The following is a 281713-nucleotide window of genomic DNA, read 5'->3' as shown; positions in this document are numbered from 1 at the left end:
GTGCCGGTGGCGGGGCGGCCCGGTTCGAGAGGCAGCGCAGCGCTGTTCTCTGGCGCTGGCAGCGGCGTGTGGGTTGTTCCATCTATACCCCGGTGTTGGGGATGTAACTGTTTAAGAGGAGTGGGATCCCTGCCCGTTCCAAGGACACCTGGGGGGGTTTTACGGGCAGGGAAAGGCCCGAATCCCCCCGGGAAAGGTACCGAGGAACCCGCGGGAATGGGGGGGGTGCGTGGGGGGAGCGGGCAGGGCCGTGGGGAGCGTGGGAGGGATGGGCTGCGAGCCCTGGAGCGCCCGGCCAGGGGGGAGCGGGGAACGGGCACCGTTCTTGCTCAGGGCACCCGCTCCTCAACAGCCTGGGGCTGTTCCCCGGCGCCCACAGGGTGAAAAGGCAGTGTTGGATTTTATTTTCCATTCTCCCCCCCCGCCCCCCGTTAAGGTCTCCTCCACACACGACCTGCCCGGAGGTTTTTAGTCAAGAGCAGAGCCGTGCTGCAGCCGTCCTCCCCAACACGCTAAGGTGCAGGCTCTCCAGCCCTCTCGGAGCTTCACAACCTCTTAAAAAAGCAAAGAAACCAGACACTGGCAAGAGTTAAAAGCCCTTTGTTCTGTCCGAGCCGCTGATGAGCACAATCTGACTTGATTTGGAATCACACCTGCGTGACAAAACCACCTCCACCCCACACCTGCCTCGGTAGGACAGACAGACAAGCTCACTTGCCACAAAAAACAGGAAATCTGCCCCAACAGTAAGTGTGGCACAAAAAGCTTTTTATGTGCAACTGCAAAGCCCAACAGTGTGTGTTACTGAAGGCCAAGCTGCCTTTAAATAAGCAAACCCAGAGAACCCTGTAAGTCATTCCAAAATACCCATTAGTGGCTGAAGTCACCAAACACGAGCAGGTTTTTTTCAGGCTGAGGAGCAGTTAGTGAGCCAGCCATGTGCAGAGGGACTTGCTCAGCTTTCTCTTTGCATTTCACCACCTGTCAGGGCTGGAAAGTCTCCTGTGCTATCAAAACACGGGCGTGGGCTGCCTGGTAAAGCAGGAAGGGGGGGGGATCTGAGGATAAGGATTTCATTAACATTTCTCTGCTCAGCCCTTCAGTTCCTTCCTTCCTCCTGAATTTTAGTAAGGGCTTAACCAACTCTACAGAAAGTTTCCTCAGATTTCCTGGGGGCTGATTCTCCCTTGAATCAAACTGCTTATATTTATTTCACTAGTCAGTATTACTAATGTGTCCTCGGGACCCCAAGAGCTTTCTCCATGCCAGCCAAGCACACCACACCTTCAAATAACCCTACAAGGATCATCCTTTTAAAAAAAAACAAATTACTTTGCTCTCACTGCTCTTCCTCCCTCCACTCTTTCCAACTCAAAATTTTAATTAATCCAGCACAAGTGGCTTTCTCATCTATAATGCATGTTGAACAAGCCTGGGGCCTTGCTGCACCTCTGCTGAGCCCAGCACAGGGGAAAAGCCTCCAGGGCTACCCTGCTGAATGGAAATCCATCTATGAAAGCTGGCATCTAAACTGCAGACTAACAGTTCAGTCTGGTCTCATGCTCTGCCCGACATCCCCTCACCCCTTCACAGCACAGACACAATTATTCCCAAAGGGTAAAGCAGCCTCGTGGCAAGAACACGTGTCAGTCTGCTAGTCAAGTACATTCCTGGCATCTGCCCTCGAGACCAAGGTGTTCTGATGCTGCCTTCTCATCAGAAATCAGTGTAAGGCACCTGCTCTCCATCTCCCTGCCCTTTGCATGTCAACACCAGACACCTCACAGCAGCAGATGATGTGTAAAGCATCCTGTTGCACACGTACAGGTGTGAACACTCACACAGGGATGCCAGACTTGCCCAGGCATCTAACACCCACAGCTACCACCTGATGGGAACCAGAGCTTTTTTTTGACTCTGCAGCTGAACTATGTTGCAACTCCTTCACATCTGGGAATTCTTTCTGTTTAGACACTAAAGCTGATGTAGTTGAATCCCCAGCAGTTGCACCAGGCAGCATCTCCCACAGCCTGAGGACATGAGGTGCAGGATCACTGAACTGCACAGCTATTTGGGATGCAGGGAATAGCCAAGGAAAAGCTACTTTACAAATAAACCACACAGAGCTGTACAGCATTAAGATGAATCTTAACTGCACGTTGTAAGGAAACTGTTAAAATACCTGGGGGAGGAGGAGACCTTTAAAATAAATTCTTATCAAACCTCTTTAGAGAAAGGGGTGGCTGCCAAACACTGAGTGACTGTTCTGAAGTCAGGACCTCTGCTTGGCTGGTGAACTCAGCAGCCTTTTGGAGAGAGATGAGTGACAAATGTCATCCTAAGTGGGGGTCCAAGTACAGCCTTATGACTTAGTCAAAATAGAACTGACTGCAGGGCTGCTGTTGCTGGCACTCTCTCTCACAAGGGCCTAGGGAAGCTGTGGAGCAGTTTTAAGGCTGCATCAGTACATTCATTTCCTAAAACCACCAAGCTTTGCATACTAATGAGTGCCACGTGTAAAGCAATAATTTATCTTGGTAAAAGTGCAAGAATGAGCCACTGCATAAGACTTTTATAATTTGGAGATGATATTTAAATAATCTGTGCCATTAGCTGCTTATTAGCATGTCACCATTCTGTACAGAGAAACTGCCAGCAAATGCTTGAAGTTATGTTTCATTCCTGCTCAAATGGGACTGCACACCTCCCTTTTGCAGCAGAAAGTTGCAAAGGGAAAGGTAAGTTACCAAGATCTACTTCCACAAAACATACCAATCTTGTGTCTGCTAGATGTATTCACCTAAGTAAATTAACTTCATCCAGATTCAGCCTCCTAAAGTTGAAAAACCCTTCCTAGCACTGAAGCCTCCCTGCTGGCCAAGAGGCTCAGGTTGAAAGAACTGTTCCTAGTCATTTTCATCCAGGTGAACATGATGTGGGCTTGAGCTTCACCTTTGGTGAAAATACCATAAAACTGAAGAAACACAACTGTCAGCAGAATATACCTACCAGTGTTTAACAAGTGATGCTTTAATTTGTTTGGAAACAAAGAGGTTTTAGGAAGGAGAAAGAGAAGTTATGCAGTAAGCTGCTAAATCACAGGTGTTAAAACATGCGAATCTTCAAAAGAGACCTAGAGTTGCAGTGTGGTACCTTGAGCAAAGAGTTCAGTAGACACATTGGTTAACATGCCAAACATCTATAACAAACCACTGTTGCCTAGCTTTGTTTATTGGTAAATCACTTTAGTAACCTGGATTCACAAATAAGCAGTAAAGAACAAAAACTACAGATAAACACAGGTTACACATGCAACTCCCTGTTCACATATCACATGTGCAGGTACATTAAGAGCACAGTTCTAAAGATCCTTGACAAAACCAGGTTTTAACAAAAACGGTTTTAAAATGCAGGTATGAAAAAATTACATGTGAGGAATATAAAGACACTTTTTTTACATTTCAGGACTCAAATGCTGCTTTTGAATATACTAGATGGGTGACAGCTACGAGATTCAAGTAAAAGCAGGAAGAGCTCAAGGAAATAATACTGGTGAGAGGAGAATGGGCATTTACTTCTCACTAAAAATACACAAAACAGCTGAGTAGGAAAGTCTATCAAGAGCTTTGGGGGGAAAAAAAATCACAAAATTGTAAAGCTGACTAATCACTCATTTTCCTATTTGATATAGAACAGCAATGACATTAAAAGAAACTTGCAATTCAACATTTAAAAATGCAACTTACATTTAAAGACTTTTCAAAAGTGAAATGCAATGACAGCCTTACACTCCAAATTAAATATCTGCTAGGCTCAGATTGAAAGATGGAATGTTCTAGATAGAAATAAAAATACAGTGTTACTTTTTACTTTTTATTGAGAATGGAATTGAAGAGACCATTTATGAAGCTTGAAAGTAGTCAATTCCACTTAAATGAAGTTTTCTTCCCATAGATGAGCTTTCCACAAGGGTGCAAGATTTTTTTTTTGTCTTTAATAGCTTGAAGTGTCAAAACAAAAACTTGTTGCCATTCTCACACTAAGAACAGATTTCTGTCATTAACTTAACTGCATATGCTTTTTTTGCTACAACATTTAACACATTAACAGACCTATAATGCCTACTGTATTTCACTAAAACAAAAAAAGAATACAGTATTTTTCCATCTACTACTTGTACTGCTCTTAAAAAAGATTAACGTTAAAAACAAAGCCACTGGTTTCCTTACATCCTTCCTTCCTTTTAAGCTTCCTTCTTTTGTCTGTGGTCTTCTGCCATTTTATCCAGAATTTTCTGTTAAAAGAAAGAAACCAGATTTTTGGTTGTATTTTAAGAGTTTCTCACAGTTGCAGCATCAAGAACAGAAACATAAATGCAATTTTCAAGCAGGAAAACCTGTGAATATTAACACAACTAAGAGGAGTGGCACTTCTCCATCTACTGAAGAGGAGCTCCCCTGAAGCACCCCATGGTCATTGTGTCACCCAACCTGCAGCTCCCCACCAGTGAACACCAAATGGGTGTCTCTGCAAGGATCCTGCCACCTGGCCTTCCCAACAGGAGGCTGAGCCAAGGGAATCACTTTCCATTTGCTCACAGACTTGTGACAGCAGCTGTGCCACTTACCTGCTTGGGATTTGCCATCTACAGAGACAATCTCCCCAGAGAAGGGGTTATTTTCACAATCTGAGGACACTTGGTAGTGCTATCAATTAATCTATTGATTAATTCTTGCTGCTCTCCAAGTGATGAGACTCCCAGCTAGAGAAGTGCCTTGCCACTGGGAAACAAAAGCTGCACTTCCACCCTGCTTTCTCCCCCAATTCTAAACCCACAAAGTTACAAAATCATTCCAGAGCAGCTTGCTAGTTATTGGTGCCATGGAAAAAGCAAGTCAAGTCATGTTGCATTCAAGCAAATTAATATATTGGATTTATTTCCCCCACTTCCCCTTTTATATTAAGTTCCATAATCAAGTACCTTGATGGAAAAAAAAAAAAGAAAAAAAAAGCTATGGGTGATGGATGAGGTGGGTTTTTCTTACTAGAGGATTCTGCATGATAATTGAACTTCTGAGCTACTCCTTGATAGTGTTGTTTGCTTTGTGCCATTTATTTGTGCCACCTGCCTTACAGGGCCCTGTATTGGTTTAGGGTTCCCTATTATTGCAAGGGAGAAAGCAAACATTTTGAGTCTGAGATGTCACCTTCTTACTTTCAATGAAACCCCCAGGGTTTGTTTTCAGCTGAATAATTGACTGGTATGAAATTAATTTAGGTGAACACTATATGTTATTAGCATTTCCTTTAGGATTTCCTTTTCTTGGAGGTGATATTTAAAAGCAGCCCAGAGTACTGAGAGATAACAGCAGCAGCATTATCACTCATGCCATGCAATCATGTGATACCTAATCCAACTGGAAATTTGAAAACATGCTCACAAAAGCAGAAGTTGCAAATATGAATTTTTTGTCTTTAAAGATATAAAACCTTCAGCTCTGTTGACTGGTTAAAAATACTCTCAAAGGGACAACTAGAAGGTGTTTGAGTCATCTGTTGTTCCTCTGCACCACTACTTCTAAGCCTGGCCTTCACTCCAATCAGACTGCCCTCTTTAATCCAAATTTACCAAAAAAAAAATGCTGGAGCCCATCTTTAAATGTGTGTCCTGCATACTAGTTTCAAAAGATGGAGTTTTGGCAAGGTCTAACTTGTGTTAAAAGTTCTAGAATAAGCCAATTTCCACTGCCTGAAAGCTCTTTTTTTTTTTTCCCTCTCCTCAGTCCAGTCTCACTCAGATCTGCTCCCCAGGAAAGAATCAAGCCATTTAAAATGAACAAGTTTTTGCCTTACCTTCAACTTTTGATAATGAGGAAGGCTGCTGCAATGGGTCTTTTTTGCAACATCTTCATTTGTGTAGAACAGGGAACACAATTTGCAATAAAACCCTGTTTTGGGTACCACATAATTCACACCTAGAGAAGTAAACACCACAAAATAAACTAAGAGATCTACTCTACATCAGTTCTTTTAATGTCATATGTCATTTCAGCTAAATCTTAAAACCATTAATTCACTTTACATTAAAAGCTGCTTTAAAAGTCCTTGTTTTAGTTTATTCAAGCCGGGGCCTAGTAATAACTAAATATATGTGCAGGCTTTTTTTTAATTTTAAAAATCAACCTTTTAGATTAAGGGTCCATTTTATTGGTTCCTTCAAAAGAACTAACAACGTTTTGTGATCAGTTTCTGAGCAGTTAGTATGAATCTAATATTGCAATCTGTGCTACTGATTGAATTTGTGTGGCTAGAATTTGCCTCTTCCAAATTTAATTTCTGCCTGAGGAAAGTGTTATGGAGAACTGATTTATGAAAAGAGAGGGAAAAAAAGAAAAGGAAATCCTAGGGTTAGGGAAGGAGTGAAGAAGGGGAGAAGAGTGGGAAGCCCTAAAATGAAAGGCTCAGAGAGGCAATGTGTTGCCAGAAATAAAAGTCAAATGGAATGAGAAATGCTACTGGCGATGCACAGCTTAGGATCTGAAAAACAACCAGAAACAGCCTTACCAACAGGAACGTTTGGCTGGTATGGCCCAATCCTAAATTCATCTGGAACAAGAGATTTCTCTTGGGCATTCTTTGTCTCCTGTTCATCCTGGGTGTCTGTGTTTTCGTGGGCATTTTTCTCAGCATCCTGCGCTGTTGCGGCATCAGAAGCTTCGACAGTTTCCGCCTTCGGATTCTCTTCGGCTTTGGTTCCGTTTTCTAAAGTTTCATTTTCCTGCTCTGGCTCCTCCATCTTGTCTACCTTGATTTCTGCCAGATTATCATCATTTTTGGCAGCAGCTTTTACTGCCAAACCCGACTTGCGGAGTTTCTGATGATCAGAGTCTTCTTCATCACCGACCTCATCCAGGGTGACGAACCCTTCCATGCTCCGCGGAAAACCACCCACGTATCGCTGTTGAGAAAACGTTTTCCTCAGGTCAGCTTGTTCTGAAATGTTTCCCTCACACTCTTAAGTTTCAGAAAAGAAACAGCTTCTCCAAACTCCCTGGAAAAACGCTCAAACCAACCCTTCCAGACCTACCTCACCCATTTCAACTGTTACTCAAAGAATAATGAGCTCTTTTTAAACATTCTCCACGTGTTCAATTTCAAGGGTTTTTTGAGGATCCACTGTTTTATCATATCAACATGTATTTTCAGCTTGAACATTTCAGTATCTTTTTGCTCTATTCTTACTTTGGAAGTCCTTCAACAGAAGTATTTTCATTTTAAAGTGGAAGGAATCTTGGAATGCTCCGTTTGAGACAGTCCCACAAGATCCTCAAATTCATGCCCGCGTGAAAGGTAAAATCTTACCAGAATGCTTCTGTGCCCACTAATAGTATGAATATCTATTTAAAAATTAAGAACTTTTTGCAAGTGGAAAGCTTGGAGCTTCTACATTAAAAAGCCCAAACAAAGCCACCAACCACCAAAAAAACTATGGAGGTCTCTTAAAATCCAGCTTCATTAAAAGCCAGTGAATGTCTTGGATTCTTTTTTAAAGCACTCCTGCTGATATGGAGACACCAGGATTCCACATGCTTATCAGCAAATTGATTAGTCCTGAAGGAGCATTCACTTTACATCTGTGCTCCAAGGACGTGGGTCTTAAGGAAAGAAGGTTGGATTTTGAGGCAGTTTATAATTTTGGATACCTACATCACTCCCATTTGCCTGGCAGCATTAATCCCAACACATCTGACCACGTTCCTGACAGAAGGATCCCACAGTATTGACAACCATGCACACTTCATTCATTAAGAATAAGGAACATGCCTTACTTTTTTTGCAAAACAACATTTCAAGTCAATAAAGTTACTAAAACTTTGCAGGCTACTCCACGTAGCCAAGTAGGATTTAAACAGGAAAAAGCAGCATGAAGAACCATGAGAGCGGGATCATCTGGTGGGAAAAAGCCAGGCCACAGTAAATAGCCTGTGACTGAAGAGCCAGTAAAACTGTTTTTTTAAATTTTCTTTCCCTCTAATTGGAAATGAGCCCTGGCTAACCTTAAACGGCCTTGCCTACCTTCTGGCTAAGCAGAAAGAGTAGATGTACATACAATTTTGACCAAGTCTAGATCTGCCTCAAGCCCCAGATAATTTTTTAATGTCATTTTCTGCTCTGTGCTCCAAAAAGCAACTCACTACAGTGTCATGAGAAACTGCTCCAGAGAAAGCAGTTCTTAGTAGCTTAGTATGAGTGAAAAAAGTTAAGAGAAAGGCAAGAAAAACCCCAGGAAGCAACACAGGTAGAAGCCCACAGGCTAACAGCTTCTGTCAAAAAGAAACTGATTCAGAAATGATGTTGCATCCAGTGGGATCTTCCATCTCCTTCACAGGAGCTTTAACAGCTCCTTCTCTTCAGGTGAAGAGAAACTCTTCATGCATTTGTTTTAAAGACCTACAGAAAAGGATCTGAACAGGATGTGCAGTGGTGTGCTATGGAATTCACACAGGGTTTTCCACACTCAAAGACACCTTTGCTATTACCTTTTTAAGCTTCTTCTTTGCTGCTGGATTGGCCACAACATTCCCCTCTGCTTTTACAGTCACCTCCTCAGTCGTGGCCTTTTTTTCTTCAGTATTCACATCAGCTAAATTGGCAACATCTGCATCATCTCCTGCTGAGCTGCCACTTTCTAGCAGTGCTGCTGCTTCCTCCTCATCCACCAGCAGCTCATCTTCAGATTCAAGGAGTAAACTAGGCTCATCCTGGTCTGCCTGTTCACTGCTTTTAGTGCCTGATGGCTCAGCAGCATCATCTTGTTTCTCCTCTTTCACTTTCTCTTCTGCAGTGCCACTTTCAGGTTTCTGGGTAGCATCTGGTTTAGGCTTCTTGTCACTTGGAGAATCTTTGCTGTCTGGAGAGTATGTTCTCTTTCTGCAAAGAACAAAAGAATACTTGCTTGTATACCTGGAGAGCCCAGAAATTACTATGAGAAGGTAGTTTGTAGTACTGGAGCCTTAAAAGGATTGTATTTTAGTTCAGGAAATGCAAGGTTAAGGGAAACCTTCAAAAGATACCACTCTTCAAATATGCAACAGGCTGTTGCAAGGAGGAACTGTCCTTAGGAAGACAGGACAGCTGCTCATGGGTTTAAATGGCAGGAAGGCAAGGCTAATTATGGACTGGGAAAGACTTCCTAAGGACATTGAAGAGGCTTTAAAATCTCATTATTAGAGGAACAGGGTAGGTAGCATATTAGAAACAGTTAATCTCAGGGTATAACAAACAACATTTTGATCTCAGAGCTTGCCTGACTTCTTTAGTACAGTTTCTATACTCTGGAAAAGATATTTTCATATTTCTTTAACAACATTATGCTTTAGGCAATAGGAAATTACCTAGTTTTATCCTTCTTCAGCAGTTCAACTCCTTTGTTTGGAATCTAAAAGAAAATAAAGAGCAATTTGTAAATCACAGTAGATTATTATTTATACAACTGTAGCAGCATTAATTCAGACCAGACAGCACAATCTAGCCAAGCACTTCCAGTTATGTTAATCCACACGTACTCTTTTTACCATGCCCATCTAACAACCAGTTAATAAAAGGCCACTATGTTAGCCAGGACCTTGCCAGTCTAGAAATCTCATGTATCTCATGTCTTTATTCCCAGTAATTCTAATATACTCAGTACAGGGATATCCTGCTCCAGAAAAACCACATACAAATCCTCTTTTGTTTATGAGCTGATACAGTGTGGTGCATGTAATGGCTCAAATCAGTCTTAATCTGTACTCTTCTCCCTGTCATTAGTAGTGGGCTATATGGAAAGCTTTTGAAGACTCAAACCAGTTATTTAGGAGTTACTGCACAGGAAATTCCACTTGTGTGGTAGTAACATGGAAAACTATTCAATGCATTGATCAAGTATTTGAATTTGCCACAAAATTGTTCATTTTCAGTGTATGAATCATATGCAGTACTAAGATTCCTTCATACTCCACAATAGAATGTGTTTTGAGAAAGCCTGACAGTTCAGATCTCTGCTGCTTTTCTATCCAGTGTCCTAGTCTGACAGAGAAAGTCTGACTGCAGGAGTGGAAGCCTGGTGCTAGGGAAAAAAAACAAGAGCAGCTATCTGCACGTGGAGAGGTGAAGTTACATCACAAGGTTTCCACAAAACTTATTCTTAAAAATTAGATCATAAGACTACATCTACCTATCTAGATAGCTGGGGTTAGTGTCCACAGCAGAGATCAAAACAAACTTTCTGGTGCTAAAGAAAACGGCTTTTGAAGGCATCCGACACAGGAAACATGTAGTTGTAGTATTGGATAGTTCAGTCTCTAACATTGTTTTTGATCTGCACATGAGTAGGTGTACAGCAAAAGGGACAAACTGAGCAGCAGCAGTGATGAGCCAAGAGCTCAGCACACAGGAGGTGTGAGTACACAGTTCTGCCACTCAGCTGAGTTTTTCTGATTGTTTTCAGACAGCAACGAGGAAAAAAAATAACTCACATCACAAAACAATCTAAATGGAGAAATTGTATTTCAAATGGACACCACTTAACTCTAAAATCTGAATTCTAGTAGCTGCCTGGGTTTTGCTGAATCTGAAATGCAAGTTCTTTGACAATGTTCAAAGCCTCCTAGAACCACACTCATGCTGAGTAACCGCATTCGAGTAGCCAGAAAATGCTGAAGCCAATCCTTGCCTTTCACCAGCAGCACAGAACTCTCAAGGAGCACTGCCTGTCTTCTGCTTCACTTTACACCTTTAACTACAGTTAAAAACCTAAACACATCACTTACCCTTAACACCAGTTTCTTGTATTTCTCAGATAAATCCACTTTGACACATCTGCCTTGGAACCAAAGGGCTTTGTTGGCACAATGCTCAACCATGGCTAAAGCATCTTCCCTGGTCTCCATCTCAATGAAAGCCTGAAAGGATAAAGACAGACATGAAAAATAACTATGAAATATACAACACTCCTGCAAAGCTACTTAACTTCATACACAGCATTTCTAAATAGTGAAACAAGATTATGAGACTCAGCTATGCCCACCCTCTCCAAACTAACTGTGTATTTTAAAATCTACCTAAGTGCTCCGTATTTCCCTGGTTTCACTGCAGTAACATCTGCCCCATAGAAAGTTCTGGAACAACACAGACATTTAAATAATCTGAAACCCCCCCCCACAACAAACCCAACAGCTCACCATGAAGTGAAACAGCATTCCAAACAAAAAGCATCTGGACAGTAAAACTTATCTGTTTGGTGCTTAAGTATCTGGGAAGTCCAGGGCAGCCAAGAAACTGTATTTTTTGAGAGAAGCCCAAAACAGAAAGGCAGCAGCTGCTGATCTCTCAGCACTGCTTTGTGAGGTGTTCCTCCAAGAAACAAGCCCATGACACACTTAGTTTGCTGAGCAAGCTTTTAAGAACACCTCTGAGCTAGGGATTCATTGGCAGACAGAAGAAAGCTGGTTCCGCATCCAACTTACACGGCAAAGGATTTTAATGTTCCAGTGAAATAAGGTCAGGGAGGACTTTCTAGGGGTTATACAATAGATTCTAGTAATTTTTTTTATTTCACAGGTGTGGCATTAAGGGATTCAGGCTCTCATCTCTTTGAAAAAGCATTGGAATTTCCTATTTAACTCCAGGGAGCAACACAAACTAGGACAGCAAAGCTTAAAAAAAATTAGAACTAAATACTTTAAACTCCTGTGTATGTACACACATGCACATCCAAAGCATTTTACTATGCACATGTATTTGCATATCTTCAACTTTCTTTTTTTAAAGTTAGAGACCTACAGCAGAACTGCTTTTGTTTAGTTTTAAAGAAGGAAAAACAAGGGTAAATGAGAGAAATGTGTAATAGTGGAATATATTTGTTAGGGTTTCACAGGTAGTGGGGTTTTTCCATCCTTAAAGAGTTCCAAGCTCCTAAAAATCTGCATAACAAAAAAAAGCCTCAGTGTTAAATATACCTTTCTTCACTACTGAGGCTTTTTTTTTTTTAAAGCAGCTCACATTACAGGAACACTTCCCAGCAAGCCAGAAAGCAAAACACCACCTACATAGTTCTCTCACAATTTCCACGCCTGCGCTACAGCAGAAAATCTACACATGCACTAATTAAAGGCACGTAATTTCTTCACAGTTAAAACCCTTGGTTTCAAATCTTCACACGTGTCCCCACGGGCGGTTACCTGGCTTTTCATTCTCATGAGTATGTAGTTCTTGATTTTCCCATAAGGCTCAGCCAGCTTGAGCACAGCATTGTCAGAGTATCCCGAGTGAGGCAAATTGCTGAGGTGAATCACACGGCCAAGTTCTGGTTTTGGTGGCTCAGTTTTTTGGTCAGGTTTCCCCTCAGGTTTCTAAAATTCAAAAGGGAAATACATTTTTGAAGTACATCCTCCTATACAAAAGACACAAGGGTGACTGTCTCTTGATGAAGATGATACAGCTGAGAAGTACATACATTAAGAATAACTGAAATGCAACAGCCTCAGAACAATGACTGCCCCAGATTGAAATAAGGCAACATTAAAAAAGCAGAAGTGTTTTACCTTTATTCTTTTGTATTTCTGTGACAAGTGGACTCTGACGGGTTTTCCAAATACCAGTGCAGGTGTTGTGGAATAGTACTCTACTGCAGCCTGGGCATCTTCAGTGGTTGACATTTCAATAAATGCCTGAAATCATACAAAACCACATTAAGAGTTACTTCATCAATAATTAGTATTGTTTAAAATCTCCAGCTCTTCCTCCCTTTGGGTTGTTTACATTCCACCGAGATTTGGATTCAGAGCATTCAACTGCTTCCTGCTTTTTCCCTTCTTTGATACTGGCTTTTTCCACACTTCAAATCTGACAATACAAACTAAGACCAAATAGGTTTAAAGAGAATATTAAACAGAATTTGCAAGCATAAAGTATTTTTGAGAAAGTGATGAACAACCAACAAGGGTTTTTTTTTTTAAACCATTTAACCTTCAATATTGGTACTACAACATTTCTGGAAAGAAAGTTTCACACAGGTGACTTTGGTGATACATGTGCCTCTTGGTAGCTGATTAAGACCTTTTACAAAAATTAAGCTCAGACAAAGCACATTAAAGGCACAGCAGTGCCAAGAGCAGGGCTAGAGGTCCTCATCTCACCTCATTGATTTTGTTGAGGATCAGGTGATTTGTAATTATTCCAAATGGTTCAACAAGCTGAAGCAGCTGGTATCTCAAGTTCTTTCCCCTCTGGAAATCCATGATGTGAACAACTCTGCTTGTTTCCTGTGGAAGACAAAGCATGCACACACAACATGAAAATGTGTCTCAGCTAAGCTAAAGTCTGTCAAGACTCTGTCCTATTTTTGTGTGTGTAATATATATATATATTTTATTTAAGTCTTAAGTATTAACCAAAACAAGATACATATAAAAAAGGCACAAAACCCCCAGGGATTTCCAGAGGAAGATGACTGCCATGCCAAAGTTGCCTTTCTGTATGTTCATGTATCACAGCTTCAGCACAAAAGAATAACAGGGTCTGCACAGTTTCAAAACAAGTCTTTTGTAAAGTACTTGGCACAACAAAACCCCAACCTTATTTCAAAGCTTCATTTTTTCCCACACAAATCTTAATATCTCACTTACAGAAACAAGCCATTCGTTATTAAGAAAGCCAAAAATTTCAGGAAGGAAACACAAAAGCATGTACCAAAATTGCTGTGTTCCAAAAAACCCAACAAGTTTTTAATACTAACCACTCTGCCCTTCTGCATGTGCCTCGGTCCTTGCATATTTCCATTTCCAGCTCCTTTAAGAAATTCAAAGAACAAGCAAGTTTAGTTCAACCTGTAAGACTGGTACTAACATGTCTCTTCACAAGTTCTTAAGAGATAGAAGTCACTTGTAATACTAAACCAGAATGACAGCAAGTCATTACGATATCGAATTCTTGAAAATTGCACATGAATACCCAACAACTTGTAGCTAAATGGAAAACAAAGTAAAAACAACTTCTAGACAGGCAAAAAAAAAAGAAAAAGCCAGCCAGAATAATGTGACTGGTAACTGGCAGATGGTGGAAAGGTGACTCTGGGGGAACTCAGTATCAGTCTTCAGCCAAAGAGGGACTAATGTATGTCAGTTCCACTGCGTGGACTTTGTTTGCTGTTGTAAAACTACAAAAAGGGGGGAGGGGAAGAAATATCTTAAGTCCTATAAAAGCAGATGCCTGTTAATGTTACCTCTTGGCCCAACAGGAGGTCCTCCAAGGTGAAATGGGGGTGGTGGTGGTCCCAGAATTCCTGGTGCAGGATTTGTGGACTGCTGCAACATAAAGGGATCACCCCTAGAAAGAGGGGAAAAAAATATATCTTTATTTTAAACAAAGCACCTATGAAGCTTTCATTCTAAAAAAACCAAATCAATTTCTGCAGAGCATTCAAGGAGATGCTGACTTCAGCTCCTTTTACTGCTGCTCTTGAGCTAACAGGAACAGAGAACCTTTCCATTTGAAGAAAGGGAGGTATGATGTTCCACAAACTGTTACACGTCCTCTGCTTCATATAAAAAAAATGAAAAAAGACTTTAAAATTCATTACTACTTACATTCCATGTCCTGAATCACTGTCAGGATTCCACTCTGGGTATCTTAAAAGAAACAAAAAGTATTAAGAAAAATAGTCTCCTCTGTGTAATAATTTTCATACAAGCAGCAATACCTTTACATGTTCAGGCAGATAAAACACATGGTAACACTGCCCACTACAAGAGACATGAGCAGCATCTACTGACAGACTTGAAATATTCTTCATGAGAAACTTCCTTCACTACATGTAACAAGTCTGCCCATTTATAGTGCAAACTGCACAGTTTTACAACAAAAACTTAGTAGTTGGTTTAAGTGATTAGTAAAAAATTACAGCAGGTTCTCAACACTCAAGATCCACCTCTAAACATTCAGATCAGTAGGATTCAAGCTAAGAACTGAGATCCCTTTTTGGTTCTGAAGATGTTCTTTTTAAGTTGCCTGCCTGTATTTCCCACAAGCACAGGGTGATTTCTAAACCTGCTTTGTGCAACAGAATCAACTGTTGGTTAGTTGTACATGCCCTCATGCCACAAGAATGTTTAATGTACTTCATACATTTCGAGCAGCAGCTGACAGCGCCGGCTGTGAGTCGCTCCATTGATATGATGGTTCCACTCCTGCAGCAAAGTAAATAATTAAAAATTAACAGCCACATTTAAAAAGCCATTTTTAACAAAATCATCTTGCAGAGCGCAGTGTCTACTCTTCTAAGCTGAAGTATCAAAGATACATACACAGGTAATGAAATGTCTTGTTTTGCTTTAAGAGACACTAAAATTGGACCTACCTCTCAACTCCTAACCTGGGTGAAAAGGTGTCTGATGATAAGTCTTGCAATCTATGGGCTTGATCCTGCCTTGAAGGGGCAAAGCTTACCAGGGAGTAACTGCCACAGCATACGTGTGCATCATTACAATTTCAACTTTTAAAACTGGATGCAGATAATTTACTTTTTCCCCTTCAGGGATTTTTAGAATTTCCTCTACTCTCTCTGCTTCATTCCTCAGACTTTTAAGGATCAATGTGAACTAAACACTCAAGTTTTTAGAAGATGCCCAGAAAATGGCAAGGAAGTCAGAAAGGAAAGACTAAAAGAAATGAAAGTGCATAGCTAGGACAAATTACAAGTACACATGTGACAAAAATAGATGACCATTTGTGGGGGAAAAAAAAGATCTAATCCAAGATGGTAGGAGGAATAATGGAATTCAACTAAACCCATCAGTTAAAATTCCTTCTGGTTCTGGCTTCAGCACTAGAAAGGAATGAGGGTTTTCTGCTTTTCCTCTGCAGATTATTTTGATTACAAAGGGAGTTATTTATTTGAAGAGAAGGCACAGGGACTCCTTTATCAGACAATATATATGTGTGCTATATTAGTATTTGTAAAGTGCCAAAACTCCCATCCCTGCACATCTGTGAGCCATGGCCCCATTTCCACTCTGCTGCTCTTCAGTAAGCAAAGGGAGCAGCAGGGACACAGGGGACACGTTAGCCTTGGGTCCACAGAGAAATGAAGGGGAGAGTAATTAGAGATCTTAGGGGACAGCTTAACCACTGAAGGTTCTCTCTTACTGGCCACATATTTAACTGTGAGTAAGTGTACTGCACTGGCCAGCTGCATTGCACATCTCTTCCACGTGCATTTCCACTCAGCACCCACAATTTTTTCCTAATCCTTCCATCTTTCCCAATTTTTAGTTTCTGCCACACTACTGCCATCCTTCTGGATACAGTGAGAGACTCCTGAGGGTTACTGTAGTGCTTCCATATGGTAAAGGCCTACCTTGAACTTTCCACAAAGGAGAAAAACATGGATTTAAAGTCTCCCATAAAGTACTGTCATTAAACTCCACAATACACAGAATATAACATGGAGCAAGTGAAACTTTCATTATTTTATCAAGATGTAAAATGAGAGCACTACTTTTTCCTGTTCATTGCAGAAGATGTAGGCTTTGCAACTATAAATTAATAAATATGCTGGCAACTAGGATGAAAGAACCCACCAAAAATCCTCAAGGAAACCAAGTTATGAAACAATCAATACTTAAAAGTAATTTTTCTTCAGTTTAAAACTTGCCAAGTTTTGGTACTATCCTATGAAAGCCAGTCCTTTAAACACTAAAACACCCTCTAAATTTGGGTGCACAATCTGTAAAGCCTCAGTGGCTGATTCAGCTAGATACACCACACTTTGAAGCATCCTAATATGTAATTTACATTAATATAAACTGAAATAGAAATTATCTGCAAACCAGAGGTAACCTGTGGAAGATCTAATTCTCATACTTCGAATGCTTTTAAACTGGTAAGAAAGGGAGCTCTGATATATAACTTTGGTGTTTTTTCCCCCAGGGAAAGTTTTCAGAACAATGGCTCACCTACATTATTAACTTTTTATTAAATATAATTTTTAATCTGCACTTCCCTTCCCTTCCCGCCTCTACCCAGTCTGAAGCGTCACTCCTCTGAGGCTGCAGGGCACTAGGTATTTACAGACACTAATTAAAATGAATGCCCAAAGTTAAGCTGGAGAAAATCTGAACTGAGTTTCTTCAAACTCAGATTACCTTTTGCCTCAATGGATGCAAGCAGGAGGACACCCCGTTCTTCAGAAAATTAGGACAAACTTAAGTACCTAATTTTAGAGAGCCCTCTATTAGGGACATGGCCATGTTTTTCCTTGGAGATGTATCAGTGTTTCAAGCATTTAACCTCCAAGCTCACCTGCTCAAGTTGAATCAGCCTTTTTCTGTGGTAGGGGAAACAATCCCACCACATGGAATACCTCATTCCTTGATAAAGGGATCAGGATTGACAAAATGTCAAAAAATGGGGCACAATTTACTTCACAATTAGACAGAAAACAAACTAGGTCTTAAAATACATGCCCATCAAATTAAAGAAGCAATTAAGAACACTGCTAAAGAAGAAAACAGGACTAGTAACTCCTTGCTTGGGCTTAAAATACACACTGCTTTATCATTCACTTAAAAAAATATTCTAAGATTTTTTTTTATTTGGGGGTGGGGAAAATGAGAGTTTGATACTGCAGTAATAAATTTACATTGTCCCAGCTAAGAAAAGCATTCCCTTTCTGCTTTCCATAGATTTTTTGGTTCAGATCAGATTACTTTAAAAGTTAAGTTCTATTTGACTCCATTTTGTGGATGACACAAAATAAGAAAACTGTTCAGTATGCAAAGCAGAGGAAAAAAGGAGAGAAAGAGAAAAATTCTTGTGGTGACATGATTTCTGAAATTAGAAACAAAGCCCAAACTTGGGTCATAAGAAACAGATGATCCAATTTCAAATATTTTATGGAGTACCAGCAGTTTAAGTTAAAGCATATTCCTAAAAAGACTTATTTTTAACATGTTACAAGAAGTCAGCCACTTAAGTTATGCTGTCAAAAGAATTTGGTATTTCTCATACCTGGAAAGATATTTCATGCTGGATATCCCTTCAACAGATCTTCATACCAAAGCAAACTAAGAACCACGAGGGCTTTAAAATAAAGTGCTAAAAAGAACCCTACTTACAGGATTACTGGTTGTCATCTTCAAGGGCCTCAGAAGTTTATGTTTTCAATCTAACCAAATGAAGTCCTTTTACAGAACTGAGCATGACATCTAAACTGTTAACACTTCAAACCTTTCATGAAAATGCATGCCAAATACAGGAGACAAGAAACCCAGATTACTGTGATTATTTTTAATATAAAAAGTAATTAAAGCAACACAAGTTCATAAACTGTTAGATCAGCTGGAGTCATTCAGTATGGGCTCTAAAACTGCTCTGATTGTTTCCTTGCAGGGACAGAGTAATTCTTGTGTTTCAAAAAGATTAGATGTACAGAAGCAGCACTTTTGGAAAGGTAACTGTAAAGAAATGGTTAGTAACAGCAATTCCACAGTGTATCAATTTACAGAAATAGCATGTATTATATTTTCAATTCAAGGCCTTCAAGCTAATTAGCCACTAATTGTGACAAGAGGGGCACTGTATTAGCCAATTAGCCAATCAAATTACCTAGTATACTGAAAATCAGCAAGATGAGTGAAATTGGAAAAGCTGAAAGTGAGAAGGCTCTGAAAATAACATCTGAATAAACAGGCCTTTTGGAGTAACCTCTTCAGAGAGCTGAACTCTCCTGGATAAACTAAGAGGGAAGCCTCAGCATAACAGACCATTCCCGAAGATCCACTCAACCTGTGAGCCAAGTAAAGAACACTACTAGGAACAGAGCAGGACACTGCAACAGCAGACTGATTGCTCGGAGAGTCTACAGGGATAGATGCAACATGGGACAATAAAAAGTGAGTCTGAAGTGTCTAAGAAAGTTGTGAAAAGGGAGAAAAATGACGACAAATTTCAGCCATAGTATGAGAGAGTGTTAAAGTGAAATTAAAAAGGCAAGAATGAGCTCATCTAAAAAGTGTTTTTTTTACTTTTGCAAATAAGTTCCAGGGCTCTACATTAACTCTTTCCCTTTGGACAGGGAAAAAGCAGAACTGTGCAAGAATGCATCTTAACTGTATATAAATCAGCAATCAAGACAGATGTGGAGGAGAGCTGAAACTAGCTTCCTGAACAGCACAGTAGATACACTGCAAAAAAAAAAACCCAAACCAACAAAATAAAAAAAACCCACCCAAAAACTGCTTGAATGCCAGATGTTTGTGGTTAAGAGAACATGTAGATGTAAAATATAAATAAGATACCCCAGTAGATGATAGCTGTTTGACTTGAAGTTAAGCAATCTGGGCAAACAAAATACATTAATGTAAAGCCCTGGTTTACAGTGTTTGTTAACAATTACCTTGCAAATAAACCAAGTGCCTTTTTCACTCTCAAACCAAATTTCAGATCATTTCAAAAGCAACCAGGCTATAGAAATAATTAAAGAAATAGGTAAAAACAGAACAGATACTACAACGTAAAGGAAAATAGAAGTATCTGGTGCATAACTCACCTTATTAGAATGAACTGGCATATCACATATAGAGCACAGATGGGGATAACCCTTCGGTAAGAATCCATGGAAGTCTTCAATATTGCTATTTGGAGGAGCACCTCTCTTTTTCTCAAAGAGAGATCTCTCAGGACCAGGGCCACGACCCATTCTGTCATACTCACTGTCAAATTTATGATAGTTATGCGAAGTCTCACCATAAAAAGATTCATCCCTACACCTTTCTCCATCTCTTAATCTGTCATCTTCATAATCCATTCTGTCATAATAACCAGATTCTTGAGAACGACTTCCATGGTCATAGTCAACCACTGGGTTGAGACTAGGACCACGATCATCAAAGCTATCTCTTCTAAAATGCCTTTTTTCTTCCCAATCATCCCTAGGTACTCTGTATGGCGGTTCCCGTGTGGATGATCTGCCATCTCTACCATAACCTTCTTCAGCTCTCCTCCTTTTAAGTTGTAGAAGGATCTGAGGCAAGTTTTCAGGAGTAATCTTGTCCTCGGGATAGCGACTCAGTTCATCTAAGTCTCTAGCAGACAGACCAAAGCTGGCCAAAATGTTAGTGGCCTGGTCTGCATCTCCACGGTGCTGAGAAGACAAAGGGAGCGGACCTCTACTTCCAATGTTAAATATAGACTGCAAATTATGGGAAGAGGTACTACCAGAAGACAGTGCACTATGAGATCCTTGTTGGTTCAATGAAGAACTCATTCCAAGATTCATTAAGCTAGCAAGGCGTGCAGTACCCTGGTTCATCCTTCCAAGAGATGCTGGCATATTTAAAGACTGGGTAGCAGCAGCAAGAAGGCCTATTCCTGCAGAGAGGTCACGCCCATGACCTTGTGAATCCCTACTCAGAGATGACTGCTGGAATGACTTGGACATTGTAGAACTATAGCTTGTCTACTTTATGGATCAAAAAAATGTTTTTTTCTTTCTTTTTTTTTTACAAGATGGCTGAAAAGAGAGCTCACACTAGAAAGCTAGGCAAAGTTCACTTCAAAAATGGTAACGCCAAGAAAGAGGATCAATAATGACTGCAGATCTTCTTCAAGCTGAGAAACACCAGACAATTCTGTAGAAAAACAAGCAGTTTTAGTCATAAATCCCTTGAAACAGATGCAGTTTTAAACTTATGCATCATGTTGATCTAAAAACATTAAAGATCTCAATCTTACAAGGCTTTTATTACACCACTTAACAGATTCAAGAGGTACCCAGAACCTGCATATATTATTTCAGATAAAAATACAGCAGTGGTTCCTATACATACTACTCTTCTTCTACAAAAAGCTACTTTCATACTGAAGACAAGTGAATTGCAGAAGTTTGGGATGTCTGAAAGCATCTAAGGTTTACTTGCATGTAAGCCCTGATCTCTGGTTAATGGTCTTGTTTATGCCCTATGGTACTGGACTGTGTCTATGAGAAGACCACAAAAAACTTAAGCCCATAGAATCCAAGATGACTTTGGCATATAACACATATTTGAAAATGAAACCTATACCACCACAAAGCAGGACGAAAGGAAGTTAAAAGTCACTGAAGTTTGGGCAAAAAAGTTTCTGCTGTAAGATCTGGTAAATAAGACCAAATGTAATATTCAATCTTTACACAGTAAAATTCAAATTACCGATGTGAAGACAGATGTGAACAAGAAAAATAAGTTTTAAATTTTGCAGGAACTAAACAAGACCTCTTGCTCAAATTGCAGTTATACGGATAACAGCACTTAGGAAGTGATTCTTTACTGTTTTATTGCAGTTGTGACAACAGCCTGTACTCTCAGACCTCAAGCTACACAAGGTCAGGCTTAGTTCTGGGATGGGAGACCCAAGGAAAACCCTACTCCTGCAGGAAGAGACACTAGGTGAGTCAGGAGATGGCACTGTGCCCCAGCCAGCCCTGCAGACAGTGTGTCTGTGTGTCTTACCAGCAAACGGCTGCTGCCTTGGTTCAGCTCTGACACTTTCACACCATGACCACAAGTGGTAGTTAAAGATTCTGAAACAACATTCGTAACAGACAGACATCTGCCCCATGCTCCCTGAAAATCCCAACATATTTGGTTCAACTGCATGTACCTGAAGGTTTAATTCAGCAGTGTATCAATACCCACAGTATATTTTATGGTGCAATGGATATTTTTTTTTTTCAGTGTAGAGCAGAAATAACTGTCATACTGTTCCCCGTACTCTTTCAGCCTTTGGATAGATGCACAGCACAAAGCAATTCAACACACATGAAAACATTCCACCAGGAATACGTTGTTCTTGGGTCCCCGATGCAGTAAAGCCCTTTCAGACCTCTGCAGAGCAGTTCTGCTTCTCCAGCACTGCTGCTCAGATGCACATAGAACATAGTCACTTGAGAAAGAAACAGGCACCAATTGTATAGCTCCAAATGAAATCGGCTTATAAGAGAACAGGTATGTTGGGGGAGGAATGGAAAGGACAAAATGAAAGCAAGGATTTTTTCCTTGAAGAGATCAGTTCTGCAGAAGGCAATTTCTCTTGCACTGGAAACAGAAGAAAAAAGGTCAAGGTTATCAGCACATCTCTACCCCAACAGCCTACTCAATCCAGACCAGCCCTGTTTGAAGAGCACAGAAAGTTCTTCCTACTTTAGGATGAGATGCACTTGGGCTTTCTGTCTCCATAGCAGCCTGTTAGAAAATTATGCATTCATGTAGAAAAAGAACAGATTCTGAGAGATACATAAAGCACACAACCCCCAAACAGCTCCATCTTTGAAAAGTGATAGCTTTACAGTTTGCTACATATTCTTATCAGTATATCCAAGCTCCTATTTCAGCTATGCTTTTAAGATCCACATGTGTTGGAGTCAAAGTAAGTTTAATTGTGTAACATTTGGTTAAGAGGCTGAGAAACATGGGAATGAAAGGAAGTCAAAAAGTTTCTGAGGAGGAAGACAGAAAAGCACAGCAGAAAGCTTCAGAGGAAAACAGTAAAACAAGAACACAGGGAGAGCAGATGAGGGCAAACTCTAAGTGAGATATCCAGGACAACTAAAGAACACCTGACTAGAATGCATTTAAAGAACTATATTGTAAAAATCAAGTTTGGAGTTCAAACCTGTGAGACATACTACTAGTCACCTGCGTACCATGTTTTATCTTGCACACATCCAGTGTTCTTCAAAGCACTTCATGACAACTTCATACATCTACAATCCTTACTCCTTCCATTTTTACATATAGATTTCCTTCTAGTTCATTTGCACATTTACAGAATGGTTTAAAACCAAACTTAGTAGATTCTTCATAAAATCAGGTATTCCAGAGGGTTTACAAGCCTGACCCCACCAGTGGTTCAGCAGCCAGCCATGTGGTCAGGAAAGGCACGGTTTGTCCTGCTGTTAATGCAAGGACCTGCACTATTCAAGTTTCCATTAAATCAGGAAAGTTCTCCTCTCTTCAAAAATACCCTCTCTCTTCGAACAGATGCTCCCTAATCCTTCCTGTCACAATTTTCAATTGGCACTTCATTGTCTGCTGCTCTGGAGAGATTAGCAGAACACAAAACCCATCCCAGGCTGGCAGGGACCCGGGCTGCAGAGAACCCGATTACATGCCATGCTTTGACCCCATGTACAGAGAGGTTTTACATAACACACTGTGCTGCTGCTGCAAACACCCAGGGAAGAAAGATGCAAAGGGAAAAACAAAGCCAGAAAGACGGGGGGTGGGGGGAGAAACAAGACAAAGAGACAGAGGGAGAATCTTATGAAAAAGCATGAAGACAGTAAGACATTTGCATGATGAGGACAGAACATAGCACTAGCAGTCAGAACAGCCAGTAAGCTGCTGGCAGCCTCAACAGGAGCTCAGGTGGGGCCCTTACAAAACTTAAGTTTCTGAGCTATCCTCCAAAATCACTATTTATCACATCACCATCACTTTGCAGTTGTTGCTGTGCTCTATTCCTAACCACCCTCATTAAGATCAGATGAAGACAAGAAAAAAAAACACAAGGTGGGGAAGAGCTCTAGAAACCATACCAAAGAATGTTTAACTTCCACGTGGTCAGGTCTGATGTGATTGATTCTAAGATGGCTTTTCTTGCCATGAACACTCCTGAAAGATTTCACCTCAGTATCTGATAGACAGGTTCCCATGGAGCAGTGCCAGCTTTGAAGGGAGTGTGCCATCGACTGAGTCACAGCAACAAGAGGAGTGTGACTGAACAAAGCTGCCTAAAGATCCAGACATGATTTAGCCGACTTGAAAGTGTTATGCTAATTGTTCTCCACGTAATTTCAGCTATACTGGGAACAGACAGGCTTTAGATACACATTTGTTAAGATCTGTGGACAGAAATTTGGCCATATTGAGATCTGAAAATATGTAATACAAAGCAATCTTGAAATAAGTTGGAAGTCAAAATGTTACTAGATTTCCAGACAAATGCAGACAATAGAAAACCATTTTATATCTACGGGTTGCACAACAGTTTTCTGTAAAGGCAGACAACAAAAATAAGAAATCTGAATTCTAGAGAATACTAACCCTACCAAATAAAGGCCAAAATGAGGCTGATTTTCAAGCACTATAGAAGGATTTTCTTTTTGTGCAAAACTATTAGAAATTCTTTTCAATAAATCTTATAGAACTCTTGCTCCACATAACAGTCATTTTGTTCAAGAAAACAGTTTAAATTGGCAAATTCTTAGGTTTTATTAACCCTGCTGAACACAACCTTCTTAGATTACCACCTTTTATGGAACACCAGGAGGCTGAAAATAATTTAGCTCCCTACTCCTTTTATCACTGAGGGTTGGTTTTTTTAACCTGTGTATACGTATTATAGCTTTAATATTAATCTTGTTGTTAGAATAACTCATCTTTTACCCATTCATCTTCCATTATTTATTGAAGTCTCAAAACCAAAAAAGAACTGGTTTTACTTTCTAGTCAGTTTCACTTTCACTTCAAAACCAAAATTACTCGAAACGCATTGAATTTAATAAAATAAACTCAGTTATGATAAAGCCATCAAATAATCTGCAAGCTGAAAAACACACCCTCCGTTTGTAACAAAACAAGACTTTGGAAGACAGCACACCCCTGGGAAAAAAAAAAGAAGAGTCTCAAGGAATTTTCACATCCACATTTCCAACTTTTTGGATAAAAATCTACAGCTTTTTCTCCTCCTCCCTGACAACATTCTCAGCACAGAATCCCTGTGGCAACAATCCATTCTGCTGGGGAAGAGTTCCTTTGTTTCTTGGCAAAACTGTCTCCAACACATCAAGGTGAAAAAGACTATCAACAGGAGAGATCTGGAAGTCCAGGTGACAAATTCAGATAGATAGCTCCCCATGTTGCTCTAAGAAATAATGGCAGTTAAACCCCAAACTTGTAAGGAAGTGAAAAGCAGATGTTCTCAAGCTGCTGCATGGCCCAGTGCAATGGATTTGCAGTCTATGGGGTTACTTTAACTCAGCCAACACAGAAAAGGCCACTCCAAAGACTAAGGAGAAACTGTCCAGCAGCCCTAGATAGAGAAAATGCAGACTATCACCCATTTCAGGTACTGGTATTCAGAGAGGTTATTTAATACTGCATGTGAAAAAACAGCAAGAAAACAATTCAGCTTATTCAACTGATCTGCAAAGGCCGTGACCTCAAAAATTTAAGCAGCACCTGGCACACTGGATGCATGTGCTTTTTTGTGTGCTGATCAGACTGCCTGCTACAGGCCTTAGAGAACAACTGGAAGTGTTTCATGTTTTAGGATTACGTTCAGCTTCATCTCAGTGACTTGCCTGATCAGAGAAAGACAAAATAATCCCAGGTCTGAAGTTACTATAACAGAAGATTGCTTCAGAAAAGTAGTAATTCATATGAAAAAGACTTATTTATAAATGAGGAATTACTAGTTTAGCAATTAAGAACCTTACAAGAACTGACATAGATTTCAATATTTCAATGCAGAACACTTGAAAAGGTGCTGGCTTTCCATTTCTGCTCATATAGTTTAATAAATTCAAGCATCCCTCTTTTTGTCAGAAAAGCATGTGCATTTATTCTTCTACAGAAACAACAGAAGCAAAAAAAGGTTCAAAGGTACACTACAAAAGGAGCAGAAAAGGCAAAAAATGTGTATTTTTAGAGAGGGAAAACAGAAACGGCCATAACCATATAGAGTAACTGCTGCCACGTGCACTGACTCTTCCATAAACACATCACTACCTCTATGGCCTCCACACATTCCTTGCTACTACTTGCAAGTCCAACACCTTCAGAGCTCCAACTCTACAAGAAGAGGGATGCACACAGCTTCTGGCACCCATGAAAAGTTCCCTGATGCCAGTGAGACTTGGTTCAACAGAAGGGGTTCGCCAAAACCTGAGTCACTGCAGAATGACAAAGGACCTCAGCCTGGAAGCTCTGGTAACAATGACTGTGTATGTTCACACACTGGGCAGAGAGAGAAGACAATCACTAGTCATTCCCATCGGGTCTGGAGATGAATAGCCTTGTAGGCACCAAAACTTTGCCACAAATCACAGAAAACACCATAATTATTTTTAAATAGGTCATACATAAAGTGATCTAAAGACAGACCAAAGCAGAGTTAATCACTGTAACAAAGAACCTTTTACCTTTTCTTTCAAAAAAACCCCAACACCACAAAAACACACCACTTCTGTATTCTGATCTGGTGATTAAAAAGCCTTACAACTAATCAGCAAATCCAAGCCTCCCTCCAGGCACTCCCAGAGCCGGGATAAAAATCGCATTCTTTCCCAGCTCCAATCTTGCATGATGTTGTTGAGATGCATTCTAGCTGCAGAGGAGAATCAAGGGACTGTTGGCCTCTTTCAATGTTCAAAATAAAGCCCCCCTTGTTTAAGTTACCACTAGACAATATGGTACTGAGAACACTTGCAAGCTAAATTAGTTCAGAAATATTGAGGTGTTTGTTTTTGTTTCCAAGACTTGTTGGCTTAGAGCACTGAGGAAGAATGCAAGCTGCAGAGGCTACAAAACTACCCATCATTTAACAAATAAATGAAACAGAAATTATTTCTTTGCAGCTTTGCTTACAACAGCTTCTCCCCCAGAGTCATGGAGACAAGTATTATTTACAAAATATCTTCACATTCATCAAATTCACACCAAATTAATGATCATTTTTATTTAAGTGCAGTCCTAAATAAACCAGATGGTAATCATATTTCAGTTGTACAGATCATAATACCATGGATCTTTAATTTACTTAGGAGCCTCAAAGACTGACTCTTCTTCCCTCCTTCTTACTTGGTTTTTGGTTTGGTTTTGTTTTGGTTTTTTTTGCATTTAGGAACATGGATATTCCCATTTTAAGGATGCATTCAGGAATTTCTCATGGTTGTTCTTCCCACCATTTAGTGCTGGGATGTACAGAACACCCACATAGGTGTAAAACACCGGGAAGTGAAGTTTTCAATGTACTGTCACTTCAGACAGCTTCTCTAAAACACACAGAAAGGCTCGTGACACTGAAAGTCTCACCAGAATCACTAGGAAGCAACCAAAATCCTTGGATTTCTTGAGATTTACTCCTGCACAATGCAGAGATACAGATACTGGGTTACTACTGAGCCAACACATGTACAAGGCTCAAATGCCAGTATCCCCACTCCAATTTCTATCATGTAATTCTGAAATCAGTAATTTTGTGGGTTTTTAAAATTATAATTCAAGACAGAAACCTATTAATTTATTAGGAATACATAAAAATGTGCATATATGTTTCATTAATTATGAAAAAATAACGTATGATTTTAATGTATCAAGAAGTTTTCTACATATCAATGCATTTAAAATTCAGTAAGATTACAACATTTGATAGATTCTTCATTAAAAAGTACCTGAAAATGCTCCCATTTCCTCTTCTGAGACACAAAAACTACACAGACTGCCCTGAGAGATGTTTTCAACAAGAGTTGCTCCACACTTATCTCTTACTCTAGGAAGTCAGGACCAGCTACTTCAAAGACAGTTAAAAAATTCTGAAGAATTTAAGGCTGAGTAAGAAGAGTAAGGACTATTTAACTGTTCAAAACAGCATCCAATAACTTTTTCCCAAAGGTATGCTTTGTGGAAAGGAAAAAAGGCATGAAAAGGAAAACAGGGGGATTTTTCAGCTTTCTCTCAAGAGCAGAAATGGTTCATTTATCAGAACAAAGTTCTTCAGGTTCTCAGAAAAATCTTTTTTAACTTCTGCTTATTTTCAGCACGGGTGAAACTTTTATATCTCATTACTTTGACTCTGGAAACAAAATACATATAAAAAACCCCACAGGACGTCATTAAACCATCACAGGAGGGAAAAAGAATATCCCTGCAGCGTGATTTGCAATCACCACCTCAATCATATGAAAGTGAAACTGAGTAGAAAGACGAGTCAAATGGATGCCTCCACTGCCGGTGTTCCTAATGCTCAATTCACTGATTCTTAACGCCAGGTAAGCATCAAAACCAGCAGTTTCCGAGCCTAACGGCCTGCAGAGCCGTTGAGAAGGCCCGCACGTTGCTGCCACGCCACTTGGCTTCCGAGGGGATGTTTTTTTTTGGGGCCGGGGAGGGAAGATGCGGGCCCTGAGGCCTCAGCGGGCAGCAGAGGCGCTGGCGGGGCGCTCCGCTCGAGCTCCAGCGGAGGGGGAAGCGCAAGTTTTCAGCTGGGCTCCCCTCCCGGGGACGGGTTTGACGTGCCGAGAAGAAACACCCCCCGCCCCCCCCCCCGGGGAAGCACCCGCGGGGAGAGAGCCCGGGCGGTGGCTGCGCACCGCCACCGGAGCGGGCCCTTCCCGGGGGGGGAGCCGCGGGGCTTTGTTCGGGCCCGGCCCGGCCGCAGTACCGGCAGGCGGCGGGCGGGGGCGCCGGGCCGGCCCCGCCGCTCCCCGGGCCCCGCTCCCCGGGCGGCCGTTCCTAACCGCCCCCCCCCCCCACACCTCGCGGAGAGGCCGCCGCCGCCCCCGCCGGTTCCCAACATGGCGGCGGGCCCGGGGTGGGGGGGGCGGCCGCAGCGCCGCTCCTACCTGCGGCGCCTCCCGTTCGCTGTGGCAGCAGCGGCGGGGGAGGGGACGGACGGCGGGACCGACGGAGGGAGGAAAGGAAGGGATGGAGGAGGCGGCTGCGCCAGCCCCGCGCCCCGTCTCGCCGCGCTCGCGAGAGCTCGCCCGCCCGCCCGCTTGCCCGCCCGCTCACGTGCCCGGCGGCGGCCGCCCCGCCTGCGCTCCGCGCCGTTCCGCCCCGGCTCGGTTCCGCTCGGCTCCGCCCGGCCCGGCCCGCTCCGCCGCCTGAGGGTGAGGCCGGGGAGGGAACGGAGCCGGGAGCGGCGGGAGGAGGCGCCCGCCGGGCCTGCTCTCGCGAGAGGTGGCGGCGGGGGGGGAGGGAGGGGAGCCGCTTACCCAGCTCTCGCGAGAGTCCCGCCGCGCCGCACGGCGCCAGCCCGCCGCCCACCGCCTCATTGTCCGCGCGCTCCCCGCGGGGGCGGATGGGAAGGCGCGCGGGGCGGGGCGAGGCTCCGCCCACCCCCCCCTCCTGGCCCCGCCCCCTCCCCCTCCGCGAGCGCTCAGCCGGGGTTGCGCGGGAGGGCGGGCGCGGGTTCGCGGCCGCTCTCGGGCCCCTTAGTCTCAGTCCTTCAGTCTCCTCAGGCTCCTCAGTCCCCTCAGTCCCCTCAGTCTCAGTCCCTCAGGCTCCTCAGTCCCTCAGGCTCCTCAGTCCCTCAGGCTCCTCAGTCCCCTCAGTCTCAGTCCCCTCAGTCCCTCAGTCTCAGTCCTTCAGTCTCCTCAGGCTCCTCAGTCCCCTCAGTCCCCTCAGTCTCAGTCCCTCAGGCTCCTCAGTCCCTCAGTCTCAGTCCCTCAGGTTCCTCAGTCCCCTCAGTCCCTCAGTCTCAGTCCCCTCAGGCTCCTCAGCCTCAGTCCCTCAGTCCCCTCAGGTTCTTCAGTCCCCTCAGTCTCAGGCTCCTCAGTCCCCTTAGGCTCCCCAGTCCTCTAAGCCCCATCAGGCTCCTCAGTCTCAAGTCAGTCCCTCAGTCTCCTCAGCCCCCTCATTCCCCTCAGCCCCCTCAGTCTCAGCCCCCTCAGTCCCTCATTCCCCTCATTCCCCTCAGTCTCATTCCCCTCAGCCCCCTCAGTCCCTCATTCCCCTCAGCCCCCTCAGCCTCAGCCCCCCAGCGCCTCCCGCCCGGCCCCGCCGTGCCCCCCTCTCCCCCCGGCCCGGCCGCGCGGTGACAGCCGGAGGGGCAGCCCCGGGCTCCGCGCTCCCTGCGCGCCCGGCCAGAAACGCGGCCCCGGCCCCGCAGAGCCGGGCTCCCCTCAGCTCTGCTGAGGATTCCTCGGTGCCACCGGGCTCTTCTCACCCCCAAAGCGCCGATACCTTCGTGACGGGGCCGACGCTCGTTGTCCCCCCAGCAACCAGGCCCCGCCAGCCCCAGCCCTCTCCTCGGCGGAACCGAGGCGTCAACCATCTCCAAAATATTGAAGACAATGGGCTATTCGGTACAGTTAGAAAATTCTGGGGGGAAAAAAAACAAAACAAAAGCCGCCCAGCTGAGGCGCGAGGCGTTTTGTTGTCACCTAGGCCGATGTTGCCCCCCCGCGCTGGCGCCGGGGAAGTTCACTGCGCTGGGTTTTGTGACAGAAATAGGACTGGCAGAAGCCGGCGAGCGATAGTTATGGTTTTAAGAGCTCTCATAGTCCCCGTCTTCCTTTCCAGATCGATTTCTGGGGGGAGGCTCTGCCCCTCCGCCCTGTTGGAAGCTGCGGTGTTCCAGCGCCTTGGTGAGGGGAGGGAGGGCGGCTGAACTCGGTCCCCTCGGGGAAAGGAAAAACCTGCCTTTTGAATTCATCGCAGGCTGCTTTTTTTCTTCTCTATATGTGGCTGGAGAGCACCAGGAAACAATAACACAGAAGGTGTTTAGAAAAAAACAACAAACAAAACAAAACACAGCAGGGTATTGGTACAAAATACGTGTTGGAATAATAGGAAAGTGCTCAGAGAACAATCACAAGAAATGCGGCTCTTTTAACAAGCTGAGGATAAAAAAAAAAAAACAATTAAGTGCTCAAAAACAAACACATAAATCTCAGTTAGCAGCACTTCTGTGCTCCAGTGCTGCGGAGCAGTAAAAGCAGAGCAAAGTGCCCTGGTGAAATGTAAAGCAACCCAGCCACTTTTGCCCAGTGAAAGCCACATATAGACTGCAAAACGTATGGTGCTAATGAACAGACTCATCAATCACACCAGCGTTTCCTGAGGACAAAAGCGAGCCTTGCTCTGTTTCCCTGGCTTCACTTCCACCCCAGTATTTCATTCCTCTCAGACCACGCTGGTTCTCTCTCAATTTCCTTTGTTGTCCTTCGGTGCAGGCACCGAAGTGGCTTCGAGGTGAGTGGGTTTGACCTTTTATCGGTCGCATTTGTGCTGCAGGAGGAGCCACACAGCTCTGACCATCGCAGCTGCTGCTGTAACACACAGGGCTCCAGTTCCCTCAGCCTGTCCTCGTAGCCATCACCAGAGAACGTTTCTGGCATTCCTGAGTTTCTCTTTCCCACTATGTGCACAAAGCCTGGTGGATTTGGGTAAAAATTGCTACTTCTCCAGCTGCCTGAGAGCTGCAGGACCTCAGAAGGGCTCTCATGGTACGTGAGGCATGCCCAGAGCAGAGCTCTCCAGCTGCTCCTGAGCAGGTCTCTGTCCTTTTCTACTGCCTTCTTTGTTAAAGCACAACCAGCCCTACAAGTCTTGGGTTCGGCCCTGAGACAAATGTAGGAGAGCTTTACTGGAGAAACGGTTTTTCAAGGAACTGAGCCAGTCAGCATGTATTTATTGCCCACATAGCACATGTGTTATGTGGCTGACCTGTGTATACTCCTCATTTTTTGCCAATTTCAAAAATACCTGATGCAGAAGCAGAGCCCCCTGGTTGTGTTTCCTAGAGCCCACAACCACCCTAAGGGCAGCAGGAAGGCACCCATCCTAGGGCACCCATCCTAGGGCACCCATCCCTGCCCTCCTGGGTGAGTCCTGGGAGAAAGGAAGATGGCTGGGCAAGATGTAAACCCACAAGAAATGCGGTCATTCATTTTCTGGGTAGAACCTGTTCATGTAGAACCAGTAAAATTGTTAACTATTACATATCCAGGCAGAAATACAGGCTGGGGGGGGGGCGGAGAATGGCTGGAGTCCCAAGGAGAAGGACTTGGGGGTCGTAGTAGATGAGAAGCTCCACATGAGCCACCAGTGAGGACTGGAGCCCAGAGGGGCAATTGTGTCCTCGGCTGCATCAGCAGAAGTGTGGGCAGCAGGGCCAGGGAGGGGATTCTGCCCCTCTGCTCTGGTGAGACTCCCCTGGAGTGGTGTCCAGTCCTGGAGCCCTCAGCACAGGAGAGACATGGAGCTGTTGGAGAGGGGCCAGAGGAGGCCATGGAGATGATCCAAGGGCTGGAGCAGCTCTGCTCTGGAGACAGGCTGGGAGAGTTGGGGTGTTCAGCCTGGAGAAGAGAAGGCTCCAGGGAGACCTGAGAGCACCTTCCAGTGCCTGAAGGGGCTCCAGGAAAGCTGGGGAGGGGCTTTTCACCAGAGAAAGCAGTGACAGGACAAAGGGTAATGGTTTTAAAATGAAAAATGGGAGTTTTAGGTCAGACATCAGAAAGAAATCCTTCACCATGAGGGCAGGAAGGTGCTGGCCCAGGTTGCCCAGGGAAGCTGTGGCTGCCCCATCCCTGGCAGTGTTGAAGGGCAGGTTGGATGGGGCTTGGAGCAACCTGGGCTGGTGGGAGGTGTCCCTGCCCATGCAGGGGGTTGGATCTAGATGATCTTTAAGGTCCCTTCCAACCCAAACCAGCCTGTGGTTGTGATTTATGTATGTCATAGACTTCAACAATGAACAGTTTTTTCTTTAAATGAATTGGTGCTGTTACACTCTTGCAGCCAGCACAGTGCAACAGCAGCCCCAGTGTTCCTGCTTCCCAGTTTAACTTGTACAGAGATGGAACCACAGCTACAGTAGCATGTGACAGGATCATTGTCATCTGACTGAAGACTATTGAATCATTTCTTAACAACTGAAAATACACCTTTTGGCCTAAAAAAAAAAACTTATCTCTTTGGATTATTGCACAAACACTGGTTTCTGCAGAAGACTGCATTGAATCTAAACAAATCAGGCATCTTGCTGAGAGCAAGGTACTCAGTTACTGTCTGTGGTTACTGTCACTGTAGTTTAAACTGAAGCCGTGATGGTCACACCCTTCCCCTCCCCACCAGTTTCAGTGTATTTTACACATTTAGCAGCCTTCTCCTTTCTCCTCTTTTGTGGGCCTCACCTCCCCTCAGGCCCAAGGAAGGGAGAGAACATTCTTTCAAGCCAGGAACTGAAGCATAGGAAGGGTAGCTGGTGAACTGTACCACGCAAGCAGCAGAAGTAGGAATTCCAGGCCTTATTTCCTTTGTGGAAAACATCCAGTCTCCTTCAGAGTGCCAGAGGGAAGGAAGTTAAAAACCTGTCCCTGCAGCAGAGGCTGTGGAGGAGAGGGGTTTTTTTGTGGCAGGAGGGCACCAGGCCCCCAGGCTCCACTCCTGCTTCTCCAGTCTCCCACAGACAAGAATTCCACAAGACTTCCAAATCCTGCTGCACCCCACAGCCTTATGATTTAATGAAAACCAAAAGGAGCAAGTTTAAATATAAATAAGTTTAATAAATAGAAGTCACTGAAAAAAACACATGTTAAACAAGCAGTGAGAGGGGATTTACAATTTTAAAAATGGTGTATTCTTATTATACCTTGGCCCCAGCCACCTCTGATGTTTCAGGTTAGCATATCCAGATCCTGAAAAAAAGTACTTCCCCAGTAGTCCCACTGAAATTGTGCTCTGGAAATTTCCATCTTCTCTCTCTTTCAAATAGGCATCTTCAGAACAGCACCAACAGCAGCATTTCTTTCCTTTTAACGACTCCTGCTGCTGCAGTGAGCCCACACCTGCAGCAGAACATGACAACCACTTGCCTGTAATAAAAAACCACACAGTTAACAGGAGTCAAAAAACCCAATTCAGCCATTACCAGTGACCAGTTAATTAGCTGGCCTTTATTGTTATACGAAAGATGCAGTATGAAACAAAACGTCTCCAGCAGTTTTTTTAGCGTTCTGACTGCACATTGTCTGCATCCCATCTAGGATTAACTCCACCCAGGAGGAGTTACTCCACTCTCAAGCATGCAGGGTGCTGCCAACCCCGGCTCCCCCCAGCGCCAGAACAGCGCCGCGGTGCCAGGAGCGACTCAGCAGCTCCTTTCTCTCCCAGCAGCATAACACTACCCCAGGCACTGAGCAGCAACGGGGAGCTGACTACCGCTGGAGGAAACAACTTCAACCCGAGTTTTCAACGGGCAGAAGGGAGTACAGGCTCAAAAGTACATCCCTCCGGTGTTGCAAGCCTCGCTCCTAATGCTTTCTCTCATCAAGGGCTTCCTCTAGCCCACAGGAAGCACTGCCTGCTTTGCTAGGTGAACCAGTTTATAGTTCCCAGCCCCGAGGCTGGCACAACAGCGTGCTCACAAGCCAGCAGAGGCCATTTGTTTTACTCAGTAAGGCAGGAGGAGAAGCCTTGTGGCCCATCTCCCCTCGTTAGCTTGTGGAGAGAACTCACCCACGTGGCTCAGCCGCTCCTCAGCAATCCCGGCGCAGGTTATTCCTTCACATCTCCTCCCCACAGGGTCACACTACGGCAGAACTCGGGGGTTTCACACACACGACGGGCACCAGCCAGGGTTTACCTTCCCAGCGGCTCTTTGCTACCCCAGACCTCCGAGCCACGGCCCGTCCCTTCCCACGCCTCAGCCACGGATCAGCTGGCAGCCCTGGAGAGCACACCAGAGAAACATCGCTTCAAATATTCCATCACATCTGCGTTGATAGAACTAAACAGCTGGGATCTGGCTTGCGGAAGGGGGGAGGGGGGGAAAAACCCAACCCAACCGAATAATAAGCTGAGAAATTACTTCTAAACGGCAGGGCCTGGACACAGGACCCTCCGGTCGCAGGGCCCGGCAGGCGGGCGGCCAGCGCGGGACAAGGGGCACGGCCGGCTTCCAGCCCTTACAAACCATTAAAAAATAAAAAAAATAATAAAAAAAAGGGGTTGGGGGAATATTAAACGGGGCGTTTTCCGTTTCCAGAGCCCCGGGGAGGGGGTGAGGCCTCCAGCCCCCGGTGCTCCTCACCTGATGGCGGCAGGGGAGGGAAGGGAGGCCCGGGCAGCTCATGGCGGGAGGAAAGGGGAGGCCTGGGCACCTCACCTGATGGCGGCAGGGAAGGGAAGGGGAGGCCCGGGCAGCTCATGGCGGCAGGGAAGGGAGGGGAAGGGAAGGAAGGGCAGGCCTGGACCCCTCACCTGATGGGGGGAGGAAAGGGAAGGGGAGGGGAGGCACCTCACCTCATGGCGGCAGGGGAGGGGAGGCCTGGGCACCTCATGGCAGGAGGGCAGGGAAGGAAGGGCAGCCCAGCCCCTCACCTCATGGCGGCAGGGGAGGGGAGGCCCGGGCACCTCATGGGAGAAGGGAAAGAAAGGGGAGGGAAGGGGAAGGAAGGCACCTCACCTCATGGCGGGAGGGAAGGAGGAGGCCCAGCCCCTCACCTGATGGCGGCAGGGAAGGGGAGGGCAGGCCCGGGCACCTCATGGCGGGCGGGAGGGAAGGAAGAGGCAGGCCCAGCCCCTCACCTGATGGCGGCAGGGAAAGGAAAGGAAGGGGAGGGGAGGCCCCTCGCCTCGTGGCGGCCGCTCCATCCCCCTCCGAGCCGCCCTCCCTGGCTCCCGCCGCTGCCGGGCTGGCTCCGCAGGCCCCGCGGGCCGGGCCGGGAGCCCCGGGGAGCTCCGGTGGGGCCGGTCCTGGGGCCGGGAGCCCCGGGGGGCCGGTCCTGGCGCGGGTGTCAGCCCTGCCCGCCGAGAGCGGCTCACGGCCTGGTTTAACCCCTCCTGCTGGTTCCCGGCAGCACAACCTCTCGGCTCCCCTCCCTCCTCTGTCCTGTTGTTTGAAATGTAGTGTTGATTTTGCATTCTAGTGTTAGAAACGTAGTGTTGGGTTTGGTTCACATATATATATATTCCAGTGTTAGGAATATATAGTTTGTTTGAGCACATAAATATAGATATACTTTAGTGTTAGGAATATAATAGTTTGTTTGAGATAAGTGAGGTATCTACACATTCCAATGACACCTGGAGTGGTTTATGGGCCAAGAAACTGAGGGACTGAATTGGGCTCCATCTGGGGGATCTGAACATGGAGCAGGATTTATGGCCCAAGATAAGGATGAACAAAGCTACTTCTATGTTGCTCTTCAGGGCAGGATGACACCAGGAGATTGTTAATTGGGAAGACAGGCAAGGGGGCAAGAAAGGTCAAAATTTTACCTTAAAAGGTAAAAAGTAACCTGCTAGAATGGAATGTATAAACAGGGGCGGGAAACTTATAGGATAATTTGAAGCGTCAGATGGGCTGTAAACCCTGGAGTGCCCAGCCAGGGGGGAAACAGGGGAGAGAACTTTGAGTGGGGAATAGGGAATATAAACCGTTATTCACCTTGCTATGGGTGTGCCTGCTTGTTTAGGTCACCCATTCTTGCAAGGATGTAAATGAACTGTGCTTGGCTGAAGGATCCGTGTGGGGCTGTCCTTGGCGCCACAGACGTTTCTCACACTGTCGCTGGGCATTTCCCTCGGCGGGGGTTAAGGATGTTTCTGGAGCCTGTCGAGCTGCTTTGAGCACAAACTGCTGGCCTGTGCCGGGTGCGGGGAGTTCAGGGGAGGCTGTGTCTAGACTAGAGCTCTCTGAAGGCTGGCTGTGCTTTGTGGTCATTGGCATCTCTAACCTGGCTTGAAACAAAGCATCTCGGCCCCTTCAGTCCCCAACACAGCACCTGCCGGAGAAAAGGGCAATGTCTTTTGCTTCCACCTGGCTACAGGGAACAGCCAGCCGAGCTGGGACCTCGGTGTGGGTGTTTGCTGACACCGGCTGTGTCCTGGGAGAGGGGGAAAGCCAACACAGCTAAAGCAGACGAAGCCACCACGAAACCAGCTCTCGGATTGTCAAGGCTCCTTGCTGCTGGCAGCCCACAGCTGCTTCTGAGCCGGCTCTTCCTCCCTCCTGTGTCTGAAGTACAGTATCAGGGGTAAGCAGGGAGCCAGCTCCCCTGCACCCCTGCTCCCCCCGAGCTGGGCCTTGACTTCATTTGTTCCAGCTTCATAATGGGTCCTGTGTTTCCTGCGCTGGTTCTCCGTGTCCCTCTGTGTGTATCTCAGCACTGAGATTTCTGTGGGTGCTTGCAGCAAAAGGTAGCCCTCAGCACCCAAGCAGAGACAGGAGTCAGATTCTTCAGCCTGGAAAAAATTGATTTTTGTAGCCAGATAATTGAACTAGAAGTATTAACTGAATGGATCGTTTTCACTCTCTCAAAGCAAGAACAGGAACTTTTCCGTTAGAGACAAATTTCCTCTTGTCCCCTGACGTCTTAAACCGGGGTGCTGCTGGGCTTTCTACCCGTCTGAACGGGAGCCAGGTGTTTCATCCCGCTCCAGGGGGGACCCTGCAGTTCCCAGTTCCCAGCTCTCATCACAAGATGGCATTACAGACTGAGAAGCTGAGCCGGCTCAGCTAATGCTTGGAGATCCTTCCCAGAGCCCGGGGTATCCAACCCCAGAAGAATCTGTGTCCTTACCCCTGCCAGCTGAGCTCCTCCAACCAGGTCTCAGCCTCTGATTCTTGCTTTTCATCGCATCCCTTTAGCATCCAGGCTGTGCTTTAAGCCCACGGCGTGTGGAATGCAGAGCTGCTGCTGTTACTCCTGTAACCAGCGAGCCGTCTAATTGCACAGATTTAAGCTAGTTATAATCTGGACAGTTACTGGCATGCAGGGTGCTTTCATCTTGACCAGCAACAACTCTGCCTCTTCCAGAGCCTCCTCTGACCCCGAGAACATGCTGCTAATCAGACCCAGTGGTGAAGCAATTTCAGGTGTGGCCAGAGGGAGCCAGGGGCAAATCATGAGCCAAACACACCTGACTCGGTTTGTTGCAAAGCACTGTCCAATTTATAACTGTCTTTTTTTGCCCAAGAGTGATTTGGGAGAGGAATGGTGAGTCTTTCAATAATTTACAGCTTCAAAATAATGACAAAAAGAGAAAAATCACTACTCTTATATATGTGTTTGTTGGTGTTTTTTTTTTTAAACATAGTGTTTATTCTGAGTTAGGTGTGTAAAGCCTCAGTGCAGGGTGAGATCCCCTCTTTATCCCTCCTGCTACCTCTGCCCTCCTGGGAATGCAGCCTGCCTGCCCATGGCACGACCCACAGCTCAGCTGGGTCCCCCTGGTAAAGAAGCTCCAGCCCCACAGGCTGCCCCATCAGCTCAGGGGAGGGCACCAGGTCTTGGCTCATGCCACCCCTTAACCCCTGTCACTGCCATCAAAGAAGGCAGCACTTTGCCCAGGCTGGGCTGCCCCAGTCGTGCTCACTTGCCAAGGGTTACACACAACTTGGCTCAGCACCAAGGGACTAACAGCCCTTGATGGCCCTGACCAGCCCCACCTGGCCCCCCTACACCCATAGGTCAGGAGCCCCATTTAAGCTCAGCCTTGGAGCCCCATTCCTCCTGAGGGATGGTGCTGCAGGAGTGCCTGGCTCCAGCCCTGCCTCTGGCCCTGCTCCTGGATGGACTCCTTGGCTCCTGGAAGAATCCTTAGATACATGTTATTGCTGTATCTCTGGCTCTCCTTTCCAGATGAATTTCAGATCCATGCCTCCAGTTGTCCTAGGCTCACCTCTTGTTCCTGGGTGAGTTCTGGATCTGAGTCATTGGAGCTGGGGCTGCTGCTGGGCTCTGTCACCAGCACCAGGCTGTGGGATTGTGCCTGCTGGTGATGTCTCTGCTGGGGTCACCTTGGCTTCCCTTCGGGAGCTGCTGGCCCTTCCTGCTCCCTCCTGGGCCCAGCATCTTGTTGTAAGTAAGTACAAAACCTCTTCATCTCTATGCTGACCCTGCTACCTGCGGCCCTTCCTGGGACTTGGTGGGAGGAAGCTGGTTTGCTGTGGCAGGAGGGGAAGGTGCAGGGCTAACGTGAGGCTTGTTGGATGCTCCAGGCTTCACCCACCGGTCGCTCCCTGTGAGAAGCATCCACGATCTAACTGCACCTCCTCCCCTGGCCAAGGGCCCTGCAGCCTCCCACCAGGGCTCGGTGTCTGTCTCAGAGGATGGGTGGCTGTGCTGTCTCCTGGGGTGACAGCCCTCCCTGGCCCAGGGGTGGCAGTGGGGCAAGATCTCTCGCTGAGCTGCCTCCGAGGCCGTAGCTGGACACGTCCCTGTGAGCAGCGCAGGGAAATGCCAGCCAGGCTGCCCCTTTCCCTGTGGAGCTGGAGAGCAGCCAGAACAGGTTACCCTCAGCTCATCCCACCGCCCAGGAGCACGGAGCCTGCCCTGCCTGCCCCCCTCTCCCTCCAGGCCTGCCAGGTTTCCATCCCACTGCCCCAGCCTCGCTCTTTTTCTTGCTCAAAACGTGCTCGGGCAGCGTGAGGAGCCTGTGCAGTTCCCCTCTGCTCTTGGCTGAAGCTGCTGCAGAGCAATTTATTTTTCCCTTTCGTGTCTGGCAGAGCCCCAAGGCTCCCATCCCTCCTCTCCTCCTGCTGAGCTTGCCCCTGGCCAAGTCTCCCTCCCTGGTGTCCCCTTCCCCTTCCAGCTCCTCTTCAACCCCCGTTTTTTCTCTTCTCTTTCTCCATCAGTGCTCCCATCCAGAAGACAGATTGCAAACTGTGACCTCTCTTACTCAGTGCCTTTCATCTAACAGATCCTGAACCACTGTCTCCGTGTGCTAAGTGTGATCTGCTAATCCTAGGAAGGGGGATCCCCTGGGACACAAGCCACCTCTGGGATCTCTGGCAGATCTTCTGCAGGATCTGTCTTGTTTGCAGATGTAGAAGTGGTAAAGCAGCTGCCTTGCTCCTGAGCACCAGCATCACAACTTGCTCTGCACCCCCAGATCCTCTTCATCTTAGGAATTCACACACACAGCAAGGCTGACCTGAGCAGATCTTCCTCCTCTTGGTGGTTCAACAGGCTCCTTCTCAGCAAGGAAAGAAGCTCTGTGGGGCAAGGAACAAGGTCTGGGATATGAAGTATGGTGGAGGTGACTTGGGAGAGGGTGTGCACAGCACTGACCTGAGCACTCAGGTGGGCTGCTCTGGATCTCTAATTACTCTAAAACATAGTATGATAATAAACTGTAGTTACTCTTAAGAGCCATTTTGCTGGTGCAGGTTTAATTCTGTGAGGTCTTGTAAAGTCTGGCTGGTGCCCTGGAGGGATTTATCCAGTGCTGGCACCTGGAGGAGGGTGGTGTGAGCATTGCCCATGTACCTGGGATTGTGTGGTGGGTAGAGATGAGAATGGACACCCCAGGAGAAGCATCAGCCCAGCATTTTGGAGTAGAGCTAACAAGAAACAGCTCTTTCCATCAAAGAAAAGGGGAAAAAAAAATAATCTTAATTAAGACAGAAACTCCCAAATAGGCTTTTTTTAAAGAAAAAGCCTACAAATATCATTTTTGCTTTGTTTTGGAAACTATTTTTGCTCTTCAGATTGTAAGATAGAACATGTTTGAATTGATGATGCATTTCACAACAAAAATATACCCCTTTTCATCCTGAAAAAGAAGAAATGGGTTGTATCAAAATTTTCAACATTATACCCCCCTTTTTCTTAACCCAACATTTTAAATTTAGCTGAAATGTCCTTTCTTGAAAGGAAACTCATGATTACATTTTTTTTTTTTTCCCCAGCAGCTTTAATTAGGATTAACAATTACAGCTGATTCTTAGCTGGGTGATAAACAGCTGGACTGAATCCACTCCTCAGCCCTCTCTGCTCTGGGACTTCCAAACAAGCTCCAGCACTAGGAGGACTTTAGTCCTCCACAACATTTTAGCCTCATCTAGTCACTGGAATTTATTTTTCTTTCTTTTTTTCCCCCTAGTCTTTTTCCTCTGAGGATTAGTTTTTTACCAGTGCAGCATCTCTAACAGTGAGGGAACTTTACAGTGAGTTGAGATCACATTGATTTCTTGAGGAAGAAGCTGCATACTAATTTTCCCCATTTTTCTCCCCTGAGGGACAGCAGGTAACAACTTCAGGAAGGCAACTGGGTTTGTAGATGTTATGTTCACTTACTGGGTGATAGGAAGGTCTGAGCTCTGTGGGATTGTATGGGGAGAGAAGGAAACCTTGGCTGGGGGTGAAGCTGGTGTTACTGGTAAAGGGAAGCACATGGGATTAAAGCAGGATGGGCTAAGCTTGAGAAAAACATTAGGTGAGGATTGGAGGATGGATCAGTCTATGGTCCAAGCCTAGAAAAAGGCCAGGAAGGGCATCCTGCTTGAACCTGACCTCCATCAGGCAGAGGGGCACCCTTGCTTGTCATGCACAGGGTGACACTTTCTGTAGCCAGCAGCTCAGGGGCTTGTTCTGGGCAGCTCTGGATCTGCTGGCCCAAGCTGTTGTGTTTGCTGCCTCTGCAGCAAAACCTGTCCATTAGCTGGAGGGTTCCTGGGCTTTTAACTACCCTGGAGGGCCCCTGTGCCCAGAAAAATGTGCTGCAGAGAATCCCAAGGGCTTTTCAGGACAGGAACCCAGGTCAAAGCTTTCTCAGATGGCATCCTAAAGGTGCCCAGGACCCTCTTTTCCCCATGGTGTGGGGCCAGGGGCTCAGCCACCCTCCCAGCAGCACTTCCCTCTGTGTCCAAAATGATTTTCATATGTTGCAGCTCTTTGGGGGCAAGGAAGGGAATGCTGTCTGAGCAGAGAGGAGGAAGGGCATAGTGGTGGGGCAGGGAGAGGACATTCAAGCCTGCTCTTCAAATCTCTGGTACAGGTGCAGATTTGTCCAGACTCCCTAGGCAGCCTTCAGAGAGCCAACAGACATTGGGGCATCCTCCTTTGCTGAAGCCAGTGTCCCCAGTGCCCACCACAGTTCTCCTGCTGCTGGTCCAGCACTGGTCACTGCTGCTCATCCCTGTGTTGGGTTGTTGCTGTCAAGGTCTGACCACTTCTCCCTGGAAACAAACCCACAGCCTGTCCCACCTCACGCCTCCTCCTCCCCTGCCAAACAGGTATTACCATCTTGGATGATTTTGAGATAGTATCAAGTGAGAGGGAGGTTTCCATATAAAACTCTGCCTGCAATTAATGGATTATGAGATCTTGTGAAAACTGAAGCCTTTCTTCATACTTCACACTTTCAGCTTTTCAGCTGTTGCTTTTTCCCTTCTGTTTGAATACATAAATCCTTATTGCTTGCCCCATTGTTTTTGCTAGTGTTTTCTCCCCCTGGTGACCTGGAGATGTGGCTGGCAGCACCCACTGCTCTTTGCCACCCAGTTTCCCCAAAAGCTTCACCCTGCTGAGCCCCCAGCAGACCCTGCCAGTCCCAGGCTGCAGAGAGCAGGGTGCTGTGGGCATGGCTTAGATACAAAACCAACCCAGGAGAGGGCCTGTAAAATGCCTCTTTATTTCCATATTTATCACTGAAGCTCAGATGAGTGAGGAATCTGGTGGAAAGTTGAGGTGAAACAGAAAGGAAATGAAAAAGTGGTGGGAAGCAGCAGCTCAGTCCAGAGCCTGGCAGCCTTTAGGGTTTCCACCAGCAAAAAGCCTTTCAGTTCCCCTGCTGTGCTGCTGCTGGGTGACATCTTCATTTCCCCAGCCACTGGGATGGATGGGGTAGCTGCAGAGACCCCTGGGCCTTCCCACTGTCTGATTCCAGCTGTTTTCCCAAAACCCCCAGTCTGGTTGTTGTGGGGATACAGAGCTGAGACCCTAAAAAGAAAGTTTGGTTTTGTTGGAGTTTTACAGGGCTGTTTTCTTCCTAAATGTTGGTAGGAAGCCAGAGCAGCAGCAGGATGTGATAAATGTCTCCAGGTAATGAGCATGGGGGTCATTTACTGGCACTGTGGTGGAAAGGAGTTGTAGAGGCTTTGCTGGAAAACTTGGGAGCATCCAGTGCTGGGCACTGGTGATGGATGATGATTTAAAGCCCATTTTTGCAGGGAATAGCTGCTCATAACTGTCCCCTCCTTTACGTGTGTGACATCCCCAAGATTTACAGTCTCCTGGTTTCCACCTCAGGGGAAGTGTTTTATGAGTTGCCCTGTGTTCACTCCTCAGCCCTGTGTGCTTCAAGCACAGGGAGGAGGAGGAGGCAGCGTGGGATGTGGCTCCTGGGGGTAGCAGATGGGAGCTTCCTGGGACCTTTCCAAAGATGTGAAACCTTCAGCCCTGGGATGAACTGCCTGCACCCAGGCTGGGGGAGCCTGGTTCAGCCCAGGCTGCTCTGCTGAGGCATAACCAGGATTGTGAAAGGGTCCCTGGGGGTCTCTGCTGCCTGTGCAGTCCCAGCCTGAGCTGGTGGGACTGAAAACCCTTCACACCAGTTACACACCTGGCAGGTCCCTCTGCTCTTGCTCCAGGCTTTAATTCTCCTCTCTGCTTCTGAATCATTTGTGCATGGCTTCCTAGGAAAGCAGCTCTGAATTGATCACAATTGCCACCTTATCTAATTTAATCCAAACCTGGTATCAGATGGGAGTGGGGAAGCCCGTGGGAAGCCTGCAAGCAGCAAACCACTTGGCTGTGATGAACAGCCTTGTTAATAACCCATAATGAAATGCTGGAGTCATCTGGCACTGTTGGGCTCTTGAAATATAAGGCAGAGCCTGCCCTCACTCCCCCAGTGAAGCTGCCAGGCTCCCACAAAGGCTGAGCTGTCCTGTGGGTGTTGTTCAAGAGGAAGAAGCATAGAATCATCCTGGCTGGAAGGACCTTGAAGATCAAGTCCAACCATAAAGAGTCATCACGGACTGACACCCACTGGGATCCTGAGCTGGGCCATTGCTGCAGCTCACCTGGAGACCCTTGTGCTTTGCTCCCAGCCCCATTGCCAGGGCCTCCTCCTGAGTGGGAATGGCCCCTTGGCTCATCACATCCCTTTTACTTCTCTGGAGCCTGTCCCAAATGGGGCAAGGCTCCCTTGGCCATGAGAATGGCTTCTCCTCTCCTGACATCCTCCCAGGGGAAAGGGCAATCAGACCCTCTTGGTGACAACTATTCTGTGCAGGAGCCCTTTGTCGTGGTGCCACCACTGAACTGCTGGAGAAGCTGGAAGGTGCTGAGGAGGGTCCCAAGGAGGGGAGGTAGCTCCAGCTGAGCACACTGTGGTCCTGGGCACAAACTCACATACCTTTCCCTGGAGAAAATCTGCATTTCTGGTGCCCCAAGAGTCACCTCAGTGCTGTTCCTTCAGTGATTGCACTGTCCTAGCTCCAGCTTCTGCCCAAGGGGCAGCAACTATTCCTTGAAATCAGGTAATTAGGGCCGGTCACAAAGGCAAGGAAAAGTTTTATTGACTTGCTCATGACAGTGAATCACACTGTGGTGTCAAGTTATTGATCTGGGCTTGTGCTGAGGAAGGGCAGGGCTGGCACAGTCCTGCCCAGGGAGAACCAAGCTCTCCTTTGCTGCTTCACTGCTGCTTAGGTGTAGGACTGCAAGTGACAGGTACTGCATCTGGGGAGGAACAACCCCATGGATCAGCTCAGGTTAGGGGCTGACCTCCTGGAGAGCAGCTCTGTTGAAAATGACCTCGGGGTTCTGGTGGACAACAGGCTGACCATGAGCCAGCAATGTGCCCTTGTGGCCAAGAAGGCCAGTGGTGGCCTGGGGGGCGTGAAGAAGAGTGTGGCCAGCAGGTCAGGGAGGTTCTCCTCCCCCTCTGTTCTGCCCTGGTGAGGCCTCATCTGGAATCCTGCATCCAGTTCTGGGCTCCCCAGTTTATAAAGGATAAGGAGCTACTGGAGTAGTGCCCCAGTGCAGGGCCACCAAGATGATTAGAGGAGTGGAGCTTCTGCCCCATGAGGAAAGGCTGGGAGAGCTGGGACTGTTCAGCTGGAGAGGAGGAGGCTGAGGGGGGATCTGCTCAGTGCTGGGCAATATCTGCAGGGGGTGGCAGGAGGATGGGGCCAGAGTCTTCTCAGGGGTGTCCAGAGACAGGACAAGGGGCAATGGGCACAAACTGGAGCACAGGAGGGTCAAGCTGAACATGAGGAAAAGCTTCTTTCCTGTGAGGGTGACAGAGCCCTGGGACAGGCTGCCCAGAGAGGCTGTGGAGTCTCCTTCTCTGGAGACATTCCCAACCCACCTGGATGTTCCTGTGGGATCTGCTGTAGCTGAGCCTGCTCTGGCAGGAGAGTTGGGTGGGATGATCTCCAGAGGTCCCTTCCAACCCCCACCACTCTCTGACTGGCCTGACTCCTCCATCCCCTTAGCCCAGCTCCAAGCCAAGCAGCTTTGAGCAGAGCTTGCCCTGAAGAGAAGGTACTTAAAGGCAAGGAACCAAAGGCATTCAGTGCAAACCCATCTGTGGATGCTGCTGCTGTTGGGATCAGGCCTGTGCTCGTTAATGCTCTGGGCCACTAACGATGCCCAGAAGTGGCTGGAAACAAAGACAACTGAAGTCTGATGGATTAATGCTGCCTCCCACCAATGCAGCCCGTGATCCATCAATTACCTATCTGCTTAGTCCTTTTCTCCATCTTTTTACCATCTAAATAGCACATTTTATAGTCGCTGCTAAGTGATGTGATCAACATCAATTACCTACTAAAAGAGAATCAAGTCTTGATTTTAAATTAAGTGCTGCATTTTGCCATGTTCTTTATATGTAGCCAACAGAATAATTGCAGTGACATAAAAACTAATTACACAACTCCACAATTAGGCCTCCCTCCTAGTGCTGTGATTGTCTTTAAGTACATTGATGAAGAATTGCTCCCAGCCCTAAATTACTCTCTCACACCCATCTCCTCCAATACCTTTGGGGAAAAAACCCTCCACCCTGTCAGATCAAACAGAAGAACTTGAAATCCAAAAGATAACACATGCAGAGTGTGTTTTCAAATCTCTTTGATGTGTGAGGGTTTCAGAGGGTGGGATTAGGCTGGTGTTGCCCGAGGATTCAGCAGCACTGCTCTCTGGACCAAGCAGCTCAGCCAGAATTCCCAAACCTCCTGGGGCTGGTGTGGGCCTCAAGGACACCCTGCTGCACCACCATTCCAGAGAAGCTCCTCTTCCCTGTGCCCCAGATGATGTTTGGCTCTTGGATTTGCAAGCACAGGAGAGGACAGCCCTGCCCAGCTGCTGGCTGGGGGGGTTGGGGCATGAAGGGGTTTTACTGCTCCTGCTGTGCCTGGAAGGAGGAGCTCACTATGGCTTCAGAGAGGTGGCTGGTCACAGAACCATAGAACGTGTTGGGTTGGAAGGGACCTCTAAAGGTCCTCTAGTCCAACCCTTCTACAATAAGCAGGGACATCTCCAACTGCTGGGTACAGCAGCCCAAGGGACAGAGTGGACACACAGCTTCCTTTACACTGTGCCACCCCCTCAGTTGTCACTTGCTGTCACTGAGCCTCCTTTGCAGAGCAATTAAAGGTTGCAGGTTTAACCTCATGGCTGGCAGGGTGGTTTTGGCTGCTGCCTGGTGTGTGGTGGAGCCCTTGCTGGGGAGGGGGGTGGCACAGCTTGTGGCTTTTCCATCCTTTCTGCAGTGCCACCACTCAGTCACCAGGTGGGAAATGCTTTGGCACCTGATTTTAATCAGCACAGCATTGTGAGCCAGCAAGGCAGAAGTGACCTGTGGGCTCATGCCTGTCCCAGTTTTCTCACCTCTTCTTCACCAGGGTCCAGGGGACATCAGGTGCCAAGGCTATGAATTAACACCCTTGTATTTACCTGAAACTTCACTACCTCCCTCAAAAGGTGTGAAAAATAAAGGGGGTGCTGAAGCAGCCTGTGGCAGGGAAGATGGCTCAGGCTCGTGAATCTTGTGAATGTCACCTCCTTCTTCCCCACCCCCCATCTAGTGCAGGGAGCAGGGGGCTTGGGGTGCTGGGCATCGACAGGTCAAGGCTGGAGCAGAAGGCACAGGGACAGCCATGAGGCCCCAGAAGTCATTGGGGCAGCCAGGGGTGGTTTCTTGTCCCATGGGCTACCCCAGCGGGGCGGTCTGGAAGGGTGACTGGGAAGGGTGATTCCCAAAGGGCCACACAAGCCCACGGGATGACACACGAGGGAACGTCCCGGTGCTCAGAGCCCACACGCAGACAGCTGTGGTGCTTGGCCACCCCACAAGAAATCAGATGGCATTTAGAAAAGCCATTTATCCTACCCTTTTTCACAGAATGGTTTGGGTTGGAAGGGACCTGAAGGATCATACAGCCTCGCTGCATGGGCAGGGACACCTCCCACCAGCCCAGGCTGCTCCAAGCCCCATCCAACCTGCCCTTCAACACTGCCAGGGATGGGGCAGCCACAGCTTCCCTGGGCAACCTGGGCCAGGGTCTTGCCACCCTCACAGCCAAGAATTTCCTCCTCATGTCTCACCTCAATCTCCCTCTTCCAGCTTGAGACTATTCCCCCTTTTCCTCTCCCTCCCTGCCCTTGTCCCAAGTCCCTCCCCAGCTTTCCTGGAGCCCCTTCAGGCACTGGAAGGTGCTCTCAGGTCTCCCTGGAGCCTTCTCTTCTCCAGGCTGAACACCCCAACTTTCCCAGCCTGGCTCCAGGGCAGAGCTGCTCCAGCCCTGGGATCAGGCCCTAAAACCCATCCGGGAAGGTGACAGCGATCCCTCCCGCCCTCAGGATGACTGGATTCCTCCAGGTCGCTTTTCCCGCCTGGTCAGGACAGCCCGTTTGCCCAAAGCCGGGACCCCCACACCCCGGGACCCCGCACCCCCGGGATCCCCGCACCCCGGGACCCCCGCACCCTAGGACCCCGCACCCCCAGCACCCCCGCACCCAGGGACCCCCGCACCCCCGGGACCTCTGCACCTCCGGGACCCCGCACCCCCGGGAACTCTGCACCCCCGGGACCCTCGCACCCCCGAGACCCCCGCACCCCAGGACCCCGCACCCCCGGAACCCTCGCACCCCCGAGACCCCCGCACCCCGGGATCCCCGTACCCCGGGACCCCCGCACCCCAGGACCCCGCAGCCCCGGGACCCCCGCACCCCGGGACCCCCGGGATCCCCGCACCCCGGGATCCCCGTACCCCGGGACCCCGACACCGCCTCAGGGGGGCGTGGCCAGACCCAGGGGGCGTGTCCATCCCCTACAGGGGGCGTGTCCATCCCCGGCTGGGGGCGTGTCCAGCCGCGGGGGCGTGACCGGGCGCGGCGCGTGCGCAGTGCGGAGCGGTGAGTGGGGGGGCCGCGCGGGCGGGCGGGGGGCGCCGCCATGACGGGCCGGGCCGGGCGCTGCTGCAGAGCGGGCCCCGCACGCGGTGCTGCGGGCTTGGCTGGCCCCGGAGGGTGCCCTGCCGTCGCTTTCCTTCCCGGGGAGCCGGCGGCGAGGTCTGGTGGCGGCGGGGGGTGCCCGCCGCTCGGCTTTCCCACAGAGGGGCCCAGCCCGGCTCTCGGCCTCCTCACAGAGGGGCCCTGCCCAGGCCCAGAGAGCTGCGGCTGAGGTGGAGTGACGGTGTTTGCCCCTGCCCCGGGGGGTGGAGGCCTTCCTTTGGGCAGGGCTGGGGTGTAGAGACAGCTGGCCGGGCTGTCGCGTTCTAGCAGGGACTGAGAACCGGGGCCCTGTGTCGGGCAGCTCCCCGCTTCAGTGCGGGGTGCCTGGGCAGGCAGGTGTCCCTTGCACTGAGGCGTTTTGGATGCAAATTCGACGAAATAGGAGCAGTTTGGATTCTGCCTCAAGTGCGAGGACAGGCTGAGTGGTCTCAGCCCCCTTTTGCACCTGGGCAGTTAGGGAATAACGGTGTCCTGCTACCTGAGGCATAGGTCTGGGCCGTTAAAATGTTACTTATCTTTTGGGTGTGCTCTCACTTAAAGACGAGGCCTGCATTTTAAAAGTGCTTGATTTTTTTTTTGGTACAAGCTTGCATATGGGTCTCTTGCCAGGGAACTAGTGAAAATTCATGGTGCCCAAAGCCAAGGAGTGAAAACAGCAAATGAGATTTTGTGTATCAACATTATTTGGAATATTGCCTTAAAATATTTAACTTCAGTGGTTGACTAACCCTTGTATTAGAAGAACTCTTTGACAAATAATCAACACTACCCGCCTCTCAAGATGTCCTAGATTTACACTGAGAAGTTCTGCAGGCATAAATTCTGAGGGGCAAGTTGTTTATTTGACAGTGTTTTGCTGATAGAGCTAACCTAGTACAACTATGGCTTAGAGGCAGAAAGTCTAACTTCATTGATAGTGTTTAATTTGCTTGCCAAAGCTGTATAATCTGCAGAGGCCTTTCTGGTGGTGAAGCTGTCTGTGTGAGGAGGCTGCTCAGTGTACAACCATGGCTGGAAACCTTTTAAGTGCAGATAAGTCTCCATGGTGTTAGAATCTGATGACACACCCTGTCACACAACATGCTACTGGAGTGTTTCTACTCCGTGTGATCCTTTTGAATTAATTTCTGCTCTGGGAGTAGCATTACTAAGTGATGGACTTTTTTTTTTTTCCCTCTCTTCTCTTTCCCTCAATCCTGCCTTAAAATGATCAGCCTGGACCACAGTGGTATTTTTCAGCAGCCTCCAAGGCACGCCTCAGGTGGAAGCATCCAAAATGTTGCTCCAGAAGCTTAAATGTAGAAATAATGCAGCTAGCAGAGGGGAGAGCTGCCTTGGGTCTGCTCTCTGTGTCACCACCTATCTGCCAGATTTGAGGGGATTACAAATACATGGCTACCAAGAAGATTGAGACTCCCTTTTCACAAGGAGTGACATGGAAAAGACAAGGGTAATGGGCACAAGTTACTCCTGGGGAGATTCCAGTTGGACTCTAGAAGGAAATTTGAGGACAGTCAGACATTGGAGCAGTCTCCCAAGGGAAGTGGTGGATTCCCTTCACACTGAGCAGTTTAAAGACTCAGCTAGGCAGGGTGTTGAGTCACCTCATATGAACTATATTATTACCTAGAAAGGTTGGACCAGACCATCCTTGAGGTCACTTCCAACCAGGATTTCTGTGATTCTATGAGTTTATGATCCTTTTAAAGGAGTAAGCTAGAAACTGCTAGTTCCTAATGAGTTGTCAGAATAGCCCATGAACCCAGAACACTGTGCCCTCAAGCAGCAGCACAAGGGCAGGGATGGTGCTGCTACCACCTTCTCCTTTGTTACAAACAAAGGAGAGTGTTTCTTTAGCCTGAGCAATAAAACACCTGAAGAACATTCCAGCACCCCCAAACCCTCTGCCTGCTCTTACCTGGCAAGAAATGGAAGGCTAAGTGCAGATGTGGTTGAAGGCAGGTCACCTGTAGCCTGAGACCTTGCAAGGCAGTGTGTTGTTAAGGTAAATTTAGGGATAACAGCCTTTCTATGTGCTAATCCTCTCTGCTACAGATCCTCTCTGTGCCTTTTACAGCCCACCTCAGCTCTCTCCCTGCTCAGCTTTCCTTTCTGAGGAGCAGTATTTAACTTGCACTCGTAAAACAGGTGAATCAGCTGTAATTAAGATTTGTTGAGCGCTTTGTTGAGAAGTCCCCTATAAAGCTGGTTATTGTTTTTTTATTAGCACGCAGATATTCTTAGCACCTGAAGTGAAAAATGACACAACAGTGGGGACCTCTGGGAAGCAGCCCTGTGGAAGGAGGCTTTGTCAAACCTCTCCTGGCTGTGGTTCACAAGAGAGCCTGCTCCTAAAGCTCTGACTCAAAATAAAATCCTCTTGAGTCACTTGGAAATCTTAAATGTTCCTGGGAAGTTAAGCTCTGCTTTTGCATAAGATTTGTAGATCTTCCCCCCTTTGCTGGTTTTGGTGCAGCTGGGTGTGTGTGGCATCTGCTTCACATGCACAGCTGCTCTGAAACACCTTGTTTGGATGATTTCAATTGCTTACAGCAATCATGGCCTCAAATAATTCCACCTGGGGCAGGGAGGGCGTGTCTGAGTAGCTGGATGAAGACCCTTATGGGCTACAGCTGGTTGCAGGGGTTGATGGGGCTGTTTTGGGGGTAAAAGGGGATGAGGAAGAAAGCTTTGCTGTCCCCCATGGGCAACTCAGGTCAGCATCCCTCCCCCTGCAGCATGGGCAGGCTGTCTTCACTGCTAAAGTAGCTTGGTGACAAATTGAGCTGAAGAGCTTTGTTTATGAAAGGTAATGAAGACATGAATTGAAACGGTTATGACTCTGCTTGTTCTGCCTTGCTGTGTGGGTGCCCTTTCAGCAGTATTAGGAGCTCTATTTTATTTTGGGGAGGAGAAGGCTGTTAATTTAGCTCTGTTGCTGCTGTAGCAGTGTAGGAATGGCCAGATGGAGGATGCTAAGATACAGTCCAGGACTGGAAAAGCCTCCTTGTCTGTGCTGCTTTCCTGAGGCTCCAGGCTGGACAGTAGTGGATGTTAATGCAGATCTGGGCTGGGGGCAAGTTCCTGCTGGGACTTGATGAAATCCTGGTCTTGGACAGCCTGATACCTCATCTAACTTGTCCTTGCAGCAGATGAAGCAGGCTGCTGTGTCTCTTGCCTTCAGAGAACAGGGAGCCCAGAGGGTGGTTGTCCTTGTGAACAGCTATTAAATGCCAACCAGAAGCTGATAATGAGCCTGGAGGGGAGCAGGGATGCAGAAACCCTTCAACAGCTGCTAAGGAGCTCTGTGGTTTACACCATTGTGGCTCCACTTGTTCCTTGGACCCTCCAGTTTGGCTGTGACTTTCTTATGGGCAGTACCCAGCCCTGTGCATGGCCTTCCAGCCCAGAATTAGGAATTTGATATTCTTCAGTCCCAGGATGATGTTTAGCTCTTTGCAGCTGGAGCTATGGTGTCACAGCATTGACACACATGGCATTTTTCATCCTGTTTCCTCCAGTGTTACCTCTCTCCAGAGCTCTTTCCCCCATAATGTATTTGTGTGCTTGATCCTTTTTTTTTTTTTTTTCTGTTTCCAAGTGCAATTCCTTGCATCGTTTTCCTTGCTTTTTATTGATTTGTGGGTGTTTTTGGAACTTTTCTCCAGTTTATCAATTCTGAACATGACCTCCAGAGTGCTTCCAGCTCTTAACTGTTGGGCATCCTTTCAGGTTTTATAAAACTACTTTCTCTTTCATTGCCCAGGCCATTAATGAGAAGGATAAATGGAAGCAGACCTCGACTCAACTCTGAGGGCCCAGATGTGTGGTTTTCTCCCCTTCTGACAGGGAATTGTTGATAGCTACCCCTAAAGTGTGTGTGTGGAGGACTTGCTTTGGGGTTTTTTTTGTGTTTTTGTTTTTCTTAGTAGTGAGCACTGACTGTGCCTCATGAAGGTGAGCTCACCTGGCCTGAGTTCCTCTGATTTGCCTGGTGGTGTTGGGTGGATGGAGTGAAAGCCTGCTTTAACCCACTGTACTGGCTGGAGGTGTGATGGACAGATCTCTGTAGAGGGGGATTTCTGCCCCATTTCTGAAGACTTGGATGATTTTCAAGACCTTTCATGAACCTCATTCTTGCTGGCCCTTGCTAGGACTAGCCTTACTCTGGGGCAATCCTTTCCATCCAGAGCTCCTGAGATGTGTCTGCCTTGGCAGCAGAGGGGTTTGCACAAGGGAATTTATACCCATAGTGTTTTGCTTCTCTTTGTTTCTCTGTAGGTCTGTTCTCAGTGAGAGTTAAGCTTGTCTGTATGTGACTAAGGTAGTGAACATTCATTTTTCTCCTCAAGCAGTTCCAAGTTCCTTGTGTGGTGGTTCTGCTCTGGGGAATTAAAAAAAAAACAACCCTCACTCTGGAAAAATTAACTACACTCATTTTTATCCCCAAATAGTGTGTCGCTGTGGGAGCGGTTGCATGACACCTCGTTCCACCAGGGCTCTGCTGGTCACCTTCTCAGCACAAACTAAGCTAAAGGAAGAGGAGTTGCTTTAACTAAGATACACTTATCTGGAGAAAACGTCACTGTCCAAACAGGACCAGCTCTACCTGCCCCTGAGCTCTGTAAGTACTGAGCTGCTGTGTTCAGCTTTTGAGTTTTGTGAGGCTGATCCTTTTCTGAAGGGCACTGCCACCCACTGTACCAGCTTTCTTGGCACATTGATGTAGCTATGGGGTGAAGTTTGGGCCCCACTGAATTCAAGGGCAACACAGAGTTGGCTTTCATCTCTTGAGGCTGGCACTTTGAGGTACCTGGCCACAGTTGTTTGCTCAGTCTGAGCTTCAAGGACACTATCAACGAGATGGTGAAGCTGTGCCCTGTTTGTTCTCCTTTACTGGTTCACAGCTAGTGATGGGTGTCCTGACCAAATTTCACTTCCAGGGGAGAAAATTCAGCCTCCATAAAGCATTTCTGTTGCTTTTGTTGCATTTTTCCTTCTCTCTGGGGGGCTGTGTGCTGGAGTTAAATACTGGAAGAAAGGTAGTGTTCCACTTTGGTTTATGACTGAATCTTGGTGGTGGATAAATTGCATCCCGAGTCCAGTTTGCAAAGCCCTTTGGGCTGTGTGGGATGCAAGAAGCTGTATTTTATTCTAGATGTGTGTTTGCTGATAATTCTATAGGATTTTCACTGAGCAGGTTGTAAGAGTCCTTATTATACTGGTTCTCTGCGCAGTTAGACTCCTTGCCCAAAGAATTCAAAAGTCTATTGCATAGGGAGAGAAAGGAAGATGGGAGGATGATTTGGAAACCTCTGGGTCACTGGAATAGATGGGAAGAAGATGCTTATGTTGATCTGAAGGAGGTGCTGAGCCAGGTATATACCTTTAAAGATCTAAAGAAGGTCGAGGTGTTTTAACATCTACTTCCTTTAAACCCAGATAGTTTCTTTAATGAGAGTTTTTAAATGTTTAACTGTTAATTTTAGAATTTTTATTTAATAAAATTAACTTTTTCAATGCAGAAGACTTTAATGTCTTCCGTGTTGATGTTCATTTGCAAGAAATCTGTGCACAGTTATTTCTTATGTACCAGTTATATCTATCAGCCAACAGATGTCAAGTGTAGCAAAAATGCTATAATAATATTATGGTCTAATAATAGTTATAATGATTCTAATTACCTGGAGCAGCTTTTGAGAGAGACAGACTCAGAAATGGGTACAGAGGAGAGGTTTTACCTTGAACTGCAGAAGCACTTCCTGAGGTGTCAGGGCCAGGCCCCCTCCTCCCTATCAGCTGTTCCATTCCCTTTGTTTCCTCCAGCAAACTGGGAGTAGCTGTCTGGTCTGCTTTCTGTGTTCAGAGCTCATTCTTGGTGTCTTCCAAGCTGGACAAGGGTGCTGGGGAGCTAGAGATGAGCATGTTTCTTGAAATCCCTGTGGCAGGGAAGCCTGGCCATTTTAAAGCTGTCCAGCCTCCCAGGGCTCAGTGTTCCCTGGGAATTCTGGAGCGCAGAACTTGCTCACTCCTTGGGAGGGCTGCAGGAGGCTCAGCAACCTGCATCTTTCATGCAAGCCAGTTGTACTGCTTTTAAGTGTCAGGGAGGCTTTGCCCACAGCCTGGAATGTACAAAGCCAGCCCGAATCTGCTGCCAGGCAGCTTTCCTGCTGTCTGCTGGTGGGAGAGCTGATGTGGGGCTGTGCAGGTGAGTGGATGTAAGTTGGTGATCCTGATGGAGGCTTTGGAGTGGGAAGTGAGGAGGGCTTGTCAGCAGGTGGGAGCCAGCTGGTGCACAAGTGCTGTGCTTTGTCCTTTGCAGCTTGGACCCACGTAGCATTGTTGGAGTCTCCTTCAGTGCAGGAAAGATGTCAGCTCTTTTATATCACTCCCAATGCCCCTTTCCCACCATTTTTTTTCCTGTAGGAAGGATCCGGGGCTGTATTTTCCATATTCCAGTGGTTTTTGCCCAACCTTGCCCTGTGCTGTGTAGTGTCTTGGGGCTCCAGTGCTCATGATTGTTGTAGGACCAATAAGGTGATGATGCAGAATGGATCACCTCCTGCAGCAGCTGTTCATTTTAATTTTGTGAGGTGGACTTGGTGAGAAGTCCCTGATTCACAGGCAAGGATCCTTTCTGCAGAGGAAGCCTCACATAGGCTGGAAGTTGGCAGCTTTTAATGATTATATGCCAGGCTGAACGTTTTTCCTTTAAATAATAGATTCAGCATGCTGGTGAGAACTCAGCAGGACCTATGAGAATTCAGCTGTTGGTTGCTGATCCCTGATGTGGGCAGCAGATGTGAATCTTCCTGTAAAATAGATCCAGGGGTGTCCTTGCAAGGTTTTCGTCTTTCTCAGCCCATTTGTAGCCTGGCACACTCCACTTCTTACGAGAGCCCTGCCTGCCAGTGCTTGGCACACACAGCCCACCTTTCCCCAGGGCTCACACTGGTGAGGGCTCTGCCATCTTCAGCCTTTTCTTTGGGGAGGTTGGCCTTCTTGCTGGAGGTGATACCTCCATTGGTGCATCACCACGGAGATGGGGCTGCAGGGCACAGCCTTTTCCAGGCCAGTGTGAGGAAGGATGCAGTAAAAGGCTGCGCTTGTTTAGAGAAAATGATTTCTTGGAGTAAATAATTTGTCAAAGAACACTTGGCTTTGCCCCAGGTGCTGTAAAGGAAAAGACAAATCTTGGATCTCTTCAAGCCTGAGCTGTAAGGCTCATGCAATATTCACTTGCTTTTTAACATGCTGCTTTGATTTGTTCAACATTAGGTGTTACTGCCATGACCAACACTGACTCACTAACTTGCTTGTGCTTTTACTTACCCTGAGAAACCAAAGCTCCCTTTGTTTTCTGCTCCTGGTAAATACTAGCAGTCTGTTTCTCATTCTGCCACGAGAGCACCTTTCTGCATTCATTTTCTCAGCCTTTTGAGTCTAGATTTTTCACTGCTCTTGGTCAGTTGCAAAGGTTTGCTTCCCTGAGACTGGTAGGTCTCCAGGTTTCCAAAGGACACAAAGGGTTGCTGAATTCTCTTACATGCAGAGAAGTGCAGGGACCTCCCTGGCTTGTCGGGTTGTGCCAGCACACCGCAGGCCCCTGAGCTCATGCTGACATACTTGGGGATTTGGGGATGCTGCCCTTTCTGCTCACCTGGCACTGGCAGACTCTTCCTTCCCCTAGTTCCTAGTACAGAAGAACTCTATTGACGAGGTCTGAAAGAGCCCTCCAGCACCTCTCTGCCTCATTGCCTCCGTGTCTCATTTCAAACTTCATCTGTAAACATCCTTTTGCCCTTGTTAAACACTGTGTCTCTTAATTTCTCTCTGCAAGAGTATTATTTAATTTGTAAATGTTTTAGGACGTTATTTGAAAAATATGATATGAAGCTGTATTTCATTTGTTGTAATGATCCACTAATGCAGGCATATTTCAAAGGCAGGCTATGCAGTGCTGTGGGGTTTAATTAAATTTTGTTTTTCAAGTAAGCATCAATAGACAGACAATAACAAATGGTGGACAATGTGCATGCAGAACAAACTCACTCCATTTTCTTTTCCAAGACTGGAAGTGAAAATGTATAGCCCTTAAAATGTGCTTGGCCTGCACACGACTGCTGCTTTAGTGCAGTTACTCACTTTAGGAGGAATTTTTTTTTTTCTTACTCTGACTAATTAATTTTCTTTATCTCTTCCTGCCCACAAAATAAACTGCTATGCTATGGAAAATTTCCAGCAGAAGCCTTGGGTGAGCTAGGTTCTGCTGCAAGTGCTGGACTTAGCTTTGAGTGTGGTGTTGCTTAATGCCTTGTGGCTTGTAGAGATGAGTCCTTTTGAGAGTTACAAAACCAAAAGGCTGGGTCTGAGGTTCTTGTTCCTTCAGTGGGAAACGCCTGTCTCGGGTGGCTGGATGTGGTCTGTGCCAGCACTGAGGTTGCTGGGAAGTAGAAATGATGTTGTTGCATTTGACAGTGTCATACTCAAATTGGGAATAAGTAAGTGGCTCTTGAATGCGTTTTGTTCCCTTTCTTCCAGCAAGAGCAGGGTAGTCAAGTATGAAATGTATGCAGAGAAGCTTGGAAAGTCTGTGCAACAGCAGTGGGAGGCTGTTGGGAATCGTAATGGCACAAACAAGTGTGGCACTTGTACAAGCTTTCTCAGGGTAGGGAAGCTCATCAGTGAGGATGTAAACAGGCTCCTTTGTTTGAGTGTGTGCAGAGCATTGCTTGAGGAGCAGAGTGAGATTGCTGGCTGGAGCATTGTTGGTTTCTGGTGGCTAGTGTGAGTTTTGTTCTCTCAAGTGTTGGGGGAATTTTCTGTTGTTTAGGAACAATCAGAATTTGCTAAGGAAATCAGTGTGGTTGCCCTAGGCTCCTGCAGCATTACAGCCCTTTGATTTCTGCCTGAAATCTCTCCAAGTCAAAGAGCTGAAAAAAGGGTAAATTTTTCAGAGAACAACCCCCATCCTCTGTTCAGAGCTGTGAGTACAAGCTGCATCCTGGATTGATGCCTGCTTAACCTGCCTGCAAATGGATCCTGGGTGGCTGGGGGCGAGGGCTGGCTGTGCCTGGTGCTGGCTCTGCTCCATGCCAGCTGACCTGCAATGGGTCACTGTCCAACGAGCGGTTGGGTAGAAATTGGAGCATGTAAAGCCTGGGAGAGGCTGTGGGAACCTGGCTCTCGACTCATGGCTCTGCAGCAGTACCTGAAAAGCATGGCTGTAAATGGCAGACTTGTGTCTGTTAACATCCTCCTCCAGGAGATCTGGGTTTAACACTTCCCTGTGTTATGGTAGCAGCCCGTGTTTTGCTCCTTGCTGGAAAGCAGCTCCACAAGTACTTTACAGCTCTCCTGGTGCACGTTTGGGCTGGTGGTGTTCTCCGTGCTGGATGAGATGCTTGTAGGAAACAACAATCCTGTCCAAGTAAGGCTGGTGAGATGATGTCCTGTGCTTGATGCCAGTCCCAGTGGCTGGAGAGGAGTCCTGGTACAGATAAAACAGTGTCTAAATATAACTCTTCATGAGGCACCAGATGCTCTTTAAAGAAATTCTGGAAAAAAAACCCATGCAGCTGAGGTTTGTGCTGGTACTACCAATACCAAGGGGGATGCCTTGTGCCTGCCACTTTGTTCTTCTCTTGTTCCTTGCTTTAGGCTGCCAGGTTTTCCCTTTTTCACTTCTTTTTGTTGATAACGTAGTGTCACTCAAGGCTCTGTTGCTGGGCTTTGGAGCGGGCAGTTGCTTTTTGGTGACTTGAGGCAGCATCTCCTCTTATCCTCCCTTTGGATCTCCTGCCCTTCTCCTGTTCACACTCACTGTGATAAGCTAACACACTTTGTGGGCTGATCAAGCTTCCCATCCAGGAACATTGAGCATGCACATTCTTCCGAGGTCATCATCTTCTGCAGAAGGAGCTGTGGTGGGGCTCAGGTGGCTGACCCCAGATAAAGCATGCTGGCATCTGGAACATCTGCTGAGCTGCTGAGCCCTGTGCTGAGAGGTTTGCCCTCTCTGCAGACCAGTATGGCTGGAGCCTGGTCCAAACTTACAGAAGCAGGTGGGTGATTTGGGTTCCCCACAGTACTGACTGGCATGATTCAATCTTGAAGATGTTCCCAGAGCAGGTTTGTGGGCTTTTTGTCCTTCCCAGCAGGGTAACAGAGAACAGTGTGATAACAGAGAGGGTAACAGTGTTGTCCCCACAGCAGAACCAGCACTGGAGAGTCCAGGGCTTCTGCTTTGATGGTTCTTGCAGGTCTGTGCAGCAAACAAGGGACCCACCCACAAGGGACCTTGAGACAAGGTCTGGAATGACAGCAGCCCAGGGCTGCAATAGTGCTCGGGAATGAACCAGAAAAAAAAGGCAGTGGGACTATTCAAAAGAAAGAAAGAAATCTGTAATACTTTTGGGGGGGAATTCACTTCTAGTGAGAGAATGCAAGTCTGGCTGGGAGAGGAGGAGAATGTGCTCAAATGGACGATAATTCATCGCAGCACTTTCCATTGCCAAGGCTCTTGGACAAACATTAGCCTTCTTAATGCCTCCCTAGGATGAGTGAGGTGCTGGGCTGCTGGATGAGGAACATGAGGCTTCTGGACTATGAGGAGCTTCAGCCCAGAGTGATAATTTAAAACATCAAATTCTTTTTAATAATGGATATTGTTGATGGCTGCCTTGTATGGGAGCACTGCACAGGAACAGATTGTGTTGTATTGATGCGTTTTAAAAATGAAAAGTGTGCTGGTCTTCGTAAGCACTTGGTTCTGACACCGGCCAGCTAGGTTTCTTGGATTTCTCCTTTGGAGTTTGGCAGCCGTCTGCTTCAGGGAGTACACTGGTCTCATAAGAGTTGATTTGATCTGACACATGACAAATGGTTTCTGCTGGCGGGCCCTCCAGGCGCAGTCTGCGAGTTGGCAGCCTGGGAAGTTGGGGCAGGCAAACCTGCCCTCCTCTTCCTCCTCCTCTTAGACAGTGTCAGTGGAGGGAATGTTGTCTGACCCCACCTCCCATTCCAGCCTTCTTTCTGCTAGTTGTTATATTGTGCTATTTGCATACATTATTAGTGTTGCTTATGTGCTGGGTGCTCCTGCAGGTGCTTGCTGTGCTCTGGTTGGCAGGGCAGGGGAGGAGAGCCTGCATCTCTGGAAGCAGACCCAGTTGCCATTACAGACTCTTTGTTAAGTTGCTTTTTTAGGGCACCCTTTTAACTCTGTAATGAGGAGTGGAATATTACATTCCTCAGCAGAATAAAAAGTACACATCCCCTGTGAGATACTGTAAATATATTTTATCTGTTCTATTACCTGCAGTTTCAAGAACATGTCCCCTAAGCATTTTAATCTTGTTTTCCAGAGTTGTCTCAGGGTGAGGAATTGCTCCTATTTGCAACTTTGGGAATAATTGCTATGTTCATTAATTTCTTCTCCTTCCTGCTGTCCATCTATTATTGCTTCTGAGAGGAAAAAAAAACCTACCACAAAACCTCTCTAAATCTCCACCAAAACAAGACTGACTCCATGATAAGAAGGAGAGTTATGTGTGCTAGATATGTGTTTGTGGGAGAGCATCTCCTAGCTGTGTGTGGACAGGCCCACTGGTGTGTGCTGCTCCAAAGCACTTGGACACACAGGTGCCCAGGCAGGCTCAGTGCTCCCTACCCTATCATTAAAGAAGAAAGCACCCTGGGCAGCACGTTTCTGGGCAGTCGTGGCACACCTGGAGCACTGTGGTGAGGCAGGAGGCTGAAGGTCAGGTCTGCTCAGCCACCCGAGCAGTGCTTTGCTTCCTGAAGTGCTTTGCCTGCAGTGTCTGGCTGCTGTTATGAAATAGAAATTAGCCAGGACAATGAGGGAAGTGGTTCATCAGCTGACCCTCTTTTGTCCAGCAACTAAAAGCCAGTTCAGAGATTTTTTTTGTGGGAGTGTTGTTTGGTCCTTTTTTTGCTTTTTCTTTAAGTACAGACTGAAAGAGCTGGAGACTGGAGGCCACTGTAATTATTATTTCTTCCTGAGCAGCAGAATAAATTTGCCACTTAATGCACAAATGACAGGGTCCTTGCCTTGGAAAAAATACACGGTCTGGCCCTGATGCTGCAAACTCTTTGACACGTGAGCAACTGTCCCTGCCTGCTCTGGGTGCATGGAGATTTCTCACTCCCTGGGCTGGGGTCAGTGCCAAAACTTGTCTGAACACGTGATGTCTGCAGTCACTGTGGAGGCTGTCATTGAAACAGCCTTGAGTCCTGTGGCCACTGTGTTTAGGTGGCAGCTGGTGGAGAAGCTGTGCAGAAGAGTTTGTCCAGTGTGTGATAAAATCTGTTTGCAGGAGGGGACAGCTGAAGTCTGTGGTCTTTATGGAAGAAGCCCCCTCTGTCCTAGCATGGCCTGGCAGTCCTGTGATGGACTTCTCATCTCTCCACCTGATGAAGCTGTGGCACTACCAGGATGTGGAGGAAGCTGCTCAGGGTATTCAGCGCTCTGAGCAGAGAGAAAGGTGCTGCAGATGCATCTTTAGTCAGAGGTTGAAGAGTATGAGTGACAGAGCCTGCTGCTAGCTCTTCCAGCAGGCAGGGATGTTTTGAGAGTGATCCTTGGCTTTGTGAGTAGCTGTACAGCAAAGGCCAAGAAATGGAGAGTGAAAATCACTGTGTCCTTTGGCTGCTGCTTCCCTACTTGGGTGTGTTGTGTGGTGTTTGCAGAGGCAGCAGCTGCGGTGACAGCCATGACTGCTAGAGGAAGGACCCTTGGTGGTCTGGTGCTGCTTAGCTACTGAGATATGCCAGCCCATTAAATGGGTCTTCATACGCTGTTCTCTAATAAAAGGGTGTTCCTTCTAAGTGGCTGGGTCTCCTGCTGGTGGTCCAAGCTCCAGATGAGAAACAGAGGGTCTTGTCCTTCTGGACTGAAGGGAGTGGAACACAGATGAACACAGTCATTGTCCCTTGGAAGAAAACACCACAAGGGAAAACCACTCACTTCTGGTTGCATCCCTGTTTTCCTCCTTCCTCAGTCTAGGTTTTGGGCTGCCAAGGCCTTTTCTGTGGCTGAGGGGCAGTGGGATGGAGCTAAGATATTGCTCCTGTGTGAACCCCACTGCTCTGAAGAGCAATGGGCATGGTCATGGAGCTCACGAGGGACCTGAGGGCTGGGAGCAGTCCTACTTGGAAGGTTTACTGCTTCTTTGAATCTCTCTCCGTGACCCTTCGCTGTGCCCTCTTACAAGGGCCAGACTCTCACTTCCAGTGACCGCAGTAAAGAGGTTGCTGAAGGTTTCCCTGTGGAGAGGAACCACGTGGACCTTGCAGCCCTTGAGTGTGGTGGCCAGCACAGCTCCAGTGGCACACACAGGCTCCTGTGGTGGCTGAGACACTCACAGAAATTCAGTTTAATAACCTCTGCTGGGATAAGTGAGATGTACAGAGATACGTTCCCTGATTTGTCACCATGTCATAAGGATTTAAAGTTGAGGGGCTCTCTGAAGCACCAATACAGCCTGTTATGACATGACAAGGTGGAGATGAGAACCAGCATGACTCCTCTTCCCCAAGGAAAACGTTCTGTGCAGATCACAGGCTGTGGCTCTGCTGCTGTTAGACCAGACAAACTGCAGAGACGGGCGCTCTGTGTGACATCAAAGTCTGCCCGTCTGAAGCTAGAATGCTCAGGAACTCCAGCTTGCTGTCCTTCATGTCTAGGCAGCAAAAGGAAAGGAGGTCTCTGAACCACGAGACTCTTGGGGGATCAAAGCTCCGCTTAGCAGAGGCTGATGAGGTGAAAGACAGGACGACAGCAGAGAGGTCACAGGCTGTGCAGATGATCTGTACCATCTAATAATGGCAGTCGGGCCTCCAGAGGGGTCTGTGAAACCTTTTCCTCTGCTGCAAGTCTCAGGCCTGCATCTATCCCTGTGCAATGTCCAGTGTCTGTGGTTGGCTGGTGCCTGAGGGATTGCTTAATAGAAGGATGCTGTCACATTTTAGACTATTTTTTCCATACATTGCTGCAAGAAATGTTTAAAATAGCTCTCCCTGTCTGACAAGAGATGAGAAAAGAAACATATTTTTTAGCTATGGACTCCTTGCATTTGATGGTGCTTTGTGTGTAGGCCTTGCTTCTTCCCTAATTTTTAGTAAGCTTAAAACAGTGCCCAAGGACAAACGAAGGCTGGAGCATCTTGATCCTAAATGCAGTGAGAGCACATGTCAGTCTGTAATGATCTCACAAGCAGAAAGGCAAAAATACCCATGCCCCAAAGGAGCGGTGGCAGATGCTGAAGGGAGAGGGAAGGAATTATATTCTCTTTCAGCTTCCTGTGTCTGTGCATTTACTTCTGCACTTGCAGCCCCTGAAGGTTTTTGCTATTTTAAATTTCCATGGGAAGCAAACTGCTGACTCAGTGCTGCCTGCTGCTGGCTGCTGTACTGCTCTGGTTTGGGACTGGGGAGGCTCTTTGCTTGGGGAGCAAGATTCGCTTTCAGATTCCCTACTGCCTGGGTAGAAGAATGGAAATCGTCATGAGAGTCACTTCTACATGATTGTACTGGTAGTCTCTGTTCTCTCTTCATACTCATTGCTGTCCCAGAGCTTTTTTTATTTCCTTATGAAGGGCATCCTCTGAGACCACTTTTAAAGTACTAATGAAGTGGGGAAAAAAAATAAGCATAATAATGCCTTTATCCAAGCATCTGAAGATATTGCTGTAGACCTTAGTGATATGAACCCCATGGTTCTCCTGGTTCTAACTGTGGGGTCTGTCAGGAGTGGAGCAACTGAGCCCTGGTGTGCAGAACAACTTGCCTGGGTTCCCACAGAGAGTTGGGGTAAAGCCAGGAGCAGTGCCTGAGGGAACCTTCTTGGCAGTAGGTTCATCCCCAGAGAGCTTGTTCCTGTTCAGGGGAAGGTTTGAGATTGTCTTTTTTGGGCTTTGTCCTGGGTTTTGGTGCTGATGACCGATCTGACAGCTCCTGGGTGGGTTTGGACCATGAGGCGGATCCCAGTGGCTTTTCAGCTGGGAACTTGCCACAAAACTGGAAGTGTGGGGTAGCCCAGCTCATTTGCAGGTGAGGTCCTGAGCTGGACATCCTGCCAGGTGTCAGGTGCAGTTAATCCCATGGGTTGCAACACTGTGTGCTGCCCTGGTTGCTCCCTGTGTGACCTGAGCCTGTGAGTGTCACTCCAAGTAGGAGCTGCCACCACCACACTGTAGCGAGGTGAGGAAATGCATTTTTCATCAACTTTGCAGCTCACCATTTCTGGCAGATCAGTAGAGCTGCTGGAGAGGCCCTTCTCTTGCCCACTGTTGGGGGACCCTGTGCTGGGTGCCCTCAGCTTGGGAGAGATCCTGATGGGAAACCAATGGCTGGAGCCAAGCAGCAAGGGTCTTGGCAGGGCTAGGCTGAGATACTGAACAGGGGAGAGGTGCTGGGCTGGCAGTGTGGTGCGAGGGCTGCTGTGGAGGCTGCGTGCCTGATCCAGCAGTGTTGGGTTTCTAGAGTACTGAGCCTCAATTGTGCATGGTTTTTTAACCTCTTAATTGAGGCTCTCCATGGGGAAGCCAGCACCTAACAGGGGAAAGAGGTGGTTGTTCAGTGTGAGAGCCACGAGTGAACAGCAGGAACTTGAAAAATACAAAAAGCTGTTTCCAGAGAGGCTGGGAGTGTGCCAATTAAATCTTTGGCTCTTTGTGGGCCCAATTGTAGTGGGATGTCAGGGTGCCCTGTGCCCTGGTTAATGTGGTGTGAGCTTTCTTTCCTGTTAGATTCTCCAAGCTTGGGAAGCTTTTACCCCTTAAGAGGGGGTAAAAAAGTATATTGCATGGTGTTAGACTCCAGGGTGAGTCTGAGCTAAGGTGTCACCTTGCAAATAAGGGCTGATGGAAATGATAGATACATGCAGTGGGGGGAATATTGCTCAGTGTGTGTCCTGTGCATGGGCAATTGCAGGAAGGAGCTGGAGAAGGGAATAGGTGTGGGCAGGAGGTGTTTTCAGCTGGAGTTTGTGGTGTTGGGATGGCGATGAGGAAAGGAAAGCCTTTCCTTGTGGTTGAAGGTCAGGCAGTGTGGCAGGTTTCAGAAAGATGTTTGTCCTGAGGGTCCCTGTGCTGCATCTCCTCTCTCCAGGCAAGTCCTAAATTGTTGCAAATCCACCCCCGTGCTCTGGTGTAGGCTCGAACGTGTCTGCCGAGCCCCGGGGCTCTGCGGAGGGGGTGTGTGTACACGCAGGGTCGCAGAGCCCTGCAAGAGCAACTGCCAGAAATACAGGTAGGTGCATTTTTTATAAATAATAAATGATAAATTGACTTCTGTGATTTCTGAGGCATGCTCTGCTTTTGTACGCTCCATCCTGAATGGAGCAGAAGATTCCCCCAGCCCCCCTCCCCCATCCTGAACCCAGGGCTGTCCGGAGCAGAGGATCTGAGGACTGCTGGCAACATGCTGGCTGCAGCCCCTGGAATCAGGGATCCTGCTGAGCCTTGCGGAGAGCGGCCCCTTCTGCTGTCGCCACTAATAAACAGGCAGAGAGGATGACAGCAGCCTTGCTCAAGCTTCACACCACCATAGTATAGCAGCCCTCTGGAGAGCTGCATTTTCTGTGAATGCAGGTTTCTGAAGGGATTAATTAAGTCAATTTAATTGATAGACTAAACCAAGTTCAATGTTAAGCTCCTCTACGTTCTTTGTATGAGCAGCAGGGCTGGAGTTGCAGTGATGGGGCAGAAGGGGAGATGGGTTTATCTGTGAATGACCCAAACCAGCCCATTCCTCTGCCCGTGTGGAGCTGTGGCTGGTGCTGGTGAAGTCACCAGGAGCTGCCCTGAACATCCTTCCCCAGCCCCACCAGCCTGTGTCAAAATTCTTCCCGGTGCCCTGCTCCCAATCCAGGGCGGTGCCTCTGGGGTGGGTTGGAGCAGGACCTGGGGCAGGTTGTGTCGAACCAGCAGAGCTCGAGCTGCTGTTTGTTCCTCATAACCTGAAAGCTTGGCCTCCTCGCTGCGTGGGTTCTCTGTAGGCAGCCAAATATGAGAAGGTGTTCCCACAACTTTTCCCTTGTGTAGGAGTGTTTTCAGCACACCAGAGTAGAGTCTGGGTAGGAGTAAATGATGAGAAGCAAGAAAAATAAATGGCATTTAAAGCAATTTCATAAATGGCACCAATGGGATGGTCTGTGTTGCAGCTGCACCCTCTGCTGAAGTAGTAGTGTGAGGGTGTTTGCAGACCAGTGGTGCTCACTGTCCTGTCTTTCACTCATGTGTGGGGCTTTGTGCCTAGGTGGGACACTCCAGCAGGCTTGAGGGGCTCTTGGCACAGTGGGCTCCAGTGGATACTCTCTGGAAGCACACGTGTGCTTTCCCAGAGGCAGGACACCAGGAGAAGGAGAGCTGCTGAGGGCTTTGGTGGGACCATACCCAGAAAACAATGTTCCTGTCTGGTTTGTTCTGGGAGAACTGGGGACTGGGTCCCTGAAAGAAGCTCCCTGTTATGTTTAGTTCTGCCATTCAGGGCTCTTCTCCTGCTTTGTGTAAGGTGTTAGGTTCATTATTATTATTTTATTCTGTTTTTATTATTTTTATTCAGATCCAGTTCTTTGATCAGTCAAGTATATTCAGGTCTCTTGCAGAATCTTTGTAGTTTTAATATTAACTTTAATGAGGAGGAGGTTTCTCTCCTGGCTCCTTTTGGAAGTGTTGCTGATCCAGATATGTCTGCAGCATGAGGGAGCTCAGCCAGACATAGGAGAAGGAGGTCCCTGCTAAGCAGGCACATGGTCATCTGGGCCTATGTCCACCCAAACATGAGCATTTCCAGGCTGACTTTTCTTAGCTTGATTTGTACTTAACAAAAGCCTTTGTGCATCTGTGAAGAAGAGAGGATGCCCATGTTTGCAGACTGGTTCTGCTCATCTGTTTGAAAGCAGAGGGTTGTGCAGACCTGACTGTAATGAACAGAGAAGGCCGGGTGTCCTGTGGTCTTCTAGTAATCCTCCCTTTGTCCACCACCTGTTTCCTTTCCTACAGACTGAATTTCAGATTAAAATCTCCTCTTTCTCCTGTTGCTGTAGCTGCACAGTCATCAGGGGAGGAGGGAGTGCTGGCCATGGGATGTTCCCAAGGCATCTGACACTGTTCTTCAGTAGCAAGTCAGCAAAATGGGTGCTTATTACAGACCTGGGGACCCCGTTGCTCAGAGGAAGACAATTTCAGGTCAGGTCGGCTAAACTTCCTTCTGTTTCTCTGTTCTGTTGCATGTCACTTAGCACATGATGCTGGTCTCAGCCACAGATGCCAGCGTCATTAAAATGACATTGTGTTTGAGCGGGGATCTTGACACTGATTGTAGTGTGTGTCCTGAGTGCATCTCTTCAATCAGATGTCCCAATTTACACGTCTGTCTTTAAAACAGTTGCCTTAACTGTTATTGGCCTCAGCCTGAGAGATTGGAGGTGCTTGGAGCAATTTGTGTTGCCAGTTCAGCAGCAGGGTGCTCGGGCTGTGTTCCTCAGCGTCTTTCATCATTTGGTTGTCCTCCAGTGCTGCCCCATGCTTGGCAAGGCCACCTCTGTGGATTATTTGTGCTCATAGACATGCAAAGTGCTGTTGGTGTTTTCATTACCACTGGCTATGTCAGCAAAAGTTGGCTGGACAGATATTCTGCCTGAACTAGTAAATTTGCAGACAATTTTGCGAGGCTTATAATTCCCATGCTGCTCCCTTGATCTCTAGATAAGAACAAGGATTAGCTTATTGTTTCCCATTGGCTGTAAAATCAGAGCCTAGCAAGGGGGCTGAGGAGCTCTTTGGGGTGTCTCTGTGCTCTCCTGGAGCAGTGGATCAGAATTCAGATGAGGCTTCATTTGGATTTATTGGAGTGGCACAATATATGCAGCATGGGCTTTGAGTTAGGACATGAAAGAGTGGTGTGTTTCCAGCAGCAGAAGGCATTAATGAAATATGTTCCTCTTACTGACTGGCTTTGAACTGTCACCTGTGACTACAGCAGCCCCATTCACGGGGCTGTGCAGCAGTTAGTGATGCACAGCTGGTAAAATCAGTAAAAATGTCCTTGCTAATAGAGAAGACAGTGGCAGTGCTATTGTTTTGGTGGCCAGTGGTGCAGGACGGGGATTTTTGGTGCTGTGGAGCAGAACCTCCCTGCACTGTGAAGCCAAGAACACGGCTTGCTTTTATGGGAGGACCACTGCCAGGAACCAAGGCTTCTTCGAGTGTGACTCTTTGCTCTTTCTCTAGTATCTGATTTTCATAAGAGGATTATTGGGGGGAAAAAAAAACCCACCACCAGCACCCAGACATAATTTGTGATTCTCCTGTAGTGGTTCTGGTGCTGGCAGGCTGCACCTGCACATGGATGCTGCTGGATCCAAAATAATGTCCTTAAATTGGACCAAATGCTTTCCATGCAGGTGGAATCACAGCTACCACCCTTCCTGCTTTGTAAGCTGCAAGGGTTGTTAGTAAAAAGGCATTGTATGCATATAACATTTGGTTTGGAAATCCTCTCACGCCCTGGGTGTAGGTCTGTCTTGTCATGAGATGTCAGTCTGTGCAGGCATCTTTCCAGGAGCTTCAAACCCCCGTGTTTCACTTATTAGCTCCTTCTGCCTACCTGGGACCTAAGCAAACTGCTAATTGTTGTGCAGATGTCATCTTCCAGGCAGGCATGAGGTTGTAGGCTTTAAAGAGGCTGTACTGTCATTTGCTACCAGCCTTCTCAGTACACGTGAGCTCTATTTTTATGGGAGTGTGCGATTTCTTTCAGCCACTGCTTTGTTGAATTTCTTTTTCTTCTTTTCTCTTTTTATTTCCAGGCTTGCAGGTAAAGTTTTAGGGATACATCTATTTTTCATTATCCCAGTTTTTCCACTTGTTTTAAAACTAAAAGAAAACAACCGAAAAACTGTTTCCTAAGTAAAAAGCAGCAGTTTGTTCTGAGGTGACACAAGGGGGAGGACTGTGTCTTGGTTGGTCTGAAGTCCTGCCTGTGCCATTGGCCAGAAGGGTATGTTGATCTTCTGAGAGCAGGTGGAGTTTGAGCCCGTGAGCTCTGCTCTGGGTTTTCCAGCTTAGGAACCCAGCTGGGTGTTAATTGTACCATGGTTGCACTTGGAAGTCCTCTGAGAGAGGTGGAAGCTTTAGGCCACAGTTTCTTTGCTGTTTTCTGAAAACAAAGAGCTTTTGTTCTATTCCAGTTGTACTCTAATAAGGGCTTCTGGGTCCTTGAGGTGGTTCCTTGACCCTTTAGAAAAGAGGAGGATGTTCAAGAAGAGTATCAAGCACCAGTTAGAAGTGCAAGGTGGTACTTCATGCACAGTGTGAATTAAGCAGTGGAACTTGTTGCTGACTTGCTGTGAGTGTCAGAAGTCCAGATCTGTTCCAAAAGCAATTAATGGGAAAAAGAAAAATCCAGTTAATCTGGGTTTGATTTCAGAGACTGCTCTCCAGGAAGACCCTGGGGCAGGAGTTTTTGGAAGATGCAGAAGTGTTCCTGTTCGTGCTCCCTGCTCTGCTGCTTTTTCCTAGATGTCCACCACTGACCAGCACAATGCAGTGGTTTTCTTTTCTTTTTTTTTTTTTTTTCTTGACTGAAGCAAAAAATAAACAAGAAGAGAAAGAAGTAACGGAGTGGGGGGAGGCAAGATAGCAGCAAAGGAGTGGAAGCAGAGGACTCCATTCCCTCCATGTCCCTGAAATTTTCTTAGGGTAGAGCTCCTTTGGTGGCAGGAGTTGGTGCTGGGTGTGCCTGAGAGCATATTTTCTGCCTTGTGGAACAGAAGATGGTTACTTCAAGGAAGGAAGCAAAAGCTCTGCCATGGGATGTGCCATCCTTATGGACAACAGAGACAAAGATATTTCGGACTGCATGTATGGGAGGACATTCTTTAAAACCTGGCTAGGAGTAGGAGCAGACTTGATGGAGGGATGAGTAATGAAGGAGTGTTTGAACAGAACTAATCAGTCCCATCTTCTTTCAAAAGACCTCATTTAGTTTAATTTAGCAGCGTGTAAATTTAGAGCCAATCAAAGGAAATACTTCTCCAGCCTGTGTGCTGGCAGGCTGCTCCATTCCCTACCCCAGTGTGAGGAGCTGAAAGCTGTGGGTGGGTTTGAAGCCTTGTGTTGGGAGGCAGAGGGGCATGTGTGTGTGGTTACACACCTAGTGGTGGGGATACCAACAATGTACCAGGGTAACTGGCAGCCTTGAGAGCAGGACCCTTCTTTCCTCCTCCTTCCCCTCTTGTTCAGCAGGTGCTTTGTGGTTGGTCAGGGTGTGCCATGGGGCTCTTTGTGGTCCACTGCAAGTGTGGGCAGAGCCTGCTCATGGTTCAGGTGAGACAGTGCTCTGAGCAGTGGGGACAGCCTTGTGCTGTAGGAATCACCAAATAAACCTTGTTGACCTCTGCAAAATGTTGTTTTCCTCAAGAAAAGCCTACATATGGATTTAGATGAACCCCTGATCCTTTGATGGCTGGTAGTTTTGTTTAATTTGAATTAATGCAGCTACTTCTGTGCTTAACATGAGGCACAGGCATAAAAAGCCTTTGCAAGATTGCACTGATTTTATTTTTTCTCTATAGTTGTTATCCATGGCACTAACACAGTGATGTTAAACAAGACTTAAAGGTCTCTTTATATTTTTCAGGAGAGAGATAAGCCCCTGTGGGGTCAATATAAGCTGCTTTGGTGCTACCTGTCATAAGCTCCATTAGCAGTAAAATTGGCACCACTTGCTACCTGCTGCCCCCAGTGAGATCCACATGCCAACACCTCAAGGTGTTTTGTTTCCTGCTGTGTCACACCCCTGAACCCATGCTGCATTGCAAAATGGTGTGTAAAGAATGCTGAAACCTGTCAAAACATGGACTAAAATCTTGTTGCCTCTGTTTCTGTCTGTGTTTCAGGCTGATGACAATGTCTCACTGGGCCAGTCTCCTCTCCACCGTGGCTAAAGTCAACCTGCTGGTCTTGGTGGTTTCTGTGGTGTTTTCCTGGTCAAGCCTAAGCGACAGAGTTCCCGTAAGTGTTGGTGGCTGCTGCTGCTGAGAGCTGGGCTTGCAAAGGGCTGTCAGGCCACTGGAGTCTGTGGTGGGGCCACAGCCTTACCTGATCCCTCTCTAGGGCCATGTAGGGTGTTGTAGCAGTTGGTGAATCACCTCTCCTCAACATTGGGCCTTCAGTAAACATGTTTCAGAAAGACTTCTTTGTTAAAACTGCTTGCCTCGTCCCAGGAAATCCAGAATATGCTCAATCCAGAGGGCTTGCAACAGGAACAGTGCCACTGGGACAGCTCTCTTGTTTGCTAGATGTCACTTTTTCTATTTGGAGTTGTCACATGTTCCCCCCATGGCAAGAGACAAAGCTACTTATGTGGTCTAGTGGCAAGAAGGGGAAAAGAGGTGGCTTTGATTATGTTCCTGGTTGTGCTTTGAGTCACTGTGAGTGAGTCAGGCTTAGAAGAGCATCCTCTCACTTCCTTGCATCCCTCTCATGGATTTTGCTACTTGCAGTGTTATTTTGAAGCTACTGGTGAGGTGAAGGGATCCTGTCTGCCCTTTGCACTTGTACAGGTGTGCACGGCTCCCTCAGTTTGGATTCTGCTGCTGAGCCCCAGCTACCAAGCCCTGCTGGATTGGCAGATCTGGAAAGCTTCCTTGAGGAACCTCAAGCAGTAGGGAGTGGTGGGGTTTTAGTTTAATTAATACTATGGCTTAAAATGGGGAGTCCCCAGCAGCACTGGTGAGGGGGTCACTGGACCCCATGTCCTTGGACACTCGTTCTTGCCTTTGTGTTGCAGCTTGTTGGTCTGTGCTGCAGCTGTTTGGGGGCTGAGCAAATACAGGGGATAGATTACAGAATAAGCACTGTAGGCCAATGTCTCTAACCCACCTGGAGTCGTGTAGCAATGAGATAATTTGTCTTTATTTCGGGGCAGGAGGGAGGAGGCTGGGGGTGAAGCACTGTCATCCCAGCTGGAAGACAAGCACTGGGGCAGCCACTCAGTGATATGTGTCCAGATTGGCAGGCAGCCCAACCCCAAGGTTCAGGCAAGATTAATGCCATGGGTGGTTAACCCTGCCATCACCTGCTCCTGCACTCCCCCTGCCATGGCTCCATGGTTGCCATGTCCCTCCTCTATTGCAAACAGGCTGCAGGTTGTCTCAGACCCTCCCTGCTGAGGTTTTTCAGCTTATTGAGGTTGATTTCAGACTGGTACAGCAAGGAGGCTTTTTGTCTGGAAGGAAATTTCCATTGTCCTTTAGAAAACATCTTTCTTTCTACTATTTCCATTATGAAAACAAACCAAAACCGATTTTACTTAATTTCTGCATAAGTGAAGAATTACTTGTGCTTTGCTGCCCACTTTTGCCAGAAACGTTAATGAAAACAGGGTATTGCAAAGCAGTTGTGGGCCAAGCAGTAGCAGTAGCATTTAAATGAACTGAGTCACATCCTTTTATCCTTACTGAACGTTTAGACTGTGGCCTGAGCAGAGCCAGTAAACATGAGCTATCTCCATTACTTGTTTCAACAGCCCCAACAGTCCTGGTGGTAAATTTATGAGGGCCTGTATCAAGGCTCTCTTGGATGATAATATAATGATATAAACAAGCTAACTAATAATTGCTTTAACTCATTTTAGTCCCGTTGCCTTTTAGCTCACAAAATGTTAACACTGATTTTCATCAGTAGAACCTGTTTTTTTATGTTTATGATTCTTACCGAGTTTTAACCATTTGCCATCATTTTAGCAATTTCAAGCCTCTGATGCACTAAGTGAAATTAGGAGTGAAGCTGTTTTTTCAGTGCATTTCTGAAATTTCAGTCCCTTTTGACAGAGAAAATAAAAACATTCTTTAGCTTTGTCAGCCACCTTCATGTGTTACCACTGTCAGTGCCAATTGTATGTGTTTTGCTCTGGCTGACATTTCTCTTGCTCAGAAACACTCTCCTAGACTGGATAATGGATATTTATATGCAAAGCACCCAGATTCTGCCAGAAAGTGCATTTTTTCCAAGAAGTGGAAGAAGTGAAGGCAGAACCTGGCCTAAAATGTCCAGTTAACCTCTTAATTGACTTATTTTTTTTTCCCTGTGAAAACATTTTAAGGATGAATATCAAAACACTTCATGAAATGAGCTGTAATTCTTATTCTAATTGCCAACAATTAGGAAGAATCTTTCCCTGTAGACTGTTATTTGAAATAATTCAGTCCTTGGCGATACCAGAAGCTGATAATACTCCCTGCAACAGAAACTGAGCTGTCTGGACGATTAGCCTGGACCAGCTTATCTGTTCCTGTGAAAACCAGAATAGCAAAGACCTGCTTCCCAAGCAGTTAATAGCCTAGTGTGAGATAGTACAAGGTTGTTACTAAGCACTCTCAATAATTCTATCTGTTGCAGTTTTACATGACTCCCACCAGCTCCCTAGGGAGACTTTCCAGTGAACAGCAAGGTTTCCCTCATAGCGAGGATTTTTTTTTCCTGCTTTTCATCCTCCTTTTTCCCTTTGCTTAATGTCCTACCACTCATGCTAGCTCATCTACCACACCTCTGCCATTCACATGCTGCACTTGAGATGTGGGTGGTGATTAAATCGCTGCCTCATTGTTTTAAAAAGACTTGGGAGGACACTGGGAACAGGTGGAGAAGAGGATGCTCGTGTTTTATTGTGTAGGCAATACCATGTGTTTTCTCTCTGTCCTATTTTGGAAATAACTGAACTATTTTAGCTGAAATCTTCTCCAAGCCTGAAATAAGTGCATTTAAAAAAAACCAACAAACAAACCCAACAACAAAACCCAACAAACAATGCTTGAGGCCTTCCACTCGTGTGGAAAATTGCAGCTGAAAAAGTTAAAAGTTTGACATATTTTTAGGCAAGGGGAAACAGGGTCTTGCAATGTTACACAACCCTAATCGTAGTCAGGGCTCCTGACTCTGAGTGTAATATAGGTGAGGCTCTGCTTAAACCTGCAGCCTGCACTGGAATAGGAAATAAGCTGCATTGCTTTGTTCAGCACAAGTGTCATGTTAGTTATGCATGTTTAACCTTTAATATACTTTAAATCTAAATTTAACCATGTGGAAAGAATCTCGGATGTCAAAAAGAAAAAAAAAATCTGCTGGCGAGGGAAAAAATGTGGTATTCTCAGCCAGCACTAAATTATCCAGATGCAATTGCTAATGAGCTGAATCTTTTCTATCCAAAAGGAGTTTGCCCTTACAAAAATAGAAGAGAGCGACATAAAAGATGACAGTGGGAAAGAGCCAATAGCAGAAGATGATGCTGATCCTGAAGACCTAGAAGTGTTTTACCCCACGCATCAGTGGCAAACCATCCGTCCAGGTAATGTGCTGGTGACTCATGAATGGTGTCCCTCTGAAACCCCACCTGACAGCACTGACAGCAGCCTTGCAGGAGCTCAGGATACCTGTTTGTTCCCATGACACTGTGTTCTTTGGCTGGTGTTCAGCCAAAGAGGCACAGACCCAGTGGTCTGGGACAGGAGACCATCACAGAACTGGCTGGCAGTGGGAGCAGTTGCTAAAGTGCTGGAGTTCACTGGAGCAGGTGGAGTGGGCTGCCTGTCACATTGCAGGTGGTGATGTGTCACTGTCACCAGCCCAGAAGCCCTTTCTCTCTTTGTACGCTCGTCAAGGGACAGATTTTATAGCTCTTGTTGGCACGTGGTAACCCAGGTGTGCTCTGGTGTGGGCTGGAGAAATTCTGCTGTGGCAAGCTGATCAAGGGTCAGCAGTGTAACATTACACAGCTTTTAAACAATGGGTTTTCTGTTCCTTGGCTGTTTGAAATCCAGCTTTTATCCCTATCCATCCATCCCACCACAAAAAGCCTCTTCTTTTTGTTGGGTTGGTATCTTTTATTACACATCTGTGGCACATGTATGATCAGAAAACACCAACTGAGCAGGCAAAAACCCATGTGCTGGGGAAGGCTCTGGAGAGGGTAATCCTATATAAGCACACACACACATGCATGTGTGCACCCTAATTCAGCAATTAGGGTGATCAGTCAAGGTCCTGGGCAAGGTCTTTAATCCACTTGTGCTTTGGTGTCCTCATGTGTATGCAGGTGTAAGACCTTCCCACCTCAGAAGGGTGAACTAAGTAGTAATTAATTTTTATAAAGTGCTCTGAATTTAAAAGAGCTTTATTCTGTGCTCAGTATTATCACTGAATGAATAAATATGGGATACATTTGTCTTGAAATTTCTGCCAGATATGGCAGAATTGCTTTTCCAAATGTAAATCTTTGTATAATGTAAATGTCTAGCAAAAGCCCCTAAATTTCACAAAGCTGCAGTATATACTTATCTTCCATTTTTGTACCCTTATGTATGGAAGGCATGCTGTGTCCCTGCTTAGTATTCAGACTGGCAGATCCTCGCCACCCTTGTTGAAGCAGAATATGTATATATAAATATATATATATACACACACACTTGCAGTCATTATAAACATCGTTGCTGGTTGCGTTCAGAAGCACTTTCTCTGTTGCTTGAGTGTCTTTGTTCCACTTTATTTTTATAGTAATTCCAGGTTGGGCAGGTGCCAGTGAAGGGCTTGTGGAAGTGGGGAGCTTGTCAGCATTCAGAGAGGAAAAGAATTTCAGTTGCTCTTGTCAGAGGCTGAGATGGTGGCCTGCCTCCTTGGCTGGTCACTACAAATCCTCAGCTCTGTGTGCAGATTTGGGTGGAAGAGGATGACTTCTCCTTGGTCTCCCTCTGCCAGCCTTGGTGTTTGTCTTCAGAGGGTTTCTCTGAAGTGAAATCCTGTGAGTGGGTTGTGACTTGCAGTTGTGACATGTGTGTTCCCTGGAGCAAGGCTGGGGACCCTGCTGCCCATCCATGTGGGGAACTGCAGTATGATGCTCCAAAGTTTGCTTTCTGCTGCCTGCCCATCCGAGTTGTCCCCACGCTGTCTTCCTTTGTATCTCTGCAGCAAGTGGAGCCAGTTTCTCCTGGGGAAGCAAATGTTTTGATTTAAAATCTGGATCTTCAGCTTCAAATAGTAGAAGGGAGCTCAGTGTTGCATTTCCCTCATTGCACTCCTGGTTTCACCTGATTGCCTGAGCTCAACATGCAATTTTTATGGTTCTGTCCAGTCCTGCAGTTGCTAATCTTTCATCACATGTTTTTCCACTTTTACTCTTGTGGGTTTCTAGTTTCCTGTTGCTAATTGCATAAAGCCACGTTTCCACCGTGGCTGCAGCAGTGTCCTCAACCTGTAATCTGTCAAATCCCTGCACCAAGTGCAGTTGTTACTGCATACATAACACTGCTTTGTGTGGTCGCTCCCTCTCTGTCTACAGTGTCAGCTGGGTTTTGATCAAGTGTTTCCTTGCACTTGGAGCTTGCTTCAAGCTGCTGCAGGTAGCTGGATGCAAACAGAGACAGACAGTTACCCTAAGAGCTCTGCCACCTAAAATCTGGAAGCAAAGAAATCAGTTGTCTCTTCTGCCTGCCAGTCCAGAAGCTGACAAGCTGTGGAAAGGTTAGTGAAACTTCACAAAGTCCTTTAACACTTTGTTAGGCATCTCTTCTTTCCCACTTGGCACTAAATGCAGCAGGCATAGCTGGGCTAGACAGAAGGGTAGGTGTGCCTTGGGAAGTCTCCCAGCCCCTCCAGTGTTTCGGGTGTTTTAGGTGTTGTCCAAGGAAATGATGAAGATGTCTGCAGGGCTTTGTGCTCTCTTCATGGTTGGTGTCTATAAACTTACAGGCTGCTTGGGTTTGCAAGACCTTTGAATGGATGTTCACACCCTTGATCAGATCTCTACTTGTTGTCAGGTGCAGAATTTTTTTGAAGCTGTGCTTTCTCTGGTGTCTTTGTCCTTTCTAAAGCACTTTTCCTGGGTGATAGTATGGATAGTACCCTTGTGAGCTGGAAGCTTTCTGGAGAAGCATAGCAGAGGTGACTTGCTCTTGTTGCAGCCTATGTTAAGCTCTTCCAAGTGTATGGAGATGAGTCTGTCAGCACACAGAAACGTCCTACCACTTTTCAAGGTGATCTTGCCTGATGGTTGTGGCAGCCAAAGGCTGATCCTTAGTCTTTGGGATGGTAGAGATGAATGGAAGGATTGGATGGTGTTGATGGTCTTCTCTGTCAGTTTGACAGTTTTCTTGGGAGTTCTGTGTATAAAAGCATTTCTTCTGTGTTTCCAGGTGACCTCAAGCGTGCCACACAACATTCTAGAACACATAAATGCTTAATTTTCTGGGATTTACCTATTTTTGTTATTTGGGCCCCTTTTTTTCCTCTGTTCCATTCAGCATTGCTGATGATTGAAAAGTCGGATTGCTCTGACCATTTAACCACATCACTGAGCAGCACATTTTCCACCTGAGTCTAGGGTCAGAAGTGGCTCCTCTGAGAAGACATTGCTGTGAAGATTAAGAAATGTAAGAGACAAGGGTTTAATTGGCAAAGAAAAGGGGGTTAATCATCCTCTTAGCAATGCCCGGCACTGTGGGGAGCCTGGGCTGTGCAGTGACTCTGCAGACAGGCTCTGTCCACCTCCCTGGCAACAGCACTTTCCTGCTTGACACTCACTGACAGTGTGATGTTGGGAATGAATGTGTCCAGTTTCCAAGTCCAGATGGACCAAGCAAGAGCCTTATGTCCCTGAAATATCAAAATATTTACAATCTGCTCTGTGTGCTTTCTCCTTGAGAGGAGCCAGCGCTGAGGCACTGCAAAGCCTCCTGGGTCCAGGCTGGAGAAATGGAGGAAAAACTTGCACTGGCAATTGACACCTTGTAGCATTGGATCTCTCAGGGCTGGATAACAGTGTCAAAGGATCTAGATGGGCAGAGCATGTGTTACAGGAGCTCTGTTAGCTTGTACCTTTAGCTGTGGTTAAACTTGTGGCTTGCAGAGTTCCGTGTGGATACCTGCAGTTACTCTGCAGCATTTGTACTGTTCAGAGTCATTTTCCTAAGTGCCTAATTATATTGCAGTTAAAAAATAAGAAGCCATGACTGCTGCTGTTGATCAAACTGCCAGAGCGAAGCTGATGTGAGCACACTGTTGTTGCTGCTTCTGCAAAGATGAAACCACCTCACGTTCAGCAGGGAGCTGATGATACATTGCTCAGTATTTAAATATCCATGGCTGCAGCTTCCAAGGTCCTCGGGCTGCTTTCTCTTTCAGTAACTGTCTGTGCTGTTCTTACATGTCTCACGTCTTCCCTTGTCTCAGTTGCTGCACAAAGAAGGTTTTTCACATCTAGAAACAAAGTTCTGAAAGGAAGTTTGATCTAGGGGAGGTAATTTCAGAAGCTGCTCTGGAGAATTTGCTGTGGTGTTGCTGGAAAGAGCAGGGATGGGGAATAACTTGGTCCAGTTTCATTGCCAGTCTTTGTCTTTCAAGAGATTTCAGTGTCTGAATGGGCCCACACTGCTCTAAGCCACAAAGAGGTTTTTAAAGCCAGGAGGAGAAGGTAATAGCAGGAGAGATCCCATTGGCTCAGGAGTCCTGTGCCAGGGCCTGTCCCACAGCCTGTCTGGATGACATGGTGGCCAGTAAGAACTTCCCTAAACCCTGTCAGTGGGTATCTTTGCTCCTGCTGCTCACTGGGGTGTCCTGTGCTGCACCAGCTCCTGCTAATTGCTTTGCTGAATTAATGAGCCTTTCCGAACTATTGCCTCAGGGTGACCTAGACCTAACTCAAACACTTGTGTGCAGGTCTCTGAATTATTTATGTCAGCATGGGCAAGAGAGGGCTGTGACATATGGTGTTAAACCACCAGGGTATGCTCGTTTTTCCAGACCTTGATGTATGTAATCCAGGAGATAGGAGCCTGATCAGCACAGATTTGCATGAAGAGGGAAAGCAAATGGGGTTTTGAAAAACCTCAATTATACCAGATGAAATGTTTCTTTTCTAGGGTGGCTTATATATATAAAATAGCTCATTACTGATGTGCAGAGGGGAAAAATCTCCCTGGCATTATTGTAATCTTCTCAGGCCAGCAACAGGGAGAACTACAGGTAGGAAAGCCCAGGCAGGGTGGAGAGCAGTTGCACATGTTCAGTGCTTGGCCATAGGGTTATGGCCACTAGTAGATCTCCCTCTGTTTGTTTCCCTCTGACTTCTTATGTAGGAGGCTTTTGATATCTTAAGTGTATCTTGTGCCTGTCCTCCTGTTTATTACTAGTTCCCCATCATTGGGGGCTTTCTTTGGCTCCTCACCTTTGCATCACAGGATGCATGGTCTCTAACACTGGCTTGTGTTTCACTCCTTCTTACACTGAGACTTTCCTCTGGCAAAAGTGCCAGGGCTGAAGCTTCATGTGCTGCTTCTGGCTCTAGTGTGGGGCACTGGAAGGCAGACATGTGAAATGTCAGAAGAAGATAGGCTGAGAGAGTTGGGGCCTGGAGAAGAGAAGGCTCCAGGGAGACCTTAGAGCACTTTCCAGTGCCTGAAGGGGCTCCAGGAAAGCTGGGGAGGGGCTTGGGACAAGGGCAGGGAGTGAGAGGACAAGGGGGAATGGATTAAAACTGGAAGAGGGGAGATTTAGGTTGGACATTAGGAAGAAAGTCTTTAGTGTGAGGGTGGTGAGACCCTGGCCCAGGTTGCCCAGAGAAGCTGTGGCTGCCCCATCCCTGGCAGTGTTGAAGGGCAGGTTGGATGGGGCTTGTTGCAACCTGAGCTGGTGGGAGGTGTCCCTGCCCATGCAAGGGAAGTGGAATCTAGATGATAAGGTCTCTTCCAACCCTAACTGTTCTATGATTCTATGAAAATTAAGCAAATTCTCTTTGCCTTGCTCCTGCTGTGTGTAAGAGGGATTACTGTTTCCCTGCCTGTTGTTGGTAAGAGGGGAGGATTGAGACTGCTTGAGAGATGTCTGGAGATCCTGCAGACAGGAGATATCTCAACCCTCTCTTCGAGTAGGGCATTGGAAAGATGACAGCTTTTGGATCTGGAGATATTTTCTGAGCAATCTTTCCCTCCAGCTCAGCTGAGCAGATGAGGGCAGTGCTGTTACCTGTCTCCAGCCTGGCTCTGCATTATTCTCTCAGATTTTCTTTACCAGCAGGTTCCCTGACCTGGGAAGTCGGAGGGTGCCCTCTGGGCATGCACACCTGATCCTTGTCAAACTCCCTCTTCCATGTGCAGACAAGGGCAGTGCTGCTAAGGGAGCAGGATGGCTTCCCAACTGGAGGCAGGCCTGGGCTGCTGGGAGCCACTGCCAGCTTCCCAAGGAGGTGCCACTGTAGGTGGGCTGCTGGGAGCATGGGATCCTCAGATCTGCACAGCCAAAACACTCATGAAACAGTCATAAATATAAGTGGGCTGGGCCCTTGGGCACAAAGCTGACCTTTTCCAGGAGAGGACAGAGCTGCAGAGCCTTTGTCATTTGCACTAAGAAATGAGAAACTGTAGCAAGTAACAGAAATTTATAGGCCAGTTACTGAACGTGCCCATTAAAAAAAAAAAGACTCCCACATTATAAAAAAAACCCACTCTCCTCCTCTAAATTGTCAAGTGTAGTAATGCAGTTTTGATTGTGTTTTGTAGCATGTTGTAAATGCAGTATATATATCTGTTTAAATTTTAATAATGCAAGGCCTCAGAACTTTATAGCTCCCTGTACTCAATTATTCCTGGGAGCTGGGCAGAAGTGGGTTGTTTTGTGTCAGTGCACTTAACTTGCAGGTTTTAATTAAGAATCTCAGGGATTGGTGGCTGTGCCCAGTCTGGCACTGCTTGGGGCAGTGGGATGGGCAGGAAGGTGGCCCTTGGTGGGAGCTTGGTGGGATTTATTCAGCTTGGCCAGGCACCCACCTTGCTCACAGGGTTGTTCCCTGTATTTCCTCTCTGCTTCTCCACAACCCAGGAGGTTTTGCAGTTGTTTTCCCAGCACGTCCATGAAGGTGTCAAGTTCAGCATCTGTGAAATGAACTGAGAGACAATTTTTTTTCCACCCTAAACCCAGATAAAACTTGTGTTGTCTCTGTCCCTTCACAAGCTGCTGGTCTTCTGGCAGCAGCAGTGGTGGTGAGAATAAACTCTACATTTACTGCTTGGATTACTCAGGCTTGAGAGCAGAGTGGGGCTGAGATGGGTTTTCAGCATGTTGGAATGAATACTGTCTCTTACTGCCTGTGGTGTTACTGGTTTCATTAAACAAGCTGGTTATAAAAGTCTTCTGCAGTGCTGCACGTATCACCAAAACCTAACTGTGCTTCTGAACAGCAGAGAGAAAAAGCTTACAGCTTCTCTAACACACAGAGCCTTGGGCTTGGATGTTGAGCATAACCAAAACAAGGGTGACTTGATGTATTTTCACATGAGACAAGCTGAGACTCCTGCTAGTTGTGCCTGTGACTCCATGCCCCACAGTGTGTGCAGGTCAGTTATAACCCAGGTGATGGAGGTGTCTGAGAGTCAAGTAGCTTTTTTTTTAATGCAACAGGAGGAATTTAGGCTGCATTTTTCAAAATACTTTCAAACTTAGCTGTAATGGTGCTCTGGCTGATGGTGTTAAAATGTAGGTGTAACATTAACAAAGATAAAAGTTTATCAGCTGTATTGCAGTAGATAGAAGCAGTGGGAATCATTCATATGGTTAAATTCACTTTGTTGGGAGGGGAAAAAGTGTTTTGCAAAAGGAGGGGCTGTTTCCCAGGGAGGGCATATCTCATTTCTCTCTCTTATCTTCTTTCTGGCAAGCCAGGGATGCTGTGAGCCTGAGAGATGCTTAAATGGGTGCTGGTTGATGAGGAATATCTTGCTATGCTTTTTTTGTGCATGCATGCTATATTTTCTACAATAATATTAATACCATTCATCTGACTGTTTAGAAGGATGAGCCACATTAAAAAAAATAGTTATCTAATAAGGGGTCTATTTTTATCTCTGTCTTTACCTAGCAGTCTGTGCATTTATTTCAAGCTTGTAACAGTGCTTTGGAAGAAAAATGTTTTCCCTCCTGGAAAACGTTTTGGGAGTGCATCCAGCCTTGGTTATCTTGAATTGCCAACCTGAGTGTCTTTTCTCTTCCTTCTACAGCAAGCAGGCCCTACCAGGACCTTGGCTGTAGCATTTGTGTCAGCTGTTATGGTGGAGCATTTTTCAGTAAGTGTGACTTGGGTTCCAGAGTCTCTTAAACAGCATTGAAGGTTTGCACAAATATACTGAGAGTGACACTCTCACACTTCAAATGCATGATCTTATTTTGTGGGACAAACCTTCCAAGTATTGCAGCCTGTGCTTGCTTAGCCATGGGTCAGACCTCTGTCCCCATGAAAATCTGAAGGTTGTTTCTGTGGCCAGGAAAGCACTGAATTCCTCCCAAAGCACCATCATGGATGATCATCGTGGGGAACAGGCAAATCATCCAGCACCCGCTGCAGCTGCTCAGTGGAGAGGCTGCAAATTAGTGCTGTTACTCAGATGGGGCTGCAGAGCTTTTAAATTTTATTTTCTCCTTATATTTATCCAGGGGGTCCCACTAGCAACAGATCATCTTTTTCTACAAACCCTGTTCAGAGCCATGTACTCTGCCTCCTCCATTCTGGCTTAAAAGCAGAATCCTCTTTCCTCTTTTGAGGAAAACTCTAAATATCCATCATGCTGTCCTGATCTCTGCCCTCTATTCATTTTAGAATCTACAATCAATTTGGGGCATAAATTAAAAAGCTGTTTGATGTTTCTTGAAGTCTAGAAGCTTGTTTTACATTTGTTCTTGCTTGAACACACACTGAAACAAATGTCTCCACTTTGCTAGAACAGCTTCCTTTAGCATCCCAAGGAAGCTTCTGAGTTAAAAAATAAATCTGTTTTTCTTGCTCTGCTTTACCAGTGTAAGCTTGGGAGAGGAATGTAATCTCCTTGGGTCTGTCATGGTGTTTTGTAGAACTAGTTCCCATTTATTGCAAGAACTCTTACAACACTATATTCAAATTTAATTTTTTTATTACTTGTTTGCATTTTGGGAGGAGTAAGTGTGGTGGTGTTGGAAATTCTAATGAAGGGAAACATTTGGGATTTAAAGGATCTTTCTTCAGTCCATGGATTCTTTTTCCTCTCTCATTTTCTCTCTGCTCCTTAAGACTGCAGGAAGTTTTGCTTGGGTCATTCACTTGCAACAGGATGTTCTCTGAATACTGAATTAATGTGTGCAGTCTGTCACTTGGTGTTTCTTCTGTTCTTTTGCTGGAGATCTCCCAGGGTTGGAAAGACCTTGCAAGTGGCAATGGCACTAACAGGAACGTGCCTGTGATCCTGCAAAGGAAAGGGAAAAACATGAGGCTGCATGTCTCTCCCATCACTGCAGGGTGTGAATAAATGGATCTAATCAACAATTCACATTTTAACCCCAGACCAGATTTTATTTTTAGGATTTGTTGTTCAGCCCAAGGGAAACATTTCTGCTTCTGTCTGGTGTTACTGAAAGCATCTGTAAATTATCACCCAGACTGTATTTTAAGGTACATTTACATTTTGATAGAATCTGCTGCTTTTCTTATCCAAAACAAGGCCCACCTGTTCTTCATTAATTATACCATCGTTGAACCTGCTACCCAGGTTGGTACTAATTACAGTTATCTCACTGTTCTGCCTTTGATAATATGCAGAAATGGGGAGACCTCTCTGGATCTTGATGAACTGGAGCTGTAACAGGGTGGCAGGCTGTGAAGGCTTGTTGTCTACAAGCTGGATGAGGTAGAGCTGGGAGAAGTGGCTGCTATTCAGGGGACCTCGACAGCAACAACTGAAACAGAAGAAGTTTAAACAGAGAAAAATCTGTTTTACTCTGGGTGATGGAGTACCTGAGGAGGTCAGTTCCTACAGAGAGGTTGTGGAGTCTCCATCCTAGGAGACCATCAAAATAGGTGGACACTGTCTTGGGCAACCTACTTGAGGTGACCCTGATTGAGCAGGGGTTAGACAGGACAATTTCCAGAGTAGTCTTCCAATCTCAACTGACCTCTGACACTGTGACACTATGACAGTTAGGACAGAGGATCTCATGGTGGCCTCCACAGAGAGCTGCAAAACCTGATGGCGGTGCCTACTGTTCCCCCTTGCTAACATAATCTGAAATCTGAATGGAGCAAACATGGGAAGAGTTGCTAGAGACTTCTCTGAGGACAGGAAGCAGGAAGTGGTTTTCTGGGACCAGCTACTGGGGAGTTGTGGGTTCAGCAGGGCTGGGACCAGAAGTCAGAGGCTGGAGAGAAGGTGCCCTGCAGGACCAGAGCCTTTGCTGGAAGATAAACCAAGAGGCTTTTCACTCAAGCCCTGTTTTATCATCTTTCCACCCACTTTGATCTCTTCAGATACTCTCAAACCCTTGGCTTACATCCTGAAGTAGAAAGAACCTGTCCTGAAGGAAGAGCAGAGTGAAACTGCTGACAGAAGAGAGTTTGTGCCTAACCCTGTGAGGAAAGCCTGGTTCTGCTGAAAAGCAGGAGAGGAGGAAGACTTTCAGCACAAGAAAGATACAGACCTGTTGGAAAGGATCCCAAGAAGGGCCAAGATGATCTGAGGGCCGGAGCAGCTCTGCTCTGGAGACAAGCTGGGAGAGTTGGGGTGTTCAGCCTGGAGAAGAGAAGGCTCCAGGGAGACCTGAGAGCACCTTCCAGTGCCTGAAGGGGCTCCAGGAAAGCTGGGGAGGGGCTTTTCATCAGAGAGGGCAGTGATAGGACAAGGGGTAACAGTTTTAAACTGAGAGAGGAGGGATTTAGGTTAGATATTGGGAAGAAATTCTTCACTCTGAGAATGATGAGGAACTGGGATGGGTTGCCCAGGGAGGTTGTTGATGCCCCATCCTGGAGGTTTTTAAGGCCAGGCTGGACGAGGTTTTGTATATTCTGGGCTAGTGCTGGGGATCCCTGCTCATGACAGGGGTTGGAACTGGATGATCTGTAAGGTCCCTTCATGATTCTGTAATTCCAGATCAAGCTGTGTTGGTCAGAGGTGTTAACTGTTTTGTGAAGAGAGATTTTATATGCTCTCCTTCATCCACTCCAACAAAAATCCTCAGGCTAGGTGAAACCACCTCCACTGGCTATTTTTACTGTTTGCTCTCTGCTATACTTGATACTGTGGGTGGGGGTTTGTTAGGGTTTTGTGGTTGTTTTTTTTTTCCCCCCTGAAGTGGACTAGAGATGGTTCATGTGATTTCTTTTGTCTCTGCAGTGCAGATGAGTGTAGGGGTGGGAGAATAGCATCTTTATTGTGTCTGTCCACAACCCAAGGTGCTGCTTGTGTACAACGTGAGTGCAAAGGTGATTTCCTGGGAGACTTAAAAGGGCATTTGATGAAGACCACACTTAAGAAAGATTGTGTCCGTGTTCTAGAAGTCACTGAAGTGAGCAACATAGTGGTAGTAGGGCTGGGACCTCTGGAAGGGGAGATTTCCTGGCAGGAGGAACTGTAAGACCTCCCTGGTTCTCCATAAGGACCTCCCAGTGTCTTTGCACAGAGCTTGCTGTGACAGTAGGTAGAAGCTCTCTGGCTGGACTGCTCTGCCAGCCACCCACTGGAGAGAGGAGGAGACATTCTGTACTCTCCTGTACATCACCTGGGCAGGATTGGTTTAATCATTTGTCCCTGTTCATGCCACCAAAGCTTTAGGCAGGTGGAGATGTGTGTGTTTGGGGGGAGATTAACCCCAACCATTAGCTTGTCAGGTGTCAGGCAGGATTAGCAACACTGGCAACTGAGGAGAAATACTGTTATTAAGTGTAACGTGGCACCTTGGATACAGAGAGCATGGGGAGACAATAAATACAGACTTCTATAATGTCATTTTATAGTGTCAGTCTTCAGAATTTATTAAGACTTAGTCGCAGTGATGCCTGCAGCTGCTTCTGGTTGAATCCGTAAATTCTGTTCATTATCTCCAGCACTTGTTTTGACCTACTGTGTTTTAAAAAAGAGGAAATATTGGAGGCTTAGGGGCACCCTAATTGCTTTCTCTGGCAGCTGAAGTTTTCCAGCTTTTCTCAGGGTTGCTTCTAACACCTCAGTTAGTGCTTGTCTGGGTGGAGGGACCTGAAATGTGGAGCGCTGAGAAACTCAGAGACCTGTGACCTGCCCTAATCGCCGGCAACAGGAAGAGAAGGAGGGATGTGATGGTCATCACTGCCTTGTCACCCCACCCTGGGACCCCTCCAGCGTGTGCACAGGCTGAGGTTGGCTGAAGGTGGAGAAGGGTTCAGAAGACATTCCTTGATGGTAAAACGGTGGTTACTACATGGGCTCAAAGAACAGTTTTGTTTTCACTTCTTTGCATCAGTTGCCACTTGGTTGCTGTCGGGAGCTCGTTGGTGCTGGGAATGACACTGGTGTCTTTCAAGAGTTCCTCAGTCTACAAGTGAAATTGTGTCAACTTCACCCATTTTTTTTGTCAAGCACAAATCACAGCAGCAGCTTGTTTGTGTAATTTTACCCTCAAACTCAGCATGTAGCTCTCCAGGATGGAGGAAAATTAGTTCAAGCCCAACCTTCTGATAATTTATTATGTTCCTTGGGCTTCAGGGCAAAATTTAAGTTGCCAAAAGCAGATGTTTGCTTGCTCCCTTTTTAGTTCTCAGAGTACTTTCTGCATGCTTGATTGATGGACATCCCTGTTACATTAATAGTTGGGCTTTGCAGAAAGCTGTTATTACCAGGAGAATCTGGTGTGGGTTTCAGTTTTTCTTCTTGTATTGAAAATCCATTATTAATTTCTTGTTGAAGGGAGGAAAAAAAGGCTTCAATTCCAGCATTTTTGCTTTGCTCTCTCAGGTTCCTTTGCAGCTGTCCTCTATGAGGACAATCAATATTACAAGTGTTCTTTGTATTTTAGTGTGTGCTTGAGGGTTTCTGCGTCTTGCTATTGATTTCTAATTGTGTTGCAGGACATTTGGGTGCCATGTGCTAGATTATTTTACATGTTGCCTTTTTGCCTTTTCCCTCTTGCAGGATGCTGCTGCTGAGCCTGGAAGGTGCCAGTGGGGGCCTTGCTGGCTTGTGGGGCATTAGTGCAATTTTCACACACTGAACTTGTGACCATACATTTAATTTTGTTTTTTTATTGCACAGGGAGGTACACTTGCAAAGTCTTCTCTTTTCTGTAGTCTTCTCAGAACTGTTCTGCCCTGGCTTCTTGGGCACATTTGTGTTTTGTGTCATAGGAACTCAACAGGTTGTCTTGGTTTTGTTTGGGTTGGTCATAATGCATGTTCAGCTCTTTGGATCAGTGCTGGCATGAGCTCTGATGTTGCCCCTTGGATCAGCTCTGCTAACTGGTCTTGGCATTTCAGAGGTGCAAAGTCCAAGTCTCAGTGAAAAGATATGGAAACACTCGCCACATCTGTAGCTGCTCTGAAGTTGGATTTGCAGATATGGGTGTTTGGAGATGTCAGTGTTGATGGCACATCTGTGTAAGAGCCTAGTGAGACCAAAGGAGGGTGTGAGGAGTGACACAGCTGTCACCAGCAGAGATGCTTCAGAATGCATCCGTTGCTCCAGGTAGGTGGCAGCAGAGGAAGAGCATGTGCTGGAGATGACAGAGGACTGTGTGTACATGGCAGGTCCTAAAAGCATGAAGGACAAAGAGAGCAGCGGGAGTTTGCCATGTAGGGAGGGCTTGCACATTCTTCAAGCTCTTGTGGAGCAGAGTGGTGAGCAGTCCTGCTCCAGGGCTCTCCAGGCAGGTGTGGACATGTTTGTTACTTGACCAGCCTGCAGGCTGGCTGCCTCCAAACCCTGTGTGCATTGGCAGCAAAGCTCCACATCTGCTGGGTGCTTTGGTTGCAACAATGTGCATTACAGCTGATCAATATGCAGTAAATTTCTGCCAGCTGGATTGGGGAGTTTGCTTGTCAGGCTTATCTTCTGTAAGGTTCAACTCCTAACCACAGGAAACATGCTGTGCTTCATGGAGGCCAGTTTGAGGTCCTCAGGAATTATCTGTTGTAATTTATCCATCTGTGCTGGGGACCAGAGTAAAAAGGTGGCAGAGGCACTGGTACCGTGTCTTGGGAGGAGCATCAGAGTTCTGGGTGTGTTAACCACATGGACAGCTTGAGATACTAGGAAGATGTTAGGAAGAAATTCTCCACCATGAGGGTGGTAAGGTGCTGGAATGGGTTGCCCAGGGAGGTTGTTGATGCCCCTTCCCTTGAGGTGTTCAAGGCCAGGTTGGATGAGGCTTGTGCAGCCTGGTCTAGTAGGAGGTGTCCCTGCTCATATCAGAGAAGCTGGAACTAGATGATCTTTAAGATCCCTTCCAACCTGTATCATTCTGTGGTTCTGTGAGATCCTCATGGGTCCAGTGGTGCAGCTGTGGGTAGTTGGGAAGGAAATTACAGGCATAACTGTGGGCAGGCTTTGACCTTTCCACTGGAACTTAGTTAGCAATTGTGTTGATGTTCTGGAAGCAAAAATATAATTCAGACCATCTTCTCCTCCAAGCTGACCCTGGTATTCTGGGAGAAGAACAACTATGCAATAATTAGAGTCCTTTTTTTCCCCTGTTTGTCAGAGCTACTGCTCAGCATTGAACTGCACTGAAAAGTGTCATTAGTTTCCTTGAACTTACTGCTCCAAGTGTACTTTGCATTAATATAATTACGTGAATTGCAGCCTCATTAATCACAGTGTGCTGCAGCGTGTCACTGTCTTGCCTTAATTTGTGGGTGGTTTGGCTGGTGGGAGTCCCTGTGACCCCAGCCAGGGGGTGCAGGCTGTGGCTGTAAGCACTGCCCCTCTACTGCTGTGCTCGTTTTAGCTCCTGCTTCATGTTTGCACACCCTGTGAGATCGGGGAGCCTTTGCCAGCCCTGCAGCAAACAGCTGCAGAGCAGGGCAGGTGGGACACAGCAGGGGCAAGGTGGGTCCATCGTGAGGGAGCCTTGCTGTACCACATCCCTGCTGCTGTGATTTTGTTCTGGGTCTGTAGAGGTCCTGGCATGGTGGAGCCCAGGCTCCTGGCATTGCAATAAATCCTTCTTGTGCAAGGGAACACTGCAGGGACGTTTGTTGATGCTGTTGCTCTTGTCTCCGTGGCAGAGCTCTCAACCTTCCTGGCAATGTAAATTCTTCTAGCTGCATGCTAAAATTACACTGAGTTATTGATTTATCTTTGAGAGGATTTCCTTCCCAAGGGACATTTCTGGCTGTTGTAATGATTGAGTTTTTCTGCGAGTGCAGAATCTGTGGCAGAGCAGAGCCACCCTCCTGCCCACCAGCCCAGGGCTGTGCTCCTGCAGGCTTCCTCCACCAGCTGATTTCTGCTCCAAAGCCGAGGTTGTGCTCCTGTTACTTCGGAGTGACAGCTGCAAATAAAAGGGCATTTTCAACTTTGCAGTGAGGAAGCTATAAGTCTCAGATTAGCCTTTATGCCACAGCCCCAGCTTGGATATCTTGGGCTTGTTGTAAAGGCAACTCAGAGGCTGGCATGAGAAGTGAGAAGCCATGCCAGCATTAATGCACCCAGGCTCCTGGGCACGTTTTATATCTTTAAAGGAGGGTATGATGAGAGCAAGGTCATGCAAACTTTTTTTCCTGAAGATACAGGGTACATCCTCTCTTGTCTTCACCTTCTGCTGGCTTGCCCGTGGAGCATCTCAAAAAATCAGGCCAGGCAAGTTTGATTTCAGTTTCCTGCTTGCGCTCCCGTGGGGGCAAAGCCAGTTCTCTTCTTCTCCCATGAGTTTTCTCCCCTTAGCCCTGAAATCATAGATTGTGGCTCAGCTGGCCAGCACCATCAGTAGAAGACCTGACCCTTCAGGGGTTGGGCTAAATGTCTTACCATTTATCTCTGGAAGGGAAACAACAGGCTCTGTGTCCCTGGGTGCCCATGTCCAGTGAAGGCCCATCTAAAGCACCTCCCCACGGGTTCCTGTATCTAATCCCATGGTGGATTTGGATCCAACCTCAGCTGCAGTGTGAACTCTGATAAAATGTGAGGCTGCTCACATGTGCAGTGTTGTAGAACAGCATCCCTGATGAGGCTCAGGGAGAACATGAGTTTATTTTCCTGTGAACCATGTATGGCACAACCACTTTCTTTCTTAGTGATCTATCTGCAAGATAAACCCAATCCTTAGTGTCTATCTTAAATACTGCAGTGTTGACAAGTTCTCTTGACAAAAATTAGGCTAATGTCCCCTATGACTGCATTAGCCATGAAACAAGACTTCAAATTGAAGCTTAGGAAAGCACTATACCAACACTCTCTCCAAGGCATCTTCTCATTCCAACTTTTATTATTCAAATTTTTTCTCTCTGTGGCTTGGCAGTGTAGCTGGCAGACAAGTTTATCCAATACCAGTCTCGCAGCCAGGCGGTTCAGGTCAGGCACCTTTCAGTGTTGGAGTGAGGAATTGTTGTCCAGAAGCCTGTGGATCTGGGCCCTCTTGGCTCTGGGGGATGCTGCACACTTGGGGAATGGTTGGAATACTGGTGTCAGAGCCTGTGCTGAGCCAGCTGACACAATAAGCTGCATGCCTTGCCAGCAGTACAGCCTGTCCTGAAACACTCCTGGTGGTGGCTGGAGCTGGGAGAATAGGGAGTTCAGTTTTCCTCTGGTCTGTGTGTCTTTTCCATTTCAGCCTTGACTGAGTTATAAACACACAAGCTGAGGACAGGAACAGAGATCGTTGAGACCTGGTCATGAAGACCCCTTCTTGAGCTTCCCAGCCTTCCCCTTGAAAATAGTTTATTTTTTCCCCTTTTTGCTCCTGTTGCACAATCTTAGGCTTCAACTCCTTGTTTACAACCATGGATTAGCCATGGCCAGCTTAGACCTCCTGATTCTCACCCTGGTGTTGGTCCTGACAGATTCTTCCTCAAGAACAGTTGTGTCCTTTCCAGGCCTTTGCATTGCTGGATTCTTTGGTTTGCTTTGCCCTTACATTCATCTGTGGTGACCATCTCAGCAGTGACTGGAGGGAGGAAGAGAGGCTCTCCGAGGCTGACAGCTGTGGTTGATGATGTTCTGGAGCTGCTAATCGCTGTCAGAGTAAAGAAGCCAATGGTGCCTGGCTCAAAAAGGTATTAGATGCCTAAAAATTCAGCAGGATAAATTTCATCCTCCGTTCTTTTTGTCAGGTTCTCAGTTCTCCTGGTCATCCCCCTTGTCCTTCTCTGCTTACATTCTGCATTGATCTTCTCTCAACATAGATAAGCCTTCAGCATCACAGACGGGCTTTCTACTGTAACAAATACACCTGTGGGATGACAATTATTGAATAGGTTGCAGTGACATTATGAAGTAGTGTAGGCTTAGGGCTAAATAACTTAGTGAGCTGGAGAGGGATTAGAAGTGGCTTTTGTAAATAATGTTTCTTTTGGATGATGGCTTGGCAACATGGTGAGACAAAGGTCACTGCAGTGTCCGTGCAGCCTGGCATGCTGCTTGGTAGCTGAAATAATCAGTGTGGCTGGACACCTTCAGTCTCCGCTCCTCCTCTGCTGCACAGACCTTTGTGGGATTAAACTCTCTAAGCTGCTACAATCCACAGGATCTAGCCCAATATCAAAAGAGAAAATAAATTAAGGGCTTTGTGTTGAATCATTAGGCACATGTATCATGCTGCAACCGAGGGGGGTGGTAATGCATAAGAAATGACTGCCTTGAAATTGGAGAGAAGGGCTTGCTTATAAAGTGCAAATATGTGTTTTTGCCAGTTTTACAAAAGGGTAACCCTTCCTCCTCCTTCCTTGCAATTATTCTTTTCTGCTGGTGCAGTGCAAGGGCGAGGGAAGCCTTTGCAGAGAGGGAGGTGGAAGGGCAGACGCACTTGTTGCGAGGAGCTCTTTGCCGTAGGAAGCGTTTCTCTGTTGGCAGCAGCAGCAGATCCGCCAACAGATGCTGCAGCAGCGGCTCCCGGCAGAGAGTCACCATATGTCCTCTCCCGAGCCTTCCCTCTTTCCTTAAGAGCCTTCCTCCTGGGCACCTCGCTTGCATCCTCCTTCCCTCCCATGGCTGACCAGCTCCGAGCATCCCGGGAAGCAGCAGCCACCTCCCCGCGCTCTGCCCTGCGCCTGCCGCCGGCCCTTTCCTCCTCCTGGTTATCGTGCCACGAGGGGCTGGAGGCTGGGTTTTCAGCTCCTCGGCTCCGTGTGAGGCTGGGCTACCTGCAGAATTATCTTTGTGGCCGCTGGCGGTGGTAGGAGCGAGTTAAACCCTCTGACAGCATCAGCCGGGGTCCCAGCGGCCCGCCCGCCTGCCCTGCCACGGGGGCTGGAGGTGAAGCCAAGCGCGGGCAGCGGGGGGTTTGGCAGGAGCCGCAGCCTGGAGCCCGTGCGGTGCTAACGGCTGGAATAACGGCTGGAATAACCGGGCTGGCAGCCCCGGTGCTGGCTGGTCCACTGATACCACACACACCAGTGCCCTGGGAGAGCTCTGGATCTGCTCAGATGGGCAGTCCTGAGTGATTGTTCAACCGAGTGTCCAAATGTAACTGGTGCTTTCATGTCTCTAACCAAGTATTACTTACTGGGAAGCCCCTTCCTTGTGCTGCTTTGTTCTCCCCTAGCTGTGCATCCAGTCGCAGGGGGAGGGATTGGAGTCTGGTGTAATTTTAAAAACGTTTTTCATTGTATTTGCTGAGGGAAACAAATTACAGAGAAGACCTCACAGCACTGGGACTAAACAGTGGCTCTACAATCCTTTTCAGATAAGCAAATGTTTGAGCTGTAGGCCTGATGGATGATGTTGAAAGGACATGGTTATTACTGCAGCAAGCGAGTGGCTGGCATTAAAAATAATAGGATGCAAAAAAGAAAGTTCTCCCAAGAGAACTGTGGGCACTTGACTCCTTGTAATCCTGGTTGTGCAGAACCCTTGAGCACTCTGAGTCCGCATGGTGATCTCTGTGGCATTGGCTGTAGGAAAACAGTAGCCCAGTGAGCACCAGTAAGTAGCTTCTCTCTTGCTAAAGAAGAAGCTGGAATGGAAATGGCTCTTTATCTGCACCCTGTTGGAGTAGGGTTCAAGTCCAGCAGAAAGCAGTGCTGCTGCTTTGGGACACAAGGAGCCTGGTAGAAGCAGAGATGGTGGCACTTTGCGTTGGGATGTACCAGTGTGATGGTTTTAGGGTTTTCTCTGGGATGGTTTTGCCACCAGTAGCAGTGCTGGTGTTGAACTGGGAACAGATTTGTCCCTGCAAAGGTTGAAAGCATTTCAGGTGGCTTCTGTCCCTCTCCCTTCTGGTGTTGGAGAAGATGATGTATTCAGGCATGACCATTTTGACAGGCTGAATTGCAGGGTGTTTATTAGCATGGCTTGGAGCATTGTATAAAGATTTGTTAGATAAACTGACCATCTGAAGTGTCTTATGTGAAACATCCTTGATTTTGTTGAGGTTTTCTGAACTGTTAATTCAGTCTCTCAGCAATTTATCATGTCCAGGCATTTCTGGAAGACAGTGGTGTGAGTTGCTGCCAAGAGCTAAATACCTGTGGCTTGTGGATCAGGCCCTTCCTGCTCAGTGCTTCTCTGCCTGCTCTGGGAGGCAGAAGAAAATGGTAGTTTGAGTTGTTTGCTTGTGCTGTAGGGTCAAAACTCCTCTCTCATGGTTTCCTCCATAATCCCAGGAAGGGAGTGACATCTCTTTATCCTTGCCAGCCCTCTGCACAGCAGGGTCTTTGCCCATATCGAGGGGCAATGATAAGACAAAATAATGGTGATAAAGCCATCCTGATGCCACCAGGGCTTTTGATTTGCAGGCAGAGGAGCATGGCTGCCTTCAGCCCCGGGGCAGGTAGCACCTGGGAGAGGTGACATGATGGGAATGGCTACAGTGGGTCACAGCAGGGCCTCATCCAGCACCACATCCCCTACAGATGCTGTAAGCACATGCTTAGGGAACAGTTAAGTGAACATCATCAGTGCCTGGTATACATGCAGTGATTATAAGAGTTTTCTCTATAATTAATTACAGTAGATAGTTAGAACCCCTGCTGTCACTGATGGTGTGGACCTGAGAAATCTAGGAGCACCAGACAGTGACCAGGATGGTGCTTCTCCAGGGATGTGCTGCTCTCAACAGGCAGAAGCACAGAACAGAGGTGAGAGGTGCACACCAAGTGTCTCTGTAAAGCATTTCATGCAGCATTGCAGGAGCTTGTGCTTGAAATGTGGACACAGGTGCCTGAGCTGTCACCGCCTGCGCTGCGGGCGAGGTACAGGGGGACATGCTGGGCATACTGGGGCAGCTTCCAGCCTCATGGTGTTAAACTTCTCTGCCAGCTATCTGGAAGAGTGATATATGGCATATTAATGACCTTTTCCGGTGGCACTTAATTGGGAGGAGCAGTGAGTGCCACAAAGTGAACTAATACAAAAGGCTGTAGATGAGTAAAAAAGGGGCAGGAAGCAGCAAAATGAGATGCAGGCTCTGGGCTTCCTCTTCCCATCAGTAATCCATCTATTCTTGACCTGTGTCTTCTCCACATCTTCCTTTCCTTTTGTATGTAAAAATGTTCTGTTTTGAAATAGCAAGCAATCCAAGGAGTGGTATGACTCACCCTGATAGGGGAAAAAAATCATCCAAGAAGCCAGGCTTTGCTGCTTCCTCACTTGACAGCACTAAGTGAGGAGTCCGGAGTCGGAGCACGCTCTGAGCCCCTCTGGACTAGGGCTGCTTCATCTGTTTTCCTTTAAGCCCACCATTCAGCTTGAGAAACAGCAGCTTCATGCAGCCCCAGCACTGTGCTCATGTGAAATCCCATCCTCTTCCCAGGCAGAGTCTGCAGCAAGTGCCAGGGCAGTTGTGTCCCTCCAGCACAGGATGCCCCTGTCTCTTCCCATTTACCCCCATCCCTGGCACCGGGGGCTCCTGGAGCTGCCACTGCCAGTGCTGCAGCAGAGGGGAGCTCTGCTGCTTCTTGGCATTTCTCTCCTTGTGGTTTGTTTTTAATCATTATTTTATTAAAGGAGTAGGTACGATGCCATCAGATAACTTCTTGCAGATGCTCTGTCAGTCTTGTGCAGCCTTGTTATTTTTAATATCGCAGCACTGCTGCCTTGTTTTGCTGGGAACATTCACGTATTGATTCACAGATTCTTTTGTTGCCTGTATGAGAAAGAAAGTCCCTTTCCCCTCACTCGCCTGTGCTGAGAGAAACATAGAGTAAAGGAAGGTAGATGCTTTCTGACACTTGCTCAGATACCAAGGTGATTTCTGAGAACTGCAGCTCCACTTACTGACTCATAACTGTTAATAGGGTTATTTATTTATTTTTTCAATGGTAAATGAGGGTGCTCATTTGGGGAGAAATCCCAGGGGATCTGCCTCGACCAGTGGGTCACCCTTTTTTCACCTTGAAGAAGCCTTCCCAGGGGAATGCTTCTCTGCCACAGGGGACAAAGTGGTGCCAGAAGAAGCTTCTGGAGGGGGAGAGTCTTATGTTCCCCTTGAGTATCTCTTGCTGGGCAAGTTGATGGGTGGCTGCTCAGGATAGGGATGGGAAGGCTGCTGCCAGGATCATCCTGAGTTATTGCATGGTCTTGTTATGAGATTTGCATGTCTATTTAAGATGTAGAACATCCCCCAGATATTTTTAATGCCTGTTGCTGTGTAGTGAGTTGGAGCTCAGCCTTGTTCCTGTGCAGATATGCAAACCCACTTGTGGGCAGCACTAAATGGAATAATGTACTGGAAAGCAGCTGAGCAGGATGAGACCTTTCTCATTTAGGGAGGAAACACGGTAATTTGGGTGGCCCAGGAAAGGAGAGATGGGATTCCTTGAATACTCCTACATGATGTGTATTCAGCACAGCAGCCTGCTGCTTGTAGTGGCCCTGCATGGAACACTCCCGATTCTTGCCTTGGTTGTGAGGGTGGTGGAAGCACGTTCTGTTTTCCATTTGTTTATTTATTTCTCATCTTGGTTTCAACCTCTGCAAAGTTTAGTATAGGTGTAGAGCTTGGGAAACGTACACATACCAGAGTAACAGATAACTGTGATTTGGTTACAAGGCAATAATTTAAGTCGACAGGTTTAGCTGATAACATAAAGCACAAGAGAGAAATAGGATCAGTTTATAAATGTCAGCAGAACCCCTGCAAGCGAGTTGCTGCCTTGAAGCCAGCTCTGGTGCTGTTATTTCATCTAATATATTGTAAGGAGAAATAAGTGAATGTCTGAAAAAAAAAAATCTGGCCGACCAAGATTAAAAGAACAGGGCTATAAATTAAATTCTTCCTCAGTGTCACTTGAAGCAACTTCTGGGACAGGCTGAGCACATCCAAATAAGAGGGATGCTAATGCATCAGGAAGACCTCCAAGAGACCAAGTGTTTTTAGGCAGTGGATGCTCAGACACATGGCAAGCACCCAGGCAGGGTGAGGGTTTGTCCAGGGAGCTGCCTGAGTCAGGAAGCAGCTGGGCAGGAGAGCAAAGCCCATCCCTGTGCTCCTGCAGCTGCAGCGGCTGCCAGTAGATAAAGGGATTAAACCAAGAACAGGAATAACATTGTCACAGCAGCATGTTGCCACAGGATCAGCTTGGAAAATAAATGCTGTCACTTTGCTTTGACACTTATTCCCAATAAATACCTTGTCATCTGTGCAGTGGCAAGGGTTTGTTATCCTCTGGAAGTGTGTTGGACACTGGCTTTTTTTGGCTGCGAGGCAAAGGGCTGAGTGATTGAGGGGCAGGCAGCACCTTCATTCAGTAACACAGGCAAGGCATACTCATCTGGAGAGAAAATCTGCTTTTCTAAGGTGTCAATTAGAAAAAAAAAAGGTAGAAAATTGCTGAAATCTGAAGCTGGTTTTGTATTTTTTAATTGAGTTTTCTTTCCTAACGACAACTTAATACAAACAATAAGTACAAAATTAATTCCTCTAGGAAAAAAAAAGCTATTAAGAGTGTGATTCTGTATCAAGAGCATGTGAAGCTGTGTAATTGCTTACATATGTATTGCTCTGGTGTGTGCTCCCCGTTGCTGAATCTTATAATTTGTTGCTATTCAAAGAGAATCAACTGTTTTTAAGGGAAATGCCTAGAAGCTACATATTGAAACATGATTGAAATTCAGGATTTACAGCTTGCTTGTTTAAATCAGCAATTTTAATCACATTATTCCAGTCAATCCACCCTCAAACATACTTTATGAATAATACTTCAAAATAGTCCAAAATAAACAAGACCAAAGACTTCATCCTGTCTCAAACATCTGGAATATTTTAAGTGTCTAGGCCAATCTTTTTACTGGAAATAGAGCTGTCTTTCTTGCTTTATTTAATAAAGCAGCAGGTTTGTCCTGCTGTGCCATGAACCTGCTCTGCTGTGCACGGTGGCAAGAAGAAATCCTGGTAGCAATGAAAGCTGCTTAAATACGTCAGGGCTGAGATTTCTGACCCAGACCATCCAAACCCCAGAGCAAATCTTGTTTAGGAAAGTGTGAAGAAGCAGGAAAGGTTTGTGTCTTCTCTGTGGCCAACTTCCTTATTTCAGTTTTGCTGGTTTATGAGCCTGTGCACGCCAGGGTTCATGTTTTCTTTTATTTGCTGCTGGCTGAAAATAGGAAGGAGGAGGGCTCAGCCCTTCTGGAGGCTGCTGCCTTGCTATCCCTTTTGATGTTTCCTTTAAGCAAAACCCATCAGCCTCATTCCTCTCCCCTGCCAACGGAGTGAACTAATGTGGCCAGATGCACCAGGAGCACGACAGCCAGAATACACTGTACTCTTCTAATGGGGACATTTATTTCTGGCTGCACTTGACGGTTCAGGCCTTGGTGCAGTGAGAGCTGTGGCACTGACTTGGGCTGTCCCAGTGCTTGTGAACTGGCCAGGAAAGCTGCTGGCTTGGGGAAGGAAGGGAATCAGCTCATCCCTCACTTCCTCTCCAAAGTGGTGTTCGTGCCCGTGGAGGAAGAAGACATCCTCACAAAATACCATTTTATAATTGTGGTTTTTTTCCCTTACTGGCAGCCTTCTGTCTCAGTGTCTCCTGAGACAGGGAGAGGAGATGGGGTGTTGTCCTTTTCATGGAGATGCTACAAACTCTCTTGACCAGCACATCCTGGCTGTGCTGCTTGCAGGGGGGCCAGCTCTGCTCTCAAAGTGCATTCCTGCAGAGCTCACCTTCTGAACATGGGGAGATGCTCCTCTAGATAGAAATACAGATGAAAGCTCCCATGTACCACAAGTAGAGGAGCAGGAGGGGGGTTGTGCCCATCAGTGGAAAGTGTGCTGAGTGTGGAGGAGGCACATCTAGCCTGTCCTTCCATAGTTTAAGATGGGAAGATAATCAGGTCTGTCCCCTCACATATCCAACCACCAAAACTTCCTATGGTCTGGTGGAGACAAAGAGGAGCTATCAGAAATGCTCCCTGTTTCAACAGGAAATCCTCCCAAATAGATTTTCCAGGTTTTTCTCCACAGATTTATACCTGCTGGATAGCTTTAGGCTTTAAAATGGTTTTGTCTGAATCGTGACAAACATCCCAGTGTTATGTAGGAAGCAGCAGGTCCTTTGATCAGTGCAATATCTCTTTGGTCTCGGGGGATCAATCCAGTCATTCTGTAGACTTGAGGATTTTGTCTTGGAGAACATGTATTTATTGTACAAAATAATTATCCTTGTCTTTGCTTCTGTTTGGTAGGAGAGGCTGCCTGTCTCCTACCTGCTGTGGGATTTTATCCCAGGTGTCTTTTTAAGTAAAAGGAAATGGATCAAGGAAAAGCTGAATAGGGAAACCTCATTGAGAGAGAGGAGCATGAGCAGCTGTGTGTCTGTCTGTCCATCCCTGTGCAGCTGAGATCTCCACCTTCATTCAGCTGTGACCTCTCCAACCCAAAGCAGGCAGATTTCTTGCATTACAAGAAGAAGAAGGACATGAAGAAGCAACAACCAACTGCTGCCCCTTCCCGCCTCTCTGCGCCCGCTGCCCACCAGGATGTCCTTGTGGGGAGTTGTGACCAAGAACAAACACCTTGAATTTCCCATCTTTTCTGCATTTAAACCCAAAGTTTAATGTATTCTATGTGGTTTTGCTAGCAGATAATAATGATCAGATATTCCTTTTCATACAGCATTTCCAAGCCAGCACAGCCTCACCTCAGTACACTTGGTATTCAGCTTACCTGGTCATACCCTGCAGGATGCTTTGATTCCACTTTGGCAGCTGTGTTTTATGCTCTCCACCCCAATCAGCCACCAATTCTCCTTTCTCCAGTCTCCAAACCTGCTCCTGATGTGAGGTTTTAGTGCTCTCGTAGGAATTGGTCTGGGAAGGAGGAGGGAGCCAGTGCTTTTTGCTCAGCTCAGGGTCCCTCCTCCTCAGTGTCACGGAGCCAGCCTGGCTGCATGGGGACATGTTTGGTGGGTCAGGGTGGCAGTTCTGCAAGGTTAAGATGGCACTTGGGTGAAAGGGACATTGCTGGAGGGGAGAGTGGCTGTTGTTGAAGAGCCTGCTCCCATTTCTCATGTGGGACAAGGCTTTCCTATCTTTTGGGTGGGAGTGTGTGCCCTCAGCTTGCCCTTCCTGGCCAAAGCTGAAGTAACACACAGGCCCTAAAATAGCTCAACCTTTGTTTGTAGGTCAAGCTGTTCCTGCAGGGTCACATGTGCGATTAAATCTGCAGACAGGAGACAGAGAAGCCAAACTCCCAGATAGTGAAAATGGTAAAAGTGACACAAAAGAAGAGAGAAGAAGAAAAAGGTACAGTGCTGCACTGCACCAGGGGTGGGTGGGCTGAGGGATTCTTGCCTTTCAATAGAGGCTGGGTTCTCTGGTGCACTCAGCTGCTGTCTCTGACAGCTGCTGACTTAATTACTGGTTTACAAGTTCAGCAGTGCTGAAAACTGAGCCCTGTCCTTTGTCATCCCTTTGAGATGCCTGTACAAGTGCCCTGAGTTGCATATTCAGAGATACCTTTTTGTCTTCTCATGCCATGACACTGAAACTGAATTTGCCATGTGGTTTATTCCTTATTCCTGACAATGTTTTAACTCTGTGCAGTCAGCAGGCTTTGCAGCATTCATTTGCTCATCAGTTGTTGCCAGTGTTCTCCTTAGATCATGCCACCTTCCCTGCACCCACATTTTTTAATTTGTTTTAAAAGTTTCACTGGTACTGGCTTTCCCCTTTCCTCCTAAAAATCACAGGTTTTAGGAACTTCCTTTCCTAAATTGTGTGGGATTTACCAGGGCTTCACTTCCTCCCCAGTTACTCCTGTTTGGAGGATAGAGAGAGGCTCTTTAGCTTCATGATGCCTCAGCAGTTGACCTTCCCTTTTTCTAGGCAAGAGTGTTTGTGGCCTAGATAAACACTCTCTGAACCAGTGAGGTAGGTGTAAAGAACAACACAACATATTTCTTAGCATTTCTGTGTAATTTCTGCTTGGATTTACCCTTGCCCTAACTTTGTGTCTGACAATCATCACAACTTCAGCTGTAGATCTCTGTGTTAAAGCCTGCAAGTCCTAAGTAGTGATTCAGCAGCACAGTGGTGCTTTTTTTGTTTTTCCTCTGAAACCATCCCTGCTTTTCTGTATTCCTACAGGAAATTCAGAGGCATAAATTAATCAGCTATTTTTATTCTGGTAGGACTTGAGTTTTTAAGTCAGCGTGCAGATTGCAGAACCTTTTTTGATTGTCAGGGCAGAGGTTTGAGTGCAAACTACACTCAAAAAGCAGCATTCAGACTGGTGAATATGGAGGGTTTGTGTGTGTTTTAAGTGAGATGTGTGGAAAATACAGCACTCTTGGCTTCTTTCCTCCTGCCATTATCCATTGCTAGTGTATCACAATGAAAATATTATCATATAATTGTTCACTCATAACTGTTTTGCTTTGTTTCCTCTGCAAGGCTGGGCAAGGTGGATGTTGACTCTAGTTCATTCACATCCCAGGAGCTCAAAAAGGCATTGGCTAAAATGAAGGAAAGTGAAAAAGCAGAAAAAAAGGTAAGGAGAGTTCCCTGTTTCTCAAGCAATGCACAGTACACAGATGCAAACGCCCTTACATGACTCAGAAATAGGATGGTGAAAGTAATTGCTTGGGAAAATACTGTACAGACTAATCTTCTGGTGAATATGGACATACAGTGGCTCTGCTGGTAGTGTTAGAGTTCATGAGAAACTTGTGCTCATCCTGGATTCTCTGTAAAAATGGAAACCTTTTCTTCAGGTCCATTTGATTAATTCCAAACTTAAAGACCTTGTATTTCAAGCTGCTTGTAAATATTTAAGTATATTCTCACATTTCAGGGTATTCCATGGTAATAATGATCTTGTGGGCTGTCTGGGAAGAGGGGTTGCGGTGCTGGAGTGGGATCAGCAGGTTAGCCATCAGATGCTGCTGCTTTTGTGATCTTTGTTCAAGTGAGTGGGATCTCAACTGGCAAACCAGATACAGTGTCCATGTAACTGTCCTTGAGAGCCATCCAGACACCAGATTTCTTGTTGCCATTCTTGTTGTACTGATGACAAAGCAAAGCTGTGGGATCTTTCCTGTGACCCCAGAGCAGGTCTGGTCAGTAAGCTCTCCAGTGTGATGCTGCTCCCCTAATTTTTTTAATACCCATGTGATTAGACCTGAATTAATAATGCAAAAAAGATGCTTGCAAACACTTGTGTGAACCCAGGGGCTCATTTCCTTTCCATTGGGTGGTGTTTTAAGCATTGTTTTGATTTCCGTATTCGACTGCCACTTGGTTCACAAAGATGTCTGCAGACCCCCAAGGTGGACTGGATTGAAGCATGATGGTATTTGTAAAGGAATTTACTTTGCTGTTCACTGTCCTCCTTGATTAAGGTTTCCAGTCTCATGCCCTGGGTAATAAAACCCAAACAGCTGTGTTGAAGCACAGGCTGAAGTTTCCTTATATAAGCTGTAAGTTTCCCATTTAGTTACAAATAGTCCATGATCCAAAGGGTAAAAGGGAATATAATGCTGCTTCCAGCCCTCCTCAGGCTTGGAGCTGGTCCCCAGCTGCTGGCATGACACTGGAGGGATGATACACAGCTCATGGAGCACAGCCCTGTTGCTCTCTCCACTCAGCATTATTTCCTTAGGCCCTAATTCCTCCTGCTGCCTTGACATTGTCTCACTCGAAGGAAAACTGAGGAAGGAGTCAAGGCTGGAAAGTTTTGGACCCACAGAAAATCTTTCCTTCCTCTATTTGCCACCAGGGCATTATCTCATTTTCTGTAAGATTATTTGTGTAGCAGCCACCATTACTGATAGCAGGACTTCTTGAAATGAGTGTAATTTAAATGCAAAAACTAGTGATACTCTATTATGTGAAAATAAGCCATGTTTTAAAAAACCCTGCTAGAATAGCTATTGTCCCAGCAACTGGACTAAAACCAGCTACATCTAATGGACCTAAAGTACTCCATTTAAAATCACACCTGCAGGGAGAAAATTCATCCTTGAAGTAACTGTGTCAAAGAAAATTGAGTTACACCACTTGTGTTCCCATCTATGCTCTTGCAGAAGCAATTCTGTGCAGTTGGGGGGGGGGGTGGGGGTGGTGTTCTGGTACCTGTCATAATTAGGCCACTAGTCATTAGTGGCCATTGTATGGCTGCCATGGTTGACAGGCTTTACTGCCATCACTTTTTTATTCCTCTGATGGCTGGAGCCCTTGGCTTCTCTTCACATGTGGGGGAGCGGGGCAGTGCTCGCAGGGGGGAACACTGCACCTGCAAACCCTCTAGCTGGGAGTCACTTCAGGATAAAAACATATTTTGGTGGTTTTGGTAGTGGTAGAATCCCCTTCCAAGGGGGCTTTCTTACCTTCTCCTGTGGCAGCCCGTCTTCAGTCTGGCCTCTCTGCTTCCTCTATCCCCTCCTGCCCTAGTGCCACCAGTGCTAATGCTGGAGAACCAGTCCCTGCCAGCTCTGGGGTGCTCCCAGATCTCTAGCAAAGCCTTTTCCTTCTCACCACATGCTTTCCACAGCTCTTAGTTCATCACAGCCCTTGGGTGCTGTTTGTAGGAGGGGGACGAGCCGCCCTGCAGGACGAGCTGTCCCCTGGCCAAGCCCTGTGGCACAGGGACACCTCAGCTGCCCCAATCTTATCTGATCCTATCCTATCATAGAATGGTTTGGGTGTGAAGGGACATTAAACATGATCTAGATCCAACCTTCTGCTGTAGGCTTGGACACCTCCCACCAGCCCAGCTTGCTCCAAGCCCCATCTAACCTGCCCTTCAACACTGCCAGGGATGGGGCAGCCACAGCTTCCCTGGGCAACCTGTTCCAGGGTCTCACCACCCTCACACTAAAGACTTTCCTCCTGATGTCCAACCTAAATCTCCTCTATTCCAGTTTTAATCCATTCCCCATATCTGGTTTCCTCCTTTCAAGGCTCACGAGGAAGAGGTGAGGAAGAAGTTCCGGCCCATAGAGCAGCTGAAGGAGGAGTTTGAAAAGCTGAATGTGAAGATGGAAACAGATTATGAAATTATGGTTAAATTAATCAGCAAATTCAACAGCTCTGCCTCCACGCTGGATGAAAAAGTAGCAGCACTTTATGATCTTGAATATTATGTTCACCAGGTAACAAAAATGCATTGGCAACTACCATGTAAAATCCAGGAGATATGGTGTCATAAATGTGGGTTTATATTTCTTATCGGTATTGGGTCTTACAAATTGCTTAATTATCATAATCCTGGGACAATAACAGACAGCAGAGGGCTACTGCAGGCTCATTTTTATATCCGAGCTAGAATAAATCATCACTTGTGCCAGTAGCAAGCAGTTTCCTAGGGGTTAGCGTTGCCTGATTTGTTGTCTGCTCTCAGGCCTTTTCTTCTTGCCATATCTTTTTTTTCTTTGATATGCTAAATGTTACAAAGTGGGGTTTTATCTGCCATTTTGGGGTAAGTATAGTGATGGCTGCTAAAAAAAATAAAGTGATTTTCTTGCTTCTGTGGAAAGCAACTGTGGCTGCAGGTAGATCCCATTACACAAATTCACAGGGAATGTCTTTGTACCAGAGATGGCAACAGTCACCCAAAACCCTGTATTTTGCTTTGGCATGAGTAAGAAACAGCCTGTAGAGCCTCTCACAGCTGGGCTGGTGGCAGAAAGGCCTGAAGAGGCTCAGGCAAATGGCAAGTTGCTGAGTGTCAGCTGAGCTGTGCTCATCAGCTCTGCATGAGGTTGAATGTATTTCCTGAAATCTCCTTTCCTCAGGTTTGTGCTCACACTTTCTCCCCCTCCTCTGATCCCTCTTGCTCTGCTTTCTTCTCACACATTGTTACCTCCCGTTGGGTGCAGGCTCTGGGCACACTGCTCTCCTAACTCATGCTTGTGCCTTTCCACACTCAGCAGCTTGGGTGGGTGTCTGGGCATCAAGGCTCTGTTCTGCCTCGTGGGAAAGGACTGGGCTTTTCCCTCCATGCTGACTGGGAGAGTCTGACACGGACTGGGAGAGCTTTTAGCGTCGCCCTCAGTAACTTCATCATTTCAGAAGGTGAATGGGGCAATTCTTGGGAGATGCCAATGTGAGACCTTTCACTGGGATGCCAGTGCTTAAAGCCCAGCCTGCTATTGAGGGAAGGAAGCCAAAGGAATGTGCTGCTGAGAGAGGGAGTCCATGCACCAGCTAATAGAAGTGTTATTTCCAGGGCTCTTTGTCTTGAATTTCCACACTAAATCTCTGTCATACTCATGCAGAGGCTTCCTTGCTGTTTGTTCTCAATGCTTTTGTTTCACTGATGGCATCTGTCTGACTCAGAGAATAAGTGTGAACAATGGGTGCCCAAAGAGCTTCATATTTATACTCAGGGCTAATTCTTTCTGGTTAAGGGTGCCAGAGCATCAGGCCAGCATGCTAAAAAGCAAGCCTCAAACTCCGTGGGATTCTTTGGATTCCAGCATAATGAGTCTGGACTATTCCAGCACAAAACCCTGCCTGCTTGCAGCATGGGATGGGGCAAACAATTTCAGAAGGGCAAGAGGAGCAGGGAAGCAGTCCCTGCTCCCTGTGTGGGGACTGGAGCATCAAAGGGGACCATATCCAGCATCAAAGGGGTTGGAAAGGGGGAGATGGTAGGGAGGCTGGCAGGGAGTATAGAGGCCTCTTTTGTGCATCCATCACAAGGTTGCTCTGTGCCTGCACTGTCGGGGCAGATGGCTGGGCAGCACCTTCTCATCAGGCAGGAAGCTGATAAGAAATATGACTTGTCTCTAAGCCAGCATGGCTTTTCCTCCTCTTTCTTCTTCCAGCCAGTTGAATGCGTCCAGAGCATTATCTCTGCTTGGTACTGACTTTAGCAGCACCGGCTTAATGTAATTACTGAATAGCAGCCAAATATGCTTGTACTGCATAACCTGGGAAGGGCTGAACTTGTCAGGAGTCCTCTGTGGCAAGCCATAGTATGCTATCCTGGAGGACAGGGATCCTTGCAGGCAGGGGTGGCCCAGGGCAGCATGTACCCACGTGTGGGACCAGTGCTGGCTCTGCTGCTCCCTCGTCCCCCAGCCTCCCTCTGGGGGTAACGTGCCACAGCTTTTGATAATCGTTTGGCTCCTGGCTGTCCTGCTGCTGCTGCCTCTGGTGCACAAAACACCCTGTCAAGTGGAAAATGCCATGCCCTGTAGGGTCTGCAAGCAAAGGATGCTCTCTGGTCCATGTCACAGTCTTTAGCCCCCAGGAGTGCTGGGATGTGAAGCAGCACGTGTCTCCGAGGCAGCTGAGGGGAAGCAGTGGCCAGGCCTGAGCTGGGGGAGAGATGCTCCCTCCTGCTCCTGAAGAGTCAGCCCCAGGGCTCTGTTTTTGCTCAGCTTTTGGTTGCCAGCTCTGGTTTACTTCTTATCAGTCAGGATTCAACTTGGCATGTTTGGGAGCCCATCTTGGAGAAAGAGCAGGAGGGTTTGGCTTGCTAGATTATCTGTAATGCATAAAAACCAAATGCAAATGTGAAAAGGCCAGAGCATAACTCATTTATAAACAGAATTCATGGTGCTTGCACAGCAGTGTGAGGAGCCAAGACCCGTTCTCACGCATTGCAGGCTCTTTCTCTCAATTATTTACTCTCCTTATCTTCCTCTCTCCCCTCCTCTGACATGCTACACCGTTTCTCACTGCTAATTTCCTCCCCGTCGCGTCCAGCTGACTCGCTGCTTCTTCCTCGCTTTCGTTTTCTAACATTTTCTCTCTCACTTCCCCTCCCCTTTTTCTTTCTCCTCCAATTTGCAGTGGCTCCCTGAATAACTGTTGGCATATTTGCTCTTCTCCTGCCCCCTCACCCACCTTCCCCATGTACTTTACTCAGGAGCTCTTTTGATCTTTGGCTTCCACGCTGTTTGGCGTGGACTGAAGCAAGGCACGAGCTGCTGCCTCGCAGCATTTGCTGCTGTCCTGAGAGGTTGATACTTTCAAGGTGTGGAGTTTGGAGGTTTTGTTGGTTTATAACAGTGAGTGAAGGAAGGAGCTCTCACAACAGACTCCAGTTAAAAAAAAGATAAATACATCTTCAAAATAAGCTTCTCAGCACACTTTATAATTCTGCGGTTGAGGTGTCTTGGTGACACTGGGGCTGGCCTGAGGGACTCCAGTGTTGATGAAGATACAGTGACAGTTGGTTTTACCATGACTGATGCTGGATGCAAACTTCTGCCTGTCTGTGCATTTCCCTCTTGAGCAGAAGTCAGTGTCAAATTCCAGAATTAAAACAGCCTCAGACTTTTGACAGAGGCTGACCAACAAAAGCACCTGCTGGTAGCTGAAATTGGGTTGCTGCATAGATTTCTTTTTAGACACAAATGGGCCTGCAGAAAAGTAAGAGGCAGGTGCAGTTTATAGGGACAGTTAAAAGAATGGGATCTGAAAGGATACAAAAGCTGCTGCAAATCCTGAACCATACCCAGCAGACCTGCAGAGATCAGGTTTCTATCAGCAGCTTTGCAGAGGGACAGCAAGCGGCAGGTGTTGTCCTGTTGGGGAGGAGAGGAGCTGTAGCTCCCCAGGTCCTGCTTTGGTGACGACGGACCCGTAAGACACAAAGCAGAGCAGCTTCTTCATTCTCTTGGGTACCTAAAATATCCAGCTTGTGACCAGTTGTGGTGAAGGCACATGGCTGAGGCAAAAATAACATTGAGCATGAAGTCACTCTTGACTAAAAGGGCTCTCAAGCTGGAGCGCAGTGACTGAGACCAATGTTCCCCGCACACCTTATGGTGTTTGTCCTGTCCCACCCCATTGCTGAAGCTGGGGAGCTTGGTTTGCCCAGCTGATAAATCATATTTAGGTTCTATTTCCATCTACCAACATATGCTGTTGTCTCCCTGTCTTTCAGGGAGGAGAAATGTTGAAATTCTAAACCCAAGTTCTTTGTACACTCAATTCTGAGTGTTCATCAGATTCTCCTTTAAGCTGAAATAAAAAAAATAAATTGAAAACTAAAATGCATTGATTTCACTTTAGACTGAATGTTGTACCTGAAGTACTTTGTGCTGTTTCTCTAAATTTTGTTTGGGAGCCACTTGGAGCCCTTTTTTAATCTCCTCTCTGAGACCTGATGCTGACTGCCTTTTGTGCCTGGTTAGCCCTGAGTCTGGTTAAAGCCAAAGACTGATGAATCCCCACTAATGTTTAAACTTTCCCCTACTGGCAGTTAGTCTTATGAGTTAGTCTGCTTGAGGAAAGTCATTGCTGAGTCTGCCCTGAGGAGAAGCTCCTCGCTGACCCTTCCAAACAAGGACTGGCTTTTTCTTTTCGTGTCCACGTGAAGTTGTTGATGGTGAAAAACACCCAGAGTGGCCTGAGTGTCTTGCTGGGAGCAGAGGTCATGCTGCCTGGGTACCATCACTGCTGACATCCCTCACTCCTGGTGCTGCAATTACAGCATCAATTAATTCATTGCATCTGCAAAATAAACAATTCCCTGAGTTCCCAGTAGTGGCCTGCTTAGGTGAGACAGCAAAGAACTGGGGTTTTTTGACACCACCAGATGTACTGAATTTTTTACGTTACCTGAGTTACCAAGACGCATGTCCAGAATAGTTTTGATAGCTAATATTCAGAGTTTTCAGTGATGCCTTCTGCATGTGATAATAGCTACTTGTCAGTAGATTGTGCTTCTGCAACCATGACATGGGCTGCTCCCAGGCAGTCTTGTACGAAATTCAAACCACGGTTGTTCCTTTGTCATTTTTAATTGCTTTTAAAACTCAGCGCTGGTTCGACTGGGAGGGGTGAGGTGCTGTGCTTTCTGGAGCAAGCTGTTCTTCAGGAGTTGTTGAGTGGAATCAGGCTGGGGGTTTTGTATTGATTGGACCTGCTCTCTCCCAGGTGGACAATGCTAAGGACTTCCTCTCCATGGGTGGACTCCAGCTGGTGATTGAGGGGCTGAACAGCACCGAGCCTGCACTGAAGGAGCACGCGGCCTTCGTCCTGGGAGCTGCACTGTCCGGGTGAGCTCTCTCCCACCAGCCTGGCAGGGGGAAAACCTTGGGAGACCAGACTGGCTCTGTGCTTCTCTTCAGCTCTCTTGATTTCTAATAGCAGGAGCTGGGAGCTTTTCTCATCCTGCCACACAACACATTGTCTTCTCTCCTGCCTAGCCCTTCCCTTACAGCACCACTTAACCCTGGTCTTCTTGTAAATGTGTCCTCACCCAGCTCATTAGACTTAGCCAGAAGTAATTCAGCATGGAAGCTATAATTGTTTCTTGACTTTCCTGGGCTTCTTGTTTTTACGAAGTTTGAGGGGAGTAGTTCTGCCTCCCCTCCTCCTTCCTTGGCAACCCTCTCGGGGGGGAGATCTGGAGGATGGTGTGGTTGTAAAGCCCACCAGGGAGCACCTTTCTCTCTCCTGCATCTTGCTCCCAGGCTGCTTTAGAATAGTGAGATGCTGACTTTGGAAATATATCAACTCTTGTGGTCTTTGGAGGGGGTTTTTAGCCCCATGGACATGTGCCTGTGACCCACAGGCATAACCAAAGGATGTCAGTTAGGCACAGGGTTGGGAAGGGAGTCAGCAGGTCACATCAAGAGAAAACTGGTTGGAAGGTTGCTTGTGGTTCACTGGCGGGTGGCTGTTGCCCAAAGGAGCCCCAGTTGGCCTCAGGCATAATTATAGTGGTACAGGTGGTGCCATGTGGGCTCAATGGGTTTTATTGGTGCCCTTTTTGTTTTAAAGGTTATGGGGCTTTCGGGGCTGCATGTGTTGCACGTTCAAGTGTGTGGAGACTTTTAGAAATGCACTGGATGAAACCAAACTTAAAGGTCAAAGTGCAGAGTGAAGACAAAGTCAGGACTGTTATATCTGCATATTTCTGTCTCTAAAAATATAGTCACCTTCACCACCACTATGAATTATTTATCACTTGGTCTACAAATCTACATTTCTTTTACAATCTTGTATGTGTTGCCTTTGGTCCTTATCATGTGTGAAGTAATATGGCTTCATGGCCAGCAGCAGGTACCCAGATTTACACCAGGAAAGGATCCAGTTTATATTCTGAAACACAGTTTGGCTTGTTGATCCCAAGGTGTGCTCCTTCCCATCAGAAACACAGACCTGCTCTTCATATTCTGGTGTATCTTAATGTTTGAAGCAATATTGTAATTGTTTCTTTAGGTTCTTTAATAGCATGTAGACTCTTCATGATATGTTTCAGAGAGAGAAAATCATATAGAGGCTCTGGAAACATTTGCAGGTAACTTGTGAAATGACAAGGGGTATTAAATCACTTATTTCCTGAGTTAGCTAATGTGACATGATTAAGACTCAAAAAATTCATTGTCTCATGATATGAGTGTGTAGCAGTGGCCACAAAACTAATGGTTTTGTACAGTATTCCTTAATTAATTGCAATTAATTTGCTTTCTTTGGACAGAAACAATCTATTTTCTAATATGACAACATTAAAATACTGCTTTGGAAACTTTTAGACCTTTTTTCTTGAAAGGACATTCTGACAGATGGTGATTTTGAGTGGTTTGGATGATGTATTGTCTGAGAGCTCAGTTCCAAAATGTGAGGAGTATTATGCCTGTTTTTTGGGTTTGCTTTTTTCCCCCTTGCTGTGCTTAAGCTTTCTCAATAGACACCTACATGCCAGCTCATCTGCTTTGTGCTATCTGCTTAATTTGTTTGTTCATACATTTTCTCAGCTTACTCCGTGCTCGATTTAAACTGCCGCGGGCATTTGAAGTACTTCACACTAAGCATTTTCTGATGTCTTGTGTTTCTGAGAGGTTGTTGTTTCCTTCACTCATGGTTGTTCTTATGGGCCTCAGTTTGGTGGTAGGACTTTCCAGTAAATGCCCCCAGAGGTGTCACAGCTCACTGGGCTGTAGGATCACAGTCTGATCTGTACTTGTCTGCCTGGGGCTGGTATCAGATCCTACGCTGGATGCTGAGCTGTGCCTGGACAAGAGGCCATGGTCTGCTGCTCACCAAATGGGTCTGTGGCCACCTCCCAAGTCTCTTTAGCCAGGCCAGCAGTTTCAAGCCAGGCAAACCTTCCCAGAGGAAAGTGGGGCCTGATGATAGCAGCTCCTCAGCCCAGTCTGGGAGGTCATTAACTCCTGGCACAGCTGAATCTGGCAGAGGGAGTTTAGAGTTGTCTGTAGACAAGCTGGTTTATGCAGGAGAAGCCTGCAGAAATGCAGAGCAGTTTCAGATGGGCTCGGGTCTCATGCAGACATTTTCAGCTCTCAAAAATACCCAAGTGTTCTCTGGATTTTTGTTGTCTTTGACTCTGCTCAGGTAGTGAAGCAGGTAAGAGATGGAGAAATCAGCTGCATCACTCAGGTCTTGCCTCCTTGTAGTCATGCTGGGACCTGGCTCAGAGATCTGGCCGTGCTGCAAACCCTTTTGGGATCAAAGGACTCTTAAGTGGAGCAGCTCCTTGAGCCAGGTGGCTGGCAAGATGTTGCATCAGCAAAGGCAGGAGGAGGAGAAGGCACAGGAAAAGGCCCTTCTCCCTCCTGGGAGAATCAGGATTTTTTCCCTCCTGATTTCACTCTTATTTATGTGGCTTAAACTGGTCTTGAGCAACTTTAGCACAGGAGAGTCTGGTTTTCAAGGCAGAGGGTCCCAGGGTGCTGCCTGCACAGACACTGCCCTCCTGGTGTCCATCTGCCTTGGTGAGCCTCTGCCGTGGAAGAGGATGATTTGCAGTGCAGGAAATCAAGGTTTCACCTCTTGTTTCTCTTCTTTGCCCTCCATTTTAGGCATTTGGGGTTTAATCACCGAGCGTGAGCAAATCAAACATCGCTCCATCTGGTAGAGTTTTCTGAAGTGCTGCCCTTATTGCAACTCTGCAGCCTCATCACAGTCCTACTGGTTTTCAACCTTTAACAAACTGTTTTCCGATTGGCAGTTTGCAAAAGTCAACTTCATTTGAACAATCCTCAAGTGCTCTGATTGCAAATAAAAGTTAAATGCACTAACAAAAATAATTGCTAGGCATGTGGGTTTGTACATTTAGGTATCCATAATTCACTAACAGTATATGCCAATACACAACATTATCTGGATTTTCAGTGATTGCATTAGCATAAAAGCATGTTAGCATTTATCCAGTGGTACTAACATTTAAATATATATAAGTATGAAATATTAAGAAACAGCATTTTGGAAGCAAGTGAAACTGCTGTCTGGAAAATGTTCCTGTGTATTTTTGAAGGTACACTCCAGCATCTTTGGGTTGACAATCAGCACTCGCACCATTGGGTCCAAATATTGCAAAAATGTCAATGTTTTATGCAAAGAGGAGCTATTTTCAGCTAAAAAAGATTGCTGATGGGAGAAGTGTCTTCTGATGTCCTCTAAGCTATTTACAGGCAGCATCTTCCTTTGTTCCTAGCACAGCCAGGCCTCTGTGCAGTTTGGGTCTAGATGCTTCACAAGACTGGAAATGTTAGCCAGAAAGGATTATGCTTGTGATTAAAACCTTCATTTAAAAAAAAAAAACTACCTCCAGGAAACGTTTTTCCACACCAATAATTGGAACATTTTAATATTTTGTAATAAAAGGATTTTTGTAATCCGTTTAGAAGGGGAATAATAATTTATGTCAAATGCCTTCTTGAAGCTTTATTCCAGATGCTCCCCATGTGCTTAGGGGTGAATTGGAGGTGAGGGCAGAGAGAAGCTAAGCCATGGGACCTTCAGGGCAAGGAGAAGCAGTTTGCTTTTCATGGAGAGAGGGCAGAAAGTGCAAAAGGGGTGATTTTGGCCTGGGTTAAGTGGGAAGCCAGGAGGAAAGTCACTTGTGCAGAGAAATTTGTGGTGTTTTGGCCAGTCCTTTAAAAACCCCAGGGCTGTACAAAGTGGGTAGCCAGGAGCCAGGATCCCAATCTGATGGTCCCAGCTTGTGTTTGCCATCAATCCCAGCAGGAGGCAGGGCAGTCCCAAGCACAGCCTCTTCAACCCACCCACGGGATCTCCCTGATCCCTGCTTTGGCCCTGAGGGATAAAGCAGGTGTTACAAGGACTTGGTAAAGGCCTGAGAGCAAACTCATCACAGGTAATAACTCAAGCAGCGTCTTGTGGAAGAGCTTCCTAGGGTTTACATGCATCAGAGTATTGCTTGTCTTAGCCATTTCCCATGAGATTAAATCCCTTAAACGATGCTGGTGTGCATCACAAACATCCCAGTCACTATTATTCTTGGGTGATGTCTCCCTGTCCCTGCTCTATCCATTGGTGTTTTGGTGGTATCCCTTCTCCTGGGGTTCACCACTTCTGTCTCTTGTCAGAGAAGCACCAGCTTCTTCAAGATGTCTTTGTCAAGAGGAAAAAGCTTCCACCAGACTTAATGACTGAATGAAATCCAGCTTCGCTGTGAAACTGGTTGACACTCACTGCTGTTAAAGAACATTAGGGCCCAAGCAATAAACCCATGAAAAGTAAAATTAAAGACCTTGCTTTGATGCTGTCTTGTAAGGACATAAGAATTCCTGGGCAGATAAATAAATCTAGTTAGCTTAACAAGCACTGTCCCTACCCATTTATTTAAAATCCATCTTCATGTTCTTCCCTTCCTCCTCCAGCTTCTCATTTTACATCCTACAATCTTTGCCCATCTCTTTGTCCATTTTCCCTGTTTTTTTTCAGTGGCCCTGTTTGCCACCATGTGTTTGTCACCTCCCAGCCAGTAATTCCAGCCCCACTCCCTGCCCTCTTGTAATTCCTTGCTTTGTAGATTGTCTCTTCTATTTTTATTTGAACTCCTGACTTGTGTGGAGTTATCAGCCTCACTGCACTTAATTTCAAATGAATTTGGTTGGGTCACCTCATTTTTTTTTCTGTAACAATAATGAACTCAACCTATTTAGCCTTTCCCCATTATAAATAACCTGAACAAAAACTGCACTGCAGTAGAAAATGGTGTTTTATCATCATGCTTAATTACACAAGAATAAATCCCTAAACATTTTTCAGGACCTGAAATCTAACAAGAAAGTGTAATTAACAATTTAATAGTGAACTGCCATCCTTGTGCTCTCAGGAAGGCAAGGAGAGCAGACCCCACAAGAAAAATCTAGAATCCAAGGTTTGTTCCTAGTTTTGTTTGGGAATTGCTTTGGGAATTTCAGCGCTAGGGAGATGCTGGTGTCCGGAAGCAGTGCAGGGTTGGGTGCTCATCCTGTGCCAGGCATGTTCTCCTCAGGTGCCTGCAACTACTGGAGAGCTGACAAGGTGGGATGGACATCTTAACCTCACCCTATGGGATTGGTTTTAGGCCAAGGATGATGTCACTTGTGTGAAATGTGGGAATTCTGGAGTGAGTTGCCCCACCCAGGGCTCTGGGTTGGGCTGTTGGTGTTTGAGAGGAGGACAGAGAGGTTAAGCAGTGAGGATGTGGACTGCTGAAATTGGAGTGTCTGGCCTCACATCACACTTCAGCAGTGAGCAAACCTGCACAGTTCCCCCAGCACCGGGGACTGCCGAGTTTTGTCAGTTATCTCAGGGCTCAGCCTTGGGGATGCTGGTGGTCTCTTCCTTATGGGCCCTTCACACAGAGATGAGTGTACCCAGAGCCAGATGCTAGCTGGAGCACCATGGGAACAGGGAGCTTGTTCCCAGACCTGTGTGAGGTGGCCTGCCCTGAAAACACAGGCAGAAGGAGCTTCTGGGACTGTGGCAGGGCTTGGGAGCACCAGGAAGCTGCTCCAGCAGGGAGATTGGTGACAACCTGCATGAAAAACTCATCACAGCCAGGTCATGTGTTACATAAAACACATTTTTTCTGTCTCTTCTCGTTTGATAAATGCTCTCCACTAAAGCATTTGAGTTACTGTGGTGGTTTCCATTTAAAATGTGCATTTGGAATGGTTACCTAACCACTTTCTGCAAAAAAAGAATGGGCCCAAACTTGCTGTTTCTCAGCGTAGACCTCGTTTCCTCGCTGGACACAACGTGTTCCTCTGTCTCTTCAGCTTCTATTTATTCATCATCCATGTTCTCTGTTTATCCTTTTTACTCCAGCCTGTGCACTCAGCTAATGGCTTCACAAGCTTCAAAGATTTCCCTGCCTGACACCTCCATTATTGTCCTGACCTGCTGTGACTTTCCCATGTCCCGTGTTCTCGGTGTTCCCTCCCAGTAATAGGTGTGAAACGCTCCACAAAGAAGCAGCTTCTGTGGCTGCTCTTTAATCAGGGCTACAGGAGGCTGTAGCAACCTGTGGTTAATGTGTTTCAGAAGGGAGGTGGAAAAAGTGTATTGAAGAGAACAAAGCAGCTAAGAATGGGAGAAAGACGAACAATGAAAGCAGGAAATGGAGGATCCAGCCCCAATTATGTACCTGTTCCCAGCAGGGTTTGGGGTGGACAGGACTGAGCCAGAGATTAGGATTACAGCTATTGTCTGAGCTTGTGTAGGAGGATCCAGATCCCATCTCTTCCTTGGCATGTCCTGCTGCGTGTGTCCTCCTGCCCCTTTCCTGATGGTGGCTTTTGTTGGGTTTAATTGCTGGCAGGCTGGACCCAGCCCGTGGGCAAAGGCACATCTAGGCAGTTTGCAGTGTGAGTGGTACTGGCAGAACTGGGCATTCAGGGAGGACTTGGAGGGCTGCCCTTTGCTCTTGTGAGCTGTCTTCTGGATTTAGCTACATTACTCACTGTCCCTCTGTTGTTCCCCTGCTCTTCCCCTTGTGTCTTGGAGACGAAGGCAGAACTGCTGGACCCAGAGCTTGCACAGGAGGCAAAATAACAGGCCAGCAGCCACAGGCTTTCATGGCATGTAAGGCCCTTGCCTGTCCTGATTGAAGAGGGGTCAAGTCCCAGCAAGTGACCTTGCTCCCAGGTTGGCATCTTGCAGCCTACCTATTCTCCTGATACAGTGTTTTGGTAAGTTTTTCCTCATCTGTCTATTTGTGTGCTTTAGGAATCAGTAGAACAGTTGATTAGTCCTCCAGGAAGATATTTCCTCAGGTCTTCCACCAGATTGCTGCCAACCTCCACCCCTTCAAGGCTCTCCAAGTGTTTGAACAGGGTGATGTTCTATGGAGAAAAAAAAAACAGCTTACTGAAGATTTCATCCTTCTGAAGAAACTCATTGTCACTGTTGACTACTTGCTTTACCCCAGTTGCTGACATTCTGTGTCTTCTTGTGAGCTGGATTTTGATCTCTCTTTTAGATGATCCTATTTCTGCTTAAAAGGAGACTTTCATCAGAGGCCTTTGGAGCTGCCTGGCGTGTTTTGGAAGGAGATGTCTTTCTGGCTTGGCTCTCTAAGAAGCTGCATGGACCTCTGAGCCCTGCTGGTGAGGGCAGCTGTCTGTGGCCATGGGACATCTCTGGGGAGCTGGCAGCCTCTTCCCTATGGGACAGCTTGGAATTGTCACACAAGTTGGAGAAATGCTATCACAGCTGCTTCCCACCAAGTCTTAGCCCCTTGATGCCACTGCATGAGACCTGAACAGATTTGAAAACTAATTTGCTGCTCAGAGCATTCAATAGATGTGAGTCACCTGTCCTTTCTGCTGCATTTAACAAGTTTCCAAGGTACTGCAGCCAGTTCCAGAAGGCAACCATCAAAGGGCTGCACCTTCACTCCCACCAGAAGTGTCTGGCTGTCCTTCCAGCACGTCAGTTCTCACAGATTCTCACTGTTTGTCTCTTACGAGTTTAACGTAGAGTGCATTGTATAATTTCTTGCCACCATCCTTTGCAGACTCTCTCTGCTTTTTATTTTTTTATTTTGTTTCCCCCAGATGTCCTGAAAATAGGGGCTGGGAAAGAGCAAGGACTCTTCCCACAGTCTGGTGCTGTGACCAGGTGGTGGTATGTGGGTCATGGTAGATGTCCTGTCACACTGCTGCTCTCCAGGTTCATGACTCTTTCTCAGTTACTCTCTCCAGTTGCCCAGCCATACCTGTTCCCTTCTGTTCAACATCCTGGAGCTGGCCTGTGCTTCGAGCACCCCTGCCTGCAGCAGGCTCTGGCCCAGGTGGGACCCCATCTTTGTGGGGGTGAGGAGCAAGGGAGCACGTTGGTGCTGCTGCACTGACAGCCAGGAGATGATGGGCACAGCCCCACGGTGGCTGTTTCAAGGGACAGGTCGTTAATCCTTAGCTCCATCTGCCAAGATCAATAATTAGGGCTGTTGCTTTGTATAAACCACCAGATCAACATAGGAATTGCCTTATTAAAACAGACGTGCAGGCCTGGCTGGTTGGAAAGCCCCTGTGGCTGCATTTTGCAGAGGGAGGAGCAGAAAAGCCAGGGTGGTAACGGTGCTGTCACATGTAAATGAGATTTCCCTGAGCCTTAAGCAGCTAAAACCTGTAATAAGTGATGAACCACAGGACTCTTGGGTTTTTCATCTATTTCTGTCAGTGCAACAGAGAGGGTTGAGGAGGGTTTCTGGATTCTGGTCCATGCCTGGTGCAGCAGGGTGTCTGCTGCCAGAATGCCTGTGGTCAGAATGCACACGTGAGCACTTCTGATCTCCCTCTGCATGTTCCTCACCTCCCTTTGGAAGCAGATTGTGTTACATTTCCATACATACTCTGTCATAAAAGCCTATAAATATGATTTTAGTGTGTTTGCGTGTTTTGCAACAAGCAGGAATTCACCTAAGCTGTTTTCCAAATTAATGCTCCCACTGCTTTTACTTAACAAGATCTTTTTCTTCTTAAAAAATGTATTTTCCTCTTGGGCACTTCATATTGAAATCTGTCTTAATTTCAGTTCAGCTAGTGTATGAAAACACACAGTGAGGCATTATTAGTCCTCGAAGGAAGAGAAAGACAGATGGAGCCCAAAATAGAATTGGTTTTATGATTAATTGAAACCTTCAGGAGTGGAATAGAGTCAGGGCTTGGTCCTACCGTGGCAGTGTCTGGAGATCAGTTCTGCTGGTGTGAATCTCCACAAGCACTGGCTGAGGAGCTCAGAGGGAGAAATACAGATGTCATTTGGTAGAGCCAGTTCTGGGTTGTCCTCCTCAGTGTGGGACCTGTTACTAGGGGGGGGGCATGGAGGGGAGCAGAGAGTTCAGGCTCTGTTCCAAGCTTCTGCTCTATTTGTGACCTGTGTCATTACGTCAGGGGCTGTGGATTCACATCCTTGTGAGATGTCGAGGGTGGATTTGCGTCTCAAAAGGGAATAGTGGAGAAATACCAAGTGGTGTTATCTGCTCTGGCTTTGACATTAGTGGATGTTTCTGGAGTCTGTAGCTACAGAACATTACAGCTTTTATAATATGGCTGCTGGAAAGGAGAAAGTGAAGATGTTGCAGAAGGTAGATCTCTCCATGATGTTTTGGAAGCTGGTCCTCCCCATGCAGACTAACTGTACAGCTCAGCCCATGACCTTGCTTGCATAGGCAGCAAGTTCTGTGCAGCTATGGAGTTGGGGAGAAGCAGCAAGTGAAGGCAGAGACACTTTGCAAAGGCAAATCCAGGTCAGTTACGGAGTTGTGTCAGCACCAAGAGGGGGTGGTTAAGTGTGATGATGGCACTCCCAGGAGGTGACCATGGCTCGGTGCTCACGGCTGATCTCTGTGTTACAGGATTGTGCAGGCATGGGGGACACTTCCCAAAGAGAGGATTGGGGTTGCCTCCACCTTAGCTAGCTGAATGAGGCAGGGGGGTCTGAAGTAATTTAAAGAAGGATTTGGTGTAGAAGGTCGATGTTGCCCATCAAGGGCCCATGCTTGGCAGGTCTGTGCTCCCTGCACACTTCCCATACTCTGAGAGCAAGGGTATGTTGAACCTTTCTTCCTGGGGCAAAATGGATGAGGAGCATTGTCCATGGGTGCATGTGCAGCTGTGAAGAAGGTACGGGGGGGACACAGCTCCCAGGTCCAGCCAGGACAGTCTTTCATGGGCTCCAGCACCCTCTCCTGCAGTGCAGCTTCTGAGTTAAGAACCTGACCTGCTAATTGTCCTAGCAAGTGGCAGGGCTGCTGCAAATGAGCTGGTTCCTCACATCCGTGGGGAGCTGAGCAAACATGTGAGGCACCACACCAGCACCTTGCAAAACATCCGTTGTTCTCACTTATTCTGACAAGTGCATTTGATTTTTGTTATCCATGATACTCTCTAGTATTGGCAGCATTTTCCAAGGTGCATTTTGTAAAGGGAAGAAGGCTCCACAGTATGACCTCTTCCTGCAAGGCCTGACCAGGAAACCTTAGAGAAATAGTATAAGGCTGCTGTGGATTTTCTTTTCTTTCCCTGGGGACTCTGGGGATTGCAGATCAGGGGATTTGTGGATTAGTGAATCAGGAATTAAAATGCATTTTTCATTCTTGTGTTACACACTAATGAACTGACAAATTTAATTTCTTTGAATCAAGCTACTTTAGCTAGAATGACTGAAGTTGTCTTTTGTGTCTTTTGGTAACTCAGGAAGGGTCGAATCGTGATCTCTGCGGGTGTCACATCATCCCAGTTCAGTTCTTTCTCTTTAGCCTGTGGCTGTTTGGAAAGTACAGTCTGTTGGCAAGGAAGAGCCCATCACCTGTGGAGGGTCTGGAGCAGCACCATGGCTTGTCAGGGGGCTGCAGCTCTCCACCAGCCACGTATTGCCTTGCCAGTGCAAGGGGCTGAACCTTGCACCAGGGAGGAGAGCTGGTTTTGCACCAGGCAGGTGGCCCCAGTTTCAGTGCCTGAGTCATCTCAGGTGTCCCTGAAGCAGTTGCTCTTGGGCAGGCACCTCTGTAAATCCTAGAGCTGGGACTGCACCAAGTGTCCTCACAGCACAGTGCTGTGTTTGCTGGGCTCTAGGCCTGAGATGTGCTGGGCTGCTTCTTCTGGCATTTGTCTTGCCCTTGGGCTCATTGCTGTGAATGAAGCTGAGGGCTTCCTCCCTCTTTTGGATCCCTCTGGGGGGGAGGGTCCCGGTGCCTTGGGCAGCCCCCTCTGCTGTAATTTGGGAAACGTCAGTGCCAGAGGATGCTCAGGCTGCAGTGGGCTCCACGTGCCTCTCCCTCAGCTGCACTGCTCTTCAGGTCTTGTGGTATGTGCCTCCTTACCCAAAACCTGTGCCAGGGACATGGAGCACAAAAGGCACTGATGTCATTAAAAGCCTCACGGACCGCGCTGTGGGACCCGATCTGCAGGGGGAAACCAGCTCCATCATTACCCAGTCACTCTGCAGAGCTTTAAATGAGAGCTGAACAAACGGGCCCTGGCTCTCCAGAGGAGGCTTTATTCTTTCACTCTGTGATGCTGAAAGTGAGTCTGAAACGTGGTTGCCTCTCGAGGTGAACCCCTGGCAGAGCTGGGGGTTGGTGCCTGCTGGGAGAGCTGCTCTGCTGCTGGGACAGGCACAGCCCATGCCGGGCTGGAGAGGAGCTCTGGGGCAGCAGTTACGCCCCTTAACTGATGACAAATGGATTTTGGGCTGTGCTCATAATATCTTGATTAACAATTAACATGATGAAACTGGAAAATACATCTCATTTCTCCCTCTGGATTCGACAGTTGAGGATATATGTTTCCTAGTTGATTGCTGTGCCTTGTTATAGGCTATTTACAATTGATTGAAAAGCAGAGGCTTTGTATGAAGAGAGACCTTTAATCTTCTGGCAGAGCTGAGTGTGTTTCCCTTCAGGAAGCATTCCTTCTCTTCTGCTTCTCTCTAGCCCCCACATTAAACTTGAACCTGGCCAGAGGCCAGAAAGAAGGCAGGATCAAAGCAAAAATAATTAGGGTCTCTGGTTTCTGTGGGCAGTCTGAACCCGTTATTCCTCCTTACTAACTAGTTATTCCTAAATAACTCTTGCAAGAGACAATTCAGCAGTTGCAGCATCTTCTTGATGAAAGGCACTCAAATGTAATAACCATGGCAACAGTTGCTGAGGGTCGGCGCAATGAGGGACCAAGACGTGCTCTCTAAAGGACAACGGGCCCAACTTTACTGACAAATGACACTGTAAAGCACCAAGGAGGTGATGTATGGTGAGCTCCAGGTCTTGGCTGTTGTCCTGGTGGGGACCCAGACACATGTGCTATGCTGGGGATGCGGGTTACCCCAGTGCACCCGGTAAAGAACCATGCTTCATTATTGGTGGCCATCTTCCCTTCTAGTTGACAGGGGAGCTCATAACCTGAAAGCTGAGGGGGAGTAATGGGGATGCTCCATCTGGAGGAAAAGGCCAGGGGGAGACACCACCTCTGATCCCAAAGTCACACTTCCCGGGGTTTGACTGCTCTGGCAAAGACTGCATCTTTCTGCTGGTGCTCTGATGGGTGACCAGATCGGTGGCCCAGACTGGTATCGATAATCAGTGCTTGCCATGTCTAACTTGAGAGCTCCTTTGTAAACCATTTTCAAGACCATGTTTGAAGGCCTACAGGAGAGGTGCTGGAAGCCATGTGGTGTTGCAGGTGGAGGAGCTGGTAAGAAATGGGGCATTTTGACTTGAAGGGTTGGCCCTTGGTGCGTGGCAGGGGAGAGCACAGGAATCGGCAGTGCCTGGACCGAGCCTGGAGAGGGTTTTCTGCGAGGGTCCATCACCCCTGGCTCATGTTCTCCTCTTGCTTGGGGGTCTTCTGAGTGCTCTGGAAAGACTTCTCCAAACACTCTGGTCTGAATCTCAGGTTGGGAGCACCTTAGGTTATGAGATCAAAGCCTCTCAAATAGCTTTGTGGAGATCATGATACTTTTATCAGGCAATATTATCTCTCATCTTATAAGCCTGAAAAGGAAACTCTTTAATGTTCACCAGAAGAACAGAGGAGCCTGCTGAAAGGCAGCATTATTTAGATTTCTGAGAAGGAGGCAATAAATACTCCACCTCTGCTTAATAATAATAATAGGGAGGCCAAGTAGCTCTAAAAACATAAAATAATGTGGACCTGTTTGGAATAGTCAACATCCTTATCAGCCTGCTGCCATCTCTGCGTGCAAGACTCACTAGAGATTCTGGGCATGATTTTCTGTGTCTCAGAGCAGCTGGAGCTTCTTTGACTTCAGTGGAAAGTCTGAGTGCTTGGCATGGTGGCAAACCAAGCCTCTTCCTTTCTGCTTCAAATTGGGTCTTGATTCTAAGTGAGATGAGTTTTCTCCTCCTGATAATTCTGTGCATCTGAAGTGATTACAGCTCTGCCTGAGTGCTCTTTTAGGAGATTTGAATGCGGCGTTTTCTTCCGTCTCAAAAAGGTTCCTCCAAGCCTCTACTTCTGGAGAAGAGGGGCAAAAATAAATCCTGGTGGAAGCCGTTGCCTCTTCCTATGCAGATTAGAGATTAAAACTTTTATTTTTATAAAACATACGGGGGCTAAATGGGAAAACTTCTGTTCAGGCGAGTGGGTTTTGGCTGGTGGCAACGTGCTGCTAAATTCTTCTCTGGCGGTGGAGAGGCAGAGCCAGCAATGGTATTATTTGGAGTTCTTAGAGAGTGAGCTTTAATGTTTGCTTAACTCCACTAAAAATAGATGCCACCCTCTTTTCCTAATAGGCGGCATTTGTCACACTTGATTCATTTCCTCTCCCAAACTGAGTTCCTTCATGAATATTCATCTCCACTCCCCAGGAATCTGCCTGTCCTCAGAAGTTGTACTCATGGGTGGCTGTGCCGTGACAATGCGAGTCAACCTTTCAAAACTCACCCAGTACCTGGCTGGAGCTGGCAAAATGTTGTGATACCAGCAGCTCTCAGAGATTTCTGCCTTCTCTGTCAGCTGTGATTGCTCGTTATCCCTCTCGATCCCTTAACGAGTCTCCTGTTCCTGTTGTCATAGCAGCACCGCATTGCCCTGTATGGCGAAGTCTCTGTCACTGTTAATTGTGAGCTGAGAGGATCAGCTTGGCAGTTTTTCTGGTGGGGATTAGACCAAAAGGTCCCTTTTGAAATGTGAAGAATGTGGTTTCCTTCAGAAGACGCTAGAACTTGGTAGTTACAGAAAATATCTGAAGAGGGAAACTTTACATAGTGAAGAAAGGGACAGCAGTCCTCACAGATCTCTTCCTGTTCATGCTCAGCCACCACTTAGAGCAGGGGAAGAGCAACCTGAAATGCCAAAGGGGAATATAAAGGGTTGATTTGTGGTTAAGAAAGTCTGTTAGTACCTCAGACCTTCTAATCTTGGAGATCCAAAGCGTGTTGAAGGTCCCTGCTACTGCCATGCTCCACGTTGCTGCTGGATTGGAAGAAATCTGCTGCTACTTAGTGCTGGGGGAGCAAAGGGCTGATGTGATGGTGAGGAATGTGAGTCCAGCAAAACTGCTGGACCATGGACCCTGCAGCCCTTAGCCAGTGGGTGTATGAGGAGGTGTGTGGAAGGGCATCTGTAGGATCTTGTGATAGCTGACTGTGTTTTGCTCAGCAGGGACCAAGGAAAAGACTTAGCCTCATAGAATCATGGAATGGTTTGGGTTGGAAGGACCTTAAAGCACATCGAGTTCCAACTCCCTGCCCACTCAACCAGGTTGCTCCAAGCCCCATCCAGCCTGTCTTTGAACACTTCCAGGGATGGGGCACTGGGATGAGTGCTGTGCCAGTGGTGCGGTGACATTCCTGTGTGCTGTGTGAAGGGGGGCTGGTTGTTCCCCACACCTGCATGGTGCCTACCAGCATATCAGGCTGCAGGTCTGCTCCCTGACACTTCATCCTCACTCCTTTCACTATGTTAACACCTTTCAACCTTGCTAATTGCTAAAGCAGTTCAAGGAATAAAACTGATATTGTCTAACGGGGTGTTGTCTGCTGGGCTTGTGAGGACCACCCAGTTGCCAGCAGGGTCTTTGCCATCAAGGAAGACCATGTTGATTTTCAGCAATGTGCTACAAGAGTTTTGTAGGGGCTGCTGTGGTATTGTGGGTGAGAAATCTGTGTAGCAAAAGGAATGATCTCATCTCACCTTTCATCCTGCACTGCCCTGTTGCAGTGGGATGTAGCCACAGCTGGTTGAAGAGAGCAAACACAGCCAGGTTGCTGTTTGTGGCTCGACCCAGAGGAGTTATCTATCAGTGACAATGCCATTGTTAATTGGTTGGACCTGCTCAAGACACTGGCTCAGTGCCTTGCCAGGCCATCTCTGCTCTGTTTGCCCAGCAGTGGTAGGGCCAGTGGTTGTATGTCATCTCCAGGGATGACAGGTCATCTGCAGGCTCGCTGCTGGCTCAGGAGAGGCAGGGAGCAAGGGCTGTTCTGTCCATGGTTTTCTCTGTTTCCTACTTGCTGAGGGATGGGGATCAGCTGTGCCTGTTCCCAACAACGTGCTCTGTTAATACACAGATTTGTCCTCCGTGTGTGTCACGAGGTTTAATCCAAAACTCTAAAGTGAAGCCAAAATAATCTGCAACCTAAACGTGGGCGTGAGTGGTGGTTTTGTAGAATGAAAATACAAACAACAAAAAACCTTTACCCCCTCGATCTTTCTCCCAAACTCAAAACCTCTGCTGGCCAAGCCTTGCAAATGAGTTTTTGGGTTTTTTTTACTGTGTGCAGCCAGGAGCCAGGTTTCTAAAGGCTGGCTTTCAGTTTTACAGGCGTTTATTATAGGCATGAATAATTGCTGGCACCGTGTTACCGCTGCTGTTGTTTGCTCTTATGGTTTAGGCCAATTACATATGTAAGCCCCTGATTTACAAGCAAAAGCAGAACTAAAGTAGCTTTGTGGCCTAGTAATGTGTCCAGAGTCAGCTGTAGGTCCCTGGCTTTCTGCTATGAAACATGGAGGTCCATTGCCATAAATATGTGGGTCCAGATGATCCAAGGCTTTATGTGCTTTGTGTGCCACGTGCTGCCACAGCACAGTGTGAAGGACATCCATGTGGATGGGCATTTGAGGAGAGGGAACTTGCCCAGATTTGCTTTCCCATGGCAAGCCAGCTAGAGGATTCATGCTGCATTTGGGGAATTCACAGAGGACACACACAAAAGAGGGAGAATTGGAACTAAACATAATGATTCTGCGAGATGGACATGAGCAAAGCCTGTCCAGGTCTTGTTTGAAAATAGTCATTTGTCTCCAACTTTTACTGTCCAGTGAGCCCTCCTGGGGAGCAGAGTAGGTGACATCCAGTGCTGCGTTTCAAATTGATGAACTGAGATGAAACTGACAATTTTCTTTTGCTTTTGGAGTGGGAAGGAGGTAGATCAGTGTGTTGACTGATGGTTTCCAACCAGCTGCTTGGACAGGTCATGTGAGCCACGATAGCTGTTGACTTGGACTCTGCGTTGCCCAGCCTAGGCAATTGTCACCTTGCTGTGCTGGTACCACTTGATACAGCAGCTCTGGGGTAAGCTGAAGAGCCAGCCCATACCCTGGGGGAGTCACAGAGTCGTTTGGGTTGGAAATGACCTGCTGGCTGTGCTGATCCTCCTTGGACTGGTGGCAAGCTGGTGTCCTTGCTGCTAGGAGGGAGCAGAAAGGCAGGGATGTGAGTCAGGAGAGTAGGAAGGATGTTTGTGGACACTGATCTCATCATCACAAATCAGTAGTGGATATTGTCTGTGGGAGGTAGCAGCAGCTCCACTCAGGAAGGAGGCCAGGACTTCACACTCCAGGGGATAGCCAGGGGAGGATGATGTGCTCGGGTCGTTAGTCATTAGTGCAGAGCAGGAAGCTTCTCATCTCAGAGGGCTTGTGTACTCAGCTGGTGTCTGTGGCAACCTCCTTTGTGTAAATGGCCTGAAATCAGGTTGACTGCTGTGTGCCGAGCTGGTGGACATTGGCAAGGAGACACTCTGCACCAGCTCAGCTTCCGTGTGGATTCACAAATGTCCATCCAGGCAGGAAGCATCAGTTTAGGACCATGAATTTCTGCAGCGATTTCCTTAAGCACTTACAGCTTCTGAAGGCAGGCACAGCACTCCATCACCCCCAGGGCAGACAGACCACCTGGCTCCATGCACCATGCCCTCAGCAGATCCATTGGACAGTGGCTCCCCTCTCTCCTTGGGACAAGGCAGATGGAAACAGCCCCAGATTTGTTTACTAGGCTGCGAGCGACTGGGGTTTTACACCCCTGCAATTACTGGCACGTCTTCTCTCCTCCTGCGCCTTGGCAGCACGTGTGTGAACTTCTGGTTGTGTCACCTCCTCGTCCCTCCTCACGAAGTCTAGCAGTGGGAAGTGATCATCACAACTAACATTTGCTTGGCGTGTGTCTTTCCGCAGTTCCAGAGCGTTGAACAAATTGAACCCCGCTTCCTCCTTCACTCTTCACATCCAAGCTGTTCCCGAGTCCAGGCATCTCATCTTGCACAACCACTCTCAGCTCTCAGAGCTTTCTTCTGCCCTGGTGATTAAGCCTTTACCTCCTGCCTCACAGAACCTACCTCTGATGCCTGCATCCCTGCTCTCCATTGCAGAGACAGTGTTCATCTCATGATCCTCCTGGCATCTCCCAACCATTTTGTTGCCGGGCTAACTCTGTCTGTTGGCTCCCTCTGCCACCACAGCAGATGAGGGCTTTTTTTTCTCTTTGCCTTTAGGGTCATTAAAACTTAATTGGCATGTCAGCTGTCTTTGTTGGGGTGTCGATTCTCTCCATCCATCAGTGATGCAGGACACGATGTTGAAATTCCCCTCTCTGTGCATAATTATCTTATTCCACTGCATCTTTTATGCAAAAAAGTCCTCTCCTTGCTCCAGCCCTTTCTGACCATCCAGTTTAGCTGGGGTACCTGCCATGGCTTTGTTTCTTATGTGTGCACATTCGTTGATTACATTAATAATATACTTTGTTAGCTAGCTTGGTCATTTTAACTCCTTGACAGCTTGATTCAGGTATTTGTCGTTTTTTTTCTTCACCCTGTCTCTCAGGATGGGATCCACATCACCTGGCTTCAGTCTTCCTTCTGGAGTGTCTACTCTTCAGACTCCATCTCCAACCAGGAAAAAGAGACAAATCATCCCAGTGTTAGACAAAAGTCAAAGATGGCCTCATCTCCATGGGGCAAATCATTATTTCAGCTCGCTGCTGGTGACCATGAATTCCTCAGACACTTTTCAAAATAGATGCAGCCCCCTGAGAGTGGAATGTAAAGCCCTGGACCCTAAACTTGCCTTTCTGGATTAGCCCAGGCAGATCCTGTGGAAACACAGGAGCAGTGGTTGGGTCTCCAGGGATGTGCAGACCACAGGTTGGAAGATCTTACTGAGGGAGCCCAGGCAGCTTGTCTGAGCTACATGTCTTAATTTTAGGTGTCTAATGGTAAGTGAGATGAATCTGACACTTAGGAAGCTTTGGGGAAATGTTTCTGTCTTATTTTGTGTTTAGAAACTATAAAGGTATATAGTGAATGTTTAAAAAACAGGAATAACAGTAATAACAGTAATTAGAGGTGGGTGCAATTTTCCTTTATCTTTTAGCCGAGGCTGCTGGAAGAATTCCTGCTGTGCTGATATTTGGCAGGGACATGATGTGAGTACCTGCTTGTTTCTGAAAAATGCTGTTGGATTTTTAATGGCTATCAGCAGCACAACCTTGATTTTAAAATGTCATCCTAAATGTAGCAGTTCCATCCTCCTCTGCTGTGGCATGTGGGTGTTTGAGTAGGGATGAATCAGAAAGCAGAAAGAATTGCTGGTGCTTTCTGTGACTCCCAAGTTTTCCTTGAGGGCTTCCCACCCAGGAACTGGCTTGAATCTTTCATGGGTTGTGTTGCAAGTGTGACAGTCCCTGCTCCCCTGGTGCACTCCTGCTGCCACTCTCCCCCCTGTTAATGCCTGATTAGGTTTCTTGATGCAGAAGGGGTTTGTTAGACTTCTCCAGGAGCTGGTGTTCCACAGGTCACACTTTCTGTTTATGAAAAGCAGATAAAGAAAAATAGGTTTCCCAGCTTCTGCAGATGCAGCTTTTCCATTCTCTCTCTGTCTGGAAATGTTCCCCGGGCTTTGCTTTTGGAGCTGAAATCTGTGCTTGGCATTTGCAAGGTGGTGATTTGCTTTTGTAACTGGAGCAAAGTCTCATGTTTTTGAATCATGACTCAGTGAAACAAATCTACTTTTCTATTCTGAAATTATTCTAATAGCACTGTGAAACCTGGTGGGACTAGGAACAGCCAGAGTTTCAAGCATGACATTGCAGTGGGTGTGAGTCTCCCTGTGATCCAACATCTTCCCTTCCCTGTAGAGGACAGGGGGGGTTTGAGATGAGGCTTATCAGTGATGAGCAGATCAGGTGTATAAGAGCAAGATCTTCTAAGGTGGCACCTGGGGTGCCCTGTGAGTGAAAGGGGAGGGAGAGGATGGAAGGATTTGCTTGATGCAACACGCTGCCTTCCTCGGTGACGGGAGGAACAGATGGCAGGGTTAAAATAGGAGAGAGCATAGTGGAAATGCTGCTGGAAGGGAGAGAAGTGAAGTGCCTGTTCTCACACTTTGCTTTGTGTCTGGTGGAAGAGCTGGAGAGTGTGTGTGCTCCGCTGGCATTCCCAACAGGGACACACCAGGCAAAGGCTTGCTTTTCTTTTTTTTATTAAATATTATTAGCACTTGTCTTAAAGAAAAATCAACTCAAATAAGTAACAGTGGAAGATCTTAGCCTCAGGCCACCTTTTAAAGTCTCCAGATTATTAGTGGGATGTGTTGGATAGGCTGCCACTGGGGAATATGATCCTGGTGGACAGCAGGAAGGCTTTCTTGTGGTGCTTTCAGGCAGCTTTCTGCAGTGTGTTCCTGGGACCTAAGGTGTTTTAATAGGTTTTGTTAGGGTATTTGAGTGCATTTGCATGCTGTGAATTAGGCTTGGTGTGATGTGGCAGACCTCATGAGGCGGGCTGCCCTGCTGAGCTGCCCCACTGCCACCCTCACAGAAGGGTCTTGTTCAGGGTCCTGCAGCAGCAGCAGCAAAGGGTTCAGTAGGACCCTGGGTGTTGTTCACTTCCCATCCTAGGCTGGTTCAGTTTTGGAGCTGAGAGGCTGGAGACGTGCAGAGAAAAGGAGTGTGAGGAGGGGAAGAGCAGGGAAGCAGGAGCCCAGAGCTCACGCTTGCACCGGGTGCAGCTGCCAGTGCTCCTGGGAGCCCTTTGGTTTCCCCAGCTATAAATCAGGGGGTTCTGTGAAGCCTCTGTGATGAAAAACACTGGATGAGCTCAAGGACGTGGTATTAATCCTGCAGTATTGTTCTTGTTCCTTGCTGTGTTGTGATTTTTGAAAAGAAATCAACACCATTTTTGTGGGCTGTGACTAAAGTGGCATGGCAATAAATGAGTTCTGCTTGCACTCGTGGAGAATCACTCCCTTTTTCTTCATGCAGCTTCTGGTGAAGCAGACCCCATCCTCAGGCACCAGTATGCATTTGACCTTATGGTAAAGTAACAGGCTCTCAGAAATGCCCAGGGAGTGTTTTGCAAGCACAGCACAAATAGCATTTAAGGTTGATTTATGCCTCGAAATAAAGCACTGGTTTGGGTGATTGAGTGCTGGGGGGTGTTCCTGGGATGTCCTTCTCCATGCAGTGTGGAGCACTTGCTCATATCTGCCTGGAAGGATCACTCATTCAACACAGAGTGGGCTGCATGGGCCCATCCCTCACTGTCAGAGGGGAGAAGATGGGCCAGCCTTGATGGGGCTGCCTCATACCTTTCCCTCTGCTGGCTCTGCCAGTTCCGTGCTGACAGGGTGATGGCAATAGCCCCAAGAATCCCAAAACCTTTGTTTTTTCTTCATAAAATGGTTTGTGGGTCTTTGTTTGAGCTCGTGGGAGCTGAGCTGATATTCAAGGCTCTTGAGTGCTGCACCCCTGCCCTTGCCCTGGCATCACTGGGAGCTTTGGGGGCACAACCCCTCCAAGCCAACTGGGCCATCAGCAACAATGTTCCCATAGCTGGGGGTATGTGCTGGCACCAAAATAAAGCTCAGAGCATGAAGTCAAGGGTCAGGAGAAGAGAGGGGCTCTGGGGGTCCTCGGGAGGGGCTTGCTTTGCCATCTCCAGCCTGGTTTCATGGCACCTAGTTTTCTACAGATATAAATAGAGCCTTTTGGGTTGTTGGGGGTTTGTGTGTGTGTGTGTGTGTATGCATTCAACAGAACAATCTGGTGTGGTTGACTCTTGTTATGGAATCTCAGATTTTACTGTGCAGAGCTGGTATTCACTCTTCTAGGCTGGTCTGCCAACAGGTGAGGATGAGGAGGGGTCTCACTGCAGCTCCACTCAGTCCCTCCATTCACATCTCTCCTCTCTGGAGCTCTTGTGCTTTGGGCAGCTTCTGGGTTTGGCTGACTCCAATGAGCCGTGACCCCACCACCTGTACCCTGCAGCTGGGGTGCTGGGTCCTGGCTGTGGAGGCTTTCTGCACCCCTGCAAGCTGTCTTGCTGCAGCAGATTCACTATTTGTATTTTTATTTCATTACTTCTACAGCTCTTCCTAGAAATCTAATTATCCATCTGTTATGCTACATGACAGCACTGCAGCTTGTCTGATTTTAATTTTTTTTCCTGTTCCAAAATATTAGCTGCCTTGTCCTCGTCCTGACTGGGCTCAGGTGAGCCAGGTCTCCTCCCCATGGGATGCCTCTCAACCTTGGCCATGCCACCAGAAGTGTCTCTGTGCTTCCAGCTCCAACCTGTTGTGACTGCAGAGGGCCAGAAGCTCATGCTGGGTAATTCCCACTTCCATCAAGTACCTGAGAGCAGAGTTTTCCCTGATTAAACCCAATGTCACTGTGTCTCCAGGGAGCCCAGGGCTTGTGTGTAATGGGATATCATAGCCCTCCTGCTTTCAGCAGGGATGTTGCAGGGCTCATGAGAGGCTCAACTGTCTTATGCTGGTATCTGGGACACATGTAGATGGTCAGTGGCAAGCAAAGGTTCCCCCAGCTTTTCCCAGGCACTTTTCCATGCTATTTCTGCATCTCTGGGGTGACTCACACTCCCTTGGTTTATGTATCACATTAGCCCGTCAAAATCGCAGAATCACGTACTCACTTCCAACTTATTCTCTGCTGTTCTATTCTCCTCTTAGCAACAAATACTCAATAACCTAATAGCTCATTAAAAACCATGCTCCCATCTATGCAATCCATTATGCCACGTTGAGATGTGTTGCTCTCCCAGGGATCTGCTGCTCCCCCAGCACTGCGGTGAGTGCCTGGCTTGGTAGAAAGTGAGAAGGCAGCACCGCATTGAAGTGGAGATTTTCATCTTCTTGGGATTTTATTTTCTTTTTTTTTTATGTCTCTCCTATATTCTGGGCTTTTGAACATCTAACATCTCTTTTATGCTTCACATCTTTCATACGAAATTGTTGTATTGTGTTGCCTATTGAAACCTAGTTTTCCTTTTGTCAGGTTTCCCCCCTCACCCCTGCTTTCTTCTTCGCTGTATTTTGATCGGCACAACTACTTAGGGCTCCATTTTTCTGGGTGGTTTTTAATCTCCTTAAGTCCCAGCTCTGAAGGCCTTTTTCTGTGATAAACTCAGGTTTGAGAAGAGGTTTTCTAGGCCACTTCTGCATGCGAGCCACAGTGGGGACTTTGGGGGGGTGTCTGTGCTTCATCCTTCCTCCTTCTAACTCTGAATAGTCACAGGCAGCCTGGTTGGGCTTGGGGTTATTATATTATTACCTTGTACATCTCATATTGTGTGTGCAAGTGTCCTTTTCTATAACATGGGACTGTGCAATAATTGAAAACCTCTGTGTTAAATATGTATTTTTGTCAGGGTTTCAGTTCAGTGTCGTTCACTGGCATCCTGTGCCAGAGCCAGGGGGTGGGGTCTGCAGAAATGTTCCCCTTGAGTTGTCCCAGTTATCCTGCTCTTAAGAACAGAGTTTGGACAACTGGTGCCTACCTGGGAAGTCATGGGTTTGGAGCCAGCAGCTGCTCCACAGTCATTTCCAATGGGGATAGTTGATGCCATAGCCAGTGCTTGGAATGCAGTAGGGAAGGGTGTTCTCCCTATGTGTAATTTCTCACTTGGGACTGTTTTCATTGCTTTTTAAAAATCTTTTTTTCTTACACCTGCTATCTAAGATTCAGTTGTGCAAGTATGAAAGGGCTGCTGATCAGCCTGCCTGCTTTTTCTGCCCTTACTCACAGTCTCAGATTTGCAGTGTTAGTTCAGGCTGGAACCTTTAAAGGTTTGACACCGTAATGATCAGTTTTATCTCTCTATCTATTATTTGTCAGGTAATTTTAAGATTAATATACTTACAAGAGCTGTCAGAAATCCTCCAAATACAGAGTTCTCTGAAAAGGTCGTTGGCCTTTTCACATGTCACCCTGCTTGTATTGCTTCTTGTTTCCAGGCCTCCCAGAAACAACCTTTTCCATCACCTTTTAAATTCTCACCCAGGTGTGACAGTTTGAGAGGCACAAGAAGCCAGGCAAGGCCTGGAGCTGGGCTGCCATTGTGGACACGTGTCACTCCTGGGCACCTCAATCCTGCCAGCAGAGCGTTGCTCACTCTCATTTTCTTCATTAACAAGTTCTGGAGTGAAAACTGGGGAGGAGGAAAGGGAAGGGCAAGGTAAGCCATGCTGCCTTGCTGCCTGTTTCTGATCCTCAGGTTTTAGCACAAGCTAAACAGACTTTACTAAATTTTTTAGGCTGTTTCACAGACTTACAGACTTTGATCCCTGGCTTTGATTTCCCATGCGGCATCGCAGGCTGCTGGTTCTGATGAGAGAAGAGACCCATTAAGTCCTGTCTAGCCCCCTGATTATCATGACTTTTCACCATCACACCAGGCTTCCATCAGTGCCCCAGCTCTCCAGCCTCACCCCTCTGTACCATGGACAGGATCCTGGTGTAACTCCATGGCTGGTGGCTGTGAGTGGGTGTGCAGCCACCCCCTCAGCAGGACACACTCCAGTGGGGCAGGAGAAGTGCTGTGCTCAGCACCCTGCTCCTGCTGGGCACCTGTATCCCCTCCATTGTACTCCCCCATTCCCACCCCTTTTTGGTCTTTCCCTACCTGCCTTCAGCAGGATGCTCAGAATATGGAGGTGACCCCTTTTTTTTTCTGAGCATCTCGTGCAGTTTGTACTACAAGCAGGCCAAGAAATAAATATTCTATGTGTGTTCTTGCCAGAGCAGCAGAGACAAGGGCGTTTGCCAGCCTGCCCTGCTCTGTGCTTCTGAGTCCCCAGCTCCCTCTGCACCACTTGGCTTTCCTTTCCTTTTTTTTTTTTTTTTTTTTAAATTTAAATCTAATTTTGCTGCTGTATTGCAAGTTCCTGTCTAGCTCAGAAGCTGCTGCTGCCTCGGGGCCGTGTTGCTGCTTTTCAGTCTTCCCACGCCCCTCGCTTGTGCCGTCTGGAAGAACTTGGAAAAGTTTCTCCTAAATTAGTGCACGTGTGCTTGGGGTCATCCTGGGAGGAACAGCATAAGGGTGTCCTTTTATGGATAATACTCTTTAAAAATCCCTTCTTCAGCTGCTTCCATGTAATGAGTTTGCCAGTGAAAATGGCAGAGGAACCTGTGCTGGATCTTCAGGAGCAACAACTGCATCCCTGGTGCTGGTGCTGCTCCTTAGCATGCCCAAAAAACAACATCCAGGGAGGAATGGCAACCACCCTATGGGTAGGACTTACCAGCCCAACAGCGAGGTGTGGGGGAATTGTGAACAGCAGCACCTGAGGATGCTGTTTGGAGCACTCTGATCCCAGCTTGTGAGACTACGTCTCCTCCAAGAAGCCACCATCATAGCGGTGGGTTCTCTGGCCAGTCATACCCACCCTAAGTTCTTGCTGCTTCCACAAAGAGCTTTAATGGAGGAAAAAAAGAGGAAAAAAGGAATGTCCTGGCATGGCAGCTTATGGAAGGTGTTGGATCCCATCTCTGCCTTCCACCCAAGGCAGGTCCAAAAGAAGTATGGCCAGCAGATGAATAGGAGTGACTCTGCCCTGGTGAGACCCTACCTGGAGTTCTGTGTCCAGCTCTGGAGCCCTCAACACAAGAAGGACATGGACCTGTTGGAGTCAGTCCAGAGGAGGGCACAAAAATGATCAGAGAGCTGGAGCAGCTCTGCTTTGGAGATGGGCTGAGAGAGTTTGGGATGTTCAGCCTGGGAAGGAGAAGGCTCCAGGGAGATCTTGAAGCACTTTCCAATGCCTGAAGGGGCTCCAGAAAAGCTGACAAGGGCAGGGAGTGAGAGGACAAAGGGCAGTGGTCTTACACTAGAGCAGGGTAGATTTAGATTAGACATCAGGAAGAAGTTCTTTATGATGAGGGTGGTGAGATAGTGGCCCAGATTGCCCAGGGAGGTGTTGGAGGCCCCATCCTAGGAGATATTCAAGGTCAGGCTTGATGGGGCTCTGAGGAACCTGATCTAGTTAGAGGTCCCTGCTCACTGCGGGAGGATTAGACTAGAGGACCTTTAAAGGTCCTTTCCAACCCAACACATCCTATGATTCTATGACCTGCCACCAGTCCCCGGGGCACAGCGGCTGCTTCATTTCAGGTCTGCTCTCCTAGTGCTGCTCCCAGCCCGTCAGCCCTTGGGTTTGTTCCTTTTGCTCCCCTCTCCATGCGCTGTTGAGGCTGGCAGTGTTTTGGCAAACAAGCCTTGACTGCAATCATTCCTGGCCTCTTGTGGGAAGTTGTAACTCCAACGCAGTGAAACACGAACTGGCAGAAAATGGAGAGCTTCCTTCTGCTGCCGTGAGCTGCAGCAGGCAGGCTCAGATGGAGGTTTTCTCTTGGCTTTCCCTCCCCGCTTTTGTTTTCTCTCTGAAGCCATGGTCACCCTTCTCCAGCCACTGAGAGGGAAAAGCTGATGAAATGGCACTGAACACAGTATTCAGAGTGTGGTCTCGCCAATGCTAAATACAGAGGGATGATACCTCCCTGGTCCTGCTGGCCACACTGTTCCTAATACAGGCCAGGATGCCATTTGCCTTCTTGGACACCTGGGCACACTGCTGGCTCACATGCTGCCCCCTGTCAATCAGAAGCCCCAAGTCCCTTTTTGCTGGACAGCTTTCTAGCCACTAAAGAAGTTCAGGGACTTGTGCCCAAGAGCAAAGCCCACCTTTCAAGGGACAGAGCTTTCTCAGGAGCTGCTCTGAGATGATGGTGTGAGCACCTGCAGGCAGTAGGGATTCCAGGTAGTCTCTCCAAGCTCTTCACTCCTGCTCAACACATCTTGGCCAGTGTGAACACCAGCAGCTTGCCCATTAACTCCAGTCCATCCCAGTGCCCAGGTGGTTTCTTGCATGGCTTAATCACCATGAGCCTGTACCAGCCTTGTTTTTTGCTCTTCAGGGTCAGAATGAGAAGAGGGATGGCTGTGATGGACTTGGACCAAGTGGCTTGGAGGCACAGGGACCTCAGAGGTGTGGGTCAGATCTGGAAGGGATGCAGTGTGTCCTACCAGGACAAACCAGGCTGTGTTTAGCACACAGGGTTCTCTCTTGGGAAGCTGCTTGAACGTGAGCATGGGGGCTGTGTCAAGCCCCCATAGCTTTGTGGCTGTTCCTCACCAGGGCTTGAGGCTGGTTGGTCTCATCCACAGAGCACCCACATCTCTGCCATCACTGCAACATCAGCGGATGTTGTTTGTCATAAGCTGTCTCTCTCTCAGCCTCAGCATTTCATTTCAACAAATTTCCTTGCTGGAGCCACCACCCCCTTATCCATTAGCAGATCAGCACAGGTTGAATTTCCCATGCGAACACTCCACAGTCCGTCTCCTTGTATTTATTTTGTTCAGGCTGCTTTTCCCTGGGCTTGACAGTGTAATTTGTACAGATCTGTGCTGAGTTTTTCAAACCCTCAAACGAGTTTTTTTTGTTAGTGTGAAGCCTGGGCTATTGATGGTAGAGACAGTAACAACAGAAATATTGAGCAGTGAGCAGCACGCCCAGCATCCAGGAAGGCTTCCTAACCTCCAGAGGTGCTCCTTGGCAAAAACACCATGGTTCAGAGATTTTAATTAGATCAAATCCTCCAGGTGACCAACCAAGCACTAAAAAGGCATAACAGCTTTTCAGTTGCGTCCCTTGCTGTAAGAGTTTTTATTATTTATTTTGGATAAATGTGACAAAAGGACCTGGATATCCCAAACTTAATGTTTTCCTTGAATGGCACTAAGTGGTTTCCAGCATGGGAGAGTCTCCTTTCAATCCAGTCCTACTCAGAAAAGAGCCTGCCTGCAAATTGTTCTGCACTTACTCTGGTCTCCCTTTCCTGGTGTGACTTGCATGTGAAATTTGGTTGGGTTTTTGGATCAGAAGTTGTATTTTCTGATTGTCAGCTCCTCCTTGGGGTCTGGAAATGCAGCTGTGGTTTCTTCACCTCTTGTTTGCACCATTCCTGGAGCCCTAGTGTTGAAAACCTGCCTGACACTGTGGCCCATGGTGTGCCAGGCAGAACTGAACCTCAAAGGCGGAGATCAAAGCTGTCATGGTTGGGAAAACAGAGCTGGAAAAAACCTCTTCTTCCCCCTGCTGCCTGGTTTGCAGCAGAGCCTGGCATGGCAGGAGGGAGGTCTGCTCATCTTCTGTAGCAGCTGGGTGGGCTTTGGAGATGTGCAGGGCTTTGGTCATGGCCCTGGCAGCTGAGGGGGTATATTAGACAGATCTTCAGCCAACCCTGGATGCTCTGGGAAGTGTTTGTCTCCATCCCACGTTGTGCTCTTCCTGTCTTTGCCCTGGGAGAAATGGCTGAGGCTGGGCAGGGTGCTGTGATGCTGCAGCATCCCTGTGCCTGTGCCCATGCTGGAGGGGTCGTGGTTGTCCATGAGACTGCAGCTATGGCTGGAGGTGAGAGCAGTCTGGGGGGAAATTCCCTTGTGTCCTCTGGTTGCCTGGGAGCAGCTGAAGGTTTTGGGGATGATGTTGTGTTGACTCCTGACTTTCCAGAATTAGAGCCAGGCCACCAGAGGTGCCAACAGTGCCCTGCAGGAAGAGGGGATTGTCCATAAGGGTCATTTCCCACCATGCTGAGGTGGAAAATAACATCCTGTTGCTGCAGGAGGAGTCTCTGCTGCACCTGTTGACATGGTGAGAATGGCGGTAGACTCATCTTGGTCTGTGTATCAGATCCCACCTGGTCCCAGGCACTACCAGGTTTGCTCCCAGGGATGCTGGGGGCTGTGGGTGCAAGTGTGGACCATGCTGCAGAAGGATCTTCTGCAGGAGGATCCTGGAGCCCCTGGGTTCTTTCTTTCTCCTTTCTATCTTGTCTGGGCAGGTCACAGATGTCCCTTTCCTCGGAAGGGTGCCTGGGCTGTGGCTCTGTCTTGGCACCTGCAATAGCAGGCAGGTGAGGAAGGAGAAATCAAAGGTGACTTTCAGCTCCTCCCCTTTTCAGCCTTGAGGTCAGCCTAGTAATTGCAGTGAGTGACCCACACATGGATCTGCTGCCTCTGAGCTGTGGGTGACTCTGAACAGTGTGAGAAGCAAAGCCTGGATGGAGGAGGGAGGGTTGGAGAGATTGCCTGACACGTTGGCTGACACAGATGAGCTTTGTGTTTGGCTGTTTCTGGGAGTGACAGGTTTAATTCAAAGCTGCTCCCTGCCCGAGTACATTTGTCTTCTGTTTTTGTTGGTTGTTTTTTTCTATGACCCTGTCTGCTTCTGTCTTTGTTATTTCTTGGCCAATGCTTGGCATTGGCTGCTCCAGCAGCTTTCTGGTAGTGGTGAGAGCTGGGGGTGTTTCGCTGCAGCAGGGATACCTGACCTTTGTCTGACTGCAGTGCAATTGCTGCTTCAGAACAGAGCAAAGGCTGAAGAGCTGGAGCAATTCCTCAGAGCACGAGAGACCTGGGATCAGGGCTGTAGACAGGCAGTAAGTTGTGCTCTGACTGCAAAAACCGTGGCAGAGCAGGAGCCTGTAGCTTCTAACCTCTCCACCACCTCCAAAGACGTGCTAGAAGCAGGCTTCCAAATGTCTGTGTGGCTGAGGTGCTCCTGGCCAGGGGCAGCTGGGCAGCCAAGGCTTGGCTTTGTCTGCCTGTGTCTGGGGCAGCTGCTCACATCCAGACCTGAAAGTTTAGCCCAGTTCTTGCAGACAGAGGGATGGATTTAGCCATTTGTAGTCCTTGGAGCAAAGGGCTCGATGCCAGAGCTGTGTGGGTGGTGAGACCAGGTGTAATTTGTGATTCAGAGACTCTGGGACAAGCAGGACCTTCCTCCGGGGGAGCTGCAGCACAGGAGAGTTTCAATAAATCAGCACAGTTAACAGAAGCGTGGAGCAGGGGGAAGTGGGAGCTGGAATAAAAGGCTGTTGGCAGGAGTGCACAGCGGGAGGATTCACGGCTGCGAGGGGAAGGCAGGGGAGGGCTCCTTGCCAGGGGCAGGTGGGAAGGAGGTGGGCACGTGGTGGGGTGATGTGGATGGCCCGACGTGCCCTTTCCCAGCCCTGCTGTTCCTGGGCAGTGGTTGGGTGGCTCGCAGGGCTTCCCAGCTTCTCCATAACCACAGCTGGTGGGAGCTGGGGGGGTTGCTCTGGGGTCAGGCTGGGTGTGTCTGCTGCCAGGGGCTGTTTCAGGCAGACCTGGGGTCCCTTGCACCCTGCTGTGTCCCCCTCTGTTGGTGACCCTCCTTTGCTTTTGTCTCTGCAGCAACCCCAGGGTCCAGATTGAAGCGATCGAGGGCGGCGCGCTGCAGAAGCTGCTGGTTATTCTGGCTACAGAACAACCCCTGGCTGTCAAGAAGAAGGTGAGGACCTGGGGACACACCTCTGGGTAGAGCCATTTTTGTGCTGAGCTCAGTGCAAGAGCTCCTTGGGACGTGGCTGACAGGCCAAGACTCTGGGACCCTGTGCTGGGTCCCAGGGTGCTGGCCCACTCCGGCCACCCCAGGTTCTGGTGCTGTGGGTCCCAGCAGCGGCAGGGACAGCAGCTCTGCCAGCTGCAGGGGACAGGGCTTGCTGCTGCAGCTCCTCTGGCAGCAGAGGTGGGGGTCCCCGGGCAGGCATATACCCATGAGAGGGTAACAAACATGGGAGCTGACGTTTGGAAGCAGCTAATTGCTGGAGCCAGCCCCGTGTCCTGCCTGTGGCGGTGGCTTTGGAGCGAGCTGAGCAGCGCCGAGAGCCCCCAGCCAAATGTGCAGTGCTGTCCGTCGGGATGGGGGCTTCCTCACCACTCCCCCCCCCTGCTCCTTGCTGTACTCCCTGGAGCATGAGATCTTATTACCCTGGCTGCAGCGTGCCATGCCACCTCTGCTCACGGGCTGTAAAATCACCTGGCTGCTCCTGAGCACCCAGCCCCACTGTTTTAACACGCTGACCTCCTGCCAGAGGGGGGTTGGTGGGGGGAGGGGACCCTCAGCCCTTTCATGTGTCTTGATGGCACCTGGGGTTGTGTGAGCAGCAGTGTGCAGCCAGCCTGCTAACAGGCTCCACAAACACCTTCCCCTTCAGTCCATGGTAAGAGTCCTCTGGCAGGTGAAAGGCCCGGGAGGGGCTGGGTGAACCCCTTTGCCTTCAGTCACAGGTGGGAGGAGGTCCCAGCTGGAGAGGTACAGCACAGGATGCTCTGTGCTTGGAAATTGCTCCCAGGAGTGCCCATGGCTTGATCTGGAGTTTGTGGGTGGGAAGGGGTGGCTGATGGTTCAGCATCACATGAACTCCTGGGAGGTGCATGTGGGGCAGTTCTTTCCATCAAGCTTGAGTGATGGAGAAGAGTGAGAGGGATGAGCTCAGTAATGTCAGCATTTACAGTCTTATGAGAACCTCTGAAGATTGAACCCCCTTGTCCAGGAGGGCAGATGCTTTTATCTCTAGATCCCTTCCTAGGCCAGGATCCTGAGGACAGGTCAGTGCCACAGCCCCTTCCCACGTGGGGCTGCAGCTCACAACTCCCACTCGGGTGGGTTTTCTACCCTGCTGCTCGCAGCGGTGCCCGGCAGTGAGGCCAAGAGTGCATTTCTTCCCTCCCCTGTCCTTTGGCCTGTGCTTGGAGACAGAAACATCCTCTGATTCCAAGGACAGAAAGCAATGGGACTGGGGAGGACATGGCTGTCAGCTTGGATCAGTCTGAGGAGAGCTGGGGCCACGTGCTCCACCTTGCTGTGCGGAGGAGCCGGCCTGGCTGGCTGCAGCATCCCGGTCCCTGCCCCGGGCAGTGTCAGCCTGTCCCCTCCACAAACCACACTCATCAGAAGTAGACAAGTGTAAAATTCAGTGGTTGGCCCCTAATTGCCTCCTTGGTGTTAGCCCCATGCTGCTGGAGGCCCAGGAGGCAAGTGCAGCTGTGCTGGTGGCTTCTGCTGGCTGTGTGTGATGCTGCACCATGACAGACCCTGTCTGGGGGCCATGTCCTGGGAAACAGCATGATCTTGTCCTCCTGCCACGTGGGTGCAAGGGAGAGGGTGTTCCCCAGGTGTCCAAATAATTTTGAGGGGATCGGGCTCTGCTGAGGGGTGCTGGACCCCACTTTGCCCCATCCTGAGCCTGTAGCTGGGCTCTGTACTGGTGGGTGTAACTGGGAGGAGAAGCAATGGAGTTGGGTCCATTCGGGTGCTGGCCACAGGTCCCTCTGGGTTATTGTTCTCCTGAACACAGTGATACTCTGGGTTGGAGTTTGGGTGGCAGTCTGGAAGTCACCCAAGTTTGGGCAGCTGCTGGGGAGGGTTGAGATCAGGAGAAAAGGGGGCTCTTGGAGACACCCCTCAGTGAGGAAAGGTTTGAGTGCATCTGCTGGGGAGCTTAAGGATTCATATGGAGCTGGGGAGCTCCAACCAAATGGGCCGGATCATTTTTCTCTTGTACTGTGGGATTGCCACAAAGGGAGGTGGCAGCTGTGGCCACTGTGCTGATGGACCTCTCTCCCCACCAGGCTCTCTTCGCACTGTCTTCCATGCTGAGACACTTCCCCTACGCCCAGCAGCAGTTCCTCAAGCTGGGTGGCCTCCAGGTCCTCAGGAGCCTCTTCAGGCAGAAGGGGATGGAGACCCTCCATGTCCGTGTGGTGACACTCCTCTATGACCTCATCATGGAGAAGGTGAGGAGCTGGGAGGGATGGGACACAGCCAGGTTCTACCCCCCCTTAACGCCCTTGCTGAGCCAAAGGGAGTGTTGAGCATCCCCACAGGATGAGGAGGGGACAATCCAGCATCAGTGCTGCTCTGTGCTGTTGTGACAGGTCCCTTCCAGCCCACGGGCCACTGCTGTGGGGGAGGAGTGCCTGGGAGAGCCCAGAATGAGCTTAGACCTTCATTTTTCACTAATCCACCGTTGCTGTTTCCACCTGAGGGTGTTCAAGTAACAAAACAGCCAGGAAGGAGTAGGGAACCGAGGCACTGGACCATGGTGAGCTTGGCCTGGGGGACCAGCAAGGTGCTGATGAGCCAGCCACTTGCCAGGGGACCAGCCACCAGCCTGCTGCAGAGCCCTGGCTGTGGCCAAGCCCACAGCTTTCAGTGGTTTATTTCCCAAGACCTTGGATGCCTGCTGCAAATGTCAGGGCAAACACCATCTTTCCTTGCCAGCCTTTGTTGTTCAGCCTGTGCTAAACTCTTTACTCCAGAGAATGGAAATTAAATCCACTTTCACTCCATTTACAGCCAGTTTGCCCCACATGTTATTGCTGCCATAACACTTGGGTTTCAGGCACTGCCAAGCTACGTTTGTGTTTTCAAACAGTGGTTTCCAGGAGACTTTGTAAAGGTGCAAACTATTTTAGCAGGTCTGAAATCTGATCAGGTGCTGGTTCCAAGGAGCAGTGATCCTGCAGGGAGCATCCGTGGGCATTGCACCCCAGCTGCTCCCCTTCTCCCCTGCTGGGTGTGTCATGGCCACCCTGTCTGTTCCCTGCTCTGCCCTGCCTGGGGAGAGGCCACAGGCCCAGCAGGTTCTTGGGTTTATGTTAAAACCATGATTCCTTGCCTTTCTGCCTGGGAATGCCATGTATCAATCCCAGCCCCTTCATGGAGGAGATGGGAGAGGCCTGGGTGCCCAGTGGGGAGCAGGGGTGGCCCATTTGGGGTGGGCCAGGTGACAGTCAAACAGGTGGACTGGAAAATGGGGAGCTACCATCACAGCTCTGGCACTGACACACAAACTGCTGGGGCTCTGAGCAGCCCCTTTCTTCCCTTTTCACCCCAACTCCTTTGTGGCCCCTGGGGGGTGGCAGGCAGATCTTTGAGGGCAGTGGGAATGGGGAGGTCTCCTCAGGATTGTCCCTCCTTGTCCTCACTATGTTCTGTAAAGCAGTGGGATAAACAAGCAGGGCCTGTCTGGGGCCAGAGTCCATTGCCAAGCTGAGGGACAGGGTGGAGAAAATGCTGTGGGGGCCCTTGGGGACCCATGTGGCCTCAGGAAGGGGGTTGTCCCATCACCTCTCCTGGTGGCTTCTGGACACACTGGCTCCCTCCTCCCTTCCCCTGGGCTGTGGTTCTGCTCAACCAGCCTTGGCAGAAGCCCCTGCAGCACCACATCAGCAGTGTGAGGTGAGCAGTCTGCTTCTAGCTAATTAGTGAAGCATGGACACAGTAATTATCAGAGGGGGCCACCAGCCCAGGGAGCCCTCTGTGGGGGAGCAGAGCCACTCCACCAACCCAGCCTGGAAAGGTCTTGGGGTGGGGCAGGAGGTTTCCCTTCCTCACTGCTGGTCCCTGCTCACAGCAGGTCTCTTGGGCTGGGAAGGAGCCATCAGCCCTGGCCACCCCTGTGCTCATGGGGGCCTGTCTGCCCCCAGAACCATCACTGCAGTATTTAGGGGTTTCTAGACCTGTCTGAGAAGGTCAGGCCAAGGCTTGAGGAGTCACAGGTCTCTGTCTCTTCCATAGAGCAGCATGGAGCCAAGTGGTGACGTTTGTGAGGTGTTGAGGGACCATGTCTTGTAGCCTACAGATTTCACAGGTCTTCTGCTGAACTTCCTCCCCCTTGAGTCCCCTTTCCATGTGATGTGGAACCTCCTGGGCATCAAGAGTTTTCCAGGGTGGACAACCAGCTTCTGTGACCAACTTCATGCAGAGGCAACAGGGACACAACCTCATCTTGGTTTTCCATTTGAAAGTCACCTTCCAAGACAGGTGTTAGGGGACATGCATCCTATTCTCCAGCAAGGTGTCACCTCCTGACAGTGGTCACTCTCCAACAGGGATATTAATCCATGTTCCACCACTTCCTGCAGATGCTGCTTGAGGACTCACAGCACGGAGATCAAACGGAAGAGAAAATCCAGCAGTACCAGCAAGTGAAGCTGGTCCCGGCGGTGGTGGAGCAGGACTGGTGTGTGGTTGTTTCCAACCTGCTGGCCATGCCGGAGCACGACACGCGGGAGAAGGTCCTCAAGACAGTGGGAGTGCTGATGACCTTCTGCAAGGAGCTGTACCGGGAGGACCAGGCCCTCAGCAGCACCCTCAGCCTCCTGCGCAGCGAGTACGAGGAGCTGGCGGCGGAGGAGCAGCGGGAAGGCGACAAGGACGGCTATTTCGGGGAACTCCTTGGCTCAGTGAATTCCATCATTCAGGAATTAAGATGAAAGTAGTTGTGGGTTGAGTCCCATCACAGATGATTCGGGGCAACAGCCTGAGTTTTGCTGGCACCAGTGTAAATGCACCTTTGAATAAATTGGTGGACTAAAATGAGCTCCCACCAGCGGGCAAGTGGTGCCAACAGCTTTGTGCTCAAACCACGGGTGCCGGGGGCATGTTGTCTTTGGTGTGGGGAACTGCTGGAGAAACTGGGTATGTACCCGAGAGGGGATGAGGTGGAGTCTCAGCTTACCTTGCCTTGTGAATGTTCTTAGTCTGTCTGCAGGGCTGTTGAGGTGGGAAGAGCTGGGGGATGTGGGAGTGTCCTCGCTAGTGCCCGCAGCTCTGAGCTGCCTTGGGTCTTGCCTGGCTGAGCTGTGTTTGCTGCTGTGTCCTGCCCCTCAGCACCTGGGCTGTCTGCTGAGGATGGGTCTGTGCTTGGACCTGGAGGACTGAGCGAGGTTTCCTTGAAGCCTTGGTTGGAGGGGTTCTGTGGAGGTCCCTACTCCAGCCTTTGCTTGGAGGGCTATCCCTTGGATGAGTTAGTGTGGCTGTGACTACCTCCAAGCCACCCAGTTCCACCACCCCTCTGTGGAGGTGATGTAGCTCCACTGTGGCAGCTCTCCTGCAGCCCCTCTCTGCAGGTGGCCAGTCCCAGTGCTCTGGGGGTCAGACACCAATAGAGGCCCTGGTGTGGAACAGCCACGGAGCTGCTCCTGCCAGCACAGGAGCCAACCAGTGGTGAAACACTTTGCCCTGCAACTAACCATTGAGTCATTGCTCTTGTGTTCTTCTTTCCCTTGGACAAGGCTTCAGAGATGATGAGGGAACTGAGGGGAAGACCAGGGAATTTCCTAGGCAAGGGAATTCCTAGGGCTTGAGGACTGTTCAGCCATGGCTTAGAGCTCACTCCCTGGGCTGGGACTTTCCCTTCACACACCTCTTCCAGGTACAGCTTCTCCTCTGGGTTCTGGTCCCCCCCCTGTTTCCAGCTCACCGAGGAGGCGATGGTTTGTAATCCTGGATTTGCTTTCAGAACCACCTTGGCAATAACAGGTATTTCAATCCTTGCTGCAGCACCAACCCTACCAACACCAGGCCAGGAAAATAAATTTAAAAAGCCAGGCTGGTGCCCCCACCCACCCTCCCAGCCCTGAGCTGGGGCTGGTGCAGCCCCCTGGGGCTTTCCCAAGGCTGTGAGGGGCTCTGTGATTTATCCCCCCCCAACCCAGGCAGGTCCCTCCCTGGGCAGCACAGCAGCTGATGACCTGTCAGGCAGTTGCAGGGCTCTTACCCTTCCTGCTGCTAAAAGATTGGGGGCTGCTGCTCCCAGTGTGGCAGTTGTCACTGTTAAGTAGCAGGAGGAATTATAAATACTGATTTTTCTTTTATTTTTTTTCCCCCTTCTTTCTGGGTTTCAGTTCAGGCTGTTTTGCTGGGATTAAAAATTATGTTTCATTTATTTATATATATATCTATATAATTTTTTTTGTCTTTCAGAAATGCATTTTCCAGCCAGCTCTGCCAGGGTTTTGCTTTTTTTGCTTTGTAGGTTAAAAAAATAACCTGATGTTACCAGCAAGGGTGAGTTGGGGAAGGGGCTTTTCTGCATGAAGCTTGAACCCCCCGGGGTGGTGCTGTGGGGACGTGGGGCTCCAGCTGGGGGGCAGAGCTGGTGCAGGGGCTCTTGGAGCACGGATTTTTCCTGCTCTGCAAGGCCGTGTTGCTGTGTCACTCCTGGGTTTGGTGAGTGAGGGGAAGGTCTGACACTTAGCTAAGGGGGGAGCAGGGAGAAAACCAGCAGCAGCAGCAGCAGCGACCTGGCGGGGCCAACCCTCCCTGTTAACCCCCTTCCAAAGCCACGCCCCCGGGTTGGTCCCACCCTCCACCAGGGCTGGCTCTGGCAGGGAGGAGACCCTGCGGTGGCTTCTGGAGTTTGCTGGCCCCTGGGCTGCACAGTATGAAAAGAAAGCCAAAAAAAAAAAGAATTACAACATTCCTGGCACTGCTTATCAGCAGCCCCTTGGCAGCTCACCAGGGGCACTCGCAAAAGGCTCTTTGAGGGCTGATGCTCGGTGACCTTTGCATCCAGCATCTGGCTCCAAACGCCACATCCTCCTTTCCCAAAGGGCTCCAGGCTCTGCCTGGGGGCTGAGAGTGTGGATGGGAGCCCCCCCACCCAGGACACCCTGTAACAGTGCTGTGCTGAGTCCTGTCTGTGGCTGCCAGCCCAGGCTGACGTCCCCACTGCTGCCAGGCTCCTGAGCTGGTGGTGCTGGTCTGCAGCCTGGGAATAACGACAGAGCTGCTGCCTTCCTCCCTGGGCAGGACAAGGGCAGGGACGGGCTGGCCCAGCTGTGCCACCAGGGGGGTGGCAGCTGGCACAGGGAGCAGAGGCATTGCTGCTGTGACTCGTGTCCCGCTGACCCGAATTCCAGGGATACAGACTTCCTCCTTGGATTTGGAGAAGACAGGATTCCCTCCCAGACCTCCAAGGTAGGGAGTAAGGCATTAATCAACAGTCTGTGCCTGGGCAAACTGTTATTTCCCCTTGCACCCATGAAAGCAGCAGGAAGGGTCATGCTGGCCCGGCCCCAAACTGAGCCAGCAACAGGGAGGGGACTCGGACAAGAAGCCACCAGCTGTGCTTCCCAGGGCTGCTCACCAGCCTCCAAAACCCACAGCACTGGGGAGTCCTGAGCCTTTAGTGCTGGAGCATGACGGGCCTTAATGGATTTTTTTCCTTCCCCACCCATTTCTTGGGGATTTTTGCCCCCTCATCACCCACTCTGCCCTCCCCCATAATTGTTTATCTGAAGTTTGGCAGCCTGCTGCCCGTCCTCCCCTCTTGGATTCCCCTCTGGCAGCCAGGAAAGCCCCTGCCTGGGGCTGGTCTTGGAGCTGGGAAGCAGCAAAGCTGGTGGGGTGAAGGGAAAGTGCTGCTTGGAAAAGGCATTTGTTAACTGGCATTAAAACCTCAGTGCGAAGCCTTCACACGCAATTAAAGCAACATAAATTCCATGTGGTTTGATTCACCACTGAATTGAATTAAGAGCACTTTAAATTTGGAGCAAGACGATCTCCTGGGGGTTTAATGTGGTTTCACTAATACACTTTAGAAGATAATGTGGGTTCATCTTCCTGAGCATCCCTGAGCTGCCAGGGCAGGCAGGAGGGCTCCTGGGCTCTGGTGGTCCCACAGGGCGGGGAGCCCCAGATCCTTCCTGTTCCAACAAGGAGGTCGGTGTGTTTTGGGAGCAGCTGTGCCCCCTTGGCCTGGGCACTTGGTGGGCAGCAAGGCCCTGCAGCCCTTCCCTGCCCAAAGCCACCACAGGGCCCCTCTGTTCACAGCCCTGGAGCCCCCCCGATTTCCTCTCCTGTGGAGCGATGCCGAGCAGGGAAGGGGCCAGGAGGGTCCTTCCCCTGCGGAGCATCGGGAAGGGGCTGAGGAGCTTCCCCAGCTCCTGCCCTTGAGGGTTTTACAACCCGAGGTGGCCACACTGGCTCCCTCCTGGTGGAGCAGAACTCCCCGCCAGCAGAGGCCAATGCCATGAGCCCTTCCCCAGCACTTAATTACATCCAGCAGTAATTACTGCAGTGCTTTTCAACTGGCTTGCTAATGAAGCTGCAGCTTCACTGGTTCCTGGCCCCCCTGGCTGTGCAGCTCCATGGCCCTGACTGTCCCTGCTGGTTCCACCTGGGAGGGTTTGATTGAGATGCAAAGTCTCAGGCCCATGGAGACCAGCCCCTTTACATTGGTGTGACGTTACAGCCACTAATGATGTCCCTCCCTGGGCCTCTCCTCTACAAACGCTGTTCCCAGCTGAGCAGCAACTCTTGGATCCAAAGGATGGGTGAGTTGGGCCTTTGGCCTCCTGTCCCCCAGCACTGCTTCTCACAGGGAAGAGGCCAGAGAAGCTTCCTGCTCCATTTCCAAACCAGCTTTCCTCAGGTGGAGCCATATTTTCATTTGTTGCTGACTTGATGCTCAAAGTTCACAGCATAAAAAACCCCCCATTTATTTAAAATTAAAATACATTCCAGCTTGCCTGTACAGCTTCATAGGTATTTTTTTGAAAGCTCATTAATGAAGTATATTTTGAGGACAGTGATGTAAGTATTTTGTAGCTTGCCAGGGAATAGCCCAGGGAAGGTAAGATGGCAGGATAAGAGGATTTAAGATAATTATATTAATACCAGAAGAGATAAGTGTTGTATTGTGTAAAAGCGGTTAATGCTGACACATGATGTGTTACATGGAAGTGTAGATAACAGAGCCCTCCCTCCCTTCCCGCCCCCCCTCCTTTCCTCCCTCTCTCCTTCTTTCTGTCTTATCTGTCTCATTCTGTCCTTCTGTCTTTCTGTGTGTCCATCTGTCTGTCCATCCGTCCAACTTTCTTGTCCGTTTCTCCGTCTGTCTTTCAGTCCATCCATCTATCTGTCTGTCCATCTTTCTGTCCCTCTATCTTTCTGTTCGTCCATCTGTCTGTCCTGTCTCTCTTTCTGTCTGTCCATCTGTCTGTCTTTGTCTTTCTGTCCATCTGTTTGTCCATCTGTCTTTGCAGCTGTCTGTCTTGTCTGTCTGTTTTTCTGTCTTTGTGCCTGTCTGTTCATCTGTGTTTCTATCCCTCTGTCTTTCTGTCCATTTGTTCATCTTTCTGTCTCTGTCTTTCTGTCTGTCACTCTGTCCATCAGTCTGTTTTTCTGTCCATCTGTCTGTTTCTGTCTATCTGTCTGTCTTCCTGTCCATCTATTTTTCCGTCTGTCCATCTCTCTTTATCTCCATTTGTCCATCTCTCTGTCCATCTTTCTATCCATCTGTCCTTCTGTCTGTCTCTCTGTCTCCCTCTTTCCATCATTCCATCTGTCCATCTGTCTGTCCATCTGTATTTCTATCCCTCTGTCTTTGCAGCCATCTGTCTGTCTTTCTGTCCATTAGTCTTGGTGTCCATCTGTCTTTCTGTCCATCTTTCTGTCAGTCCATCTGTCCATATGTCTTTCTGTCCATCTGTCTTTCTGTCCATTTTGCCATCTGTCTGTCCATCTTTCCAACTGTCTGCCTTTCTGTCCATTTGTCTTCGTGTCCACCTGTCTTTCTGTCCGTCCTTCTGTCCATCTGTCTATCTGTCCGCCTTTCTGTCCATCTGCCTGCCTGTCTGTCTTTCTGACCATCTGTCAGTCTGTCTGTCTATCCATTTGTCTGTGCCTGTCTGTCTTTCTGTCCCTCTGTCCATTTGTTCATCTTTCTGTCTGTCTTTCTGTCCATCTGTCTGTCTTTGTCTGTCTTTCTGTCCATCTGTTTGTCCATCTTTCTGTCCGTCCATCTTTGCAGCTGTCTGTCCATTTCTCTGTCTTTGTGCCTGTCCATCTGTTTGTCTGTCCCTCTGTCTTTCTATCCCTCTGTCTATCTTTCTGTCTGTCCCTCTGTCTGTCTATCTGTCTGCCCGTCTGTTTGTTTCTGTCTGTCTTTCTATCTGTCTGTTTTCCTGTCTGTCCATCTGTTTTTCTGTCCATCTGTCTTTCTCTCCATTTGTCCAGCTGTCTGTCCGTCTTTCCGGACATCCTTCTGTCCATCTTTATCCATCTGTCTGTCTGTCTCTCTCTTTCCATCATTCTGTCTGTCCATCTGTCTTTCTATCCCTCTGTCTCTGCAGCCATCTGTCTGTCTGTCTGTCCATCTGTCTGTCTGTCCATCTGTCAGTCCGTCCATTTGTCTGTGCCTGTCTGTCCATCTGTCTGTCCATCTGTTTTTCTGTCTGTCCTTTTATTCATCTTTCTGTCTCTGTCTGTCCCTCTGTCTGTTTGTCCATCTTTGCAGCCGTCTGTCTGTCCATTTCTCTATCTTTGTGACTGTCTTTCTGTCCCTCTGTCTTTCTGTCTATTTGTTCATCTGTCTCTGTCTGTCCCTCTATCATTATGTCCATCAGTCTGTCTTTCCATCCATCTGTCTGTGTTTCTTTCTGTCCATCTTTCCACCTGTCTTACTGTCTGTCCATCTGTTCTTCCATCTGTCTGTGCATCTGTCTTCTCTCCATTTGTCCATCTGTCTGTCCTTCTTTCCGGACATCTGCCTTTCTGTCTGTCTTTCTGTCCATCTGTCTGTCGTTCCAACTCTCTGCCTGTCTTTCTGTCCGTCCTTCTGTCCATCTGTCAGTCTTTCTATCTGTCCATCTGTCAGTCCATCTGTCTGTCTGTCCATTTGTACGTCTTTCTGTCCATCTGCCTCTCCGTCTGTCATTCTGTCCATCTGTCTTTGTCTGTCTGTCTCTTTCTGTCCATCTGTCTGTTTGTCCGTCTTTCTGTCCGTCCGTCTTTGCAGCCGTCTGTCTTGCCTGACCATTTCTCTGTCTTTGTGCCTGTCTGTCCATTTGTCTTTCTGTCCCTCAGTCTTTCTGTCCATTTGTTCATCTTTCTGTCTCTGTCCCTCTGTCTGTCCATGTATCTTTCTGTCTTTCCATCCGTCTGTGTTTCTTTCTGTCCATCTTTCTGTCCATCTGTCTTCCTGTCTGTCCATCTGTCTCTCCATTTGTCCACCTGTCTGTCTGTCTTTCCGGGCATCGGTCTTTCTGTCCATCTTTCTATCCATCTGTCTGTCTCTTTCCATCATTCTGTCTGTCTGCTTGTCCGTCTGCCTGCCTGTCTGCCTTTCTGACCATCTGTCTTTCTGTCCATTTGTCTTTCTGTCTGTCCATCTGTAGGTCTTTCTGTCTATCTGCCTCTCTCCGTCTGTCTTTCTGTCCGTCTGTCCATTTGTCTGTGCCTGTCTGTCTTTCTGTCCCTCTGTCTGTCCATTTGTTCATATTTCTGTCTGTCTGTCCCTGTGTTTGTCCCTCTGTCTGTCCGCCCATCTTTGCAGCCATCTGTCTGTCCATTTGTCTGTCTGTCAGTCTGTCTTTCTGTCCATTTGTTCATCTTTCTGTCTCTGTCCCTCTGTCTCTCCATCTGTCTGTCTTTCCATCCATCTGTCTGTCCGTGTTTCTTTCTGTCCATCTGTCTGTCTTCCTGTCTGTCCATCTGTTTTTCCATCTGTCTTTCTCTCCATTTGTCCAGCTGTCTGTCCGTCTTTCTGGACATCTTTCTGTCCATCTTTCTATCCACCTGTCTGTCTTTCTGTCTCTCTCTCTCTTTCCATCATTCCGTCTGTCCATCTGTCTTTCTATCCGTCTCTGCAGCCGTCTGTCTGTCTGTCCATTTGTCATTGTGTCCATCTGTCTTTCTGTCCATCTTTTTGTCTGTCCATCTCTCTGTTTTTCTATCTGTCCCTCTGTCTTTCCATCTGTCTCTCTGTCTTTCTGTCCATTTTGCCATCTTTCTGTCCATCTGTCTGTCCTTCCGTCTTTCCAACTCTTCCTGTCTTTCTGTCTAGCTGTCTTTCTGTCCGTCCTTCTGCCCATCTGTCTTTCTATCTGTCCATCAGTCCATTGGTCTGTCTGTCTTTCTGACTGTCTTTGTCCATCTGTAGGTCTTTCTGTCCATCTGCCTCTCCGTCTTTCTGTCCGTCTGTCTGTCCATTTGTCTGTGCCTGTCTGTCTGTCCATCTGTCCCTTCGTCTGTCTGTCCTTTTGTTCATCTTTCTGTCTCTGTCTGTCCCTCTGTCTTTCTGTCCATCTTTGCAGCCGTCTGTCTGTCCATTTCTTTGTGCCTGTCTGTCCATCTGTCTTTCTTTCTGTCCATCTGTCCGTCCGTCTTTCCAACTGTCTGCCTGTCTTTCTGTCCATTTCTCTTTCTGTCCATCTGTCTGTCCGTCTGTCTTTCCATCCATCTGTCTCTCTCTTTCCATCATTCCATCTGTCCATCTGCCTGTCCATCTGTCTTTCTGTCTGTCCATCTGTCACTGTGTCCATTTGTTCATCTTTCTGTCTCTGTCCCTCTCTGTCCCTTTGTGTCCATCAGTCTGTCTTTCCATCCATCTGTCTGTCCGTCTGTGTTTCTTTCTGTCCATCTTTCTGTCCGTCTGTCTTCCTGTCTGTCCATCTGTTTTTCCATCTGTCTGTCCATCTGTCTTCTCTCCATTTGTCCATCTGTCTGTCCGTCTTTCTGGACATCTGTCTTTCTGTCCATCTTTCTATCTGTCTGTCCATCCTTCCAACTCTCTGTGTTTCTGCCTGTCTTTCTGTCTGTCTGTCTGTCAGTCCATCTGTCTGTGTCCATTTGTCTGTGCCTGTCTGTCTGTCCATCTGTCTTTCTGTCTGTTCATCTGTTTTTCTGTTCGTCTGTCTGTCCATTTGTTCATCTTTGTCTCTGTCTGTCCCTCTGTCTGTCCATCTTTGCAGCCGTCTGTCTGTCCATTTGTCTGTCTTTCTGTCCATTTGTTCATCTTTCTGTCCATCTGTCTTTTTCTTTCTGTCCGTCTGTCCGTCTTTCTGTCTGTCCATCTTTGCAGCTGTCAGTCTGTCTGTCCATTTCTCTTTGTGCCTGTCTGTCCATCTGTCTGTCTGTCCATCTGTCTGTCTGTCCATCTTTCCAACTGTCTGCCTGTCTTTCTGTCCATTTGTCTTTCTGCCTGTCTTTCTGTCCATCTGTCTGTCCGTCTGTCTTTCCGTCCGTCTGTCTCTTTCTATCGTTCCATCTGTCCATCTGTCTGTCTGCCTGTCTTTCTGACCGTCTGTCTGTCTTTCTGTCCATCTATATGTCTGTCTGTCTTTCTGTCCATTTGTTCATCTTTCTGTCTGTCTGTTTTTGCAGCTGTCTTTCTGTCCATTTGTCTTTCTGTCCATTTTTCTGTCAGTCCATCTGTCCGTCCATCTTTCTGTCCCTCTTTCTTTCTGTCTGTCTTTCTGTCCATTTTGCCATCTTTCTATCCATCTGTCTGTCCATTTGTCTTTCTGTCCCTCTGTCTGTCTGCCTGTCTCTCTGACCCTCTGTCTTTCTGTCCATTTATCTTTCTGTCTGTCTTGTCTGTCTTTCTGTCTTCCTTTCTATCTGTCCATCTGTCACTCCATCTTTCTGTCCCTTTCTATCCATCTGTCTTTCTGTCCGGTTGTCTCTATCTGTCCATCTGTCTGTCCGTCCTTCCATCTGCCTGTCCATCTGTCCATCCATCTGTCCGTCTCTCTGTGTCTCTGTGTCTTTCCCTCCCTCCCTCCATGATCCCTGGGAGGGCAGAGGAAGGATCCCCAGGCCCCTCTTTACATGTCCCGGGCAAACAAGACCCAGGAAATGACTCAGCTGCTCATTACGTGTCGGCAAGAGCCTGAACTGCCTGAAAACACCATCAATTTGACAAAAAAACCCATCCCAAGCCCAATTACCTGAATTCTGACCAGTGTTTTGGTACCACGATGGCAAGAACCTCAGTACAGGAATTCCTGAGCTGATCACAACAAATCACGCAGCACGTGGCCCTGCCAGGGCTGGGCAGGTTCAGGCTGCTCCCCGGGGAGTTGCAGCCCCTTCGCTGGCCTGACGGGGAGGTGTGAAACACCCTGAAATTCCTAATGTTGACTTAAGACAGCGAAATTCTACCTTGTAGCCACAGTCATCACAAACAGTGCGGGGTCTGAACTGCAGCCTGAGCAAATACGAGGGGCTGGAGCCTCTGGAACGGCGGGAGGGGGAGCAGGGCCGGGCCCCACAAGCCGCTGCCATTCACAGCACCACAAGCCACCGGTTGGTAAAAGCAACTTTTATTAGTGTCCTGCAGCAAAATACATTAGTAATTGGTAACCAGGCATTCCAATTCCCACAGCAGTAGTTGGTAACCAGGCGTTCCCGCCCGGTGTCACACACGCGTCATCAACCGCCTCCGCGCTTGGACCTTTCGCGCTCTGGGCTCTGCCCCGGCAGGGACAGGTGTGAAACCCCCTCTGAGGTGGCCTGTGGTGAAGGAACCCACGGGGTGCCCCATCCACTGGGTGGCCTGTCCCCTGGGAATGCATGGAAACCCACCCCCAGGAAAAGCACCACCACAAAACCCTGCATGGCTCCAAACACGTCCCCCTTCCCGCTGCCACCCCCAGCAGGGGTACATGACGTTTCCAGATGTTTCCCAGCTGTGGTCACTAGCCCCTGCTGGATTTTCATTCTCCTTTGAGAGTACAGAGCGGGTTCCCTCTCCACCCCAACACCAGGAATACACTAATTCATACAAGACCTTAATTAATTATTTTTTGAGTGAGAAGACCTCCTTTTTCCTCTCTCGAGCACAGTCTCGGAGCAGCATGATTCAACTGCCAGTGTGAACTGTTAGTGTTACTGTCAAATCCTCTTTGTTTATAGAATATTTTATTTAAAGCAAGATTATACAAAATTACTCTCTGCTAGAAGTTACACCCCTGGAATCTAAAAGCAATCTAACTTGGCACACGTCCACAGGCTGAGGCTACACTGGTAGGACTTAGATTTTTGAGTATCATCTCCCCACGTCATCTAAACCAAGTTATCAAAATTATATTAAGTAAATACATTTTGAGGAATAGTAAACTTTTGAAAAAATCCTTAGAATATTCAAAGTAGAGTTCTGGAAGTAGCAGTAGTGGGCTAGAGAAAAAAAAAACAAACATAACCACCAAGACACACACCTCTCTTTAAATACTCTCCATGGCCTTGAACTCGCTGAGGGCCTGCACTGGGTTCACGTGCTTCTTCTGGGATGCTCTCTTGATTTTCGTTTGGGTTTCGTCTTGTTTCTCCCTCTTGACCAGAGGTTTCTTCTCTGGAGCCTTCATCTTCCAGGAGACGGCGGGCAAGTTGAGGGAGGCCATGCCCTGGGACTTCTGGTACTTGGTGGATGCCACGTAGGAGGCCTTCACGGTTTGCACCACCGCGTTCATCAGGTTCTTGGCTGCTTGGATGAGGGACATGGCACTGTCCACCTGCCAAACCAGGACACGTGTTACAGGCTGTAAAACCCACACACTGTTCCAGGAGACATGAGATCCCTGGGGTGTAAAAACACTCAAAACCTGTTTTTTCTGGGTTTTCTTTCGGGATCTGAGGTTCCAAAAAGGCAATATTTCTCCTTGGACACTAAAATCCTGACTCGTGCCACCAAAAAAACCCCCAACAAACCACTGTTTGCCCACAGTCTGTGCCTGTTCCTTATTAATGACAATCTGAAGTATTTGTATGCTGCTGTTTGCTTTTGTGACTAAGCTTTAACAGTAGCTTATCCTCTAATGAAATATCCTAAAGCTGTAATAATATCTTAATCACTGATAATAAATATTTAAACCAGTTTAGAATATTAAGTTGCATTGGAAAGGAAGGAGCACAACTGCATCTGCAGCCAGGCCTGAGCCCTTCCCCAGGTGGTTCCTGATTTACAAGAGCATTATAATGAGAAAAAGAAATGCATTTAGCATGTGGCAGAGATGAAGAGGCACAGATGGGGCAGGGTGGAAGAAAAGAGGGGGGGACCCCTAAGGTGGCCTTAGCTGGGACCCCAGTTCTCTGGGTTCCAGTGCCCTGCTCTAGGTGGGACCCTGGCTTGTGGGTCTGGGCAGGATTTCTGCATCTCTGCCAAGATCAGCTGCCTCCTCACACTTAAATCCCAGAGTTGTGGACATCTAAGGAAGGTTTTTGGGAAAAACCTTGAAGCCACTGTTTATCTAGCAGCACAAGAAGAGGAGCAGGAGGCTGGTTGCTCTCATGGTGCTGGTGGCTTCCTCTCCATCACGCTGGGATTTCAGCACCACATGGCAGGTTGGATCTGCCCCCCCAGCAAACCAGTGTCATCTGCTTTCCCCACCCCAGTCATCACACTGGAAAACACTTTCTTTGCATGTCACTGTTTCCATGAATCTTCACAGCAGGAAGAATCACGTGAAATGCAATGAAAGCAAGGAAGCACTTTTCCAAATGAGCTGTCAGATTGCTTAGGGTGCAAGCTCTTACTGCCTCCCTTATAGCTCTGCTGTCACAAAACTCCTGCACCACATAGATGGGGGAGGATGTTAAAGACAGTTTTAGGTAAAGTCCCTGGACTGGCAGAGGTCTTCATCTGATAATCTGGTAGCAGCTGAACACCAGTACTGGCAGCATTCAGCCCCAGTGGACAGACCCGTGGAGAACAGCTAAAAGCAGGAGATTAGGACCACAGATGCCAGCCTGTTCATGTAACTGATTTCTGGCAGCAGGGTATGTAAATTCTGAAGACACAATAACTGCAGTAAAACCCCAGAGTATGTATCATTGCACACTGACACCTCTACTCCTCTGACAGCACGATGCCTCCAGCCTGCCAGCTACCAGGACATCAGGGACAGCAGGGACACAGCAACATGTCCATCTCATCCCTGGGCTCTGCTGGGCTGGACACAGGAGCCCGTGGGGCTGGGAAGAGCAGGAGGGGCAGCAGAGGAGCCCATCTCCCTGCCGAGGGGCTGAGCAAGTGTGGGCCATCACCACCACCACTGCAGACCTCCCTGTGCTGCTGCTGGCCCAAAGCACCCCCTCTCCAATTCCAGCTTGTCTCGGGGTGGAGGAAGATGTGCTGATACATCTAAGCATTTGAAAGATCTAAATGGCAGAAGGTGGTAAGGTTTTTTGCCATTCGCTTTTAAGGATTGAGATGGCAATGCTGGACTATCAGCCATTTCTGTCCCTTCAAACCTTCTACCTCACTCATGACTTGGATGGGTAAAAGCACCAGTGATCAAACGTGCCTGTCTAGGGCCAGGAAGATGCCAGAAGGAAGTCAGAATTTAGCTCTACTTCCCTACCCTCAAATAACGTGTCACATGGATTCCTCCTAGGAGGAAGCATTTCATGAGCCACAGGGAAAAAATTATTTGCTAAGTAACTTCTGGCCTAGGGAGCAGGCTGGCCTGGGGCAGCTTTCAGCTGTCATAAACCAGAGCAGCCAGTGAAAGTCCCTGCAATCTTCAGGGCACAGCTATTCTGAAACATGAACAGCTCTGGAGGCACTGCAGGAACCCCACACGTTCCAAGGCTGTGCCGAGATGTGGGGTAGGTTTAGTTGTGCTGTTTCAAGTGATTTATCCTCACTAGGAGGGAAAAGCAGCCTGGCAAAACAGTAGGTTACACAGAGGTGAAGTGAGTCCATCTACAAACACGGCTGAGTAAGGCCAAGTGACGTCTCTTTTGCTCCCTTTCAAACAACAGACATTTCCTCCAAGAGCAGCAAGGCTGCAAGGCAGTAGGACAACCTTTGCATGCATCAAAACTTACACTGGATGCTCCAAAACCTCCTGTCTCTATTCTGCAATGTTCAGCATAAAAAGCTTACCTTGGAATAATTGTTACCCCTGAGGAGAAAACCAGCCCGGACCGGACACGTCAGAGCTCGTACGTACCCCAGACACAACCAGCTCCCCCCCGAGGTTCTGCACTTCAGCCTTCACTTTGCTGCAGATGTTCAGCTGGTGGCAGTAGAGGGCGATGCGCTGCAGGTAGGCCAGGAGGTCCTGCTTGCACGCGGAGTCCGGGCACTGGGGAAAACAAAGGAGAAGTTTGACTTGGCAGTCACCAGAACTGGGACGGAAACGGTTTAGGGGGGAAAAAGCAGGTGACTCCGCTCTGTAACAGCGAGTGTGCTCCAGAGATCCTCCCCCTTCCTGGGGAGCTTTGGTTTCCCAAAGACAACTGGGCAGTACACGGGCATCACTGAAGACATAAAAGGCCAGAAGCAATAGACATGGGCTATCAGAACACGGGGGAAATATGGCTGGGATCCCTTCAGCTGCACAGCTGCCCTGGAGCTCCTGGCCAGGAGGAGGAGCAGGGGAGGAAGAAGGCTACCCAACCTTTCCAGAGCAGGTTTCTTGCCTACACAAGGTCCTTCCTGCATGCTGTACAGGACAAAGCAGCAAGGATTTGATCTCAAGTTGCAACTAGCTGATGTTACAAAATCCAGCCTCAGTTCCCCATCTCTGGCATTTTCAGGGAGGAATTGATAAACCCGACAGCTACTCAATTATATCCAGCAAAACAGATGTTTTCCTGACTTCTGCTCCCGTTCCTTAGCAGTGCAAAAACGAGATTCCTCACCAGGCAGGAAAGAAAATGTTTGAAGTGCTTGCTGGAGCACTCACCTGAAAGATAAAAGTAACTTTTTCAGCTTTGCAACTGAAAGACCAGGCAGGTCCCTGAGCCTGCGGGGCGGTTCAGAAAGCGGCTTCCTCGGGCCTTCCCTTGCCTGGCAGAGCTGAGTGAGGAGATGATTAATGAACCAGCCCCACGCTGGATTTCAAAACAGGAGGAGCCTGCTGAGGGGCAGCCACAGTCCAGAACTGGAGCTGCAGTGTAAGACAAAAGACTATGGGAGGCCTTTCACCACTGACGCCAGCCCTGCAGTGTCTTCAGAAGGGCAGGGAGCACGGCAGCCAGCGCGGCCTGGCTCACATCTCCTGGCCAGCTCTGGCTGGCACACACTCAGCTCCACAAACCCTCTGCCACCAGCCTCTTGTGAGGAAGACAGCCAGGGGCATGTGTGCCCCACACAGGCAGGGCACTGAGGGCCCCACCAAACATAGCATCATAGAATGTCTTGGGTTGGAAGGGACCTCTAAAGATCATCCAGTCCAAACCCACTACAGCAAGCAGGGACATCTCACACTAGAACAGATTGCTCAGAGCCCCATAAGCCTGACCTGGAACGTCTCCAGGGTTGGGGCCTCCACCACCTCTCCAGGTAACCTGTTCCATCTACCACCCTCAGATTAAAGAACTTTATCCTAATGTCCAACCTAAATCCACCCTTTCTAGCTTAAAACTATCACCCCTTGTCCTACCGTTATGTGCCCTTGTGAACAGTCACAACCCCCTCCCTGGCCCCTCAGCTTAGCTGACCCTGTGGTCACCCCCCAGGCAGTGTGTCACCTGCAGGTCTGCCTGACCAGCCAGGCACTGGCTGCCTCCAGACTAGCCCCCAACACTCCCCAGAAACCACAAGCAGCCACTGTGATTTACCCGTGTTAGATGTGACAAGGAGAGAAGAGTCTCACTCTCAGCAGCATTTGCTTCTCCCCACCCACACCTGCCCACTTTTCCCACCAACCAGACCCTGCTGGGATTCAGGGAGCTTGCACAGTCTGTGAGAGCTCTTCTCCACACACCTGTTAGCAGCAAAATCCCACCTCATCTTCTGCCCTTATCCTGGACAACAGGCCATCAAATGAAGATTCATAATGGACACAGTATGCTTGGAAGAACAACCTTTCAAATGTGGCACCAATTTACTACCTAAAGCTGCACTGAAGCTCAGGTTGATTGCTCACAGCCACACTGCCTCTCCTCTCCTTTTAGAGCAAGGCAAAAATCCCCTCGTGAGTGTCAGCACTGGGGTCTGAGCCCTAATTCCCACTGCAGACCGTCTCTCCTTAGCTGCAAGACAGAAGCAGGAACCAAAGCTTTCCTGTACATAAAAGGCACAAAAGGAGACTGCACCAGAACAGATAATGGTGTTGCACAAGCAGGGGTGTGGAAACAGGGGGTCACATCCACGTGGAATGTTTGCTCCCCACAACAGGCACTGATCTGCCAGAACAGAGGTGTGACTCTGAAGGGAAGGTGAGTGAGGCTAATAAATACACTTGTTTTTTCTGCTGTGGGTTGAGGCAAGACACAGACAGACACAATGTGCCACAAGGGCTGAGGCAGCACACACAGACAGACACACACAGACAGACACACACACACAATGTGCCACAAGGGCTGAGGCAGCACACACACACACACAGAGACAGTCACACAGACAGACAGTCACACAGACAGACAGTCACACAGACAGACACACACACACAATGTGCCACAAGGGCTGAGGCAGCACACACACACACACAGAGACAGACACACAGTCACACAGACAGACAGTCACACAGACAGACAGTCACACAGACAGACAGTCACAGACAGTCACACACACAGACAGACACACACAGACAGACACACACAGACAGTCACACACAGACACACACACAGACAGTCACACACACAGACAGACAGACACAATGTGCCACAAGGGCTGAGGCAGCACACACACACACAGTCACACAGACAGTCACACACAGACAGTCACACAGGCAGGCACACACACACAGAGACACACACACAGAGATACACACACAGAGATACACACACACAGACACACACACAGACACACAGACACACACACTCTGTGCCACAAGGGGATTCCTGGCAAGCTGGGACGAGCACATGGGGCTGTGGAACCCAGGCTGTGGAGATCTAGATGGCTTTACGGTCATCTGATCTGGTGTGTCTGTAACCCAACAGAAATCACCTTCTCAGTCCTGAGGAAGGCAATGGAACACCCAAAGTACCTGCACGTTGCTTCCATCACTGAAGTGGAAACCGTGAATACCAAAGCAGCAAAGCTTGCAGGTTCATTTTTTAAGCTAATCAATATTAGTCAGCAGTACAAGATGTTTTAGAGAAAAGTCCACAAATAGCATCGGCCAAAGAGCTAATGACAAGCTTAAATTACCGTTTTGGAAAACACTCTCCATCTCCCAAGCAGCTCATCTGACAAAGCAACGAGCAGCAGATTGAATTGAATGTTGACAAATGCACAGCACGGCCCGTCAGAAGGTCTGCTGAACAGCCCAGGTGCTTTATGGGGTCTGAGTTCATGGAGAACATTTCAGGAGAGACATTCTCAAGGAAAGAGGCTGCTGGATGTTTAGCAACGGGTGAAGGAGGCAGCAAAACATCAGTGGGGGAAGCAGCGGAACAGGAAATATTTGGTTGTATATGGCAGTATGACAGGAGTTGGAAAACCACATCCCATAGGGTGAACCCTATTTCTACGAGCAGATCAGAGGATTCAGTTCAAAGACATATGATGTTAGAAAAGATGTAACACAAGAGATAAAAGAACATCAAGAAAAGGCACTGCAGATGTCTTCTACACAGGAACACTCAGATAAAAACGAAGAAACCCAAAAGGCAACAATTCCAACACTGATTAAGAGAGATTACATCACTGTATCAACCTGCAGCAGCCATAGACACAAAAGCAACCCATCTGCAGAGCCAGCTTGGGAGGATTCCCACAACAGGGTCACAGCAGATAGCTGCACTGTAGATTGAAACAGACGTGTGTTGGGGGACATCCCCGCCTCCCCAAGCCCCCCAGATGAGATGCTCAGTGGAGCTTGTAGGCAAAAGCTAAGCTGGCTGCTCTACACCAAGCCCAGGATCCGTCCCAGACAGAGCAACCCCACATGCACATTCACCTCCTCAGCCCCAGCAGAGCCTGCAGAGGCACAATCACCTTTTTCTCCCTTTTTGCAAAGAAAAAGGGCAGGGAAAGACAGAAGAGCCCTCCTGCAGTATGTGCTGATTAAGACAAGCACACAACCCCCATCCCCACGTGCCTGGTAGGTGTAAGCAAGCAACCAGAGAGACTTTTCTTCCTCCCACTCCACCTCCAGTGTCAGGGGTGAGTGCTGCTGTAAGTCAGTCACCTCAGCCCCATGGAACAGCTGGGCTCAGCACTGCTTGGTTACAGAAGCTGGAAGCTGACATTTAGGGGAAGCAGCTACTGTGGCAGGACAGGTACGTGGCATTGTGTGCCAGCAGCCATCACCCAGGACAGCTGTCACCCAGGACAGCTGTCACCCAGGACAGCCATCAGCCTCTGCTTGGAGCACATCCCTGGACCAACCTCTACAGCACATTGACAGCAGGAGCCTGCTGGAGCATTTTCCTAGGAAGCAGAGCAATCCCAACTCTTCCCTCCAGCTCCTTTCCATTTAATGATCAGATACTGATACAACCTCCCACCACTATCAAAGAGAATAAACAACCAAATTTTTCTTTTGCTTTGTAAGTATCTCAACATTGAAAAAAAATAGTAATACAGAGAATCACTGTCTTGCTGCAAATAATTTCCATTTGTGTTGTAACTTCTTCACATCCCCACTCCCAAGCAGGCTGCTGTTCTGAGTGAAAGATGGAACACCTCTGGGAAAATCCACTGGCTGATGGCTAGACACTTTCCAACAGAGGTGAAATACCTTGGATTATAGCTTTTATGGTTTCAAAGGAAATGTGCTGTAAAACTGCCTGACAGCAGGAGTTAGGAGATCCTGACACACTAACACGAGAGGTCATGATTCACCTGGCGTCACATGGTGAAGAGGACATAAAACCCCATCCATTTGTTAGGCACAGGAAGGCATTAGTGCTCTGCCAAATGGGTTGTGTTGCACGTCCTTTGTAACTGTCAGATAGTTCCATATTGACAGATCACTACAAGTGCCTAAAGAGTATGTAAGCACATCTAATGAAATATGCAAGCTGAAAGTATTAGCAGAGTACAGCGTTGGGGGAAAAAAAAAAGCTATATTCTTGTCAAAATGACTAACTGTACAGTCCTGCTCTTATTTATCTTCAAACATGTGCTTCATATTTTACATTTTCAAGGACCTTACTTCTACTAAAAGGAGCCATTTAGTTTTCTTCTGTATTTTGAAACGACTCAAGAGCAGAAAACCACACACCAAGTTCGCATAAAACATGTGAATTAAAAACCAAAAAAGATTCTAAACCTTCAGGCCAAGATCCCCTGAGATCCAGAACACAAATTGCTCCTTGCTTCATCTACCTAAGGCAGCAGTGCACCTGATTCTTCCAGCAACATGGTTGTCAAAACACCAGAGCAAGGAGACCCATTTCAAAAAACACTTTTCAGCTTTCTCTCCCCGTCGAACATTTCTTGCTGCATCATTAATAAAACAGGGTGGAGACAACACCCTCTGCATGCAACATTTACAGAGAAATCTACACTACAAAGATGTACTTTCAGAAGTGACAGGGTTTTGTTTAAACCCTTGTGCTGTGAATTTACAGTCAGAGAAGGACTGAAAAGAAAGCAACAGCTGTACAGAATGAAGTTTCATCCATGAGCTCAGACTTAACCTACCTGCATTTCAGGGTCTTTCTTGACAGCAGAACATTATTACTAATGCTGAGGTTTCTCTGCAGTGTGGGTGTGGACCAAGGCTGAAGGAGCTTTGTTTGGCCCAACCCAGTTTCTGGAGTGGCTGAGGACAGGCAGATGCATTGCATAAACCCCCAAGCTGGCCCATACTCCTTCAGTCCTCTAGAATTCTATTAAACTACCTGTGTACATGGAGCACAACACCACCCACCACAGCCTGGGACAGCACAGAAAATGCTTGGGTCACTAAGTGTCTTGCTCCATCAACTGACTAGACCATGAAAAAAAATACTGGAGAGTTCTGACAATCTCACCCTTCAGTCTATGGGGCTTCTGAAAATAGCTAATATTAAGAAGCTGTCTCAAAAATAATATGAAAAGTTGTGCAAGAGGCCACACGCAGTAATTACGGTGTTGCCCACACAGGCTCCTCATTGCTTTGGCAAGTACTGGGCATGTTCTGAGGAAGACAGAAGTGACACAAATCCAGTTTGAGTCCTGCTCAGTTAGAGAAACTGGTCTAGATCCTAGGTGACAGGGAGCAGTGCTGGCATACTGCTGCCTTCACATGGGAGGTGCTTGATTTAAGCCAAGGAGCAGCTGGTGTTACTGCTGGGCATGTTTAGCTGCTTACGCTTCTTAGGGTGGCAGGAGAATAGCTAGAAAGAAAAGGCTAGAATTTTCCAGCAGTAAATCTGGAAAATGAGTTTAAAAAAAGCCCCGAACCTGAAAACTAACCACAAGTGCTGGAAGCTTATGAAGATGAATTGTGACTTACATGGTCAGCAATAGTCCGTCCCAGCTTGTCCATCCTTGACCCAGCCTCTGCGATCTTCTTGGCTGCACTAATCACATCTGATGTATTTTTCAGTGGACCTTTACCTCTGCCAAACAGAACAGAGTTTACCTTTTAGCACCAGAAAACCAGCAGAGTGAACTATATATTGCTTCACTGATCCTGGCCTGTATAGTACTGGAAGAGATCCCTCATCCAACCTCCTTGGATAAGGTTGCACAGAAAGAGGCAGGTGTAACCATTGCAGCACCTTCAGTTCCAAGGCAGTTTCCCCCTTCCAGCCCCTCCCCGTATTTAAGTTAAATCTAGGAATAAAAACATCTTAAATTTTACAACAACCTCATGATGATAAGACAGAACATTTGAGAGGACAGATTTGCAATTTCCATGGAATGCAACGTCAAGTTTAAAAAAACTGTGTTGCATAAAATCTGGTAAATGAATTTCAAAAGGCATCAAACCCTCTTTCTTTTGCAAATAACTGTTCTAGGAACTATTTCTGCAGCACAGCAATATCAAGAAGCCCATAGAATTTAATGTTGAAAGGCACTGAGCAAATTTTTTATACATGCACACACATATAGATATATATTCCTTGGGACAAAAATCACCCTTAAGAAAGACAGGCAATAACTGCTGTGTATCTATAGATCAATTTAAACAGTTATTACCACCCAGTCACTGCATAGTAATGCATCTCCCAAGCTAATATGCAGGCTTTAATAGGGTAACATTTAAAGGAAATTAAAGGTAGTAAGACTCTTAAGAGTACTTGCAAAATATTTCATTGAAAGATCAGCATCCCAGCCACTTCTGAAAGAAGGTGTTGTGTGCACAAATTAAAAAGACTCACCTGGTGAAGTCTGTCATTTCCATCATAATCATACACATTTGTTTTGCCAGGACAATGATATCATTACCACTGTCATCCCATTTTGATACTTCAGCATCCAATTTACTCTTTTCTTCCTGGAAGCTTGCAACTTGCTCAGCAATCTTAGCTTTCTGCTCTTGAGGGAGCTGAGCCATGATAGCCTGAAAGAGAGAGTTTTCTCACATAGCTTTATGCCACCACTTGTAGGCTTTTTGGAATATTCCATTAATATCTAATTTAAGAAACGAAGATGGGGGGATAAAACAGAAATCCTCTACCTAGAGTTTTTACAGAACCATCTCCTTCCATTTTGAACCACATTCTCTGCTCTGCCTTAAAAAAAGTGCCCAGAAAGACAAGCTGGTGTCTGAAATATGGGCATTTGCATGATAAAATAAGAGAATCACAGAATGGTTTGGGTTGGAAGGGATCTTCAAGATCATCCAGACCCAACCCCCTGCATGGGCAGGGACACCTCCCACCAGCCCAGGTTGCTCCAAGCCCCATCCAACCTGCCCTTCAACACTGCCAGGGATGGGGCAGCCACAGCTTCCCTGGGCAACCTGGACCAGGGTCTTTAAAATTTAAATTTGTTAAAATTTTAAATTGTTCAGCACTGAACAAGTTTTCCAGATATCAACAACCATCAAAGGAAAAAAAACAAACATGCATGGAGAGAAGGGCTTTGCCTTTTCTACAGAATTTAAGAGTTTTAAAAGGATGTTCCACTTTGGTATCTTTCAGTGGTGCAACACACAGAAGAAATACTACAAGTCTCTTTCCTGCAAAAAGCTAGATGTAGAGTTTTGAATCATGCATACTGAGGAAAGAGTAAGTGACAATAAAGAGTGTGTGCTTACTCCTGAATAAAATCTATTAGCCTGGGTTTACAGCCTGTATGAGACTCAATGCCCTTGCCTTCATAAATACTAGGAGCATTCATGCCTCCAGGAGCTGGTGAAAAGTAGTCTACAGTTAAATAAAAAAGCCTCCTAAAAGGTAAATTAGAAATGTCTCAATTTAAATAAAAGGGTAGAGAGGGATACAGGAATAGAAAGTGCCTGTAGAAGGAAGGAGGGCGTAAAAAATACTCTCAGTTAGTATAATTCCAAAGCCAACATGGCAGAAGTTTGATAAATAAGACCCAGCTACTTCTTGCCTAGTTTCAGGCTAGAAGAGCCTCTTGCAACAAATCTTTTATGGCACTTGCCCAAGAGTGTAAATTGTTATTGATCCAGAAGGGGACACGTCAAATAAAAACAATAGGCAAGGCCTATTTTTCTTCAGTGTACCAATTTTAAGTTTTCACCTATTAATGATTATATATTGTCTATCAGTGCTTTCACTTTTAACAGTCATGGGAAATGCAATTGGTTTCAATTATTTTATTTTTGAGCTCAACATTGCCTTGATTAAAGGCTCAGAAGCCAAACACACACCAACAGGTACATAAGGAGACATTTTGTACCAAATGCCTGAGCTGCAGGATGATTTAATCCTTGCCCACAAACTTAGTCTTTGTGTGTTGAAAATAACATTAGTACAAGGTAATTATTTGCCCTTTATCTCCCTGCTCGCCTGCCTAACTAAATGTCTGTGTCTACAAAGTCTGGAATGTCAAAGTATGAAGGAGTTCATTAGTATTGAAAGGGCTTTGATCTTTCAGAGCATTGAAAAGAAACCACAGAGGTTTCTATCATCCATCAGACCAACCCAGGCTACATTTCACTCAACCTCCTTTTCAGAAGAAAACTGGAAACCAAGAACACCACTTTTCTGATCCAGCTGCCACCCCCAAAAATGCAACCTGACTTTTCAAAGCAAGTTGAACAGCTCCCTGAAGGTGGGTCATCTTTCTGTAATACTCAGATTCCCTCCTTACCCTTGCACTTTGTCCAGCAATGAGCTGATCATCTTCAGTCTGAATACTTGTTCTGCTTCGGACATCAAAGTCCTCAGTCTCAAAGTCAGAATCATCCAGCTCTTCAGGAGTCTGAGGAAAGAGTAATTCAGTCAAACAACAGATTTCATAGTTCTAAAAATCAACAAGAATATTGTTTTTCACGCAGAGAGAAGGGAAAGAAGTGAAGGTAAAAATTACTCAATGTTTTCAACAAAAAGGTAAATACAGGGACTGTATCCAGTGTGATTATGTATGTGATTATATATGCTTGGCTGCTCAAGTTAAAACACCACGGGGATCCCCAAAATTACACACCAGTACCTAAACATCTGCCATTGGTCAGGAGACCAATGCACTCAGGATGTGAAAGAGGGGAAAAAATAGTTAACAAAATGAACAGGATATCATTTGCAACTCAGTTAAATGTAAAAGCTTCACTTGAGGTTCTGGAGCTAAAATTACACACAGCTTAAAGGCCTGGTTCAAAACCACAGACGTCGTCTTTAGCACAATTGTGAATCAAAGCACTGACTAAATTAACAACAGATAAAATAGATCAAAATTTATTCTTAACCCCCAGGAAAAGCTGAAATTTTTTAGCAAGTAAGGAAGGGCCAGCTTTTGTGCTGTAGGCTAAACACATCTGACCCAGCTCCTGCTTGCCTAGGATTTATTTTTGCTACTGCCAGTCTGTAGCTGGCAAACTTGTTATAAAGCTTATCAAGTTTAAACAGTATGTTTGTCAAAATACTACATCTTTGCCTCGAGTGGCACTTCATGACAATTTTGCAGAGCTGAACTTCACTGATAAATTCAATAAATTGTGATTAACAGATAAGGAGCAAATAAAATCCCTGTTCTTACACACTGCCTTCCTCCGATTTGTATTTTACCAACTTGTTCTCCAATACAGACATTGTGTGATACAGTTAAAATGAAGATGGATATGCAAAACAGTTGCCAAAAAGCCAAGGTGAGTATGCTGACATCAAGACCTAGGGTATTTCAGCCACCATCTCCTCTCTGTGCCTTGACGGTCAGAGCGTATCCACAAAATCAATGTAAGGACATACACTAACAAGTAGCTCAGTGTATCAATATTTTAAGGATCAAAAAAATAAAGAAAACAGCTATGTTGCATCTTTAGAAATGGCTGCGCAAATCCACTTCTCTGCCCATCCATCCCAAAGCTCAAACAACCTGAGTCACACAAGGTGTAATTCTGCTTTTCAGTCTGTCATCCAGGGCAAAAACTCCTCTGGGGGAGCGGGGTGGGGAGATGCCTGAGGAGCAGGGAGGAAAGAGCTTTACTTCAATACAGATAGGGTGAGGTTTTAGTTTTGAAAATACAAAAACGAGTTGTCTGAGTGACTTTTTCCTTCTGGTTCCTGTAAAGAACAAGTGCCACCTGACCAAGTCTCAAGGGAATCAGCTCTTTTGCCCCAGCTGAGCTTAGCAGCATCCCTCTGGGAGAACAGTTACTGCCGTGGTCCAGTTGGAGTCAACATGCTGGAGAACTGGTGGCCTGGCACCTCCACTGGGATGACTCTCTTATCCTACACACATTCCATACCTTGCAGCCCTTTGGACAACCAATTCTAACCTTTCAATTTTTTTATAGGAGGCCCGTGTCAGCCGTGAGCTGCTGGAGCTGCAGCAGAGCTGTGGCACCCTGACCCCAGTGAGACAGTGCAAAGGGAACCCTCAGCATTCCTGGCACTGCCAGCTCAGCTAATTACTGCCAAAGTGGAGCTGGCAGTCATGCTTCCCTGCCCTGAATAACAAGGACTTTAGCAGGGGGTGAATCAAATTAGTTTGTCTGCATAGCAGGAAAGCACTGATATCTTCATCTACCATTGGCTGTCTATCAATCCTGAGCTTGGAAAAAGATGGTGGGGTGAGCACATATGTGCTTGTCAGCTTTCCTTCTGATTTTCCACTCGATTCTGTGCTTTAGGCAGCAGTCATAGAAGATACTATTGCAATGGTTACTATAATCACATATATTCTGGGGCTGTATGTCCTTAATTTACTTATCATCAAAATGCATCTGCCATGGTTACCATTCTGGAAGAAAAACTTTCTTTGCAAGGCATTTATTTGAGTCAGAGGGGTACAAGAAAAAAGGAAAGAAAGGAATAAAACCACTATGTGTGTTTTTGCTGTGACTGGCTCCTGCCCATTTTTACCACACTCAGACTCAAGAAATAAACCCATAGATCAGCCTGAACCAGAACTTTCTTTTCTGCCTTCCTTCAAGCAGATGCAGGAGCTCTCTTTGCCTTTCCTGCACACCTCCCAGACTAAAGAAGCCTGACCTACCAGGAATTAGAGCCTCCAAGTCCAAGGCCCTGCACCTGAACCATGCAAGCACTGGAGAGACAAAGCCCCTATGAACTGGTCCCTGTTTACTGAGGTTAGCCAATTAATGAATTACATGCTCTAGGGACTACAGACTGAACTAGTCTAAACCTTTTTTTTACTAACCAGCATTAATTCTCAAAATTTACTTAACAAAGAGCCATCAGGTTTTATTTCCAAGCTCTCAAACCATCAAAAAACATCTCTAGTTAAGAATCCACTTGCTGCTGTTAAATCAAAGGTCACTGGTTTTAGCACATTAATGAGCAAGGCACTAACATGATATTACAAAAGATGTGTGAAGGGTATTTAGCATCACAACTCTGGCTATCATTGATGCTCAGATCTGTTTAATGAATTTGAATAAAAACATACTTCTGATGTACTCCACAGAGTGATTAGCCATTTTTAAGACTCAGAATGCTAATCTGAGCTAAAGGGAAATCTGAGGCTGCCTGCTCCCAGTGCAGCTCATGTCAGTTCTGCAGAGGTGGGGGCAGACAAGCAGAAAGCTGCTTCAGCTGAGCTCACCCTGATCATCAGCACGGCCTTCCTGATGTCTCGTATTCCGTCGTACACCAGTCGGGATGCATCAATAAACTCATTTTCATCCATTGGCTGGGCAGGGTCTGAACTCAGTGCTTCCACAGCAGCTTCTACTTGCTCAGTAAACCGTGGCATAACTGAAGGAAGAACACAAAGTAACAGTCAGGCCCCACCCCACTGCCATTTTCTGCTACACGCTCCCATAAAAAAGATGTGTGTATCTCCTTGTTAACCATCACTGGGAACTGTGCCCTGGTTCCACTGAAATACAGAACATTTGTGATAGGACACCAAGCTCAAGTCTTATGTTCACCTCAGCTTCTGTTTACTCATCTGCTCTTTGGTTTTTTTCACCCTTAGACAGTGAAAAGTTTATTGCACCCTTCTCGTGGAGAAGGAAAAAAACACCCAGGGAAGCAAATAGAAATTATGGGATAAAATATTAATATTCTAAAATATAATAAGAATAATAAAATAGCAATGTTTAACATTCCCTATAGATGCACATAGTTTTTTTTGGGGAAAAACCCACCAATATTACCACCACAAAGCTCAAGTTTAACCAGGCAGTGGAGGAGGGCAGGTTGCACTGCTGTGCTTCAGTGACTCACTGCACCCCGGGAAGAACATCACAGACCCATTTACAGTCTGTTTCTTCAGTGTCACCCTTGATTCTTCAGCAAAGTTGTAATTAAAGCAAAAACAACAACTAATAGCTAGCACAGCACTCATTCAAGCAGAATCATTCCTTACCCTATATGGATGTCACCAGCTAGCTCACAGGAAACACCCTGATTCACTGTTTAGGGGTGAGTCACTACAACCTACAACATTTATTTAACTAGTTACGAAGATATTTTACAAAATATACCCTAAATTACTACAGAGAATTTATTTCACTGGGCCAATGTGGCAGAAACCTTCTACCTGGATCCTTAACACCGACAGAGCCTGGTACTGGATGATCAGTGTAACTTCCACACCCTGACACACTGCTTGGGACTCACTCCCTGGTGTTACAGCTTTCTCCAGCTCAGCCAGTGACAGCAAACACATTCAGGGAGACCTTGTGCACTGTTGAGTTTTAAGCCAGTCAACACAGCAAAATTACATTTCTCACTCTGCAAGAGCTAAGCAAGTAACTGCTACTAATTTCCATTACAGGATGTAAACAGAGTCTTTATAATAGATTTCACAGGTACACTAGTATCGGGTCAGCCAGGCCCTTGCAAGCAGTATGAATTCAGGGATCTTGGGAGTACTCAGCTCTTACCTGTGTTGGACAGTAACTTTGTGGCTTCCAACACCTTCTCAGTGTAGACTCCAGGCTCGTAGTTATCCATTTCAGAAGTGACAACATGAATGACTCTAGCTGCACGTCCTCGAATTGCACCAGCTGTGCGGTCTAAACCATCAACATCTTTTTCTTGGAGAGCAATGACACATTTGTTTACATCTTCTAAAATATGATTCTCTGGTGGTAAAAGAAGGAGGATTTAGATGTTAATATCTTCTTTCTGTTGCAGTCATCAGAACTGCAACGTCTGTTTGTGATCTGCTCTATAAACCCCCAGTGAGATGCTGTAAAGCATTAATTTTTAAGCTTGCTGTGACCAGCAAACAGCTGCCCTTCCAAACCAGGTGTTAAAAAAAAAACATTCACTTGCTGGCATCCAAGCCTCTTGCCCCCATCTAGTCAATTTTACCCAACAGAAAAGCTGAGTTCAGCCAGATTCTCCCCAAACGTGTTCCTTTCCATCATCTTCCCCTGGACTGTCCAAGCCCTTATTCCAAACACTTAAAAGCCACTCCCCCATTATTCCATGTGTGTGGGGCAATGAGGCACCCTCCCCAACACCACACCTCATCCACCCAGTGTCTTAATAGACAGGTCCCTTGCTGCATGGTTTTGGCTTCCTACACAGTGTTTTCCTACAACCACACACGTACCATCAGAGAGTATTAAACTGTTGGGCCTCCTTTCCAACTTGAGGCACAAAACACACGCAGTGACTGATGCAGAAAGTGTTCCAGCAACTGAGTACTCATCACTTCTTCAGAAAAAAAGAAAAAAAAAGAAAAAAAAAAAAGCCAAGGCCTCTGTTTGTAATTTCTCTCTAGAATACACTTTTTTTTTGTTTTTATACAGAGGTATTTTCCCCCATTAATCAAGCCCAGGAGGCCCATGAGTAAAAATCCTGAAGAGATGACTGAAAGAGGCCAGGATCCTCATTTGGGGGAACCAAAAGATCTTCCAAACTCTGATAGAATCCTCTTCAATATGTCAGTACCAACACTTTGACATTGCCATCCAACATCAGTACTTGGGCTGCTTGGTAAGAAACCAACTTGGAAACGCTTCTGCTCTGTCACTGAAATTAGTTTCCAGTATGACTTGCCATTGACTTAATCATGCTACACTGCCAATCTGCACCACTGAAGTGGCTTTTATTCCCTGTGCAGGTAGCAAAAGAGCCATTTTGCAAGAGTTTGTAGAGACAAGAAGCACACAGAGTTGACTGATAGAGAATGTGTATAAACGGGCTGAAAAGATTGCTGCTGGAAGAGCTACACTTAATTAACATAAAATTAACAGAGCCAGGTTCAATATTGTGAAACTTCTGTAAGGAGCCTGGGCAAAAAAAATACACTTGTGCAACACCTCTGAAGCAACTCAGCCTGAACAAGTTCAGCTGAGGGCAGAATGTGGCCCCAAGAGAGAAAAGCACAGGTTCATTAGTGATTTGACAAGTCAGTGAGCAGGCAGCCAAGGTACCAGAGCTTCACTGAGGAGCACAGTGCTGGTATTTAAAGCAAGAGACAGATATCCCTGCAGGTTGCAACAGGAAAAAGAAAAGCATCGGCATCGGGCCAAAACACAGGCTGTTTGTTGCTTGAGTTGCTTAACGAATAAATTAAGCCACAGACAATTTAAAAGCCTCTTTGGATTATATGAACTTTGATAAAAGCCATGGACAAAATGAATATGAATATTTAAATGCCTGCCCATCATTTAATGCCTTTGGCAGACGCCAAGTTGCCAGCAAGATGCTTCTATGGAAAGATAATCCCTCCCAGGGCAGTCAGGGACTGTCAGGTGGATCCACTCTGGTTATACTCTCCAGTTGGATGATAAGAAATCAGATTTGACATTGTTCTGTGTGCTTGTGTATACACACACTGCTACCTGTCCTACAGGCATACAGACCACAAGTGTCTGGCACAAAATGCCATCTGCTGAGGCCAGGGTGGCAGAGGCCAAGAAATGCTGAGACACAGGTTCACCAGCACCTTTGGGGACATGATAATGCTGTCCTGTACCTAAGATAACAGCCTCCCTGGGGCTGAGCTGGAGACAAATCTCACAGCAATTGAACATAACAGAATGTAACATAGGAAAGAGCAACAGATCTTGTTTTTTTTTCCCTATAGAGAAAAAATGGTGTGGTTTGGCAACAAGGTAAGAGGAAAGACATTTTTTCCAGTGAAAATTATTTCTAGAGCAAACAAGGAAATATTAAAAGCTAAGAGAATTCAAAGTGCTCCACAACTGTCAGTCCATCCCCACCAAACACCTTCCACCTCCACCCACTTCCCCATTAAAGGGATAAAGCAGTAATTTTCCAAACAACCCAAGAAGTCTGCAAGGGAGTCTGGGGGCTATAGGAGATCAAAACCTAAGAGCAACAGCCAGGAGATAAAGCCACAGATGCACAAATAAAACTCTGCTTCTCTGCTGTGTCCCCTGTGGAAGGTCTTAGAGCCATTTCCACGCTGCACAGTCTCTTGACAAGGGACACTGGAGGAGTCAGGTCAAGCAGCAGTGTCAGTAGACATAGTTATAGAACAAATACTGGAGTGTTCACACACTCCTTGGCACAGCATTCATCTAGTAATGAAGAAGGACAATCATCAGGCCCAGGCAATATTCATCTGGAAGCTCTTAAGATGAAATAGCTCTGCTGTGATGGGCAGGCTCTTGCATAAACCTCTGTCTGCAGCAGAGGAACAGAAAGGAGCAACTGGAATTACTTTTTTAGAGGATTTCAGAGGAGATCCAGGTAATTTCAGAACACTGAATTTGACAATTACATGGTGCTATCAGCAACTGCTCTATAAAACAGAGATAGTGGGCACATAAACACACCCTGAGTGCTTAAGGGAAGGCACTGACAAGAGGGATAAGAATTACACAAAGTACAGAAAAGCTCTGAAATGAGGAATAATGAAACAGGCAAAGACACTGCAGTCAAGAAAGAGATGACTGAGTAAACACACAACAGAAGTCTGTACATTTCCAAACAGCACGAAGAAAGCAAATAGGGAAAAAACCCCTCTTTGCTGTCTTCTGCTACAACTAGGGGCAGCAAATGAAGGAAGCAGGTGACACTGCAAAAAACAGGAAGCTCCTCACACTGAGTTGTGATTTTTGGGCAGGATGCTGGAGATGCCAGAGGTTTATAATAGTTGAAAGAGCAACTAACACAAGCTTAAATGAGAAAAATCTGTCAAGAGCTGTTCAGTAGGTAGCACATCCCATGCTGGAGCTCCCTCAGCTGCAGTCACTCCTGACTGGGAGTGTATAGGAATGATCTTCAGTCTACAGGGCTGTTCTGGTCTTTTATTAATCTCCCATGGACTGATAATTACCCAGACTGTTGTCCTAACTCAGCAGGGCCCTTTCTGTGTTACGCCCTTCATAAAATGTTGTAACTTGTTGTTATTGTCCCTGCCCATGCAGGGAGGTTGGATTTAGATGATCTTTAGGGTCCTTTCCAAACCAAACTGCTCTATGATTCCACTAGTGAAAGGACAAGAGGTAGTGGATTAAAACTGGAAGAGGAGAGATTGAGGTGAGACAGTAGGAGAAAATTCTTCACTATGAGGGTGGTGAGAGCCTGGCCCAGGTTGCCCAGGGAAGCTGTGGCTGCCCCATCCCTGGCAGTGTTGAAGGGCAGGTTGGATGGGGCTTGGAGCAACCTGGGCTGGTGGGAGGTGTCCCTGCCCATGCAGGGGGTTGGATCTAGATGATCTTTTAAGGTCCCTTCCAACCCAAACCATGCTATGATTCTATGAACTTGCAAGCTTATCTGCAACACCATACACTTAAGTATCCGATTCTTGTAAGATATTCTGTTGCTCTCTAAACCAAACATCTCTTCCATCAAGCTTTCATCTTTACTTGTGCATAATGAATACAATTCCATACCACAAGCTGAACAATGAAGCCTGTACCTCTCACTGGACAGCACAACCCACGGTAGGAATGTGGTATTTTTTTATATAAATATATAAATATATATATATGTATACACACACAGATCTATACAAACACACACAGACCCACAGGAGCACTCTTTTAATTCTGCTCACAGCTCAGCTAGCAGCTGATACAAACCCTACTATGCACAAACATCCTAATAACCCTGAAAGGAACCTGGTATAAATCATACCCATCACAGTTTTATCTAAAGAAATGTTTAGACTTTCAGCAGAGAATTGGAGTCATGGCATTTATATGGAAAACATTTATCTAAGTTCAAACAAATCATATTTAAAGCAATATTTATTGCTTTAATATTTTTCTAACATCTCTGATAACCCAGCACATACAAACAATTGCTGAATGCACTTGAGCATCTTAAGCAGTCTCAAAGCATGGCATGTCTGTGGTAACATTTTGGTGGTGAGCACACATTCAAGGTGAGCCCTCTCCTGAGTCAACCTGTCACTACCCTCTTATTGCCAAGCCCTTATAACTCTTCAGAGCACCTCAACAGTGGGCCAACACCACCACCTGTCCCCTCAGAGGCCAAGTACCCATCTCCTCAAATGCCCTGTACGAGGATGGAGACCACCCCATTCCAGTGGCTTGACCCATTTTGAGCCACGCCTGGAAGTGAAATGCAGTGAAGCAGCTTTGCACGGACTGTGTTTTCACAGACTAACAGCTTTTTCTCTTTCAAATGTTTGGAATACTTGTAGGCAAACTCAAAGTGGAGCCGTGAACTTCAGCACGCAATTCTCTCTAAATATATTTCCCCAGAAATAGGCTCCTCACAGCTGTGCAATTTCAACCACTGCTGCAACGACGATACAAAGAACTAGGACATTCAATTGACTAGTAAGTTTATGCTCACTCATTGCAGAGAACATTTTCACTCAGAAACCAGGGAATCACAATACAACATGTATGATAATACAGGTGACTCACCACAGAAACATGACTTGGGTTTTTTTTGTTTGGTTTTTCTTTTTTTAATATTAAAAAAAGATGGTATTTTAATTTAAGCCTGCAAGTTTTTGTCTACGTTTTCTAGATATGTTCACTTGGTACTTCTGATGCTACTCACCTTCCTGTGAAATCTCTTTTCATACAGTTTTTAGGTCCCTTGAGATGCTCAAGCCTGTTTGCATGAGGACAACTAGACCCTCAGTTTGCAGTGGTAATTTCTGCAAGCTACTGCAGACACAATTAGAATAATAGAATAGTTTGGGTTGGAAGGGACCTTAAAGATCATCTAGATCTAACTCCACTGCATGGGCAGGGACACCTCCCACCAGCCCAGGTTGCTCCAAGCCCCATCCAACCTGCCCTTGAACACTTCCAAGGATGGGGCTTCCACAACCTCCCTGGGCAACCTGGGCCAGGGTCTCACGTAATTTTATCACCACGTCCTCTGACTTGAGCAGATACCGAGGATGTGGAAAGAAAAACACCCCCCTCATTTGTAGGTCACAGCAGCTAATAGTGCATCTTTATCAATGATGCTGATAGAACAGATTAACTTGGCAAGCACTTTGCCAAACAGAATTATTGATCTGTCATAATCTTGCAACCTTTTATAAGAAATGTTAAAACTTTGCTAAAGCTGACAGGGCTAAGAATATTCATGGAACATTTTCTAAAGAAACAGTTTGGTATTCATTTTTGTTTACATAAGAAGAGTCTAAGGTGAACTGAGGGATTGTCTTTTTTGCTAGTTCATAACTTAAACACAAACATATTCTATTTCCCCCAGTGTTACCAGTGAGGTTTGTCTACAGCACCTAGGATTGCAATTCACCCGGAGTTGAGCTCGCCATTCAAAATCTTGAGACTGAAGTGTCTTTCCCTGTGTGTAAGCTGCTTTGCTGACATGTAAACAAAAGCATTAATGCATGCACACACAGTGACAGCTTTCTAGCGTACCTGCTGAACTAAACTATCACTGCTTGCACACTATCAAAATATCTCTTCTCCTTGTGCCAAGATCTCCTGCTCTATTTTCACACCTTGCTCGGCAGAAGATGACACTTGCCAGGTGACATGTACAAACAGCATCCCTTCCAAAAACTCAGGAAGACCCCAGAACACATGTAGAAACCACCCATTTCCAGGCATAAGTTCAGTTATGAGAATGATTTCTGAGCTGGAAGCCCTGATTACCTGATACAGCCAGGAAGTCATCAATGGAAGTGATGTCATCGACAGCGTCCGTCAGCACGCGGACTTGCTTCTCCCACTGCTCTTTGAAGAGATCCATGTTTTCTTGAGCCAGCTTGCTTTGGGGTTTAGCAGCCAGAGCCAGTGCAGCATTGATGACCTGTAAAACACCTCTGGATTGTTAAAACTTATCCTTCATAATTTGTTTGCATGTGTTTATTCAATGAACTCAACAGCAAACAAAGCAAGTTGAATAAGTTGTCAGGAACTTGATGTTTAAACACTCAAGTGTTTATGCTGTTGCTCTCACATCCAACTCATACCTGCTTCCACATTTATTATGATTAGTTATTATAAACATGAACATTTGGCAAGTATTCACTTGAGCTAGCTTCACCTTTCTCTAACAAGTCATGTTATAAGGTGTTGCTTTCCGAGTGTAAGCTGTGTTGTTAAATATTTTAAGACAGGCTGACGTTTCGTGCTACTTGCCAGACCCTGAGAAAAAAAGGTCAAAAAAGAATAAATCTCACAGTCTGAAGTAGAAACAACATTCAAATAAAACTGAAAGATAAATTTTGTATTTATCTTCCTCTCCTTAAAGGTTTACTCTGTGCCAGTAATTGTCACAGTACCTTAAGATTTCTGTTGTGGTTGGCAGAGCTAGGTTAGCCAGGGAACAGGAGAAGACAATACTATTTGGTGCTCCTCCTGAACACTTTCTTCAAACCCTCAAGGGCATAATTTACTTCAGATCCTTCTTTTTCTAAGCAGAACAAATGCTACACATACTGCTAGGTAACAAAGTTTATGTTGTGCCAACTGATTGGTCAGTTAAATGACCAAAAAAGCCTCTTTGGGTGGGGGAAGAAGCAGTCCCAAGCTCCTGCTCCTGTTCTTGCTGCACTATGCTCCAGCAGAATCACCTGGAAACGTGCCAGGGATAAGAAACCATCTGCAGTCAGACCAGTATGACAATCCTAACCTTGTTTTCAAGCACCTGAGAGTTAGGACTAAAAGTTCAGTGTGTAATTTTTCTTGTTATTTTAGGATCGTATTAATGTCACAAAATTGTTGAACAAAACGTGCAAGTTCCAGATGTTCCTACTTTTCCAAAAATCTACTTGCTCTACCAGCTTCACTTAAAAGTGTAACAAAGTGTTAAAAAAAATAATTATATATATATATATATATACACACACATAATGTGACAAAACATGGAAATGATGGTGATGTCAAACACAACACGATGGCACTGAATGAATCAGGCAGGAGAAGGAGGCTGATTCACTCCAGGGACACTAGAAATTAGCAACGACTGAGGCAAATCCACAAAAAGCTCTCCATGCTGCCATCCTGCCTCTGGAGGTGCAGGCTGCAGCTCTGGGTCACAAATCAAAAGCAGCTCGATGGGTCTGATAACACAGACAGATGAAAGAAATGATTTGGCATGAGCTGCAACCTGGTCAGGAGTCCTGCAGGGATGAGGCACACCTCTGAACCCTGGCACTAACCAGTGTCCTTGTCCTTCATGGAGAACATGGATGTCCTCTGCTGCTTGCCCTTCCTCAAAGCAGACACTGCAGTCACACCTTCAGTGTAGGGAGCTGCAGGAAAAAGGATTTCCCTTCAGAGAGAGACCTGCTGACAGCCACGTTGTCCTTTAAGATCACAGTTCTCAAGTCCTAAAAGCGCAGAAAAAAAGCCTTGCAGCACCCAAGGAAACGATGCTGAAAAATCTAAAATCAGATTGAAACAGAAGTTTTAGAAAGGGAAACCTGTCCTCTGCTCAAGAGCTCTACCTCTTAAGTCAAGCTGACACCATTTCTTGCCTCAGTCTGATTGATGCAATGATGTATCCACCTATCAATCAAAATCTAGAAATTCAAAGTTTTATGAAGGTGAATCCAAGTAACAAGTGTCCTGGAAACAAAAAGGGTAAAACAAACAACATTCCAGAAACCTGCTCTCAGCTATATCCTGCCAGTAACTACTGAGAGAGAGAAGATATTGATAGCAAAGGTCAAGACATTTTCTCCTCTCTCTTCCAGCTATCTTGGCTGGAATCAGATACAAGAACATCCTTTAAGCACTGCGACAGATCAGTGTTCATGTTGAAGGAACATACGGCCTCTGTACCTGTGTGATGGACGTCTGGACAGCAGCAGCTGTCTCCACAATTAATCCTTGTCAACAGCACACGTCCAACCCAGATGCCCACAGCAGGCAACTCTCCACTTGTAATGGAAGAGCTATCATAGATACAGGGCTCAAGAAACTCAGGGCATTGCCACCAAACTCAAGTTCAGGAGGCACAAGCTGCACCATCATCCTCCCAACAGGCAGCTTGTCCAACTGAAAAAGGGGAATTTTTTTTTTTTTGTACATTACAACAGCAAAAATGCAAACATGTTTTTTTTAAAAAGGCCAAGCAAAACTGGCATACAAGACCTCCCTTAGGAGCAGACATGTCTTGCATCAGAGATGAGAACAAACTAGTGGGGAAATGAAAGGCTACCGAGTGTCCCTTTGGAGCTGGAGACAAAACCACGGCTCAGGAAACACCTGCAGGTGTGTGTGTACTCAGGAAGAAATTCCAGAGAGCAGATGCAGCTCACCACTCCTTTTTTGCTGTACATACTCCAGCTCCATTTGCAAAGTGGTTCCAACATTTTAGCAGGAGTGATCAGACCCTGGACTCTGCCAAGTGTGCACAGCTCTTAGCACTGACATCGGCAAGATATCCTGGATATGTCTCACATCTGGCTGGAGCAATGTCACAACCCTGCAAATTATCTGAGTAAATATGCTCTTACATGATGCCTGGTATCCAGTACTGAATGACTGGTTTGTTTTCCAAGAGATCCTGAGATAGACATGGGAAAAGGACAGGGATACTGGATCTTAAATAGTCTGTGTATGGAGCAGGACTGTGATTCCTTCATTATCTAAAAATGAACACTTGTAGGGAGGGGGAAGGGACTGATTAAAACACACTATTGCTTCTCCAAAAAAATGAGACACTGGGCAATTAATTTAAAAATGAGTAACTCTAACAGGAAGGAGATGTATCTATATATAAAATGCAAAAAATAGGAAGAACATGGCCAGACTACCTGAAACGTAGCTGCTTCTATGTAAAACATTTGGCAATTTCAGGGAAATATTCTGCATTTCAGAGCTTTTCAAAATGCTGCCAGAGCACTGTGATCACAATGAGTCACTGAAGTCGTACAAAGAAAAGAATCCAACATGGACATTTTGAGACTATCCAGAAGGAAATGAAGCATGGCAAGAAAATCCACTCTCTTTATCAGTGCTTTGTTTCATGCAGCAGTTGCAATGTTCAAGTCAGATGGCTCCAGCCAGTTACTTGGAGCCTCTCTGCTCCACCTCACAGCTTCCCATGGCAAGAGCCAGGACTTGGCACCACAAGCCTTGGGGAGGCTTAGGATTCAAAAGACTTGCAATTGATGTCTCAGTCTGTACCTCATACACTCTTCTCATGTCTTTCATGGGAGGAAGCTGCCTCTTTTTATCTTCCCTATTGAATCTAAAGATGTTGGACTGGATTTATAGGTTTATACCTCTGCAGAGCAACTGTCTCCAAGTTCCCCTGGAGAGTGACTTCTGCCTGGGTTACAAGACTGTAGCTACTTTGCCCAGAAGCTCTCTTAAAAAGCACAGCTATTCCAGGAAAGAGAACACCTTAACCTTAGATACACTTGCTGGTAAATTCAAGCCATGGGGTCACCCTGAATCAAGCTCTTTTTGATTCTCAGAATGTGTGGGGTTGGAAGGGACCTTTAAAGGTCCTTTAGTCCAGCCACCCCTGCAGTGCACAGAGACCTTTTTAACTACTTCAGGTTGTTTAGAGGCCCATCAAGCCTGACCTTGAACGTCTCCACCACCTCCCTGGACAACCTGTTCCAGGGCTTTCCCACCTCTTCCTGATATGCAATCTGAATCTATCCTGCTCTAGTTTAAGGCCATTGCCCCTTATCCTTTTGCTACACACCCTTGTGAACAGCATCTTCCCAGCTTTCCTGGAGCCCCTTCAGGCAGTAGAAGGTGCTCTAAGGTCTTCCCAGAGACTGTCTCAGCCTGCCTTTGTAGGAGAGCCACTCCAGTCCTTGTCTGGACTCATTTAAGCTCACTTCAGGATGCCTTCCAGTCTCACCATTATAGCACCCCATCCGAAAGACTGATAGAGGCTTATACATGGTGGTGTTCCTGTGAGGAACAGTTCTGAACACTTGGCTGGCACAGTCAAAGACAGAACCAGCACTCAGGAAAAGAAAACCATCACCTGTTTATTTTGCATGGCAATCCCTACCTGTTAGATACTAACATAGTCTGTCAGCCACACAGCTCTCTGGTTCTGTGGCTACAAGCACTTTTTATTTTTTGCCTCAATCTCTCTGAGAGGGAGTTTTTGCTTTTTACAGGAGGCTGTTCTTTCTGCAGCTGGTTCCTGCAGTATTTGTCTCAGGATGGTACTGTGCCACATGAAGGTTTTTCAGTTTCAAAAGCTTGAAAACAAACACCCAGTCCTCTCCCCTCTCCTCACCTCTTCTCTACATCCAAAATATCTGCTGTTCCTAAGTAACTCGCTTTTTGTTTTTAAATAAAGATCTTCATTAACCAGCTTCCTTGTAGCATTTGGGTAATGAGCTGGAAAGCAGATTCATGACCTTCAAATCCAGCATATTTTGCCTTTGAAAAAAAAATAAAAAATAAGCCCTAATAAAACAAGTACCCAACCATCACCTGTCATCTTAGGGGTGAAGGAAAAAAGGGAAACACAGAAACTGAGCCCCAGCTGGGATGTGAAAATCAGTTTTATTCACGAGTGGGTGAAAAGGAACTTGTCAAGTAGACAGCAGAATCAAATGTCCTTTGGGAGGAAGATCCACGAGTGAGCAAGTGTAGAAGTAGTTGATCCAAGCTCTGCCTTTAGGAGTAACCTCAGTGCAAGGCTGAATGAAAGGATTCTCTCAGTCAACCTGTCAAAACTGGTAATGGCACTTCAGCGTCCCCCTTTGCTCTATTCCATTGCTGCCTCACGAGCACTCCTGTGATACACAGGGTGAGTTGTCAAGTAGAAGCCAAAGCATGATTTCTGGATTGCAGCTCTCCCAACAGTCAACACATGAATTCATGACCTTACCAAAGCTGCCACACAAGCTGAGCCCAGCCAGGAACCCCCTTGCTCAGGTGGATTTTAGCACCCACATTTTTCTGTATTCACAAAAGCACAGCTCACTTAGGGGCAGTTTGTAAGAAGCTGCTCATAATTTAGTTTTACATATGCCAGATGCCAAAGTTATCTCCAGTGCTCACCCTGCTCATGTCTCCTTCCCTGCTCCTAAGTGTGTTTTGCTCCGAGTGGGGAAAAATATTCAGAAGCAGGACATTTAAGTCTCTTCCAGTTACATCCAACCACAGGTTTGCATCCACATGACTACATGGGCTAACCCTCTAGCCACTCCAATACAGCAAAAAGCACTCTGCAGACTCTCATCAGCCAAAATGCCTGGAAGCAAAACACACAGAAACTGTTTTGCACTTTCTCCAGCGATAATGGCAGTGACCAGTGTATATAGAGACAGATACACCAAAGGGAGAAGGAGAAGTTTCCTTTCACTTCCAATACTTTGCTCCAATGTATAAAAAGGTACTTGAATACTTTCCTGCAAGTTAGACAGAGACTGACTGCAGGCATCTCTGCAGAGATATTTGCTCCTGTTGTTACAGTGATATAATGACACACAAATACACACTTCTACTGGAATAACATCACCTTTTCCAGTTTAGCATATACTGCTATCAAAGTATTTACCATTTGCATATTGTGTCCAGATAATTGTCCTATCAGCTTCCCCCTATATGGAAAAAGCATGTTTATTTGTAGCTGAGGACTGATACTATAGTAGCAGTCAATGCAGAAGCTGCAAGAATTTGGGGGCCATTTGTTTTGCTTCATTTTGCATTTCACTGACTTCAAGTGCTGAAGCTTTGGGGGTTTCAGGGACTGTCTTTTCTGGAAGCTGTTCTGCTGCTGCACTCCACAGATCATACTGTGCCTGCCACAGGAACACAGGGTCCTTGCACATTCACACACCTCCTTCTGTAGAACTTAACCCCTGTCTCCTATCTTTGCTTATTTTTATGCATCAGTAACTGCTTGAGTTTCTAATACTGCTTCTTTGATGAACACTCCTGTCCTGGCTCTTCCTCACAACAAGCCTGCATGATACAGAACTACAACCCAAGTGTTAAGCTTTTTTTAGTATACATATTGCTACTCAGTGCCAATAAAATGCCTCAATCACCTGTAATTAAAACAGCCTGGAGATGGATCGGAGAGATCTGGATATAGTTAGTACACTCAAAAAATCTGATAATCTTTCAAAGAGAAGAAAAAAAGGGACAATTGTTTGATATTAAGTCTTTACTGTAAGAAAAATGAAGTTATCTCCTTCTCCAACAGCCACCAGGGAACTGGCAGGAACTGGGGACTTGAGGAGAGAAAGCCTGCAGGTCATGTTTGGGTTTGGTTAATTGAGGGGGTGGTTTGGAGGGGTTTTTTTTGTTTCTTTAAGATGCTGCAACTTTTAAACTAAAGTTCTGGTACTATTTGGAACCTCTACGTGGGATTCCTTATGCTTTGGTATTTTGTCTATCTGTGTTAGTAGGTGTGATCAGCATATGTAACCATCTGCCTCATCAGAAATCTATAAGCAGCAAATTACTTTTCAAGCATTTCAAAATTGGAATGTAAGGATGTGGAACAGCAATTATTAAAACAAGATGTTAATATGAGAGGAGCCAATTTATTTTTGTTAAAAATGTAATTTAATCCAAGAATTATCTGGAGTCTGTTTAATGGGCAACACTCACTTGACTGTGCAGGGGCTGGTCAGCTATGCCAAACACACTCTCTGTGCTAAGGCAGGTATGGAGGGAGCAAGGAAAGGACAGAGACCCTGCCTGCTGCCAGCCCAAGGCTTCTGAGGAGGACAAGGAGCTATTTGGACAGCAGAGGAAAGAAGCAACCACCAAGATGGGAGATCAGGTCTGGTATGTCCATGCCAGGGAGAAGCAAGTCTACCACTAGTCCCACAACCTGCTTTCAGAGGATCACCAGTCTCACAGGCAATGGGCTCCAGCTTTTGCTGGCAGAAACAAATACCCAGCCTGATGGAAATTCTAATCCATAATGATTTTCTGTAACTCTCAGCCTAAGTGCAATTCGGTTAGAAGTCGACAGATGAAGTTCACAGAGGCTTTAAAGAACAAGAAAGTCAACAAGTAAAAGCAGCTGCAAGTGACAGCAGACTGTCACATCACAGGGCTGGAGCAACACTTGTCCCTTTCAAGAGCTGTACTGGGGCACTTTCACTGTTGCCTTCCAAACACCTACAGCTTGTATGATCAGAAACACTCCTATGGTTAAGCTCTCTTCTCAGACATCTTTAATTCAAAATGCTGTTACAAAACAGCTTTTGCAGGCTCCCCAAGCAAGTACTTCTTGGAAACAGAACCCAGAAGCCAGAGTTACAAGCAAGGATCCAGGTTTTTGAGTTGAGATAAACAGTTGGCAAGCTCTGTGTTTAGCAAAAGGCAAAGAAAACTTCCCCCCCCCCCCGCACTCTGCCAGGCAAACAGAGGCACAGGCAACTATTCCAAGCACTTCACAGCAGTACTCTTCCATTTCCATTGTGAAAGCCATCTTAAACATTTTTTTCTAAAGCATTTAAAACATTTAGTTGTGATGGAGGACTTTTGGTCCTTCACCTTAACCCAGCACAGTTGGGCCTGTTTCCCCTACAACACAGCAAGGCACGAAGCTGCAGAACTGCAGGTAACTCCTGCAAGATGCTGGATAAAGTTGATTCATTTTGATATACACACTTTCAGCAACATGTGCTCTCACAATAAAGAACTCAGGCAGGCTTGTAAGTCAAGGCCTCATGAAGAAAAACACCCATGACCTCCTAACACTGCCTTATTTCTCCCCTGCAAGCCAACCTAGCACAAGCCACCCAGCTGGCTACTACATAGCATGCACAGCTCTTCCTAACAGCTCCTACTGCGCAGGCAAAAGGGAGCTCTAAACACATCAAGACTTCAACTTCCCATTAATTTCTGTGTTAATTGGCTGGGGACTCAGAAACAGGAAGGATGATGTTACTCTTGAGGAAGAGCTGATTTCCATTAACATCAGCCACACTGAACAAATGTAATTGCTTGCTTTCCTAGAGACTTTTCAGATGAGAATTTTTTTGCTGCTTCTTTTTTCCCCCCTCAAAGAAATTTCAAACCTGAGAATGTCTGAACCTGTAGGTGACACTGGCAGTAAATGACTTCTTGTCCATACTGACAAGACTTCCAGGCTTTCCCTAACTCGTCTGAAGTGTTGCACGCTTCTCACTCCTGCTGCTGGCTCTGAAAGGCCAGCTATGGCAAGGGACTGAATAACTGCTTTATTTGAGATACAGCTTTTACAATTAACTCTACAGATTGATTTCTGCAGAAATCATTCTTTAACCAGGAGTTTCCTACTCCCAGAATGGCTACTACTCAGCTAAGCTATTTAAGAGGTTACCCGGGGACTTACTCAAGTGCATTAAATTTCACTTTCATCCTTTCAAGCACAGCAATACCTTGAATTAAATTTCATACATCATATTTCTGTGTGGTATCGATAGATTCACTGGAGTTTCAGAGACTATTGTAATTACTGATTGACTTGACTCCTTCCAAAACCAGCATCTTCCTGGAAAAATACCATCTAAGCAAAAATAAATAAATAAATGAATGAAAAAGGGCAGATAATGTTGGCTTAAGTCTGTATTTTATGCCCAATTCACACATTTGTTCAGCACAGCCACCTAAAAGTCTTCAAGAAGCAGCGCAAACCTCAAAAATAAACTGCAAAATAAACAGAAAATTGTCTACAAAAGGAGACAAACCCTCACTCTGCTGTTCTTTATATCTGGAAGCATTTAGAGGTTGTACAGAATAACCAAAGGTGGGGGACTGATGGGCAACACCTTGAGGAGGACAATAGTGTGCTGCATCACTCAGGCTGGCACAAGACAAACTTCTGGATTGTGAGGAGAAAACGCAGATGCCATTTGTAAAACAGTTTAGACAAGTGCCCCAATTATCTCTCAAGATTCACAACATGTTTAAGTCCTCTTTGAGCATTAAAGAATCAACCAGAGAAGATGTAATGTAATAGAAAAGCACTCTTTCAAGTGCTATCAACATCGATAGTGTCATTTACCAGTCTCTCAGTGATGACCCTGAAATTAAGGCAAGACAATGGCAGGCTTGGAAATTCAGATACGTGACCTTTGTAAATCCATCAGTTCCAGCCCTTGTCCATTTATAGATAATCAAAGCTTCCAATGCATGTTAAATGCATTATCCATAACCCCTGAAGTTAAAGGTTAACAGCTGCACTTCAGTAGATGTGACTAGTTTGGCGACTACTGACAATACCTTGTTAATTATTTCATACTGACTCTCATGGTGTTTATATTATAAAGGAGTAAATTTATTAAAATAGGCAGTTGCTAGAAAAGCCAAGATACTAGTCTTTGAAATACAAGTTTCAGCAATGGAGAGGGGGAAAAAACACCCCCACAGACTTGGACGACTACCAGAAACATTTAGATTCAAATTATTTTCAAAAGCATCAGCATTTGTCTGGAACAACATGCATGAGATATTCATATTGTTGAAGATAACTACGAAGTTGCATCAAGCCTAGTTGGTTACTTTAGGAAAGAGCAAGCCCTTCAACCAGGTAAAATGTATTTTTAAAAGCTTTTTCTTCCACATGCTTTGTTGCAGCTGTAAAAACTCACCTGTGGTTTCAACAAGTCATGCACACCACTGGCCTCAGATGTGGGAGGCAAAGAACTGCACAGCCAAGGCAGCTGGTGAACCAGCCCCAAGAACTGATCCAGGGGTGGAAACCACAGAAGTCTACTCCAGGATGACAAAAGGCCTCCTAGATAGTATTTAATGGTTTCTTTTTGGGTGCCTACCCTCGCTCATTTAACAGCCCAGTTAAAAGTAACAAGGAAGGTAAAATAGTCCTGCTCTTCACATCACCTTCACCTGTCACCTCAAAATTCTCTCCTGCTGGGGCAAGTACAGGGGTACATTTCTCTCTTCCTTTCCAGTAGTTTTAAAAGGAACAGTGTTTATGGGAAAACCTGAACAAATTCCAAGTAATTCTGAGACAATACACCTTATTTTCCAAAAATTCCACTTGGCCAATGTTTAAGTATGCTTTTCCATTAGCTCCTCATTACCAACAAGAGTTGCTTTAAAAATCTAAGTTACAAGAACTGACAGCGCACTGTAGCCTTCATCCAAGCACCTGGTTGGTGACATTTAAAACATCAGGGCTGTCAAAATGGAAGAGGACAGTCTAGTGCTTATATCAACTTACTATCTTTGTTTCTATTTAAAAAGTTTTAGTTAAAAGGTAGTCTCAGCCAGGTTCAAACTCTTCATGCATAGCCATCTTCCTCTGATCCCACTCTACTGAGAAGATTTTTTGGCATATTCATATTCTACTCAAGCAAAAAAACCACAACCTACAATTCATCTCACAGCAGGCACAGGAGCAATGGTAGGCATCTTCACAGGACATCTTCCTGCAACATGGGGCTGTCGGCCAACAGCCAGTTGAATATGAGCCAGCAGTGTGCTCAGGTGGCCAAGAAGTCCAACAGCATCCTGGCTTGTATTAGCACCAGTGTGACCAGCAGGACCAGGGCGGGGATAATGCCCTTGGTCTGGGCACTGGTGAGACTGCACCTCAAATCCTAGGGTCAGTTCTGGGCCCCTCATGACAAGAAGGATGTTGAGGGGCTGGAGTGTGTCCAGAGAAGGGCAATGGAGCTGGGGAAGGGGCTGGAGCACAAGTCTGAACAGGAGCAGCTGAGGGAGCTGGGGGTGTCCAGCCTGGAGACAAGGAGGTGAGGGGAGACCTGCTGGCTCTGCAACTGCCTGAGGGGAGGTTGGAGCCGAGCAGGGGAGGAGGCATGGGGGGTCAGTCCCTTCTTTCAAGGAACAAGTGATAGGATGAGAAAATATCCTCAAGTTGCCCAGGGGAGGTTGAGATTGGATATTAGGAACAATTTCTTCCCCAAAAGGGTTGCCAGGCCCTGGCACAGGCTGCCCAGGGCAGTGGTGGATTCCCCATCCCTGGGGTGTTGTAAAGACGTGTAGATGTGGTGCTGAGGGACATGACTTAGCGGTGGCCTTGGCAGTGTTAGGTTTACAGTTGGACTTGATGATCTCAAAGTTTTTTTCTAACCTACATGATCTTATGAACATGCACAGTAACTCACTGAAGCTGGTCACTGTCCTGCAGTTCACTAGAATACCCTGGGCCAAATGCAATTAGAGTTACTATGTGAAAAAGACCAATTTGTACCAGGAACCACTTTGTCATGTTTGAAGGTTTTCAGACTTGATGCCTACACTGCATTTGATTCTCTACCTGTTAAGGGAAAAGTCAAGTTCTGCAGCAAGTCCAGAGACAGACACTAAGAGGCCAGAGCACATAGTGAGCAACTTAGCAAGGTATGTCTGATGCTCTTACACTCTCATTACCTGGGGACACAGGGCTTCAAGCTGGCTGGCTGACATGCGAACCAATTTCACACCTTCTTCGTTGTTTGAGATGGAACAAGCCAAGTTGGCAACCTGTGGCAGAGGTGGAGAAAACAAAACAACTGTTAGAACCGGGTGTTATTTCCCTCTGTAGGAAATTTTTTTACCTGCTCGCTACAGCAACCCATCCTGAAATACAAAGTGTCCACATTCATTCACATCGAAACAATTTTGAAACCACTAATGACGTCTATTTCTTCTCTAGACATAACACATCAGATCATAAAACCATGGTCATTCAGACATGACAGACAAATTACTGTTACCACTGCTTGGGTTAACTCCTCTCCAGTAAAAAGTAGAAGAGCATCATTGGCAGCACTTGAAGCTACAGTTAAAAAGCCCATTCCCACTCAAGTAAGACAGCAGCAACCACACAATTAAAAAAAACCCATGCAGCTCCCACGCGTCTCAGGATGAAGCATTCTCAGGTCTGTAAGCATAGGGATGCTTCCTTTCTCTTGAAACATTTCTACATTCTACTGTGTGTCAGCACAGAAGAACCTGGAGGTTCATCAAGCAACTCAGCTAGGCCAGTGATGCAGCAGTGTTGCAAAGCTCAAGGTGTTTTGCTGGTGTTGCACAGAGCTGCTGGTGCCAGGAATGCATTGCCTCAAACTACTCAATGCACTTCCTATCTAGTCAGAGATTGCAGTATCAGGGAGATGTTCCTTCAGCCCTCCACTTGTGCCACAATTCATCCAATAAAAACACCTGCTGCTACAGGTGATCTTGAAGATCCATCCACAATTCTCTGAAATTTGAATAGCAGCTTGTGATGCTAAAAACTTTCCTCTGAAACCTTGACCTGCTGCAAAACAACATCCTTAACAAGGTCATCTTGAAACAGAGGCCCTTTTGTAAACATCTGCCTTTTAAAAGCACACAGGAATGGGACAGCACAGAATTTTTTTGGTAATTGAAGATATTCCTCTCATCAGAGCTATTCTCAGGGGAAGGAAGTCTGAAGTACGTTACATTTCTTGGTTGACAGGTGAATGACAAGCATGTTATTCTGAGCCATTTGAACACAAAGTTGTAAAAATAGCACAAAGTGAACCTAGATGAACACCAAGTACTGTCCTTTCAGAGACAGAGCAACCTGCAAAACCCTCAGTAAATGTGCTGTAAAAGCATCATTGCAAGCCAGCAGATGCTTAGCAACACCAGTGAATCAGATTTCTCCATATACATTTCTCTATCATCTGGGGAAATTCCATTCTCCCTTTAATTAAACTATCCTATGTATTCCTACACAAGTCATTTTTGAAGTGGTCTCTGCAGTTATATTGTGTGCTCTTCCCTCTCCCCAAGCCATTTCCTTAGGAAAGATGTTCCGCACAGAAAACACCACTGTCCCACAAACCCTATGTCAACACACTTGAACACTGTTTTTGATCAATCCATTCAAAAAAGGGGACCAAAAAGCAAGTTCCCATTGCAAAATGCACAGTCTCTTCCTCCTCCAGTTCCAAGTCTAGTTCCAAAATTCTGAAACTTGTGTGCTGTCAAGAAGAGAGGTGTGTTTCCAAAACCTTAAAACCAAGCAAACAGATGCAACTGCATATATTTGGACAAGAACAAACCAAGAGAAAGACTAGACAGCATCAATAAGGCAGAAAACTCTGCCAGCTTTCACGACTATTAGTGCTCAACTTCTCAACTTTCTTTTCCACCAGCCTTCACAGAGAAGACCTACAGGTTCAGCAAGTCCTCAGTTCATTGCAAGGTTGGGCAGCTTGCACCCAGCGTGGCAAAGCCTCCCTTCCTGCTCTCTCTTACAACAGTCTCCAGCTCAGTTCCTCTCCACACAACACCACCAGCAAGCAGCTGGACTCCTGACAATGCCTTATCAGAAAGGGATTTTATTTTGAACACAGTTTTTTTCCCCCCCCTGTAGATTTGCAATGTCTTAAACCCCTAGTTCACAGCAAGCTGTAGTATATTACAGCTTTTGTTTAGAGGCTCAAAAATCAAAAGACAGCAAGATGCCATGATTTACCAGTCAAATAAAGATTTTGCTGTTGTTTTAAGCACAGGTCATATTTTTGAGAAACACCAGTTTGCCAGTATCTTTTATGGTCCATATTTTCAGGCCATTTGTGCCTCCACGGCAGCAGTTACAATCTCTAGGAGCGAGAAGAACACAAAGCTCTATTGAGTAGGGGCTGAATAAAAGCGACATTGAAGCACTAGAAAATCAGCCTCTCCGATATCTGGAGATGTTGTGCTCTCTCTCAAGCCAAGTGTGATGAATCAAGCACACAGAAAAACCCTGCTCTGTCTGAATACAGAAAGGCAAAGAAGTTTATAATTGAGTGTCCCCGCCATGGTATGATGAAATTTTGCTTTTTTGCACAGTCATTTTTGAACAGTCATTTTTCTTCTGAATACCTCACTGATGGCAACTCTTTAGAGACTGCCCGACTGGGACTGCCAACCTTTATGAAAGACGTGTGTGTGCTTCCCTGACTGAGGGTCTTTGGCAGTTCAAGACAATCCAACTGTTGGCTGCCACATCTCATCCTACTGCTGCATCTCCAAATCTCAACACTTCATATCAGCATGCTATTGGCTTTGGTGGATTAGTTTCTCTGCCAGATTAGCACACCAACTTCCCAGTAAACTATTTGCTGAACATCAGAGCAAAGCAAGGATGAGGCAGCAGAGATGACTTTAGAGCACTGTAGGACATGGCCCTAAATTCACAGCAATCCAGCATTTACTGCACCCGTGGGAAGACACTGTCAAACTATTGGAAAACATTAACAGGCCTCTCATAATTTGAAATTTGAGAAGAGCTATGGGAATGAATTATTCAACTTGTAAATGATATTACAATGAGGTATTTTAAATTGTCATTAATTATCAGGTGCTCTATAGCATGAATTCTAAAGCTGCATGTACCAGCTGACACGAATGGTTGTATGACTAAGAAATGTAATGTATAAGGTTTGAGAAAAAAACCATCAATAACTCCTGTGTGATGTTTGATAAATGACTTGACACTCCCAGTGTGCAGAGAGGATGGGGTACTGCTGGCCAGTGTGACAAGCATACATATTACATAGGATTTTGCAGCCAAGATGAAGATCAGCTATGGCCAAATTTGTTTTAAAGACTGCAGAGCACTTGAAAATCACGCATTTTTAAAACTTTCAAATAAAAATAGAGCACCTCAAGCAAACAGAAATTCTCTTTAAATCAAATGTAAATGAAATACTTTCTCTGTGTCTCCAACACCGTAGCTGACTGACACAGTAAGTGGTCAGACTTGATTTAGAAAGAACACTTGTGCTTGAGAGCAAAACAGCAATTGAATTCTCACTGCATTTGTTCGTTCTTACCATTCAATATCATCAAGCCCTTTCACATAAGCACTACTGGCACAGGCATCAAAGGAGACAAAAACCCACAAATACTGTAATCAGCCATAACGAGCAATCTATTGAAAAAAGTTAAAAATACATAGGGAATGAAGACAGAGCAGAGCAACCAGACTGACGCGGGGCAGAGATAGTGTGGCAGCACTGACAGACCAATTTAAAAGCTTATTTCCCTGCAATATCAAGACTCTCTTAGTTTATCTTGTATAAGGCCATGTTCCATAGACATCTTCATGTGCCCCAAAGGGCACAATGGACCCAAAGGTCCATGTGTACATGAATAAACTTAAATTTACTCCCAGAGACAAACACAGGGAGCATCTGCAGGACACCCATAGACGTGGCCATTCGCACTAACTGAACCGACGAACCAGGGCCAAGTAAAACTCAAAGAAGGACAAACTGAGCTGGAAAGTGGGTTTTAGGCACAAATCAGATTTTGGAACTCAAATGTGACTCCTATTAAGGGTGACATAAGAGTACTGCCAGATGAGATGGTGCTTTTGGAGGAGGCATTCCATATCTGGCTCCTTCTTGATGCAGGCACCATCTCGGGGACTGTTATTAACAGGAAGGTACAATTCTAATATAAAAACATATTGTGCCATTTGTCACTCTTGAGATCCCCTCAAGTTTAGTCATTTTGATTCCTTAGAATTTACTAATTCTAAAATCAGGAAAAATCTTGGCCTCTCTAAAGCCCTTTTCCCCTCCATTAGTGCCCTACCTGTGTGCTGTCAGCTGCTGTAAACAACTGCCCTCCATGACAATAGGGGCCTGGGCCTTTTTCACCTGAAATGCCTTTTTTTTTTTTCTTTTAAACTTGAAATTTGCTCAGATAATGACAAAGGAGCAGTGTCTTCCAGCAATTCAAACAGTGTAACAGCCTCAACTACACAACTGTGGGGTCATGACTGAGCTCAAACTACACTGTTGAAAATAATCAAGAAACACCGCTTGAGCTTTGAATTTGTTAAACATTCTCTTTGCAATGACATCCTAGCTTAAGTAAAGGGGCTACTTTACATGCAACTGTTTAGTAAAGGATTGACAACTTGATTTTTCAATGAGAGACAAAAAAAAGCAAGAAAAATAAAGAACTAGAATCTCTAACATACTATATCTCCTTTTACAAGGTTTTCAAAGGCTGACACTGAAGGTTTGTATTAAAGTCTTTGCTTCCTGCACCTGGATTGACTTCAGAAAAGCAACACCAAGTTTTTCCTCCTTGTTCACAGGTTATGGTTTCAGGACAGCTGCTTCTGAAAGTCAAATATGCAAAGCCCTCCTAAATGGGTGCTAGATGCAACCATCCAGCAGTGGTGTAATCCAAAGAAGGCTCTGTAATGTGTTTATTGTTGCATTATTTAAAATTGTCAAGAGTTGCCTGTGCCATCCAGCATTGCTATAAATAAGGATTATACATCTCTAGGCAGGAAACAAACACACACAAAGTGAATTCTAAGAGTCTGGCTACTCTAGTTTGAAAGTGCAGTTGTAAAAACAGCATTGCAGAAGTTTTCAGATGGTTTTACAGTGGAAAAACTTAACTTTTCCATTTAACATGAACCACTTACCCTCTCATAACCAATGCTGACAAACCCCTGTGCAAAAATAACAAACACATACTCATTTATACTCAGAAAATTTGGGAATATAAACAATGTGGAAACAAAACTTTTCAAAACTGTTCCTGGCATTGTAATTTCTGATTTAACTTAAAACCTTCAGCCTCTTGTTCCATTTTTTAATTTTTCTTTTATGATTTTTCTGGGAATGGAAATTACCACTTTTAAGCAACTTAAAATGCCCCATTTTAAATCTCCTCCAAAAAAAGAATGGACAGGCAGCCATTTAACATTTTCCTCTTGAGGATCTGCTAAAGGCAAGTGTATTCTCAGAGAATTCAGTAACAGCACATCTCATTACTTCCTCCCCCACATTAAGAAAACAGTCCAGATTCACTTCATGATGGTCAAAGCCCATGAAATTAATTTATCTGCAGAGACAACTGTTCTGGCAGAACTAAGTGGCAACTGAGGACTCTCAGAAGAGATGTGTCAATTATGTAATCTCCATCTCCCCAAAGAAAAGGCTTTTATTACTGAATAAGTCCATACTTTTATTAATTCACTCATACACTACAATATTCAAGATGAACATGAGCATTTTAATGTCCATCCTAACAGGTACTGCATGAGGGAGAAGCCTGCATTACAGCTCTGATCCTACAAACTGCCCAGTTTTGCAGAGGCATAGCTTATTATTAATGCCACAAAACAGTTTCACTTCTTTAATGCATAGGGGGATGGGAGGAAGACTTTGGTTCAAGGGAACAGGGTCTGGAGCAGGATAGCAGGAGTCATGCTGTCAGTTACTCTGGTTTTATATGACTTGGGTAGTTGCAAGTAGCTGCAGCTCCACAGAAGGTACCTTGCAAGAGCTTGCTGTGGGCAACACAACCGAAATGTATTAAAATAGTAAATGTCTTTAAGTAAAACAAGCTGCACACAGAAGAACTCCAGACATAAAGCACTGAGGGGAACAATGGACTAAAATGGAGATAACTGCTTTTTCCAGAGCTCTGCAACCTCATGCAGAAGAGCAATTTTAATTTTCAAGGAAAGGAATCGGAGATAACAGTGTGCACTTCTGCTACCTATAATATTGAGGCAATTGCTTAGTTTTTCATGGATAACCACCTTTCTTTTGGGATCAAATCTCAAAACTTACACCTTCCAAGTTGTGTCTGTGTATCTAAAAAAATCTAGTTAAAGCACACAGCTTTGCACATGGCTCCCAACCTGAAGGCACTGTCTCCAGCCACCTGGTGCCATTCTAGGTACAGCTGTCCTGCAAAAACACTGCTTAACTCCTTCCATACCAGAGGAAACCCCTTTCCCCAACAGAGTACAACCCCATGGGTTGTTAAGGTTTCACGAAGAAGGGAAATTTTTCACACAGTTGGGCAAACCCAGAGTTTGTGCACCATGACTAACCAAACTGGGCTCTGTTCACTGAGCAGCATGTGCAGAAGGGAGAGCACAGCTCTCTTGCCAACAGGAAGGTTTTCCAATCAAAGAGGGGGAAGAGGTGTTGGAAGGGAATTAACACATCTAGAGCATAAAACATATCCCCAGTAGTAAAGTGCTAGCAATACAGGAATACCTTCATTCCCAGCCTGGTTGATTATCCTTTCCATAGACCTGACTTAAGAGAACAGAGCTGGTAAAGGAACCCCAGTGTGCGACGTGGGCACCGTGCCCCTCAGAGATGCAGCTGGAGCAGCAGATGTGCCTATTGGCACAGGAACTATTCCTTCCTCAGACAAACAAGCTAAAGTGATAAAATCTTACAGGCACAAAACACGTTAGTTACACAAGTCGAGCTGAGCTACCATGACAGAAATCACACTGCTGGTATGTGATGTAGATCTGATCTTAATCTAAAACTTTCAAAATGAAACCTTCATCTTAGAGGCTTCTTAGCAACACAAATGGTTTTTCTTCTAAATAAAAGTGTTCCTAGCAGTGATATTTGGATAGTACCTGAATAATCATCCTTAGCCAAAACAGCTTCTAGGTTTATCTAAGTGGAAACTCTTAATTCTTTCCTATCTCATCTCACTTATCACTCAGAGCTTGCTGCATTATGGTCGTACTAAAGGCTTCCAACTTGGTGCCTATTGTTAGCTGTTTAAACCCATTTTTTGGGATTCAGATAACTGTTTGTGGCAAATTTAACTGTAATTATAAGTACACATTATGCTCTTGATGAGGGCAACAAGACAGTTAAGAGGAATGAGCCCTACACAGAGATGTTATCAAGAATTAAAACATTTATGCCATTTCTATAAAAGCTGCACCCAAAAAGCTAAGTTTAAAATGCTGTTGGAATCAAGACTCAAATATCTGGAAACTAAAGTAGGCCAGAACTCTATTGCTTTTTACTGTCTCTGAAGACATCACGTCAACACTACCTATACTCAACTGTACTTACATTTCCTGACCTTTTTTACAGATTTTCCCTCCCCAAATGCTTCTCTCTGTTAACAAAGGCAAAAGGAAAAGAAAAAATACAGGGCTGTTTCTAGGGGGGTAAAAGGACATGAATGGTTTTCCCAACCCTAACCTCATTCACCTCCAGCTTCTACACCCTTCACATCTCCCTTGGCCCTAGTGTTTAAAGACTAAGCCCCACAGTCTCAACATTGATCCAACAGAATGACTGCCCCTGTGGAAAAGGTATGGCAGAAACACTTCTCCCTGGTGCACCAGCAGCCAGTTGGGATGTCTCTCCAACAGAATGACTGCCCCTGTGGAAAAGGTATGGCAGAAACACCTCTCCCTGGTGCACCAGCAGCCAGTTGGGATGTCTCTCAAACAGAAGTAGTCTCTGAACACCTTGATCACTGCCCAGGTGAGGGAGGGCTCAAATTCACCTTCAATCACTTCATCTCCCTCAGCAGTTTCTCTGTCAGATTACTGATTACTTTGCTTCTCCCATGTGCACTTACAATGAAATCTGGATAGAAACACTATCCTAAAAGCTCTTATTCCACTTCCAACATTATTTTTAATCTCTACCAACATTTTACAGATCCTTTCATACATAATTTGGTGTAGCATTATAAGATTGGCCTCAAAAAAGCCTTACAAGAACAAAAGCTATCCTATTAAAAGGTCATTTGCCTTTACTTATGTATGATGTATTAAATTTGTATATCCAGTTTTGTTGGAAAATGGAAGAATTTTTTTCTACTGAGGTTTTCCTACTTTACTCGTTATAAATGCAAGGGAAACATGTCCTATGAGTAGAATTTAATTTATTTATGAAATAGTTGACTAATAAAACGAACTTACAAGGGAAGTGCATCGGTTCTTGAAGAGTGTCAGGCTTTATAGGGCACACTAGAGTTATATTGGTCATTTACTGAAGACATTTGTTTTAAAATTGCTGCCAAATTTGTCTATAGACAAATTACAGCAAACGTGCTTGTTCTCAGGAAAAGACATTTTTGCTCTCCATCTTAACATGGGAAATTGGGCTTGAGTTGGACTAACTGCCTCTTCTCCAGACTACAGCACAAGGATGCTTCTCTTGTAAGACACAATTACCTTCAAAATAAAAGAAAAACTTGAGTTTGCAGACTTCTCCCCCTTGTGAATTAGCTTCCTGAACAGGAAAAGCAGGTGTTCAGCTACCACAGTGAGTGATAATGGCCTTCACTTGGAAAATTCTACATTTTGAGAGATTCATGTATCTAAGGACTCAGAAAAGCCTTCCCAAGTCAATATTTGACTTGGGTGTCAAGTGCTGTGCTTGTCTGTGCACTTTTCACCCAAGACACACCATCTGTCTTTGAATACTGATACATCCATTTGATGGCAAAGATGAGGAAAGAATATTCAAAGCATGAGAACAGCCAGTCCACTCCCACCCCCAGAGGGGCTAGTTTATAAACTTGGTATAAACCTTGAAAACCAGGTGGCTAGTGGACACAAGGGATTAACCTCTGAGACCAGATTTATTCCCTAGAGCTGCTGTATACTTCCATTCCATGCTTCATTTTTAATAGATGTGTAAGTTGCACAAACCCTAAGTACATACCTTTACCACAAAGGCAACCAGCTATGCCCTGGTAAGTTGTATCTCATGAAGTGAGGACAGCCTCAGTTTGTCAAAACCACTGCTGTGTCTGAAGTCCAAAAGGTAGCTATTATTTTAAACCCCAGCTATGTTTTACCCACTTCAGATATTTTAAAAGTCTTTCACATATAAATAACCTGCAGCTGTTAGGCTCTATGAGGAATATGCAGGCTGCAAGGATGGGCAGATCAGGATAAACTGCAATAAAGTTGTTGCAAGTGTGCAAGGCTTTGGGCTTTTGGAGAGTAGTATTTTTAGGCTGAGGTCTCAAGAATTCCTCTAGGACATCAGGCTGGACAGTCAGGGCAGCAGAAGGGGAAAATGTCAGCACAAGAGGCTATGGATAGCTTAAGCTGTTGAAAGTGCCCAAATGTGATTCTTCCCAAGCAAATAAATATGCAGTCTGCATCTGTTCCTGGGTTTTCACTGAAAATGAGAAAATAATCTCACCATATGCAAGATACAACCCAGTGCATTAAAAAAAAGGCACAGAGCAGTCTTTTCAGACAAACTAAAGCAACTGGGGAAAAAAAATAATTATGCTTATGAAATACCAGTGAGAGCTTTCATCTCCCTGGTCTTCCTAAAGTTTCTCTGAGAAAGAGACTTAATAATAACATTTAAGTTGAGAAAAACATTTGACACAGGGGCACTGGGTTCCAGAATAAGTAAGATTGCTTGCTGGTTTTAAGAAATTACCAACTCTCCTCATCTACCTTTTAGCTACCTTATTTCCTCAGGTCTAAAAAGCACTGCCACTAAAACTACACAGTATAAAACACTGACAAATTGACAACCTAATGTTTATTTTTCTAAAGCACTTCAGAGTGTAGCAAAAGTTTCTTTTGAACTTTTCTGGCTTTTTGACTTTTCAGAGAACTGCCAGAAGTGCCACTGCACTGACTAGAGGAAGGGGCACAAAGGCAACCTGGGCACAAGCACAGTTCAAAGAATGGGATGAACACAAACTCAATGTGATGCTGTGACACCCTTAAAACTGAGCATCAAGACCTGGCTCCTTCCAGGGAGGAACACCAAAGCTAAGGATGCCAATGCCAAGCTCTCTTTCCTCAAGACCAAAGTTACAGGTTGGAGAGCCAAGTCTCCCAGGTAAAACCCACTGGAGCACAAGGAAGTACCTGACACTCTGTAAAGAGGCAGACCTTCATTGTTCACAAGGAAATTTAACTTTTTCCTACTGGTTCCCAAAATCCTGTCTCTTCTGTTATTCTTACGTGCTGCATTTAAATTTGCTTCTCAGTTCCTGAATTAAACTGCTTTAACAGAATTCAGGTAGAGTACTAGGTAGTTAATGGACTGTTAGTACAGAGCAATCTTGAAAGCTATCTTTGAAATGTATTATTCAACTGAGACAAGTCTCATTCTACTATTTTACCATTTCTCAGTTTTCCAAAGACAGGATAAGGGTGTTACTTTTTACTGTGTGAGAAACAAATTAGATGGAAGCCCTCTGGGACAGGGCTTTGGTATGGTTTCTCTAAAAGACAGAGACCCAAGAGGCAAATCAGATTTTTGTGGTTGTTGCACCTTTTGGTCAAATTTGGCAGCCTGGACACTAGGAACCACAAAGCAGACAAGAAGGGAACGTTTAAAAATAAAATTACCCAAATCATGTGTTTGCATCTCTTTACAGCTCCTTGGAGGGTCTGCAAACACTCCTGCACTGCAGGAGTGAAAACTCCCCATGCTAACCCAGGGCAGAGCCAGCACTGCCACTCTTCCCATCTAGTCAACACCTGCAACAGTTTAGTGTCAAGAAAGAGAAATGCATGTGTATCTCACATTCCCCTCTAGTGGCTGGTTCACCAGGAGAGCAGCACTGACTCCTCTTGGTGACAGGACAAAGTGGTACTAAATTCAAGGTATAAAACTTCTCACTAATTCATCTGGGGATCTGCTGAGTTACGCAGTGCAGTGCAGGTATCCCATGTGCTTGTCTTCCCATCCCTTGGCATTAAAGGGAGGGACACCTTCTCTTCTACACCTTCTCCAGGCACAGGAGCCTGTGACTCACAGTGTGGTACACCACACAGCTCCATGCTGTGCTGCAGTTGTTTTGTCACATTTGATGCCTCGAGTCACTCAGCAGCATTTCTCAGGGTAGTTATGATAAACTCCCTGGCACAATGATCTTCCACTGGAAGCTGGTGGAAGCAATCCCTTCTCATCTCCCCAAGTGGAACATCTTCTGTTCTGCTCTTATATGATCTTTTGTTATTCCTCTGGACACCTCAGTAGAGTTTTCTGCCTGAGAGTAGAAATCAGATGGGACCTTGCAAGCATCCTTCTCCATTCTGGCAGAGACACACTGAGACATTGTAAGTGCAACCCATCCCAACCTGTCTTCCTTCACAGTAAATCTGACATTGCCTACAACTCCACAACGGCCCTCTATCCCCTTGAGAAAAGGGCTCTGCAGGAGCACTAATCCCTTTCTCTTGAAGCCAAGTGTAGATATTAATCCATCTACATTCATGAAAGAGGTTTATAAGCCATCTAGATCATGCTACTCTATAGCTATAGTTACATTTTAGACAGCAAAAGCAATAAGCAAGCCTTCAAAAAGTTGTTGCTGCAGCATATCATTTTAGCAGAACCTTTGGATGCCAGTCAGAAACACTGTTTAATGCACAATTCCAGGAGAATAGTCTCTCTTGAAAGACAGACTGTTTGGCTGCATAGAGGTTCTGTAAAACTCATTTGCAGCTTGGCATTTTGCACACAAGGTAAAGGTCAGTAAAAACAGCTCTTACATGCCAGTGTGGACAGCCACCCATTGCTTTTCAGACAGCACATGTGTTCTGGAGGTGCAGGGAGGAAGGGCTCACCTAGTAAAGGCAGGAAGGAGGCTCGAGGACAGAGCAGTGCAATTTACTCCTTTGTAATTATGCCGACAAACTCCGTGTGTGTGGACACACATCCACTGAAGATATGGCAGAAGAGGCACTGCTATTGTTATGCCAGCCAACTTCTCCTGTAAACAAGCCCTGAAAATTTTCTAGATAAATTAGGCTTGCAACACGAAGGGAGGCTTTAGACAAAACATGCTTCAAAATGTTCTCACTACTGCACCTGGCGTGGTCATATCCTGCTGCCGAGGCAGGGGACAGCAGCACAGTCTTCCATTGGTTCCTTTGTGAAATAATGTTAGTTCCTCAAAATTCAGAATAATATAACTTTGAAGCTATATGAAGATGCCATTTAGACTGAAATGCTGCAGGCCAGAAGTGAAGAAGAACGGATACCTCCAAAAAATTAAGAGATTTTCATAGCTTAGACAGCAACTCTGAAGAACTGGACCAGCTTGATGCACTCCAGACTATGGGGCAGTTGCACATCATGCTCAGAGTCCCCAAGGCTTTAAAAAAGTGAGAAAAATATCTTGAGCAAGAGTCAGAAATTACTTTTCCTGATGTTCGATACAAGTCTTATTCTTGAGTAATTTAAATCTGTCAAGTTGTGTTGAAAGTATTCCCTGTGAGCCTAGGAGACACATGGACTCAATTATCAAACGCAGTGATACCAAGAGAGCAAAAATACATTAACCAGTATCTGATTGTTCCCTGGTAGCTGCTGAGGTTAAGCACTCGAGCCAGCTGATGCCTCACAGCACACTCAAGTGCACAGGGGAAGTTTTTGAAGTCTATTCCTAGTGGCATGTTTCTTCAACAATACCTACAGTTGTTTGTTCCTTGCCATTTAGCATCAACAGGAACAAAAATCTCATGCAAAAAAAACTGGAAGAGAACACGGTTACTGAGATGCATCCATGAACACAGGGCTGTGAGCTTACACTGCTCCTTGTAAAGGCTCTACTTGTTGGAAAACTATCACCTTTAGTGGTAGACTAATGACCTTTAATGCATTTTAGTTAAGGCAGGTCAGACCCATTAAAGCTGATCTTTCCACCTTATTAGCTTTAGTCTTCAGTAACACCAGTTAGAGAGCCTTTGGGTTTTTATTAAAGGTGCCAGGGATCAGTTTTGTTGTTACTGGCTTTTGTTTGTCTGTTGTTTGCTCTTTACACACAAACAAGGAGGTTTGCATTCTGAAAGTCTGCACCTAAAAGACCTGTTTATATACACTGGTATTTTACTGAGAAGAAAAAACCTCCAGACTTGAAGCAAAGGACAATCATGCCAGTCTCCCTCACTCCATATCACCACCTCCAAATAGCTAATCAAGTAAAGATAACTCTACAATATACTCACACCGTACAGTATCTAAACCTGCATGGGCTATGTAACACTAACTGTTGGGATTTTATAAGCTTCTGTTTTTAAATAAATATTAAATGAAACGATATTTAAATTCATTCCAATGAAATTTTAAAAGCAAATTTATTACACAATTTGCTATTTGTTTCATCATAATTGAAAAATGTGTCTTGCCTATACCTGCCTTAATTTAACCAGTGATCATTTCATTTTAATTTGCACCATCTTACCTCAATCAGTTTGTTGGCATGTTCACGGAAAACCTGGGCATATTCTTTAACTTCTTTTTCGTTCCCATTCTTGGCAGCTTCAATCAATACTAAAAGTGGAACATTTGTTTCCAGAAAAGAGTCTGATACATGGTCCATAACAGCTTTGCGGAGCTAAAATAAATATAAAAGAATGAGTTATTTTTCTGCAATGTTCCACTGCTGCTTTCCATTTACTGTATTCATACGTAAAGCTTAAGTACTTTTGTCATTGATCCTTTTTCCTTTGTGTGACCAAAGATTTTCCTGCACTATGTCTTGCCTATACACTTTTTGCTTCAATTTAAATTAAATCTCCTTTTAAAAAAAGGGATTCGTTATATAAGTGCAAGTCACCAGTTTGGCCACAAATATTGATTTAGCAGCTCATATTGGTTTTGCCTGAGTAAATTTGCTGTTTTCCCTCAGCTGATTAAACAACATGCTGATTTAACTTCTATTTTTCTACTGGAATAAAAACATTTTTCTGCAAACTTGTTCCATATTCACATATACTTGAAGAGGCAAATCTATTGCTTTAAAAAGCAAATGGACAAAAGATTGATGTTACATACAGCCCTCAAAGAAAACAGGCTCTGAGAGATGAATACTGTCAGAATTACAAAATGTACCTGATTACATTCAAAATCCATAAAAAGAAAGGAGCTGTTTAGTTTTGTTTTTTTTTTTTAAATCTCTCTTGCCAGGAGGATGATTAAAACCCAACATCTTTATTACCCAGTTAACAGGGGAATACATTTCCACCCCATGCTTCCCCATGAGCCAGGCACTGGAAGCTCCTAGCTTTTAATTCATTAAAGCAGCAGCAGGCAAATCCACTGCCCACTAGAAACAAATCAACAGATCACATCTTTCCAAGAGGGTAAACATGCAGAAATGCTCTCACTTATCTCAACGTGTACCAGTTTCATGCATCAATTACCTGTCTGCGCAGGTCTCTGGTCTTTTTGGTCATTTTATCAATTGCAGAGTTCAGTGCATCACTCCTTTCTTTGCGGCCAGCCTGGAAGACAAGAGATGATGAGCTAAATGAGGATTCAAGGTCTCCGAGTGAAACCAGCACTATTCATTTCAAGTACATTGTCAATTTGGTTTTGTTGGGTTTTTTTTAACAGTGATTACGTACACTAGAAGTAAATTCCGGTAAAGCCTTTCCTGGCCAGTTTTGGCAGCACAGGAACATCTGACATCTTAAGATTTTGCCTTTGACAATCTTCAGCTTCCTTTCAGAACAAAAGCTTTGTTTCATGATTCTAGATGTCTTTTCACTCCTCATCAGCCAGAGACTATGTCCAACCTTGAGTTTTAGATTTCTCTTTTCTGCCAGCTCTGTCAACCACCCCACGGCTGGCGCTACACGGAGCCCAGCACAAACCTGCTTCAACCCTCAACCTTCCCTGGCCTTGGCTGTCGAGGTGGCCCAAGGCCAGAGGACTGCACACAAACATCTCACAATCTGCCTTGGCCCTGCAGGCACCAGCACCACACAGAGCAGTCCAAAGGGCTGCGCATCCGATACAACCGTGCACCCTTACACGCCTTCACACCCAGCTATCACAGAAGACTGCTCTTGAGCAGGCAGTCAAAAGCCCAAAAATCAATTGACTTAAAGGTAAAAATCTTTAGAAAGCACTTGTCAGGGATGAAATCCAACATTTCAAGTAGGTATCCAGGCCCACCCACTGAGGGCTGGATTTCAGCAAGGTTGGATACAGTGAGTTCTGCATTAGCCCTGTTGTTAAAGGGGGCAAGAGGCCAAGAAGCAGCAGCAGCTTCTCTCTTTTTAAGCAGAAGCTGGGTCAAAAATATCCTAATTTATATCAAACTGGGAGCGTTTGGTAGAACAATGGTAGCAGCCTGCTTTTGCTGGGAGGTTCTTTTCTGTATAATACAGCTTATATTAGAATCTTGAAACACACTTTATGCAACCACAATCCAATTTCTGAAGTTCTAAGCCACGATCAATATAATTATCCTGCTGAGAAGAAAAACCATTTAGCAGCACTAAAGTGAGAGTATGCCAGTTATCAATTCTCCAGATGACAGCCTGCTTAGCAATACCTGGATGGGCAGCCTTTAATCTGAAACACTGAGTCCACTCCACAGCAGAAATAAAAATTAAACAAAATGGGGGGGGGGGGGGGGAGGGGGAGAAGAATTAGGATGTTTTAGTGTCATTATAGTTTAATGAATTATTGAAGATTTGTCACCTCCTGAAGTAATCAAGTAATTTAATTCTCATCACAAAAGGTAACTGAAAAGTGAAATTAAAACCCAGGAGCTCCCTCTGACTACACCACAGCCTTCAGCAGACACGGCGCTGGCCCGTTCTTCGCTCCGCACTCAAAAATGAAAGCCAAAGTCTCCAAATCAAGTGAAGATTAATGTTACTTATTTATTTTACCCTTGCCATGCTTGGCAGACATGAGAACCAAGAAGCAGTCAGGCTACAGAGTCCCTGTTCAGCTTGCACTGAACGTGGTCGCTTCATCCCCAGCGCAGCCCCGAGCGTGCCTGTGGGTGCTGCCTGCACCCCGAGGAGGGCACTGGCCGAGTCACCCGAAACTCTGGAACCTGCCAGCTGGCACTGCACCAACCCAAGCCCTGCTCTGAAACAAAAACCTGCAGCTTTCTGATGTTTTCATGCCATTTTACCTATTGCAACGTGACCATTTTACTGAGCCCATGGAACCCCCCGAACATGAAGGTGTTTTTTTCCAGGAATATCTTTGGATCTAAGACATACGCTCATCTATTATGTAGAAAGCCAAGCATTCAGCTATTCCAAGAAAAGGCATTTTACTTCTCCCTGGGTGCCCCTACATTACCATTTAAACACGAAGCAGGAGCATACTTTTGAAGTGAGTCCACCCATTGTTTCCACTTCGTTGTCCCTGACTTCACAGCCCAGGACACCCTTGCTGCCAGAAGACCAACTGCCTTTCAGATGAGAGGGAAACCAAGAGATGGCTTCTACTAATGGACATTCAGTTCATGAGACCAGACCACAGCCAGTCCTGTGCAAAATGGCCTTAAAATCATATAATGCACATATTAGAGCCTTAAACAGCACCAGTTTCATACTGTTGATCCCTTCCTATTAAGCTCCACCACACATCGGCCTTATAGAGCTGTATAATCTAAACCCATTCGATTTTAGCAAAGCAGCTCCAGTTTATTTCAATCTCATTGGCATTCACAAATTTTAGTACAGAAGCTCATCAAAACCAGAATTTCCCTCTGAAAGTTGCAATGTAAAGTGTCCTGCTACTGTAGCTGCAGTAATTTTAACAACTCAGAACATACAGCTCTTAACCTGACTCCTTCGTTAGGCCTGGTGCAGCAGGGCAGGAGAAGAGGGTGAATATGAGGAACACCTGCAGGTTTGCAGCTAGAGAAGAACCCTGTTGTTATTAACAACTGCAATCATCTCAGCTGATTCTAACCAAGGTCTTGGGCAGCAGAGTCAGCTACTGGGGCAGAGGCCACCAGAGCACATCACAAGCTGTAGAGCCTGCAGCTGCATGAACCCTCCAGGGCACGTAAAAACACTGAAGATCCTTGACCACAACAGTCACTCATTCCAGGTGCTTCCACACCCCATGAATTTTGTCCGTTGGTTCCACACTACCAGCTCAAACAGGACTTGTTGAGTGGTTACCCTCTCTGAAATAATAAATACTGATTTAAATGCTCCAAGTGACAGTTTACCACTTCTGGATAATTAATTCCAGTCGCCAATTACCCTATTAAAAAAATGGCCCTTGTTTCCAGTCCAAACTACAACTTAGAAGCCCACTTAGTGACCCAGCAGCACAACACATCCCAGCTCATTCACAACGGTAAAGCCTGAATATTGCAGATTACTAATAGGATTTTTAGATATTCACCACAAAGCTCTGCTGATGGAATCACAAGCTCTGCAGTCAGTTGTACAGTAAGATAATAATAGATTTAACAGGGTCACGTTGACCACGTCAGTCATTTTGCAGTATGATACTGCAGCTCTGACCAGTATCGCAGATAATAAATTTATCCACAGGGCAAATTTACTTTAAATTAAATCAGATCCTTATCAAAGAGGCTAGAATTGGTGTTAAAAATTGCTCCTTTCTCCCACTCCCTGTAATCTCCACCGTCATTGCTACCCTGCTTGGAAAGCAATACAAGCAGTCACTGTCACATCCTTGCTGTTCCAGCTCACACAGCTATCCCCACCAGCGTTTGTTTTAATGGCTTGAAGCAAAGAAAGGGGGTTTGTATACAGGGAGGCAAGTGGAATCACCATCTCTGTCACAAAGCATTCCCTTTGTAGGCCTGCCATCTGAATTAAAAGGAAAAAAACCTAAACAACTGAACCAAGTTTTTTCTACAGCTACTGATATTAAAATCTAACACCAAGTGATTTATAAAGGTAACAGGGCGTGGTGGTGGCAGTGTGTGAACACTGTCTGAAAGCCACCAGGATCACACGTATTACAATGAGTTACCCAAAGCCATGTTTGTGTTGCTATTCAGCATCATCAGTCTGGGCTAAGAGAAGCTCACAGAGCTACTAGGAGACACTGTGCCTCCTACCTGGCACCAGTCCTCACAGCACACCCATCCCAGCAGAGCACAGCATCCCTCCTCCCAAATCAGCACCCAGATGTGAGCCAGGTGTGCTACCACTGTGTGACTGAGAGCCACCACTGACCTAAAAAATGATGCTCTAAAAATGATGCTTTGCAGTGAGGTTTCTGCTTCAGGTAATCGGTGAATGGCCTTCTGAGCTATTCATCCAACAGGCAGCGTGGTGGCTAATGATGGTGATTTAAAAAGTGACAAATGAGTGTCTGGCACACCTTCCTCCGGGCAGGACTGTGCAGGAAGTTGTGTGTCAGCGTGGCACTGCTGAGCACTGCTTCGTGTGGAGGCAGGAGATTTAGTGCTTGGAGCCAGCTTGTCACAGGCTTCATTTTTGCCTTCACACCTAGCCTAATTACATGGCTGCAAAAGATAACTGTCCATATTCCTCTATTACCAGGATATAAGGGCTGCAAACAAATTCCAGATATAGTAGTGCTGATTCAAGACCAGGAAGGATGAGCTACACAGTGTTAACACATGGATTTCAGCAGTGTTTTCATATCTGAGATCTGATGGTTGAGGAAGCAGAACTATATGCTGGTTTGTTGCAGGAAGGAATCTTCCAGGGTGAGCCCATAGCTCACCAAAGCACAGGGCTGCCTGGCATCACCTAGGGTCCAGCACGAACCTGAATCAGAATAGATGCCTGCAGTGCCCTCCTGCACAGCTTGCCATGCCAAGCGTCCCTCCCCACTGCCAGGCTGCAGCCATGGTGGCCCCACACTCCCCTCAGCACCCAAGGAAAGGGAAGGCTGGCTCTTAAGACTCATCTTGGGACAAAGAGGAATTAAAATATGCAGTCAGTGCCAGGTGCAGAGTTGTCAGACAGGGAGGTGACAGTCACCACACTACACTGCAGCACACTTGTGTCCTTTGCTCTCAAGAAGACAATGACACCCAAACTATGGTGCCCTGTCCCATCCCTCCCACTGTCCTTGCTTGAAGGATCTCTGCAACTAGCCTGATGAGCTGGACATGGCTGTTGATGATGCATCATCTTGGACATGCCTTTTTCTTGTCTGTCCACTTCACAGGACTCACTGCTCACCCAGCTCCATAGTAGCGTGTCCAAGTGACAGCACACACAGGAATGTCACAGCCACACGTCCGTGCTCGTCTCCTTCACCTCACAGCCTGACTGACACAGCACAAAGGCTCTCTTTGCAAAAGAGCAGGAAATACTTCCATGATCCCCGACGTGCTAAATTAACACACTCATTTCTTCAGGCAGAAGGGTGAGCTTCTGCATGGTGCATGGTGCCACACACATGGCTGCAGGGCAGCCCCAGCTGCACCCACAACTCCAGGGCTTGCCATCCTCCAAGCCCACAGCACAAGAAAGTCATGCTGCCCACTCTACATCAAGTAAAATCAGCTTATTCGTTGCTCTTAATCCACTAGGAAGGATTCCACAAGATGTCAGCCTAACTAAATGACAAGACTACCCTCGGGGTGCAATACTACATCTACCAGGAAAACCAGTTCTGCTGCTGGAGGAGAGGGGAAAGGGAGAAGCTCCCGCAAGGGTTCTCTGGTCCTGGCAAGCTTCTTCCTGCGGCGGACAAGCCATTTTCCATCTCCAAGTTGCAGGTGATGATTTGTGCTGTTACCTCAGAGCGCCTGTTCTGGCAGGAGTCCCCAGATGGCACTCATCTCTGGTTCTCCTCGGCACGCAAGGGAGTTTTCACTCTCGGAGAAACGCAATCGCGTGAGCTTTGCGGGCAGCTGGGGTTTATTCCCAGCCTACTGCACCTGGACACCCCGGCAGCTCCCCAGGAACAACATGAATATTGCCACAGAGTTCTAGACTTCAGAGAATCAGACACACGCTTTCAGCATTATCTGCTGTTTCACAACAAGTGCACATAAAAACATGTTTCGCTAAGAAAAGCACCCATAAAGTTCATGTTAACGGTTTCCCAAACAGGAAACTCACTGGCAAGGTGCTAAAAAGCCCTTGTTTGGTTCCAGGCCAAAGAACAGAGAGCTTTAGAAAGGAAGCAACTTACCATGTTTGAACATTGACTCTTAACTCTGTGCCAAATTACACAATCTTCACGTGGGAGGAACCCACCAACAGATACTGATGCAAAAAAGCAAAACGTTTCCAAAAGACACCAAATTTCAGCCGTCTGGTAATAGTGAAAAGAGGTAGCACAGAAGAGGAGCAACACTTGACCTTACAGCCACTGTCTTTTTATTAATTACACCCTTTGGCCTGCTGTTTTTAAATGTTATGTTACCATGTTTAAATGTTATTAACATTCAAATCAATACTTCAAGTCAGGACTTTGCACCAGATGAGCTGCCACAGGAAGCACAAGGCAGGTACTTGGGTGCAGTGGTTCCATCAGACAGCTGGCACCTGACAGCTATGGCTGGGTGTCAGCTTCTGTGCTTCTACAGTGAACATGAAATGTGAAGAAACTCTTTAAAACAGGTTTATGTAATTTCTTTACATGTATTTCTTTCTCTTTACAGCAAATGTGAAAATATTTACCACAGCAGAGCAAATTGAGTTTATCTAGCATTTCCTAATATACTTTATCATTAAAGACAGTTCATTTCCTGATGGGTTGGAGGTGGAGTTTTTTTGCTTTGGTTTGGTTTTGGGTGGGTTTGGGGGTTACTCTTTTTTTTAAAATAAAAGCTCACCTGCTCCATCCCTTTATTTCCACTTAGCTCTTCACTTCAGCCTGCTCTGGATGGACAGCCCACCACAGAAAGGAACTACTGCAGTTAGTATGACAATTACACTACAGGACAGCAAAGGAAGAAGCAGGCAGAAACCAGCTATTCTTATTTAAACTAAGTACCCCTAAGGGATCAAAGCTTAAGAAGAAAGGTAAATGGCCATTTTGAAATAAAATCTTTTGACACAATTAAATCATCTTCCTCCATCAGGACGGATTTTGGTATTCTCAGCTCACCCAACATCTTGAGGTTGTAAGTGATACCTTGCCACTACAGAGCAAACATTTTCTAGTGTCTTGTTCTACATTATTGCTTTATATCTCAAGTGAAAATAAAAAAGCCCACTCAAGTTGTTTGGAGCAGGAAACTAACGCCTCCCTGCCTCATCCACAGTGACTCAAGGCCAGAGCAGCTCCTCTGAAGGCTTTCCCCTACATGCATGCAATATTTCCAAAATCCTAAAAAAATTCAAATTAAGTCTGTTCATGTACCTTTCAGCAGCACAATTTGCTCCAGCTGAAAGGGCAATGAACTTCTAAAACAAGTAGCCATGACAGCATTTGCCTCCACCACGCTGTGTGTGCTGTGTCCAGAGACCGGCTCAGCTGCGATGGCACCGACAGCTTTGCAGGGCCCCTGTTTCTGCAAACAGAAATTTTTGCTACTCTGAAACACTCAGGATAACATTCACGGACCTGCTAATGAAAGTACTGCCCTCCCTTTCACAGGGGGCATATGACACCAGGATGTACCTGGCTTCCACAAGGAAACCCTCCAACGGCTTTGAGCCCCAACAGCAAATGCCAACCTCATGGTCTCCCCTCCCGCACTCCAGTCCCCAGGAAAAAGCAAGTACAAAAGCCACCATCTGGGGGGGGTGGGGAAAGCAGATTTTCTAGTTTCATAACTGCATGTTGTCAAGCTGGATTCCAATTAAATTTTTCCTGTGCCCTACCGCAAGCTCTGCTTCTTCCAGAAATTTCTCATTGCCTGAAATATTTGCCCCTGTCCTCTGCTCCCAGGCTGTGTGCTGTACTTTCCAACGCACCCTCTTCATCTCCTGTCCTCTCCCCTTACCACTCTTGCAGGGACCAGTCACACACAGTTGTTAGGTGTAGCTTTAAGCTGCCAAATCCCTCTCACTTCTGCAAAAAGCCAGTGCTAACCGGCATCCTCTGTTCAAACTGTGCATACTCTGCATCTCAAAGTTCCTTTTCTGCAGCGTTATTCAAGGGAAAACAGGCAGCAGCCAGCACCGAGGACTTCCAACCGCAGCTCTGCGCTGCCTCTAATGCCAGCTGAATAGAGCCAGCACAGATGTAGGAGGGGGGAATGGGGTGGTGCAAGTCTCTCCTGGTCCTTCTATCGCAGGGACCAAGGACTCCTGCCATGGATTTTTCCCCCCGCTCTATCAGTGGTCTTTAACATGATCACAGTATGCACCACAATGCTTTAAAACAGCAAAGCTTCTGGAAAACCCAAACAAAAGGAACGTCACCCGGTGACGTCAGCCTATATACAGCCCTGTGTGGTCGCAGCACATAAGCAAATCCATTCTTGTACTGCTTCCCTGAAAAGCTTTTCAGTAAATGCACTCATGCTACTACAGGAGCTTCTCTCAGCAATAAGCCACCCATCTGCCATCAACAAGTTAGGACTAAAGGAAGCCACAGCTGTGGAAAAAGAAAACGTGAGCTTCAATTAACCAGCTGAGCAGCCACAGAGGATGAAAACTTCTATTAAGCATTGATTTAAAAATTGCAGACCTGTCAGAGGAGATCAAGCCCGTGATTTCAAAAGGAATATTCCAAGAGAGCATCGTGGATTCAATTTTGCACTGATATCAAAGGACACTAAGCTCAGTAAATTATTCAAAGGCTATCTTACATTAGAGCCTTTTACAGACTCACGGCGTTGAGTCTAAAACTACGACTGAATGCAACCTCCAATGTGCTCAAAAGAATGGGTAAGTTCCTGCCTTTCTATATACCTTGTATAATGAATGACTGGCTGTGCTTTAAAGGAGCAGTTAGGTGCTAAAGCACATTTTTCTGCACTGAACCTTATGAAAAAAAAAAAATGTTTTCTGATTCTGACACTGTAAATCCCCCGTAATAAGAGATAAAGACTCATCCTAAGTGTAATACCCAAGTATTCTGTGTTTCATAGTAAGTTGTTTCTTGCATTTAGAATTAGCTTGTCGGAAATGCATGGCAATGTTATCTGCAGTGAAATCTTCCGTCGTGATGTTCAAAGTATACTGATAAGGCTATCCTATCTTGTTGTTTTCCTAAATTATATTCTGCAGGCTTACATTTCAAGTGGCCATTAGGGGCTCGTATGCTGGCAGCACTATATGCAATGAGTATGGTTTTAAAAATGCTGCCTGCCTTGGGCATGGCTTGTCCACCAAAATGTCGCTGTGAGAAGCTGCTCTTTTACTGTGACTCTCAGGGGTTTCACTCAGTGCCAAACACCACTGAAAAGGGCTCGCTAGGTTTGTCACTGAGGCACAATTATATTTCTGAACTTGAAAGGGATCAATTTGCAAGCTTCAGTCAACTTACTTGGCTTCACTTAGATCATAATCAAATTGCAACAGTCAGAGAAGAATCTTTTCAAGGACTGTATAAACTTAAGGAATTAGTCTTAAGTTCCAACAAAATCTTTCATTTGCCAAACACAACTTTTAGCCAGCTGCTTAACCTGCAGAATTTGGACCTCTCTTTTAATCAGTTATCCTCTCTGCACCCCGAGCTCTTCTACGGTCTTCGCAAGCTACAGACCTTGCACTTACGTTCCAACTCCCTGCGGACCATCCCGGTCCGCCTGTTCTGGGACTGTCGTAGCCTGGAGTTCCTGGATTTGAGCACAAACCGCTTGCGAAGTTTGGCTCGCAACGGATTTGCGGGATTAATCAAGCTGAGGGAACTTCACCTAGAGCACAACCAGCTGACAAAGATTAATTTTGCTCACTTCCTCCGGCTGAGCAGCCTCCAAACGCTCTTCTTGCAGTGGAACAAAATTAGCAACTTGACATGTGGGATGGAGTGGACCTGGGGCACCTTAGAAAAGCTCGATTTGACTGGAAATGAGATCAAAGCCATCGACCTAACAGTCTTTGAAACTATGCCTAACCTTAAAACCCTCCTAATGGATAACAACAAGCTGACCACTCTGGATTCCAAGATCCTAAGTTCGCTGACATCCCTCACCACCGTGGGCCTCTCCGGCAATCTGTGGGAATGCAGCCCAAAGATCTGCGCCTTGGCCACATGGTTGAGTGGCTTCCAAGGTCGGTGGGAGCACTCCATCCTCTGCCACAGTCCCGACCACACCCAGGGAGAGGATATTCTGGATGCAGTGTATGGTTTTCAGCTTTGCTGGAATTTATCAACTGTTGTTACGCCCGTGGCTACAACGTTCCCAGCTCCGACCACCGAGTACACAAAAAGAACAAGCTCTTCTCATTTCCATATGGGAGACAAAGAGATTCCAACTACAGCAGGCATGGTCGTTACCACCGAAGAACCTTTCCCTGAGCCAAACAATGCCATCTTCACTCAGAGGGTAATTACAGGAACAATGGCTTTATTGTTTTCTTTCTTTTTTATCATTTTTATAGTGTTCATCTCCAGGAAGTGCTGCCCTCCCACACTAAGAAGAATTAGGCAGTGCTCAATGATTCAAAACCACAGGCAGCTGCGATCCCAAACAAGGCTGCATATGGCAAATATGTCAGACCAAGGACCCTATAATGAATATGAACCCACCCATGAAGGACCCTTCATCATCATTAATGGCTACGGACAGTGCAAGTGCCAGCAGCTGCCCTATAAAGAATGTGAAGTATAATACCTACATGTCATCCCAAATTAAATCAGATAAGTAACCTATTTTAAAATTGTAGGGGACCTACACCAGATTCTAATTTTTACAAATGTTGACATAAAGCCTAATTTTCCAAGCTACTTAATGGAAACATTGTTTATGGAGTGGTGCAGTATTTTTAAGTTTTTTTAAAAAAATGAATCCATAATATTTTCAGTGTTAAAGAAGCAATGATGACGTTAAACTTGCACTCCTAATGTTTAAAAGTCTAAAAAACGCTCACCTCAAACTATGTAAAATGTTTCATGTTATGTAATTATATGACTGTGTGTAAACATTTATATCCAAGTCTCCACATCCTACTTTTTCTAAGGAAAACAGTCCAAGGGGAAGGATAGTGGATATCTGTACAGAGATCTGCAGGGGGGACATACACTCCGTTTGTTCCACTCCAGCTGTAGGATCCCAAACACTCCAGGTGGCTCCGTTCGCTCTAAAGGCAGCCGTGGAGGAAGATCTTCCTCCTCTCATAATTTCAGTCCAGTAAAAAAGGGGAGGGGAAACAAAACAAAAAGAAAAAGCAATGAAGGTCCAGGTGGGGATTTAAGTGCACTGGGGGCCAGTGAATCTCTCTTAAATACAGGTTTCCCATCTGCATTCATAGTCTGGCTTGTTTAAACGGAGCTTTGCAAAAGCTCAGGACAGAGAAAGGAGCAGTTCACACCGTCACAAATTAGCAGGACGGTCACTAATTAGCAGGACGACTCTCCAGGCACTTACAAAGCAGGCAGCACAGCTTCGTTAGGAAGGCTCAGTATGACAGGATCGATTCTAAATATGAAGTACATTCAATCCTTATCAGCTCTCTGGTTTGACTTGATGCTTTTCACCAATTCAGGCTAATTACTCACCACTATGAATAAACGACGTGTCAACGTCTTTTCATGTGTAAATACCCTTAATGCAAGTTTTTCGTAATTAAAAGTAAATATCAACTGCGAGGTTAAGGAGAAGAGGGAGGGAAGGAAGAAGCCTCCCTTTGTCCCCCCGCTGCCCCCCCCAGCTTCCTCTTGCCTGGAAGCTATTTTCATGCTCTAACTCCACTGGTTTCTCTGGAGACAGAATTAGTCCCTGTAATAGAAATGCTCACTTGTCCTCCTGTTTCAAAATTAAAGGTAATTACCAGTTAAAAAAATAAATAATTGCATACCTTCTGAAAAGTTAGGATAATATAATTAGTTTTTAGAATAGTTCACTGAAAAATGTTTCATTTCTTACTTGATACAGGACAGAATCTAAACTAGTATGTCGTTTAAAAAAATCACATATAAATATATATACACACACGCACTTCATTCTTAAGGAGTAATTTGCTTTCTTTAGCCAGAAGTACCATATTGCTATTTATACTATATTATGAATTGATATGTAAATATTTGCAGATCTATGCAGCGATGCTGGTACTCGGATGCCAAGGGGGCAGGGGTGGGGGGCTCTGCAAAGGATTACATGATTTTTAAGTCAACTGCTCAAATATTGTAAACATTCTAACCAAAGCTAAAAGAACCTGAGGGATGGATTTTTTTTAATATATATAGATGTATGTATAACTAAAAAAAAAAAGATGTGTTGTGTCCAATTGCTGCAGTGTTAAACAACTACCAGCACACACCGAGAAAGAAAAACTCCTCACAGTGTTGCCATACCTTGAAGAAAACAGTAATTACAGTATGCTAATTGTGTTGTACTAAACTATTCAGCAAAGTTTTTAAACAGAAAAAAAAAAAATCACTGCATAAAAATCTGTCTGCTATTTCACTCTGCTTTTATCTATCTGTATTACCACTTAGTGAGGTATTTAGGGTGCAATTATACAACAGTTTGATGTTTTATTGTGAAATGAATTTGTCCAAGGCAATTACAGCAAGATAAGTGTGACTTCTGTTAAGATTTTACATAAAGATTTTTCAATTACTGGTTTTGAAGATATTAATTCACAATAATTTTCCTTTTACATACAGCGCCCTTATTACAAAACAAATATTTTGTTTACTTCCCATGATTACTTTAATGGAAGAGATTCAGTGAAGCCTCATGGTTTTCAGGAGAGATCTCTTTGAACCCTCATAACCGTTTACACTCCAACAAGTCAATTTACACCTATTCTAGGAAATCAACTACTGCTTTTAACTTAATACAACAAATCCTGCAGGGCAGGTGGACAAAGAGCAAACATTCTGTATGAGTAAATCGAGCCAGGCCAGACCTAAGCTGATAAATACAAAGATGTATTGATATCCAAGGGTATTTAAGCTGCCTGTGGAAAGACATGCTTCATTCCTTGCTATGAGTAAGTGCTCACAGCTCTTCCCTGACGTCCTGGCTTTTGCTCTGAGCGTGCATCCCCCTCTCAGCACCAACCTGCCCCTGCCTGTGCACCTCCCCAAGTTAACCTTGTGTTAACTAACACCATGGTCTGTACCACTGGGAACTGGAAAGCAGACACTTTGGGGAATGATATTCATGTACAGCTGTAGGGTGCCAGCAGCGACAAAGTTATAACTGAGCTCATTAATTATACTGGCAGCCAAATAATCTTGCTACATTATCATCCACCATAAGATGTCAATACTGAACTCTGGTGTCCTCAGCTGCATTAACAACAAGGAATTCCACCTTTCTGCTCCACACACAGCAGAAATCCTTGCTGTAAGACAGTTCAAAAGTGTCCTGGTTTGAGCCAGGATGAAGCCAATTATTGTCAAACCCGAGTCAAATGGTGACAAGAAGGTGCCATGTCAGTCTTCCACACAGCAACGAGAAGTGGCTGCTTGACTGAAGCACTGAGGTTCCTCCCAAGGAGGTGCTTTCCCAACACCTCAGCTCTGCACAGAAACTCACTCCATCTTTATTAGCTTACAGTTATACTCAAGAACAGTTAAGAGATGCTCCAGCAATGCTGGATTTAATCCTTTTCTCCACCCCAGCCACCGATACAAATTTTCCAAGCATTAAAGCACTGTTCCAGTGACTCTCCAAGCAAACATGGCCAGGCACCCAACTTCCCTACCCCACCAGCATCCCCAGTTTCCACTGGTTCTGCAGTGCTGCCTTAGCTCACAGACAGTCAAGCAGACCAGCAGACACAGCCTAGCACTGCTTCATTTTACTTTGACTCTCTGTACTACACACTAATACACAGCCAATCTCCCAAACGCTGTGGTTTAATGTCTGCCATTTCCAAAACCGTTTGTTGCCAGGTTCCAGGCGTAAGCAAAGCAATTCCACAAACATTACATTTAGGATAACAGGTATCATAAAACTTGCAGAATGTCATACACTAGCAGTGAAGTCAACTTAAATTCCCTAAGGAAAGACAGCAAATGGCAGGCAAAGCCATTGCTCTACACAAGGACACGACCACAGGCCATTAATTTTTCAGGCTTTGTTCTGTTTTTTGTTTTTAAAAAAAGTTACTGTCTTCCATTCTCAATTGCTTGTGACTCTTCCAGGCAAGGAGGGTACTGTAATAACTGCGTTACTCAGCAGTCCCTGATTTATTTTGTTTATGAAACAAGAACCATGATGATTTACTTCAAATTCATCGTATTTCAGTATGAGCAGCGGCTGATGACAAGAGGTTGCTCGCTTGCTTTCCCCAAATATCATCTCTGCTGCATAGCCTCAGTTTCTACAGGTACTAAAGGGCACTATAGGTGCTTCACCACCTCTAGGCACAGCCTCATGAGTGTGTTCAGGGCTCTTTATAAGTGAAAATTTCTTCTACTGCTCGAGATCTTTTTCCCATCCAAAGATCTCCTCCAGCCCCACTGACCTCCAGCCAGCTTCTCCTCCTTCTCACCCTCACATTAGTGAAAACCAAACCTAGCAGCACAAGTTCAGTTTTTGAGTCATCATCCTGGAACAGGTCTGAATTAATACTTTCAGCTCCCCTCTCATTAGTCACTCTGCATTAGATCATCGTTTAAATGCACACAACTAAAAATGACTTGATAAAGGAGTAAAATGGGTTAGCATTTAGTCTCCAGCTGAAGTGTTCCTCTGCACAGGGCTCCCATCTCCTATCACAGAAACATAATTAATGCTGCTCTATCAATGTTTGGTTTTGTTTGCTTTTCTCCCAAGCAGAAATGATCTGATTTTCTCAGTGATAAGCCTACCCTGCATGCAAATCTAAGCATCTTAGCTTATGTTCCATTACCCCTCTTACAAGACAGTGGCCTATAGCTAACATGCAACATCAGAAATACCCAATGGCTTTAAAACAGCAATCTGCACTACACACTTTTTTAATGTGTTTAAGTTAATTTCTCTACTAGTTTAATGAAAATAAACATGATTAAATTTTCTGATCTGGGTAGCCATCAAAAACCACCTGTTCAGAGCTATGAAATCTACCCAGAAACCAAATTTCATCTTTCTTATGAAGTTTTCCATAAAAATTTAAAGTTCAGAAAGGAATACTGTAGTATTTCTCCTTCCTCCAAAAAACGGAACAGTTGCATGGCAGCAGCTCCTCCCCCCCTACAACTTCCTCCATTGAGAAGTCCCACATGCTAAAACTGGTGCCAGGCTTTGCTTTTTAAGCCATCACATTAGCAGGATGCTTAAAGACCATTCAGAATCAGCTGGAAATCCAGAATTTCACATCTTGCACAAAAACCTTTTGAGAGGCATCTAGGAAAAGGTAACAGAAGCTTTGATGGATGTCATCAAGACTCAGATGGGGCAAAACTTGCTCTAAGGGCAAAACATCATGCAGCTTGTGCCTCTCTGGGGTAAGCAATGACAGGCTACATCCTTCAACCCCTCCACTGTAAAAAAAGCAAAAGCAAAACACACCCCATTTTTCTATGTGCTAATGAAAACAATAGTAAGTGAACTATTCTATTAGCTTTGCAACCACAGATTCAAAAGAGTCTTAGAACCATTGTATCTAAATTCTGTCTGAAGAGCCAACTTCTGGCCAGAGGGGGTGTAAGTAATGGAGTAAAACAAAGTGCAGTGTACAGAAAATTTTTGTTATTAAAATTGTGTATACTGTAAAACTGAATTTGCCTCTTTCTTCCTCCCTTTTCAAACACAGGTGTCCAAAGCTCATTCCTCACAATACATAAAGACCAGTCTACAACCACTACCCAAAGCAGACAAACCAGGTTTGGGGCAGTCCATTTGCCATAATCATACTGCACCTCCTCTTTTACTGCAATAGATGAGCTGGCCTGCACAGCTTCTTCCCAAACAAGATGTCTCTTGACTAGCAAAAATTGTTGGTATAAGCAAGGTGAGAATGTGAAAACCAAACCCAAGCTGAACTTCTGGCTCTTGAGACTGAGCCCCTTTAAGTACCTGTATCAGAAACAGCAGAGGCAGTAGTGTCCTCTCCAGCAAGACCTGGCAGAGGCTGCCTGCAGGGCTCCAAGACCTGCCTCTGTCCCTGGCTGCTCCCCTTGGGTCTCCTGGTAGACCAACCACTGCTGTGCCAGCCAGGAGTGTGGCTTTTCCAAGAGAACCATCTTGCCAAGAATTTAGCGAGGACAAACAATCCGTATCATTTTGAGATGTCAAACTAGCAAGACAGAACTTCAGCTTTGAATTGCAGCCATTGAGAAAGTGTCAGAGATACAAAATGTTCTTTCTAAGGGCTACTGCAAGGAACATAACATGTTCATAATCATGGTGCTTCAACAGCATGAGAAAGATCTCTCGTTTAGAGAGCTGACAAGTTCACAGACAACCCAAAAGCCTTCAGCTGAACAAAGAACCAGTTTCAGGATGTTCCAAGATGATTACATGCACCAAACTGCCAGCTAAAATCAGTTGAGTAACTAATCCATAGCTGCATTTCCTTTTTTTTGCAAAAGGTTTGGCTAGAACAATTTCTCAAGGGTTTTAAATGTCAGTTGGCTAACTGCTCCTCAAATCCTTCTAATGCCTCAAAGCAGCACATGATAAATCTATTTTCTTGAAACTGTCAAAGAGACCAATTTTAATATAAAAAGCATCTCAAATGCAAAACCAGTTGTCACAAGCAGAGGTGAAGTACTTTGGAAAAAAAACAGTATTCTGAAAATACCATGCAAAACCTTGAAATCCAATTAATAACAAGGAAATGTCAACATCACTAGCAACTTACTTTTAAATGTAGGCTGTGTTAAGACAACTGCAAAAAACCCTGAGATTTAATAACCTGACTGGGGAGAACTGCACAAATGAAGTGGAAATTGCAGCACATGTGGGAAAGCACCAGATCCCTCCTCCTGTGAGTGCAAAGGCCAAGGGACAGGACTCAATGCTCATCCATCAGAAAGCTCTGATGGTGCTATTTACTGCCCTCTGCCCTCGTGGAGAAAAGATTTTAGAAATCACTGTTACCTAATCAACAGTTTCATGACTGTTAAGACACTAGGAAAACAACAGTATTTTAATTAGTTAAAGCTCTGTCATGGTAGACATCAGAAACCACATGCACTGAGTGTTATCCCATTTAACAACCAAAAAATTACTACAGTGGCCTCATTCACAAAGTTTCATGTTTATTTCAGTGATAAATGACTAGAGAGGTTTGGCTACTAATTAGGTAGGTTTGGCTTAAGTAAATGTTTCTGGGTTTAGAGGCAACCAAAACATTATTTTGCTTCTTCTGCTGGTTTTAATCAACAGGGTCTAAGAAATTTGACTTTTTATTCTTTCTTAGTTTGGTAAAATGACAAGACCAAAGACTTAAATATACACAAAAATAATTTGAGACCTTCTGAACTGGCAGCATAAGAAACAGCAATGACCAGAAGGGATCTTGAGTTCAATACAAGATCTTCCCCCCCACAAACACCTCCAACACACAGAGAGGCAAAACTGAAATGTTATTCTCTTCTACCAGGACATTTTAGGAAACTAGTTAAGTCTTCCTTTAAAACAAACCAAAAATTTTAAAAGCTGTTCAAGAAACTTACTGCTGCTGTCTCCCAGCAGACTCTATTACTTCTATGTCCAATACTCAAGCAAACTAGACACAGAAAAAGTGCTGTTTTCCTTTTCCACCAATCCCTGTCCCTGAAGAGCAATGCTGCATCCACTGTTTGATATAGGTTCATCATATTTTATGCTAGTTTAAAAAAGCAGCCTTGTTTCGTGAGAAGTCTTGAAGTAAGTGGAAAAGGTCCATCCATCAAGAAGGTTCTTAAATAATGAATGGGCCATAATTCTTTACAGTCAAAAGTAATTAATTTTCTGTATTATAATCAGGAGAATAAATCTGGAAAATCCTTTCTAATGGCTCTGAATCTGAAGGCAGTGTTGCAGCTGAATTTTTAATCTTAAAATACAGGAGCAATGAGGACTTCTGCTGTTTAAACATACAATCTTCTACCAAACAGAACAGCTTTACTGCATATTTAATAGGTAGAATGGGTTTTGCAAGACTGCAAGAGATTTAAGACAGCACTAGATACAGGAAATGCATTTCAAGTAGAAAGGTCCTTCCAAGATACTTCTCAACTGTATGGCTACAGAAATTCTTGGAATATCCTTGATGAAGTGTATAAAATTCTGCAGAAAAGCTTGTTACAAAAAGCAGTGTTACCCACATGCTTTAAAAAGGTGTTAATGCAGAACCCAGCTCAACCCTACAGCCAGTGTTCTTACTGGGATGCATTTGCTCTCTTCCCTATAACTAACTCCTAAATAATCCATCACATATCCTCTGCCTCAAAAGCCATGTGCTGCTAGCTATCAATTTCTGCCCTCCAATAGATTGCTTCAACCCTGATACCACTTTAAGCTTTTTATCTTTCAGAGAACTAAAAACTGTAAAATTAACAGAGCTCTTAGTAAAGCTAACAATGACACAAGCTGTTAGCAGAGAGAAAGGAGGAAAGTGGACAGGGACACAGGCTGCAAGAGAGTTTCCACCTCTAAAGACACCACACAACAGCTAATGAGGGGAAAATACATATGCATTGCCCTGCACTGCAGACACTTTCAGCAGCTTTATTAACAAGCTCTACTTCGAGTAAGGCAAATTTTAGCTCCCCAAGGTGACTCACCTGACCCAGAAGGCAGTGAAACAGTGAAAACCCTCAGCACACACCTATCAAAGGAGGCAAGTCAGGAACAAACTAAGAACAGAGTTGAGAAAACCACACAGCAGGCCATTCTGCAAGCCCCCAGGTCTAATCACACACCTCTCATTTAAAGAGAAAGAGATATTAAAGCATCATCTCTGTTGTCCTCAGGATAAGACAACATGCTTCAGTAAAGACATGGAACTACTTATTGATGGAGTCCAGCCCTGGAGCATGCCTTCCCCAAGAGAACAGCAACAGCTGTTGTGCCAAGGCCTACAGAGAGTTGGGATTAACTCCGTGTTTGAAATGCTGGTTGAGTGATTTAAAGGTTAAGGAATCCCTCCTCAATCTTTCCTGATAGTTCTGAGGATGGAAACAACTGCGTTGCTGCTTCCAGGTAGGACAGACACCAGGCTCAGGGGAGCAGCAGACCAGTGCAAGGCAGAGCCAGAGCACTGACAGCCAAGCCTGGTAAGTCCTAATGACAGCTGGGAGCTCTATAGGTACCAAGTGGATATCTTTAAGGTTCAGGACTTCAAGAATTTAACAGCCACAGGGCAGGCAGGAAGAAAAAAGCATCTTTAGTTTATATTCTTCTCTATGGATGACTGGTTTAGCTCTGGGACATCTATTAGCACCACAGCAGCTGTGGAACTTGGAAGTAAGAGAGTTTTGACTACACAACAGATGCCTTTTGCCTGCAATTAGCATCCAGTCCTAAGACACCTGGAACTTCAAAAAAGGCTAAGGTTAGACATTTGATTACACTGAACTACAGAAAAAAATACAGTAAGCTTTGGCAGGTACTACATCTCTAACATGTCACTGTGCTCCTGAGCAAAGCAAAATTAGGGTATGTTTCACAAGTCACCAGAGTCCATAGTGACAGTTAACTTTTACTGACACTGCAAAGTGGCATGATCAATGTCCCCTGTGTCATGAGTTTTACTCTCTGCCTGTGAGTGGAGAGCAAGCATCTAGACCAGCAAAGTCCTTTGGATGAGGAACATCTGCTGCCTGTAGTTAAAATAATTGAACACTCACATAGTTCACTGTGTAACATGCTGTAACAATGAAGACTAATGCATGTCAGATATCTACAGACCACACGTGCAGCCTTAATACACCTCCAGAGCTGAGAACTGCTGAACAAGTTGCAGTGCCTCCTCCACTCCAAGGGCTGGATTTGTCAGCCAGGTAGGTATTTGTTGACAAAGCTGAAACTTAGAGAAAACCTCCACTTTGTTCCAAATGAGAGAAGTCTTTACAGAATGAACTCAAAGCTCTTGCTCCCATGCTGCAGAGGTGCCCCCTTACCAGCAGGGACCAGGACAACAAACCCCACCTGACACCCAGCCAGGTTCTTGTGCAAAAAGCACAAAACCTGAAACATGACACAAAGATGTAAGGTGGAAGTGGTCAGCACTCCCCTCTATTGCAGCTCAAGACTCCTCCAGGACTTTCCCGTGACTAGCAGCTGTCTGACTGCGCCGTAAAACACGGCAGACGAGTGAAAGCACTGACAAAGTGGGAAACTACTCCAGTGCACCATGCAGATAAATTTCAGGGATATTACCCCTTCATATCTACAACTGTCTGTGGACAACAATTAACTTGACAAAGCATGCCAGTGAGAGTGTCCAGAGACACATGAAAAAGTTTTATACTACATTCAAATGAGCTGACGCTACTAGACTGCAGACTGCTTTCTTCTTCTTAGTGGGCACTTGATCATTTGAATATACCACAGTAAAGCTGTATCATCAAGATAGGAACTTCCCAGCACCTACTTTTACTGTCCATTTATTCAAAATCCGTAATCTTCATCAGGCAAATTACTAAGTGATCACCTGCTTTAAAAAACAAACAGTTTCGGTTGTTCAGGGAAAGGCAGCATCATTGCAGCACATTGTTTGCTGCAACTCCTCTGACTTCAACCTGTGCTCTAAGAGTCAAGAACAAGATTTAGTCTGTACTTGGGGACTCTCAGACACCCACTGGGAACCATGAAAATTCAAGGACACCACTCCAAAAGAGATGTTATGTAAACAACAAAACAATCCAAGCACTCCATTCTTCCGAAACCTTTGTTACACTACAAATACAATAAATAACAAAAACAGGTGTGACACAGAAAATTCACCCGAAACAACATGAAATGTACATTAAATATATGCAACCAGTGACCCTGGGGTACTAACTGAAAGCACTATTAAAAACAAAAATTAAATCTCAAAAAAACCCCACTTATGGGGAAATCTACCTGTGGAGGGCAGAAAAATTTCTAAAAGTTCTGTTTAAATAAGGGTTTGGGCCTCTGCAGATCAGATTCTCTGCAAAAAGACACTTTCAAGATTGTAACTGCTTAGTACCAGACTTCTCTGCTATTATGTTAACCAATAAACAATGTTATCTTTACGAAAGTGCATCAACTCTCACCATATCATCTTACCCTACCACATGTCTGTTAAAATTTTGTGCCTACTACTTTACAACGAGCTTTTTCTGAGCTTTTACCCCAGTACCAGCTGTAGGACATTTGCCTTGCTCTCTGGGTATTTCCTGGTGCCTAAACCTCCAGCTAGTCTGAGTATTGCTCAGTTGCCATGAACCAATTTAAAAGGGTAAACCAAGCTAAAAATATTACTTTTATCCTGTGGGGCTTTTTAGTAATTATTATATATTGTTTCCCACATATGCTTATGCAAGAGAAATGTTTTGGACTACTGGCAGGATTAGGACTACATGACAATTCCACCTCCTTGACACAGACTGCTCAGAGACACGAGGTAAACTATGATAAGGAACAAGAACTGGTTTCAGTGATCTGAGCCAGGAAAAAAACAACCCACATCCATTCTGAGCAGAAAAGAGGACTAGTTTGTGATTATTAAAACAGCTTCTACCAAGGCCATTAAACAGCTTGATTTCTATTTTGACAAGTGGTTTTGATTTGTTTTTTGGGGGGGGTTTATATGATGCAGTTACCACCAGGAAATGCCTATTTTACCAGTATGTTATCAAAAGCATTCCACTGCCTTTGAAACACAGATTTCAAATTAGTAACATATTTCCAGTCTCTTAATACACAAAAAGAGAACCTCCAGAAGTCTTACTTCCACATACAAGAGCAATAATTTGCAGCTTCACTCTCACAAAGTCTGATCCCTAACAAAGCAGGAAAATCAGAAGAACATACAGGTTAGTCCTCTTCCAAACTCCTTCATGTCTTTTAGCTTTAATGGCAGCTGACCAAAATCTTCAGGACTGTTCCAGGCAAAAGCCCATTCCTAATCCCTGCAACTTGCTCCAGAATTCCCTCTCCAGGGTAATGCTGGAAGCAGCAGAAAATGCCGGGTCTGGTCAGCAGATGCTGGGGCTGGTTTAGAATCACAGAACGTGTTGGGTTGGAAGGAACCTCTAAAGATCATTTAGTCCAAACCCTCTACAGTAAGCAGGGACATGTCACGCTAGAACAGATTGCTCAGAGCCCCATCAAGCCTGATCTTGAATGTCTCCAGGGATGGGGCCTCCACCACCTCTCTAAGCAACCTGTTCCAGTGATCCATCACCCTCACATTAAAGAATTTATGTCCAACCTAAATTCACACTTTCTAGTTTAAAAACACCACCTCTTGTCCTACCATTACATGAATGTAATGAACAGCTCTTTCCCAGCCTTCTTATAGGCCCCTTTCAGGTACTGGAAGGTCGCTATAAGGTCCCCCAAAAGTCTTCTCTTCAGGCTGAACAACCCCACCTCCCTCAGCCTGTTTGTAAGCAGTTCACATCTTAAGGACAATCAACTCCAGGCAAGATGAAGTGATTAATTTCATCCCCAGCCCATGCAGGAACCCAGTTACTAACCTGTATATCTGTCCATGCACCCACACACTCCTTGTGTTCCAGCCCCAGGGATAATGACTAATTTCATTCAAATACCTTCACAGGCAACAGTAACTGAGCAAGTCCTCTTTCAAGCAATGATGAAATCAAACTTTTAAAATTACTGCCTAGTGCTATCAATGTATTATTTCTTGAGGGGAAAGAGTGGTATTGAAACAGAACAAAGTAATTATATTTTTTTTACCATTTTTTTTTCCACCTGTGGTGCCGGGGAAGAGAAGAAGAGAGATGTCTCTCTGGTATGGAAATCAACATTCTCAAACACCTCATACCACTTTTGTACCAATATCAGCTACTGGAGCTACCAGTGTTCTCTTTAGGCTTATTCTTATATCTAAAGAAGTTAACAGCATACGTTTTATGATACAGAGTGCAAAAGTTCCACACGTTCCATACCTCTGCAACACATTTCCACCACCAAGACAAATATATCCACTCATACAGATAAGCAATTACAGGAAAGTGCCAGGGTGACAAGAAAATCAACCTGCAACAACATCCATCTTTCCTTAAGATTGCAAAAGAAAACTGAAACTGGCAACAACACATCACAAGCTAAAGCTGAGCTTTCCTTGAACCAAGTTTCCCTAGTTTCCACCAAATCATGATGCTGAGGCAAAGTTAGGGCTCTACAAGCCAGACTTGGACCCTGCATTAACAAAGCAAACATACCTGAAATCTTTTGTAAAATGTGAAAGGTTTATGATCCTTGTTACCTTGGGCACATTTTCTAGTTGAGCTCTGAGAGCCAGGTTGTAGGCTTGTGCCTGGTTAAGCCCACCAGGTCTCCCCACCCTTCAAGCAGCAGAGACCTCCATCAGCTGGCAGTTCATTCTGAGGCAGCAGATGGGAGGCAGAAGGATGTCTAGGCTCTGTTTTACACATCTCCAGATGTAAAGAGGTTGCTTTGCATTGGGCCTGGCATCCTGCTCCTTTAGGAGTTTGCAAACTTGTGCTCCTGCTCCCCATGGTGAGCAGGCAGGGTGTGTGCTGCAGCTGGGACTCAGGACTTGGCAACCCAGGTGCAGGCAGCTCCTCTGTGGCCAGCCACACCCCTGTGGCATATAAGGTGACCAGGCCAGTGTCTCCGGGACCATCCCAGACCACAGCCCCAGCTCCCACCCAACCCAACAGAGAGCAGAAGAAAACACATGCAGTGGAAAAGCAGTGGGTTGGCCCCATCCTGCAACAAACAGCCTCCATGGTCTTATGGTGTGGGTCTACACAGAGCCTTGAGATGGAGCAGAAGTGCTGATAAAAGCTCCATTTTAAAGCTACAGTGTTTCTTTTGTTGTGCAGCAGGTGAGAACAATACTGGCTCACCCATGATTTCTGTGCAACCAGGTGAGGCTGCTTTGAATGACAACCCAGGAGCTCCAGGAGGGCAGCACAATATTTTGTCAATACTTACAGCTGTTTCCTCACAAGCGATTTTGCTGAGTGACGACTAGTTAAGCTTGGCTACAGGTCAATTCATCTCACTCTCAGCACGGCTGGGTAGAAGGGAGTAGCAGGATGGATGGGGGAACGTGTCAGAATACCAAATCAGAGGGACAAAACACTGCTGCAGGAGGCATGAGACAGCTGCTGGGGCTGGTGAGCAATCCACTAAGGCAGAGCTGCCTTCAGAGGCTTGGGTTTTCATTTTGATGTTAATTAGTAACCTTATCTAAAGAAAATCTCAAGTTTTTCCTTTGTAAATTACACAAACTAATAGATTTATCCAGAAATATGAAGAGCAGGCTGACATTTACACCTGCAATAATTGTAAGAGCCTTGAAATATTTTAGGTCTTATATTTTACATGCATGTGAAGGCTTTAGAAATTGAACAACTAAAACTGGAAAAACACAGACCCCTGCAAAACTCTAATTAAGAAGAGTGAGCCAAGATAGCATATGCCCTTTTCCAAGAGGAAGAGAATGCATATTAAATCTGGGACTAAAGCCACCTAACTCCTGGCAAGACTGCTCAAACAAACAGATAATAAAACAATCCTACCACTAGTCATAAGACATTCAAAGCTAGAATTAATGTATCCTTTATTCATGATTAGAAGTATAAATAGCTTTGGTTTGTAACATTTTCAGTTATTTCCTGTAGGAAGGGATTCAGCAGCCTTAACCTGCAACATAGCAACAAAAAAACTAGATATGAATTTGTCTTTGACAGGAAATAAAAGGCATTAAAAACCAGAAATAGCATCAAAAGCTGAGAAACTGTTGAGAGACTGAGCAACTCGAGCCTTACCAGCACCAAAAAGCAGAACTATCTCCTCTACTTTCCACCTGGGCATCTTGGTAACTTCACCTGCCTCCCTCAACAAGAACGCCCTCGCTGACCACAAGGTTGGCACCACCAGCTGCCATTAGAGAAAGCCAGGAACCTTATTCCTATCACCTCCATTTACCAAAGGCAAGTGACTCACCAAGGAACCATGCAGGATTAAAAAGGCACTAAAAAATGTGGCACGCAGGACGTCATCCTGTACAGAGACACTATCGAGCCATTATTTACTAAGCTAACTAATTAGCCAGCCAGCCTTGCAGATAATGAGAATGCATTAAAGTATTTGAAAATCCAGCACAAACCTGATACATACAAAGTGGCTGCCCTTCTTCAAAAGAAAATGAATGTCAAAGGAAATAAACCATTTAGGAACAGTCAGCACAGCTCAGGTGGAGCGGGAAGGCAGCATCACCTACCAAAGGGCTCAGAAAAGGAAGCAAAGCAGAGAGCTATGGGATGCAGAGGTATTTTGCATTTTTATTGTATCAGCCTCTACTTGTAAAGAAATCATTAGATAGATTACTTAAATTAGCATTAGATAGATGATAAAGCAACAGCTACTCAAAACAAACAGAATTAATGCACAGAGCTGTACAATCTGGCACAGGAAAAACAAGGAAATTGAATATACTTAAGCTGACAGTGATCTGAAAAACCCAGCTGGTTAAATTCAGTTTTACAGCAAGAAATAAGCTTTAACTGAACATACACTTCACTGCAGTCTAGTACTGAAAGCACCCTTCCCTTCACACAGGCACTGCTCCAGAAGCAGGTCATATAACCAAAGTCACAGAGCAAGTTTTCAGAATGCATAAAATAAATTAATCCATCTACTGGAAATGACACTAGGAATACTCCCAGGGAATACAAGTTCCCAGGGTGTTTGATACAGTCCTGCCCTTTCAAAAGCATTTCCTAAACTCCAGCTGAAAATACCCAAGATTTATTTTAATACTTTTTTTGAGGGACAATGGAGAGGCCAGAGGGGGAAGTAGTACTGGGGTAGGGGGAGATGTTTCCACAGCACTAAGAAACTGATTGAGAAAAATATTTAGGGGAAGTTTGGAGATCACAGAATCATAGAATGTCTTGGGTTAGAAGGGACCTCTAAAGGTCATCTAGTCCAAACCCACGGCAGTAAGCAGGGACATCTCACACTAGAACAGATTGCTCAGAACCCATCAAGCCTGACCTTGAATGTCTCCAGGGATGGGGCCTCCACCACCTCTCTAGGTAACCCGTTCCATTGATCCACCACCCTCATAATAAAGAGCATCATCTCAGCACCCATCACCAAAAAAGCCACGTTTCCACTCTCTGGGAATAAGTCTTTGTGGCAGCGTATGGGGGGGGTGTCAGGACAGGAAGATTTGCTGCTTCATTAGTGCCTCTTTCTCCACACACATATTCCTCATAGATCTGGTAATTCATTTTAGCTGCCATTCCCAAGCAAAGTCCCACAGCATCTGCATACACAGGAACAGCTTCTGGGGGTGAGAAAAGCTGTATATGACAACAGAAGGGGGAGATGAGCAGGTGATCATCATACCCAGGTGATCCTGGGCACCAATCTTACCTGCACCTTCAGAGAGCCCAGCCTGCTTCAGACCAGCTCTCACAACACAAGAACATTAACTTTTCAGTGTGAAGACCCTGCCTTCCTCAATTACAAGATCTGACCATCTTGTAGGCCATTAGTTCCCAAGAGGTCAACTGCTCAGGTGCAAAACAGAAGGGCTTTCCATTTTTTTCCTTTTTTAAACATTTCAGTTATTTCTGCATTAGCCTCCCATTTTCTTGGCTTTTTTCAGTCCAGTGACCTCTAGAATTGGTATTCTTTGACTCCTGGAGAGGAGCCCAAAAACTCATTCTTCCTCTAAGGAAATACACAATTTGGCATTTAAGGGAAACAGTATCAAATGATATAGCTGCAGTCTTATTTTGTACTCGACATCAGAGATTTCATGTCACCTTCTTCCCCCGAAATGACTCAATAAAGACAGTCCTCAAAGGAGAGGTTCAAAGGCACAGCAGGGAAGAGCAACTAAGCCCCACATTATAAATTTTTCCCTACCCAGTCCAAGCAGCTGACTGGTAAGGTGGGGAAAGATATATATACCTGAACCCTTTGGAAAAAGGGAAATGAAACTGAAGCCACAGAAGCCACCTGGGCAATTTATGGTAGCTAGTCACTCAACCAAATCAACACAAGTAGAATTAATTGTGGAGGTTTAGTTTAGATGTTTTGAATAAAATTAACACACATTTAAAAGCAATGCAAGTTATATTAGGTTAAAATATAAGGTTAAAAAATATGAGGCTAGCACATAAATGGAGGTATACAATTCAGGCTACCACTGACACCCACAGCTATAATTCAGCTGCTGGGAAGCTTGAAAGGGAGTAACATCCACCTAGACCTTCCAACAGTAGATACCTGACAGGCTGTGTGTGCTACAAACAAGTCCCAGGGTTACCTTCCTACTCAGGAGACAGAATTTTTCAAAAGCATCATACACCAATGTTACTAATTAACAGCTAGAATGAATCTCAAACCGGTCAATACAAATGGTCACAGGTTGATAGCAAGAGAGAAAAGAAACTTCCAAATGCAGATAAGTCTCGAGCACATAACAAGGGGTGTCTGGAAAAAGCTGCAGGAAGATACTTCAGGATCTCCAGTTTCATGCATATCTTTTGAGAAGTCATGCAACTACATTCCTACATCAAGACAACATTTAAAAAATTTAACTGTATCAGAATTATTTGAAGTCTTGAATAGTTTAAGATGGTAAGTGCCCTGACTCCAAACTGCCCCCTATGTGCCAGCCTCATGCTTCATGGACAAATCTCAGTCTATCACTATAAAAACAAAACAAAATGGTGCCTGCCTTGCTCAGTTCAAAATTCAGTCAGCACAAAGGCAATAAAAAGCTTTGTTGTTTTTGTGGGTTTTTTAAGGAGTCCATCTTTTAAATACGAGACCAAATTATATTCCCTAAAATGCAGTAGATGAAAGGCAAACTAGAAGGAAAATTTGAAGCAGGCATGAAATGGAAAGGGCAGGGTGGCTGTGGAATGCCCCAGCAGGGACACCTGCCTGCTGCCTGAACACCTCAGACTCACAGAGCTAGTAAATCCACCTGCAACCACCAAGTCTGCACCTTCTCTCTCTCCAGATATCCAGGCACACTCCTGCATCTTTCACATTTCCTCTGCTCCACAGAGAAACTTGGCTCTCAAGATGTCATACCTACAAAACTAAACAGCTTCTAAACCACGAATCATTTGTTTTCAAAGCCTTTTTATTTTTTTCAAATAGCTACCAGGCTTCATTTTCCAAGTTCTTTCCACAGGTTTCATAAAGTAACTGATAATGTCAATTCAAGTTACCATATTCTGTAAACCACAGATGACAGCACCCCAGGCATACAGAAGAGATTCTGAACTAAGAAGCAATTTTATTATTTTTTTTTCTGGCCACATATGGCAGCAGTACAGCACCCAGTGAACAGCAAAAAACTTTCTTCTTGACAGTCAGAGGTTAACACACATGTAGGATGAGCCAATAAACCACAAATGGCTGCACATCACGCAACATTTGCTTTCAATCTGAAACATCCAGACATTGCAGAGAAACACGCTCAATTTGTGAAAGGCAGAGTCATCTGTGAAGGCAAGCTCAGATCCATGCCACTTTGCTTTTTCACTGACTCCTTCTAATTTTGCCATGCCCTGGTTTTCACCTTATGGCCTGATGCTCAGGGAAAACTTCTTTTAATTCATGCTGAAGCAAAATATATCTTTTTGCACACCTTTGCAAGGAAGTTCTTGGCCTGAGAGCCTATAGGTTTGTTGCTGCTATTGGAAAGAAACAACTATTTTAGAGTGCCAATTCAGCAAGAATAATTTTTAAGTATACAGTCTCTAAAAGTAATGAAGTCAGTCTTATCAAATAGCTTTAAGCAGATGGTTGTTAACCCTGGCATATACACACTCCCTGCTCTGTTTCTCCTCTGTCCATTTGTCTCTAACTCCTGTCCCTCCTGCTGAAGAAACATGTCTCTGCTAACAAGGAGGAGGCCAAAATTTTCTCCTCTATTTCAACAGCTTTCCAAGATAAAGCTTAACCCTCATCCGTTCATCAGACACAAGAAAGATTAAGTCACTCTTCCGCCTCTATTTACATTCAAGAGGGCTGCCACTGCTTGAATAAGCCACAAACACTAATTATTCTGTATTGATTCAGTCGACTTTTCTGGGACAAAGTAGGTCTAAGGATCCAGGACACATTAGAGGCATTAGAGAACATCAGTTTTCTTACACAGGATAAAACAGGTTAAGCAAAGAGCAGGGTCTAGGTGTTAAACACCACATCTAGAATGGAAATTCTGAGTTCCTGTCAAGAAAAGACTTCTATTGCTTGCATTGGGATGGGTAAAAAAAGGCAAAGAGAGATCAGAAAGCAAAAAAAAAAAAACAGAGCATAAGAGGTTTTGCATATCATCAGAACTGGAGAAGATATTAGCAGTGCCAGAAAATAACAGAGATCCATGCACAGTGACTGTCCTTATTCTCTCACTTAATTATCTTCTGAATTTCATCTTGTAAAATGATAGGAATTTAATCCAGAGCTTGTATTAGATCAAGGCTAAAGAAGAAAGGGGAAGACCAGGACTTGAGATACAAGTAATTTGTGGTAATGCAAGAATTGTAGTATTCCAGCTTGGTAATAATTCCATCACCCCTTCCCTCCAAAAAGAGGAATTCAAAAGCCCAGTTGTGTGTGTAATACTTCTGCACACTGAGAACATGATCCTGCTGGAGGCTAAAATTCTGCTTATCCACAGATCAGCAGTCACTGTGCAAACCTACATGCTCTGTTCCATCTATACTCCTCAATTTTCTCAAGTTAGTACCAAAAGGAGCTTCACTAGGAGTGACTAAATATATAATCTTATGTAGGCAAACACAGTTCAAATATTTTCCTACAAAATGGTAGGATTCAAATGAATTAAGTTGCAAACCACAGAATTTTAAAGTCAAATCCATACATAGCATTATAGTATATTTATGTAAAATGGTTTATAGCTCAACAGAAGTTAAATGCTGGTAAAGGCCAACCACCGTATCAGAAACAAGTCTGTGTAGCTTATTACTTCAGATCTTCCTTCTACCAATGTTAAGTGTCAGTGGATTAACATTAGATTAAGAAAGGCCTAGATTTATGATATAATATTAGAAGATGTGTTAACATCCAGTGATAGCACATGGCTAACAAGAAAGGAAATAAAAGATGTTCCCTCAATACAAACCTTTAAGGGATGGGAAAGGAAAGAAGGGATAGGGATTCAGGTAGGATGAAGGCCTTCACTGCCACACGAGGTATCTGCAGGACTCCATTCCCTAGTTTAAGGATAGCATTAGACTACAGTTCTGTTGCACACATATGGAGTAAGCAGCAAGTTGTGGCTGCCTCATCCCTGGAAGTGTTGAAGGGCAGATTGGATGGGGCTTGGAGCAACCTGGTCTAGTGGGAGGTGCCCCTGCCCATGCAGGGGGTTGCAACTGGATGATGTTGAAGGTCTCTTCCAACCCAAACCAGCCTGGGATTCTATGATTCCAAGAAGTGAGGGCAACCTTCCCTCTTTTACATATATTAAGAGTCTACAAGAAAAATATTGAAAGGTATGGAAAGACTGCAAGGCTGAGTAGTGCTGCACAAGACACTAGGTCCCAACAACTGTCAAATCTATTCAATGTAAGAGTTATTATTAGCAATTTTGTGCCAAACAAGCAAGACAGTGGATGAGGAAGAGGAATGACTTAAGATTTCAATAGACTGCTAAGCCCATGCTGGAGCTAGACCAAGGTGTGAGCTGGGCGTTGGTGGGTTTCTCCAAGCAGGCATTAAGGCAGCCATATACTTCTTTAAGAAGTGCATTCTCACTGCTGCACAAAGGCTGCCTTTGGCCTGAAAACACACCCAGGGCTTTCAAACTGTGGCCACTTGCTTAAATGAACTGGTAGTCTCAGCTGAGAGGGACTGCACTGATGTTTTACCACCAGCCATGACAAACATCAAAAGGGCTTACCAGATGTGCTGTCCTTCCTCCCCTCTGAGGCCAAGCACCCTCATGGCAGCAGTGGTTTGGGATCTCTAAACAGGTATTTCCACATGCATGTCAGGATGAGCTTAGGGTAACTGCTCAGATGAAAGGGAGCTCTGAAGAGCTTTAAAACCCAAAGCCCACAAAGCTGGTAAAGCTTTGCATGAGACACCTTCCCTTTCTTTCTGTAGGCCCTTGTATTACTGGCTAAGAAATAAAAGTTCCCAGAATGTCTTCTGAAAACATACTCCACACTAAGTCCCAGACCAGAATGATGCTGGGTGAGCAACTTGGAAGCTTGTTTCTGTGGCCTGAAAATGCTCAACTGATGCTGAGTGAAATTCTTCTCAGCTTCATCAGGCTTCACTCCAAGTAAACTGAATTATTTACCCTATGTCAGCCTGTAGGCATTGGACTTAAAAACTGTATCACTTCAGAAATGCTTTGTTTTTAAAAGCAGCATCTTTGTCAAACTGATAATGTCTATGGAAATGAGTGCCCAGAATAACAGCACAGCTCTCTTTACCAAACAGCAAAGTCCATGACAGGAAAATCTATCCAGGCTTTCAAACCACGTCCATCATGTCAGCATTCAAGCATCTTAAACTGACAGAAACAATATTAAAAAAGAAAGTGTAGATTATCTCAAGGCAGAATTTTTATCAACATTCTTTATCATAAATATGGATCAGTCTGCCATTTTAATTCAATCTCTTTCCACAGAAACAGTTGCTTTCATTAAAAGGGCTATGCAAGACCCCTTTCAAATACATAGATACTTGATGGAAATAAGTTTTACAGTCATGTGGAAATTCACATATGTGCCTTCCCAAGCTTGGATCTCTGAGGGGAATACAAAGCTGTGCATCAACATAATTAATAAACAAATTAATAATGAAATCACATCTACATTATGGAAATAACCAGAGTGTCAGGAGTAGAAATACTCTTCACTGATAGTTCTGAAGACAAAATTACTTCTCAAAAAAGGCACTGAACAGATAAGCTAGGTACTTTCTTGTCCATTCATTTTCAAGCATCAGAGATGCTCAAGGAAGCTCAGGAAAGAAAAGCAAAATAGTACAATTAAGGTTGAGAAAACGCACCTGTCTGGAGTAGTACACTTCTGTAAGGGCACTAAAATCTGAAACAGGGTGCAAAACAAGCATTTAGCAAGTGATGAGACCTCCAAGTCTAAAACCAGAAGTGTTGAGACCTACTTCAGATATGCTGACAGCCAAGTCACACCAGCTTGGTGTTACGAGTTAGGAGGAAGTACAGTGCAGCATCCTGGGGTTCTACCACTTCACTGACCTTCACCTTGTGCTATACAATTGTTACATTAAAAGAAATACAACCCCTAGCCCCAAACATACCCAGCTATGGTACTCAAACCTCTTGTGGCCAAACAGAAGATGGAAACTAGAAAAAAACAACCCACAATCAGCTGAAATAATCTGTGCCTGGAATGCCTGCTCTGAAACTGGCCCCAAATGGTTTTTCTCCATTTGCTGCCAAGCACCTCTAATGCAATCCAGACAGTCAAGGACACAGTCAGAATGTTAATATGAAAGCATTAAAATTCCCATTGAAATAGGACCTGTCAAGCTACTTTATGTAACATGATTTATCATTTCCAAATGTAGTAACAAGGGATTTTATTGTACAGGAGCATGTTGTACACAATGGGGCTCTGGGTTCACCTTCCACACTAGCCAAACTGCACTTTCTGACAAAGTTTACAGTGTCCAAGTTACTGGTGTGTATGAAAGGGTAACTATTTGCATTAGAAATTGATGGGGTATACAACAGATTTAACATGAGAGCTCTATGCACAGTTCTGTGCATGCTGAACAGAACTGGACACCTCTGATCACTGCTGCTGAGTGGCTCCAAAATTGAGCTTATGGGAAGCCAAACTGTCCCTCAGGGCACTTGCATTAAGCAATAAAAATGGGCTGTCAAAAGCTTAAGGAAGTTTTTACTTCCAGTCTCACATGTCCATCAGATAACTGATGTCTTCCACAAACTCCAACCAGTCAGACTGAGAGCAGACTGGAAGCTTTTGGTTAAGCTTCCAGTGGATGCACCTTCTAACCAGCTAAACCCCAGCCTCAAAACCCACAGCATCCTGTGTTTGCCACATTTAACACAGCCACTAAAATCGAGGCAAGCTGCCCAAGTTCTTCACTAACACAACCCATGGAGAGTTACAGCACAAAGCACAAATCCTCTCACAACTTACACTTGGTGGATTAGTGTGCCTGTAGCCACACTTTCCTACCTCACCATTCTACATACAAGCTTCTCAGAAATGCAGAAATATTTCAGCTCTCAGCTCACTCTTCTTTTTATGCACTCAGTCTTAAGTATTTTAGGTAATGTAACTGCAATGAAGACTACATGTATAAATTTGAGGTAGAGTTGACTGGTACAGTATAGAAAAGCAGAGCCATTGGCAAGAATTGTACCTGCTCTCTACTGGGAGAGGTACCCCACCAGCTGCCAGTGCAAAGGCAACACTGGGATTGAATTAGAAGTAGTGTAAAAAATATTTTGCTTCTTAATTTTTCTTTGGAGCAAACTGCAACCCATCGATGTCTACCCACACAAGATTCTGGAGTTAGACACAAGATTTTGTTGTGGGTTTTTTATATTACTGCACTCAGGATCCAAGCTTTGTTACTAACTTCTTCATTGGTGTAGTATTAATCTTTAACATCGTTCAAGTAGATGTTTTTTAGCCCATTAGCTGGCTGTAACCAGCAGAAGGCCTTTGCTGACTTAAATGGCATTTTGTTTAGACTTATGTGGGGAAGAAGAAGAACTGTTTCTCACAGTCCTTTCCTCTGCTTAAGTCTGATATCTGTGTCAACAAAACTCAAACATGCTTTGATATTTTTTTCATTTATTTAATAAAACACACACCAAGAATGCCTGACTGCAACAGAACACAAAAATCTGGATCTTGCCATCAACTACTTAGGTTTGTAGTATAACTATGACTGATGTGGTGAGTTTATTGCCCTCATTCCAGGCAGCTGATCCCAGACCCAAGACTTTTACAACACTAGTCAGAATCAATAATGACTTTCTTTAGGCCTTTCTACTCCTTCTCTGACATTCACCACTAGCATTAAGAACCAAGCTTACTCCAAGTAATAAAAACCAAATGCATATAGACATTTGTGTTTGCTATTTCAATCCAGGAGGGACCAACAATGCAAGTTTAAAAAGGAAAAGTATTTTCTGTTGGAATTGTGAGAAGTGAGCTAAAGCCATAACGGAAAGCAGCTCTCCCCACGCGAAGTGGAAGATGAGGAGAAAAAGCTAAAGACTTGGATGCTACAATTAAGGGATAAACAGCTGGCATTTTAAAGAATGTGGTTTATAAACCAAGATGCTGGGTAATAAAATGGCAGATGAAGTTCAGTGGACATGGGTAATAAGTGATTCACAAGGGAAAGACAATCTAACTTAACATACAGAGAAACAGATTCCTCTCGATGGCAGCTGTTCCATTGAGGTACCATCTCAGTGCTCAGCAGCTATCAGAGGAAATAAAGTGTTAGGCATTGTGCAGACAGGACTAAAGAACACTAGCAGAAGATCCCATGACACCACCTGAATCCTGAACAGCAGATGCAGTTCTGGTTCCTGCATCTCAAAAGGAATCGGAAGATCCAAAGCACAGGAGATCACAGAACATAGTCATAGAATGGTGAAGGTTAGAAGGGACCCTAAAGATCATCAGGTTCCAACCTCCCTTCTATGAGCAGGGACACCTCCCACCAGACCAGGCTGCACAAGCCTCATCCAACCTGGCCTTAAACACCTCCAGGGAGGGGGCAGCCACAACCTCCCTGGGCAACCTGTTCCAGTGTCTCACCACTCTCATGGAAGTGCCCTTTAGAAACTCACTTCCTGATCACTGCCACTTCACACACTGATTCTCATCTCAGAGTCTTCTTGGGCCACATGAGCTGGATTCTCTGAGTCTATCTAAACAAGGAGGCAGCCACTGCCACAACAAATGCTGTCTAGCACTAAGTCCACAGGACTAGGCTAAAATCAGCTGATGCAGACTTCTGTGAAATGCAGATAAGCACAGGCATAGAGTCCTAAGCCACTCCACAAATCCCACCCTAATCCACCATGTGTTTGATAACGAGTGCACAGCCAAAGCTGAGAGGAGGTGTTGAATATCTTGCAAGCACCTAATCAAACTGGGACACATTATTCTGGAGGAGGTAAGACCAAAATCTCCTACATAATATGGCTCAACATAAGTGGCACAGAAGAGAATGAGCAAGGAGTAACTGCTCAGGTTCTTTTCCTAAATGACATGGAGGAAACATCCAACAGGACAGGCAGAGGGTCGGTCTGCTTCAAAACAAAAGATGTTTCTTCACACAGAGCCTCGTTAAAGCACGACAATTCCTTGCTAACAAGGATTATGGATGCTGTGAGTTTATATGGGGTAAGAGAGAAACTATACAGATTCACTGGGGAAAAGTCATCAAGAGCCATTAAATGCAGTCAGCAATGCCAGCTCTGGCAGTACCCAAGCTGCAGACCACTAGCACTTGGGGTGTACTTTGGGTAAATAAAACTACACATCTTGTTACTGTCCTCTTTCTTGTAGGGTCCACCACTGACCACTGTCAAGACAAGATATTGGCCTTGATGTACAAAACTTATTTTGATCAAGTTGGGCAACACCTGAAATGGCAAACTAGGTGAGCTAGATGGAAGAGGAGACAAAACCCACCAATTTAGGAAAAGTAGATACAAACTTCCATAATAAACTACTGAACACACAACTCTTACCCTTCTTTTAGAGGTATAATCACAGGCCTCATCACCTTGTTAGCAGATGCAGCAGGGGTCAAGAGATGCTGTAATTCACTTTATTACCGAATACTGTTAATCAGATAGAAACTTCTGCCACACATCATATAACACAGCCTGCAACATCTGCAGACTTACAGACTCTCAGGGACAGGCCCAGAGGGACTGTTAAACTATGGGTCCAAACCACTAAACTTTGTGTTATAAGCTAACTAGGAAACAGTCTTCTTATTGCCAGAGGTCTGAAAGAAAACCCAAAAGCTAGAGGAAGTCACTAAAACAGAAGGCATTTAAAACCAGAAGGGAAATCTGCCTCAAGACATTCCCCTGCTTCAGCTTCTCCAGTGTACTACTCCTCCTCCAACCTCCTCTCTCAATTTTTACACTTGGCCAATAAATACCTCTTACTCTAGCACTGAGATAAGATTTACGATGCACCGCAAGTGCTGTGCAATTAACAGATTTAATGTCTGATTCATCTCCTGCTTCAAAGGGGCACTGGAGAAAAGCACAACAGGAGATGGCTGGGTACTGAGCTGTGGGTACATCATACATACACATGATATGACATTTCCTCTACCACTACTCTAAGTCAGCACATACCCACTCTTCCTGTGGATGTATCAATCCTTTTTCACCATCTAGGAGTCCTAACTATTATTCACTCTTCAGTTTGATCATTGAGAGATTTTTCTCTACCCTCAGTATGGATTTTTACACACCATCCCACATTTTCACCATAATTTATCAATTGCTTTTTCCACTCCATTTCACTGAATTTCTAATCTCATTTCCCCAACTACACTGTCTACAATCATAACATAGCACTGACTTTAAAAAATTCAGCACGCTCCACTAATTTCACAATGTGTTAAAAGAGATATCAGAGGGAATACATTCTTTCCCTCTCAGCATGATTACTTTAACTTGCATATCAGAGACAACAGCACAGAGCTGGGGAGGAGGACAGGCATGTCTGCAAAAGAAAGTCAGAGCTCTGCCAGCTCACACAGGTATTGACCAACTTTCAACAAGACCAATGCCACCAACTCTTACATGCAAGACTGAGCATTTACCTCTTCCCCATTTTTCATTAGCATTTGGTGGATGGTTTATTTTGAACCATGCTGACAGGGCTTCATCCAACTCAGCAGCACATTTGTTGGAGGGATTATTAGAGATGCATCATGCACTAATAGAACACCCTGCTCTGAAAAGCATTTTAAATGGCACAACTTAGTGGCTTGCTTGCAGTTCTGACTTCTACATAATGTCAATGCTGAGCACAAGCTACTTGCACAAGCTACTTTCACAAGCAATTAAGACAGACTACATGAAGTACCTACCTCAGCCTGCAGGCTATATAAGACTTGCTTTTCAGGTTTGTTCAATTATTTTGTCCTTGTCTTCAGTAAAATGAAATCCTTGTTTTACTTTCTCCCCACCACACACTGCATCTGTTCTCCAAATTATACCCTATCCACACAAGGCAGCCTTTGGACCAGTTTTACTCTATACTGACATAGTTTTCACCCAAAGGTTTGAAGGTAAGGTACATAGCAATGCTCCTAAAAAAATCTTACTGTCTGAAAAAAGAAAGTCTCTCTGTACTAAGTTTCAATTCAAACATGCTCAAAAGCATAAACAACTCTTCACCTCATCCTATGGAGATTTCTCCAGTCCTTTTTCCTTGCCACAGTGCTAGAAGCCATGTAGTCTGCTTTAGCTGTTGTTATTTCTGCAACTTTACTTCTGAAATCAACTGTAATCTTAAAGACTAGACATAGACTAAATCTTATGATATCCCAACCTCATGTCTCAAGACAGCAAGAGCTGTTCAGATTAAAAACCACTGGGATAACGACAAAGAGGCAACCAGGGGAGAAATGTCCAATATTACAACACTACGCCCTCAAAGAAGCTCATCCACATGACATGACACTTACTCCAACTATAGGAACAGTCTCAGGCTTCAAATCCTGCAGGCACATCAAATGCCTACACGATGGTAAAAAAAAAAATACTCAGGAGTCCAAACTGTTCTCAGGATTTCTTACTAAATATTTAACTTTGTGCATCACCTCTACTCAAAGTAGCAACAGTAATTAACTTGATTCTGAGAATCTATGCCTCTAAAAAGATGACAGTTAAACTTCCCTTTCAACAGAAGTGAACTTTATCTGTAAGCCAAATACCTCACCTTACGCAAACTGAGGCTGAAAACCAGACTAATTCTATTGAATTTCTACACAAACCAATATTAACAGTCATAAAGTCAAAACAGTGCCAAAAGGTTAAAATTTATGATGATAATCACAGAATTACAGAATGTTGGGGGTTGGAAGGGAGTTCTGGAGATCATCAAGTCCAATCATCCTGCAAGAGCAGGACCAAAGCTAGGGAAGGTCACCCAGAAATGCATCCAGACAGGTCTTGAAAGTCTCCGGAGGAGAAGACTCCACAACCTCTCGGGGGCAGCCCATTCCAGTGCTCTGTAACCCAATATGATAACCACTAATAGTTGCTTAGAAGACTACAGATCAATTTTAAGGTAAGTATCATTGATGATTTATAAATCTGTTTGATCCTGTTTCCAGACAAACCTTTCAGGACTGCTAGTTAGTCTTCAAATTCTGTTTGGGAACAGAACAAGCCAGCTTCAAGACACACAGCTTCAACTCCACATTTTAGATCATGACATGGAGTTAAAAACCACCCAAACTAAGCAAACAAAACAGAGGATACTCACATTGCCCATGTATTCTGAAAGAAGATCCTGCAAGGCCTGTCTCACTGCATTACACTCAGCAACAATCCGCTCCCGTCGGTCATCACGTGTGCAGGATGAATCAGCCATCAGGGCTGCTCCACTAATGATGCTCTCCAGGCGTTCTTCCAGGGAAGGCCTAAAACGTTCTTCACTGAAGGTTGATGGATCCACAATAATTTGTTTCTAGTCAAATAAAGGTTTTAGAAATTAGTAAGCAGACCAAGCAGCAAGTTCCCGTTAAGTCATCGAGACAACCAATGTTTACAGCAAACCCCTGGTTGGGCAGAAAAGGCAAACTCCACACCATTTTGGCACTGAGGATCATTTTTATAAGTAGTTTTGTAAAAAATACTGAAAGGTTCCCCAGCAGACTACATTGCTAGTCATTTCTTGTGCTGCTTTGACAGCTCAACGAAACTTGGCCACAGGAAGCCTAGTTACATGAATGGCAAAAATCAAACGTGCCAGCACAAATAGGGTTCAAAGTACAGAACTCTTCTTAACTACATGTCAATCTAGACATGCCTTCACTAGTTAACTTGTCAGATACAATTATCCCATCATGAACAAAAACCCCAGGAAAACAAACATCCAAAATTAGTCCTATATATAGGGCTCTGTTGTCCTAATTTATCCACTCTTTCTTCTCTTCCCCCTTGTGCAGGTAAATACAGATTCTCAAAGTGAAACACCAACACAAATGTTTCAAGGAGCACAGAAATCAATTTCTTCGTGGCAGAAAACTATCACAGGCTTATCTTGACAGAGCATTAAGCACAGCTCACAGGGAGAGGCTGCAGGCTGAAACTGCAGTGCTCATATACCTGTTGTAGCACCAAGAGGCCAATACCACCACCCACAGAAGTTCCCCAGGAAACAGCAGTGTAGTATTTATTACCCACCTTATGAGTACTTTCAGGTGGTTTATTTAAACAGGTTTGCAATTCATCAAGGAAAACTTATTTGGCCATTTCAAGGTTTGGTGGTTTGCTTATGATTTGGGTGGGTTTTCTTCCTACTACAGGGACAGGAGGGGAGGATGTTGCTAATATAAAAAGAAGCCCCCAAAGTTCTTTTAAATGGGAGTTTTTGCAGTTTGCATGCCAGCTAACTTCAATGACAACACTGCAACCACTGCCTCTCCCCCCAGCCAGCACGTTCCATCTCCCTACAGAGTAATCACGCAAGTCTTCGCAGCAGGATTAGAACATGGCATGTGCTTTCCAACATGCTCCTCATTTTTCCTTTTAGCTGTGCAGAGAACACAATGGTAGCATGTTACAACTCCAGAACTGCACCATCAAGGCCAGCGATAATCATAATCTTGTTATCTCCTTGTAGCCATTTAATATTTTACCATCACGGTGAAAACACTGGAGTATTTGGGAGCATGTGTGTGCAAAGCCTCTATAACAAAAGCACAATAACATTCAAGCATTAGCAGGAAATGAAGAGCAGGGATAAGATCTGCAGAGAACCTGAACACATTTGTTTTGTCAGTCTCCCTTGGCAGGATGGAGATGACAAAGCTATCGCACCCAGCATGCTCTGAAGCTGGGCTGCTGAATGAGCCCTGCTGCTGCTAGAGAGCCTCACAAAGCAGAACTAAAAGCTCAAAAGCTCCATGTGAACTGCAGCATTCAAAGTCTCCAGACATATATTAGAGTTCTTACAGTAAAATATGGCCATATATCAGAAATCACATTAAATGGTTTGAGCTAGATTAGCCAGCCCATGAACCTGAACTGCTGCTTCACTTCTACGTATCCCAGTCAGTCTTTACCATGGGTGTGCTGTTCCAGGGCCTGCCTGACCCTCCCACAGACACCTGCTCACACCTTGGGTGCTACCCTGAAGCACATTCTTAAGACTTGGGTAGCTGAACATACAACTGGTGGAATTTAAGAAAAGCAGACTTCAAACTGAAATCATAGTCACAAAGACCAAGACAACCATGACATCAGAGAAGGGCCTCACACTGGGCACAGGGAGAACTCAAGTAAAAGAACCTGGCACAGAAGGGAATTCAGGGAAGGAGCAAGAGTTGTAAGAGTGAAAAGGAAAAGGTTGGCAATATCTAGCGAAAACAAAAGTATTTAACACCTTTTGAGTGGTGGCTTTCCAATATTAGATAGAGTTTTAGAGCTAAGTTACTGCCCAGGTGTTTAAAATTCAGAGGCTGAATCAGTGGTAGACACAAAATACTAACTTCAAAAGGGAAGTGTTCTCAGTAAAAATGCATGGCTATCCTCAGCAACTCCCTGAATGTGAGATAAGGAGTATGACAGATCACTACAACACACCAATGTGAAATGACTTCATTCCCAACTAAAGATCATATTAAACTTCCCACTTTGTGTTCCTCTCGATAGGCAGTTTGGGCAACTCCAAATACATTATTCATTTTTAATAAGTAATTTCTGTCACCTACAAGAATACATGACATAAATATATTATGAAATAATGAATTTCAAATAAATGAAGGGCTTACATCTAATGTAGCAGTAAGCTAACTGCTATTTCAGAGCTACTTCAGCTTGACAGCTTTCAATCACCAAGAACTGCATATACAGAAAGTTCTATATTCTATCAGCCCTAGTTTGGATAAAGACCTTTTTTAAAAATAAAAGCCTGCTTCACCTGGGAATTGCTGTGTTTCAGTAGAAAATGATCTTTCAGGCAATATAAATAAAAGCAAGCTGTTGCTAGTAAATAAGGGGAATGAAGAGTTGGAGTTACCACTTTTGTTTACAGAAAGGGCTCAAAACTTACATCAAAGTTATTCAGAGCATAAGCCAGCTCTCCACCTCCTCCCTGCTGCTGGGCAGCATCATCTGATGCAGTTGCTTGAGCTGCATTTGAGATGCCCGTGACTGCCTGCTGAAGCTGCTTGTAGATCAAGTCCCTGTTGGCTTTGTAAGCAGCTACATCAGGGTGCTGCAGACAGGCCTGGGATGCTGTGTAAAGAATGGGAACATTCTTCTGCAGAATTCCTCTGGCTGCCGCCATTTGGTCACGGTGACCCACATCTTTCAGTTCCTATTAGGGAAATTAAAAGAAAAAGCACATTTGAGAACATTCCCCACATTTAAGATCCATACCTAGCCTTCCTGCATCTCCAGAAGATGGGCAGGCTCTTTGCTTAGAATGCTCAAATCTAACTACCTTCTGATTGAGTATCCCTATTCTTAAGGGCTCAACTAGTTTGAAAACACAACAGCTTCATAAAGACAAAAAAGAAGAAAAAAGTACTGTAGGGCAATTCACATCTTCAGAATTCAAAATCTGAGGCTAGATTTTTGCTCCTCTCCACAGCAGAGGACCACCATTTTGAAAACTGGCAACACCTATAAATCAGGAGGACACAGAAGTTGTGAGCGCGCATTTTTCTCCCCATTCCTTCCAGTTCGCATTAAATCTATAGAACCACAAAGAAACCTACACTCTCACAACATACCTTACATTTTTAGGTAACTTAAGAACCAAGCTAATTTTTAACTATCAAATGAACAACAGGCTTCCTCTGCAATCTTGTCTTGCACTTGCACATGAGACATGAGATCTTTAATTTGAACTCTACAACTGACAACCAGAATGTTTTCTTTAATCACACCTAGAAGATGGTTGTTTACTCTCCTCGAGAGACTTGGGTACTTAATTTTTGAAGCACAAGTATATCATCTCATTGAACTTCTTGTTCATCTCCAATGAGACAAAATTAATTCAAGGAGTGTAATTACCACTCATTTAAGATTAGCAAGCAAGTCCGTAGGTCTTTTCCTGAACACTCACTGCTGCAATTCTCTAAAGCACCATCACCTCTGGCTTGGAATAGAAGCACTATGATTAGATAAAGCTTCTGAGTCCGGCATGAGCAGTAAGCTTATAAAAGAACAAACACAGTTATTAGCAGCATTGTAATTTTAAAATTACCTCTTAAACCTAACGAAGAGGTGATGGAAATGAGGAAGAGCACTGCCTTACTGAGAAAGGGAAAAAACATCTGACAGACTCTTTCAAATGAATGGGTAATAGGTGACCTCTGTAAGACCCACAGCAAGCAGGGAGGGCACCCCAAGCAGGCTTTTAGATTTACAGATTTAGTACAACCACTTCCCATAGTGTGGAACAATCCATCACAAAGCAGTTTAAGAACATTTATTGCATTGCCATCACAACCCTACTCCCATTTACTGCAATCAGATTTTAGATACATAGCCAATGGGCAATTCACTTCAGAATGTACCTGGTTTATTTTCAAAGATTAATCTGTGCAAACAACCCAAGCTGTGTCAGAGGTGCATAAGCAGTTTTGGTTTGTACCTATCAGCAGAACAAATAAAAAATGTTCTACAAGAATTACACTGCTTCTGAGAAATGGGACTGCCTACACCTCTGCTTTCTCTGGAAAACTTACCTACACAAAAAATGAGTCACAACCATGCTGCTGAACAAATTTTACACACAATTTAAGGTTAAGCACAAGCTATCCAAGTACAGAACATACACATAACAACCAGGATATAAAACCCCTTCCCAAATGGGGATTTCAGTGCAAGACGAACCACCATTGCCACTCAGTTTCTTGGAAAGAGCTGTAGTTCTGTGCCCAGTCATGACTTTGGTTCCTTGTTTAAATGGCCACGTTCAGCCCATCTGTGCAAACCACAAAGGCAGTGTGGTCTAGTGGTGAGCACAACAGGCACACCTCACTTCTCTTTCCTTACCCACACTTGCTCTGCTTCAAACTGGCAAGTGCAAGTCTTGGGAAGCAGGATTTCATCGAGGTACAAGAGCATTAACATAAACAAATGCTACCAGAACAAATTCTGCCAGGAGCAGAACACTTCAGCCAAGCAGACTTTCTGCCTACCAGGCAAGCTCAAATTTCCACAACACAGTGGGAGTGCAACACAAAGTATTCAGCAGAAAAAACATAAAAAATAAAAAGGACAGTACCCATTGCTGCCAACACAAGAGCAGCAAGGCTACCTTATTTTCTTAATTTGAAAAAGGAAAATAAGAAATAAGACACAGAAAAAAGAGCTGCCATCACTATACCTGTTGTCTTTTTGCTGCCATTATGTTCAGCTTGTCCACTTCTGGTTTGAGGGCTTTGTACTGGATGCCCAAATCCTGCTCTGTGCCAGCATTTCTTAGTTTCAAGATACCTTCTTCCACCTGAAATCACATATATTCACATATTTTTTTCCAAGTACTGCAGTCCACAGTCCAGAAAGCAATTCAGAATGTACCTCACATCAGAGAGAGAAAGCAATCTTCCTCTGCCCCCTTTCATTTCTTGGGGAGAGAGACTTCAAAGGCTGATAGCACTCAAGGCTTAGCTACTACTTCATAGTCACCAGATACCACAGACAGTGAAGTCCACGTTTGAAAGAGTATGAAGGAGTGCAGGGTCCTGGCAGAACTGCAGCAGTGGCCACTGAAGGGCACAAAGGGAATCTCAAAGACCTGCTGCCAAAACAGGCCCACTATAGAACCTCATCTCCTTTCCAATTCTGCACAAACCACCCACCTTCTTGCTTGTCAGAAGAAAAAGCTTCCTCAGATATTCCACATTTTACTTAGACTACTGAAACTACTCATGCCTTGTAGCTGCAAGGCAGTAGTGGTTCTAAGAACCCCAAATTATTTAAAACAGCTGGTTATCACCTGTGGTTGCAAACAATAGTGTGTTTAGTTTCAAAACTAGAAGTTCAGAATTAAGTGCAGCACGATGTCCAAAGCTACTGATAACGAGCATAAAAACAAGTGACAAACATCCATTGCACAAGTTTTGCTCAAAGGAAAAACCCCAGAAGCCTCCCTGCTGCAGAAGGGAGCCACCGACAGCGTGCACACCGGGCTCAGCACACGTGCATGAAAAAAAACCCACTTGACAGAGCACAACTGGTGTGCCAGGCACGGCAAAGTGAATCACAGCAAAGAGCTGTACTTACTACTTTGAGCTGAACAAGCAGCTTGTAGACATCTGCCATGTCAGCCAGGATCAGCAGGCGAGTAACAGCAGAGAGGAGGGCGCGCGCCGCTCGGACCATGTTCCCTCGTTTCACAGAGGAGCAAGGGTCGTCTGCAAACTCCCCCGAAGCGCTCTTCATCAGGTCACCTGCACGAGGAGAGATGGTCTGGCTTTCACATTGCACAGCACTTCCTCAGGGGCCCTAAGGATTCCTAGGCAAGCCACTCTAAGTCTTGAAAGCAAAAGGCGATTGCTTAAATATGGCCAGCAGATAAGACTGCGTGTAGCTACCTCTAGGTATGGTTACCACATGGTATCGCGGTAGAGGGGCTTGTGCAGGGAAGAAGGGCAGGAAAATAACACTTTGGTCCTTATTTCCAACTGTACAGGTGTTTTAACATGCCAAAATCCTCTGGAGAGGCTAACTCAGCTGCCTTTGCTATTACATGTGGGACTTGCAGTTATTTTACAAACTACAGTGTCCAGCTCTGGCGTCATCAAGAGTATTAGGACATGGAGCTCCTGAAGAGAGTCCAGAGGAGGCCACAAAGATGATCAGAGGCTGGAGCAGCTCTGCTCTGGAGCCAGGCTGGGGGAGTTGGGGTGTTCAGCCTGGAGAAGAGAAGGCTCCAGGGAGACCTTAGAGCACCTTCCAGTGCCTGAAGGGGCTCCAGGAAAGCTGGGGAGGGACTTGGGACAAGGGCAGGGAGGGAGAGGACAAGGGGGAATGGATGAAAACTGGAAGAGGGGAGATTGAGGTGAGACATGAGGAGGAAATTCTTTGCTATGAGGGTGGTGAGACCCTGGCCCAGGTTGCCCAGGGGAGCTGTGGCTGCCGCATCCCTGGCAGTGTTGAAGGGCAGGTTGGATGGGGCTTGGAGCAGCCTGGGCTGGTGGGAGGTGTCCCTGCCCATGGCAGGGAGGTTGAATCTAGATGATCTGTAAGGTCCCTTCCAACCCAAACCATTCTATGAGTCTATGACTGCAGTTACTTCACAAATTATAATGCTTTCAAAGCTTAAGCAAAAGCTTTGATTTGTGTGCATGAAGAAGTTAAGCAGCAAGCAGCAGAAAGTACTGTAAACACACAAGGCACCACCACAGCTCCTGGGACTGTAAACAACTCGGAGCAATGACCTGGCTGGATGTGCCCTGGTTTGCATTCAAAGCAAGGAGCTGCTTAGTACAACGCTTCAATGTTTCATAGCCTGTGGGTCTGCATCTGGTGCAGGAGGAAAGAATTTGGGTTTCAGATGGTAACAATGCCATTGGTTAACTATGAAAAGCAAAGGCCACTTTACACAGCTAGAGAAATTCCTCCAGAAGGCATTCAGAAAGCATAAAACTAATGTCTGCACATAGCCGGAGAAGTAAATTTTGGATTCCTCCCTCTGCTTTTTGGGGCAGCATTTTTATTCCAGTACCACAGCTCCTACACAGCAGTAAGTTTTGGAATCCACATTATTATTATTCTTGGATCTCTGCATTTCTGAAACATTTGGTGAACAGCTAGGATTTAGTTTAGAAAATGTGAGGTACTTAAGGCCAAAGATTTGCAGGCAGCTGGAGACAACCAGAAAGCAGGAGAACTGTTATAACTAACTGCTGTGTCAGAGGCTTCCCAAAGCTGTATGAAAGTGTCCATATGGTCAAATGCCAAAATAAAAATAGCACATCTCAGAGAAGAACCACCTCAAATAGTTCTTCACAAGTGAAAGCTGCCATTGACTCCCAACGACCCACTACCAAATGAGACTGGGTGAGATCTGCACTACAATCTCAAGCTGAAGCAATGGCACCATCCTGCCACCAGCTCCCCCAGCTCAGCAATCAGTGCAGCACATTGCCAGCACAGGAAGTGGTTCTATTTTAACTACTTACCGCTTTTTAAACTACTCCACAATTATTACCACTGGAGAGCCTGGGGTTAACCATCCACATATTGAACATTAAGCAATTAATACCTTGCCCTGAAGAGTTTCTAGCACCCCAGCACCCTACACCTTCAGAGCTAAAAACAACCCAACCAGCTGCCAGCCTGTCCAAGCACCTACATCAAGATACTCCATTTTGTTCACTTGCTCCCCACTGTGTAACACCCTTCCATCATCTTAAATAATATGACAAAGTGTGGCATGCAACATTTTAAGATAAAAAATATGCTACTTCAGTACCATGACATATGAAAAAAGCTTCTGTCCAAGTACAGACCAGCTCTAAATCTCAGTCTCAAGCTATCCCTTACCCAGCTCTGATGAACACCACTCATTATTTTACTAAGTGTTAAGAGCCTCAGATTTCCAGGAGGGTGAAATAGGATGCATTTCCAATGCTGAAAAACTAGAAGAGGCTAATAATAGTGAAATTAATGTCATCACCACAAGTATGAGATCTATTAACAATCTCAGATGTACGGATATATGCCAGAACCAAATGTCACTAGAAACATTTCCTCTCTTCTTCACTTACATGTAGAATTCCCACTTTTCCAACTCCTGAAAGAAAGAAATTTTGTTTTCATTTATTTCCTAGTAAAAACACCTTAGAGAGGTGGCCCCTCACTTAATCTGAACCTCAGAAATTGCTAACAAGGTTAAAAAAAAACAGTTATTCCCTACCCATCTCTTAAATTGCAGCTTTACAAGCCAGTAGTGAAATAAAATGCTATTCCTTTTTATTTTAAAAAGAGTCTTTAAGAGATTTAGAGATCTTCAAACAGCTTGTCAGTGTCAAATGATAACCAGCTTCCCAGAATTAAAGGAAGATTATAATTAAAGTTGTTGCATATATATGTATTTCTGAAAATTAAAGCTGGCTATCAAGGCTTCTTTTACAAAGTAGCTTGGGGTAGTTATTTCAGCTAGATTCCAAGGGTAAGAGAGAACCCTGCCCTGGTCTAAGAATGCAGTTCCTGCATTCTGTGTGCACACCAGCAGTTCAAACTAGATCCAGCATCATCTTCTCATTTTTTAATTTGAACCAGAGGTAACACAGCAAGTTTGAAAGCAGGATTTCAAGAGTTAAAATAAATACACTGCAGAAGAGTCAGACTATCAGATTCAGATTATACAGCTGGTACAAATTCTTATATGAGTAATCTGCTTTTCCAATATAACCTTAAATTTTCACTAGATATTACAAGGTAATAAAACAAGAGTCAAGAAAAGAAAAGGCAATGGTAGCCATACCATGATCTTGTCAATAAAGCACTAAGAATTCAATTAAATATAATTGAACAAAGCCCATTTCAGAAATAGTCAGATTTTAGTCCATCAAAAGAAAATTACCATTTTCTAGTCTCATTCCCACCATGCCCACAGGGTCTGACAGCACTTCAGACAGCACTATTAATCCTCCTCAGCAGCACAGTACAGGATGACCATGACAGAGGGCTTTATTTGTACAACTGCTGAAGGAGCAGGAAAGCAGCAGAGAAGGCAGGCAAGGCATGGCAAGGCAGACCCAGGATACACACAGGCAATGATGCTTTTTTTTCCCCAAGCTAGAAATTCATGTCCACACATCACCTTGTACCCTTCAGCAACTTCCAGTTCAAAGCCCCTCTCCAGGCTGCTTTGCCAGCAGTATCAGAAATACAGAGTGCCACCAGGCCATGACTCTACCTGCCCATATCACTCTGCTCACGGTTCCCTGGAGGTTGCCCATTCCCCACCAAACCAAGGCAAGCATGAAATCAACAGTTTCAGGACTCTGCCATTATGGACACTGAGGTCTTACCACTAATGCTCCCTTCAGTGTCCACCATGAAGATCACAACAGGCTGCCCTTGCTTTCTACTACACAAGACAAGGCCTTGTATCTCCTTCTGCCATATCAACATGAGAGCTGATATTTTTGTTGCCTAAGTTTTTATCAAATCTTTAATTGGGTCTTCAATTAAATCAGCACTGCCTACAACACTCCTACAGTTTGCCAGAAGCACTCTCAAAGCTCCCTCAGGTTATGGCTTTTCAAAGATCCTGAGTGCTTGGCTGGAAGATTACTTCTAATACAAGTGGTACACTCCTAAACCACTTTTACTGCAGGACAACAGAGAACTCTTTGCACCTTTCCAAGAAATTAAGTGGTCACAACAAAATTTTAAAAGTTGAGTTTTCCAAGAAGAATTCAGTGTTCAAGTTATTCTGCAACTAGCCTCCTCCCATTCCCTAGAAATTCTTAAGCCATGCATCTTGTGTGAAGTACAGCTGAAAAAACATTTCATCCTTTCATACTTTGCCACACTGGTCAGTTCTGGGGAAAGCTTCACTTAGAAACACAGGGCAGAAAGACACCCTGCTGAATCAGCAGGTTCACTCCCCTGCAACTGCAGCCATGAAACATGATCAAAGTCCACAGTATTCACCAGACCTTTCATCCATTCTCTTACCACAAGCCCTATGCACTTGCTTAAGCTTTTTAATTTTAAGCTTTATTTTTTGGTCTTTTATGTAAAATTAACATAGCAAGAAACATAAGACTGAAAGCTTAGCTAATACCCTGGGGATCCTCACACTAGCATTAGATACCTCGAGGCAGTGAACTATGGTCAGCAGTTCTCTAGGAAAACAGGAATAGACTGGTCAGCCAGACCCAAAAGAAATTTCCTTCTTGACCCCAGAGTTTGCAACCTGTCTCAGTGCCAAGCACCTGGATTAGAAAGGGATTCAGTTCCAAAGCACCTCCCAATAGCACCAGAAGAACTGACCATTTCAATGTCAGAGCTTCATAAGAAGGTAAAACCCTACAAAGAGCTTACAGCAGACAGAATAAGACTGGGCAAGAGCAATATTGCCCCTTGTGTCACCCAGCAAAACTTGAATGGCAGAAAGAAATGTAAAAAACAATGTAAGTGTGCTGACATCTGAGACCTTCACATCAGACGTTTTCCCAGTACTAAGTCTTCCCTATAACCACAGCAGGACCTATTCTGAACAACACTTTGATTGTCTCCACTATTCTGTTCAAGATTTCTTTCTGAAGAAACTTCACTACTTTGACAGAAGTCAGAAGTCCAAAGCTTTAAAGGACCAGGAATCTTACTTCAGGATATTTCATGAACTTGTTCAATATTTAAAGGAATTAGTAATTTATTCTTCTATTGCAAAAATCAGGACGTTGAAGATCCACTTACATTGATTTAGCATGTAGCCATATTATCATTCATTCTAAATAGCTCTTTCACTTCTTTGTTTTTACCCCCAAATTTTATGAACAGACATGCTCACTAAAATCATGTACCCTCTTAGTCTTCTTCTTGCTAGGCAATAAATAAATAAAATTAATTCTCTCTGATGAGACAAGTTATCTATTGTCCTAATCATCTTCATAACCTCTGCCTACATTCATTTATCTGTTTTTATTATGGTAACTAAACCGCTCCCTACTCTAAATAGAAGCATTATTAATTCTATTTTCCTGTCTTCTGCTGAAGATAAATTGTGTTATACATCTATAATCTGCTGCTGTCAGACAGATGCTGCCAGTTCACAATCACCCTACTGCTGATCAAGACACCAAGATTCTCCTCTCCACTTTTGCCCCCCTTTGAAAAAGTCAGATATAGACAAACACCTGAAAGCTTTGCTAAGCACACACCCTGCCTTGTAACAGACTTCCCTCCTTTCTCCAGTTCATCAGTTCAACTGGTCTGCCACAGCACTGGCATCACTTCTGGAGTACACAGATTGGATACACACACGCAGGTTGAGATTTTTTTATCTCCCTGCTGTTATCAGCACCACTGAGAGCTGCAATCCTCCCCGGGCACTGGCAGCAATAAGCCTCCCCTCTGCTGCATCTCATTTTTTGCTATTTGCTTCTAATTTCCTCAAAGGTTTGTTTGTTTTTTCAATTTCCTTACCACGAGCTGCTCTGCCAAACCTGACCCAACACTGGCATGGTAATGGGGCACAGATTTTTATCACTGGCTGTGCTGCCTCAGCACACAGTGGGCACCAGTGGTATTCAGGCAAATCATTCAAGTTTAATCACCGTCCCCCTCAGAGAAAAGCTCTCCTCCCTGTGCATCAGGTTTCCTGCAAACAGTAAAAAGGGAGGAAGAAATGAAATGGCATTAAGGTGGGAAGTTATTTCACTCTGGCACCTCTCAGCTACAAACTCCACCTCCTCTGTCAAACAGAGCAGGGAGGTTTTGGCATCAAGTCAACGTGCAGTCTCAAAATTGAGCAGGGGCCAAGGAACAAGTGAAAGGGTCATCCTGAAAGTTTTTATATCAATCTCTCCTTCCTAGCAGCTTCCTACTCTAACACACAACTACAAATTCAACTAACGGAACTTCTCAATGCCAAGGACTGAGTACAGCTCCCTCACTCATTAAGACCACTGAGAGTCATTTGAAGGTACTCACAGATGAGCTCTGCCTCTCAATTTGGAGCAGCAATCAACCAAGCCCCAAGAATTAAAGGCTTCATGACAATGGGCTCTGTTTTGCTGTTGTTTGTTGTTGTTAAATTAAGCCAACTCAATTAGCCCCTTATATTGCATCCTTCTTATGTTGATCTTTCTTTGGTCTGTCAACCAGGCTCACCCAGAACTTAAAACCGTTTTCAACCAATATTTCATCACTGTGCTACTTCAGCTACAAACAAGTAATTAATGCTAATGAGTTTTCCTTTTTTTGCAGCAGCAGCCGCCACCATTAATACCAGTTGACTGAGTTTCACTGAAGCATAGAAAAGGCTCATGACTGGAAGAATGAGAAATGATTTATGAGCAGCAGTATTTACTAGTGCATATTTTAGAGTAAGCCAGTTCCACAGGCTTTCCTTGTAGGTCTTCTCCAAGAGAGTAAAAAAGAAAACGGTAAAAATCAACACTAGATGTGGGGGAGGAAGCCTGGAATATTTAATCAAGGTCCTTGTATTCCACTTGTTCCTGTTTACATTTTGCATATTCAAGACACCCAGCTCTGCCAAGTCAACACTCGGCTCTTCCTCCCACAATGGTGTGTTGTATAAATTCAAATATTGAAAAAGTTATTGTCGTATTTGAGATGTAGTTCCATAATGTTTATAGGCAAAGGGTGGAATTTATTTGTTAGCCTAAACTGAATTTTAAATGCTCTTAAAGAATCAGCCCTTCTTCTCTTCCCAATCTCTACTTGGGACATACAACTTCCAGATCTGCCCAGTTGATGTTACTCGTTGAGGAAGCCAGCAAAAAAAGAATCTACATCAGTGGAGAGGGGCAGAGTCATTAGAAATAACAGCAAAAGGGAACAGGAAACAGTTTCACTTACTCTGAAAAATCAGTTTTACAAGCACTCAGATCCACAGCTCTTACCTTGCTTACGAACATCTTCCACAGCTGCTATCAGCTCCTCTTTCAGGTACTGGCTCTCTTTTGCAATTTTGTCTCCTTTATCCAGGAAATTCTCTGTTGCTTGTTCCACTGAAGCAGCCAGAACATGGGCCTTTTTGGAACGCCCTCGCTTCTTGTTAGAGGGACCCTTGTTGCTAGTGTTAACCAGTGTTGTTACCTGAAGGCGTAGGATGAAGGGGAAGAAACAAAATCCATGAAACACATTAGAAGTTCATCCATTTGAGAGCAAGGCCACGTGTATTTTTTCTAGACAGCAGATCACTAAGACCTGCACTACTGCCAGCTCCAAAGGTTAAACTCACAAACAAGTGTCTCTCACGTCTCTTTAAACATTACCATGCTTCTTGATTCCTTAGATGAGCACTATAAATTCAGCTAAACTGTTTATAGAGATTTTTTTCTTAGCAGCAGCAGACCTGAAAATTTGATTTTAAGAATCGACATCTATTTGTACTTTTGATAAAGTGCAATCTCAGTAACAGGCCAGAGCTACTTGGCACCACTTCAAAAGAACCCACGTTGGAGATAATTAGGTTGGGATAGCTCCCCAAGCATAAAAGGCCCCAAAACAAAGTTGAAGCCATTATCTACAGAAATCTAGCAAGTCCAAATACCTTTTCAGTCCCAAGCAATACTACAGCCAGTGGACTACATGCAGAGCAAAGGACTTCCAGAGCTCATTATTTTGCTAAAACAACCAAAAGTGCACTCCCACAGTCCTCCTGAAATCAACAAGTATTTCCAAGTTTTATGTTTGAGACTGAAACCCTGCTAGGAGGTGGCCACCAGCTGCCAGATGACCACCAAGTACTGTTAGCTCAGGATCAGAATCCATCAAACACAGATGACACAAAAACCCCACAAGCTCTTCCATCTGCAGTTTTTTTCCCTCTCCTTTTTGTGAAGCCTAGGAGAAGGTAAGCCAAGCTACTTCAGAGGGACATTAAATTACAACACTAAAAATATTACTGCTCTGGAAAGCCCAAGGACTTCTGACATAAAGGTCCTCAGAGCTGAATTCATCTTCTCAGTGTGTTGACTCAGAGAAGGAAAGGCATCAGCTGGGAATATTGCTGTTGGTTAATGGGGAGCATTTTTATTGGGAAGTCTCAGCTCACCGTGTACTGCAAATAAACAACAAGTTGCAACAAGGCAACTTACTCTACATTCTTCCCTGTATTTTGCCAGCCACAATATTCACAAAATTTGAGATAGCCAGTACAGCCTATTGTGCTACTTGAGAAGTAAGTTACAGACACTGAACTTGGACCAAAAGGTCCCATAAACAAGTTTGATCGGTTAAGTTTGCCAAATTAGGACAGTTTCTCTTGAGGAAAGACCCCATCGGTAGAAACACCAGCTAAAATTCTATATAGTAGATCATCCAACTGCCCATCTCAGTATCTGGAATGTATCTGTATCTGGCAGGTACAGACAGCAGCTTGGCAATTAAAGGGATGCTAATACTGGAAACAGAACTTGATTGTTGCAGTTTGTGTTTAGCAGGAGTTGTGTCCAGTTCACACTGTACTTATAATAATTTCATATTTCAAGGAAACAACGCTACAGAAAATAAGTTAACTGTCTTCAGGGCACATTCTCTTCCAGACCTCCTAGAAAGTCTCTTCCCAAAATCTTCAAGATGCCCAGTCTGCAGAGCTTATGTTTACAAGACTCACTCTAGCTTTCCTACAATCTTCAGTGCGTTTCACAGGGCAATACACACCATGCAGAAATAGGCTTTTATTCACAAATCTAGCACAAAGCATAGGCAGAAATTAGAAGAAAGCATGGATATCTTGCAAAAGATCTACTAAAACAGTGAGAAATGTCATTAAAGCATATTTCTTGTGTGGAATTCAGTCAGGAGGGATCAGTAATTATTTACAACACAAGGCAGATCTAGAGGGTTTGCAAACAACCCTCATCACACACTTCACTATGTCCCTGGAACTTCCTTCCACAGGGAACTCTAAACCCAGGTAATCTCAAAGAAAACGTTTGAGACCCTACTTCTGGCAAGCACTAATCACTTAACTGCAAGGGACTTTTGTTGCTCCCAAACACCAGTTTCTAAATGATACATAGCACAGCTTTTTAAAAACTCAACAAATAAGCAGCATACATCCCCAAATACAGGTGAGAAACAGCACAGCAGCAATGGAACATCAGTCCCTAACAGGCATTTCTGCACTTGTAATTGAAATTCTGTGTCTCATCAGGTGCTGAAGCAGCACAGTCTTTCCAGACTCGTGTCCAGTAACTGTTACAATAAAGCTGAACAAAGAAATTACTTGTATACTTTCATCCATCTTTAGTTTTATAGTGGTTTTACTCCAGGAATTTAAGCTTTGAAAGTTACTTAATTGAAATAATACATTAAAACAGGTAATTGTCTGGTCTTTTGTTCCCTTTTTTTTCCCTACCTGTGTCACAAGAGGCTCCAGTAGTCTTTCGACTGCCAGTGTTCTTATCTCCAAGCTTTTGGGGTCCCATTTGAAGTTAACGTTGCCTGCAGTAACAGCAGTCATTTCTAGAAGAAGAAACAAAGCTATATTAATACTTTATTTTCTTTTTTCCATTAATTATGTTGGAATATATTTTTAAAATAAATTTAAACAGAGGTTATTAAACATGCAACACAGAGATTCGATGTGAGTTAGGGTTATACTGTCTCTGGAAACATCTGTTTTGGTTCAGCTGGTGGTAGTTAAAAAAAGTACCCGTTATGACAATATACAGACATTACCTGTATGTTTTGGTTGAAAAAATCAAAACAAATAACCAACCACACCAAAATCTACCCAAACACCTCAATATTTTATTAGAGGAATTACAAGCCAGGCAATGTTTGTTCCACTGATCAGTGGTCCCCAGCAATGAAGAAGGACCTCACAGGGGATGGGGTCACTTCACCCCTGAAGCTGCAGGCTGAGCAAATAACCCCTTCCTGATTTCTGGTGTCCTGAGCTCCCACACTGGCTCCGAGACACAGCCCAAGGGCCTGGGGGAGCAGAAGGGAACACCTTGACTTCAACAGCACCAAAAAGCTGCCAGCTTTGTCAACTCCACCACAAGTCACTACCCCAAATGCTTTGTCAAACCATGAGCCAGGTTTTAACTCCAACTCATTCAACCTACTCGTTCATTCAATTCACCTTTTGGAAGCACAAAGGTAAAATAGTGAATGTAAGTCTTCTAAAGCCAGAAAATCCAGTTGGTGCAGATTTAACAGCTTATGTCTCTTACGCTTCCCCTTAACATTTACATAGGAGGGAAAAGGAGCTTTGCATTAAGAGATTTGTTAAAAGCTGTCACTGAGTCTTTCCTCCCCAGTTTTATACTGACATCCCAATGGAACAGCAAATATGATTTATGAGAAAAGTCTACTGAAACTACTAGAATAGCTCAGCTTTTGAGACCACTTGTACAAAAGAAAACAACAAAAAAAAAAAACCCAAAGCAAACTACAAGAGATCACTAGTTTAACACTTGGATGCTGCACAACAAAGGAATAACCAGAATCATCACTTCAGAAAAAAAATCAAGTCTTTACACTTCCATAAAACCACTTCATACCACTTCAGACTTAAGAGACTACAGCTCTTCCTGCTGTGGGTTGCCCTCAAAATTCAAGATTAGTATAATCTCCCATTTATCACTTTTTAAAAGATGTAAAGTCAGGACGAGAAATACATTTCCAAACTCTCCTTCTACCTCTTTTCATAAGCACCTACTACTGAAGTTGTTTTAAAAGCTTATTAGCCAATATTTTAATCTTACTGTGGACAGGGCACTGTGTGCACAGTATCTCAGCAGACAGATTGCCCTGACAGCACCAGATGTCCCTGAGCTGCCAGTCGAGCACAATGTCCCATTATTTTTAAGAAGCAGGAGGTGAGGTACTAATTTTGGTAACTAACGATGTTTACAAGACATACCAACAACTAACCATTTTATACTGCCACTGACAGTAAAACACGCAGACGTGGCTGCTTGCTTCCCATTGAAGAATAAAATCTCCTGGGCACTCAGCCTGAGAGGGCATGTGGCAGTCAGGGCTGTGCATTGCCTGGCCTCAGCCCACAGCACCTTCCTGACAGGCTGCTCCCCAAACATCACACCTCAGCTTCCTCACACCCGGACACGATACAATAGATTAACTACTCACTATACTCCTGAAAACACATCATTGCTTTGAAAAGCCTACATGCTGTCATACCCTGAAGTACAACTCTGCAAGGTGCAACGCAGGAATATGTACCTACCCTGCATTTAGCTTCCCACTTACACCCACACTCCAAGTGCCCACACTGCTGGAGAGGAAGGAAACTTTAAAAGCTTAAAAAACCAAAAATGAATAGGGAGAGGCTGATGCGTGCTAGTGTATCATCACCTTTCTGATGGTTTTAAATCAAAAAACTTCAAGGTGCAGCTGAAGGGTCCCAGCTCCTGGAGCAGGAGACATGCCAGGGAGCTGCTCCAGAGTCCTACCATAAGCTGACAGCAGGAGCACCTCCTCTTCCTCGCCTGACCTCTGACACTTCTCTCTGAGCCCTGTGAATTCACTAACTAGCACCTTCTCTCCCAACCACCCTCTATTTTTTTGTTCTTTGCTGGTTCAGCTTTCCACTGGCTTGTGCCACAGCCCAAACACTGGCACAGGGCAAGCTGTGCAATGCCCCTCAACCCCCGGTGACATCTTATTCTCAACAAGGAATTTGACTGCTTTATTCCCTCCTGATTAGCTCAGCATGAATGCTTCCTACATAAAAAGCCAAGAAAAATATGCTGAAAGCCTTTATGGTTTCTGAGAAACATATCCAGAGCCCTGGAAAGCCCATTAGGTTTCTAGGTAAAAGCTGTTTCTATATACTTAATGCCGTTATGCCTCTCACAGAAACAAAGTGCAAGATGAGGTAACCATGAGAAGATACATTAATTGTACTGGTAGGAAAATAAAGGCAATTCATCTGAAAACACGTTAGTATGATAGCTCACAAATTGGCCAAAAGTAATGGTCTATAAAACCACTTAGTATGAACTTCAATTGAAATTTATCTACAAAGCATAAGCTGATATCAAATACACAGTTTGGCAGCAATGACTTGGATATCTTTTGTACATTGTAGCAAATATGTTTCTTCAATTAAACATTTGTGAATACAGGAACAGGCTATAGCTTACAAATGCTTGTGTGAGTGGGGGGCTAGGGGATCAAAGGACAACTGCCAGGGCCATGTGAAGGCAGGGCTGCACTTCTGCCAGGAGAAAGCTCTAATTCTCCGGAACCTGTCTTGTGACTGCTCAAGGTTTTGCTTCATTAAATTCAAACATGGTAAGGGTAGTAAACCAAGTCAGAGGACTTTGTAGGAGAGTACTTAATTGTTGGTTTTTGGAGAGCATACAAGAATTCCCATGATGTCTGCAATAACTGTAACACCTCAAAGATAAAGGACAGCCTCTGCAAGATGAACCCAACTGCAGGCCAGAGTAGCACTGGCTTCAGAGAGCTGGGACGAGCCAGCTGATACAGAAACAGGCTCTCCAGGCCACAGGACACAGAGCAGCACTCCGAGCAGGAGTCTGAAGGACAAAGCAGCACAGACTACACAGCAGAAGAGAGCAAACGATGCTGAGTCTGAAGTGCTAAAATCTATAGAAAGACACCATCGCACAAGAAGCTGTGGTTGCCCAGTCTGTGGTTTCATAAGCAGCAGGAAAGCTGCTTAAAAACCAATGTTCATCCTCCCACACCCCTCGAGGAACTCATGCCCATCTTCACATCACACCCCCTCTGTACTGGCACAGCTTTCCCCACGGCTGAGTGATTAACCAGATGGGGAAGAACTGATTTGGCTGGAGGGAAAGAAATTTGTATATGCAGGGTGGGCCGAGATCCCCATCTGGCTCCCCGTGCCACCACAGATACCACAGCCAGTGGAACCGGTGAGAGGAGATGGTTATGTCAGCTGGCACTGCTGGCAAAGCCCTTCAAGTGGAAACACGGGGCAAAGTTGGATGTCACAGCCGAGCTGAACCATGTGCCACTGGAAACAGAGCATCAAGCAGAGCTGCTGCAGAGCAGGAGCACCCTCCCAGCACATCTAATGCTCACACACGTGAAGCCCCATCCTTAAACCCTGCTCACAGCCCAGCATGCTAACTGCAAACCCTTCAGGTTATTACACTGGTCATGATGGTGCTCATTATTCTCATAGACAGTGCAAGAGCAAAGCAATGATGTCTTACTGGGGTTTAGTGTACTTGCAAGGATATGAGGGTGGGGAAAGAACAGGAGTTTCAAAGAAGCTACTTCCAGATTTCCCTGTTGCCTCCAGAAACCTCTACACTTCCAGCCAAGAGGCAGCTCTGCAAGCGGAGCCATCCCAGGCCATCTTGTCCCTTTCTTCCCTCAAGAATCAAGATCTCTCAATGGCTATAGCTTAAGAAAAGGCTCCCTTTACTCTACTGTAAGCAAACCCTGCCACAGTTCTCCACTTCTTTCCCTGCCTCAATGGGGCACCCACACTGGCACACACCTGATGCACTGAGCCACTTCAAGGAGCTAAAATGGTCTCAGAGTAAGCTAGTAGCTATAAAAATTACCCTAACTTAATGTCCCAAAGGAGGAGGTGGGACTGCACAGCAAAGAGGACTAGACTGCAGCAGCAACTAAATGAATGAGCTCAGCCCAATGTGCAGCCCAGGGCAGGTCCCAGCCCAGCTGGGGAGAGCTGAGGGCACAGCCCTGAGCAGAAGGAAGCATTAAACTGCTGAGGCTGCACTTGCACACCACAGTGCATGAGCTGGCCTGCCATGAATGCACAGAGGGTGATGTGTGTAAAGTGCTCTTTCCAAAAGCCACAACTAAAGGCCGTGGTATTTTCAAAAACTGGTAATTCAAGGTTTTTTAAGAATAACTTCAGGTACCTACTTCCAGAATTTTGGCATGCAGATAATTTCTAGACTTGGGCAAGCGTAGGAATGCAGCTCTGCAGCTCCCTTACAGAAGTGCCCTGAAGGCATCCCAGGCTTTTTGAAAAGCCCACAAAAAAGCACTATTTAACAGAGAGCTCTGCACTCCAACAGAGTCACGGAAGGGCTCAGGGCCCATGGTCCTGTTTTTCCAGGTTGCACCCCCATGCTCACCCAAGGGTGCTGCTGGCTGTATCTCAGATATCTCAGGCTACTCAGTTTGTTCATTCAACCTGCTCTATAGAAGGAGATCCTGCAGTCTCCCAACCTCTGGACCAGAGCAAATCTCTTTTGGTTACACAGCAGAAGATCTAACCACTCATCTCTGTGCTCCAACGGGAGTCCTACCACCTTATGCTACCTCTTTTACATTTCATCTTCCACCAGTCGTCAAATTTTAACTATCCTGACAAGCTACTTTCTAAAAGCTTTTAACTTCACTCAACAGGTTTTATTTTCTGTTAGGGAAGATGATATTCAAACAGTGGTCTCACCAGCATGGTGGGAGTCTTACCCAGGCCAAGCACATTAGACCACATGCTGAATACAAGCATTATGCCAAAAAACCTAACAATAGACCACAAGACAAAGACATAGGAGAACATTCCCCATTTTAACACCCTTTCTGCTACCCACCTAGGTGCTCCCCATTTTGTGCAGCTCACTGAGCCCAAGCACAGTAATATGTACTTGACTGCCTTATTTTGCACCTTATTTATTTCTCTCATTTTTATTTAAGTAGTCATAGTCATTTTGAATGATAGCCCTGTCCTCTACCATGCTTGCAGACTATCTTTGGAACTTCTTGGGATTTACGACACAACCACCCAGCTTCCTCTGCCAGCTAGAAAATGAACCAGCTAGCCTGCTTCCAAGGGAATCCTTTTGACTTTGTTTGATTTGTTACCTAAGTACCCAACCGATCTGATAACCAGCAGCCCTGCTGAAGGTGGAGAACAAGACAGAGCAGATTAAGATCTGTGGGAGTTTGGTATTTAATATATGCCATTAACAGAAATCTTCCAAACATTTTTGGTCTGAAGAAGGTCAAGGCACATTTCATGTTAAACCCAGCTCACATGCGTGGGTTTCATCAGGTCCTGCTGACAGTTCACAACTGGTTTTCATATAACTAAGAATATTCAGGAAAAGCATGTTTCATTCTTTACTTTTTCCTTCATAGCTTTCAAATGAATTTGCCCGCCCTGTTCCACAATTAAAGCACTACTCCTCTCAGGACTGAATAGCTGATAGTCAAGGATGTTTAGTATGTGTGATGCTTTTCAAGGATTTAAGTGGGTTTGATTTAAGCTGATTCTAACATCAAGTATACATAACTAAAAACAGGTATTAATTATATTCTAATACAGCCTTCTACATTAAATTTCATCTGTTCAGCTACCAAATTTCCTCCACCGTAAATACAAGGAAGGTACTACCTCCTTACAAATCCTTATTATTAGAATTTCAGAATCAAAAATACTAATGCAAATTCAGATGTTGCACAGACTATATTCTTTTATTATCAAAGCATTTCTGCCATTCGAGCATATACAACTCTGCCACACATCTTTTCATAGACTGGAATAACCAGCCAAATAAAAATAAATCCCAGTCCAGGTAAGCCTGTACCACTTCAGATAAGCCTGCACCACTTCAGATCCAGCTCTCATAATCTGTTTTCATATGTTTTTGTCTCTGCTGCTTTTGTAGAGAAGCTCTATAGTAAGGCATCTGAAACAGCTCACCAGAGGCCTTGCACAGCCTCTGTGCAACAGAGTAACAGCCAAATGTTTCTCTACTTTTCCATTTATTTAGCAAATCTTTAGACCTTGCTACTGACTCAATAGATGCAACCTAATCTGGTGTCCCTAAAAATACTCAGTTTATAACTGTTTTCTGTTCTATATGGGTGTTACCTCCTGCCTGCTGCCTTGTTGCCAAAGCCAGTCAGTCACCTTTGCCCCTCTGGAAGCACAGCCCAACCTACACCACGCACTATCACATGAGAGCAGGCATGGAACATACCACCAGGTTCAGATGCAACACACTTTGCAAAGCAGTATGTGCTAAATCCTCATAGCTTCCCAGCTGCTGTAGCACTGTGAATTCAAGTAACTTACCTTCACTCCAAACTAATAAGAATACACTCTCTAACAACAGGTTTTCACACCTTCATTTTGGTCTAGCTGTTACTAAGAGGATGGAAGGCACTCTGCACAAGCAGCTTCCCAGTTGTGCTCCTGCATTGATTCCACAACTATGGATAAGACATTTTTGGAGACACCAGGGGTAACAAGAACCACCTGCCTTCAGTTATGGCAGCATCACATTCCAAGCATTTCATTTTTGACAGGATTGTTTTGCCTGAAAGGAGCTAGAAAGGAGGTGCATGGCAAGTCAAATCACAGCAAGCATGGGCCATTAGTGGCTTGTAAGTCACACTAAGGCTCCAGTTCATGGATCACATCCTAAAAGGATGCAAGAACCAAAACTTATCACCATTTAGCTGTCCAGATGGATATCCCAGTATGTCCTAATAACAGTCCAATTTATTTTTGCACAGTTTTCAGAACTCAAACAGGACTCAAAGAAATCTGATGGGGTATCAAGACACTGCTTTAGAAGACACCCATGCTTTTTCTAAAAACAAAACCAAAACGGAACAACAAAAAAAATCCCACCACAAAACCAAAAAAAAAAACAGCTTGATCTCATGTATAACTAATATTAACATTCTAGCTTTTGAGAATTTGGGAAATGGAAAGGATGTGTCATGAGCAGTGAGCTATTACTATTAATAATAAATCCACCTGTTCTGCCTCCACCATAAAGTTGGTGCCTTTCACATTGAATATCAGCAATACTAACACCATGAAAGATAACTTCCAAAATCAGAACAAATAATCACTAGATCTTTATCTGCTGCATTTTAGCTGTCAGGCATCAGATTGCCACAATCTGACTACGCAGAAGGGCAACACAATTGCATTTTAAGCTAAAAGCAACAACTGGCAACTGAGTTATCCCTGCAGCAATGACAAGGTGAATTCCCAAGCCCCAGTCCTCCCAGCCACGTCTTCCATTCAAGCCTACTCAGACAGCACTTTCAAACTAGGCCAGGGGACATAGTCTGGAGAGTGTGACAGCAGAGCCTAGGTGAGACCTGTACATCTGCTGGACCACTTTGGGTCAACTAATGAGAGCCCTTCCAACCTCACAGTCTCTTCCCACCCTTGAGGCAGAAAATCATGTCAAGCTTCCCTAAAATCATTAAGTAAGAATGGAAGAACAGCTTGTTGCTGCTCTCAGAACCGCAGTATGCATTTCAGACCCTAGAGACACACAGTCAGTGAAGATATAATAACTAGGCTGTGGCTACACAGCACAGCTCCTCAAACCCCCAACTAGGATACCACAGGTTCCAATTACCAACTGAAGTTAGCGAGGAATGCAACAAGGGACAACCTTTTAACAAATTAACTTTTTGCCACAAGTATCCCTCAAATAAGAAAAAGTTCTGTTACAAATTAGCCTACTTTATCAGTTGGCATAAGAATCTGCCAGTGCTGCAAAATTAGTTCTTGCTTAGCTTGCAAAAAGCCTAGTGATGGCTGGCAATAAAAGGAAAAGAAAACCTGAGTATTTTTGTTCTGATCTTCTTCAGCACTCAATCTGCAATAAAAAGTGCCATTTAAGCTACAGAGTCAGAAATAACCAGAATGTGACCCCAGTCAAACCACATTTTCATTCCTAAATTGATATGTTGTTATGCAATACCCTTCAGTGCTTTTAGCTGACCACATCTTCTAAATCTAGACCTTAATTAACAATTTTAAAACAGTCAGAAGTACACAGATTCTGGAGTTGTTTGAGCTGACACACGTTTTGAAAAAATTAGATCCCTATAATTATAGGTTTGATAAGAGATAATTTGCTTAAACATGGAGGAAATGGACAGTCTTGTATTAACAGACTAAATATCATATTCTCTCAATTGCATGCTCAGCATAGCAACAACTAAAGAAAATTCAGAGTTGCAAGAGTGAAAAAAGTTTTCCATAGTTTTCTCCAATTGCAAAAGCTACTAAAAGAAGAGCACCTACCGAAGCAAAGGAGAACATGAGTGTAAAGATTCTTCAAAGTAAAATGTCTTCTAAAGTTTTTCTCTGGGAAAAGTGATTTACAATTCCTTTTGCAGTCCTTCACTTTGATTCAGGAACATTTTGTCAGTCTTATCTAAAAATTACAAAGCAAGTATTTCTTAAAGAAAAAAAGAAATAACAAAACCCACAAGTGATAAGACCAAGAATGTCACTTTATGCTCACAGCAACCTTCAACAAAATCTCTTAGCTATAAACAAAGAACTAGTTTCATGGGAAAAAGAATTGCACCATCACTGCACGCCCCCAGACAACTCTCAACTTGCAGCTCCACCAACATATGCTGTGAGTAAAGAAGGAAAAAAAACTACACAAAAAACAAACCCTGGGAAGAAGAGTGAACATAAATATAATGCACAAATGTAGTTTGGATGAGTTAAGCATCGTCTAAATGCAATTACCTGGAAGAATCTGTAAGGTAGGATGCTCTAACACAACACCACCTCCTCTCCCCTAACTGTCAACAAGTTTGTGGACACTGCAAACACAGAGGGCACTGACTGATGGGAACTTTGCAGCTTCTCCAGAAAAGCACAGTAATAATAAAAACATTGTGGTGCAGCTCATTTTTGGAAGCTTACCAGAGTTACCTGCAAAGCCATAACCACCTCCTGTCAAGTACAAACTCGCTAAGGACCCACAGTGGTGCGTGGCAATCTGAGCTAACAAGGATGGGCCCGGACAGGAATCCTTTCAAGTCACTGCCTTGGCATATGGATGACCAATTAAAGCAACTCTGGTTTTAAAAAAAGTCACTGACCCGCCCAGATTTCATAAAAACAACAGGAAGGAACCAGAAGACTGGAGCGGGAGGAGTCATTGCTTGGCTAGTCTTGCTGGGGAAAAAAAAAAAAGAAGGATTTTGAGCCAGTAACACAACCATTTTCTGAGCAGAAACCAACTTATATTTGATTGAAGACATATTTTCCCACTCCATCCCTTCTCCTCACCCCCAGGAACAGGAAATAAGACAACACTACCAAGCTAAAAACAGATGAGCTCAGAAATCCTGTTAAATTGGCTTTGCACCAGTGCCTTGCCTCTGGTTCTGCTGAACACTGCATCTGTCACCAATAACCACTGATTTTCCCTAGGCCTATGATCAGATTCTGTTAAACATAATCAAACTGTCTTAACCAATTCCTGAAAACTAAGTAAAACAGCTTAAAACACCTGGTGCTAAAGTACTGATGCATACAGACCAGAAATTAACTTTTCTTTTCTTGAGGTTATAGGATTTTAACCCTGCCCAACTAATTTTCATTATTTTGTTTGGTACAAATTAACCTTTAAGTTGTTTGGGGGTTTTTTGCTAGTATTTATTGCATCATATGTCATTATTTTCCCTCCATAATCTCAGCTGGGAGAGGGGGGCAAAACCACCTACAGAGTAATATTGCACTCTTCACTGTACAGAACAAGAACAATGTGATTGAGGACTCCACCAGCAGTGGAAGTGCCATGGAATAACAAATAAGGGATATGCTCCCTTTCCTAAAAGCCTTCCCACATCTCTGCTTTCAGGATGCATTGTTTAACGCTAGTCAGGAAATGCACTTCCAGCTGTAATGGCAGTTGCTTGTAATTAAACACAATTTCCAAAATGCGGCAGTGGCAGTAACTACAAAGCCATACTTAGTACAGAAATTCAAACAACTCCAGAGCTCTTCATAGAGCCAAACGAGACCCTTGCTTTTCACTCTCTCAAAAAATACATTGTCTTTCATTTCACTCGTAGGTTGTACAAAGCTCTTCAACCCTCAAGCAGGTTTCTGAATATGTAAGAAATGAAGCCACTGAACACTGTGAAGGGACAGTGTGCACCTGCAGAGGAGCTGAGCAGGCTGCTGCCAGTGCTGGGCACCAGCTACCAGAGCTGCTGGACAGATCTGCAGGACCCAAGTTAGTCTGGGCTCCAACTCCTGGCTCAGGAAGCTCCCATACTGCAGGAGCTTGGCACACAGCACCTAGGGGAAGCAATGCTACTGACTGCCCTTTTCTTAGGCTTTTATTGCCTGCCTGCTGCGTTCCCTTTCAGGGATGGCTTTATACACTGCCACCACCCAAGGAAAAGGTGGGGAGAGAACACAGGGAAGCCAAATGATTGTGGAGGTTAAAGAAAAGAAAGGTGGCAAGGGTCAAAAATTACGATCAGGGAACCAAAGGGGGACAACAGACACGGCCCAAGAGAATCCAGCACTCCTCAAAGGCATCAAAGAGTCAGAGGATACTGCTCAGCAGTGTGACAAACAGGAGAAATGGCAATGAGCCCTGGAGCTCCTGTCGTATTCCCTCCTTCTGGTGATGTTAGCAGCCACCTTGGCCAAGGCCAGACAAAGGGCTTGTAATTTAGGGCCACAGGCAAAGGCTAGACTAATAAAAAGTTGATGGGAGCAGAACAACCAAAGCCAATCACGGTCATGGAGAGAGGACACTAGGCTGGATGAACCTCTCAGCTATAGTAACCAGATCACATCAAGCCCCCAGTGCACAACTTCTAGCTCATTGTCCAACTTCTCATCCTTTAAATGAATAAATAATTTAGGCTTTAAGATCCTTAGACTCTGAAACATCTAGACATCAGGTACTAGTTGAAATGAACTCTATGTTAAATCATTCTTGATGTTTATACAAAACTTGTCACTTGCATACAAGTTCACAGTTCACAATGAATTATCCAAGATCTTGAGCAACTCTTACACAGAGTAATAAGACTCACTAGGTCTTTAAGTCATGCTAAAGGAAATTAGTTGTACAAGTATTCAAGGACATACTTCTGAAAAAGCAGGTACAGAACAGGCACCTTGTATATCTTGATTAGTTGCATGTACACAGAGGACCCTCACCTGCACCTTCTTGTTTCTCAGCATACCACCCGTTCTGTCCTCTGCTATTCAACAACACTGTTCCTGAATTTGTTATTCTAGTCAATGAAAACAAACATTTACCCATCCACAGCTTCAGCTGAAGGTCTCAAGTGCACTTTGCAAACATGAATACTGACCTGCTCAGTGTTATGCAGGTTAAACACCATTTTATAGGCATACAGCTCAGCCTTGTTCACATGAAAAATTAAACTGATCCTTTTGGCTATGTAAAGTTATACTGCTAGTGCAGCCCTTGTGCAGATCCTTTATATAAGTGGATCATCTGGGCTGAGTTTTTATCATCCAGAAAGATACAGAAAGAAGAATTCCCCCCTTAGAGCCTTAGATTTGCATAGATGTCATTTATAAAAGTACCCAGAATAAATTGGTGAATGAAAACTTTCTGAATCCTTGGATGAAGTGGGAAAGACAGTGTAAGGTGGAAGGGAAAAAACCACCCACGCCATCAAAGCCACGTGTTCCTCATAACATGAATTCCTACTGACTTCTCACTAATTGAAAAGAAGCAAATCTAGTATTTACCTAAACACCCTCTTGATCTTTCTGCTGAACAGGAAGGACAGAAGTGTCTAGCCTACATGCCTCACTTCCTTCAGTTAATCTTCAGGAAAAGAAAAACTTTTAAAAAATCTTATTATCATGATCCTTCATCACCTATACACAAGCTCGCTAGCTTCAATCTCTTTTCCTTCCAGTAGCTGTTGAAGGCTACTCCAGAATAGGCTGCACTAATGGTTTACAGCACATTCTACTCCAACTTCCACAAACATCTCATTTGGTCCTCTACAGGAGCTCCACACAGAAATTCCTCACAAGCACACACAGCCATACACGTACCTGTTCTGTAAGGGGCAGATAGGTTAGAGAACTGGATTTGTTTGGAAAAAATGCACACCATGAGCTTAAGCTCATTATCAACAGGGAAATAATACCTCCCACACTGAAGCTAGTTCCCCAGCTTCTTTGCTCTCAACCTCCTCACTGCCTTGGAAACACTGCGGGAGTTTCACTCCCTCAAAGATTGTAACGTACATCAAAACTCCTCCCTCCTTGTGTCATTCAACACATTAAAACAGATCTTCTGGGGAAACTACTGGCATCCAGCTTGCTCTCATGTTCTCAGTACTGTCCCTCTCTCCACCTTGGTAACTGCTAGCCATTCATCTATACCTGGCTTCAAATTTTCTCTTTCCATCCATAGATGCCTGAACCTAAAGCCTTTCAAAAGAGATTCTCAGGGGCCTAAATGATTAACCAAGTCTTGTAAATTAGAAAAAATGTGACAGAAGGGAATCTAAATAGATTATGGGAAATTTTCCCTTTGCAACCTGTGTTAGAAATTATTAAATATGCAGATCTAAACTATCACTTTATAAAACACAAGGAAAAAAGGTTACTCCTCTCTGGTTCCACCTGAACTACTTAGAAACACATGTCAAAGGACTAGCAGATGTTTTCTGTAGTACATCTGGGATTAACAAAACTAAAATATGCAATCATGTTTAGAGAACAGGTAGCTGGTTCTTTAAATAGAGGAGTCAAGGAGGAATTATGAATCATATTTACCCACCAGGTTTGCCAAGAGAAGAGTCTACATGAAGCCACTGCACACCAGAAACCAGAGTTCACACCCATTCTCATCCTGACTGGAAGATAAGGAGTCTCAGCCACTCAAGGAGAAAAGCCCCACATACAGTTGCAGTGACTGCATTCCTCCTGCCATTTCTTTATCTCAGTACTTCTATTTGTACCCAGTCCTGCTTCACGGCACAGCAGGTCACTCTCTATGCTCATTTTTTCAGCATAGCTGCTCCAGTAAGGCTACTGGTGTACAATTTTGTGGGTAGGCTCTATTTTAAGTCTCATACTCTGGATTAAAATAGTATGGAGTTAAAAGCAGTCATTACCAAACATCTGCACTTTCTCTAAAGCTGCAATGCTATTTAACCAACGCATGAGCTATAAACTCACTCAATGGAGCTATTCCAGATTAGCTATAAAACTAAATTAGTGTGAATTCCCAGAGTAGTAAAGGTTCTAAATCCTCAAGGTTATATACATTAAGGATCTGCAGTACAAGAATTTGAGTGATTTCCAGTTAAAGGCAAGATAATAGAAAACAACAACAGGCATTCATCACCATGCTGGATCAGTGTCTCAATATGGCACTATCCTAATAAAATAATACTCTTTTATTCATTATGTGTCCTTCAGTGTCCAGCAAAGCCAGGAGATCTCAGCAAAACTGAATACAGCAAGTCATTTAACAGAAATATCATGGCCACATAGGCCCTCACCCCAGAGCAGAGATGCTGTCCAGCTGAGTAGACTGTCACTAAATATCTTTGTGAGCTTCTTTGCACAAGGGAGGTAATTTAGCAATCAAACAGTAACAGCTGAGAGAATTTCAAGGCAGGATTGAAGGCCCACTAAAGTATATCCCCAGCTGATAAACATTTCTACTAATGTGGATTCCTTTGCAAGATCAGTTTCTCCATCTTACAGCTGCAGAAGGAAGATATTCATGATGCTGAAAAAAGATAAATTACTTTTCTTTTACATCTTTCAGTTAACTTTATCAGACCAATGGAAGTCCTACAAAGAAGCTGCACATTACACATGTCAGCACAGAAATGCTCGTGTTTCACAAAGCCCGAAAAATTGCTGTGAGGTAAATATTTACATTGATATTTTAAATCATCAATTTAACTGTGGCTTGTCTAATCTCTGCCTGCTGTGCTTCCCCCTGCCACCTTGCATAAACTTTTAATCTCCGATGCAGAGCCCTGTTATTAGAGCTGACTGAAAAAAAAAACACAACAAAACAACAAACAAACAAAAAAACCCAGTCTGAAGGCATGTTGTTTATTGTGGAAAAGGTTAGGGCAAAGCCTTTTCAAAACAAAACCTAATAAACCTTTGTCTGTTTCTGTCTCAAGCCAATGCCAGGGGGGCTTATGTGGGGAAGAAGAACCATTTCCCACGGTTTCTCCTGAGAAAATCCAAAAAACATTTCCTTGATGTTTTAAAAACTGTTTCTCAGTAAATAATTTCACGTCGAATCATCCAGCAGCTTTTTATGCCCTTTTGAAACAGAAAGTTTCAATTGGCAGGGAGCAAGTCCTACTAAACACGTGGCCTTAGCACCCCAAGACAGACCAAAGGGCACCGAGAATACACATACTGTGAAGTAAGCTGGGCTTTCACCTCTGTTTAAACACAAACCTGCCCATAAAACCAGCTGAAACAAAACCCCGCAGCCTTTATTTGGTCGTGAAAGGACTCCAGGCCCGGTGTAGCCAGCAGGACTGAGGATGTGCGTCAGCACAAGAGTGCAACTAACAGGGCCTCTCCCACCTCCTCCGCTTCCCCTCTCGCAGGGCAGGAAGAATGCAGGAAACAACAAACTCTAAGCACCATTAAAACCTTTCGCACAAACCTCATCGCAAAAAAAAAAACAACACCCAAAAGACAAGGCGAGGGGCGGGGGGGTGGGGGGAAGGTGAAGGGGCGGCAAAGAACTCCCAGACTAGTTCAATACGGATAACCCGGGCGTGCCCCGAGTCATAACTGAGAGCAGGAACGAGGACGTGGATGCTCGCACCCCAGCCCGGGCGAGAGGGCGATCGATCGCCCTCGCCAGGAGCCACCCGCCGCCTGCGGGGCAGGGCAGCCCGTCCAAGGGCAGGCGGGCAGGGCAGGGCAGGGCAGGCCTGCCCTCATCACACCCCAAGCCTTCACCAAACGTACGCGCCACACGCTGCCCTGCCAAGTTTCATCCTGACAAGGCTTCAGGCGCGCCGGAGCGGCAGGAGCGATGAATCCAACCCCGCTGGTAACGCTGCTGCCCGGCCTCCACCGGCAGCGGGCAGGCAGGGGCGGCTGAGAACTGAGAACTTGGCACGGCTCCCCTCGCTTTTCGGCTGTAGAAAGTAGCAGGAAACTTCTCGCCAGCGAAGGAGAAGCACTCGCCTTACGACACACCGGCAGATTAGAAGCGGGTGTCAAAAAACGTGGAAGAACCGAGCAAAGGGGGGTGTGGGGTGGAAATGTTCCCCCTGAAGCGAGGCTGTTTTGTGAACCGGGACAGGAACACCCACCCGGGGAGGGGGGGATCCTCCCTTCAGGGGCACGGCAAGAGAGGCTCGGGGGGTCGGAGGGAGCAGGAGGAGAAGCGGAGCAGAAGAAGCAGAGCAGGGCCGGGCCCCCCCGCCCCGAGCGGCCCTGCCCGCCACCGCCCCGCCGGGCCCGCGGCCGGGGGGAGGGGCCTGCAACGCAGCCACCGAAACTTCTGCAGGCGCTTTTCCTCCGGGAAAAAAAAAAAAAAAGCAAAAAACCCCCCCCCAGAAAACAACAACAAAGACCAGCACACACTTCTCAAACCAAAACCCCGCCGGCCCCCACCCACCCTACCAGCCCGCCCCGCCGCCACCCCGCACTGGGCCCGGGCCTGGGCCCGCACCCCCGCACCCCACCGGCGGCAGCGCGGCCCGGCCCGGCCCGGCCCGGCCCGCTCCGCTCTCCCCGCTCTCCCCGCTCCGCCGGGCGGGCCCGGGCCGCGCTGCGCTCCCCCCGCCTCGGCCTCCCCTCACAGAGACCCGGCGCGGCCCAGCCCGCCTCAAGAGCGCCTGAAAGTTTCCAAGCGAGAGAAAAAACAGAGCGACTCTGCCGCTTCCCCCCCCCCCACACACACCCGCCCCCAGACCGCCCCCAGACCCCGCAGACCTGCCCCGGCAGCCGCAGGACCCCGGCCCGCCCGGCCCCGCCGCTCGCTCCCGCCGCCCGTCCCGCCGAGGGAACCGGCTCTTCCGGGCACCTCCCCGCCCCGCGCGCCCCGCCGCGGCCCGGCCGCTCTTCCCGGCACCGCCCCCCGCGCCCTGCCCGCCGCCGCCCGCCGGCGGGGGCGCGATCCCCCGGGACCCCGGGACCTCAGCCCCCCGGGACCTCAGCCCCCCGGGACCTCAGTCCCCCGGGACCCCCGCCCCCCCGGGACCCCAGCCCCCCCGGGACCTCAGCACCGCGGGACCTCAGCCCCCCCGGATCCCCGGCCCCTCAGCCCCCCGGGACCCCCGAGACCCCGGCCCCTCAGTCCTCCCGGGATCCCCGGGAACTCGGACCCCCGGGACCCCCGGGACCTCAACACCCCCGGGACCTCAGCCCCCTCGAACCCCCGGACCCTCAGCCCCCCTGGAACCCCCGAGAACTCAGCCGCCTGGGACCCCCGGGACCTCAGCCCCCCCCCCGGGACCCCGGGACCCCCGGGACCCCAGGCCCCTCAGCACCCCCAGACCCCCGTGACCTCAGCACCCGGGACCACCGGCCCCTCAACATCCCCAGGACCTCAGCCCCCCGGGACCCCTGGCCTCTCAGCACCCCCGGATCCCCGGGACCTCAGCCCCCCCCGGGACCCCCAGGAGGCTACCTGGGCCTCTGGTGAACCGACAGGGACCTTGTGCTTTCAGAGAGAATCACAGAATCCCAGAATCTTGGGGGTTGGAAGGGACCTGGAAAGATCACCCAGCCCAGCCCCCCTGCCAGAGCAGGGGCACCCAGAGCACAGCACCCAGGAACGTGTCCAGGGGGGTTGGAATGTCTGCAGAGAAGGAGACTCCACAGCCTCTCTGGGCAGCCTGTCCCAGGGCTCTGTCACTCTCACAGGAAAGAAGTTCTTCCTGATATTCCCATGGAACCTCCTGTGCTCCAGTTTGCACCCACTGCCCCTTGTCCTGTCACTGGACATCACTGAACAAAGCCTGGCTCTGTCCTCCTGACACTGCCCTTTACACATCTGTAACCATGGGTGAGGTCACCCCTCAGCCTCCTCTTCTCCAAGCTCAAGAGCCCCAGCTCCCTCAGCCTTTCCTCAGCAGGGAGATGTTCCACTCCCTCCAGCATCTCTGTGGCTCTGCCCTGGCCTCTTTCCAGCAGTTCCCTGTCCTGCTGGAACTGAGGGGCCCAGAACTAGACACAACATTCCAGATGTGGCCTCACCAGGGCAGAACAGAGGGGCAGGAGAACCTCCCTGACCCACTAACCACCCCCTTTCTAACCTACCCCAGGATCCATTGGCCTTCTTGGCTACCAGGGCACACTGCTGGTCATGGTCATCCTACTGCCCACCAGGACCCCCAGGGTTCTTTCTCCTACCCTGCTCTCCAGCAGCTCAGCCCCCAACCTGGGGGGTCCATGGGGTTGTTCTTCCCCAGATGCAAGACTCTATCAAATCACTGTCAGTCTTCACCAGTCTTTGTCTACCTGGGGTAGCGCAGGAGGCCAAAGGTCTGTGGAGAGCTGGGAGGTGATGGGTTTGGGAAGAGATGGGGAGGGGGGGTGGGAAATGACAGCTTGTGTCCTCTCTGGTTTTGAAAATAGGTGTTTTTGTCTTAGAAACCTGTTGTGGGTTAACCTTCACCAGTGCTTTTGATCTGGGGAAGAGTCTTGGGGCTCACGGCAGCAGCCTGACCCAGCGAGAGGTGCCCCTGCCCTCTGGGGGGCTGGAAGAAGAAGATGGTCTGCAAGGGCCCTTCCCGCCCAAACCCGTCCGGGGTTCTAATAACAGGGACGAAGGAAGGTGGGAAAAGCAGTTGGGTCACCAGAGCTGAGGTGGGTTTGCAGATGGGGAGAGGTGTCCTTAGGCAGTGCTTTGTTCCACAGGTGTCTTTGAGCAGTCCCGGGGAGCCTCCTGTGCGAGAGCCATGGCTTCCTGTGCTGTGACACCTTTCCCTGGGGTGTTCCGTGGTCTGTTTTGAGATGGCTTTTGATACAGGTGTCCCTACAGAGCTTACACTTGTACTGGCCTGTAAAAACAATGGAAGCAATTTAATACATTTCCTGGTTCATTTGCCAGCACTTCTGAGATACCTGAACTTACTCGCTCCATCCTTTCACATCAAGAAAAGGAAAAGGAGACTGTGCAACCCAGCGGGGAGGCAGGTTCGTGTCAGGTGTGCAGTTCAGCCAAGGGAGATGGGCAGCCTGTGTGGGTTCCCAAAGGTGGCCAAGCCCCAGGTCAGCGTGACAGCAAAGGCACCTCGTGGCTCAGGCCTGTAACTTCCTCCAGCTCCTGGTTCCGTGGCATTAGCAGGGCCGTGTTTCCTATTTCTGGCACACTCCTGCAAACCCTTCCTGCAGGAAGACAGACTGCATCCTGCCGTGATTGAGATTGCATTTCTCCTTCCTGCAGGTTTAATCCAAGAATGGGATCCAAGACGAGGAAAGGAACGGAGTGCTGTTGTTTTACAATCCAGAAAGAAAACAAGGGGCAAGAGTCCAGCCTTGTTGGTGAAGTTAATCGAAAGAGAGTGACATCTGTAATTTATTCTATGATTATGATGGTGACTGAGATACCTGTTATTAAAATAATATATGGTCTTCTGTGCCTTAACAAAAAGGCTCTCCTCTGAAAACACAGAGAAAACAGATTTTTTCAGCTCTTTCTATTAACTGCTTGTACCAAACCATTAATATTTTGGTGTCAGTTGCACCAGGGATTCTAACTACTCATTTCTGATCTGTAGCATACCTTCAGTAAAATTGAGTTTATACTTCAATAGCTTGCTTTCTTTCATTACTCCTTTTAATATCATGTCTCAGCCTCCTGTGGCGGCTTCCACATTTGGCAGTTCTGCACATCTCACATCCTTTCAGGACAAAATGTCAGATTTAAAAAAAAAAATAAAAAAAATCTCTTTTAAAACTACAAACTCAAAGGTAGAAGGCCCAGAGTTGTGGAGAATCACACGTTCTGCACTGTACCACTGAAGAGCAAAGCAGAAAGTAGATCAGCTGGCAGCTCTGTTGGTCTGTGGAGCAAGTTAAAAGACTGAGCAAACAAAAAAATAAAATTATGTAAAAGTAGAGCCAGCTAGGTTGAGATTGGACTTTGTCTCTTAATTAACAGCTCTCTGGAACATGGTGGCAGGCTCTATCAACAAGACTGAAATGCAGGGTGTTGTTTAGACAGGCACACAGGAACAATAGCTAACACTTCCCATCCAGTGTCATTAAGAGAGCATCAGGCTGTGCTGGCAGCTTGAAATCTAATCCATTTTCTGAAATTAGTTAGAAGTTTTCTGCTTGACCCTGAATCTCCCTTCTAGCAGCGTTGGTGGTTTTGTAGTTCAATTTTCCTGGGTTTTTTAGAAGTTTCTATTGCCCTTTTTTTGGTAGGTAAAAACCAAACCTAAGCCAGAGGAGAGGCCAGGCAAAGGGGAGAGGCCACCACAGAGATACTGTGGGTAGGTTGCTCAGTGCATCAATAAAGGCTTTCAGTCCCAGCCCTGCTAGGGCAATTCCAGGTGTAGCACGTAAGGCAGAAGGTGGGTGGCAACTGCACAGTCCTGGCAGCCTATCTGCATGAGTCAGGTGTGTGCACAAGGGCAACCCCTGACTAGTGCCACCTGAAGACACCACTTAGGGTGTAGCCACAGCAGGAAAGCTGCCCTTTCACTGCTACATCCTGTGGGAGGTCTGTGGGCTGAGCAAGGAAGGGTCTTCTTTATGAAGCACTTAGTGTAATTATTCTGTCTGCCAGTCCCTGCATACACAGGGTCTAGACTATGTGTTTTGGCTGGAACTTTCTATTTCTGTGACAACATTGCTGAGCTGACAGGACCCTTTCCTGTTGAAAAGGGTCCAGGAGAGGCCACAGAGATGATGGGAGGGCTGGAGCGGCTCTGCTCTGGAGCCAGGCTGGGAGAGTTGGGGTGTTCAGCCTGGAGAAGAGAAGGCTCCAGGGAGACCTTAGAGCACCTTCCAGTGCCTGAAGGGGCTCCAGGAAAGCTGGGGAGGGGCTTTTCACAGGGGAATGTAGTGATAGGAGAAGGGGTAATAGTTCTAAACTGAAAGAGTAGATTTAGGTCAGACATCAGGTAGAAGTTCTTCACCATGAGGGCAGAAAGACACTGGGGTAGGTTGTCCAGGGAGGTTGTGGATGCCCCCTCCCTGGAGGTGTTCAGGTTGGATGGGGCTTGGAGCAACCTGAGCTGGTGGGAGGTTGGAACCTGATGATCTTTAAGGTCTCTTCCAGCCTTAACCATTCTGTGATTCTATGAAGTAGTTGCTTCATGTGTCCATTCATGCCCGTTTCAAAATGTGTTTCATCTTTGTGGTTTTTGAAGAGAGTGGTTTAGTTTTGTTGTTTGTGAGGAGCGTTGAAAGAAGCAAGGGGTGCACAAACAGGACTGCTGGGGTTGGAGATGGGAATAGGGGAATTAAGAGGGAATGAGAAAGGGAAGGAAATAAAAGGGATGAGAAAAGTGAAAAGGTGTGATGTGGTGTAGTGACAGGCAGAATCACTGCAGGAGAGGCTGAATGGGCAGCAGACGACCAACAGGAGGAGGAAAAAGAATGTCAGGGTCCAAGTACCAGAGGGCTGAAGCCATCTGCAAGCTGAGGTCATGTCATGCAGCAGGGACAGCCTCAGGGCAGCCAAGCTGTGCCAGCAGCTGTGCAGAGCAGCAGTTGCACTGGGCTGTCACCTCTGCTGTCGCTGTGGAGGTGCCTGTCCCTGGCCTGCCAGAGAGGGGGGCAGGACCTTGCAAGCTGGGTGAGCTTTGATGAAGCCAGCAGCACAGCAAAGTGACAAAATTGCAGATCTGGTGCAAATATCAAGCCATAGGGGCTCCCCAGTACTGGCCTCAGCATGTACATGCAGCAGGGAGGCATCACCATTCCTCTTCAGGGCTCAGATACATAAAGTCAGATCATTTCCCAAGATCCAGTTAGGAATCAACATCCATGCAGCCAGGAAGCAAACCCCAGTGTCCCAGGGCCATGCATGCCTCAGGACTGCACTAGCAGGGTGGAAACCATGTAGGTGGTGCTTTTGGTGGAGCTGCAGCTGTGTCATCTAAACTGTACATGGCAGCAGAATGGCTCAAACACCCACCTAGATTAAACGACCCTCCTCAGTCAGGAGGAGAATGGATTTACCAGCACATCTGCAGATACACCAGGGCTCCTTCTGGCACCACTGGCTGCCTGAGGATCAGACCCCACTGCCCTCCTCAACGCTGAGCATCCTCCATCACCAAGTGCTCCTGGAGCCCTCGGAAAGAAGAACCCAGAAGCAACTGGTAACACCAGCATGACCACAGGGTGCAGACACAGAGCAGCACCTTCATCCCCCTCCCCGTGCACACACAGCACAGGCATCCTGAAAAAAAGCAAGCAGAAACTGTGATGAGGAGAAATGATGCTGCCCCAAAAGCTCAGCATGAGCTGGGTTCACTGGTTGCTGCTTTGCCAACTCGGGAACAGCCTGGCTGGGGTAGTTTGCATTCACCTCAGCCTTGGTGTAATAAACTGTCATAGCCCCAGAGAAGGGAACATTCCAAGAAGTGCCCTGAGGCAATGCAAAGCAGAAGCCTGAGAATCCTACTGCATGAGTCACTGACCTCCACACTCTGCATCTATTTCAGCCTTTTGATTGATAAGGTTTTATATTTCTATGGTACTTTACATCTGGAAAGGTCCTAAAAGGCTGTGAAGACTAAGGGTGCACAGAACCATTGAGATGTGGTTGCCAGAGAGGTGGGACTGTGCAAGGAGCTAAAGCTTAGCCAAGGGCACTGGGGAAAAAAAAGTCTCAATTTTAAAAGGAGCCACTATTACATCACTATTTCATATCCATGGAGAGTAAACAATAAGATTTTAGTTTCTAAGGTACCACTTGAATAAGCAGGCATTGCAGATTGCTTTCTTATCCAGCAGGGATGCAGAGCAAAGCAAGTACTGGGTGATTTTAATTTAGGGTGTTAAATGACCACAACTTAAGCTACACATTTAAACCATCATAGCATCAAGGCTTTCCTCCTTCCTGATGAGTAAGTTATTCCCAAACGCTAGACACAAAGCAGGAGCCAGTGGAGGAAAAAAAACCCACACAGATAGCACCTGACCCTACACTCAGAGCACCAAACTCCCTCCCATGCTCCCTGGATGCTCAGCAGCAACACACGAGGCCTCAGCAAGCTAAAAACTGACCCCAAGGACCAGGTGGGACAACTGGGAAAACAAAAGGGAATCAGTCCTTGTGTCCCAAGGCTGGCACAGCCCATGAGGGGAGCTGTGGCTTTGCTAAACCCCATGAATCTCTTGTTTTCATTTCAAAAGATAAAAGTAGTCAAATCTCCCTTCTTGGCTGATTTCCCTGGCAGAGACTTATTTCTGCCATGACCAAGGCCTGGCTTGTGCTAAACCCAGGGCAGCTGGGACACCTGTTGGCCACAGCTGACATCCCTCTTACTGGCATCCCTCAGCTGAAACAGGCTGGGAGCACCGGGCAGAAAAGGCTTCTCAAAGCAACGTCAAAAATTCTTTGTCTTAGTGCAATTCCTTCCTATTTTTATCTGCCACTTTCTGGAAGAGGCACACGGGCATTGCCACGGCCACTCGTAAACTTCCTTGCTTCCCAAGGAGAAATTGCAGGCAAATTACAGACTAGCACTGTCTTTTTATGTCTCTGCTGCCTGGGGCATGTCAGCACTACTGCATTCCCTTCTACCCCCACCACATTCCCAGCTGTAACATCCTCTGCATGCTTATTGATGGACATTAATGACCTGCCTCTGTAATTAGCACATCTAGCACCATATTCAGCATGAGTTCTCAGTGCTATGTCACTGGGACATTGGAGACATTCACCTCCCAGTGCCTGCAGGGTGGGATCACTCCCGATTTCCACCTCCACCCAAGCATCTCTTGGCCACACTGCACTTGAGCTCCTCCTGCCACATTAATCCAGAATGAGGGCAGGACTGTGTGTGTACATGAAGCTTGTGGCTGCACCAGAGCTGATATTCCCTTCCCGTTGCACTCCTGCTAACTCACACAAGCCGTGCAAAGCTCCACGTTGCTCCTCTAGGCACACGAAGAGGCTGGTCTGGAGAAGCACCCTTGATCCTTCATGTTTCAGCATTTCCAAGGAGAAGGTATTACCAGCACATACAATTATCCCTCTCACATGAAGAGAGAAATACATGTGACCAGTTTTTATCCTGTTGTAATAGCAGGGAAACTGAGGCAGAGCAGATTAGTGCTCACATCCCCACGGCTGCTGCCCCAAGTTCCTATCCCCACCATTCCCAGCCCTCAGTCCAAGCTCAGGACCACACCACCTGCACTGTACCAGAAGTTCCCTGAGGCTGGGAACCCCACAGCCACATGGCTTCTTAGGCATTGAAACTTCATCCAAAGGGAGAAATTCTGTTGTCAAAGTGACAAGCATTGCTACCAAAACGTGATCAAAGAGAGAGTTATCAACTTAAGTGTACTCCAGAATTTCTGTTCCAGGCAAGAGAATATCAACAAGAAACCAATTTTATAAGCTAGCTGCTATTGACAGGGAAATAAAAGGAATACAGTTCTTACCAGGCAGACCTAAGTTGCTCCAAATTGCTGTCAGCTTGAAATATCTTGCTGGTAATTTGTTTCCAAATTCTTTCTCCCTAAATTTGATTTGTTGCTGTACAGTGGATGATATATTCTGTGCAGCATCTCAAAGAACATTCCTGTTGTCCTCTCACTGATTGTTTGTGAGCTATCACTTCTGGGAGCTGGCAGTGTTTATTATAAAAAGGGACATCATCACTTGAAAAGCAGATTTTGTCAGAGGATGCAGTGTCTGCTGCCTGTACAAATGGCAGCTAAGATTACTGGGAGGAAAGTCATCAGGGAAAAATCACATTTCCTCCCCATCTTTGAGCTTGCCTGCATGGCCAAGCAGCCGTGCTGCGTGTCTGTACCTTGGGCTGGGGAAAGCATTGGGCAGCATCTTCTAACAAGACTTGAATAAATCCTTTTACCAGGATCCTTTTTAACCAGAAAAAAAAATTAGTAGGGCTTCCCACCTCCTCTGGTACTGTAGCCAGAGGATAAGCATAAAATCCATCAATTTTTCCTGCTGATGTTCTCTTTCTTATGTGAGAGAGGAACAGGTGACTCTGACTTATGAGCCATCCTGCTGGGTTCAGTGATGTCTCCTACATATGTCTGGGGCTTTCCTGTGCCTCTGAATTATAGCTCCTGGCTCTCCAGAAATTGGTCACAGCAGAGGATGCTTTTCTGCACACTTGACACAGAGTTAGAAATGTGAAGCTCAAGTCTCACCTATCCATCCAGACCCATCCAGCCAGCACAACAGTATCCTTGCCCTGGATTCCTCATCTGAGGAATGTTTTTTCTCCTGCCCTTGCCCAACTTATCTGAACCCACTTTGTCCAATGGTTTAAGCAAATTCAGAGCAATTCTAGTTTTAGGAGGAGGAGCTACCTCAGCTTAGTGACATGGCTTTAAAGTGTGGGTAGAATGGATGAACTTGCCCCAGCCCACTTGAATCCAGCTCACAGGGTACAAGATGCCAAAGAGCTGTCCATGCTTCTTCCTGAAAATTCCAGTGTCTCACCCATCTTGTGCATACAGCTGTATTTTTTTTTAAGTAGTTACTGTGGTGTTTCTCTATTTCTGAATCTTTCCAGGAAAGTATTGGCAGCTGTAGCATTTTTTTTTGCTCAGCATCTTGTTGGTAAGACCCAGTGTGGCATTGGTGTGGTGAAGGCACTGCAGGCACCATGGCAGGCACTTCAAGTCACCCCAAGAGCTCATGCTGAGCTTTGACCAGGTCTTGGTGCCCTTCAGAGCATGGAGAGTCGAGGGCTCATGGAGGGACCACCCATTTTGGCTCTAGAAAACCAGTAATTCTTGCAAATGTTTGTGAGCAGCAGGAAAACACAGCAGTAATTCAACTGGCTGCAGTTTGGCCACATGGTTCACCCTGACATCACAGCAGGGAAAGCTCCATGTAAGCAATCGTAACATCACTGAAAAGACTGAATGAAGAAAAAAAGGAACATAAACCTCCCACTATTGTTATTTTCAGGAATCAACAACAAGAAGAAACAGTTAAAAGGCCTTGAGTCTCCAAGCTGTTTTTCCTCCCTGGGAAATTACCCACGTAAGATACAGAAACACCCTGAGCCATGGGGAGGTCTGCTCTGTCCCCATGCCAGGGGACATGGGCCCATTCCCAAGGGCAGGTCCCTGCAGAGGGTGGCCTCACAGCCCTGGCTTTGGCCACCATGGCATTTGCTTGCTCTCCCATGGGATGCCAGGTGGGGAGGTGACTTAATGCTGCACCCTGTCCAGAGCAGCACATCTCCCAGCTCTTGGGACACCACAGTGTCCCTGAGCACAGGTATCACAGCAGGGCTGCTCAGGAGCCAGCAAGTTCTCCTCCTTGCAGGACCAGGCTGAACCTTTCTGAGGTGACTGAATGCAGGTGTCAGCTGGGCAAGAGCAGCACAGATCAATCTCTCACTGCTTAAAAATATATGTGTATCACATTCAAACCCTTTCCTCCCGAGTCTTGTGGGAGAAATGGAGTTTTAAAATGCTCAATTACTTATAGCTGAAATGTTGGGGGAGAAAAAACAACCAAGCTCATTTGTCCTGCTGGAGCAGAGCGTGTCCATCCCTGTCACCTGGTGCTGGCACAAAGCCTGAGAGTAATGAAATCTGGATGGGGTAGTGAGGAACTAGGAGAAAGGAGCTGTGCTTGAAAGCAGGGTGAAAGCAGCCCAAAGCAAGAGGCAGCTCACACGGGGTCATGGTCAAACCCACATGACCACAATCTGAGCTGTGCCAACTGCTGCTTTCACTCTGGATGTTAATTATCACCAATTAGGTGGGGCAGGTGGATCCTACACACAGGCTGCTTCTGGCAGATCAGGGAGAAAGGACAGGTTTTGTAGACCCACAGATGCTGTGTCAAAGGGAGGCTTTGGGGATTTAACAGCTTTTAGGAAGAAACCTGTGGGAGTTCCTCCAGAGAAGGACTGTCTGCTTAAACTTGTTTGTTCTTTCTCTTCCTTCCTTCTTTTGGAAGAGCTGCCACTTGCCCAGGGCCCAGAGTAGGGAGTGGGCATCATGGGTCTCTGCCCAGTGAAAGCAGCAACCACAATCTGAGGTGACCCATGACATGAGGAGCAATAGGAAGATCTAATAGGGAGAGCAAAGATGACAGAAAGACAGCAAGCATCCTGTGACTGCTGGACAGGGACTGGGAAAATTGTGTGGCTTCTGAATATCAAGTAATAATTATGGGTGAACAGAGTCTCTCTCTCCCTTGCTGAGTTCCCCACTACTTTTGCCTAGTGCTCATGGACAGGCAGTAGAATTGGAGAACAATGGGGAGGGATGGTTTGAAGCCAAATGAAGTATCTTCACTTGCCTAATTTGGGCCAGAAGAAGAGAACCACCAGCTGGAGTTCCCTTCTCCCTATTCCCTCCTGGGAAACAGACTGTCCTCCCTGTCCTGGGGAACTTGGCCATCAGGAGGTCCTGACAATCCAGCACCTTTTGCTCAGCTGTTTGTGGTGCCTCACCCTGAGCAGGGGCTACAAATCACAAGGATGGTGAGGAAAGTGCCCATAACCATGGCAATCCTCTGCAGACTCTTCCTTTCC

The 281713-nt window shown here is 45.9% G+C and overlaps 4 protein-coding genes, 1 long non-coding RNA gene and 1 other non-coding gene across 22 annotated transcripts; 2 read left to right on the top strand and 4 right to left on the bottom strand.

Annotated features, from left to right (window-relative positions):
• Positions 1-3213: 3213 nt before the first annotated feature.
• On the bottom strand, positions 3214-29999 carry MATR3 (matrin 3). 8 transcript variants are annotated; one of them, XM_051631630.1, is made up of 15 exons: positions 29985-29999; positions 19589-20669; positions 15166-15227; positions 14628-14669; positions 14264-14367; positions 13778-13830; positions 13179-13304; positions 12585-12710; positions 12222-12392; positions 10812-10943; positions 9396-9439; positions 8541-8931; positions 6565-6958; positions 5854-5975; positions 3214-4294 (listed from the first exon to the last, which is right to left on the bottom strand). In XM_051631630.1, exons 2-15 carry the CDS (start codon positions 20477-20479, stop codon positions 4244-4246), a joined length of 2709 nt encoding a protein of 902 aa, XP_051487590.1. In that variant the 5' UTR covers positions 20480-20669; positions 29985-29999; the 3' UTR covers positions 3214-4243. The 8 variants fall into 8 exon arrangements, with proteins under 8 accessions (XP_051487590.1, XP_051487588.1, XP_051487586.1 ...); XM_051631628.1 differs by lacking the exon at positions 29985-29999 and adding an exon at positions 28812-28956; XM_051631626.1 differs by lacking the exon at positions 29985-29999 and adding an exon at positions 28643-28774.
• Positions 30000-33286: 3287 nt separating this feature from the next.
• On the bottom strand, positions 33287-35323 carry LOC127390000 (uncharacterized). The gene is made up of 3 exons (XR_007890789.1): positions 35209-35323; positions 34260-34470; positions 33287-33616 (listed from the first exon to the last, which is right to left on the bottom strand). It is a non-coding gene; the product is annotated as an uncharacterized LOC127390000 (long non-coding RNA).
• On the bottom strand, positions 33768-33969 carry LOC127390293 (small nucleolar RNA SNORA74). The gene has a single exon (XR_007890836.1). It is a non-coding gene; the product is annotated as a small nucleolar RNA SNORA74 (small nucleolar RNA).
• A 12537-nt stretch (positions 35324-47860) lies between the features above and the next one.
• SIL1 (SIL1 nucleotide exchange factor) lies at positions 47861-141823 on the top strand. Of its 8 annotated transcripts, none has more exons than XM_051630781.1 (12): positions 47861-47899; positions 52453-52622; positions 69921-70035; positions 73234-73369; positions 98549-98669; positions 99819-99915; positions 102326-102517; positions 107262-107383; positions 130636-130809; positions 136849-136945; positions 139069-139233; positions 141367-141823. In XM_051630781.1, the coding sequence occupies exons 3-12, from the start codon at positions 69925-69927 to the stop codon at positions 141715-141717; spliced, it is 1566 nt and encodes a 521-aa protein (XP_051486741.1). In that variant the 5' UTR covers positions 47861-47899; positions 52453-52622; positions 69921-69924; the 3' UTR covers positions 141718-141823. The 8 variants fall into 8 exon arrangements, with proteins under 8 accessions (XP_051486741.1, XP_051486744.1, XP_051486740.1 ...); XM_051630780.1 differs by lacking the exon at positions 47861-47899 and adding an exon at positions 47961-48168; XM_051630782.1 differs by lacking the exon at positions 47861-47899 and adding an exon at positions 48184-50146.
• Positions 141824-151319: 9496 nt separating this feature from the next.
• Positions 151320-271055, bottom strand: CTNNA1 (catenin alpha 1). Of its 2 annotated transcripts, none has more exons than XM_051630778.1 (18): positions 270975-271055; positions 254646-254752; positions 252181-252376; positions 244856-245022; positions 243957-244076; positions 241668-241934; positions 238875-239078; positions 200651-200731; positions 199690-199842; positions 186127-186219; positions 174484-174640; positions 168328-168528; positions 167040-167191; positions 164127-164237; positions 162224-162405; positions 161353-161458; positions 154966-155100; positions 151320-152523 (listed from the first exon to the last, which is right to left on the bottom strand). In XM_051630778.1, exons 2-18 carry the CDS (start codon positions 254748-254750, stop codon positions 152236-152238), a joined length of 2718 nt encoding a protein of 905 aa, XP_051486738.1. In that variant the 5' UTR covers positions 254751-254752; positions 270975-271055; the 3' UTR covers positions 151320-152235. The 2 variants fall into 2 exon arrangements, with proteins under 2 accessions (XP_051486738.1, XP_051486737.1); XM_051630777.1 differs by lacking the exon at positions 270975-271055 and adding an exon at positions 263304-263390.
• Positions 208595-212083, top strand: LRRTM2 (leucine rich repeat transmembrane neuronal 2). Of its 2 annotated transcripts, none has more exons than XM_051630790.1 (2): positions 208595-209017; positions 209788-212083. In XM_051630790.1, the coding sequence occupies exons 1-2, from the start codon at positions 208988-208990 to the stop codon at positions 210904-210906; spliced, it is 1149 nt and encodes a 382-aa protein (XP_051486750.1). In that variant the 5' UTR covers positions 208595-208987; the 3' UTR covers positions 210907-212083. The 2 variants fall into 2 exon arrangements, with proteins under 2 accessions (XP_051486750.1, XP_051486749.1); XM_051630789.1 differs by having other exon boundaries at positions 209360-212083.
• Positions 271056-281713: the final 10658 nt, after the last annotated feature.

Source organism: Apus apus, chromosome 13, assembly GCF_020740795.1.
Source record: "Apus apus isolate bApuApu2 chromosome 13, bApuApu2.pri.cur, whole genome shotgun sequence".
NCBI lineage: Eukaryota > Metazoa > Chordata > Aves > Apodiformes > Apodidae > Apus > Apus apus.
Note: the sequence above shows the minus strand (reverse complement) of the source record. Positions and strands in the feature narration are given on the sequence as shown.

What these genes read in the sequence shown, in the direction of transcription:
- SIL1 (XM_051630781.1), top strand. Translation starts at nt 69,925, where the DNA reads ATGACAATGTCTCACTGGGCCAGTCTCCTCTCCACCGTGGCTAAAGTC. An exon ending in GTGGCAAACCATCCGTCCAG is followed by an intron (nt 73,370 to 98,548) that starts GTAATGTGCTGG and finishes CTTTGTTTGTAG; the next exon opens with GTCAAGCTGTTCCTGCAGGG. An exon ending in GGAGGAAAGGGAAGGGCAAG is followed by an intron (nt 130,810 to 136,848) that starts GTAAGCCATGCT and finishes TTGTCTCTGCAG; the next exon opens with CAACCCCAGGGTCCAGATTG.
- CTNNA1 (XM_051630778.1), bottom strand. Translation starts at nt 254,750, where the DNA reads ATGACTGCTGTTACTGCAGGCAACGTTAACTTCAAATGGGACCCCAAA. An exon ending in CCAGAGACCTGCGCAGACAG is followed by an intron (nt 199,843 to 200,650) that starts GTAATTGATGCA and finishes TATTTATTTTAG; the next exon opens with CTCCGCAAAGCTGTTATGGA. An exon ending in AGGCCGTGCTGATGATCAGG is followed by an intron (nt 164,238 to 167,039) that starts GTGAGCTCAGCT and finishes CTCTTTCCTCAG; the next exon opens with ACTCCTGAAGAGCTGGATGA.
- MATR3 (XM_051631630.1), bottom strand. Translation starts at nt 20,479, where the DNA reads ATGTCCAAGTCATTCCAGCAGTCATCTCTGAGTAGGGATTCACAAGGT. An exon ending in AGTGATTCAGGACATGGAAT is followed by an intron (nt 14,368 to 14,627) that starts GTAAGTAGTAAT and finishes CCCTCTTTCTAG; the next exon opens with GGGTGATCCCTTTATGTTGC. An exon ending in ACAAGAAACTGGTGTTAAGG is followed by an intron (nt 9,440 to 10,811) that starts GTAAGTGATGTG and finishes ATTTTCTTTTAG; the next exon opens with ATTCCAAACAAAGGAGTTGA.